This window comes from Fringilla coelebs, assembly GCF_963513975.1.
Source record: "Fringilla coelebs genome assembly, chromosome: 2".
Classification (NCBI taxonomy): Eukaryota; Metazoa; Chordata; class Aves; order Passeriformes; family Fringillidae; genus Fringilla; species Fringilla coelebs.
In genome coordinates this window covers 114,350,250-114,638,607 of record NC_140029.1, presented here as the reverse complement: position 1 = coordinate 114,638,607, position 288,358 = coordinate 114,350,250, and the positions used below count along the sequence as shown (strand labels likewise).

The 288,358-nt window shown below is 39.6% G+C and overlaps 1 protein-coding gene across 1 annotated transcript; it reads left to right on the top strand.

Annotated features, from left to right (window-relative positions):
* Positions 1 to 89,782: 89,782 nt before the first annotated feature.
* On the top strand, positions 89,783 to 262,279 carry EPHA3 (EPH receptor A3; the record flags this gene model as incomplete). The annotated part of the gene is made up of 17 exons (XM_084227195.1): positions 89,783 to 89,991; positions 105,722 to 105,786; positions 142,563 to 143,223; positions 203,323 to 203,478; positions 203,971 to 204,306; positions 216,699 to 216,823; positions 223,718 to 223,880; positions 225,349 to 225,451; positions 225,900 to 225,967; positions 229,489 to 229,614; positions 234,184 to 234,369; positions 238,199 to 238,260; positions 240,483 to 240,692; positions 247,351 to 247,500; positions 249,521 to 249,714; positions 260,635 to 260,790; positions 262,174 to 262,279. Exons 1-17 carry the CDS (start codon positions 89,862 to 89,864, stop codon positions 262,277 to 262,279), a joined length of 2,997 nt encoding a protein of 998 aa, XP_084083321.1. The 5' UTR covers positions 89,783 to 89,861.
* Positions 262,280 to 288,358: the final 26,079 nt, after the last annotated feature.

Genomic DNA, 288,358 nt, shown 5'->3' with positions numbered 1-288,358 from the left:
TTTCCAAGTATGTTCACTCCTAAAATCTTATAATATTCATTTAGAAATAATGCAATTGCCTTTTTGTCAGCAACATTTGTAAGACTTTTGCAGTGAAATATTTACCTAAACTTCATTTGTTACTTTGAAGCTTTAATGATTCAAGTCTTTTCTTTACTCTTAAAATAGCACAAAATGTGAATAACGTTGTCAGTATGAATAAGTTCTGCACGTAGCAAACAGAACTTCCAGAACAGGAAAAGCCACTTGCAGCCTCCCCTGTCATAAATGAGAGGGATATTTTGTCCTTTCCATATATTGCTCAGGTCCAGGTTAAATGATGTAGGACTCATGTGCTCTGAGCACCCTCCAACAGCAAGGATTAAACCGTGTACAGCAAGTCTGTCAGGGCAAAAAAGGATGGAGCACACTCTGACAAATGCATGCCCTGCTTCATTTCCAATAATTCCAGAGGCTGATGAATTCTATTGCCAAGGGATTTTGCTATGTAAATCTCCCTGCCTAAAGCTTTGCTGAATTTTATAAGAACAGAGCGTTGTCTTTGTGTTGCTAAACACAATAGTTAGTGGGTCTTGTGACCTCACTCTCCAGGGACTGGATCTTTAAAAAAAAACAAAACCCACACCACGGTGAAGAAAAGCTCCACAATGCACTAAACGACGCCCTAGAGATCCCTAAACCAACCTAGGAGTTGCCAATAAAAATTTGCAAATGCAAGAGGAATTTTGTCAGGGCCTGAATAGCTGCTGGCTGGCTGTGGGGATAAAAAAGGAGCAGGGTGCTGGAGGTGACAGTTCAGCAGCCACACGCTGTCCTACAGGAGAGTGCCTGGCCCTTAATAGAGTAGTCAGGGGACAGCAAGAGCTGAGGACTTAAAGGAGTTAATGCACCAAAAGGGTGAGGTCACCCAGGCACGCTGTGGGGTGATTTCTAAAGCAAGATGCAGAATGAATCGCCAATTTCTTTGTGCAGCTCTTCCTCTCAGCCTCATAGCTGGAGCTTGGTCATTCCTGAGCGAATGTCGTGGGCTTGGTGTGAGTTAATCTCCCTGTGGCTGCTCAATCACTGGCCATGCCTCAAATTCTGGGTTTCCCTTTCCTGACAGCACCAAGTCCAAGTCTTGGTGCTTGCAGAGACCAAATCTTGGAAGTTGAAGCTGAGCCTTTAAATTTGAAAGCTGAAGGTGGCTGAGTTTTTAAAAACACAGATAAAATGTTAAAAAATATGCAATTACTATAAGATAAAATTCTAGCTATTTCTTGTTTAACATGAAAAAATTCTATTGCTTTGCAGAATAATTAAAACTTGCCTATCTTTTTTTTTTCCCTACATGTCTTTCAAGCTAGAGGAATGTGGGAGATTGGCAGAGGTGATGAACTCTTTGGTAGGAGAAGGGAAAGTCCTAGACAGAGGTAGAAGGAGAATCTATTTGCAGACAATTTCTAACTCACAGTTTGAGAGCTATCTGCTTCTGTTAACTCCTGTCTCATTTCTTAGAAATGCTGATTTTAAAAGGCTGGAAAACAGCACTTTTTTTCCTGCAGCTTAGCACAGAAGAAATAGGGACCTTAACTTCTTTCCAGCCTAAGAATTACTTTCAAGTTAGTATTAGGTTAAATATAAATCAAATTACTCACAAATAGCACACATTTGCATAAAACAAGAGTATATTCTCTGAAAGTGTTGAAAAATCTAATGGATTTGGGTTTTTTTGCTTTTTTTGCTCTTAAAAGTCTGTCATTGTCCCAGTAGAAGAAAGGGATTTTTCAGTCTAGAAGGTTGTATCCCAAATAACTGTATGAAAAGAGATGAAAAATTGCTTTACAATTTTGTTCCTGTAAAGAATGATAAAAGCAGCAGCTCAGATGTTCCAACAAAAAAAAAAAAAAAGGGCCTTATCAAAAAAATCCCTGAATCCCTGAAACAAAACCAACCCCTTGTGTTTGTTTTCATTTCTTTGAAATTTTTTCCCTCATGAAAAAGTAATTACAGAAATATTGTGCAAGGTGGTTTATATGGTAATTTCAAAAGAGCTGAAGAGAGCTTTTTGAATTCATAGGGACATTCAACTCATCCTGGATCTCCTCAGTCCATGTTTTTTTTCTGAAGTTTCAGCCCTTTTTTCTGAAGTCTTCAGCTAAATGCACAGAACTGATTCACCTTTTATTTTTCCCCCCATCTATAGCAATGTTTGCTGAAGAGACATAAGTATTTATCATGACAGGTTCAGTCATCAGAGTAAATATCTGCTGTGTGCCTCATTCTGGTTTGAACTTGATTTATGATGTTGTGGAAACACTAATATTACTCTTTTAAAGATTAAAACAATGCTTAGACAGAATGGACAGTAATCACTTTTGAAAAGGTTGAATACTGTGATTTATAGGATTCCTTGAATATAAAGATTTAATCTTTGAATGTTTTTATCCAGATGCCATGTCTTATGAATGGCCAAAATTAAGTTGACAATATTAGTATATGACTGGCATTACAGAGAAGTTAAATATATTACATATAGAGATACATTAAGCCGTCCTGAACGTGAATATATTATTGGAACAGGTTTATTCTTCACAATACCTCTTTAATTTTATTCATCAAAGGTGTTGTACACCGAGTCCTCCTTTTCCTTTATTGCAGTGTGAATTTAGCATTCATGAGTCTTGCCAGATTAACAAAAAAGTAGCTTCTCACTGCCCATTCTGCAAAAGTCCTGCATAATTTATTGCAGAAGAAACCAATATGGCCATATTTACATTTATCAATGCAATTTTTTCTATAGGTTTTGCGAGCCAATGGGTGTAATTCAGCACTTCTCAATGCTGGAATTAAGGCTATTGTCTATCTGGTTCATTGAAACTTTTTCTTGGGAGGGCTCACACCTAACCCAGGGAGTCCTTCTGAGAATGGACAATAAATTGCTGCCTGAAATTACTGTGATAATTAATTTGTGGTTGGTGTCCCCCATGATGTGCCAAGCCCTGCCAATTGTCATGGTGCCTTTATGGGACAGACAAATTTGGCCAGATCCCTTTGGCTGCTCATAACCTGAACAAATCTAAAAAGGTTCATGGTTCAGTACAGCTCTGCTCCCACAGTTGTGGCTTTCCAGGCTGGTGATTATGAACTGGCATTAAAGCTTTTTTTTTTTTTAGTAGCCCGATAAAACTCTATCAGAAGGTAACAATTTTCAGTCTTGCATTTGTAATGGCCTTAACTTTACTCTTTGATTTGACAACTACTGTTTAAACTGGCATTTTGTGAAGAGTTTCTCTGTGGTGTGAACAGTTTTTCTGTTATCCCTGTCCCATTCCTGTATTAGTTACTTCCCAGTCCTGGAACAGTCATTTCTACTGTTAGTTATCTGTATCACAATGGTATCTAAAGACCCTGGTGAGGACTGAGCCTGTGCTGCACTAAATGCAGTGCAAGGTCTCTACCCTTGCCCTGGAGATAATAGCTGTAATTTATTTTGTATCTGAGATGTTATCACCCCGTTATCTGAACAAATGTTTATCTCTCTGCACCTCTGTGAAGGGTGGGATATAATCCCCAAGTCAGAGATAAGGAACTGAAAGATTATGACTTGTCCAAGGTCAAATGAAAAAAAAAAATTGTGGCAGAGCTAAGAGAACATAAATGTCTGATCCTGGCTCTCGTGTTAAGTACATGGCTTCTCTCTGGTTTCAATAAGAAATAGATTATCTCATATTGGCTTTAAATTAGGAAATCTTTCAATTGCAGAGCAGCCAATAAAGTGACCTGGGCATTTGTCTATTACAATTAGCTACTAATTTCTACTTTTCATGGATGCCTGAATACTTTCCCTTGTCTTGACAGCCACTTTCCTTCCCACCAGATTTTTAGCTGGTTTCAATTAATGTAACTCCACCCATTTCAGGTTTTTCTCTTAGACTTTCACTTTTCTTAGCCCTCAGAAGCCCCCCAAAGCTTACAAAATCCACTCACCTTGAGTTGTGACCCACTCTACCTCCAGTGTCTCCCTTTAATTATATGTAAGTGGGACAGATATTCTTGGAAGAATTCAACATTGTTAATTTGCTTGAGGTTTTTTTTTTTGCTTTTTTTCCCCCTTTACTACAGAATGTCTGTTTTTATTAGACATGGTGCAGAGTCCTTTTTTTTTGGTGTTTGGCTTTTGATTTTAAATTGAACTGCTCGTGTCACTATTTTTTTATCCTGCTGTCTTGACTACCCCAAAAAATTTAAAAAACCCCAAACATGCAGTAGTCCTGGCAATATTTCTCAACTGCATTTTTAAAGTAGTAGCATGAGCACAGAGTGATGGCACACACACTGCAATGTGGGGCACACTGTGTCATGGACAGATTTATATTTTCAAAATAAGAACTTCCATTGAAAGCCACGAGTTTGAGCTGAAGAGAAGCACAAAGGTGCACAGGGACATATCTGAGAGAAAAGGTGTAGAAAGCTCTGCCTTTGAGGCAGTGAAGTGTGGGAGGCAGAGAGAGAGGTGAAAGGCTCAAAAGCAGGATGCTATTCCTGCTGCTGTGCCTGTCCTGGCCTATGACATTAGAAAAGTCACTTCTCTTTGCTCCTCTTCAGCTTTGATGTGTTCTGTGTTCAGCTGCAACTTTTGGGCAACATAACCCACATTTATACCGTGATAAATTTCTTGATCATCCTCTAGGCAATTACACAGGAAGTCCACCAGACTGAAGCACGCACACGCACAAAAATCAGTTTTCAATTTAACAGCAAATAAACCCAATGAATTCTGGCTCACTTTTAGTAGAAACAACGATTGCTACAATTATAGACTGTAGAGAAAGGATCATACTGTGGAGACACTGATTTCTTCTATCATTTCAAGCATATATTTTCAAATTATTTTGGCTTATATTTTTCTCTAGGGACTGGCATGCTTGGAACAGCATCATTCTTACCTTGTCTTTTCTTAACATCTGTCCCCTAAATAGCATTTCCAATATATGGATATATATTTTATGGGATTAACTTTAACCCAGAACTATTGGATTTTCCTGCAGATGATTATGTTCTATCTTTTGGGTTTTTCCTGCAAAATACTACATTCTCTCTGCAAACAATAACATTTATGCTGGGGAAAATTTTAATGTATTTTTCAGCAGAATATTTAATATATTAATCAGAATCCAAGTGGTAGTTTGAGGGAACAGGATAATCTCAAAGTAAGAATTGAACTTGTGTAACTTCAGGTTGTTTGCCTCAGCTGCTAATGTAACCAAGCAACCCATCTCCTCTGGAATTTGTCCTCTTTAACTGTGTTGCATTTAGCAGCAATTTTATTAATTTTTCAACTTTTAAATAAATTTTTCTACTTGTGCCATAAATAAAGCAGTCATCTTTTCCAAGACTCATTTGCTCTTTGCCTCATAGCCATTAGAAAGCTCTTGCAAGCAACAGTCAGGGCAGAGTGTTAGTTTTTGGCGTTGGCTTTATAAAAATGTAAATACTCTTCCCTGATTTTGTTTTTTTCAAATTAAAATTACTGCCTGATGGAACTTTCTACTTAGATTTGGGGGTTTTATCTTTAATCAGAATTTTTTCAAATCAGTAAACCCCAACTTGCATCCTTTTACTTTTGATTTCTACAAAATGAATAACATTGTCTTGTTTTCTCACATCAAACAGCATGAAAAATATGCTGTAGCACACTCCACTTCTCCCAGAAATTCCTCTGGGCTGATTCTGCTGTTCTCATTCGCTCTGTTTTCCTTTGCAAGCTCTTCTAAAGTATTGTTATCATTGTAATTCTTACATCTTAATCAAAATGTTGGCATTGGCTTGGTTTCCAGTGATTCCTGTGACATTTGCTGTTCCCTGTAATATAACTTATTCTTTCAAACTTGGGCCATCAGGGATTTTTTTTTTTTAATCCCAAATTTTTCTGGAAATAATAAAGTTCTCTGTCACATCACAGTGCTGGAGTAGCAATGTCCTTTGTTTAGATAAATCAATATGAATATATCAAAACAAATTTTTTCTCTTTCAGAGTTTGAGTGTTTTGTCTGTTTCAGTAGAGCTTAGTGTTTTCTGTTTCTTTAAATCCTTGTTTTCTTTTTAAGAGTTAACCTCCATAAATCACTTTCATCCTTAGACTGGTTCACAGTGCTTAGGAACATTTTCCACTTTACTTTCTGTTAATAGAAATGAATGTGTTTTCTATTCAATGCCACATGTTAGTCCCTACCAAAGAGAGTGACAGAGCTGCCTTTTATTTGGTGTCTGAGATTTAAAGGGGTTGCTATTCTGCAAAATGAAGTTTATGGCTCATACCAAAGTCTATTTCTCCTCAGTATTATAAAAGTGGCTTCTTCTCATCCTTTCTTTTTCTCTCCATGAGCCTTTTCTCTCAAATGCTGGCTGACGCTACAGTGGAAAAGAAAAAAGAATTAACATCTTCTGCTGTGCTGTAATATAGAATAATAGAAAGAAGCCTAACATCTGTCAGCACCTGCTCTGCCTAGAAATTGTATCCCAATCCACAGGTGCTTGGTTACCAGGCTTTGTAATCCAAATCTGTAATTTTGTGTTTCCCAGAAGAACAAGGACACCCTGTACCTTTCACTTGTACTTTTATTTTGTGTTTGTCAACTTTGAAAATGGATGTGATCTGTTGTTGTTACAGAATCTTTCCTTTTACTTTGTTTTTTTAAGAGCTCTATCCTATTTCTTCTTGATTTCTCTGCTCATTTGACGCTGACCTTGCCAATTTATTTCATGCTGTGTGTCAGTTACCCTTTGTGTACTGAAAAACACACTCCACCTAAATTGCTTATAGGTTAATCCCTTCCTTATAACTTCAGTCACTGACATCTTGCTTTTGAATTAGTTTCTATCATTTTCTTGACCTTATCAATCTCAGTGTCCTTCCTTCTTCTAAACCAGCAACCAGAACTGAACACTCCAGCCTCACTATAATCTCAAATGCACCTCAAAACCTAATGATAATCATTCTGTTTTCTCTCCAGACTCCAAAATAAATGTTTGTGATGCTTTAGGCTTTCTCACTGTGCTGCAGAGCAAGCTGCATATGCCAATTAATTAATTATGGATAGTTGAGAGGTTTTGAGAGGCAGGAGCAAAGGGTTTGTAAGTCAGGTGTGTTTTGGTTATACCATTAAAGTTCCACCCTCCTATTGCAGAGCCACAGAACATAAAAGGGAGCAATTTCCAGGTCTCAGACACCTCTTTACTGGGCTTTGGAGGTCTGTGAATATTATTCAAGCAGTTCACTTAACCATTGGGAGTGGGACTGTCTTCTGGTGCTTTACAGTGCGTGATTTCACGAGCAGAATTTATTTATAGGATCTGAAAAAGCAATTTCCTCTTCAGCCCCTGATAGGGGGTTCAAAAATAAAAAAAAGGAAGACTCTTACAGATCCCTACAGGGTTGTCAGAGATAAGGCACAGACCTTTCCTACTAGAAGTCAAAACAAAGCATGTTTCAGCTCATGGCTATCACTTTTGCATGGGTCTCTTGATATTACCAAACCCCAGCCTGGCTTCCTGTCTTCAGATTTGCCTTGCTGTTTTATTTTTTTTATTTAAAAACTTTATAAGTTGGCATTACAGTTGTAGATAATTAATTCTATTGCTGGAAGACAATTTTATTTTAAAAGTCTCATCATATTTAACTCCCCTCCCTGTCACAAACCACATTTAATTGAAAGTGGCCCATCAGACATTTACATTTATGTGTAGTTAGCAGCTGATAGTACTGCAGGTTATCTTACTGTATTCTCAGCTGGGATCATATCTACCAAAATCAGTGTGACAACTGTGACCCTCCTCCCACAGGAATAGCACTGATCTGAAAATTTGAGCCCAGTGATGGCTGCCTCCCAAATTTTAACGCCTGCAAAGTGATGAAGGTGTGACAGTAACAGTCCCAGTGCTACCTGATGATTATCAGGGGCATTAGAAGGGAGGTGTTGGCAGAATTTCAAAGCAACAGTGAAAGCAGCCCTTTTCACAAGATGTAGTTGCATGTGTTTATAAAACAAGACTGATAAAATCCTAAATTATACAGGAGGCAGAAGAGGACAGGGACTAAAACTGAAATTCTTCCAAACACTCCTAAATTCCAGTGTTACATCCATGCACTCTCAATGACATTTCTATCATCTCATGGCAATGAATGCTATTAACAAAGTTTCAAATATAAGAGTCACTTTTTGCATGCAAATTTTAAGGAATTTTCCCTGGATTATTCTGAGTTGAAATCCATCTAAAATCTGGAAGCATTCAATAATTTTTATAGCAGATTATATACACTATTCAATGAAATTATAATACTGCATTAAATAAATGGTAGAGAGAAAAATAATGCAACAATTCAAACCCTTCTATATTTAAAAACTTCAGCAGTCCTCTGCAAACAGCCCTTTTTCTATCCATGCTGCTCTCTAGACAAAGGGGAGTAATAGCCCCTTTCCCACAAGAGGTATGTTGCAACAATAAAACTTTTTATAATATGTGATGCTGACTGTGATAGGGATTGATGCATATAGGGATAGATAAATAGGTATACATGTGTGGGGAAAAGGTGCACTAGTTAAAATAGTATACATTTCTTCTTTTAATAATTTGTTCATTGCAATGAGAAAGAAGCTGAGGTTGGTACTAGATCAATGTATGGAGATGATGAGGCATTGACAGATGCAAAGAAAAAAAAATACGGAAGGACACTTTAAGTTTCAGACAGCAAAACGTGCTTGCCATTGGCCTAGCCTGACATTAAAATATTTTTTATTTGTGAATAGAGAGGAACAAGATCTTTCCACGAGTTACAGCAAACAACCAGATTCTATCACATTTGCTACAGTGCTTCCCAGAAAAGTCCTGGTACTCCAGACACTTCCTTCTCCAAATCAGATGTCCCTCCTAATAACAAATATGAAAAAATATCTTTTCAGTGCATGATAACAGCCTCCTTCCCAGTATGATGAGATAAAAGGATATTCTCAGATATTAAGATACGTCTGAGGTGACAGATGTTTAATTCTTGGGAATCATCTCTTATGTGAAGAATCTTATGTGAAGAACTCTGGAAAATCTACTGAGATAGGTCAACATGAGAGATTCCTTCGAGGCTGGTAAAGGACAGGAAACCCAGAGTCCATCCAGCAAAAATAATGCTTTGCAAGAGTCTCTGGTTATGTGACCCCATCCCTGGCAAAGCTGTAAAAAATGAGCCTCCTAATATACTTAAGTTATTGTTTTCAGACAGCTTTAAATGAATAATTGCCTCGTGGCACAAACCTACTTCGCAAATTGTGCAGCATCCTGCATATCAGTTCAGTGGGCCCCACTGTGTGCTCAGCTCATCAAGGACTCGCTCACCTTTCACCACAATTGCTTTGGGATAATGAAAGAACATCATCAACACAGCTTCCTGGAGGCAGAGATAAGGATGCTGGAAGAGTGCTAACATGATGGATACAGAGTACACGAGATCCTGCTGGCGATTGTTTTGTTCAGAGGAAAAAATACCACTCAGCAGGCAGACACAGGCTGAACTCTGACCCTAACATCTGACACTGGGGGGCTGGCAAGGCACACAGTGGGGCTGAAAGTGTGAGCATCAATGAGCTCTATCTGCATTGTGGCTGGAATCTTGAGAAGTGGGAGAATGCCACAAAATCTATGCCACAAGGATGAAATGATAGCCACGTGATGTTTCTCTCAGGATGAGAAACAAAAAAGCTCAGGGGATAACATTTATGTTACAGGCTTTGTACTGGAGAGACTGTTTTGAACAAAGTCAGATATAAGCCACTAGGAAGCTTTACAAATTTTGGCACACATGTCATTTGGGAAATTTAGCACCAAAAAAATGCAGGACTTGAGAGCAAACTCCACTGTTGGACAGCAAGGAACAGAAAAGCTGATTTTCTGGGGACTATTTGTTTTGGAAAATGACTTCTATCTCAGTTTATGATACTTGATAAATACCTAAAAGGGAGAAGACTGGAAGGAAGAAAAGGCAGGCATTAACAGGGTCAACAGACTTCCAAATTAAATGCTCCAGAACAAGATGTTCTAATCTAAGTTGAAAGTTTGATAGAATAAGAGGTATAACAGTGGTCCAATATTGAAAATGAACAATATTTTCTACTTAACTGGACAAGGAGTGGCCATGGTTTTGTTCCCAAGTTATAAATGCCAGCCTTGTAGCAGCCAGAGTAGAATGCCAGCCAGCAGAATTGGAAAGGCACAGACCAAGACTCAACTTTAGAAAAAGTCAAGATATCTGTTTTTAGTTGGTGATGCCCTAGGTTATAATGTGAAAAGATAATAAGTGAAAATCTCCATGTTGTAGCCATGTAAACTCCAGAATAACTCAAATAATTCGGGGTTTTTTCACCCATTTGCTGCCCTCTTTACAGGAATAGCTTTGACACATTGTTCCACACACAGTGAAAGAAAACCTTTGGAATCTGATGACCAATGTGCTGTTTGTGTCTGGGATGAGAATTCCACTGGGCTGAGCACACACCAAACTTCTATGGAATGGTAACCCTGCTCCTTAAATTGCTGGGACTTTCTGCTTCATAGTCTGCCCCCACACAATCTGTGTATTTAAACAGATTGAAATTACTCCTTTATCTTCTTAGCCCACAGAGAAAATAAATCTCATGCCTTGAGCATGATACCTTTACATTCTACAGAGCTAAAAACTGTGGGGAGTTACTTTTTTAGTAAGACAGAAGGTTTTAGGAACTACTTTGGAGCTGCTGTCTGGGACCATAATTCTTCCCTTGACATCCTTTTGCCTCAGTAACCTTGTCTCTCCTAATCTCTGCATTTTTTAACTTGATATTTATTCTCTTCTTTATTTGTTTTCCTATTGACTCACTTTGTCTAGCAGAATAATCTCTAGCCCCACATAGTCCAGAGAATTTAAGAGCCCAGGCAAAACTAATTGGAAAGATAATATAAACACTGTGCTCAGAAGGGGAGACATGACACATAAATTACCAGATGCCTGTGAGCTTGTGCCATTCTCAGCCACTGTTTCTTTTCCCTCTCTGTAATTGCTGCTGGGGGGTGGATGCAGAGCTGGCAAGACAGAGGTAGTTTACAAACAACTGTGCATAAACATGGAAATCCTCTGCTAGGAAAGGCCATAGAGTTCATTGTTTAAATCTTTTTCTGACAATAGTGTTCCTGAACTTTTCTGTAAATACTGAAACCTTAAGCAATTAGGGAATAAGCAACAATTCAGCTGAAAAGTTCAGTGTGAAGTGATTTCCTGATGCTTTTCTATTAAAAGAAAAATCTTCATGGTTTGATTTGGCAAAGGGGATTAAGACCATGTAAGATGGGCAGCCAGTATCCAATGTAACAAACTTAGCAAATATAATTGAATGCACCTTTGGCTTAGTCTCTTAGCTAATAAAGGCTTTATAAGGGATTAAGAAATTACTAAAAACTGCTACAGACATGATAAACTTTGAATTGACTCTCACAATGATAACTTTTTTACCCAGTTTGCTGATAAATTATTAATAGAATCTTTAGTATGAAATCAGGATTTATCTATGAACCACAAAGATGGACTACATTTCTTAGCCACAAATATGAAAACCTGAGCAAATTGTGCATATTGGTGTGAATTTTTTTGGGGGCCAGAAGCAGATCTTACCCTAGAGCTGTCAATCAAATGAAAATGAATGAATTTAGTGGGCTCAGAAATCCTATGGCTGTGAACGGAAGGGTTAATTCATAAAGATCAGCAATTGCAAGTTCTTAGTTTGATCATAGAGTGAGAATTAATTGTGGATGAAAAGTCACCTCAGGTGTAGGGGGGAAAATTGCAGCTGGATTGGTTGTTTGGTCTTTATTTCTTGAAGGAAAGGTAAAATAGTAGAGAGGTGCTTTCTTTCTAGGAACCTTGAAAAATTGTTTCATTTTGGTCTCTAAAGTATCACGTTTTTACACCTCTGAAAGAATTCTTGCTTAACAATTATATTATTGGGGATCCCCTTTCCTGTTAAAAGAACAGAACCCTTATTCTGGGTGAATATTTTCATTTATTTGACTGAGACATGGCTTGGTCTGCCTCTGAATTTGTGGAACAAAAGGATAACTTAAGCAAGAGATCCATGGGGAAAATAAATCCTTGCACTCTTGTAGAACTTAGGTAACGGGAAAAGGTTTTATAGCTCCTGGTGTCTCATTGAAAAGTCAAGAAAATGCAAAGGAAGATGCAACAGTTGTGTTTATTTAGCTGTCACGTTACTCAGGTTTTACTAATGATTCCTTAGATACTGCTAAAAATATCCAAGTTCAGCATACATGTTACCTTTTAGTTGACTGCTAGAGGTGCTGTCACCAGTCAGAAACAGTGATTATTTGATTATCTCATGTTAAATTACTGCGTGCTGCATTTGTAACAAAACTATGAAGTCTTACTGTCAACTGCAACTTGATTTATTTAGTGTTAAACAAACCAGGCTGAGCCGTCTGTAAACTGTTGGTTTTGCTAAGGGTTTTTCTGTGGTTTTGGGGTTTTTAAAGATTTATTTATTTCATTGTTTTTCTCCCCTCTCTGTGCCTTTTATTGACACCATGACACCATCAGGGGTTTACAACATATCTGAAGCAGTGATGAAGTGGTGTCATCAGGCCAGGCTTCAGTTCTTTGTTTTGACAAATACTGTGAGATACTTCATTGAAAACAAGAAATAAGCTGACATTTGCAAATGGAAAACTACTTTCATTAAACCTTTCCTCTCTAATTTAAGACCCCCTCACTAATAAACGAAGGTGGCAGGAAATATCTCTGTGTAGTAGAGTACAGTGAAAATCAATTTGAAAGTGACACAGATGAAAAATTGTTCCTGTAATAAACTATTGATTTTGTTCATGATCAGGGCTGAAAGAACAGGATATGTAAGAATAAGTGTCTCTGATTCTGAGCAATAGTAAACACAGGTTTTAGTGCTTCAATAATTATATACATTAGAGAAAACACAGAGGAGGTGACGGGCGAGGTAAGAAAAAATACAGATGGCTTTTAGAAGGAAAAAAAAATGGAAGAATGTCTTCCAGTCCTTGAAATGCATTCACTCCTAGATTAGTAAACAGAGCTGAACATCTGCTACAAGCAAATCACCTCTGGAGCAATGAGGTGTCACTGTGACAAAAGTACATTTTCAAGGCATTAGAGTTAACTTGACTGAAGTAAATGGACCAACTGGTTTTAAATACTAGACAGAACAGTTTGTCATAAAACAAGTGAGATCTTGCTCATACAGCAACATTTTAAAACTCTATGGGCAGCAGTTCTTCAGCAAATAATAGGTTTTAGAAGAGCATTGCTCAGACCCTCCATCAGGCCCTGTTACACTGGAATGCAAATAAATTCTCAATGGATACCTATTTATAAAGTAATTTTATCTGTGTTCCTAGAGGTTCTTAGAGCACCACATTAAGAGGATTATCTCTTTTCCTTTGAATGAGCTTGCTGTCTTAAGGGGGAAAATCAATAATTAGTTTACATGTTGTTCAGAGTCCCCACTCTTAAGCTTCCAATATCTGCTGAAATTCAAAACTGAACTTTTAGAGACTGCCTAGAGAAAAAGGCTTGTAACTTAAAAGTACAAGACAATTATTTAGAGTTTGAGGTTGATTTTTGGTTTTGTGTGTAACTGACCTTTACTGAAAGGTGTACGTTCGACATGTACACTTTAGGTTGTCCTCAATCTGACTTCACCATCTCCACTCTCAGAAACCCCTCTCACAGCACAGATAAATTCAAATCAATTTAAAATGGAGGAAAGTCACACACTCCCTACAGTCAGCTGTTTTCTCCCACTGTTGCCATTTATTTTAAATGAAAAGCTCAATATCAGCAGCCTGTGCCTCTCGGGCTCATTCAGGTGATAAGGTGTGTGTGGAAGCATAAGGTAAAAGATTGGGAAGAAGAGATAAGGGAAAGAAAACTCTGGAGTAAGGGCATTTTGAGCTGGATGTCTACCCTTGGAGGAAGGAGCTGTTCCTGCCCCAAGGGACTGAGCTCAGCTTAGACCTCTAAGGAGGTTTAAGTTTTCCTGCTGGGTCTGGAAGTGCTCTTACCACTGCCTTTTCACTGTGAATAGAATCTGAGAAATGGAGTATTCTGGAGAATGACCCTAAGGTAGAATAAAAAATAGGAACTTATTTCAAATATTGAGGGAACCAAGAATATAAATGGAGATCTGATCACTCCTTTTCCTGAGAGACAACAGGATCCATCAGGAGCTAAAGCTGTGTGGTAACAAACCATTCAAAACCTGAGTTTCTCTGAGGAAGAGGAAGTAAGAGCTGCTTAATAACGAAATAATGAAAATGTGCAGAAGTGTAGAGGCTCACATCTGCTGAACTGTCCATCCCCCAGATTGATCCCACCTATAATTTCTTTATCCTCCTAGGACAAGGAAGGCAGATGCCTGACTCATTACAGAATCTCAGAAGTTTTGTTTATACATGTGTTTTTAGAAGGAAGTGCCTAATGTTTCTAAGTGACAAAAACGTGGTCTGCACTTTGTTTTGCTTCACTTTTTCAGGTTTTCTTTTTAATATACTTTTTTATTGTTTTCCAGTTCTATGGTGTCTTGTGATACTTAAAACCATGCTTCCCACGATTGTGAACAAAAAGAGGCTGAAAGTTTGGAAAAGTGTTCTAATCATCCAAAGAGTGAGTGAAAGCATGGATGTGTTCTCCAGGTGGGCAGTGCTGATGGGAAACAAAAGTTATTTAAGGTAGCAGTAGACAGCCTGTAAGAGTAGATTGTACAATAAACTAGGAGAAGTTTCAGACACAAAGCTTGTCTTTTTCCAAAGTGCTGATACAGTTAAGAGGATCTGTTCCCTAATGCTATAACTATATACTGTTGATCCCCATGATTTCTGGGAAAAAGAGGGTTTGTGTCATCCCTCCCTGCTCCTTGATGCATATTTTATCATTTCATGTGTTTCTGGCTGTCACTTCTCTCTGAATCTCTGGACAATCACCTTAAGAAAAGCTGTTGTAGCATTCAGAGGGAAATTCAGGTCTCCTGGCTTTGGTTTGTATAGCACTGACATCCCAAAGATTACAAACTGATAACCAAGCTTCAAGGGTGAGCAGCTGAAAACCACCAGAAAACACATGGAAAAAACCTAAATGAGCACCTATGAACGAGGATCTCCATGGTATTAGCTCAAAAAACTGTGGTGTTCTAAGGACATTTCCTATTTGCTTTGGAGATGACCCTTCATGTTGAAGAGGAGGAAAAGAGGGCCCTTCACTACTCATGGGGTCCAGAAATCTGGTGGGGAAAAAAAGAAAGCTAGCCTCTGTTTATCTATAGCAAAGTTATATTTTATAATTTATATATATTATGTAAATATATTATGTATATATGCAATAAGTTATATATACTATGTGAATTTATATATTTTATAGTTCAGCACTGGAAGTACAAAAGATTGAGCTGGATTGTCAGAGTAGCTGTTAATACCAGAATTAACCATTTTGCTCAGTTTTTCTTTACTTCACCTTTCTTCCTTCAAACCCCAGAAGCTTCAGGACTCCAGTCACAGAAAGAAAATCTAGGTCAGAATTTGGGAGCCCGCATTTGACAGATGCAGATACACCTACAGGCTTGGCAGGTTCTTCAATAAGCTCTTCTGTCACAAATGAGTCTCAGTTTACCAAACTGCACATTGCCAAAGTGTTCTGGTTTGCTAGGGATTTTGTTCATTTAATGGACTTTCCTGTAATTCCTGTAATTTAAAGTTTTTCCTTTCTTTAAGGAACAGATAACTGCCCTCTCAACAAAATTTGAAAAGAAAGAGTAATTGTGTGCGAGACAACTTTTACTTTGTCTTTAAGGGACACAAAACAGTGCAAGCTTTAGTTCTAAAATATATTTTGGGAATTGAACAAATGTGGATTCAATATTCCTTGGAGAATGTGCTGTGAGTTTGTCAAAGCCTGCAATGCTGGAGATATTGTTAATAGAGAAAATTTTGGAACAGGGAGGAGAAAGAGGAAGAATAGGTCTGGGGTGATAATAGCAGATGTAAAAATGGGCTAAGAAGGGAGGAGTAGCTATTTTATGGGGGGAGGGTCTACATAATCATGATTTGGGAGCTTTAACACAGTATCAGGAATATGTTAGGAAGGAAACATAACTTGAATTAGGCTACCTGGAAGAAGTATGTCTCATATTTAGAAATTAAACTGTCAAAGGTAATTAGGTGACTTAGTTTTCAGTGAGTGGGTTCTGTTAAGAATGTGAAACAAGCTGACTGTCGACTTTCTTGGTGATAGACGTTGTTTAACAACTTACGACTAGACCAGAGAAATATTTATGGCACAATGGAGTAATAAACTCTGATTAGAATACCTATTTACCAAAATAAATAAATATTAAAGTACTCTGAAAATTACTTGAGGCTGTTTCACAAAGAGCACATCCAGGATTAACCTCTTTGACAAGTGTGACAGAGTTTGTAAGCTTCTTTGCCAGGCAGTTCTGCCAGTAAGGTGGGAAATGAACCAAGTTGGCTTCTACAGCTCACAGTTGTAGGGGGTGGGACAGGTGGGTGGACGTTTTTTGTTTTAATTCAATTATGGTTGACTGATGCCTGCTCTCAAAAAAAAAAAAAAAACCAACCACCATGAAGGTTTTGCATTGTTAATGCAAAACAAAATGGAGCATTAATGAATAACAACTGCTTGAACCAGCCCTGGTCTATGTAAAGAATTATCCAGCTTCTCAGTTTATCTCTTTGCCAAAGTTGCATGTAAAACCACTTTAACAGGCTTTGGTAGGAGTTGCTGCTTTCAAGTTTGTATATTTCATATAGTTCCAAAAAAACTGAAAGTAACATGGCAAAGAGAACTGCTTGAACAATTTCAATTTATTTTTCAGTGCAGTTTTCGAATTTTCACTGCCTACTGCATGTAATAACTGGAGTGACTAACAGAGGATCAAGGGAAGGCTGATGACTTATTTAATGGATGCTGAGCCATCTTGCCAGTCTTGCTTGCACTTCAGTAGCCAGCTTTGATATCTACCTGCTGTAAATAAGTCCTCTCAGTAATGTTCTTTCTATTTCAAGAAACAAGGAGCTGTACATGTCTGCAAAGTCTGCAAGAATGACATAAATTAATCAGTAGATGTCTGATCCAAACCCCCAGATTTCATGGTGAAGGATCTCTGGAAAAGTAATAAGGGCAGAAAGAATGTCTAACCTTGTAAGTAACTGCCAAAGGATGCTGGATTTTCTGCTAATGGTTTTCATTGTAAAAATGGTCTAACATAGGGCTGCTACTTGTTAAGGAAAAGACTAAAATATGACTCCTGTTGGTGTCTATCTTGCATGGATTTCTGACCCTCATTCCAGCATTTATTCAAGCATATCCACAAAAACAGCATGTTGTGCCTATCACCTGATTCTTCCAAACCTGATTCCCTACTGTCTACAGCAAGTCCTGTACCCCTGCAATAACATTTCAAATGGATGTCTTTGCTTTCTAGGTAGCTCTTAGCAGTGGTCATTCACATTTCAGAATTCTGCCATTTTGTTTTGCTCAAAGAAATCTCTCATGTGCACACCTGTCTCTGGATCTGTAATGGATCAAGTAATCAATCTGATTTCACAGAATCATAGAATGGGTTGGGTTGGAAGGTACCTTAAAGATCATCTCATTCCAACCCCTCTGCCATGGGCAGGTGACCTTCCACTAGACCAGGTTACCCAGAGCCTCATCTGGCCTGGTCTTGAGCACTTCCAGGAATGCAGAGTCCACAACAGGGCAACCTGTTCTAGTGCCTCACCATGCTTAAAGAGTCTCTTCCTAATATCTAATCTAAATTAGATATTTCATATTACATGTCATCCTTCAGCCTAAGGCATTCCCCCTTGTCCTGCCACTCCGTGCCCTCATGAAAAGCCTCTGTCCAGTTTTTGAAGCCCCCCCTTAGGAACTGGGACTCTGCTATAAGGTTTCTCCAGAGTCTTTTATCTTGGACCAAACAACTCTCAGCTTGTCTTTATAGGGGAGGTGTTTCACCCCTGTGATCAACTTAGTGACTCTCCTCTGGACTCATTTCAACAGATGATTACTCTTTCAGGTGATTGCTCTGTTTAATCTACCTGCTTATTACCAGATGTTGATGGCAGAAATGAACAAAAGTTCTGCTCTTCGGAAATATTAACTTCTAACATGAAGAAAGGCCCGTGATTAGGAAATAGTATAAAAGGTGCTTTAAAATCTCATTGGTTTGGCCTTTGCTATTGATTTTTTCCCCCTCAAACCTATTCACTGTGTTTCAATTTGGGCTACTTTGCATCATAGGAAGGGAAAACTTATATGTCTGATTTTGGAGGGTAAGATTTAGCCCTACCCAGTGTGCATCCCATGTATATCTTTTGTTTTGATTTAATGTCTATATAAATGTTCTTCTGATTTGAAAACTTTGAAATTACTGCTTATTATTTCTACTGTTGCCTCCACCATTTTACAGACTTATTTACTTATCTCTTCCTATTGCATCGTTTTAGTGCCAATTACACAAAATATGATCCATATGTGGATTGTGGTTCACATTTGTAAACTATGTAAACACTGTCAAGACCTATGAGTTTAAACAGCAGAGTTTACTTCTGCTAAGAAGTATTCTTAAGTCCATTATAAACAACACAGATGTAGAATGATAGTGATTTTTGCAGACAAAGTAAAAAAAAATAAATCTTAAAAGATATTATTTCAAAATGCAACTGATAGAAGGTACAGAAATAGGAACACAGGTTTTTGGCTTTGGCATGTGAAGCAAGTTTTGAAAAAGAACAACACTTAAGCCCATAAGGAGGCTTTAAATCTGCAGAAGATGTTGAGTGGAATTAGGCCGATTTGAGTCGTGCAGTTTCACATTGAGCACAGCCATTTCCCCAGAAGTGTGCTGCGCAGCATGTCAGGACCTGGAAATATGTTGCCTGTGTAATGTCAGGACCCGACTCAATCAGCAGTTTATCTTTTGGCCAAGAACAGTAGGATCAAAACATTGGGGTAGGGCAGCCTGGCACCTTTAAGGATGTTTCAAAGCAAGCTGCTATTGACTAAGCTAAATCTCCTGTGCCCTTCTTTCTCCTGGCTACAGAGCCCAGCCTGACACGGCAGCTCCACGGGGTCTGGGTGCATCCACCTCCCCTACCTCTTTAATGCCATGGAAGGACACGGTGGGAGAATCGGCACAACTTGTCCCCATCTTGTATTAAGCTGTCAGTGAATATCTAAATCACTTCCTTTCCTGTCACTTCATCCCTTGACTACATCCTTCGAGACACAACACCATTCAGCAAGAAGCACCAGAAATACCCCCCGAAATGATATGTAAATCCGGCAATTCATCATGCTCTGTGTAGTACAGGTTTAATTCTTCCTGCCAGGCCCCAACCAGCTGAAACATTACTCTGATATACAGTACAAAGGCAGTAACAAAGATGTTCATATCGGCCCATTGTGAGCTGGTGGCAGGGAGAGAAATCAATGAAGCCATGGGGACAATGGCTGGGGTTTAAACAGGCTGCAGAAATTTGCTAAGGCGAGGACAAAAGCCCGGGCGCTGAAAAGCGGGCTGCCCAGGAATTCCTCATGCTCCATTATCCCGCCAAACAATCCTCACTCAGAGAGTGGATTTGCATCTCTAATAGGGTTCAGGGTCTGTTTGTGAAGGGCTTTCGCTGGGGCTGACCCCATCTCTCAGGATCACATTGATACCCGGGCCGGGCGCTGCCCCGGCCGGCCGCAGGCAGGGCAGTATCATGGGAAAATGCTCCCGCTTAAAAGGGAGCCGAGGAAGGCAAAAAAAATTAAAGGCTTGAGGCAGTTTTGGTGGTACTTAGCAGGGAAAATTACTCTGGCAAATAATAGAACCTACTGCTGGTAATTACTGCTAACAAGCTTCCCCCAACCCAAATGTGACACTTGGACTGATGTGAGAAAAGCTGATATAGGCCAAGCTTATTAAGCCTGAAAGAAAGGAGGCTCTTCCCTATGAAAATACAGCACTTGGAACCTGCAAATCCTGTAATCTAGTGTTACCAATTACCCATTAAAATCAAAAATAGGACCAAAAATATTAGAGCTCTTTCTAGTGTATGTAGTGCCAGATGCTCTAATCTGAAGTGATTTTAAATAGAAAAATATTTTGTGTCATTCACGTGCTCCTGTTTAAACCAAGTTTGGCTTTACTTACTCCATCTTCTTCTGGAGATAAGTTACAATCTGTCTTTTATTACTGCTATGGTAATTTTTTTGTTCTAAGTTTTCTGAAAACACAACTGTCTTTACTCTTCAAAAAAACACTTTGAGTCAATTGAAATCCTCTTCCAACATTCCTTGGTGTAGGTTCCATATGTGAATCACCCTGCTCTCTTCAAGGGCATTGCTTTGTTTGCATAAAAATTTCTGTTTCAAAAACTAAAAAAAAAAAAAAATTAGAACCACGCAAATATGCTCTACAATTTATCTAGAGTATTTAAAATAATTTTCCCTAATTCAAGGGAAACATTTCCAAGCTGGCTGTGTATTTAAAGAAGACTATCTAGGAATACAACTTAATTCCTACTTAACCTCAGTATCCCTCATTTCTTAACAACAGTTGGCTGTAAGTATTTTTCCCCTTGCTCCAGGTACAAGCATCTTGTACCTCAGCTCATCTGCATTTTTTTCTATTTTTTCTAGAGATCCTCTTCTACTGTAAAATTACCTGAGTGAGGTTCAGGTAATTTCAGCAACAGTTAAAAAAAAAATACAGTAGAAAAGGAGGTGATGTACGAGGTGCAAGGCAAGTCAACAACAGTTACAGACTGCCACAAGGGAAACTCCAGCTGAAAAAAAAAAATAAAAAGTTCTTCACTAGGAGCAAGGTGAAGCCCTGAAATAAGCTCAAAAATCTCAAACAGATTCATTGTAGAAGTCAATAGCTTGGTTACATTGGACACTGGGCTTCCTGACTTAACTTAGAAGTTGGTTCTGCTTGAGCAGGAGGTGGGGCTAGGAGTCCTCTAGCTAACCTTTCTGTACACCTATAAAGTTTATCTTTGTAATTTGCTCATTATTTCCATCTTCTCGCCTGTTGTGACAATCTCTGATCAAGGAGTGGCACCTTTAAATACCTGTTACATCTTTGGGTGGAACAAAACAGAATCAATAACTAAGAATCCATAATGTAAAAATTCACAACTAAAACTTGCTGAAAACAACCTTGAGCTTGCAGTAACCCACTGAATAAAATATCTTGTTGCCACAAAAAAAAAAAAAAACAACAACGACTGATTTAAAGATGGGGGTGTTTGTTTCCTTGTTTGTATTTAAAGAAGATTGTTAGTAGGTTAGTAGCCTGTCATTTGTAGGCTGAAATTTCAGGAATTTGAGGCATCATAGTGTTGTACATATAGACTCTCCCTGAATCAAAGTGAGCAAGCAGAATCTTCAGGATTTTTTTTTGTTTTGCTGCAAAACCATATGGAAACATTCAGTCCACATAGTCTTTATGAATTTGTGAAGCACCTTGGATGAATTCAAGACTAGAAAAAATTCTCTAGAAGTCTGCTTAGCAGAAGGCTTTCTTGCTTGCTCCTATGAATGCAAAAAAGCCCAAGGCTGCTAAAGCAGAATTACACATCCAGTTCCAGGTTGTTGTCTCAGACACTGGCTGAGAGGTGGAATCCCTTGTGTCCCCACAGCTCATGGCTGCTTTGCTGACACAGAACCAAATTGGGGAATGAGGCAGAAGAAATGTGGGCTTTGGGTGATTTTTAGCAGTGTGCCAGAGGAGAGAATGCCTTTTGAAACTGGAAATACTCAACGAATATCACAGAATTGCCCATTAGGCAAAAAACATCTCAAAAATGGCTTTACCTACTGTATTCCACTTCCTGTCAAAATAATTTTTACACACAACTAACCTAAACCCAAACATGCTTATTCTGATGAAGCTCTTTCCTCACCAGGGTTGCAGTGACTGCAGGCAGCACTCCTGTGTATGCCTGAGCTAATATAACCAGCATCAACTATGCTGTGAAGTCAGAATGTGCAAAGAGACTGCAAGCTCAAGAACGGAGTCAAGCTCAAGAACTGAAGCACAGGAGCTGTTTGAGGTCAGCCATTTCAAGATACTCCAATTTGAAGAGAAAGACCACAGAGTTATTCTTAATTCAGGAGTTTCACAGGGCTCCTTTTCACAGTGGGTCATCAGTCACAACACCCAAAGCCAGAGCACACTTCACTAGTTTGGAGTTGGCACTCTTTCACAGCAACTTAATGAAAGCAAGAGGAAGAGACAGATGTGAGAGATGTCTCCTTCAAGATACTTCCTTTCCTTTTGCTTTAAGTCCTCCAATTATATAACTCACTTAGGGATCCATAATTCATAGGTACCAGTTAGGCACAGTATACATCAGTAACATTATACATTAAATACTAATATACAATAAATACTAAAAATACCCCATTAAAAATTCATTTTTATTTTCTCTCACCAAAACTATAGTGCTGCTGAAGACTAACTTTGCAGGTAACTTCACTAATGTATAATAATACATTATTTACATACATAGGTTATTTGGTGCAAACCAGCTCCATTAAAAAGTTTATGAACACTCCCCCCAAACCCACAGTGCACACCTTTTATGTTACTTTTTTTTCCCCTGACAAGATTAGCAATCATCACAGCCAAGAATGGTTAAAGTAAATCATTATATATTTGATCCCATTTATGAGAGCCATACTTTTAGCTGTACCTCTAGGACCCATCACAAGTTGGTGTTCATACCATGATCATAAAAAAAGCAGACAGGAAAATCCAAACACAGTTAACACACTGAAGAGTAAAAACACTGTAAAGGAGAGGATGAAAACAAGATACTTACATTACCAGAAGTTCAGACTTCTCAGAAAATCCCCCATCTCAGACTTCAGTGTCCACCAGACAAGTTAATCCAAACCCAGATCCTAACACCTTTAATGAAAAATAAGGCCAAACCCATTAGCTACAATAATATCACAGTCAATTTTTTTCTTCAAGGTGCTCATGTGGGGAGAGTTTCAAGGGATAATTCTTTCACCCTTAGCTTCTTCCTAAGCATACAGGAGGCTTCTCTGAATTAATTTAAGGGGTACCTGAATAAAAAGCTTATCTGTGGCAGAAATAGCTCTGTGTTAGAATGAAGGTTAAGCAACTACCTCCACTGCAGAATTAAATACTAATTGCTGTTGCCAGGCAGCTCTGCACTGATTCTGGGCCATACAAACTTATGTTGCCCTGGACAACTCTAAATGCCTCATCAAAAATGAAAACTCACATATTCAGCAAGTGACCAGCTATTTTAAACTTGCACATTGAGGTATATGGGTGGAAAGGAGCTTAATTAACTTTTGCATGGAGAAAACAAAAGAGGGAATGTTGTCCCTCACACAAGACACCAACTGAATTGATAACAGAGTCACAACTCACATAAACATCAGTCCCTTATCTAAAAACTCTCATATCTTTCCCCTAATTGACAGGGGGCTCAAAAAGCTGATGCTGAAGATGGCACCAGCAGTTTATTAAAGCCTTCATACCTTTTATCTGTTGCAATCCCACAGGCAGCACCACACACCACCAACTCCTTCCTCTCACAGCAGGACCCCACAGCTCCAAAAACTCCACCTCTTCCAACTTCCTGACTCTTTAAACCTTTTCTCTGCCATGCATAACACCTGTGTGCCCTTTTACTCTTCTGTGATTGGTCAGTGCACATCAGCACTCTGCACTTCTTCTCCTTCAACGCTGATCACCTGCCTCACACAGCTGCACCCCATCAGGGATGAGGCTCCTAATCTTCCACAATCTCTTCTCCTACAAGGGAATGGCCTTGGATCTTGTCTAGATAGACTCCAGTAAATCTTTTGGCACGTCTCCCACAGCATCCTCCTATGGTTTGGACATGAAAGACAGAGTTTTTGTTAAAAATGTGTGATTTATCCCAGGGTTAGCTCAGAGCATTAAAACAAGCATCAAACTCCACCTCAATATGCTGCACCCCAATGAACACACAGGCATTCCCTGGACTCAAGATATCAGCAAGGATAATTTAATCTACTGCTGTACCAAAAAGAAGCTGCAACCCTATCACTTCTCCCTTCAATTAGCACCAGGGAAAATGTTGCTTTAGTTCAAGAAAACTTGATTTATTTATTTTCCATGTAAAATTCTAGGGAAGACAGCGGGTACAGGGCCACAGGAGAAAATACAGGAACCTTGTTAACTTCTTAAGCACGGACACAAGTAAAATAGCAATATGAATGGAGGGATAGATATTGAGCTGAGTTAGAAGATAAGAGTTTATACCCAAACCCAACCACAGCTTCATTCAAATGACCTTGAGAAGTGAGTTCTTCTCTCTGTGCATCTGGCTCCTCATCTGCATAAGCAAACAACAATGCCAACTCCACTTCACAAGGTACTGGGAGATCAAGGCGTTATTGGAAACCAATTTAATGTCTGTACCCAGGTGACATAACTCAGCTGGAATGAAATTTCCTCACGGAAGCAACTAAATTTACAAACTAAATTTACAGACTTTAAATCTAAATTTAATTAGATGACAAAACTGATTCCTCTTCTCCTAAAGTCTGAGGTGAATAAATTCAGAAATAGCAGCTGGTCAGGATGAGCTTTAGTCACACTTTTAGAAAAAGGAGGTTTTGAGAAATGTTATGGAAAAGTTCAGCAGCTGTATTCACAATCACTTTGAATGTATCACACTAACTAGATCATCAACAATTTCCTTTGGCTTTTTAAACATAAGACAAGCAGAAATAACCTGATTTACATAATTACAATTATACACAGTAATGAGATTCCATCTTGTAGATATAACAGCTTCCCCAAACACAAAGGAAAAGAGCAGATCTGCAAACCTAATCCCTAAAAGAAAACATTCTACAAAATAACAGTTATTGTTGCTATATGTACTGTAAGATTTAGAAACCTATCCAAATGTCATATAAATACAAAGACTCTATTTATTCTGCATGCTAATAATTTGGATACCAGTAATTTTGCTGAAATCCTCAAAAAGAGCGTAATTTGCCTTTTTATTCAAGCAATGACCCTGCAATCTACAATTTTCTTTCCCTAATCAATGTCAGACTTTGCAAAGATACACTAAGGGAGGTAAAGGCTCACTTATTAGTTGCTGACCCTATGTACCTATTGTTAAAACTCAAGCAGAGGCAAGCTATATATTTTTTTTAAGTTGTTTTCTGGCTAGTAACTGCTTAGGAATAGAAGTTTTGATTCAGGGTTTATAACAAAAATGAGCTTGTCCTGACTACCAAAAAGAGTTGTCTTGTTAGATGGAACCAGAATGGATAATGCAGAGGGGAAAAAGAACATTTCCCTTTGTGCTCATCATCTCTAGAGACACTTGGAGGTATCATTATCAGTAAGGGCTGCTGGGATTTGATCAGTTCAAGGAATATATTGTTGGGATGGGTAATATTGAGTAGCTGACAGGTTACTACTCCATGAAATGATCTTAGCCCAGCTCCTGGATTCCTCTTCCTCCAGCTCTTGTCCCTTTGCCCTTTTTAGTTCATCTTGTCAGAAATGAGAAATGGCTGCACTTGGTTTAGTTTGTGGCAAACAAGAAAGGCAGTCTACATCTGAACTTGAATTCTAGGTCATCATAACATTTCTTCACTTTGAGGATTTTCTGTTTTATGAAGTGGACACCTTTGTTGAAGGGAATAAAGAGACAGGGCTTCACACCGAGCAGGGACTGATATCATTGGAGAACAATGCTCTCCACAAACCACGCATTGTACAGGCACGCACAAAATGAGCTTTCATGCAGGCTTCTGTCAGTGCCACTCAGCCCTGCCTGAATGGACAGAGCTCTTGTGATTTATCTTCCATTCAGCAGGCAATACCCAGTAGTTTTTCAGCAGTGATGGATAAGATCTCTTGCTAAATATACTGCTGCTGCCTGCTGAGTATTGTTGAGCCTGAGAACTGAATGGGAAGGAGAAGCTTAATCTATCTCACACACAGAGCTGCAGGTTAGGAGAGTTACAGCAGGTTTCTGAGCAGCTTAGAAAAGCACCTGATTAATTTTGGATTTTTCAGGTAGAGGGAATATGACTATCCTATTATTTTTGTATTACATATATTATGCAGTGTTGTAGCTGGTGTCTGTGCAAGAAGGATGTATCTGGGTTTCAAAGCTGTTCTGATTTCCTAAACCCTTCCAAGGCTGCTGTATTTGTAGAACATTCAACATACACAGTGTAGCCCTCTATCTATATTTTCATATTTTGAGATATTGAGATATTTTAGAACATTTTATGTACTTAATGTGTAAACAGAGACAGACTAGTATAGTATTTTATAGCAGTGCCCATTCCCCCAGCACAGGGGTGCTCAGCAAGCTGCTCAGGCTCCACTCCTTCACATCACCTGGCTTCTGAAATCCAGCATCCTGTGCTTTTAAACTCAAGCCACAAAACAAAGGCCTCCACCTTTTCAGAGCAACCAATTTATCTCACATACCTGTGGCCTCTGGGGTGCAATACAGGGGAAGTGGAAATACCTGTGGGCAGAAACTTTTCCCTCTCCTTTTAAAAGAGGCTCTATACTCATATTTTTGGGGTGAGCTCACATAATCCTACATGACAGTAGGATTATGATCAAACCAAGAATGTTCTGAGCAACACAAACAACTTTTTCGATGTAAGGCTGGGCATGCAAATGGATACATAAGTGTCAGAGGGTTGAGGGAAATGCACAAAAATTACTTTCTGACTCAGCTCTGATGCCTCTTATTAGCACCTTGAGCAATAGTGGCTCTTTAATTCTTTAAATAGAGGGATTCCTCCTTTATATGGAGGAAAATAGCAGTTCAGTTTGGGGGAAAAAAAATTTAATAGGTGTATCCTCTTAAATGGGGACTTGATAGCCTCAGGAACCTGAGAAGGGTGCAAAGGGAAAGCAGCATCCCTAAAGAAACTTCACTTTTACCTGCTTGTCAGTGTCCCTGAAACATCATCTTTCCCAAACAACCTAGGATTTTATTACTTATTTGTGTGCCTAAGCTGATTTTGCTGTTCATAAATAGTGCCAACGTTCAAGCACTGCCCCACCACCAAAAATTGTGGACAGGACCTGATGAAATTTAGAGCTGACTGCTTGTCCCACATCAGTTAATATATTTAAGAGCAAAAGCCCATGCAGAAGAAATCCCCAGTCACTGTGGGTAAAGAGATCAAGCTGTGTTCTGTCTGGGTGAATCGCTCCTTTGGCTTATTTTTTTTTTTTTAATTTCCAGGAAACTTGAATGGCAGTGTCAGCAGTCTGCTAAGAGTTTCAAGGTAGTCAGTACAATGTGCTTTGAACACAATTTTTTAAGATACATAAATGATCTGAGAAACTTAGATTCATGGGCTATAGGTATTTATTGCCAATTTTAAGAGTTCATTTCCAGCATTTTATCACACGACATAGGACACTGAAGTAACTCTAATAACCTCTTGTAAGGAAAAGAAGGGAGAAAGGTTTAAAAAATTTCTGCTGACAGTAATGTCTATTTCAGATACTTAAATATAATGATGCCAGTAGGTGCTGCTTTAATATTGCCAGCTACAGTCATTTTGGAAGATATTCTTTTGTTTCAGGAAGATCATAAGTATGGTGACATGTGATATATTTAGTGAAAATGAGTACTTAAAGAAGCAGCTGTTAAAAGATTAAACAGTCACATAAAAACTTCTTAGGGTTTTATAGAAATTAAAGCTGTCTCCAGGTAATCTAATTTTATATGCACTTCTTGTTCCTTTTTTTTTTTTTTTTTTTAAATTTTTTTTTTACCTTGGAAAATCAGCCAGAAATGTTTAATGGTAAAAAAGAGGCTTCTTGCCAGAATAGTAAGATTTTCTGCTTCAGGTCTTTTCTTGTCACTGACTGAGTGGAAGACAGCCAAAACCCACATTCTGTTTGGTCTTTCTCCTGGGCTTAGGAGAGGTTGTGATCTCTTCATCAGCTCTTTATATGGACAAAAGGGAGGCCTCAGATAAGAGAGAGCCACTGGTGGCACGGTCAGGATTGTCTTTAATGCATGTTTTTGTCTAAATTGTGTTGTAGAGAAATGCCACATGTAATAATCTCCTGCTCCAGCCAATTTAACTTCAGAGAGCCTGTCTGATGAGTAGTTAAATAGCCTGAATTTTCTAAGTCTGAGCATCTTGGGGTGAGCTTCCAGTACCCTCTTCCAGGACAAAAATTCCCTGAGTCTTTCTGAATTCCTACCATTTGTCAGGGCCTCCACAGTGTGGGAATTTCCAGATGGGCAGGAGGGACTTTTCAGAGCTTTCAGGATTTACTGATTATTCATATTCACCATCTTGACAGTAAACTTCATCTGAAAAATTCAGAATTTTGGTTCAGTGTGGAAAATGGATGAGGTTTATTAGTAAGGCATATCACAATTCCCAAATGGAATTTTAGGTTATTGGATATGTTGCAATGTTTTGTTTGGAACTGGCAAGCCACATATTCCTAAAAAACAAAATTTAAAAAAAAATAGAAGATGAATATTTTTAACTGCTTCCTTAAGAGATAACTTTGTAATCTGCAAGGGACACTTTCACTGAAGTTGGGACTATCATCTAGATTCCTTCATCTGCAGGGCACTTCAGTGGACAGCTCACTTTCACTTAATACTTCAATCTAAAATGTGCTTTATGTAGTATAATCTTATGCCTTTCCTTTATGGATGCAGCAAAGGGGTTCTAGCTGTTTTCTGGTTGAGGGTTTGAGGTTTTTTTCACTCTGGATTATCCATCTGCTTAATTGGATGAGGGTTGTGCATGTTGTTTCAGTGAGTTAATTTCTGGAGCATTAATTATTTGATAAGCTCTAATGAGGATTTAGGCTTGAAGACTCCCATAAATTTGAATATTAAAAGTTTAATAAAATAAATCCAAAAAGTTAGCTTTTCTTTTTTTTTTGACAGCTTTGGCAAGAAGGTGGGTAATTAAGAGGAAAGCATTCCATGCCATTTGCATGAGAATAGAATAGACAGAAAGAAGGATGACATATTTGTCCTCTGCCTTCAGAAATTAAAATCTCAGGGAAGGGAGATTGCATGGCTATTGAAGCCACCTCTTGGATCTGATTTCCCAAATTACCCCAGTGTAAATGAGAGGACAAATCTGCTCTTATTTCCTGGGCCTCTTGGGTGCTGCCCACCCCATCTTTTGAATTGCTGCAATCCCTGCCATTTTCCTGTCAGACTTGTGCTGAGGCTGGCCAGAAGCCTGCACAGGGCTAAATAATTGTCCACATCCCAACTAATTTCAGAGTGTTTCAAGATGAATATCTGCACCTTTATTTTTTGTGGCCTTGGTCCTGCTGGAATCCTTGTCAGGATTTCCATGAATGTACTTTAAATTGAGATGACAAAGACTTGGGTAGGAGAATTATTCCCTTTAGTCTCCTGTAGGCAGAGGTTTGCAGACTGTTTGCAATCATTTCCCTTTGAAGTTCTGGGCTCTTTTTGCTGAAATGGGGAGAAACAACAATTGGAGGACTGCAAGTGGCTGAAACGAGCTCTGCCAAATATTCTAGAGAAATGGTGCCAAAATCTGAAAGTTTAAGGAAGGTTCAGTTTTGCAGCAGTGTGAGTCTGTAAATAAAGTTTTATTTCATGGTGTTTTCCTGTTTATATAAATGTTAACAGTTTCAAGGCTCCTTGGAATGAACAGCTGTGTTGGAACCCTTCCACCAATTAAGCTCTTCTGAGTATCTCCTATGCCTTGATATTGAAATGGTTTTATTTGGAATATGGTACAAGACTATGATTAAGTGGCATGGGAGTTCCATGCTTTAATTTGAAGTAAATACCTGCCATTCAGGTGGTACATTTTCAGCTATGATTATTAATGAATTAACAGTGTTCCAGGTTTCCTCATACTCCTTTTATGGTGTTGTGGCTCACCATCTCAATTAAATATAGAGTGGCTCAGAAGAAATAGGTGATAACACTGAATCTTTGCAGATGGATGTATCTGAGGAGACACTCAATTTATTCCTCTTTCCTGGCAATTGATGACAACTTTACAAAACCAGACCACTTCAGTATTAATTACACAGATACTGCCATGTTTTTTTTTTCCAAAAAGAGGTTTTTAGAGCCACAAGTTTCACTGTTCTTGTTAATTCTTCATTTATTTCACTTGGTCTTACACATTTAATGTTTGGTGCAGAAGATGATTTACAAGGTGTACAGGCTTATCCTTAAACATCCAAACTCTCAAAAATGGGTAAAAAAGAGAGAAATGAAGGAATTATTGCTTCTCTGATACATAGGTTGTCTTTGCATTGCTTTTATATTTTTATGTGATGGAAAGTTGATTTTGGCCTCAATGAAAATAGTTGTCCTGTAAGTATTACTGGGTTTGGATATGACCTTACAGATTAAAATTAGCACCCTCTCTTTTAATTATTTTTCATCTATTCTGTTGGTTTTAATTTTTCTCTCTTCTGAGCTTATATTTGATCCAAAGAAGCCCTTAAAATTAGATTGTGAAGTTACAGACCTCTTACATTATAGAAATGGCTGTCATGAAGTGGTCATGCAAATTAGTAATAAGAAAAGAAAAGAAAATTATTCAATGCCTTTTCCAATGCACATCCTCACACATTGAGTGTTCTACCTTAACAACTGAAATTTTATGAGGATTTTTCCTAGTAGAAGAACAATGCAAATTTACTTCTGTCTAAAGATGATTGTGAAAAGTTTCATTACAGGAAAGCCTGAGACATCCTTTCAGGGGATGTGCACTTGCTGACCTGGTTTCTCTTGCTGTTCTGGCTGTAAGGTTTGGAAGAGATGATCACAGACATGTGGAAAATGAACTTGACATGCAAATGTCTCGAATGTTTATTGGGCATATCTGTTTATAATCTTTTCACTTCTAAGCTTTATGTTGCTCAGGGAAAAAAATCACAATTGGGTCAATAGCAATTGTACGTTTGGAGCACTGTACAACTCTGCTTTTAATCATGAAGTAATCGCAAGAAATAAACATTTACAAGTAAACTTGGAGTGTTTTCTCTATCATTGATATGCCTTTTGATGTATCTGACCTCCCTTATGAAGAAAATATCTGAGTCTCCCTTGTTATGTTCATCTATTATGACTAATTTCTGCTGTTTGAGTTCAGCATCCACGCTGCTTATTCAAAAGCTTTGGTGTTTTGGCAGCAAAGTCTGAACTATCTCTGCAAGTTCAAATCTTGGCCACCGACACACCAGCCTAAACTATATGGGATTCTGTGCAATGTTAATTTTTCAATAGGAACAAGACTGCAAAAGGACTCAGTTCCTTCCCCTAACAGCTTTCTGGAGGGTCTGATAACCATTTCTCAAATTTCAGGCTTTAGTTTAAACTTGCCTCCAGCTGCTGTTCTTGTGACTCAGTCCAAGTTTAGGAGAATACTCTGAAATCTTATTTAAAACATAATCTTTCAATACTTGGGTGATTGTACACACCATATCAATTTTTAATCATTCAGGTTTTTACAAATACTAAGGTTTCTAATCAGTTCATGGCTCCAGCTCATTGAAACTGTCTCTTCCTTTATTAAACATCTACTGATGTGACCACATATATTTACTCATTTTGTTAGAGATTATGATGTATGGAAGACAAGATGTCTTTTCAGTGTAAGAAATATGAGGCACTCAAAAGTCTTAACCCCCTCTTTATGTGCAGGGATTCTGAAGGGAGGAAAGTCTTGCTTTGAGGGAACAATATACTCAGTAGTCAAGATTTGGTTTTATCTGCTTGTGTAGCTTCATTACAAAATCAAGGAAGTTCTATTTTCAATGTCGATTTAAAAGGGTAATAAGAGTCTCTCATAAATATCACTTTTATTCCCTTGAAGCTCACCATCAAATATAAATATTTTTGGAACAAAATTTCCATGAAAATAAAGTTTCTACCGCAGAAACATTTTTTAAATTATAAATTTCAATTTCCTCCAATCGGATTTAACTTTAATAGTTATATTTGGATTGAGTACCTGGTGGGAGAACTCTGCAGAGACAGCTACTGGTTCCCTAATCACTACTTCTCTGATTTTCAGGGAGAATTTGATCCAAGTCATTCAGGGGTGTATTGTTTTCTCTGCTGTGCTCCGTTCTGCAAGTACAGTTTCCCTCACTCCATTGATAACAATGAAGCATGTGAAAGGAAAGGCCTGTGGAGTAGAAAAGATTTCATTAATCATGAATCATTACATTTGTCAGTTGGCAAAGAGAGACTTCCTCATTTATCCCTTGAATGAAATTAGGTCTGGCCTAGCTGCAGCTAGAAATCCAAAATTACCTTGGCATCTCTCTGTTGCTGTTTATATGTGCACCATAAAATGGCAGATGGCATTTTATTAATAGCAGATGAGCTGAGCCTTTCAAGCTACCTTTTTTTCTGAGATTTGGTTTCTTTGAATTTGAAATGACACCTACCTACATGATTTTGTGGTGCTTCCGTATAATTTCCTTATTTAAAAAAAATAATAAATGCTTCCTGTGGTTTTAACTGCACCTGCCATTCTCTTCCTACATCTGAGGTGGCTAATAAAAACCATAATAAAGATGAAGCTTGAAGAATTCATAGTTTTTACCTCCTGCATACTTTCTTTCTGTTCTGGAGGTAGTAGCGAACAGGAAGAAAATGACTTGATACATAAATTCTGATTTTTATTGTAGATCTAAGTTTAAAGACTACCTTGGTCAAAGCATTGTAAGATATTAATAATGTTTCCAGGTTGTTCTCTTTGGAAAACCTGAATGTTAACCAAAATAAACACATGGAGGGAATATTATATCCATTGTATTTGTGTTCTTTGGTTTTTTTTTAAATCTCTCTTGCTTAATATGCACACAGCAGACACTTCTAAAGGAACAGGCCATGCATACAAAAATACATACATTAGTTTTGAGTGACAACCACTTAGAATTTACTCACTGGAGGGACTACCACTAGTCATAAATAGTTACACCCACTAGATGAAGTCAAATCCGTCCCTGTGATTGCCACATCAAATTCTGCACAAGACCAATTCCCCCTCCCACAGGCAGGTTATTGACACTAGAAGTTGTAGTGTCCTTTTTTCCACAACATATAGTTGGAATAATGTTAATTGAAAATCTTATTTTTACCTAGGCCTGCTATGGATGTTCTAAATTCTGCCCATATCTGGAAGTGCTCTATATTGCATGACTGAGAAAATGATTTTGGGTTGATTTTTTTTCAAATTTCCACTTTCATACTGCTTTGAAAAGTGAAGAGGAAGCTCTTCAAATATCTTTTTTCCCCCTCCTTGCCATTCCTGTAGCAGCTCAGATAGAACTTGTCTGTTCCAGGACTCAAAAATCAGTAATTATCTCTCTCTGAGATGAAGTGCTCTGTGTTATCCAAAGTCCTGTAAAGAAAAAAAAAAAAAAAAAAGAAACCCAATACTTAGGAGAAGAAATTCTTGAAAAGGGGTAAACTTGAAAAGAGACATAATGACTATTTGGTTCAGCATATTAGACTATAATTAGTGTGTATTTATTAAGGCAGATGGAGTTCAGGGCAAAATACATGTGAAAAATTATTGCATTTCTCTGAGTGAAAATTGACTGTGCAAAGTAACCAGCACACATTGGAAATGCTTCTCTCATATCTGGTAATATTTCCTAAAAATAGAAGACATTTAAAGTCAGTGGAGTCAAAGACACCTAGGCCTTTATTGCACTGGAGGAGAGCAAACCAATTTTATTTATGATTAAATGGGGAAAAGACCCCAAACAGACATCACCTTTCAGAATGTTGCCATGAGATTTGCTTAATAAAACTCTTTTCATTATCAGTACTATTTTTCCAGCTTTTTCTACCACAGAAAGAGGCAGGCCAGCTGCCTTTGACAAGTTTTGGATAATAAAATAATAACTAGTTAGGGTATACTCTAAGATATTTTCTTGTGTAGTGGAAATCTTACAAATGTAAAGGAATGGCTTGACTGTGCTGATCTTCCCTTCTAATATTGTTGGATTAACTAGTGTTATATCATTGTTTTTCTGTTTTTATTATCATCACCATCATCTCATTTTCCTCTTGTGGGTGCAATCTATTCCTATTAAGTGACCCGTTATTCTGAATTAATATTTTATTGTCTACACACTGCTTTCAGGCTGTCTGCCAAACCTATAAGTTACCATCCTATATCCTAAAGTGCTTTAAATCATTGATTTTTTTGGATCATTAACAAACTAATAAGCAGACTATTTAACATTGATGCTAAATGTGAATTGTCAATGACAGCAGCCAGTGGTATCCTGCTGACAAGTGATAATGTCATTTCAACGTGTCCTCAGAGCATGGTAATTACTGCTCTATTCATGAATGTATATGGCTTGATGTTTACCTGATTTGAATATGAAAGGCTTCCTGAAAACTTCATTCCTGGTCTCTGCATGCTGAATGCACTGGATGAAACAGATTAGGCCTAACAATCAGAAAACAATTAATTCAGATCCCTGAGCTGACCTGAGGCTGCCTATTGTGGTCTCCAGACAGCATCAGCATTGGTCTGCATTGTTAAAATGTTGCTCTGGATTCTGTGTCTCCAAGATGAAACTGATATTGAGCAGGAATGGCAAAAGAAATTAGGCAGTACACAGATTGCAAAGTGACGAATAACCTTATATGTTATTTCCTTCACACTCTGTAGAAATATGTCCCACATGTCTGATGGTCAAAAATCTCTTGTTTTAAAACCAATTTCAAAATATGCACGTGAAAGTCAGCATTTCTCATTGTGGTGCTAGATAATTACTAGTTCTGTACCAGCGTTGGCTCTATTGAAAGAGAAGAAAATATTACAAATGGTTTTTAAACAAGGACAGAAAGAACAGAGCTGGCAAATCTGGCATTCAAATTTTAGCAGACAGGGCTTGGGAGGACTCTGAGGTCTCGGGATCTGAAGGAATGAAACATGGATGCAGTGGGATGGTAAGATTTTACTATTTTTTTAACATTCTGGATTTATTTTTGCATCATTCTGGAGTGCTAGAATTTCTTGTAGCCTCTCCATGGCAGCTGTTAGAAATGCTTCAAGCTGTACAAATGTAACTTTTACTATCTATGCTCGATTTCTGATGAAGAGACAATAAAAACATTTCATCCAAAGTGTACGTGACAGATGTTAAGATAAACTCCCAAATACTCAAAGTTTTTCCAATGTTGAAATAATCAGAACTTTCCTAAGCAAAGAAGGAAACAGCAGAAACTAAATCAATTACAGTCCGTATCCTATTTTTGCCTCACCAGGAAAAATAGAAGGCCTGAGGAAGCAGATTAAAATCTAGTAAACATCAATTTATTTTTTAATTGCATTCAGAAAGGATGCCTTAGAAACAGATCTAATTTGCTTCCTTGGAAAGCTGTCCTCAAACCTCATTACCTGGTGCTTATATACCTTCTTTTAATTTCTGTTTTGAATATGCTCGTGACATCCTGTGTTCATGTGTTGGCTTTGTCCTTTTACACCCTGGCTTTATTATGCTCCTTTCTCTGCTCTTATTATGTGTAGAGGAAGAAGTCCCATTCCCTGTCAGTTTTTCACAGAGCTGAACAAACCAGCTCGTTTCACCTCTCCACATAAAAATCAGCACAGCCTTTCCCTGTAGGTTTTGCCCTCCCTGTGCATGGCTGGCTGTGATTTATCTCTCACTGGGCCCTGGGATTGCTTTCAATTCCTCCTCAGACACGTCACGCTCCTGGTTCATAATGCCATGTGATTGAGGAGCATGCACAGCCTTGTCTTCATTGTTTTGTGCTGATGGCCAAATTTGTTGGTCCCCAAAGGCACAGCCCTTCACTTTGTTTTATGCAGTTTCTTTTATTCTCTTCCTTAAGACCATGCAGTGCTTCCTGCAGGCCCCTGGTCGATAGCATTTCCAAATGTGGGGATGCTTGGTTAACATGTAATTAATGATCCCAGCAAAATTTGTCCCCAGATTGCTCCGTGAGGAGCTGCAGTGCTCGGCTCCCTCCAGTCAGTAGCTCTTCCCTTTAACGTTATGGGGGGCACAATCCTCCTCTTGTTCTCTTAAATTCCAGCCTAGGCAGTGACTTTGATGTGCCAATAAGTCAAGATGCTTTGCTAAATCCCAATAGAGGATCTCTTTGTTCTCTGTTCCTTCTAGGAAGCCAGGTATGCTATGAAAGAAAATATACAAGGTCAGTTGGGATCAAACTCTTTCTTTTAAATTTGGCTCTACTCTACCCTTTCTCCTTTAGGGCCTGAGCCAGAGTTTTATGTGTTATTAAAACTTCAGTCATCAAAGCATTTCCTTTCCAAAGTTACTGCATTTGCAGATTTCTAATTACAGGCAACTCCATGCATTGTAATAGATTACTTAAACATCCTTGCTACTGTACATACAACTTCGTGTGCAGCTTGTTCCAATCTTCTAGACTGGATGTTTTCCAGTCCCTCTGGCTCACATCAAACAATGCTGTTACCAGTTTGTATCTCTGTTTTCTCTTCACATTCTCCTTTATGCAGTCTGGCGCTGATGCTGGCTCCTCTTGCTTTGTTGTTACGTGTCTTCATGTCCAAGGCAGCTTTGTCTATCTGTGAAACTCTTTTCTTCCATTTTGTATAGGGTCTCAGTTTGCTCCCAGTTTTCTTCTTGAGATTTGGAATCCTGCCCATCTTTCCTCAGTCCTTCCTCACTTTACAAATTCTTCATCTTCCCCTAAAAAGAACTAAATCCTCCTGGAGATTCACATACCTTGACTATTCCAGCCTGGATTCAGCTGAATTCAGAGCTTGGTTAACTTTCAGTCTTCTCTTTTCAGGACCAGACCAAAAAAAGCCTAATCTGATAATTTTTTCTACTTAGGATGAACTAATTTTCAAGAGCTCCATTCAGGGTTATTCTATAAACCCTTAGAGGAAGTGCTCAGCTACTTATCAAGACAAGATGTCATCTCTTCACACTTCTTTTTGGCAGAATATTTCCCAGCTGAGCTCTGCTTTTGTGGGCATGCATCTGGGGGAGCTGAAAATTTCCTTTTGTGAGGCAGATCTTGGTGCTGTTCCTCTCTGCTACAACCTGTCCATATCCACACCTGGCTTTGGCACAATTTGTTCCAGGTCTACCAAAATGACAGCACCACTATCAAATCTTAATCTAAATAGATTATTTTATTCATTTTACTACAAATGAATAAACTTGTAGGAAACTCAGGCTTAAACAAGAATGAGCTTTAAATTTTTTTTTTATTATTTTTTCTGGACTTCATTTTAACTTTTATAATTCTATTTTACATAACTGTGTTTTTCAGCAGTGTTCTGAATTGCAGGTGATATTTGTCTCTTCTAGATCACTGCATCATTTTCAGGAAAGAAAATTATTTTTATTTGCTTTTTATTTTTTCTGGTTTTAATTCCATACAATATTTGTTGTTGCCAAAACAAGCTATTGTGAAAACAAGAGTTACAATTTCTTTTTCTACCCTTCTCTTCCTTTCTTCCTTCAGCCTTCAAGTCTGGACTCTGAGGAAAGAAAATGCTTCTTTGTGCTCTGTTTTTAGGTGGATGTGTAGCCCATTATAATCTGATCCTGCATGATCAGCCCATCTTCTGAGAGACTCTGTTTATTCCAGATGTCAGCTCATATTTTGTCCTGCCTCTTAACTTAAGTCTCTGTCATTCTTCCTGTTATAACAAGCACAATCACATATTTAAATACCAAATCTGCTGAGAGGAACATCTCCTGCAGTGGGATGTGCTGGCACACTCCAGTTATTTAAACAGAACTGTAAAGGCCTCTTTCCTCTCAAAAATTGTTTAATGGATCCAAATAATTAGGGACTGATCTATTTTTTTTAATAAAGTGATGGAGAAAGGAGCATGTAAAAAGCCTGTAGCTTAAGATTGGATTTCCATGGGAAAAAGAGGAGAGAGAAGGAAGGAATGGAGAAAAAAAAATCAAGAATTTGAAGAACAGTGCACCAAAATTTGTTCATGAGCAATTTTTTAAACAGTGAGAAATGCCTGGATTCCAGGTGTCATTATTACTGGCCCATTTTTCAGATCCTACTCTTAAGAGTTAGAGATTACTTTTGGGGGCAGGAGAGAAAAAAAACCCCACCTCCTAAGGTTCTATCTGGCAAATAGCTTTATAATCCTGTTCCTGGTGAAACACAGATGGCCTTTCAGCAGCAATCCAGATGCTCCTGCAGGAAGCTCAGGCTCTCTGTGGAGCCATTTGGAGGGTATCCGTGGGTGCTGCTGCCTTGGAACAATGCAGCATTTCTTCTCTGAGAGATGAGCTGAAAAAAGCAGGAATCCATTCCTGTATGGATGGGGAATTAACTTCTGACATGGGAAATAAATTCTGTTCACACCTGGAGGGGTGGTTGGGTCCACCTATGCAAGAGCAGGATGATGCACGTGGATTTTGGGATATAACCCTTGGTGTTGCAGGCACTCGGCAGCCAAAGGAATGCATTAAAAATGTGAATTTTAGCCTGGCATTGTATCAGTTTGCACAGAATATGGAGCAGAATGCTGCACAAAAGGCATCAGTTTGTACTAAATATAATAAGTTACAGCCTATTGGAGAAAGCAGGGCTTAAATTTACAACATGGATTGCTAAAGGCATGTCTTGGAAAACACATGTAGGAAACGTGCTCATTTTGCCCTGGATGCTCAAATACAGAAGGGAGTAAAAGAGCAAAGTAGACAGATAATAGAATTCAGGATCATTGCTTCAATGAGACTACTAATAAGCATGAAATTGAACATCTGCTTAAGTGCATGTCTGGGTTATAGCATAAAGATAACTCTCATAATTGTACCCTGATATTTCCACAGCAGAGATCGGAGTGGATGATAACCAGCATAATGCAAATATAAATGTTATACTCTGGAAGAAGCTGTACCATTATTTTACCTGTGATTGATAGGAATGGGGGAAAAAAAATCAAGGGTCCTGTAGTTTACTTTTTTTTGAAGAAAATCCTTTGAATATCTTAAATATTTGGTGGAAATGCTATAGTGAGCCGAACACTAAAAATTATGTCAAAAATGTATTTTCTAGTCCCATAGTGACTTGTGGTGGTGGTTGGTCTCTGAATATTTTTTTTCCATGAAAAACATCTTATGCTGACACTTTAGTGTCCATGCTGTAGAAAATGTCTTCTACAACAATGGAAATAATAATGATAACAGAATCAAATATTGTACAGTGATGACTGTTTTTGCAATCATCAATTAAATAAACTTCCCTAAGAAATCTTTCAGATGAGACAACATGTCAGATAAACTTCTGTTGCTCAAATGGGAAAGACCTGAACTGAAAATCAAAATGTTCTGGCAGAAAGAGACTTTGTGCATGGGAAAATGAAATGTCAGTGATGTAAAGCAACTCTGTAGGTAAATTGAAATCATTTGTTGACTCACTATGCTAGTTTTGTATTAATCTATAGAGATTTTGATGCTTTATAATTTGAATTTCAGGTCCTGAGCTTCACATAAATGAAGTATTCCTTACCTTTTTGAAACAACTTTGCTTGAAATTCCTTAGGCTTGGTGACTACATGAGTAGATAATGCAAGATTGGGTCTTTTATTTGTTTTGTCCCAGTAGAATGCTGCTAAAAAGGGCTGTGTCTGTGTGAGACCTCATTGTCATTCTGCCATGTATTGCTTTGGGGCAGCTGCTCTATTATAAGCCCACATAGTTATGAGTGAGAGACTGCAAATTTATTCTTCTAAGGAAGATGCATTATTTCTGACAGATACAATTAATAACTCTGGCTTTTGAGATGGGATTTTTTTGTCTGTCTGGCATGGGGTTGTTTGTTTGTGTTTTTGTGTTTGTTTGTTTTTTTTGTTTTGTTTTAATTGAAAGGTTGGTTAAGGTCTATGAAAATATTGTGCATTTTTATTGGAGCATATATGATAAAACTCATATATATTTGAGGGCAGTAGCCCTCAAACTTCCCAGAATGCTATGGATAAATGTAGGAATGACACTTCAGTAAGAGAATTTCTCTCAGTTAAAATAAACCAAATTAATCAAAATTAGTGGACTGGCATTGCTCTTAACAATATACTATCTTCAATATACTTTTATCCTCTAATTTTTATTTTTGAATAAAATTATTCTACTGTAGTATTTTATGGCCAAGTCATCACTGGACACAATCAAAAGAAAAAAGCTATAATGTATAAATTAACCTGCTCTGCTTGGGATAGTAATGTCTGCTAAATAACTATCCACAGGACCCAAAAGAAGTGAGTATTTCATTCACTAAATGCAGATAGAATCTTAGTTTGCTTAGAAAAATAACAAAAGCTCTGTTTACCACAGGTCTTGGCTAGTAGTACATTGAAATGAATATTCAAAGTGCTTCCAGGTAGAAAAATATTGTAAAAATCACATGCTTGTATTTTAAGGAAAAATTGCTTTGAAGACTGAGTTGCCTCATTTTTTGAGAGAAATAAACTCAAGAAATACAGGCTTAGGATCACCTGAGCTGAGTTTATCGTAGTGTGGAAATAAACTCTTTTATGTTTTAATGCAGTTGTCATCAGATTAATTTCTTTGGCTCTTCTCTGGGTATTCCTGACCTTCATCCAAAACCCAATTGCTTCTTTATCTCCTTGTGGTGGGACTGCCCTCAGGGCATGGAACAAAATGTGTGAAATTGTATCCAGAGAGCCTCTTTTCATGGTGACCATCCTCTGTAAACTCAGCCTCTGATTTTATGAGAGCAGTTAAAGGAGCACCCCAGATGCTCTCTGACCCTCTTAGGTGGCTTATGGGCTTTTAATAGGACAGCTGAGAATTAACTCCCCAGTAATCATCACAGGGACATTATGGAGTCAGAATCATGCAAGATTAGACCTTAGGTCACCTCACTATTGGTAATATTTTCCCTTAAGTGTCAGAGAAGTGATGGGAGTAACACTTGGGCATGCTTCAGAGAGAGGCTGCAGCTGTTCTCAGAAAGCTCTTTGTCATCGCTGTAATCACCTCCAAAAGCTGAATGTTCCACCGAGCTGAACCCAGTTCTTCCAAGGGCTGTGATTTATTTGAGTTTTATCCAAGTTAAGTCTAATAATTAGCTATTTGTGGTGTGTTGACCAAGTGCCCACCAAAGCCACGCTGCCATTTCCCTCCTCAGATGGACAGGGGAGAAAACATCACAAAAATGCTTGTGACCATGAGAGATCACTCACTGGCTGCCATCATGGGCAAAACAGCCTTCATTTGGGGAAATGAGTTAATTTTTTACCAATCAAAGCAGAGTAAGGTAATGAAAAACAAAATCTTAAAAAACACCTTCACTCCTCCATCCTCCACTGGCTGAGGAGTGAGAAATTCCATGATGAAATCTTGATCTTCCCTGTGCTTACCAAATTTGTCTTTGTAGCTTTATAAATGGAAGAATATTCAAGTTTTCTCTCAGCTGACTGAAATGCTGCTCCCTGATGCAGCTGAGCAGGTTTGCTTGATCTCTGCTTCTGTCCTGAGGTTACTGAGATTAGCAGTGTTTAGCAGAGATGTATGTTACAAATTTATCTCACTACTGTGACAACAGATTTTGGGGTGGCTTTACAAAGCCAGTTAAAGGATTTACAAGTTCTTTTTGCATTAAAACTTTGCTTTGCCTTGGCTTTCAGGTAGCAAAGCAGAAGCAAACCATGAGGTTTTCCCCATAGCTACTTCTAGATTAGACAGCCACGTAATTCAGTCTGTGTGGTCTACCTTGGACTGCTCAAATCTCCTAAAAGGTTCCTAAAAGCAGCAGCTTTTCAAGGGAGATGTCTGAAATCCATACCAGTTCTGTGGTCTGAAGACTTCCTTGCATTGCTGGAAAGGTAGAAGGGGATGAAGAAAACTCAAGGGCCATTCTGAGCCTTAAGTAAAGCTCTGACTCTGCAGCCTGTCCACCTCCAGGGATTTGTGTCATGTGGAATAAATATCTCCTAAATCTCTATATTTGCAAAGATCTCATCATTTTATTTGCAATTAATTGCATTTCTCCTCCTTATTCTTTCCCTCCCCATTCAGAGTATGAGCTGAAGTAAGGTTCATGTTTAAAATAAATAATACAGTTGGGACTACAGACAGCGTCCTGACACTGCCCCGGTAAATCTGGGTGGTCTGGGGATGGACTGGGGACTTTCTGACTTTATTTCAAATATGCAAGAAGGAGAATTCACATTCAGAAAGGCCCTGCTTCCATTTTTGCCCTTTGGAAAAGGTCATTGATCTCATGATGGCCTAAAAGGCACTAAAATTGTCCTATTGAGCAAAAATCCTCTTTAACTGCACTTTAACTCACATTTTCTCCAGTGTATGGAATTGCGAATAGCAAAGACAAAGTATGGCTAACCTTGACTACATTTGGGCAAACTGAGTTTTTATCTTTCACTTTTATCTGCCTTCAACAATGTCACAACAAGTGTAGAGATTAATACACTTTCAAAAAACACACTGGGTTTATAAAGACTTTTAAAATCTCCTTTATCCGCTCTATTATACCAACATCATCCCCACCTTATTGTTTTTTCCCAGCCAAATTTCTGCATGTCTTCTAAGGAAGAGTGCTTATTTAAATTCCCAGGGAAAATCTGCAATCTTGTGCTCATGGATGTGTGGAAAGCATACATTTATCACAATCAAAGGAAAGAGGGGAGGAAGGGAGGATACTGTCACTTTATTTTTTCTTCACCATTAACCTCTTAAGTCTTTAGTAAATTGGCTGTCCTTTAATCATGTCCTTAACAACCCCTGATGAGCTACTAATTGTATGTGCACTTGATCACTTGCAAAATCCCCCTGTACTCTTTAGCTTCCTATCTCTCAGTTATAGCAGTAAGAATTTATCTGGAAATACTTCATTATTTCACTAGTTCTCATTAGGAGTCCAAAGGTCATATCCCTAGACCAATATGAAGTTGATTTTTCCATTTAGTTAAGGTAACTTCACTTAATTTAGCACATGGGCTCCCAAAGATGACATTTTGTTCCATTTCCTATCTATTATTTTGTTCCCCAGAAGTTTTTATTTTTCTTCTGTAAACAAAAATAAATGAATATAATAGAAGGCAAATATTCATGTTTTTGTTCTTCTTCTTTGGATCTTCATATTCTAGTTACGAAAATTTTATTTTATATCTTTTTCTACTAAGAAAGAAAACACCTTATTACTTGTATCTGGTTTGCCTAACTTTATGGAGATGATGGTAATTCCTCAAAGTTTATGTCAATAGAAACCACTGCTTAAAACAGCAGCTTTTTGCCTGCTTAGCTTTGTTCCAAAGGCTCAATTTTTTTTTAATTGGCAATTTAATAATACCCAGAGAAAAATTTCTATCAATTTTCATGGCCAACTGTTACCTCCATATTTAATTGCTTTCTAATATTTAATCAATTTCTGGTTTTCTCCTTTTACTTCCTCAGGACTACAGTGGAACAAATCCAGTTTATTTCCTCTTTGAGCAGCTCCTGCATTTTCAGTGCTGTAGAAAACAATGCTTTTTTATTATTATTTTTTTAATCTTCTGCTTTGCTAAATACATTATTTGACTTTTATCTGCAATGAATTTATCCAGAGCTTTTTCAGTACAGAAATTTGTAGTATGTGTAAAAAGAAGCCTGCCTGTGGTGCTGGTAGTTTGTGTTGTTCTATTTTCTAGATTCCCCTGGAAAAAAACTACAAAAGAAGCAAAAGGAAAACCATGCTGATTTAGTGAGAGACAGCCAGAGATGGTTTGATATGAAAATTTATTTGATCTGCATCAAAACCCTGTCTGGATGAAAAGGATGTACTTTGTACACCACTGAAAGTATGTTCCTTGTAGGATGTATTATTGCCTGCTGTGCCCATCAAATTGAATTAACACTCAGTGATCTGGTGAAAAATGGAGCCTGGATCAATTGTTTTGGGGATGGCTGAAGGAAAAGTGATGTGCATTCCACCCACCTCTCCAAAAATCAATGAGATGTAGCTGACTGTGCGTGAGTGTCGTCATCAAAGCAGCTCCAATTCCGATTTGTGTTTAGTGTGCACAGAGGAGCCAGCACCCACAGGACAATAGCAGCTGTTTTTAGCCAAGATTAGCTGCTTCCATTCCTGCTTCAGCCATGCAAACAAATCACCTGCTGCACAGTGTCCTCCAAAAAAAAAAAAAAATTGAAAAAGAATTTTTAAAGTTTTAGTAATTAGGAGTTTGTGTGAGTGATGTTCCATGAGTTTTAGCAGGAAGCTCATTCTCACAAGTACCATTTGTCATACCCCAAGCTCTAAAAACAATCTTGAAACCTCTCAAGAAATGAGAAAGGGGGAAATGAAGCAACAACACGAGACACCATTTGCAAAGAAATAGCAAATGCTTAAAAATTGAAAGTCAGATCTATCCATAACCTCAATGAAACTCTCTATGACACCATTGTTTAACATTTCAGCCTCAAGTAATAAAGAATTGTTTACAAAACCTGCTGAAAAAACCCCAAACAAACCATCCCATCATTCTATATATGAGAAGTGCTTTCTTCAAAATCTCTGCATAAACAAGATATTTGTCATAATTTAGAGAGACAGAAAAAAAAGTATACCAGAAAAATTGATTCCTATTAAATTAGGCTGGGGATTTCCTAATTTTTTAATCTTCCTTTTAGCTACAGAAATGAATATTCTCTACCTGCATCAGGAAAGTTTTTTTGCATGCTCTTCAGTTTTCTCAGCAAGGTCTTGTACAAAGGCATCATTTTGATAAAGAGTTGTAGAATTAAATTTAAGGGGTAAACATTCAGAAATTTTTATACTGTAGAAATAAATATATAAGAATATAATATATAATATATAATGGTCTGGAGCAGACCTGCCATATTTTTAAAGGTGAAGGAGTTGCTACAGATTGGTTTTGTAGGAGGAATAATCTCTTCTTAGCCAATTAAACAAATGACTGATATTGAGTACACAAGGTACAAGCTCTCCTTTTTCACTGATGAGGGAAATACTTTATCACCCAATTGATTGTGACTGAATGGATGAGGTTGTGCATTGAGCAACTGCAAAAAGGAGGAAAGATGATTACACCACTTGAACCAAGCTCCATTTGCAAAAATCAATTCTACCATGAGAAAAAAAATATTTGTTGCTTTTTATCCTGGTGAAGGATTGATACTTAATATTGCAGAAAGCACCCAGCCCCTGGCTGGCACTCAGAAAATATGTTACATTTGCTTCAGCTGTTGTGCCATTCCAATATTGCATGTAAACAGAAAGAAATTATGCACATTAATTTCTTAGAGGTGAGAAATTATAACACAGGGTGATGATTACTTTACTAATGTGTATTTATTTATTAGACATGTCAGAACGTGCTTATAAGTGATATCAGCAGGTAAAAATATTTTGTGTACCTCAAATCCAAGGCTGCTAAACCAGGCAGTGCATCTCCCTGTTTAGGCTGGTTTTGGAGTCTACTATAAGAAAATTTTCCTCATTTATACAACCTGTGGGCATGAATTGTGGCCTTGGTTAGATTTCACTGATTTCTCTACTCAACAATCAGTATTTTATCCTGCAGTAAATGCAAGGTAACTTAAAAATATTTTTGTTATAGTTAAGGGGTAGGGTGTTAAAATATACTTCTAGCATGATGATTGAAAAATCAGTTAATTAGGGGAGTCTGAACTCCTGTGCTTTAAAACCACTTCTTACTGACTAAAGTGTAATCAAATCAAAATTTTCAAGCCCCTCTATGCTATTAAGTGACCAAACACTGCAGAGAATGCAGGACCCCTCCCCGTGCTTTTGCTCATTCACCCCTCAGATAACCAGAACTATCATCACACCTTTCCAGTCTCTTCAAAACAAGCAAACAAAACCCTCTCAGGCAGCAAACAACACAGAGCATTTCCTCTTTCTGGCTGAGCACTGAGCAGTATCTTCTTCACAGACACCTTGAAAGAGAAGGGGAGTTTCTGGTGTGTGAAAAGGCAGTAGAAGAGGCAGACCCAGCTTAGAACTGGCTCACCTTTTTCCCTTCCAAATAGTTTTGATGCACCTCTAACCTCACCCCTGCACACAGCAGTGTGGATATCTCCAAACTCTCCTCCTCCAGATGTAACAGCCAGCCTGGGTTTTCCTTCCCTGCTTCCCCAAAAATAAAACCCATCCTGGTTTCCTAAGTGGCAGCAGGAATAACTCTCCCTTCTTCCACCTCTGGAGCTTAGGAGAATGAATAGGAGAGACAGAAAACCAAGTGGGAGGAAAAGAAAGGCCAAGAATACCTGAGGTGAGAAGATTTTTTTTATTTCTTAGAGGGAAAAACAGTGGTTTTCTACTGTGGGCAAGTTAAATGTATTTAATTGTGAAGCACTTTAATAGTTATATGTGTTTAGTGTATTTGAACTGGAAAGTGCTATTATGCTTGGCCATAATATAAAAGTAAATTCTAACTTTTTTTAATCCAGTAAAACAGCTTGAGCTATTAATATGGGTCTTTATGGACCCCAGCAGAGGTGTGGAAATCTCATTAGGAATGTAAATGTCAGGTCGGACACTTAAAAACCTCATTATGGAGAAGAACCCAAGTACCGAAAGTGACATAAATTACTGCCCAACCTGAATATTGCAGAAGAGCAATCCTGAATATTGCAGAAGAGCAATCCTGCAGAGCTCTGTTATGTGGTTTGATTGGAAGGACAATTACTACCAGCTTTATCTTGATATAATGAAGATGAAATGTACATTTAACTAGATTTGTGCTTAAACTGACTGACTAAAAAGAAAGTAAGGCAGAGAAAGGTAATAAGTCTCTTTAAATATTGAATAAATCTCTTCGGGCAATAAAATACTTTTGTAGGACTTTTGTGCACTTTAATGGTTTATCTGTTCACAGTAATGCTTCAGATTGACATGTGGTAGAAAATGACATGGATACCTCTATTTCAAATCTGAAATTTAGCATTACTCAGCAATAGGTCCTTTCCTAATATAAAGTTAGCTATTAATTCTGTTGGTCTCCATATTTTTTGGTTGTCCAACACTTCCCTTGACTTTGGGATGGAAGATGGGCTCTGCCTGGCAAGAACATGAGCCGATACCAGGTGAGAGTCACAATGTCTTGTCCCTGTGCAGAGGGTTGGGCTGGGGCCATCACACATCTTTAAGTGATTTCAAAGCAAAATGGGAAGAAATCAAATGTTGGTGTTGGAAGATGAACACTCATGACCTGCTGCTGTAGTGATGAAGCTTGATTGGTTTGGCAGGAGGAAAGATAAATGAGGAATCCACAGGGGGGATGAGTTCAACAAAACTGCTTTTGGCTGCTCTGTACCTTTCAGCTGTGTCCTTACTCCGTCTTTCTCTCTTTTCACACCTTTCCCCATTACCAAGGAATCTTTGGAGTACAGAAGGATTGGCTCTTTGCCTTGATGTAAACAAAATTAAACAGGACTGCTTGCAGGTGATCAGTTTTGATTATTTTGATTTCTCTTTATTTAAAACACCCCCAGAAGTGTGATCATGTCAGAGGCTAATCAGAACACAGGGATTTATTTTGTCTACCACATCAAGATTAGCCACAAAGTGATAAGGCAGAACCTACCCAGGTTCAAGATTTCTGCCTAACATAGGCATAAATATCCAGGAAGCATCCTTGCACCTTCAGCATCTGAGCTGCTCTATACAATCAATGGCATGCATTTATTTTCTTTGTTTTTAACTCAGTGACAGAAAATCTGTTCAAACAAGGCTTAGTAAGTACGTTTGGGGGGGGAGTTTGTGGGGGTTTTTTGAGTTTGTTTCTTTTAGTGTGTTTATGGTGTTGGTTTTGTGGGGTATTTTTAGGAAAGAAAGCAGAACCAACAGGAGATTTAAGTAATGAAGGTACTGGGCTGAGTTTGTTATACCCATAAAGCATAAATTACTCTGGATTTAGCTTTAAATATTCATTGGATTTGCTCATTCACTGCTGTCCATAAAAACCCATCACATTGTTTAGCACAATTAGGCTTGATTGTTTAAAGAGTCTGGACTGAAATAGCATTAATTAGCTATGTCATGCTATTATTCACTGCCCATAAACTTGCTGTTACCATTCAGATCATGCTTGGATTTACTGGCAGAGCAGAACCTGGAAAAACATAGCAGACAGTAGACTTTATAAAGCTGTTATATTTTTTGCTGATTCAGTTTTCTGAGGGAGGACATATTGCAATATTAGGAAAAGATCTTTAAGCCTAAAATGGAGAGAGAGGGAGATGGGACCTAGTTTTATATCTTTTTGTTAACATGTAGCTTTATAATCAGGAAGCCTTTCTATTTTTCCTTTTTTAGTAGTCCATATTAAAATTTCAAGCTTGACTTTTTGGGTGCACAGGGATGGTCTTTGCCTTTTCCAAAGATCCCATAACAGCACTTTACAGGGCACAAGATTATCTTCTCACAGATGTTTTCCTTTGCCTTGCTTTTGCATTCACTTTTCCTTTTTAGCCCTTAAAATGAGCGCATATACCAAGCAACACAAAATATCTTAAATAAAGATTTTACCAGTTCATTTAAAGCCACACAGATTCCAACACAGAGGAACAAGTGTGCCATGCTCTGATTCAAGTCACTTTAGAAAAACCAAAGCTGAACAAAAATGCAAACATTTATGTTTATTTACATGAACAAGTGCCTGTTTGTGTACAGTATGCTGGGGATTTTAAAAAATTTAAATAAGAGGTAATTTTCTAGTTGTAAACCCCAGGCATTATCAGATCCCTACCCTCATCTAATGGCAATATCTCTTTGTGCTTGGATGGAGCACCAGCTCGCTCCTTTGGTGTGAGCAATTACTGTCATAAGCCATAAATCTGCCTCAAGAAGTGACAGTTTAAGCTCAGGATGCTTAATGCTGGCTCTCTTAGAATAATGGTTGCTTAACATAACACTTGGAGCATTACCCATGTGGATCAAAAAGAGGGTTTTGAGTGAAAAAAATTGTTCTGTCTTCCAGATGAGCCTTTGGCATTATGCTGCATATAAACTGCAGTTATTTCACTCACTACTGAAACTTCTAGTGAGCTCATGTCAGGACTTCATTTAAAGACACCAAGAAGACAAGAAAGAATGTATGTTTGTAGTTTAAGGCAGTCCTCTCCTCTCTCAAAATGTTTTTAATATATAAAAAACCAAACAACAATGGAGAGGCATAATGGTAAACAGTAAATTTCTCCTTTAAGAAATGAGCCTTTTGCATTTGCTGGGAAAGCCTTCTTGTGTTGATACATTTAAAGGATACATTAATTTCTGCTGGATTTCTCTTGTATTTCATTGTGGGGGAAAAAAATTCAGAGGAGCCCAGTTAAAAAGCAGGCATCGTTGAGAACATCAGTCCTTATGCAGATGAAACAACAAGGGCAAATGGAGTGTTAACCACTGTTTTTTTTTGTCAGGACTCTGGGACATGCAGATTTTTATATAACTGTCATTATTGAATCCTGTGGAAATTTCCAGCTGACACAGTCCTCAAATTCTAGCCCCAGTTTGTTTTTTGACTTTCTGATAAGCCTGGCAACCTTCACTGTCCTTCCCTAATCACAAAGGAGAAATATTGGCCTCTTGAGCAGCTGATGGAATTAATGCCTGATGATTTCACGATTAATGTAATCTTTATGCAGCAATTTCCACTGTTGTCCAATATCCACGATGAATCTCTTCACAGCAGCCATGAAATATGTTAGAGAAATTGTAACTTAGGGGAGAACATGAGATACACATCTAATCAGAACTTTCTGAATGTAAATCATATTCATGCAAGGCAGGCAGATTTTATTGGTAGGAGAAGTCAATAACACTAACGAGGAAGAATTCATTCTGTCGAACTTGTAGTACTTTTAATGTGCCCAATTTTTGCTGGGTGTCTTAGGCTGCCTTTTTAATTTAGATTTCCAGACACTTCTAAACCACATCCTGGATGCAAACCCTACCACAGCCATATGTAATTTTAAATCAGAAAAATCTCTCACAACCATAGAGGGCTACAAGGAGATCTTTCTTTCATTTCCTCTCAATACTATTGACATCCAAGTAAGTCTCAGCAAATGTGGTTTAGTCAATAACTCCTCCTGGCATTACTGGTATGATTTAGAAGGTAGAGTGAGTCACCTACCCAACATAACAACCGTGTTAGGAAGGATGCTATTTGTCACACTGGGCTTTGCCTGCCTGCGCAGCACGAGATGAGAAGGCAGCTTGCGTGATTTTGGGATTTTTTCCCTTCCTTTCTCTGATTTCTCTAAATCTAGTTCTACTGAAGGCAGTGGAAACACTCTACTCTTCACACAGTCTTCACCTTTCACAATTTTCTATTTTATTTTTGCATCTAAGACTTGTCTTCATTCAGGAATCTCAAAAAATATTATAAAATCCCTAGAATTTGAACTAATTTTTAAAGGAAAGCATCCAGCATCTCAAAAGCCTTCAAAGCCTGTAATTAGTATCTGAATAATATGAAGCAGACATCTCAGAAGGAGATTTTTGAAAACCTGGATCAGGACAAGGCTCAAATATTGTAAGCTTTTGTTAAGGCTGATAGGAAGAATGTGTTATTTTCTCCTCTCCACAGTTGTCCCTGCTAGTTTGGTGTGGATTAGTTTCTGCAGGCTGCCATATAAACCCACAGCTTCACCTCAATGGGAGTTAATGTTTTCCAATATCTCTAGGATAATTTAAAATTAGAATTCTGAACCCTGCGCTAAAAATATTTTCCCCTATTTGTGCTTTAGTATTCCAGATCAACCACAAACTATTGCTTTGGTGAGTTATCCTTTATCACCTTGGTGCTGGAATATAGGATGGGGTCAGATAAGCAATGGATGAGCTGCCACATTTCTACAGCTGAACATCAGTAAGACGGAGGAGGATTTCCTGCCTCAAGGTCTCAGCATTAGCTAAAAAAGAAATTTCCTTTAAAGTCACAGCGGAGTTAGAGCAGTATAAACAGTGAGGCAGCCAATTCGTTGCTCTAGACTTCTGTCAGGAATCTGAGTGAGCTTGGTACTTGATTTTGACATGCATGTTTATTTTACACCACAAGGTTTGCTTTTTCCAATCATACTTCTCCTCAGGGTTTATTTAGTTTTGCCAATACTAACAAAACTATTTGTGTGGTACCTGCTGAAATATTATTGAAGACATCTAGCAAGTCATTCTACACCCTCTTCTTAACATATTTTTAACTCTACTGCATAAACAGTTAACTTATTCCTGAAAGAACTGCCTTCCAAATCCCAAGCCACTTAAGCATTCTCTGATTATGTATTTGCTGGATGTCACTTGCTAAATTCTGTTTTCTCAACATTATTTGAGCAAAATGCTCTGGCTATCAGAGCATAATAGGGGTGTTTCATGTACTGCAGTCATCCTACACTTGTCTGGGCCTTTCATCCTTCTGGCACTGCTTTTCCTTGTCAAAATGTTGGTTGAAGGCAGTCATTTGCTAAACATTTCATTTGGTAATTGCTTTTTTGGGGTGGCTGTTTGAGGGGGTTGGTAATTGGCCACTAACTTTAAAACTGAGGACTTGAGATGGACAAGCAGGATGTTGTTTCTGTTGGACAAAGCAGAAATACCAGTTCAGTGCAGAGTGTCTCTGCATGCTCTTTCTGCCTTAAGGTACTCTAAATTTACCAGATCTGCAAGTTAATCTCATTTTGAGCTTAATATTCTTAAGAGTTTCTACTCCCTGTTCTTTATTTTCTTGTGGCTATCATTGATCAGTGCTGAAAATTCCTGTAGACCCTCGTGTGCTTCATCATTTTTCTGCCACAACTGTTACTATGCATTGTGTTTTCCAAGGACAGATTTCACATGGGATTGGTGAATCAATGTTTTCTGCCAAATTTCATGAGTGTTTGGCAGAGTGACAATATTAATTGAAAAAACCTGCTGGTAGTTCAAGCCTGTTTATGTAAACAGGGGCACTTTTTCTTTCCAGCCATGTATCCCAGTCAGTTTGTGGTGGGATTTTAGTTCTTGGCCACTTGAAAGCTCTCATTCTGATTGTCAGGTAAGTCTTTTTTCAGGAAGACTATTAGCTCCATCCCAGATGAGAACATTAATCTGAAAGAGGCCAGCAGAAGTTATCACCCTTCTCAAAAATACTCCTTTTGATTTTTTTTTTTTTTTTTTTAATTCAGGAGGAATCTTAGAGAAAGGAGTTTTCCCTTGAGGTGAAGTATTCCCAGGAAAAGGAAATAGGTGAGGAAACAGATAATTTTTTGTCACCAGTCTTGTATAGGGATTCCCAAATCTTTGTATTTGCATTCCAGGTTCATCTGCTTAGAGGACAAGTACAGGTCTATAAAATATTTCAGCCTTCAGTGATTTATGAGCTGTATAATACAAATCTGTGAGTGAAATTCACTTGAGTGAGTGAAAATGGAGTCTATCTTCAAGCTGATAAACAGACTTCTGCTGTAAAGCTGTGCTGGTTTTTTTGGTTTTGGTTTGTTTGGTTTTTTTTTTTTTTGGTTTTGTTTGTTTTTTTTTTTTTTTTTGTCTACCAGATACAATATTTAAATTCAAGTTTGAAAGCATCAGAAGACCATTTACTGTGAGGAGCCCTTCCCTTCACACAAGAATATTTAATTGAGAGCCTGTGTAAACACTGCTGTATCTCCTTCTCATCTGTTTGCTGGGACACACGTTCAGCTCCAATGGGGCTTTTCTGTCCTCTGCAGTTCTAGGAAGAAGGAATTACATATGGGATGAGCCCAGAAAATCCTTTTTTACCTGCTTTGGTTCTGATTACCTAAGGCTCTGATGCTTGGACTCTGCCCTCCTGCTGAGTTGACTTCCTTGCAGTGAGCTCCAGCATTTAAATCCAAGCCACCTGGTCAGAATATTTTAATATTTAGCAATAAAAGCTATTTCTAGTTCAGGACAGGCTTCTAATTTAAAGTAGCCCTGCTGGTTTTGATGGGACATGGCAAGCAGTGAAGTCCTGCATCAATCCAGTCAGTCCAGATATCAGCAAGGAGGTTCCAGCTAGAACTCAGGATAATTATCTGTGTATTTATGTGGTGGTGGTATGTTTTATTTCCTTTTCTCTTGCCAATACCTGAGCTCAATATCTTCAGTTTATCCATGTAAGGGCACCTTTGCTGCAGTCATGATGCTGAGTCTGGTGTAGACAGCCTGGGTCTCGTTTTGCATAGGAAAAAGCAGGTTTTCCTGGCATAAATAGGATAAAACCTAATAGCTGCATCTACTTTCCTTCATTATCTTCATAATTTTGCTGCTGCTCTTAGGCAACATGTCAGCATTTAGTCATAAACATCTCTGTAAAAAAAGAGTGTGCTGACAAACATTGCATTATACTGCAACTACACATCAGATTTCTGAGCAGTTTTTTTTGTTTTTTCCATGACTGCAGGATTTTTTCTATGGGTGACATGACTTACTGATCTCTATCCTTACTTTTCTCCAGTTTTGGCCCTTGCTTTAAAAGTAAATCAATCTGCAAAGATTTGTTTTGGGTATAAATAGTGGGGGTGGCTGGTAAAGAAAGCTACTGTTTGTGAACTCACGTGCTCAAAAAGAAAGAAACACAGAGCTGGTGTTTTGGCAGTTTTATTTGATGGAAATAGATGTGAATACAAGTTTTACTAAGAAAAAAAGGAGGACCATAAGACTTGTCTTGTTTGTATGAAACCTTATTTGTGGATAAATTTTCAAAAATTTGATCCTTTTTAATTAAGCTGCAACTTGGCAGTTGAAGGGGAAAGACTGGTTTGGACTAAATTGATTAAAAACATAGAAAGGGCTCTTATGGAATTTTTCCCTGAATTTAAACCTCTTGATGTATTTGAGTCAAGTCATTATGTGCCACACTGACAATTTATACCAGCTGACTTTAAGGGTACTTCATTAGTGCAATGCCAGTGAGAATTTTCCACTTAGTGAAAACCTAATGAATTCAGAAGATTTAACAACCTTTGAATCCCCATTAATCTAAAACATGAAGAATCAAAAATAACAATGAAATTTTCACTTATAACACAATTTATCATGTTAGTGAACACACAGGTTAGAATCATTATATCTTTTTTGATATCTTGGAAAGAGTTAAGGAAATTTATATGTAATGTATTCCTTGCAGTCAGTAACCATTAGTTATTGCACACCTACTGGAATTCATCCTAAAACCAGCAAATTTCTCTAAATAAAATCTAGTTCTTCAATACCTCTGTGCTTCAGATGAGTTTTGCATGAGGTTGAATAAAATTTTGATTTATGGAGGCAGGGTGTCTTTTTAATGCAATGCTTGTAGTAAGTTGTTCCTCTGTAAAATGTGAATGGATTCAGTTTTTGCCTTATTGGTGGCTCTAGTAATGAATTGTTTGTTAATGGGAGCAGTTGGAAGGCTTCTCAAGCTGAAATTCTTGAGCTGGAAATTTCTTTTTAACATTCCTAGATAAATGATCTGATTCTGGTCTCCTTTTTTATCTTGAGTGACTCCCGTGCTCCTGCTTTGGTTTTTATGCCCTCCAAAGTCATGACTTGACTCAGTGGGAAACCGAAGACCTAAAGTTTAAATAATTAGCACTGGTTGATCATTATTTGGGGATCTGTAATATTTTAAATCTTTATATCTAATTAATTACATTATATTAGGAACCACATGACTGCAGGAGTTGTACTAATGCTGTTATCTTATGCGTCTGCATCCAACTTTAAAGCCAAGTTTAAAATCAATTCCTGTCTGCAACTTTTTTAGCAGTCAGACTGAGTTAAGATGGTTGAATAAACCCACAAATGTCAGTAAGTAATGACAGCTTACCATAATTTCTTTTAAAAATCCTAATGTTGCCAATAAGGAAAGTCACATGCTGTGGACACAGAAATCACAGAAATTCGTGTACTCTTCTAAAAGCCTCTAAAGTTTCTGTGCAGCTCTCACACTACAGCTCCATGAATATGTAATGGAGTTTTTCATTAACATAAATCTTTATGTATTATGATGTCAAATGAGTGAAGGTTCCAGCACAAAAATTTTAAGCATTTTGGAAGGAGAGTGATTTAAAAAGAGATGACAGAGACGGGAATCTCAGCCTCCAGTCTATGCTTCATTAATCTTAGGCAGAAAAATAATATAAATATAGTGACAGGGAGAGCCAAATTTGGATTTCAGTACCATGAAGGAATATTGAGAATGTTTTCTGTCATAAGCTAGGCTAAAGTGCAGAAAATCTTGTGTCTTAACTATGTTTGTAGAATATTGTATTGGTTTCCAATTTGTAGCCTTACTGATTTTATATATACATCTGTCTATAAGCACGTATTTCAAAAAACAAGTAGATTTTAGGGACTGATTCAACTGTCAAACCCCACTGATCTGACATTTCTTTAGCAGCATTCAGGTGCTGCTCTGGAAGTGTGGAGCCCTCAGTCAGGTGTGCTGTCCCAACATACATGTTGAACACCTTGGGAGGATCTAAAACAGCATTAAATTTGTATATTTAGGCAGCTGAATACCATTGTTGTAATCATATGCATAACATACTTATCATTTCTATTGCTTCCCTTTGTATCTGGTGGAAAGAATAAATTTTCAAGTTGTAAAATTAATTCTATGAAGAACTTAATGAAGTAGAGCATTTAATTTTTTAATTCAGCTGCTTTCACTTTGCTTGCTATAGAAAATTTCTTAATTTTTAGTAGCTCTTTGTAATGTCTCAGATATTTCCAATGGCAGAAAAGATACCAAGTTAGGTGGTTTAAATTACTGAGAATGTTAATATGAGGAGTAGTTTAAGAAATTCAGACACATTGAGAAAAACTCATGCTTAACTGTTATCAGATATAATTTTTAGTGCTGTAAAAATGATACTCTGCTGTGAGCAAGTAAGACACACAGACATTTAGTTTCAAATAGGCAGGAAAATGAGGATGCTTGTGAAGAAAACTAGCACTGAAAATTAGTAAAATAATTAAAATGCCATAAGTGAAAAAGATCTAGCAGAGCTGGGGTCCTACAAAGAAGGAAGTGCAATAAACCGTGAGGAAACCCAAGGAAGAAGAAAATCAGAACTGGTTGTCCCCAGCAAAGAAGAGAAATACTGACAGAAGAAGGTGTGACAGCACAGCCAAGTCAGCAATTATGAGCCATGAATCAAGGTATTTTTCTTAATATTTTGGGCACTAGTTTCCCCAGTTTTCATAGTTAAAGCATTAAAACTAGAATGGAGAGCAGGTAATTATATGGGTATTTCCTGTATTTTCTCTGTGATATGGAGAACACATTGTGGTAATATTTTTGTTGAGCATTACTGACAGAAGCTGAGGCAGATAAAGCCAATAAATTTAGCATGCAAATGGAGGCTCTCATGAGTCAGCCCAGTGTCCTGTTTGCCAGTGTAGGAGAAATACAGTATGGGAGACACAGGAAATCAGTGTAACTGCAACACCTCAACCACTCTGAGATCCTAAAGGTCAGACCAGTTCTGGTTTTCTGCCTTCATTTCTGCTACAGTCCTCCCAGATGAGATTGTCTTAAAAAAAGAGAAAACTCCTAGAATTTATATGATTTTAATTTTGTAATGCTGTAACTTAACAGCGGTTCAATAAAGAACTTTTCTTCAGAAATAAGTGATGTGATTATTATCTCAGAGAAATTTTAGTATGGGCAGGGGTATTTAGAAAAGAAGATCATGCTGTTCTAGAAGAGAGAGCAGAAGAAATGTGATGATAAATTCCAGTTCACATATGAGACTGGTTCCATCATGGAAAATCCCAGAGACTTTGGCTGGGAGGGACCTGTGGACGTCCAACCATATGCTCAGCGCAGGACTGTCACCAATGGGCAGATTAGCTCAGCTGTGGCTTTGTCTAGCTGAGCCTCAGAAACATCTGAGGTGGTTCCAACATCCTTCTGGACGGAAAAATGAAGAAAAAAGTTTGCCCATAAATCAAGCTGAAGCCAGGTTATGAGCTGCTCCTCATCAGCCATTTCTTTGTGCAGATCTGAGACACCTAAAACTGATAATTTCTTGATTCTGTTTAATTTTCACAGATATGCAGATCCATATTATGTTGCTGAAGAGCTGCATTATTTCAGCACAACTCTACCTCTTCACTGGGTTATTTATCCACAGTGGCAAAAGGCACTGTCAATAAACCACAGGTACAATTTGGATGAGTAGGGGAAATTTTGGTAGAGAGTAATCCTTTATGCACTAAACTGCTATTTTTCAGAAAGGATTATTTTCATACACAGCTGCACAGAGTAGATGTCAATATATAGAAGAGAAATATGCCCATTTCCTTAACAAATGAGATTTTCCTTGTACTTTTCCCCTGGACAGCAGACCTGAAGGAGCTGAGTACAGCAGGGTATGTTCCATATTGCAGCACTGCTGGACCACTTCTCTCTTCTCAGTTATCTGGGTGGGTGAACACGTGCTGAGAGTGCAGCACTAAGGTTTTAGTGATTGATGCTGCTGGGAAAAAGCAAAATGTGTCAGTTTTCTCCACACCTGGTGCAAAATAAATGCAGCATGAATGCCCCTACAGAAATTTCTTGAGGGCTTCAGAAATGGGGTTGTGAGGGGTAGAATAGGAATGTGGATGCTGTAATGTCATAAAGCAGATATTTTTCAATCATATGATTGCTTTTCTCTCTTGGCTTGCACAAGTCAAGCACTTGCCCAAACAAGCACTGCTTGTTTCTCTTTGCTGTTTCTGAATGCTGTGGGATTCTCTTGCAGAACAAGAGAGTTCATTTAAATGGTGGTTAATATTTCTAAATAGTTGACTGCAGGTTTAAAGAGCTACATGGATGCAGGTTTCACCTCATTCCTGTGAGGTGTGTGCAGTAAAAAGGGGAAGCAAAGTGTTTTAGTGAGATTAAAACAGAGTTGTTGAATCAAATTGAAAAAGTTGAGCTTTCCTGCTGTGTGAACTTTGTCTTGCTTTACTTTTGTTAACTTGGAAAAATTCATATCCAGGTGTGGATTCTGGTGTTCACTAGAACAGAAACCACCTAAGTCCTGTAGGATTAGGATGATACACAAAGAAGAAAGAGACCAAATTATCACTAAAATATTCAAATTCCCCCAAATTGGGGCTTCTTGCAAAGAAGAATCAAGTCTTGCAAACACTACTAAGAAAACTACTGTAATATTTAGCAACCAGTCTTGCTAAAATCTGGATAAAATAATCACCATAGAGCTATTTTTAAATTCTCTCATATTTCTAAGTTTGTCAATACTCTCAAGACAATTGTAAGAGGCTAGGAGAATTACTGAGTTATTGTGCTATGAACAGTCACAACCCCCAAAATAAACAACAATTTAAAAAACCTTCCATGTCCTTGGAGGATAGAAAATATTAATTCTGCTTTCTTTAGCATTTCTGTAATGTTTGGGAGTATCACAGGACCTACAAAAATGAGAATTCTCTGCCTTGTGGTAGTCAAGCCATCCTCAGCCCAGAGATGGAAAAAGTACAGAAGCTGCAATTCTGAACTATATTTGGGGTTTTTTTATAGCAAACATTCAAGTAATAAGTGTATTTTGGAATTCCATTTTCAGTATTTCTGGAGTTGCCTGTTTACAGTCCAAGTTATCCCTTGGTGCTTGCAAAGGAAGGGAAATTATGTAAATGTGAGGGAATACTCACATCCCCAACTGCCTACTGACTGAAGAATTTTTTTTTAATGTACTTTATGCCATTAAAGTTGGTGTCATTTTTGCAAAATTGCTACTGTAGACCAGTTTGAAAGTGGTAATCTATCAATGGAGTGATATTCCCAAGTTGCTTCATATTTGTCTTTGTTAATAGGATTTTCTAGAAGTGAATACTTAGAGCCCAGCCCTGTGTTTGCTTCAGGTTGGACTGAAAGTCTCACATGAAAGGAACTGGATCTTCTCATGTTTTTTGGGAAAAAGGAATGCATGTTTTTGCTTCATCTGGTTGCACTTAAGTTCATTAAGCTGAAAATGAAATCTGTCAAAGAGAGTCATGTGTAGCTTTGTTTGTTTATTTGTCTTTTTCCCAAAAATGCCTGTAGCAGGAGTTTTAATTCATCTGCAACCCTCTCCAAACTGGGCTTTCTCTACAAAAGTGTGCAGAAGTTGTGGTTTTTTCTTTCTTAGTTTTAGTTCTTCAGATTTTGCAGCTTTCTCTCTGTTTGAATAGCTGAACAGCAAAGCAGAAAGTCATCCCTTTATAGCATGTAATCAAGCTTTTTATATGCTGAGCATTTTTCATTAGTATAGGGGAAAAATTTTTGCTCCCTTTGTGTGGTGTTTTGACAGTAAATACAGTGAATACATTTCTTTCATTACTCCAGGTAGACTTTTGTGAAACCAACACTTCAAACAGAGATTTGCCTTTCTTTGCCAAGGATATGGATGAAGTATAACAGCAAATTAGAGGCGGTCTCTGATGCAAGGGCCGTAACAAAAATCACATTTTCACTGCACACCCTTGCAGAAGTCTGTGTGTGACAATTTCTGACAATCAGTGCAAATCAAGCACCGTGCACCACGCTGAGCCTGGAATCAGCATTCACCACACAGCCCTCAGGAGAGAAAGAGGTGGTGCTGGTGGGGATGGAAACTGATGTGGATGCAAACTCTGAAAAGTAGAAAAATAGATCCCCTGATGACAAAATCACACCTGGTGTTAAAGCCTAGGCTCTCATTAAGTAATGATTATTGCCTGCTGTGTATAAAAATAGCCAACACAAATAGCAGAGCTTAGCGGTGCTAATTTAATAGTTGACTGTGCTTACGGGTGTTCAGTGGAGCAGAGAGAATAATCTGCTGAGAGTTGTATATTGAGTGATTTCAGTCCCTCTTTTCTGCTTCTGGAATAACCACAAACAGTTCACAATTTCCTGGAGTTCATCTCTTCAAATATCTTTTATTAACAACTTTTGCCAGATGCAATTGACTGGGTTGATTGATCATGAATATTCTCAATTCAGACCACTGTGTGTGCTTGTGGTTAATCAGATAAGTCACATTTTATCATTTTTGTTGACTGGCTGGGTAAATTCACAACAGCTTTCAGGGAGCTGAACCCAGCCATGTGTTAAAGGAAGCAAATGTACAAAAAACCACATATGTCTAAAGTATATTTATCAAAACACATTTTCATTAGTTATATTCAAATTTGATAGAAAAGGGTCATAACAGTGTGCATTAACCAAGAGGAGAATGGGACCTGCAGCTTTGCACTTCATGAAAAGTTACATTTTGCTCTTGCAGATATGTATTCTAGTGGGTAATGTGTATGCTATATTTCCTCCACAATTTAAGGTGAAATAAAACTCATCCACTGCCTTTTCAATGTTGGAAGGAAATACCATGCTGGAAAGGCACAGAAGACTTAAATACTTTATCTTTAAAATGGAAAATGGTAACCAGCTAATGCCACCAAAATATAGCACAGTTTGGGATTTTACAGATCATTCTAATGCCCTCATGTGATTTATGTATGGTCTGTATCACAGACCAGAGCAAGATTTTTTGATAATTATTTTTCAGTGCTTGGGCCAATGGGGAAGCATGGGAGGTGTTATCTTGTTGCAGATCCAATGTACCTCAATTATATTTAACTTACATATAATCACTGCTGAATTTTATCTCTTGTAGATGCTAGAACTAAACTAGACTTCAAAACTCATCAGACTCCATGATTCTATAGGTTATCCTGTGGTCATGCATTTGTTTGTGGCTGCTGGAAGAAAACAAAGATGAAATAAGAAGTGAAAATAATCTTGGAACATGGTATTGATTATCTCATTTAGTGCTTTTCCAGATCTTTCTATACCAAAAAGTTTCTTTTTCCTTACAGAAAACTAGGAGTCAAATTAGTAATAGTTTGGAAACAGTAAATGAAAAGGATTCTTGAAAAAAGAAACTATCAGAATTTAAGTACTAATTTGTAAAACTGGAAATTCCCACTCTGAAATGAAACTAAACACATTTTTTCTGGGAGCAATTTTGTATTGATAGCGTTTACTTTTGCTTTCCTCCATTTTCTTTCCCTTCCTCCTTTTAAAAAGAAAAAAAGAATAGATACAATATTGCAAAAGAGCAGATGCATTTGCTGACTCAGTTTGCTGAGGAGGAAACTGTCAGCCCAGCAGGAAAGAACAAGCAGGAGGGGATTCTTCTGCTGGCTTAAAGTTGTTCACCAGTCTTTCTTCCAAATCCATGAAACCACAGCTCTGCACCTCTGACGTGAGGTAGCATCAGAAAGAGCACCCTCAAATGAGTAATTGGGACAAAAATTGAATTTTTATACCCAGAGGTGCTAAGCATTTTCTTCACTTAGTGATTCACTGACAAATGTCTGCATTCCATGCTGCCTAATCCTAGGCTGCTTTTATTTGCATGTTTAATTTTGAACATAACATTTCTTTGGCTGCAGAACTAAGAATTTACCCCAAATAGATCTTCAGTTCCAATTATGGCAAGTGTGTCTTTAAAACACATCTAATCAGGGCCTTCATTGCTTGGAGATTTAGTACATCAGCTTTATCTTGTTTATTTAGGGAACTGATATGGTTTTCAAAATAGGGATAACAAGGCATGGACGCAGCTGACTTTGCTGTGACAGAAATGAAAGAATTTTCAGATTTTTTCTCTGTGTCAAAGGTAATATTTGATGTAAATAATAATATTCTGAGTTAAATAACAACAATCAGAATTACTGTATGGTCTAAAATATAACCAGAGGTGCAGGAAAGCCTCTGTCTCAGTGAGCTCAGTTATATTCATGCATCATCTTTTCCTTTCAGATGTCCTCCAGTAGTTCCCAGCTGGGTCTTCTTCAGCCAAAGCTGCTGGGAACTTGAGGAGTGAACTGAAAAATGCTCTCTTCACTCCTCTCCACCTTAACTGGAAGTGATTCAAACCTGTTTTATTCAGCACAATGTACTCTCTCCTTTACCCCTAGGAGGAGCATGTTTTCTAAGGATGGGTGTTGGATGACAGGATGACATCACTTATTTCCTGGCTTTGGAGAGACTTTGACTCTGTTTATATAGCTTTCCTATAAAGCAGAAACACATCCAGGGCTATGTGGGTGCCTTTCTAAGTGACTTCTGCAGAGGCAGATATTTGATACAACTGGTCCTGACTGGGATTTTTCGCCCTTGCTCTTCTTTCCTTCTCCTTTATTCACTCCTAAAATGTCCTCTACTTCACAAGTCTAAATAGCTTTAACTTTACTCAGTAAAGTCCCAGCTTGTATCTGTCTCAGCTTTGTCTTGGTTCTTTGGACTCACATTTACCTCTGAATCTGCTGTGTTTAATAAAGACCAGAACAAACCTGCCTGATTTTCTGAACCGCACCTGTTTGCTCTATAAAGATTTGACTTCTATCTTCAAATCTGTCAAAGCAGTGGATTTATCCAGCAGAATTTGTGTCTTATTCATGTAACTCCTTCTTCAGGAAGACAACATCAAGGTTAAAGAGACACCTTTAAGACTTAATTACAGGTATCAGGAGGAAGACACAGTGATCCTGCCTTGCATCTTGCCAAGCCATAGGTAAGCTGTGATATATGACAAATATTGAAGCCAGAGATGACACACAGTTCACCGAGGAAGATTTAAACACTGTAGGGTGATGTAAACACAAATGGCTGTTTTCTAGAGCCACAGGGGTGATTTATGAGGTCTATGATTTCTAAATAAAGAAATGAGAATGTTTCATGGAAAGCTGTTTGCCCTCCTCTAATTGAGTGACAAATGGAACAAACCAGAGAGGTCCCCTGTCACCACAGACATGGGCATGCCTGAACTTTTGCTCTGTGGACATTTAAAAAAATTCCCAAACCCCTTCAATAATCTCTCAGAGTGCACTATGTTACACTAGTTATATCACTGCTATTTAATTTCCTTGAGCTGAGAGCTCATTGGTGAAGTTCTAAACCAGTGCTTCCTTATATTTTCTAATTATCTATGTAGATAGCTGCTGTTATTTGGCTAAAAATGAATTTCAGTATTTGTTGAGGAATAATATTAACAGAAAAAAATGTTGTTTTTTTAAATATAAAATTTTTAGACTGACTGAAGAGAATTAGGAAAAAACATCTGAAAATAGAGCTTTGACTCATTTTACTTGATCTGAAATGATCAGTTCATCCTGCTAGGTAGACTTTTTATAATTTGACCTTGAGTGAAAGAGCTTTCATTCCTGATAGAAACTAATTGTATGTGTAGTGTTCAAACCATAGGGTTGAAATTAAATTAGTACTGCACAGGAGGGGATCATACAAGGAAAACCACACTGTCTTAATGGGCTATAAACCTGAGTGAAGCAGTGTTTTCAAACCAATGAAATAGCTATAAAGTCATCTTTGCTCTTTACGATTCATATATAGCCCTGAAAGTTATAATTTATACCTTAAATACATAAACCATAGAGAGTGAAAAAATGTATGCTTCAGTAACATGACAATAAGCCCTCAGTTGAGTTTTTTACCAAATATTTATGCTGAGAGTTGAAATGAAAAGTTTTCTATATGTTCTTTGAAGGGAAGTCAGGTTTCATTATATTAGGACGAGCCTTTGAGCTGTGCTTCTCTCTTTTAGGAGCACGTGTTTTAAATTAATGCAGTTTCCATCTCCCTCTTTTTGCAGCACGCTTCACTTTCACAGTGCACACAGAGATCTGATCTCAGCTTGTTTGCTCTGAAGATAATGTAAGTTTTGCCAGTGACTTTGACAAAGAAAAGCACTTTGCCCAGTAATTGCTTGTAATATGCAGATATAACTAGCTATAATAACACGTGCTGTATTTCAAAAAAGGAAGGAACAAGAAATGTAAAGCCATAATACTGAAGAATTCTGGGGCTTCACTAGACTTCCTTTTTATGCTGGTGACCTCTGGCAATGTACAGAACTCTTGAATTGGTGTAATTATGAATTTGGGTCATTTCAAGGTTGCTTTCCAAAATGTAAAGATGCCTTTGCATAGCAGGGAAGTGGTGTTTGGGTATTGTCTTCAAACTCTCTTCTTCTGTAGAGAAAATATGATATTGAAGACTCCTCGAGGAGAAGAAACGCAGCACAGAAGAACAGACTCACTCTGTGTGAGTCTGTTCTTGCATCTGGCTGGGATGGTCTGTGCTGGTGAGCAGTGAGCAGCATCAGCAACCCCTTCCCACTGTGTTTGAGCTGGGTATCATCCTGGACAGTGCTCAATGTCAACTGTTCATAAACATGTTCATAAAACACTGGAAAGAGTCTGTAAACTGAAATTCTTGCTCATTAAACCCCATGAATAAATATGAAAGCCTTCCCTAGTCTAGATTTGGGACTAAGAACCTTAACTGATACTCTCTTTGCTTTCCCCTTCCTCTGTTTTGGAAATGTTCTTCAGCAGAAGGTGATGAAACTTCATCACTGGAAGGTGATGAAGCTCGTGGTGCTTCTGGAAACAAATTTATCTGTGCAGGGTGAAGGCAGCTTTCTAGAAATGCTGAAATTCAGTCGTTACTGCTATCCTGCCTTCAAAGACATTTAGAAAGGCAGAAGAATTATACCTGCTGCCACTCCTGGGATACACCTTTAGTGGGAATTCACACCCCACACACCCATTTAAAGCCACATTTCTGAGTCTACTTGTTAAGTGGAAAAGTCTCAGCTTTTATTTAACTAAACTTCTGTCTTCAGAAAAAGACTTGTAAGTGTAAAATCAAAGTGATGGGAAGAAAAACAAACTTCCTGTCTTGGCCTTTTGTGTAGTTTAGTGGAGGAGAGAATCTGCTCACCACTGAATAGTTTGGATGCCCTTTTTTACTTTTATCAGGTAAAATGCATTTGTTTTCTGAGTAAAAAAGCACACAAAGTAAATGAAGGCACTTATGGCATGACTTAAGGATATCCACATTCACTTACAGCCACTTTTTAAAATCAATAAAGCAAATCAGGATCCTCTTCTACTCTTGTAGTGTAATTTTGATGTTGCAAATGTATCTAAGAAAGAGCTTTGCTTATCAAAAAAGTCCTGATCCTGCAAATTCTTGTGAATGAACAACCCCACCTGATCCTCTTCGGGTTTTTATGGCTGAGTAAACTGAGTAAAAAAAGCTGGACCCACCTTAAAAAAACTTTGGTTTTTAACTGTATACATTCCCATTCCTTTGGTTATTATAGCTGAGGGGATTTGTAGAGAGATTTTAATGAAAACTGTAAAATATTTGCTATTAACATCCAGCATCTAACGGAAAAAATGTTACTGAAGTACAAACTGTACTGGTTCACACCTCTGGACTCTAATTTCTAATTTATTCCTTGTCAACAGAACAAAATAGATTTGGCATCTTTGTTTAATGTTCACACCTCTTAAACTGCTGCTGTGGCTGCTTCCAGCAGGCACTGGAGTTATGCTCCAGTGAAATTAAAGGAATTTCATTTGCTTCTATCTTTGGCAGCTAAACAAGGGACTTGATAAGAGAAAGTTTTTGCCAATGGTCTCCCAGCTCAGCAGTGACACAAGGTAATGTCTGTGAGGTGCAGCTGTGAATCAGGAAATGTCTGAATAAATTCAATTTTTCTGCAGTAGAGAAAAAACAAACTACAAACAAATTTTTCAGAAATTTCATAAAATTATACAGGACCCGCTGGATTTGGTTTCAGTTCTGTGTTGTTACTGTCAGTTTACAGGGGAATGCTTTTTAGCAGTGACTAATAACTACACAAGACAAATTCAGCAAACATAATGATATTGGCTTTCTCTGTTATTTCTCTAAAAGCAAAGCCTGTTTCTTTAACTTACAGATGCAAAAGCACCGCTGTCAGCAACCAAATCATTGGCATCAAAAGCCACATTTTGAAACACCAGAAAAATCAAGCATTCTTTGTCTCAAACTGAAGGTTTTCTTAGCTTCCACAGCGCTGTAAACTGTTGTTAACTCCAGTGGGATCTGAAGGTATATTTTTGCTGTTGGTTCCTGTTTCAGAGCGTTTGAAGTGAACTGTGATCAGTGTTCATGTTGAGAGGAAAGTTGGCTGGAAATAAGGATGTGACTGAACCACTGTATTTTCAGACAAAGTTGGGTTTTTTCCATGGTAAGTACTGGAAGTATGTAATATTTAATTACATGTAAGAAATATTTTCACTTGTTCATCAGATAAGGACTACTGTGGAACCATTTAGGGGCTTGAAAATCAATATTGGCAATTTAAAAAAAATATTTTTCAAGAAGCATTTGGCAAAGCCCCAGTCCTATTCCTTAAAAAACAAATAGCTACAAATATTGGGTTTGTTGCAAATTGACAAGTCACTCCAGCAGATCTGAGCATGAATATTGGTGTGGACAAACAGCTTGGCTGGATAAAAATTAAAATGTGCATATTTTCAATTTATAATAAGATCTAGAGAATACAGATACCCTCCAGACTGAAGTGCATGGGATGAAATTTGAAACACACTTATGGAAAAATGCAAATATTTTGCGCATGAATTATAATGTGGCTGCAACCCCGTTGTTTATAGCTGAGAAGGAAGACACATGATATACCCAAAGTGAAAACACTTGTGAGTTAATGGCAAGTTTTTCTTCATTCTGCAAAAATTTTACATAAATCCTGACAGTCCTTGAATTTCCAATCCATGCACAGAGCCATTGGTCCTATTCAGGTTTCACTGATCTGTTTTACCCTGAGCAAGGTGCAAAAAGTCCTTTCCAACAAAGGTTTCCATTGTATGGCTTCAGCCCAAGGGTAATAAATTGCAGCACCAAAATTGGTGATGATTTTAGGATGGTCAAATCAATTGTACTTGAATTTAAAGGTGGGGTTGATGTAGCAGAGAATCCAAGCCCTGTTATTTTTACACAGTTAATTCTGAATTTGTTGAAACCTAAGGGTGGTAGCACTTTGTCAGAGACTCACAAATAGCAATGCTGAAAGAGAGGTTTTCTCCTTTTTGTTCAAACAGTGCTCTTGGCTAGAAATATTAAAAAGAGCAGCTCTACACTTTTAACACTGTGTTTTGATTGGTTTTTTTGCTTTGTTTTGGTTATGATCTGAGGGTAACCTGACATCTAGATTGGCTTCATGCTTTTCTACAGGCAATGTGTGACAAGAGAGGAAACTGAGGAGATGGGAGAATTATCTGAATGATACGAGGAAAAGCAGCAAGACATCCTAATAAACCACATTTATCCACGTCAGAGCAGTAGCAATTATAATTGGCACAATGTTAACTCAGTTTCAGAGTGTAACTCAGCACATATTTTGTCTCTTTTCTTGAAGGAACAGAAAATCCTCACCAGTATTAATTTAGTTATAGCACATTATGAACTTTTAGGCAGGGAAACATGTCCAGAACTTGGTGAGAGTCCTCAAAAGGGAAGTATTCATGACAGTTCCAATTTTTTTTTTATATAATCCTATTATGTGAAAGTGAGATATTGCTGGAAACATTTTCCCTCAAAGAGGAAAAAATTTTAGTCACTTTCCCTTGCAGATGGGAGGTATCAGGGAAGCAGCTTAAACCATGGAAAGGGAATAGTTTTGCTGCAAGGAGTAATATAAATCAGATGCATCTTCAAAATTAATTCCACTACAATTTTTTTTTTGCCACTAGTTTCAGAATCTAGGGAAAATAACACATAAATAAATGAAAATGTGGCTGCTTTCTACCTTAGGGATATAAAATGGATTAATTTAATTTAATTAGATGAATGTGCTGCTTAAGTGGAAAACATTTCCTTGGTGGAGTAAACACACAGGAAGGCTGAACTTCTGAAACTCTGTTGAAGTTCAAGTTAAGCTCCCTAAAATGTTTGCCTTTGATTCCTTTAGAAAGAAGAAAAAAAATCCCAACAAATCACATTATTCATGATCAGAAATGAAGGGATTTTTCCTAATTGTATAGAGCTCTTTCCCTGTCACATCTTTTTGTTTTCAAGTTCAGATTGTATCCAGTTTTAGAATTGATTTTTTTTCCTCCGTCATAGTCACATCAACTGTTTAATGTCCTTCTTTCCAGTAAAAACATGCAAGATGGTGATGAGTGTCAATATTTGCCAAGACTTCAAGTTTTCCAGACAGGAGAAAATTCTATCACAATGTCTATTATGCCCAGATCATAAAATTAGTAGTTTTTCACCAAAGCAGATGGGGAGCAATGTGAATTTACCAACAAAGACATTGCTTTCAGTACGTATGGAACCTTCCTCTTTGAAAACCTAGTTATTTCTTATTTCTGAAGTTCAGGCATCATCCAGACTAAAAGTCCCAGATTGGCTGTAATTGTGGGTAATTGTGATTTAAAATTTCATGTTCTTTTAGTACTAATGAAAAACAAATGACAAAAAAAGTTTTGTTCTCTCACACACAAACAAAAAGATTTTATCTCTGCAAGAAGAATAAGGATGATTTTCATTCTCCTACCTACTTTATATGTTTGGTTTGTTTATGTAGCTGATTTTTGGCCGCTCAAACCAACTCTAAAAGAAACTTACTGTGTTCTGCCTTCCCTGTTAAATCTGGCACAGGGGATGGAATCAGTGCTGGGAAAGATTATTTCTTGCAGGAATAATGAAGCAATAGGAACATTGCTGCCCTTTTATTTCCCTCCCCTCTTAGAGTGGATTTGGATATACCAAGTGGTTTGAAAAAATCATACTCTGTAATATCCCATGAGGAATTACATGCCTATTCTTGGATTTATTTGTTAATGCAAGCTCAAGTTCTTAAATTCAGTCTGTGGATAAGAAATCTCATCAAAGAGTAATTCCACTCAGGGCACCCGGAACTGTCCACACCTGACTCACTGCAGGCAACAGTAGTTACAAAAGAGAAAAGACAGGAAGAGATTCAAACTTAAAATTTAGGGGTCTGGATGGTACTGCCTGCTCAGGAATAAGTTTTGAAACCTTTCTCTGAGAATCATTTCAGGTGTAGTATTCCTTGATAGATTATTCACTGTATTAGTCACACTCTCACTCACTGTTCCTGTGCCCATTATTTAATTTCTCTTTCCTCTTCTTTTCCTTCTCTGGTTCTCTGGGCAAGAATCTCTTGGACTTCACTGTTCTAGTGAGAGTCCATTTATGTTCACAATAATTATATTGTTACACCAGTTTATTTTAAATCACACCTGCCAAATCCCTACCTGTTGTTATAGAGCACGACACAGCACAAAGTACCACAACTCCATCAGAAGGGTGCAAGACAGAGATATATTACAGCAACATGTTGCTTTTATACTTTTTCAAGATATTTACATTCATCCAACATACACATTCACTGCCCATTGGTTATAAGAGAGAAACAAAGTTCCCAGTAGGTGATCAGGGAGCCACGGTCACTCTGTGAGCCAGCCAGAGACCACATCCCTTAACTTTCTCTCCTTCATCACATCACCATGGTGACAGCCTTGGTGTCTTCCTCAGGAGAGATATGGGACTTCTCCTTATATTCAGGAGGCCTTTGCTATCTCTCAAGAGCAGCACAGGATGTCTTTCCTACACCTACCACCTGTGGCAGGGCTTACAGTTACCTGGATCTGCCTGAGGCTTTGCAGGCCTTCACCCAAGACCTCATTGTGTAATTAAAAGTTACTTTTACATTGATTATCACAGAATAGAAAGCATTGTCAGTGTGGGAATGTGCAGCTCATCTGTTCTTCTGACCAAAGTGTCATGTGGGCAAAAATTGTAAATCTGAAATCAGTTATTGACCAGCTCTGAGTGACTTAAACTTGCTGCCCTGTGAACCCTTCACCAGTGGTGTTAGATCACAATTGTTCTAAGCTATATGACCTGTGTGTGATAGGGTTTCTGTGGTATCAGAAATAGTAATTAAATAATATTTTGTTAACCTTTGCAAACGGGCTCATTTGGATTCACAGAGCAAATAGCACCACTGCAGACAGTGTTTGCATCTCATATGGCTGGTGCTTTTCTTACTGAACCATACAGATTATCAAAATTCACTGTTTATCATACTTTCCTCAAGAATTCCAAGGTTTTTTGGGGTTTTTTTTATTTATTTATTTAAGTTAAAATTCTTGAAGTAAATTTATATTTAAAAAAATTACTGCTGGGAAAAAGTCTGGAAATTCACTTTTGTATTTCCAGATGTGAAAAAAACCCAGAGAGAGTTGTAGCATGCTTCCACTTTCATTTATGAAAATTTGAAAATTAGCTAAGGAGACTGTAGGACTTTTGGAAGGTGTCAGTGGGATTCGGTGAGGAACAAACCTTGCAGTTGCACAAAGAGACAAGAAATTTTGCAGATTTGTTAAAAAAGAAGTGGATTTGTACCACATAAAAAGTGTTTGATTTCTGTCTCAGAACAAAGTGACATTTTGATCCTTCACAATGGTTCTTGTTGGTATTATTTGGGTTAAGATCATTTTAGGACAAGAAAGTTCCTTAGCTACTCTCTTCCTGCACTGCATGGGGTGAAGAAGTCAGAGCTAATAACAAATGTGGTGGCTCTCTGGCAGACTCTAGGTGTAACATGTAAAATGTGTGACATAATTATCTATATATATCTCCTAAGCATATGTGCTTTCTAATTTCTCTCTTGGCAGTTACCAGTGTAATTTTTGAGCCATGGTGGAAGGAGAATAATCACCTTGGGGTCAGGGAAAATGTGCATTTGATTGACTAAATGCCCCAGTTGGATCAGGACATTATTTGTCTGCCCTGTCTGATTTATCCCGAGGTGAAGAAAGGCAAACGAGGGTCACTGTCACTCAGGGCTCTTCAGTCCTGGTGGCAGGTGCTTGGCAAGGGACAAGGCACAAGCCTTGGGGGCATTTTGGTCTTTTGCCTTCTGGGGGCTTTTGGTGCTTATGCTTTTTGTCTGGCTTAATTTCATTCCTGACCCATCTATTTTTAAAAAGTCCTCGTGGTTCCCCCCAGTGGAACGTGACGTTCTGTCGTGTGGCTGATGAGCAGTGACAAAACAAACCTCACCTCCCTTAGGGACTCTTGGAGCATCTGAGATTTCACCCCCTTGAAAAGGCTTAGGAGGACAAGCCACATGGATCTTCTTCTATACCTGGCTGTGTCTGAGACACAATGTCTGTATCCCTGTATAAAATTGTGATAATTCGAACTGCAGCTGATGGGAATTGCCTCAGATGCACTAAAGACACTTGTGGGTCCGATTCCAAGAGTGAATCCTGACTTCATTGAACACAAAGAACACATCCCTGGTTATCATTGCATCTGCATCCAGATAGGAGATGCCCAACTTTATGGCCACATTTCAGAACATGAGAATTCCTTTTTTCCCTTGCAGGAGATGTAGAGGAAAGAGGAGACCCCAAATCAATGCTGCCTTGGCACAGGCCTGGCACAGCACCCCAGGGTCATATTTAGGAGTGTGAATCAGCCTCCATCACCTGGACACTCACTGTCACATCCTTTAAAGCTGGGGCAGCCTCTGCAAAGCTCGGCAAGCAGCTCCTGCTTTTCTTGGAGCTCAAGAGAAACTAGGAGCCCTGATGGTCTTGTGCAGCTGGTCTGGGCTTCCTGAGAAAGTCTGGGATCTGTGCAAGGTGAGCTGTGCAGCTTTGCCACCTCACTGTGCTGGTTCTTTCTCCATGTACGCACATTTTCACCTCACACCCTGCTAAGGAGGTGGGCATTGCAGTAACAGTGAACTGGGACTGCCAAGCTCTGTCATGCTTAAGGCAACTCCTTCACCTAACAAAGATTTTTATTGCAATCAGATGGGACAGGGAATTCAATCGCCAAGCAGTTTGTCAGCAAGTCAGGATAAATGTGACAACTCTGCCTGATTACATGGAGGCTAGAACTGCTCAGAATTGTGGTTGTGCTGAGCAGCAGATCAGGAGAATAAGTGCAGCTGGGGGTTTGATACCTGCCTGTGCTGTCTGGGAAATGTCTCAGCTGCAAAGAAGCACGGGAGGGACACTGCAGGAGCATGAAGGAGAGGCAGAAGAAACAGAGGACCTGATAACTGGAAACCAAAGAGCCTGGCAACTGCAGATAAGCAGATGCTTATTACTTAATCTGTGAAGAAGTATCATGAGACAAGTAGTGGGGCTGACATGGTACAGAATTTATTTAATGCGCCCTTTTTTGTTTTGCTTCTCATTCCTCTTTGGAGCTTAGAGTTGTGCTTTTCCTGTTGGTACAGGAATGCACTGATTTAAGTGCACTGGTCCTACAAAGCTTCCAGACTTGGCAGTTAGTGGGCTCTGTAATATCTGCAAATCAAACTGAAGGCACAAATGTTGGTTTTTGGATGCTGAGCCACTACTCATGGTCCTTGTTAAACAGATCTCAAGGATGACATTCCCCTCATTTCCACAAACCTGACTTTTTTCAGGACAGCTGCAATGCGAGCTGAAATAGGAATATTTGTGCCATAGAGCTGGAATTTAATGTTTAAAAAAAGTCTCTTACAAAGTCTGCTGCTCTTTAATAAATATAGTGATAACAGTAAAAAACTTGATGTAATTCTACTTGATTCAGGTCAAAACTTCTTTCTGTTGACAGAAACATGAAGGACTTGGTAGCTGTAGGAATGCAGAGGTTTAGAGGAGAAAGATTCAAAGACTGCAGGGAGAGAGAAATAAGTGAATAGAAAGGAGAACACATTACAGATTTTAACCACAGAAGGCACACTGGAGTATTCAGCCCCAGGAAATTCAAAGAAGGGGGTATTTACTGCAAATTTAAGAACAATGTGGTTACACTGTAGTTTATATCTTGTGGCATTCAAGAAAAGTGGTTAGAAATTGTGTATTCTGTGCTTAATGAGAAAAAAAGGTTTTGCTTTGTGCTTTGTAATGTTGAAAGCATTAGGATCCATAAACAACAGCATAGTTTAATCAAGTTTTACCATTAATTCTTAGAATTATTCCAGAAGTTCCCAGCATTCTGGCAAAGTTTCCCCTCTGTCATTTGCACCCAGAATCTTCAGTTCTCATCTGATGCTCACAAGGAGTCACCACAGAGATTGCCATTTCCCTGATGACAGTTCTGCACACTGAAACTGCTTTTTAGTACCAACCAGTCTCAGCTAGAGCCTTTTGATGCCATCAACATTGCCCTAAAGTAGATCTGTGATGGTGTCTTTTAAACTTCTTGTAATTTTGAAATCATCCCTATTTCTGCCTTTTATGTTTTAATTGTAAGGCAAATTTGTGTTTCATATAGAACATTAAACATTTTATTCCAGTACAGCTGATTCTCAAAATATCCACATCCTGAGGTTTGTAGTTCATTTTAGTCATGCTTTCATTTGCTCAGCTGTCTTCATCCTGCAGCATCTCTAGGGAGTACCTCTTCTGGAGCCTTCTCAGGTCATTTGGAAACATTGCATCATCATCAAAAGTACTGATGCTAAGGAAATGCCATTTCACCGGTGATGTGCTGACAACTGCCCAAGATGTTGATGACAGTCTGTATTTTACTGATTTTTTCGGGGGGGGAGAGAAATTTCCATTTATAAGTAAGGAATAAGAATGCTGGGGAGCTCACTGTCAGACTCTGACTTGCAGCATTTCCTGGAACACCAAAGTATCAAGATTTGAAAAAAGTCAGTTCTAAATTCTTTATCAAAGTTCTGACAGTCCATGTAAAATGCTTTTCATCTCTTTTTTGGCCACATGATTTGGTGTTTTACATTTATGCATAAAACACATTTTTCTAGTGTTAAAATTTCCTAAAGAATCTGTCTACCAAAACAAACATTGTGGGGAAAAAAAAAAAAAGAAAAAGTTGTGTATTTCCAGTAGAAAGGGGACTTTTTTTCCCTTCAGTGTTTGCTCTGTATCATCTCTGGTTTAGAGCAGGTGTTGTGAGAGGATTAAATTCTTTGCTGAATGAGGATAGTAGTTATTATTTGCCCAACCATAGTTTTAATTTTTCTGTGAGCACTGCAGATAAATGCTTCTTAAAGGTTTTCATTTAGAGAGCAATTTAAATATTGTTGTTAACAATTAGTGATTTCTTTATGTTCTAAAAAGCATTATTCTTTGTATTCCTTTTTTTTTTGAAGCAGTGAATATGAGATGATTTTGGACCTGACCAAGAACTTGTATTTTTTACACAGGGTCAGAATAAATTTGCTTTTGTGTTAATTCTGAGATAGTTTCTTGGCTGAAGAGTTAAAAACAAATATGATATTAAGATATAGGAACAAAGGATTCTAAATCAGATTACTTTAGCATATGTGTTCTTTTAACATAAAATGGAAAATATCTGAAAATGTCATCATCCAAAATACACAGAGAAAGTTTGGATGCCTTCATTGCATCAAGTCCTTATATCTATGTCAGTGCATCCAGGAACTCCTTTCTGCCCAAATAAGCTTTCAGGCATCAGAACAAAGCCGCAAAAGCCTTCCTCTCATCTTTCTTCTTGCCCCCACTGTTTTTAATAATGTCTGTCTGACATGCCAACAATCAGGCACATGCTCTGCTGCTGCTGTCTCCCCTCAGCTGCCTGAGAGGGATGAGGAGTGGAATTGCACATCAAGGATCTCTTTTGTTGGTGGAGCAACCAGGAGAGCGTTTCCAATTTGCAGTTTGGCACCAGTGCTTCAGAAGCACCATGGATGTTTGATACCCTCTTGGTTGCCTGCCACCAAACTTGGGGATCAATCACTGTGTTGTGACAGGATGCAGAAGGAAAGAAAAAATCCCCAAAGCACACATGCACATAAAAAAACCAAAAAAAAGGAAAAGAAAAATAACCAGAAGCCTGATTTTTGTTTTGAAAATAGTAGGACATCTTACAGACCGAGAATTTTCTTGCAAAATGTGAAGGAGGAGCAAGTGTGTCTATGAGTGTGAACATACATGTCTGTATTGCTCTTTCATAGCATCTCACAGACAAAATATTTCATAATTTGATTCCACTGACATTTTTTGAGTTAAACCAAGGATTGCACCGAGCCATTCTTAGCGAACCACTTCCAAGTTAGTCCAGGAATTCTCGTGGCAGATCTGCATTCTTCTTAATCACTTGCAGTCAATCAGATTTTAATTTGTCTTTGTCTTCAGCCCTGCAAAGTTTGGGCCTGAAATTTTTTCTGCTTCAAGGATCAAAGAGTGTTTTCCCTGTGTGTGTCAGGCACACTTATGGAATGCTCTCGTATGTTTATTTAGCTCCATAATTATTCCATATTAACAAAAGCAGATTGTTTCAGGAATGTTTTTCAGAAGTGCCTGTTTGAAATCAGGCTTTGTTGGAGTTATGGCACCTCCAATACTGCAATTTTCCTTTTGAAATACATTGTAGGAATTCACTAGAAATTCTATAACAACCCCATTCAGGGATGAATGGCTTATTTTGCTTCTTATCTTGTTAATCAATATTGTTAACTAGCTGTGATGGACATAATTAATGGAATGACCCTAGCCCCTCCTAATTAGAGATAATTGCCTTGTTCAGTCACATTCACTCTCCAAAATATATGTGTGAGCATAAATAAATGTCATAATTTATTTCAGATTCTGCCATGATCATTATGTATTCTGTTTTCTTTCTTCTCATTTTAATTCTTGCTCACCCAAAAAAGTTGAAAGACATGAAAGGGCCCTCTTACCACTCTCAACTGGATGGCCAAATAACACATTATTATATTGCACACTTACAGTCAGGAGGGTAAAATGAGGAGGGTAAAACCAGAATTCCACTGCTTGGCTCTTGCTTCCATCCACTGCCCAACAGCTTCTCAAGACAAGAGATGTCTTAGCTTGAAGCTAAATGGTGTTTTCATCAGAAAAAACCCTGGATTTTGGTATGCATTTCATGTATCCTTTTATCAGCTTTATTATTTGTAATGCTTTTGCTGAGCTTCCTTGAAGAAGAACAAAAGGGTACACTTATTATGCAGCTATTTCATGAGAGCTATTTAAAATAACATTTGAGGAGGAAAAAACAAATCAAAATGAATAAAAGCCTGGCAAACACATGATGAAACAGAATGAATATCAGAGCTATTAAATTAATAAGCTTGCAAAGCATTATTTATGGTATCTCAATGGAAGTTTAGAAATTGATAGTGACTTCTCCAAATTAATGGAGTACCTTTGTTGTATTTCAGGAATACAGATTGAAACTCACTGCGCCCGTTCCTTGTGGGGAAGATCGTTCCACCTGCCAAAAAACCTCAGGAGTTCAATCTGATTTTCATCTTTTCAAGGTAAACAGTGAAGGTATTGACTCAGAATGGCATTCATTCAGCAAAGCTGTGCAGCCTCAGATTGTCTGCACACTGTTGTCCTTGTTGCAACAAGCTGCCCATTAAAAGAGTGTTTGAAGCAGCAGCCTGAAGCAGATTTGACCTCTCCATGGCCAGATCTGCACAAGTGCAGATGCAGGATTTGGTTTTAAGGGCTGACATGCTCAGGATGGGCTCAAAGCTCCTTGCAGCTCAAAGGCCAGAGGAGTTACTCCAGTGAGGAGCATCTGACGTGCTTGGGACTGGGGGACATCCCTCAGCTGTGTCCCCAGAGCCCTACAGAGAAGCACAGGATCAGGCACATCTGCACACCAGTTGGTAGGAGTGGAGGAGCAGAGGATGGAATGAAGTACAGATTTTTTTGGATATTACCTTTGTCTGTGTTGATCAATATTCACTGGTGCAAATCAGATGGAGGTAAAGGTATCCACTTCTCCAAAAAAGGGTGTCAGCAAACCAGAGCTGCCTGCTCAGAGTCAGCTGGCTGCTTCCAGATGCCTTTGAATTGTGGTGAGTAGCTGAAATTCCCATCCTTTTTGCTGTGGATGGGAAACCTCCCTGAGTGCCCGCATTTCACCATTAAAAGTACATCTGCTAATTCTTCCAAGATTAACTATTTCTGTACAACACTACTTTTCTTCAGATTTAATAAATTTGGTTATTTCTGTGATAGCTTCTCATGGAGAAATGACAGCTGGAGAGACCCACTGGGAAGTGAACAAGGAAGATGGAGGAGCAATGACAGGAACAATCCCACCCCTGACATTGTTTCACTTTGCTATTCCATCTCTCTTCCCTCATTTTTGCTTCCCCTTTTCTCTGATCAAATTTTCCACGGAATTTAATTTTTTTCAGTGACAGCTCTTTTATTCTTCTTTTTCAGAATAATACTCCTGTGTTAAAAAATTTGTCTAAGCAATGTTTTCCAAGTCCCTAACAGCTCAAATTTTACAGTCAAATAAAAATCCCATGTATAACGTGGTGAAGGTTTTAACTTTGTATTGTTTGGCTTATTATAAGGGTCCTCAGCTGAGGAACAAGCAGTTCTGTATTAGACCTTTCTCGCAAATCTACTTCTTGCAGGTAGATTTTCAATTCTGCCAATTGCTGCAGATGTTGTTTGCCAGCACCAAACATCAGTTCGTGGTAAGCAGTAAAAGTTTTCAAGCTGTTTTTTCCCCCCTCATTGTGCCACTTAGAACATGAAGAAATAGTAAAATTTCCAACCAGAATTTCAAAGCTCTGCTTCTCTGGCTGGCAGTGACCACCTGGCAGGTGTTTCACACCACACAGTGAGCAAGGCCATCCCCCCATGTCCTCCCTGCTCAACTGCAGAACCTTGTGGGACCCTGCTATAGATAACTACCAAAGCTTTGGGCCTCATTCCTTTCTTCTGAGGTATTTTCAAAGCACTGTTTTCCCTTTTCATATTGCCTATGTTGGCGTTTTTGTCTCCACTGAAATGTTCCTACCTTGAGCTTCTGAGATGAGCAAGTGTTTCATCTGCTTAGGGCTGTTCTCAGTAAGGGTGAAAGACCCAGTAATTTTTTGGACTGAAAGAGGAAGAGAAGGGATTTTTCCTGATCCAATTTCTATCTGTACATTAGTTTTTGTTTCTCTTGAATTCCTTGCCTATCTTATTTGTTTAATACCAAGGACTTTATGGCTCAGGACTGTATTCTCATACAGCTTTAAAGGACATTGTTCTTGGATAGTATTTCCAGACACTGCTATAATGCAAAAGTAAAAACCAAAAAGAAAAGGAAAAAAGTATAAGAATTTATGTGCTATTTATATTCATGTTTGTACCTGTAGGGATGTGTTGATGGGGAGGTGTGGTGAAATGCTAAAAAGGTTATGAAAGGCAGTTATTCCTTCCTGTGAAATCAGGAACTCCTAAAGGCACCAATTTAATTCTGAGAGTGAAGTGAAAAGGACCAGGACGATGCAAAGGTAACACAAAAAAAAAGGAATTGAAAAATTATAATGGAAAAATCTATATTTCAAGCACTGGCAGGAATATGTTTATGCATGGAGAGCATTCTGTGATTGATCTGCAATAAAACTGAGTGAGACACAGAAACAACACAGAGATGTTTGTGTCACTCTGCAACCTCCACTGGAGATAAATATGAAATATACTCATATTTCTTGGGAGATCTATTTTAAGCCTTCCTCCTTCCAATGTGCTCTTAACTTCAGTAGTGGATTTGTAACAAATTCCTTGTTTCTGATGGAGTCATGTTCATCTTCTTGACCCGTGAAATGGCCTGAGAATTCTGTCCTCAATATTTAAATGGTTACCTTAAACCAGAAAGCCTACAGTTCCCAAAACACATGATGAGAGACAAGAGTCCTGATTTCTTTCAGTCAAATCTCTTTATCCCCTATTTTCTGTTACACAAAGAAAACCATCTGTCACGTTGTCATTAAACTTATTTTTCTATTAACCACAAAGTAGAAAAATGCCTGGTAAATTGAAGTTGCCTCAGTCTTTCACTGGGTTTATTATTTTTTTAAATAATTGGACTTGGTGATGGTAAAGGTACTTTCCAACCTTAATGATTCTGTGAGTGCTGGAGGAGAGGGGGTGGAGAGGATTTTTACTTTCTCATTATTGATGTACTTTGATTTGAATGTACAAAGAATTGACTGGAAATAAGTACTGGAAAATATATTAAGCAAAACCACAAGGTTTCTGAAATGCAGAAACCAACAGCCAAAACTACCATTGTGCCTCCTGAGTTTGAAACACCGAAGTCACAATCCTGGCATCAAATTTTACATCACCTACCTTGAGTTTGACATCCTATGTTACTTTGGGGAACTCTTTAAATATTATATTTCTCGATACAGACTTGAACTCTATATTAGTTACAGTTGTTCTGGTAAAAAAAAAAAAATCGTTTGAAGATATGATATTGCTAAATTGGATTGTCTGTTCAGGCTAAGGTGGATAGGTCCAGAAATGAGACACAGGTCAAAGATAACTTTGCATCTCTTAATTTTCAGGGCCTTACAGTATTCTTTAGTGGAAAAAAATTAGGATAATTTTCAGCACGTGGAATGGAGAGGAGATTAAAAATCAGAAACAAAATCTTTTCCTCCCATCTTTTGTGGCTATCTGATATACCCATAGTTCAGTAATAGCAGTATTTTCTTTTGTATTTCAGAGCCTTTAAAAAATTAATTTAAAAAAACCAAAACAGAAGTGGCCAGGGGAGTTCAAGCGAGACTTGATATTTACACTCAAGATTGAAAGTCCAAAATGAAGAGCTGTGTAAGGTAGTAAATGGTATCCATGATTCATTGCCCAAAATAACACCTTGCAAAGGAGACGATGTCTGAGATCCCCCAGAGATAAAAGGAAAATCTTCTGTGATATGATTGGCCTCTGTCTCTAGAAAACAGCAGGATTTATAAAGTATTTTTTGCATTAAGGCAAGCGATGCAGGAATCAGGTGAAACAGTGGTGAGGCTTTATGATAGAAATCTTATTTTCTGTCCTGGCTTTTAAGATTAAGCCTCAAATTTTGTAACACTTGTGTCACAGCACCCCATTAAAACTTTCAGAGGAAACCGAGTATTTGGCAATGCAGAAGGCAAACTGAATTCCCTTCTGAGAATATGCAGAAGTCATTGGGGTGTCTGCAGGCTGATAGACACAGTGAGGAGAGTCTCCAGAATGAAGAATTAGTTTAAAACCTTACATTTATTGCATCATATTCTCTAAGATTCACGGATTTGTTCGGCATTTGGAGGGAAAAAATCACAAATGAGATAATTGTCCTGCAATTATTGACAGAATGGGATGCTCAGCAGTAGGAAAACTAATCTGGAATTCAAGTCAGGGTAAGGCAAAGTCATTAGCTATGCTGTGTAAAGCAGACATATACAATCAATGTGTGAATGTCACGTTTGTCAGGCCAAAGTGATGGGAAAAGACTTCTACTAAAAGAGAGAAAATTGAACACATCTATAACAGTGCAGGATAGTTCATATCCTGTTGTAATTGCAGCGCACTTCAAGCAGAATGAGAATAGCAAGGGGAGGGGGGGAAACCTCTCCTGAGCTTTACAGCAGCACAGGAATGTGTGACAAAGGTAAGGGCTTGGAAGGTGATGTTGGGAAGAGAGCTGAGGCCAGCCAAAGAAGATCAGGAAGATGGTGTGGGGGGAAAAAAGCAAGAAAAAAAGCAAAACACCAAAGCTGAATTGAGCTTTAGGCAGCCAGGGAGAAAGTATCTGTAAAAGAACCCCAGATGGTGCCAGAAAGAACTGATGGTTCTGTTCCTTCTGTCTGTTAAAATGTGTCAAGTGTGCAAGATCAAAGTGCACATGGTGATTTGATGGCAAACAGAGACATGTTAAAAAATGAAACTGCTGTGGGAGTTTGGATATGCATTATTGATAGGTGTTTATTGGGTAAGATATTTAAATATTGTATATTCAGAATTGCTGCTCGGTCTGGTGGTGTGAGGTGACTGATGTGCCGCTAAGGGCAATCCTTCATGGAGGAAAAAGCTGAAAAAACCCCCAAACTGAAAATGGAAATAATATTACCTCATTACCAAGCCAGGAATCCCAGATTTTTTTCAGGCTGTGTCAGGTAAAAAGTCTGAAAGCTTCTGAGGGTGCACAGAAGAAAGAGAGTTTGTAGGTGTGAAATAGTTCTTGCTTGAATTCCTGAGGTATTCTAGACGCTGCAGTCATTGTCAAAGACCCCATTATACAGTAATAATAATGATGATAAACAAAAATTTTGAACTAAAACTCCAAAGCACCAGATCACTGCATATAAAGCAAAGGGAATAACAAGTACAGGCCTGCCAGCTCTGTGCAGGACTTTGTGTGGGTACAGACGTGTGGACAGTTTGCTCCAGTGCCACATTTCAGACTGCTGTCCCCTCCATCTCTGGTGCTGCTGTGGGTTAATCTAAGTGCTAAAGGAGCTGAGAAGTGGTGCCAGAGAGAAGAGAATTCTGTATTCTTGCAGTCAGATTGGGAAAACCTCTCCCTTCCATCTCACAGGGTACTCCAGAAACACAAGCAGCAGCAGCTTCTGTGTGTTAAAGGGATTGAAACAGTGAATTTTACAGCACAATTCATCAGTGGCGTCAGTCAGATTTAAGAGAGAGAGCAGGTTTTAGCAAGGCTGCACAGATTGCTGTAGCTGAGGTCAACAGCAAGCTCATGGTGCTTTTAAAAATTGATTTTACTGAAATCTTACTCAATTTTCTTAGTAATAAAGGCCTCCAAGGATTTAAACTGCTGTAAGCAAGAGCAATGTTTGGCCCTGTTCTCTAAGTAGGCGTGGCTTAGCTCAATTACAACTCCAACTCAAATAATAACATCCTTTAAAAATGGAGTTCCCTTCCTAACATTTTAGTGAGCAATTTTTTGTTTTCCCTTGTAAAAGCTGGGAGGTCATAAGCTTAAACTCCTAAAGTCTCCAAGAAACCTATTTACCTTATTTGCAAAAAGGCTAACATGAAATTAGACAACATATGTGGAAGGAATATAAATATATTTGCTTATTTGATAAACCCAGTGCAGATTGCTTAATTAAAAAAAAAACCAAAAAAACCAAAAAACAAAAACAAAAACAATCACCTTGGCAAAATCAGCATGGCTTGGCTATTTAATTCTAGACAAAACATTTGAGACTGTATAAAATAATAGAAAATGCTGTCTTCATTATTCTAGTGTCCACAAGAATCTTTTGCAGTCTTCTTAAGGAAAACTAAAGGGGAGGTGGCCCAGCATGTAGAGGTCTGAAACTGATATAAAAGTAAATTATTTAGAAGTAGATGATAACTTGGATTTTAATTTAAAAACCAACCAAACAAACAGACAATTAAAAAACCTCACCCAAACAGCAAACAAACAACACTCCTAACCAACCCAACAGTCAGGACCCACAATGTAAAAGATCTGACCCTTTTTTCTGCCTTCTCTGGGCCACAGAGCTCAGGCTTTTGTGCTTTGCTGGAGGTGTTTGCAAGGTTCTCCATCCTGAAGCAGGGATGGAGGTTCTGGGTTCTGTTCTTCCTTCCACTTCCTCTGATTTATCTCAGGGGTTCTTACTTCTGTAAATGCTGCAGTTTTTGCTCTCTCCTGGGCAATGGCAATAATTCACTCAGCTGCCATATTAAAGCAAAATATTATTTAAAACAAAGTCCCATTAAAGGGAGCACATCCATAAACCCAGCAGAGTACACTGGGTTTGCACAGCTCGGGTTTCAGCAAAACCTTCCCCTCCACACATCTGACAAGTCCCTGAATTTCTTTCACAGATCCACTGAAAGGCATCTCCTTTTTTCATTTTATATAAAGGTCTAATTTTATGCCACTTTTGATGAGTGTTCTCTTTTCTCAAGAAATGCACTTCGATTTTAGTGGGTTTTGGATTTTAAGTTTTGCAGCTTGGCATTGCCAGTAGTGTAAGTTCATTTTAGGAACTGAATGGGGACTATTTTCTGCTAATTGTCTCCAGCTTTTTCAATAGTTTGGGGGCTTTTTTGGTTTTATTTTATTATGGTTCTTTTTCTCTATGCATTTTCTACGGCTGCCTTTTGAGTTAGAACCTTGCATTCATTTAGGAAAATCCTTAAACTCTACGTTATACATTTCTCCCACCATACTGTACAAATTATTTGTTGCTTCTTTCTTTTAGTCCTGCTGCTACTTCTCAGTTCCAAAGCTGATGCATCCAAAGGAATTGATTGAGTACTCACTGGCTAATTTCTCTCATTAAAATCTCTAGAGAGATGACTCATTTCAATGGTGGTAAACCTTTTCCAGAAACTTTAGCTTGGTAACACAAATGACTGAGATTTTCTTCATTTCTGGTATAAAAAAAGTAACTGACACATTCTTCCAGGTTTTGGTGACAGCTCAAAGAAATGAGGGAATTTCTTTAAGGAAATGTTAAAGCCAACATTTAAGTCATGAACTGTCTGTGTCATGAAAAATAACCCTGATGAATAAAGGGGTTTTAAAGATTGAAAATTTAGTTCAGATAAACCAAATTTGATATTGTGGTGGGAAGAGCTTTTTTTTCATGTTCAAGAGGACAAGAAATATTTGTAATTCATTCTACTGACATAGACAGCGCATCTCCAGCTCAGAAAAACAAATGTTTGCATTTCCAACCCTCTTTGGTGAGTTAGAAAGTTAAGGAGCTCCATCCTTAACTACAGAGCTGCAGCTGGCTGCAGGACTGGGGAGGAAAGCCTAAAATATCATAAAATATCCCATTTAATGGATAAGGGCTGATTGACCCAAGGTTGACAGATTGTCCTGCTATGGGTCAGTTGGACTGGGAGAATACTAATGAGCCATAATTATTTATTGCATGCGTTGTCTAATAATTATAAAGAATAATATTTAGATAATGTTAGCTTAGCCTTCTGTAGAAACTGCAATTCTTCATTGCCCAAGTGGCCGAGGAGATTAATAAAAAAGCCACCTCGTGCTTTCTGGCAAAGTAATTAACTCATTACAATCAAGAAGAAAACACTGGAAGACTTGAGAACTTCTCAGCACGCACAGGGCGAGCTGGGGTGATGGGTCAGGAGGATGGGGACGTTTCACAGAAGCTGAGCTCATCCAGCAGCACAGGTGTGACTGCTGAGAATGTGTTCTGCACCCAGCTGGCTGCAGCTGGGGGGAAGGATGCTTTGGGGGGCTGTAATTAGGGGCTACTTTGGCTTTTCTGGTGTATTTTTGCTGTATTGTGGTTGGATGCTGAGAAATGTTGGTACAAGCTGGGCACATGAGGAACTTGTCCGTGGAGGAACTTCTGAAGCACCTGTGTACCCTGAGAAATTCTGAGCCTATATAGCTGATAGCTAATTATTATATAGCTAATAGCTAATTATATAGCTATTATATAGCTAATTATAGCTAATTATTGCATATGATGCTGTCCTCAGTTCCCAAGCTCTCCCCAAAGTCCTGAAGGAAGCAGCTTTTGAAGCAAACAGGAACTCTCTGTCTCCCTGCAGGCATTAGAATTGGGAACAAGACTTTGGAACATAGTTGTTCCTTTTTGAAATCTGATTTCCTCTTGGGTGGTAGCACTTAGTTGGGAATTAGTAACCATATGTACAACATGCAATCAAATACCCACCATTATGAGCAATGATTATGAATGTAATATGAATGTAATTATGTATATGATTAGTATGAAATTATTTCATGCTTTGATGCTGGATCTGAAGTTGAGAGTTCTAAGATAATTCCACGTTATGGTCTTTTTCCCATCTTATTCTATCCCCTGATGCTTCCTTGGATGTGGACAGAAGTTGTGGTACCAGTTCCATGGGGTAGAAGAGGAGAAAACTTTGACTTTGAGAGGTGGTGAGGTGATTTGAGAAAAAAACAGCAAATGACCAGAAAATACAGAAGTACCTCAGTCATTTGCTGAATCTCAGGTATTCTTTACGGAGGAAAAACAAAACAAAAAATAAATAAATATATATAATCAACAGTTAAATACAAAAAGTTCTCTCTGGAAATGAAACTCTTAAGGAGTTCTCACATGTTGTGAACACAGACTCTTCAGAGTGTTTGCATTCTGCTGTTTAAAATTGCAGTTGGCCATGAGTGTTTCTCTCTGTTTTTTAGCTGGCAAAAATAGACGACCTATTTTGCTGTCAGTGTGCAAGCCTGGCTCTGCAAAGACAAGGGAATTCTTCCAATCCAGCTCAGCCAGATTACAGAATTTTGCCCATGTTCTCTCCAAGTGCATTCCCCAGATTGGATGTTGATCTCTGGTATTACAAGTACTGTCATATTTATTTTGAAATGTGTCTGCCTATTTTTTGTCCAACCCTGCCTTGCACTTTCTTCTGAAGAAAAAAAAAGTCAGTGAGTTGAAATACATGAGAATAAATAATTTCATTTCTTGGTTGTCTTTTTTTTTTTTTTTTTGGCCTTACAAAAGAAATTTCTGAACATTCTTTGTGACCTCCAGGAAGAAAAACAAACGGATCAAACTTATCATTATGCACCTTATTGGAGGTCTGCCAGTATCTCCATAATACAGTCTGGTTTTACAGGATTCATGGATTTCTACTGTAAGTGCTCCATCCTAGAGCTAAAATTTGGCAAGCTCTTTCATGGTAGCAATACTCTCTCCTGCACATAAATGTTGCTTTTCTCTGAAAACTGGCAGTAACGCTGGTGAAGCTTTTCTTTTATGGCTTCTATAGATTTTTGTTTACAGATAGGTAAATTCAGTCTAAGTGCTTGGACTGTCACCTTTTTATTGCATATTTAACAAACGATTCAGACTTTATGGAGAAAACTTGCAGCTCAAATGCATTTGCATTTTGCTTTTCTACCCTTTTCCATCTCCACACTTTTTTTCATTATGGGATTGGTGTGCAGTTGTTTCATAATTACAAATTCAGCTTTGTTGCTGCTCAAAGCTGAGTTTTTTATGCTGTCTAGTTAATCCATTTGTCTGGATTTTCACATAATTATTATGTAAGTATTGATTGGAAAGGGCTATAGCTTAGCTTTACATGACTTATTTAAAGTAACTTTTCACACTTCATTATCATTTGTTTTTATTGCATCCTGCCTTTTACTCTTCCACATCCTGCATTTCCTCATCTGCTTGCATTTTCAGGGCAACACTGTGCATTAGGAGACCTTTGAGTTATGCTGTAAAACCTCTCCCAAAGAATATTTAAACCAAGGAAATCTACTTGGTGGTTCGTGGGAGTGTTTTTCCTCCTTGGCCACCATCTCCAAGAGCGGTCCATGTCAGACTCAGGATGAACTCAACCCTAAATAGGCAATATTAAAACAGATGCATATGTATGTGTGTGTGTGTATATATATATAAAATATATACTGAGGTGGTTATTTGGAAGCCTAACTGATTACTGAATGATTTGAAAAAGCTGCTCCTGTTATGATTTATGTGGAAAAGTTCTCTCACTGCAGGTCTGTGTAAAGGGAGGTGCATCCACATCACAAACAAGAACCTGCATAAATAAATCCCAGAAATTGAGGGGGAAATGTTCTCACGCCTCCCAAGAATCCCATGGAGGCACAGGCGAGGCATCACTTGGGGACCATTGTTCTGCCTCCTCGCTGAATAAATGGGGGATTGTCCAGCCACCTTTCTTTATGAGTAGTGAGCCTGTCATTAATTCTTTTTGTTTGTTTTTAAGGAAAATACTTTAAATCTCTAAGACTAGAAGTTTCATGTCGTTCAATTAATTAAATGATGCCACTCAAGAGCCATAAACATTAAAAAGCTTCTTGGAAGCAGGCTGTGGCCCAGTCCATTGGATAAATTGATTGATTACTTCTGTGGCTATTCCTAATAATCTGTAGCATTTTTTCATTAGGCAGAAAGTTGTTTTCCTATTTAGTATGCAAACGTGGGATCCGGAGCATTCTGCCCATGTGTTATGATTTCTTTTTTCCATTATACAATCACAGAATGTGTCACCTCCCTGTTTACAAAAAGAAAAATGTAAGAGATAAAATTTGTGTTTAGTAAGGATTTTGATCTCCAATATATTAAAGAAATTAAAGCCCAGGCTTGGCAGAAAATCATAAATCATAGTTATGTGTTTCTCCAGAAGGATTTTATGGATGCTAGGGCAAAGATATTACCATGTGCACTCTGGTTATGTAGAAATGCCACTAGAGGCTATTTTCTTTCTTCAAAGGTGCCCTTTAAGCTCACAGAAAATTACTCTTAATAGAGTAAACATGCAATTTGCACAAAACTAACACAACGTGCGTCACAGAGAAAAAAGCCTAGTGAGAAATTTGTAATGAATTTAATCTTTCTTTCCTGCTGAGAATTTTCCCAGGTTTGTGGGGGTTTTTTAGTGAGGTTGTTTAAAAATGCATTCTTTGTTTCAAATTTTTCCAAGTATTTCTGCTATTCATTTTTTCACTTGGGAGGTTTTCTTTCTGGAAAGTTTGATACTAAAATTTGCATTATATGGATTGTGCTGATAATTATACTTTTCTTCCTATATGAGTTCACTGATGCTGAGATATTTACAAATTTGGAAAGTGATTGCTATGAGTAACCTCAAAAACTTCCTTCTTTGGAAATATTTTTTTCCAATAACTGAAACCAGAAGTTTATTGGGTTTTGGGTTGATTGTCATATTTGTTCTTCCCCACTCCCCATCCCCCAGATTTGTTTTTTCTTTACCCTTTTTCTTTTACCTTTTTCTCCCACCTTAAAAAAAAAAAAAGAAAGATGCAGCTTCAGAACTAGTAGTCCTGAGAACTTAGTAGGGTTTTAAGGATCTATCTCTGTAGCATGACAGAATTCAATGAAAAAAAAGTTGTGTATTATAAAAAAGCTGAGGAAAATGTTGGGAAAAGCTCCCTTCAAACTAAAGCAAAATAGTTTTTAATATTAGGGAAAGTCGTATTTTGAGAAATGTGAATTTCTGGTCCTCTTGCTATGGAAAAGCATCTTTGTCCAATAAATGGAAAGGTGTGGTCAAATGAAATTTGAGAAGGATAAAAGAGGACAGGAGATTTTTTTCCTCTGGGCCATACATGGTTAGCTGCATGACCAGACCACCCTGCTCCTCCCTCTGCCCTTGCAGGTTTCCTGCTCAAGAGCTCTGGGCATTTTTTCCCTCTTTTGGAAGTTTGACCACAGAGGAAACAGGGTAGATGGTAAATATGAGTGAAAGGAAGGGTTGGAGACATGACACAAACAGTATTAAATTTGATGATTCTTTAATTTGGTTGATTGAATAATCAAGCCTGGAAACAGGAAAGGAGATTAATATCATGTTAATTTTCAGTGCTCATGTCCTCCCCTGTGCTCTCCTGAACCTGTCTGAGATGACTTCTCACAACCTTGTCTCTGCTTTGCTTTGGTTTCCATACATTTCTAACCCCTTCAGTGCAGCACAGAGTCAAACCAGATGTTTGGGGGGTGCCAATACTGTGCAGGAGAGACCTTGGCACAGGTCCTGGCTTGCAACCAGTCCAGCACCTCCTCTTCTGCTACAGGGAAGCTGCATCACTGCTGAAGCAAGCTGGTGATTCTGTGTTGTTTGATAAATCCAGAGCTCAGGTGCTGCAGGCAGCAGTTCCCAGCTGTCCTGCTGGCACTGGTGACCCTGAGGATGCAAGGACACAAGGACTCACAGGACAGTGAAGAAGGAGGCTGTTCAGATGTTTACCACACTGCTTTGAGAAACACTGGGGATCGCTGTGTCTGCTATCAAAGGTTTTTGATGTTGATTCTGAGACGTAGTTCCACATCTGTAGCCAGAGGCTCCTCTCCTCCCACCCTGTTGCTTGCTGCGTGTGCAGACAGCACATGCATTCAGAGCTAGCCTCTGTACTATGAGGATGCATAGCTTTGGTTTGGAGTGAAACATTTATTTGACCTCAGTATTATTCAAATGTTTTCCCATTTTCCGCAGAACCACGCTGGGTGGCTCTGGAGACCTGAGACGAGTCACTTGGGAAGGAAGTTGTCCATATTCTGAAAAAAACGATCTGCAGAAGGGGAAGCTTAGGAAGCACTGCTCTGCAGTGATTCCCCCTGAGAGCAGAATAGCAGCTCTGTTTCTCTGCTCTGTGTTCTGACAGGTACTCTGGGGCCTCTGACGGGCTGCTAGGGCTGAAGGAAAGGTGCCAGCATGAAGAAAAAACTCATTTTACACGGCAACTTCTAGAGTAGAGCTACACACTCCTACAGAGAGCAGCTCTCGGGTGGAGGCCCCTGCTCCAGTTTGCTTTAGTGATGGCAAAGCCAGCCTGCTCTTGGGGCCGGACTTGTGGCCCCGCGTGGTGCAGGCTGTCACCGCGGGCAGCCAAGGGACGAACGATAGAATTGGCGTTCGCTTCTGCCCGGCTGCAGCCTGAAACTCCCGAGCTTTCACCGCTGCTTTCCCGCTGCATTCCTCCCGGGAGAGCCCGGTAATTGGACACGACCGGCTCGTAGCTGGCAGCAACACCCACCCGGGACTCCCGAGTTACGTGACTCGTGTCACCCAGCCCTACTGCCGAGCCCCGCTCCGTCTGACGGGGCACCTCCCGGGGCTCGCCGGGCTGGGGGCAGGCTCGGGGTTATCTCCCGGGGCTTGTGGCGGACTCCGGGGCATCTCCGCGGGCTGGGGGCGGGCTCGGGGTTATCTCCCGGGGCTGGGGGCAGACTCGGGGTTATCGCCCGAGGCTAGCGGGGCATCTCCGCGGGCTGTGGGCAGGCTCGGGGTTATCGCCCGGGGCTAGCGGGGCATCTCCGCGGGCTGTGGGCAGGCTCCGCCGTGGGCAGGCGGGGCGGGGCGGTGGGCGGGGCGCGGAGCGGGGCGGGGGCTGCGCGGCGGCGGCGGCGGCGGCGGCGGGGCCGGGCGGGGGCGGCCCCTCCCGGGCGCAGCGCGGAGGCGGGCGCGGGGCATGGTCCCGGCGCCGGGGCCGGTGGCGGCGGCGCGGAGCGGGCGCGGAGCGGTGGCATGCGGCGCGGAGACATGCGGCTGTGCCTGCGCTCTGCCCCGCCGACATGGACCGCCGCCGCCGCCTGCCGCCACCGCCGCCGCCGCTGCTGCTGCTCCTCCCGCTGCTGCTGCTGCTGCTGCTCCGCGCCGCGCTCGGCGCTGCCGGCCGTCTGAGCGCCCGCCCCGGCAACGAAGGTGAGCCGCGGCACGGCCGGGTGACCCGTTTCTTCCTCGTTCTTCCTTTCCGCTATTCCCCCATTTCTCTATTTATTTTTCCTCCTTTTTTAATGTTGGTTTTTTTTTTTCCCCCCGTTATTCCTCCCCCGCCCCGCTGCTTCCCGTTAAGGTGGTCCCGTGCGGCAGCGGCTCCTCGCCCCGGGAGCGCGGGGCTCGCCCTGGCACAGCGCGGCCGTGCGGGGGAGGGCGGGAGGGATGGATGGACGGATGGATGGATGGACGCACGGACAGATGGATGGATGGATGGATGGACGGATGGACGGATGGATGCGCGGGCAGCCGCCCTACCCTCCCCCGAGCAAAGTTGGCGCGGGCAGCGCAGCCTGTGCCCCCCCGGCCCCCGGCAGTGCTGGGCAGCCGCAGCCCCGGGGCGAGGCGGCACCGGCGGGGCGGGGATGGAGCAGCGGCCCGGGACCCGCAGCCCCGGCAGGTGCCCGGGGCGAGCCGCCTCTGCCCCAGCCCCTGGTGCCACCATCGCTCTCAGCCCGGAGATAACTCCGAGCCCTTTCTCATCTGCAGGGCTGGTGGTTGCGCTTGTCGTCCTGCCTTTCAAAACTTTTAATTAATCCGCAAAAGGAGCTTGTTCCCCTGTAAAACCTCCTCCTGGCTCCCTAGCGGGTTTATGTCAGATCGTGTTGTTTGTATCGGATTGGTGTCAATGCGTTAAAGTTGTGTTTGTGTGTGTATGTGACTGTTTGTAATTTTTCAGAAAAAAAAAAGAGTGAGTGGTTTATTTTCTTTTGCTGCGTTAATTCCTAAGATGACATTTGCTGAAAACCCATGCTAGGTTTCAGGGAAAAAAATAAATAGTGACAACCAGACACTGTGAAAGTGATGGGAATACTTGAAAAAAAAAAAACTAAAAGACTCCCGTCCTTTCCCTATTAAGGGATAAAAAAAAAAAAAAAAAGAAATAGAGCTTTTGCTTGCTTGCAGTGAAGGCACTCAGCATGACCAGGGTGTCCGGTGTAATTATCTTGCATGATAAATTCTAGAGGACAAAGGTTGTGAAGAACTTTTAGCACCCAACAACCATGTAAAACTTACACCTGCTTGAGTTGGAGGGTTGTGTAGAGAAGCTCTGAAACCTGTCAGAGCAATTATTTATTTCTCCCTTTACAAATAATGCTGATGTACTTACTGATATTCTGCATGCCTGTGCAATAAGGCAGTGAGATAACAACTTTACATGGTTTCTGGAAGGAAAAAGAAATATAGTAAAAAATAACTAAGGAAAGATGCAAACTTCACAAGTCCTGAGTAATCTTTAATCACTTGGTTTCATTGCTAGGAAATAATTACAGTACCATTATACAAGAGGAGCAGGATGTCATCTATTTGTATGTTTTATGCAAATTTGTTTTGTATGCAGGGCTTTATAGATTTTTTTTTTTAATGCACGTGCTTTCAACAGTCACTTTTAAATCTCCAGATAGAAGCTATTTTGTAAATATTGTCATCTCTCAAAAATCATTTTCAGGAATGAAAGCAAGAGTGTGAGTAGGGGTTACTCTTGTCTTATAACCATTCCTCTTAGGGAATGGTTGTGGTTCTGTCAGTCAGTGGAGCAGCTCTGCCTCCATGGCAGTGGAGACACATTCTGCAAACTGAGAGTGACTATGCCAGAAAGATATTGGAGCGTTCCAGTTTGCAAAAAAACCCCACTTTTTTGTGTCTTTGTTTCGAGGCACTGGCGCTGAGAATTGAGAGAGGAGGGAAAATATGGGTATCATACGGAATGCATGCTAAGTACTCTTGTCCAAGTCAGCTTTCAGCAAATGCTGCCTCCCTTCTCTCTTCTCAGCTTCAAGAGCTTGTACAATATGAGCAATGTTTGCAAAATTGGTAGTGAAAACAACAGTAAAAATGCAGTTACAGGAGAGTAACCTGCTTTTGAGTGGCTTTTTTTTTTTTTAAGTATATGTTTTACTATGCTTTTAAAAAACAGGAATGCTGCCCATTTTCTTTTAAAAAAAAGAGATTTTTTTAACTTTTAAGGGCTTTTTAGTTTTGTTTTTTTTTAAACCCCTATTTAGGAAAGCTCGGTAATCCTTTTATTTATTTACACTATATGCATTGATCCTGTGAGTTTAGAAATCTTAATTCTTATAATTTGCTGACCCACTAATTTGATGAACAAGTGTTAGCGTGCAGCTTTAAATCATGTCAGAAGATGATGTTTTTCTCTATTAAATAATCTTTTTCTAACCACTTCATTTACATTTCTGGTGTTGTTCCCATAAATTTCCTCCCAAAACTAGAGATAGATGTTTCTATATTTCTCTGGAGTATTTAGAAAAGTTTCTTTTTTTCACCACTGAGAATAAAAAAGGATATATTTTGGACAGCATTTGTTAATGTAGGCACGTAGATGAAAATGTCTGCCTTTTTCCTTACATTTTATATTAAAGTTTCTGTTGAAATTCTCCCCATAAATTTTTTAATAGTGGATGGAACTAATTTTTTGTGTGTTTGTGCAGTTTAGTCTAACTTCTAGGGGATGTAAATGTTGCAGTGGGCACGTAACAAGAGTGTGGGCAGAGAAATAGCTCCTGAATTTATTTCAGTTGAAATAATATATATTTTTTTAAGTCCATCTTCACTTAACATTTGTAATTAATATTAAAACTTATGATTGTTGGTGGTAATACTACAGGGGAAGTGAATGGGATGAAGGGAGAAAAGGATGAAAGAGGGGCTGAAGACAACCTGCTGTCTTACTGCACTTTGTGGTACTCAATGCTTCCTTTTTTTGTCTTTTTCTTGGAGAGCTTGAGATTTTCTTAATTTGCTTCATCCCAGAGAAATTTTATTGAGGCTTTTTTCTGGATAAAAAGTAAAACTTTCCCCCGAGTTTGTTTTCAAACTCTCTGCTGTGCTCGTGAGAAATTTTCCCTACACAATCTCAGGAGCCCAAGGAGGTTGTCTGAAGCTCAGATTTATCTGTGTTTGCTGCTAAAAGGTGTGTGCTCTTTTCTGCGGGGCAGGACGATGTCAGGAAGATTCAACATCCAACCTTTCCAGTTTGGAGTTTGCAAACTGAGCTCCGTAGGTGCGCAGAAACCACAGGTTCTCCTGTTCCACTCTGCTGGGTATTGTCTGCTTCCTGAGGATTGTGTTTCTTTTTTCTTAGAAGGATGCAATTCTCATTCTGAATAATTCCTGGGGTATCAAGAAATCGAGTGAGTTCTGTCCTTCTTTAATGTAATAATTTCTCCTCGGTCTCTTCTGTAACTATATTGCCTGCCTGAGGGTACCAGCCACCTTAATTTCACTGTTTTATAACCCACAACAGTTAACACTTGACCTAGGTCATTAACAGGATTATCAGCAAATTTGTTTAAGCTTTTACTGACAACCTGAATTGCTTCAATAATATTTTGACTGTGCAGACAGGAAACTTCTTGTAACCTCTCAATCTAGCATAAAATTAATTTCTTGTGAGCACAGCTACCAAAAGATCAATACGGGAAATCTGCTTACAGTACTTGGCTTCAAACAGTGCCTGTTTTGGGTTTACTGTAAGAAGGTTCCAATCAGCCTCTCTTTTCAGTCTGGATTTGGAGCTGCAGTTTCATCTTTTGAACATTGATTACCATCTCAGAACTTTGCAGAACCGCACAATTAAATGCATCATTTTTATCTGAGCGGGTCTCTGTTAACACTTAAAATTGCTGAAGACAATTTACTGTGCCTTTGTAGTAGTGACAGCTCTTGGTGTGGTTTTGAAAAATGTGCTGCTTGCCCAAGGAACAAAATCCTTGCCCAAGTCTTGCATGTGATTTTGGGAAAGGCTGACATACTGGGAACTTCTCAATAGAATCAGAAGGGGGAAATGCTTTTCCCAAATCTTACTTTGCTCTATGTCATGTATCATTAGGTCAGGGTAAGTCTTCATTCCTTGTGGCACTATTCCTGCTGCTGGCCCTGGCTGGGAGTTGAGTGTTTATCTGCAGAAGAAGTTAAAAGCAGGTTTAGAAGTCTGAACGTGGTGCCTTTTAAAATTTAGTTTCAGAAAGCTCAGAGTTGTGGGGGGTAGAGGACTGTTTTTCATACTGCTGTGTCTTGTTCAAAGCTTCTGTGCTTAATCCTAAACTGAATCATTAAACAAATAATAAACATGTTTTAAAATTCTCACCATGGTGTGATGGTTTTAAAGCTAGGAGAAGCTGGGTAAGTGCATAATTTTCTGACAACATTTTTGATAATAGACTGTAACGTGTGGAAGAACTTATTTTCTTTAATGTTTGTCACTGGGCTTTTTTCTTGACTTACTGCTATTTCAGCATAATGTATTAAAATGAAAAAATCTCTCCATTTGCTACAGCAAACTTAAAGCAGGTGTTTGAAACACAGAGATGTGCAAATTGGACACAGCAATTAATTCTTACTGCAGTTAATTTGGACACAACTTACTTGCTGCCCAGCAAAACACTCAGGGCACAGAAATGGGTCAGAACTCTTCTGTACCCTCAGCTTCAGCAAAAAGGCACCGCCAGATGGGCAAGCATGGAACAGATAATAGGCACACCAAGTTTAACAGTTGTTTACACAAAAGCTTTGCAAATCAGGAGTGTGTTCTAACTGAACTTAAATTTTTCATTCCCAGCTGGGAGGATGTACAAATTAGTTTTAATTTTTTTTTTTTTATTATTCTCTGCTGGAGTTAGGTAAATTGCTACTAATATACTTACTTTTTGATTCTGTTGGAGAACTTGGGAGTTTTCCTCCAGGAAAATGTCTATAATTGCTCTTGTTCTTGTAATCCCCACTTGATGAAAGTTTAGAAATACAGATGCAGGTGTTCATTTTCTCGTTTTCAGAGCTCTGGATTTTATCACCAGTGAGGGTCACTACAGAGCTGTTACCAAATACCACAGTCCTGTTTGTGGAGTTTTATACAGAGCCTGAGTTAGTGCCATAAGATACCTGTAACTCGTGTAGCTTTGTAGCTGCTCTTTGATTTTTCTGGGAAAGAAAATAAAAATAAATAAGTAACTGCTGCAATAATCATGCCTTTACTTATGGTGAAGTTCAAAGCTCTGCTCAGTGGAACTGGTATTGAAACCCAGAAGGTAATTTTGATACCCTAAGGTGCTAGACTGGATGTTTCCAGAGTTGTTAGATAAATCTGCAGAGGTGGGGCAGAGGGTTTTCCCTAACCCCCTGCCTTTCTAAAGCGTAATTCCAGCATCCAAAGAGTGCTTTTGCTGGAATGAAACATTTCCTTTCTTTTGCATTGTTAGATTTGATGAAGCATTGCTGAAAATACATTTTCAAGCGAGGAGGAGAAGACTTGCCGTAAGAAATGATAGAGTGAAATAGAAGACTTTTTAGTTTACAAAAGCATCTGGCTACTGTAAAATGATTGTTTTTCCTAAAAATTCACCACAGTGGAGTAACCATTATTTCTGTAAACACTTTAGAGCAGTAGCTTTTTTTAAAAAAAAAAAATATTTAAGCTTGTTCTAAACAAGAACAAAAACTTTTAAACAAAAATGGGTTAATTCAGAAGATTAGATATGAGCTCCCAGGAGTGTAATTTTGGAAATAGAGTGTGGTAGCAATTTGTGGGCTCAGGATTGTATTCCCCAGCAGAAATCTTGTGTCTTTTAGTTTCCTAGGCGCTTGCTAAAGCCAAGTGCAAGTTCTCATCTTGCAGCGTGAAACAGATGCAAGATTAAAATTCTGTCCCTTAAACTGCAAGTTCCTTTCAAATTTCTGCAGTGAATGAATGAACGAAATAAAGTTGTAGAAATAAAGATAATCCTGCCTGAAAGAAATCTTGGGATGGTGACAGAAAAGTTCCAGTCTGCAAGAGTGGTGGGGAACCAGCACGTACAGCCTTAAATTTGCAGAGATGTTATTAAATCAGACACATTGTAAGCAGAAATGTTTGTACCACTCTCCTTTTTCTTTCTTTTTTTTGTTCATTTAACTACCGTGTCCTGCTGTTTCAGGCAAAATATGGAGGAAAATCCCATTAATCTACTGGAAAAATATTGATGAAAGAAGAATAGCAGAGCAAACGAACAGTGGTTGAAACTTGCTAGCAATTAAGGGAACAATAGGTTGAATGTTAAGGTTCAGTCAGGGCAGTTTAGTGTAATATGGTGTGGGAATGGGGCTTTTTTTTTATTTCCAGCTGGTTTCTCATAATGTTTTTATATCTATATTTGGATAGAAAGATTTGTATGGCTTTTTTTATTAAACAATAATTAAACCTGCTAAAGCGTAGATGCCTCACATAAGAGGACAGCAATTAAAATCTGAAACTTGTAAATTGGTGCCTAGGAATGGAGGGATTTGTAGAAAATCTAGAGTGACAAGTTACTCTTTAAATAAATTACAATAAATCACAAAAATATATTTTGGTCCGTGGTGGGCTTTCCTGTAAACTTTGTGCAGTAGCAAATAATAACAAGTGACATGGGATTGCTTAATTTAGTTGCTGAGAAGTTAGAAGGCAGCTAGAGGGGGTTTGGTCTTGATTTTTTTTTTTTTTTTGAGAGGCAATGCTTTTTGAGAGATCCATTTTAGGGGGGGAGAAAGGGATTAAAGGAAGAGAAAAAGTAGGCAGAGATGAAGAAAATCTGATCTGAATATGAAAAAAAATCCAAACTTCCTCTGATTACTGACAAAGTTAGGTACCCAGAATTCAGCCCTGACAGGGATCCAAAGAGTGAGCAAAGCACAAATTAAGAAATTCCTTGCCTCCCTGAAAGTCTGAGCTCTGTTTACATTAGTAAGCTTCGTGACTCTGATTTACCAGTGGTGAATTTCAACAGAGGCTGCAGTTAAAAAAGGGTAGAGGCATTTTCACCATTCTATTTCATCTTGCTCTGACAGTGCTTTCTTGAAAAAAGAAAAAAAAAAGAAAGAAAGAAAAGCAAGGCAAGTTATGTTTGCCCAGCCTTAATGTTCATGGAAAAAAGTGACTTGAGGCTTTTATCCTGAGACAGGTTCTGAGATGGTGAGGGCCTTACCCTACAAAAAACTTTTCTCCCATGATTTACCCCAGAGAACAAATGTCCTGGCAATGCCTGAGTGCTCAGTGTTCCTGGAGTACGTGGTTCCAGCTGTTGGGAATGTTCTGTGCTCACCCAAACTCTCCAAAGAAAACCCAGCTGTAGGGAAAACTCATCAGGTTCTTTATTCTCATCCCACCTGCTCACCCTTCTTCTCATGCCTGTGGCCTTTTTTTTGTCCCTTCCCTTCCAGAAATCAACATTCAGCCAGAAAGAGTAGAAGGCAAAGATAATTTCTTTTTTCTGATTTTGAGGGTTATGTGCCTAGTCCTCGTTTTACTAAAAGCTGTTTACCAGAGGGGGGATGCTTTGACCCTTCTTTTGCCCAGAAGAAAAGGCAAAAGAGAAGAATTAAATGTTTAATGGCATTGCTTTTCCTGAAAGATGGGCTAGAGCTAGACATAGGGAGTTCAAGAAATTAAAAAGAAGTTTTTCATGCAAACCAAGGACAGAAACACTGGAGAAGAAGCATGAGGAACATGCTTAGTTTATGGAATAGGATGGAAACTTGAGCCCTTTGTGGCAAGGTGGTGGAAGCAAAAGAATAAGCAGAAGACAGGGGTCTGAAAGTGTCTTGTGGGTAGATGGGAATAGAGCAGTCATTTACCTTTGTTTTAAATATTTGTGTTTCTCACATATGGAAATAGTGAAAAAATATGTTAGTGGGGTTTTGGTTGCAAAGGCAGCAAATGAAGTCGGGGCAATTCCATTTTTCATATGGATAGCTCAGCACACATGTTCTGCATTAATTACCTCCATAAATTCTGTTAACCTGGCAAACAATGAAAATATCATGTTGGTGACATCACTGTATTAGAAAATAAAAATGGGTTCAGCATCTTGATTTTCTCAGCATGACATTTGAGGAGATTTCTTATGCTATTGGCATTTTACTCCTGCAATTTGCACCGTGGTGTTGAGTCATTTGCTCTGTGGGTTTATTTTATCTGTGGGGCAGCCGTGTAAGGGCCCAAGCATTCCATGCCAGCTGGGGATCTTTATTCGTGGAGGTAGAGAAGAAAAGTTTGACAAAATTATCAGGGCACACTTGAGTATGTGGCTTTCCAAATGTAGTGATTCAGGATTCTCAGAATTGTTTTACAGTTCTTGACTTCTGTGCTTTAAACTTAGAAAAACAAAACTCAACGAAGCCCAACCCATCTTTATTTATTTTTGTTTTTCTGTGCCCCATCCGAGGAGTTCCTTAAAAGCCAAGTTTTTTTCTGAGTTGTGGCATACTGCCAGTTGATTCACTAGGGGGATATCACAGCCTTTTTAACAAATGAATAGCCATTTCCTGGATTTATGCTCTGGTCCCTGTCTCAAAAATTTTGGTTCTCTAAAGGGGTATTGATAATTTGCTGTGGATTTTATTGATTTCAGGACCTTGAACATGTTTGAGCTGCAGTAAAATTTATGGGAACCTTGGAACTTTTAGTTGTGGGTGTTGTGTGTGCCCAAGAGTGTTTTCTGTGACACTTTCTGGTGTCTAGAATTCTAGAAACTGAGCGTGTCATAGTGGGTTTGGACTTCTCAGCTTACCTTAAGTGAACTTGGACACTGACTCAACATTTATTTTCCCCTTTAAGCTGCTAAAAGTCTTCCCAAGGGGCATCTTTGTCATGCTCCAAATCTACCAGACCTTTGGAGAGCTCAATTCTGTAAAACCAGTGAATACTGGAAATTACTTTTTGTTTCCAAGGGAATGTAGAAGTAAAAAGAGTTAGATGTGTGGTGTGGTTAAAGCTTTCTGAGAAGTGCTTTAAAACTTACTGAGATGATTTGAGTAATGTTTGCTCTTGAGTTTTGGCTAGACATAACATGTGGTGCCATTTTATGTGCCTCAGGGTTTGGGCACCCAGTGGGACTGACAAATATGACACATCCTACAAGAGAGCCACTTCTATTCTGGGCTGATAAAAGGCAGGGATTGGCAGGGTTTAGGTAACTCAATCTCATCCATAGTTTCTGGATTTTTTTTTTTCCCTCTGAGAGGGGGATAATAACTTGGGTTTTAAAGGGAATTTAAGCTCCCTTTCAACACAGTAGCCCCCATTTTGCATTTGCATATTTAACATGGTGCCTCAGTGGTATCAGATTTAATGCCAGAGTGGTGGAATGGAATGAGATCTGTAGGATTTGTATCTGAATGGGAGTTCAGCTAAACTCTAATTCAGGTATCCTGAAGCTTTCTGCCTCATGCTTTTTGTAGGAGGCGCTGGAACAGGACCAATTGGAGCTGTTTAAAAAAAAATGCAGAGAAGCCAAAGTGACAGTAATTTGGAACCCATTAGGTTAATCCATTTTTAATTTTTATATCCTTGTCTTAATGAAAAGAACTGGCACATATCAACTTACAGGAAATAGCCTAATAAAACTGAAACCTTATTAGGCCCCTTTGATAAACAGTGCATTCCAGCCCACCACCAGTCATATGTTTTTGCATACTTGGAAATTGAGCTTTGTGCCACTTTAACAATATCAAGAGAACGCTCATGTTTCAAAGTAATAAAAAAGAAATAAAAATCTGTTTTGCCTGTGTTCATCACTGGGAATGGGTGGATGGCTGTCCCTTTTCCACAGGCAGGCTCCATACTTAGCAAATGAGAAAGACTACTGGAGAGCTTCCACTTAGCATGGAGACAGGTGATGTTTTTTATTTGTAGGCATTCCTGCATTGCTGATTGTTGTTCTACATTCCCTCCTTCATGGCAGCCTTTTGAGAGAAACCTGCAGAGAGGGGTTGCTGCTTTGGCTGCTGCTTCTTCTTTTTCGGCTGTAGGAAAAGCTGAGGTATCTAAATCTGGCCTCAGACGCTCTTAGGGAATGTGTTTGATAAGAAAAGTAAAATCTGGGAGGAGGAAAATTAAATTCTTCCTATTCAAAAACTGCGGGAAGCTGCCATGAAATTAGAATTTGCCAAATCGTCCGAATTGATGGTGGAAGCTTTTATCTTCTGCAGAAGCAATAATATCCAGGGTCATTTGACATAATTTGCTAGTTTTTTGTCTTTTCATCTGGTATTTGTGACAAAATCTCGTAATTTTGGAAAGTTTTTACTGAACACTTAAGTGAAAATAGTGGAAGCTTGGTCTTTCCAGTATTTTCTGAATATTCCTATGTTCAGTATTGCAGCAACTGTTTTTTAATTCATTTTGGTTTTTGTTTGCTTGTTCATCCCTTGCCCCCACCCTGTTGGAGTCCTTCAGTCAGCAGTTTGACCACAGATTGAACATGACAGTTGCCAAATTTGGAATGTTCTGCACAAAATCACATTTGTGTTGTGCAGTGTCACAGCTCAGGCAAGGAGGGTTGGAAGTGCAGACCTCACAGGGCTGTGCCTCTCTCAGGACTGCAGCCTGGCTTTGGGCTCAGCAGAAATCTCAGCTTTAGGAAAGAGTTTTTTAGTAAATGGGCCAAACTGTTGGCATGTGGGTTGGGTAAGTGCTGCAGAGTTCTACTTGCTGTTTTTATTTTATTTTCTTCTGAGCAGTGCTAACATCTTCACTAAAATATTTGAGGGGAAATGCAGGACCATAAAATCACAGGAGGCTTGGCTTTTATTATTAAGCAAGCAGCAAATCAGACTACTTAAAACCAGGCTTCACTGCTGGACACCCTTTTTTATTTGTTGTCCCTTCCCAAAGGTTTCTTGCTGCCTTAGCTGGTTTCAGCATGGTTTTGGCAACATCAGCATGATAGCTGATCCTAGCTGGAAATTAAAATTGTATCAAGGTGCAACTTTGGCCTGAGTTCTTTCTGCCTGCCTGTCTATAAATGTTGATTGGTGGCCCCAGAATAATCCAAGACACAGAGGTGATGTGCTGCCACTGCTGGGGCAGTGGAGAGTTGGGAAGGGTCAGATCTGTGTTCATGGGTGGATGAAAATACAAGTGCAAGCCCTCTTTGCTGGGAAGTGCTCACCATTCCAAAAATGTTCATCAGGCTTTGTGCTGACTCCGCTCTGTCCCACCCCAAAACCAAGTTCTGGCTGACTTTCTGCCACAGAGTATTTTCTTTGCTGCTTGGGATTGTATGGCACATTTCAATTTGACATTCACCATTTTTAGGGTGGTTTTCTTTTTGGTTGCATAGCAAATTAATTTTTCCTATTTGTTGTCATTTTTTATATAACTAGCCAGGGTATTTATAAACTCAAAATTTGTTGCCAAACAAGAGAAGACAACATAGTGGTGTGAGGTTTTTTAATGCATTTTTTAAATATTAATGGAAAATGGTAATTAGCTGAAGAAAAAATATTTAAGTATCTCTTGACATTGGCAAAGTATCTCTTGATATTGGTTATTGACATTGGGTATTCTTCTATGCAAAGAAGAAAATTTGGAAATGCTTTCCACTGGTGAAGTTTGTAGGTGGTTCTCTAAATATTGCAAGTTGCAAGATAGTGTCCCCTAGAAGGCTTTCCTCATTTCTTCAGCAGTGGGGGGAATCTGAGTGATTCTACCTGGCATGAGATTTGTTTGTTTATTTTCATTCTTGTGGGAGGTATTTCTACTGTATTCAGTTCATTGTGGCAGTTATTACCCCATGTGTTTCTGGAAATGCTGCAGCTTTCAAACTGTGTTCAGGAATCAGTTTAGTTTTAGGGTTCTTTTCTTTCCCTGACATCCCTCCTGATGAAACATGCTGTTAGTGAGCCCTGGACCATCACTCCCAAATCTGGAAGCAGTTTCTGGTAGCATGAGTGTCATATTCCACCCAAGCCTCCATTCATCTGCTGCTGATGCTGTGAGAGGGAGAGTGAGGGAGCTTTGTGTTTCACATCCACATCCCTACTCAGTTCTGGAGAGAGATTCAATTTTCCCACTGGAAATCCACATGGAAGGAGCTGATAATGCTTTCTCCTGTGGCTGTGCATGGGGAAGGCCAAGAGAATCAGGCAGGAAATAGTCTCTCAAAAGAGAAATGTTTTTGATTGGCATTTTAGGGGTGGGCTGCACTGGCAGAAATACTGCATTGTAGTGTGGAAAGCAGGGCTGTTGCACAGGAGGACCAAATCCCTGATTTTCAGAGTCAGAAGTCATGGCTGCTCTTCATAATACCAGTAAATTCTCCCTTAGAATTACTACTAGCTTTAAATCAAGGTAATTATATGATGGGAACCAATGCAGGACACTGAGCCAGTTAGACAGCACTTTATTTATTTACCTAAAGTTGCTTTATGAGAGCTCCTCTATGTCTCCTCAGCACAACCAGGAATCTTTTCCAAGGCATTCTGTTGGAAAGAATTGTCACTAGCAAAGAAACTGTTCAGCTTTTTTTTAAGAGTTACCCCTGGTAACTGGCTGGTCAACCTCAGGGATTTTTGTAGGAACCAGCTGAGTGATGGTCACACAGTTTTGCAGAAGGAGTTGGTACAAGGAGAGCAAATGAATTGTGAGAGAAACTCATAAACTTCTTTCATCTAGTAAATACGTGGCTGTAGGCATTTGTAGGATATTTAAGTATTGGTTTTCATTTAACTTTAATGCTATGTGGGAAAACAAATGAGGTTCACACTGAAAAATGCCTGACAGTGAGGATCTGACTGAATACATCTTCATGAAAAACTTCATTAATTGGTTCACAAAATGGACCTGACCAAGTGTTGTATGTTGTTACACTAAAGGATCTATCAGGATTAAAAGAAGTTGTAATGAGTTAATGTAGGAATCAAGTGCTTGCATGAAGTTTTTCCATTTTTACTTTTTACCTAGCCATCCAAGTCCATGAAGAAAAATAAATTAGACAATGAATTTCTAACCCATTCTTGATGTATTTCTTATATCTTAGTGTAGGGAAATGCCATTTTCTTCTCCCGTTTCCAGATTAATATGGAGTTTTAGGACATAGAATGACAAAATGTACCATTGCTTCTTCCAGTCATTTTTGTCTAGAGACCAGGACTGCATCTTCTAAATTCTGCATTATTGTTTCCTCTCTATCGAGATGTGCAACTCTCTTGAAGTCACAGGGAAAATGAGTGTCCTAGAAGTCTTTATCAGGAAGAAGGTGGTTTTTTTCCAAGTTACTACTTGAAAGGAAGCATGTTTTTTGCATTTTAGATGCTACTAAAGACCAGCGCAACACACATCTGAACCAGAAGCCTCCTGTAGCCAGTGTGAAAACCTCCCTTGAAAGGACTTCTGAAATGTAGTGAAACAGGTTTGAGCATGGAAAAGTAGAGGTTCCAGCCTGAAGGAGATGAGGAAAGTGGAATGAGGGAGAGAACTGAACAATTATTCTTACCTTCATAGCTTTGATCTGGATGATGTCAAGTTGTCCCATGGCTGAGGCACCTGCCTATTGTGGGGGACACTGAACATTTAATTGCCACCCATGGCCTGTTGAGATGCCTGTGAGGGCAAGCTGGACCTGCAGGGCAGATCTAGAGAGGGGGAACTTCCACCAAGCTGGGGGTCCATTGCCTGGTTGTGTTTTGCAGATGGAACTGAGTTTGGACTGAATTAATCAACTTCAGAGTGGCTGCAATCATGTTTCCAAGGAGCTTGTCCTGAAAGAATAAATAATATGTAATTAATATAATAATATATTAATATATATTATTTATTATATATAAAATATATCACTTAAGTTTGCTCCTGGGTGATTTGCCTCAGCCACTTCTTGCCAAGTGATTTTCCTCAGGAGTCACACTTCCTTCAGCATTGTGCACTGCAGATGCATAGCAAACAGATCTGTCTCATCCCGGGAGATCCAGAATCTGTGGGAATTTCTGCTAACAAAAAATGAGAAGTGCACTTTTCCTTTTGAATTTTTATTGCTGTTTCCTTTTTATGGATGCAAACCTTGCTGCAGAGTAGCCTGCCTAGGGCCCTGTGCACTCAATAAAGGACTGACTGATTTTTCTTTGTCTACGTGATCGAGGACTTGGATCAGAGTTAAGAAATATGTGGCATTGGATTATGTTTTTCCCGTAAGATTAGTAAAGATATTTTGTTTATTGATGTAGATAAAACAGTGCAATTGTTTTCTTTTAAAGGGGAGTATAACTGCAAGGGAAAACATTTTTCTCACATAGATGGCATAGCAGCTCAGTCCTGGCAGTATAGCAGTGCACATATATCCATACAAAACACAAATATGTGTGCAAAAAATGTAGAAAATATGTTTATTTATGGTTCTTTATAGCACAGTCTTATTTCTAATACTGTGCACCTGCATCTCCTTCTGCACATCCTAATTAACAGTAAAAATAATGCCTTCAGAGCTCTTTTTTTTTAAAGTGGTGTCCAAAATTAAACAGCAGTTAAAAGGAGAATGATGAAATAATACAAATAGCTTAACTCAGCTGATTCATAGGCATTGTTCCTCATTTTTAGTTTCCTGTTCTTCTGTTTACTTGGAACACCTATGCTCAGGCCATCTGGTTCTGGCAACAGCAACAACCCTTCAGGTTAACAAATAGAAGATGAAGTTGCTACAGTGGCTACCTCTAATAAATCTGTCATTGTCAGGTGTTAAAATGTCCTAGCATATGCTGAGATTTATTGCATTTCTCATTATCAATATATACTGAAGGGGGAAAAAATATAAAGGGGGTGTAGGGGGTGGTGAACACACCCAACAAAAGTAAGCTCAGATTGCAGATAATAAATATTACGGTGTTGCTATGAAGTATTAATACTTCATTAGTTGGTATTTATATAGTGGCTATTTTCTTTTATACAGTATTTTGTATAAATTCACCTGTTCTGCTTTATGTTGATAAAGAAGTGGCTTAGGAAAACGTGTGATCAAGCACTTGGAGGTCGTTTGGCCAAGATGAGGAAAACAATTTGTTTTTGTGCTTGTAGGAAACAAATGCCAAAAGAAGAATATCCGTTAATTTTGATGTACTTATTTTTTTTAAATACTTGCAGTGTTTAAAATAAGGTATAAATGCACGGAGATTTGATTGACTGGAAAATGCTTGTCAAACTGTTTACAAATAAAATCTTCCTTTTCACACTGAAAATTATTGCATGACTCAAAAAAAAAAAAAAGCCAACCAGCGAGATAAGCAATCAATTGATGGCCCTCTTTAAAAGCAGGTTTGTGTGAACTCGTAACATTGTAAATAATTACTTTTGTATCTAATGTGTTACACATGACATTTAGGAAACACTACTGCAAGACAATTTGAGAACAAATTAGATCAGAAGCAAGAAGGAACTGCAGGAAGGACTTTAATCAGCTTTCATTATTTATTCCTGTATTCTGAGAAGATTATAGATGCCAAATGGATGCCTTTAATCAAATAATGATTTAAATATTCAGATCTCACCATTTCAGTTAGATGCAGTGACCCAAATTTCAAGCATCCGAGGGGAAAACGCTGTGGTTTGTGCAGCTGATAGAAGAGTTCTGTTCCCACCCCCTGCTGCAATTAATTTAGCCATGATCCCTTGTTTGTTTTTTGTCACTTTTCTGGTTTTCAGAAGTTGTCCTGTCTGCTGCTCATAGTGTTTTAAGCTAAAGGAGATGATCCTTTTCATTTATCTGTCTTTTTCTTCTATGCAGCTTCACCGCCAGGCCACCTGAACAAATCATCTGCTCACAGGGTCCTCAAATAAACACAGCTCCAGGTGTGGGTAACTGAGGTTAGCTGGGCAGAGGCAAAGGAAACTCACTCCTCTTCCTTGTGACTTCTTTTGTAGTTAATCTGCTGGATTCAAAGACAATTCAAGGGGAGCTGGGCTGGATCTCCTACCCGTCACATGGGGTGAGTTCACTGGAGTGTGAAATGGGAAAGTGCTGCTGCAGACCAATGTGCCATTTAACCATTGTTTCCTCTTCAGAGGACACCATGCAGTAAGTCTGGGTCTTTGGAGATGCAGAAATAATCTGCTCTGAATTTGCAAAATATGGATTACACAGGTGTGGGGCCTGCTCTTCAGAGCACCCATCCCACTGCAGGTAAACCCCTGGAATGACTTGTTCCTTGGGGAGAAACATAAAACCAAGAGGTGCGCTGAACAACAGCAGCAAAAAGTTCTCTTTGGGTACTGCTCCTTCTCTGTCATAAAGTGTATTTCTAAACGAGATCATGGCTGTGCTTCATGGTGTTACTTGCTAATTTGCTCAGATGGAAGTGGTGGGAGGTGAAAGCTGTGTGGACATAAGTGGCTGATGTAAGTACTTATTGTAACTTTTGTGTTGAATTGTTGCTAAACTGTTGAAGTTATGAGTTGAAGTATTACTACAGAAATGTCTACATAATGTTCTGGAGGTGGTTGGTGGTTGTTTTGTTTACCTTGTATCCAGATCTTATGAAACTAGGTATTCTATTAGAAGATTTAGAACTGCGCTCTTAAAGCGCCTGTGCTTTCCAATTTGCTAACTCCATCATTTCTACATAGTTTTTGCCAGCAAGACTCTTTTAAGAAATTTCTTGAATAGCATCATCTTGATGACTAAATGGTGCATATCTGTCTGGTAATGCTGGTGTGTGTTCAGTTCCCACCTCCATGTCTCTGTGGAATGTGTGTTTGTGTGTAGGAACATCCCACCTCTCTCTTTCTGTGTTACATTGTGCAGATATGCAGGATCACTCTAGCATTTCTGCATTCTGTTTCCCCCAAACACAAAAAAAATCCTGCTTGGCAGTTGAACCCCCATGTCCAGAACCCCCATACCCTTGCTCTCAGAGAAGGCTGAGCCATCAAGTTTTTGCTGAAAGGAAGCACCTGTGAGACTTTCTTTTGCTGTTCTTTCTTTTTTTTTTTTTTTTTTTTTTTTTTCTTTTAAGCTTTGGGCAAGCTGTTAATTCACCTTTATCACTTTTACAGAATCAGTGTTAACAGTGCCTTTGCATCTCTGCCTCATGGGATTCCTTTGGTAACATTTAAGTTGTGCCTTCTTGATATTAGGAATTATGCAGGTGTTTAGCAGTATTTAATGATGAAGGTTTGGTTCATTTTTTGAGTTTATGCATGGATCTCTCTCTGGATAAAATTGTTCCATTCTCATGGGAAAGAAGTGGGAAGAGGGTTCAGGTTTCCTCCTAGTGGCTTTTTCTGCTGACTTTTCCCAACAAGAAACATCTCTAAACAGGATGTCCAAGAGGGAACTCTCCAGCAATTTCTTGTTCATCAGTGTGGTTTATTTTTTTTTCCACTTGCATTTTTTTTTTTATGAAGCCTTTCTCTCCCAGCTCCCACTGCTCCTCTGCTTTGCTCTCCTGCTCTGCTCAGCTCCTTGCAGCTGTGCAGATCTGCTGCTCTGCTCCCTGCAGCTGTGTCTCTCCTGCCTTGGATGCCTGAAACAGTTGGTAGGGAATGATGCAGGGTATCATGGGGGCTATAAGGAAAACAGATGTGCTGCATTACCCCACCAAAAAGGGCCCCTGGATCTGTCAAGGTCAATTTTATTGGCTTTTGCAAGTTTTTGTCAGGTAAATCCAGCCCAAGTTGTTGTTTGCATGTGTTTGTACATGCTGTTCCTATTTACTGCCATATCCTCGGATATTGAAGCCAAAGTAAATAATGGAATTTCACTGATGTTCTTGCAAGTTAATGAAATTCCTCGTTAAAAATCGCGTGGCAGTAAATTAATGTAGATCATATGCTGTGACTGTTTTTGGAAGAGAAATGAGCCTCTAGACTGCAGTCTTCAAAATACCTTGAAATTTTAAGCTTACATATTGAAATAGAAATGTAAAGTGTAGAAATAACAATGTTTATCCTATCCCAATTGGTGTTTTGCTGTAAAATGGTGACAACTTGAGCATCGTGTGAGAGGCGCCTTCCTCTTACAGCCCTTTATTTATAGTCAATTAATTAAACCTGGTAAATATGGCTGTGTCTGTCTCTGAGCTAAAATATGAACTTAAACTTCAGTGGAAAAACATTATAATAAAGATGTCACATCATATTGAAAGATTGCTAATAGCAGAGCAGTGATTTAGAAGGTAAAGCTGATAGAGCTGCACTGGAGGCTGTGACTCACAAATGAGAATATTGGTGTTGTGCCAGTTCCTCTCGAGCATGCAGCAGTGTTCACATAAATGTCAGGACACCAAAGCTGGTGACTTACAGAGTTTTTAAAAATAATTTAACTGAAGTGCTTAACAAACCTCTTACTAGGTTAATAATTTTATCCTGTTGATACATGATATTGATTGATTTCTGGCAAAATGACTCAAATTGATTGGTTCTTCTTTATTTCTACAAATTCTCTCGACTTGGGCATATGTAATAATAGCTTCCCATAAATTCCTGAATATTCATGTTAAGGTTTGTAGCTCATTGGCATTCAGGGGTTTGTGTGTCCCACACGAGCACACTGGAATGGCAGTAGTTTAGACTCTGGGGAGTAATATCACCCTGGAAGAATGTGATCTCTTCTTGAACCATCCCACACAGCCACAGCCTTGGCTCCAGGAACACTGATCTGGTCAAGCTCATTAAAACCCTGTCGGCACAAAGCGCTGGCCCCTCCAGATAGTGAGGCACAAGAACTAAAAAATATAATAGCAGGTTTTGCTGATGCTTGAGCATGATTGGCAGCAGCCACAAGGCCCCTGTCCTGTGCCACCATCACCAGCACCTGCCCAGGCAACCTTTTTGTGATGCCAATCAGTCAAACCCCAGCTCCATTTCTATAGGTTTCATTAAAAGGGAAAGAAAGAAGAGCTACTTACTCTGTGCAGAGTATATTATTGATATGCTGATTAAGCATAATGCAAATGATCATTAACCGTAATTCACATAAATTACAGCAGCACAGATGTGGGGGTTGGGAGGATAAAGCAAGTCACTTTAATAATATACAATAGAAATGTGATGGATAATTCATACAGAACAAAAGGAGTACAGTCTAAACCCTGCTCTGCATATTCATGGGAGGAATTTTATTGGTTTCAGCATCATTTTTTAGGGAGAAAGATGTATCTGACTCCTGCTCCATAGTGTTATTTTTTTTCAAACTTCACAAAAAAAATTCATTCGTGACATAATCTCAATCCATCGTTCTGCAGTCACGCAGCTTGTGACTCAATCTTTACGTGTTTATTAGTCAAATTTATGGACTTGAATTTTTTGGTCATGTTTTTTTCATGTAGTCAGAGAAAAGTAACAGAGGAATCACTCTTATCTTGTTTTGTTTGTAGCTAGAGAAAGGAATGCTGTGGCATTTTCTTTTACTGTCATGTAAAAGATAACTGTTCAAAAAAGAAACCAAACAACACCAGGAAAAACAAACCATAACAGAAACAACTCTAACAAAAAAAAAAAAAAAAAAAACAAACCAAAAACCGAACCTCAATGAGTTCTGTACGTGGCTAAAGTTAGTAAATTGCAGACAAAATTTAAAAGGCTGATTGGAAAAATAATGATTCTGTTTCTGACCTTGACAGCTTTCTAAATCCCTGAGTTTCTTCAGAAACATAAGATTTCTTTGAGAGCTGGCCATACTCAGTACCTTAAACGTTTGGGTATGTAGTTGGAAATCTGGTGTGAATAACTTGGCTTTTTCTTAGTGGTCACTCTGATGGTCATTTGAACAAATCGAGCTGATCGTGTCAGTAATGGAAACTGGTTCATCAGTATTTGAGGAGGGAAGGGTGACATTCCCTGCTCCCCTAATAGCTGGTGTTGTGTCAGGCAGGCTAGAGCCTGCGTGACTGAGATTAATGAGAGTTTTTTCATCAAACAAAAATTGGGTTGGAATCAAAATAATCCAAGCAAAAGTGAGGAAAATGCCTCCTTTCTTATATTTCAAAAGCCTGAAAGTAGTTTGTCACGTTAGGCTGCATTGCTGCCTACCCAGGCTGCTGGCAGCCTCCTTGGTTTCATTTGTTCTGCTTTCAATAGCTGGCCAATGTGTGGCACTATAAAAACTTTTGGGTCTTTTCTTTTTGGGGGGATATCGTGGACAGAGTGACTGCAGAAGAGCCTGACTCATATAAGCATTTGGATGTCCCTTGTGACTAGGTGAAGGTAGAGGAGAATTTGTGCAGGGTGCATCCTGGCTCTGATGAAGGTGCTCTCAAATAAATGTCATTCAAGAATCAGTTTCTCAGCCCACTGTGACTGGAAAGTTTCTCTGTTAACGCAGAAGACATTTTGAAGATTAATAAGTATTTCCACGAGGTTTGCTTTCGTGCAGCTTTGTGACTTGCTGTTAATTGCATCCTGTTCTGCAGAAGGTTTGGGTTTGTTTTTTATTTTTCAGTAGGTCCTTAATGCCAGTGGGTTTTCTGGTGCCTTTCCTTCAGCCTTCCCCTCAGCTGGGCACAAAAAAACATGCAAAGTTTTTCTTCCTTGCACAAGTCTCACATTTTCACACCACTGCAGAATCTCAGGGCAGCTGAGCTGCCAAAAAACCTCAAAACTGGCCAACAAAAATACAAAAATTTATCAAACGCCTCATTTTAGGTTTTTTCTGATGCTGATTGACATCTTAGCCTGTGTTCATTTTTTTGTCTGACACCAAACTTGACAACTTCTAAGCAGTACTGTATACAAAGTGGGCAGTGTTGCTGAAATCACTAAGTGGTTGTGAAAATTAGTTTCAAAGTGAACCCAAACAATTGGTATGAGACAAAAGACTGAAATGTAAAGATATCTTTGTAAAATAAAAAAATTAGGTCCTTCTTTTAAAAATGAAAACAATCATGTTATGCTGTATACTTTCTTTTTCCTATCTATTAGCAGTGGAATTTCCTTAGTACTTCTTAAAACAATGTGTTGTGGTAAAATCAAGATTTATCTGTTTTGCCTGAGCTCTGGTCTCCTTACAACCTCACACTGTTACCCTGCCTTCCACAATTTGTGTATCATGTCTGAAATGCAGGCAGACTGTTGTGACAGTTGCAAGTGAACCACTTGGGATTCTGGTTTTGTGATTCATAGACTTTGTTTCTTCTTACAGTCAGTGGCTGATTGGAAAAAAATTTTTTTTTTGGTAATGTGCTCATTTTGTTCACTTATTATGTGCTTTGGGGTGCACTGAAAGTGTATTTGTTTCACTCAATTCTCCTTTTTCAAAATAGTGAGAACTTTAAAAAGTAAGAGCTTTCATAAAAGTTTTTTTTTTAACCTCAGTTTTCTGTAATCAAGCATGTGCTGCTTCTCAGTTTTAGACTTGTTTGCTTCCTGCTGGAATAAAACTCTCTGAATGTTCTGCTGTAAAATGAATGATTTTTCTTTGGAGAGGGACAAATAAAAATCTGCCTGATTTCTGAATTTTTCAAGTCTCTTCATTCACACTCAGCCTAGAATCAGAATGCAATTGTGGTTTCTTCAGTTTGTGGATGCTGCTTTTACAAAAAATCTGAATTAGTAAAAAGAAAATTGTATTATACTTTCTTCCCCTTTCTGATAGATCTTCTTGGAGCAATGTAAAGCTGTGAGATAGGCCAGATAGATATGTTAATTCTGTGCATATTGTTATAGTCTTGACTGATTTTGAATAAATGTGAGTTTTGTTGATATTTTCAGAGGCAGTGTGTAGGTAGTCAATGACAGTATATTTTAACTGGTTTTGACTTTTGTTTCTTCTGTGCACTATCTTCTGCTGCTTGCACTAAATGTGCATTTTTAAGAGAAGTTTAAATTGAAAAACTTAAGTGGAGTTGACTAAAGAAATAAGATAAATGCTTTGGGGAAAAAGAAAGATATTAAACATATTACTTCAGATTTTTATGCACCCCTGGTCTTGTTAGGAATTGTTACCTATTGTTACAAAAGTCTTCCTTCTTAAAATGTGGAGCACTGGAATATTCTGAAGATTTTTTTTTTTTTTAATAATTGTAGTCTGCATTGCATTTGTTTGAAAAATTCAATGTGATCATAATGGTGCATTTTTGGTACATTTTTAAAATGTTTTGGTACAGTTTTAAAACAGCTTTTAAATTGATCTAAAGTTGAAACTGTGCTAGTTTCAGTGATTATTATTAAGGGAGGAAGGCTTTTCTTTTTTCCTACTTTTTTCCTATGTTACTTCAAATTATGAGATTTTTGTTAAACAATAATTATAACAAGAAGAAGAAAAAGTACAATAAGGGCAATGTCCTTATAACATATTTTATAATGAAAAATATGAACACCCTCCCCATATTTCATTAGCCTCATCATTCTTTTTATTTACTGGTAATAAGGTTGTTGAAAGTTGGAGATCAGTTTTCTGTGGTTTCAAACAAAAAATAAAAAAAAGAAAGAGCAAGTTTTGGCTTTTGGTCCAGGAGTTAAATAAAGATCTTATTTAAAATTGGAAATGGAAATGCTCCAGTTTCCAATTTTTCCTTTTAACTTTCAAAGTTCAAAAGCAGCATCATTCTCCTCACGGGCAGAATTTTATTTCTGTCAGCATAAGTCCAGGCCATTTGTGAGAAGTTCTCTCAAATGGTCTCATTGCCATGAGATATTTTTCATTTTGTGAAGAAACGCTTACTTCATAATTTTATTCTTTTGTGCTGAATTTATTTGCATAAACCAGAACAGAACAAAGTAAATACAGGAACTGTCATGAAATGCAATATTATTATCACAGGGGCACACTGCAGTCGGTTTTAAGACTGTTCTTATAACATCAAGTCCACAAGACAAGCAACTCCCGTCTCCAGTGAAAAACCCCGTAAAAGTTTTCTCCTGATAGCTTTGCTGTGGCTGTATTTATGGTGTCAATACTTTGGCTGGGAAATTTATTCTGCATTTTCTTTCTTTTTCCCCCAAATATCTGTAAGCATTCAGTGTGAGATGACTGTAGTTCTACAAGTGCTTTTAGAAGGTATAAAGTGCTTTTAGAAGGTATAAAGTGCTATTAAAAGGAGTTGGGAAGTGGGCACAAAGGGCGCTGATGGCCGTAGGGTGAAGTAGAGAGACTCGCAGGATGTTTCAAGGCAGGAGACACGCGTTGCTAGATTTCCCTCTTTCCCCTGTATTTTTGGAGTTATTTGTGAAAACAGCCCGAGGGTTGTGGTAATTAATTTCCTAATTTCGCCCGCTTTGTCTAGCCCGGAGCGGCTCGCAAGCCTGACTGCGGGCGGGGCAGGAGGAGCGGGAGCGGCGCTCAGCGCCGGCCGGGCGGGCGGTGCCGGGAGCGCTTCCCGGCCCCAAAAGCATCGCCTGCCCTTCCCTTCCCTTCCCTGCTCCGGCCCCAAAAACATCGCCTGCCCTTCCCTTCCCTGCTCCGGCCCCAAAAACATCGCCTGCCCTTCCTTTCCCTGCTCCGGACACCCTCACTCCCGCCTGCCCTGGGGACACTGCGGCACACACCGGGACGGGCTGCGGCTCCGGCAGAGCAGTGCGCGATGATGATGATGATGATGATGATGATGATGATGATGATGATGATGATGATTATGATGATGGGGGAGGAGGAGTGCGGTAGGAGCATGCACCGCCTCGCTGTTCCCTTCCCGCTGGAGGAGGGTGACGGGCTTGGTGGGGAGCTGGGACAGCGTCCCCATACCGCCGTGCCCAGCGGGGATGTCGGTGTTGGTGTCGGGGAGCGGCGGGGGCTCGGCCCGCACAGCACAGCCCGGCTCGCTCCGAGCGCCGCATCTCCGCTCCCCAAGTCCCCTTCTCTTTTCCCAAGCCCTATTCCGCCTCCCGTCCCCGCTGTCTCCCGAGCCCCCATCCCGGCTCCCCAAGCCCCCATTCCGCCTCCAGTCCCGCTCTGTGTCCCGGCAGGTGGCGATGTCCCTCGGCGGGCACCGGGATGCTGTCCGCGCCTCCCGCCCGGACGGGCTCGCCAGGATTTAGGCAGCTGCTTTGTGTCCCTTGATAAAGCATCCAGCGGCAGACCTCAGCAGCAGCCGCTGTTTTGGTTCTCGGTGCTCTTGTTTTGGTGTTTGGAGCAGAAGGTGTTACGGTGGAACTCATGTTTTGTGCCGATATTCTGCTTTTAATCAGCGGCAAAGGCTGTGCGCTGCTGAGGGCTCTCTGAAGCGGGTGGAGATACCATCTTACACATAATAAGGTGATGAAATCTCAGAGTTTCACTCCCTGACATCTGGCCATTTCATCTGCGGGTTGGTTTCTCCTGCCTAAGTGCGATTACTCAAACTTTATTTCCAGCTGTTGGGTTTCCAGAGGCCCCAAAGGGCAGCTGAGACACACGGGGTGATTTGATTGCTGGTTGTTAGCACGAGGATGGGGGGATGAGAGCTGGGCTGCGATGTGGTTTGTGCGCTCTTGCAGTAGGCAAGGAGGGGCAGTCAACACCATCCTTCCTCGAGAGCCTGACAATTGATTTTAGTTGGACTCTGGGGGGGAAAAAAACATTGAATTGCTCTGCGTTCGTGTTTTTAAACAAAATAAAAGCCAAACCCCAAAGTGAATCTCTTAAATCTAGAAGAAAGTTTCTGTTTGCAGTAGCTGAAACTTGGTTTCTAAATTGGATGTTTGAGTTTATATGCTGCACTTGCTGAGTAGAAAGGTAGGAATTAGTATCCTATATCAGTTGTTTATCTTGGAATGTTAAAGGTAGATTTTGACCACTAATCCTTTAATTAGTGCCTGTTCAGACATCATTGATATCAACAAAAGCATTATAGTCAATTAAGTTGGTTTAAGTCAATTCACCCAAAAGTTATGACTGATGGGAGAAGGTGATAGTGTTGGTTATGAGTCAGGCTGCAGAATGGCATAAATCAGAATCTACTTTTCACTTGGAATCTCCATTAAAATGTTGTACTGAAATGTGTCTAATTTTCAGAGATGTAGATTGCCAGAGACAAATTAAAATGTTGTTTAGGAGAGTTGCCAGGAGGCCACCCAGTTTCCTGCTCGGTGCAGGATAATTGCTAAGGTTCTATCGGGTCAGCAGCTCTGGTTTTGGATATGGGAGTCTGAGGTTGGAGATATAACAGCCCCTCCAGGCAGCCTGTTTCAGTGCTTTTAGTGGGTAGAATTCTGCCAGATACCTAACCTGGATTTCTCAAGACACATTTTGTGGCTGTTTTCTCTTCTTACACCATCTGCTGTTACTGAGGCGAGTTTGTGTTAACTCCCTTTCAAGTTGTTGCAGTCTGTAATGAGATCATTCCTTAGCTTTTTTTTCCTTTACAAGACTGAACAATCCCTGTGTCTTTGCAACGTATTTGTCCTCCAACTTGGTATTGAACACTCCTATTAGGTGTGATGCCATACTCACTGCTATCCTGGCTTCCTTAATGGGGAGGTTAATGTGGAAAACCTCTAGGAGGATGGTGGAAAAATAGCCAAGAATGGGATGAAGTAAGGATGTAGGTGCTTTATGTGTGTAACTGATGGAGTGTTTCAGTCTAGAAACACCTCTCAGCAATGCTGCAGTTCAGTTTACATTCCTTTTCCAACCCGGGGATTTAACAAGTGTAAGCTAAATGGGTTCTGGAGGGATTTCTTGAAAAGAAAGATAACAGCATAGTGTGGCTTATTTCTTCACAGCTCCTAAAAATAAGAAGTGTGGCCTTAAACTAGCTTGTGATCCAAAAGCTCTTATAATAGGAGGCATGTTTGTCCAAAATCTGAATGTTTTCAAGACCTTTTCCAATCTTAATAGTCCTCTCCATGATAGAAAATCCTAAGATTGTATTTTCTGCTCATAGGGGAGATTTTTACTGTTTAAGATTCAGTAACAGAAGTGCTTTTTGGAAATTGAGTGTTTTGGGATTTGTTTGTTTTGCTTGGGGTGGGTTTGTTTGTTTGGATTTTTGTTTATGGGGGTTTTGTATGTTTAAAAAACCCAAACATTTTCTGTGGGTAAACAGGATACAAAAAAAAAAAAAAAGAGCTGAGGAAATAATGGCAGCTGAACTGAAGGTACTGAAGGTAAGAGCTTTGGGAATAGTGACATTAAACATTCAGCTCTGTGTGGAGAGATGTCAGGTGTGAGGGTGAGTGAAGAATCCAAGAGTGGAGTGAGATCTTCAGAAAGCAACCTGGATTTCAATTGCTTATGGAGCTGTTTCTGGTGCCTTTGATCTGGAAGGTTTGGAGCTTCTTTCCCATGTGACAGCAGGGAATAAAGATGGCACAACAACCTTCATGTTCCAGAGAAAAGACAGGACCCTGTGGCTTCTTTGAGAGGGAGAGAGCTTGGGTTAACTCTGGGTTTCCCTGAGACTCTGACTTCATGTTTCAGAGATGGATTCAGTGACATTTGTGCCTGTCACCTGTTCAAAACTCTGCATTTGTGCACCTCTGTAAACACTCAAGAGTCCAAACAAACAGGATTCTCACTTCTCCACTTTTCACAAGAATTAAAATCCCATCCAGAGCTTCAGAAGTTAATTTTCTTCCTGCCTGTGTAGTTTGATACATCATGTTGAGTGCATTCCATCAGACTTATGGGATGTGTAACCTGGGAAAGCAAACACTGCTACTGGAACTTGAGCGTTTATGTTTTCTGATATCCTTGTGTTACCTGTTTAACTTTCACTAATCTTTCTGTGACACTTTATTAATAAACATAATGTATCCATGATGGTAATTTAATTTTACTTTGAAACCTGGTAATAAATGTTTGAACTGAAGAGCATTTCTGTAGAAGTGTTTTAGCCTGAAGAAATGTTTAGAGGAGAGGCTGAGCTGCACTTCTGCTGATGGCACCGTAATTCAGCGCTGTGTATTCAGAAGTAAATGGTTTTCAGATTAGAACATCCTCTTACAATGAAAACATCCAGAGGGTGAATGTTAATCAGATCTTGTAGAAAAGTGCTGTGTGGATGAAGGACAGGCAGAGGTGGTGAGGTAATGCACAAAAAAAATGTGCAGGTGGAAACTTTCCCTTTACTGTGGGGCTGATTTGCCAGAACCACAGCAGTCCTGAATTGTTATTCCTGTAGACTGGAACTAACTGGAGTATCTAAAAATACTAAAGGCAGGTGTTGGTTTTAAATCACAGAGGGTGTGGTGGGAAGGGCGGATCTGGGAACAAACCTCTTACTGAACATCAGCGCTGTCACACTTTTAATTTAAGCAGTTTTAAGAGAAAGTTGTGCGTTGTCTGTCTTGTGCTGCAACAAGCAGAGAGTGCATTGTGGGCTGCCCCACTGACTTCCTGAAGAGTTTGGGATTTCTGTATTGAAGTCTTGATAGAGAAAATGGAAGCAAAAGCTGAGAGAATGGAAAATATTTTGAAAATAGTAAATGTTGAATGTTGGTGTTCTTAAGATTTATAGGAAAACTGGCATATACTGCATGCTACATTTTGAAAATTCAGTTGTTGCATGGGACTGCACTATTGCAATGTCTTGATTTAGAAGGTGGAGGGCAGCATTAAACCCACAGAGCTAATTTACTGGGGCAAACCACTATTAATAGACACACAAAGTGAAAGGTCTGTAATCTGTGTTAAAAACACTGAAATGTGGTGACTCTGAAGACAGACCAAAGAAAATACAAAAAGTTTTACTTGACTCAGTTGTGTTTTAATCTGAAGAATGGCGGTTTCCTATATAGAAGGTGAAAAAGAGGAATATAATCTGTTAGTAGGTATATAATTTCCATTAAATGTGTAATTGTTTGTGTTTATGTCCTTTGAAAAATAAAGAGGATTTAACAGTAGAGCAAGGAAGTGTCTGAACTGAAGGTTCATAGATTCTTGTAATGCTGATGTACAAATATTTTGCAGGGTTCTATCTGCCACCTTATTTTATCTTTAACATAAAATGTATATTTAATTGCATCTGAAATGTTTGGAAGCGAACTTTTTAAAACCATATGCCTTTTAAGTGGAGCATGGTAGAGGTGTTTACAAACACTGGCCAAATGTGGTGTAGGTTTGTTTAACCTGCTTCCCTAGTTGAGTTCAAGGCAGTGCTGTGACCAAAAGTAAACAGGTTTTGTCATGGCCACTTGCAGTGTCTTGTATTTAGGAATCAAGTTCATTTAGTAACTTTTGGCAGGGTTTTATTTCTCTTTGTCTATGCCTTGTTCATATTCAAATTGGAATTGTGCTGAATTTCCATTGTAGGTAAGAGTAAAATATGACTTTGTGTAGGTAATGCTCCTGCACTGAACACAACAAAGAGATGAGTTAATGTAAAGGTTTTGTGGTTTGGGTTTTTTTTTCTAAATGTGAGTAATGTTTTGTAAATGCATAAACCAAAATGAATGTAAATTACATTTTGGCATCACATTCTGTGCCAGACTTTGTGGAGCAAAGTCAGGCTGGAAAGGACAGAGGTGGAGTGAGTGTCTGAAGAGGAATCATTGGTTCAATGTAAATGCCTTTGTTGTGAAGAGAGAATGAATGCAGTATTGTAATAAGTAACCACTGAATGGTGGTGTGAGCAATGGATATGGTATTCTGGGCAACTGGAAAGGTTATGGAATGGCTAATGGCATTATTAAAATGATAATAAAGGAAGAATGCCAAAAGGTCAAAATAAATACTGAAGATGTATTGTATTATCTGAGAGAGAATGGGCAAATAAAAACAAGAAAAAGTGAAGAATCTTAGAAGTAACCCAGAATAATTTGATTAATTTGGAGTTTGCATAAAACCAAAATTAGGTTAAGAACATTGTTTCAGTGTCCAGAAATCTCTAAAAATGTGTAAACAAAAAATAATGCAAGAAAGATGGTATTGGGATAACTGACAGAGAATACTTTAGAATTAGGTTTTTTGATGCCACTTGACATTTTGTGCACTGAGATGAACACAGATATAGGGGAAAACAGGAGACCACAATATAATAGATTTTTAAAAGGAGCAGAAGAAGATGAAACTGAGGGGACCAAGAGGAAATTCAGGAAGAAGGAGAAAAAAAGAAAAATGGAGTGCAATCTTTAAAATACATAATCATGTATGAACAAGCTGCAAACTGAGGAAGAGACATGCATGGATTATAGGTTATTTTTTCCCTCTTGTTTATGAAACTAGGAAGAGAATCCATGTTTGCTTCCTGTTCTGGGGTCTGTAGGGAAGCATGGCCCTTTTTCTCTAGAGGGCTGTGGGTTCCTGAAGCAGTGACTCCTTCCATAGCAGCATTTCTCCCTTTTTTCTTTTTTTTTTTTTTTATTTTAAGTCTCTTTTTTCCATGATTAAGCAGATACCTTAACAGGTAAAATAAATACAGAGTCCTGGTGAAAGATATTACAGTGTAGGGCAAAATTCTAATAGTTCTTTGCTTACAATTTTAGGGACAGAGTGTCGAAGTTCTCTGTGGTCTTTTTTTTCTATGAATGCAAATATCTTTATAGCCATGCACACACTCACTCTTCTCTGATAAAGGAGTTGAAAATCAAAAAGCTCTACAAATTTATATACATTTAATACTGTATGCAGTGCAGTGCATATTTCATAGCCTGTGAGTTGCATTAAGTGCTGACTGTTCAACATTTTTTATCAGTCCTGCTGTACAAATCTTGTATTTTCTCTATGCAAACAAGATGGTATTTTTTACTGTTTGCATGATAATTTTAAAAGACTCATCCAAAATAAACTTATATTTATTAAACTAGAACTTCTGCTGCTGGTGAATCAGAGCAGCCAAATGCAATATATGTAAACACTTGTGGAAGTCAGATTTTTATTTTACTGCAAGTTAAAGAAATCCTAACCCCTCACAAATCAAAGAAGCTTTGCTATTCCCAAAGAAAGCAGCCAGTATTAAAAGAATTCAGTTTAATTCAAATGAAGGCTATAGACCAGATCATTGTATTGATATCAAGTTCCTTGTGATTGATGGTACAAGAGTGAATAAGAAATTAATTTGATAGACATTGATTTTGTACTGCAGTGTATTGACAACGTGCAGTGTGATATCTGCCTTTCAGAACTCGACTATTTTCTTATTGCTCTTAAAGGTTATTCTTTATTTCTCTATTTCCTACCATTTTATTACTATGAAGAAATGAACATTCCAACCTTTCTGTTTTGGGCAACTCATTTGGTTTCACTGGCACGGGGTGATTTGGCCTGGACCACTCTCGTCCTTTTGAGAAATTAAGTCTTCATTAAATCCCTTGCTTTCATAGTTTTCATAACAAAATAAGATTTAATGGATGGCTACATGTACAAAAGTTTTTACTGGGTATACAGAGTTAAAGTCTAGGTGATAATTTCCTTTACCTTCTACCATTTTTTTTTCTTGTCTTCTTTAAACTGTGTTGCCTTTACTGCACAGCTCTGAATATTTTCAGTTTATTGCATCAACTTTGGAACTTGGAAAGCATTTGGACATTAATAATGAGGGCAGTCTCAGGTTTTGATATTACCTCTGGCTTTTTGTGCTTGTAGGCATAGGAATTTTGGAGTTGAATGTACAGTTGCAGAAGAGTTTTGTGTAAGATATGTCATTAGACCTCTCCAAAGGTCTGTCAAAAAGGTAACTTACAGCAAAAAATCCACATTTTTAAGTTTTTGTAACGTACTGGGATCATTAGCCTGCTTTGAATAAGAGTGTGCCATAGAATTTGCACAGAGTGGAATACTGGGACAGGTGGAAGCTGGGGACATGAAAAATAAGTTACAATTTTCAAAAGGCATCACGTTACTTTAGCAGCTGGAAATGTAGCTGGAATTGACCCATACCAGATTTTCAGTTTAGCAAATACAACTGTTTGAGTTTGGTGGAATTATCAGAGGAAAGAGCTGGAAAAAGCAGCAAAAATTAAACATTTCAGTCACTGAGCTGGATCATTTTAGAAAGAACTGCATTTTAACATGGAGGATTACTGTGCTTTTAAAATGTTATTATGTAATACCTCAAGAAAACCTAATTTAACTTTCATTCTTACTTGTGGCATAGGATCTATAGGCCATCCACATGATGTGTTTATGGCTGATATATTTTCCAGCAGTAACAACGTCACATCACATTTTGGAGTTTTAGCATTTTAATTACCCATATTTGACTTGAATTGCTTATGCACCTCCTTTAATGATCAAGTCAATGTATATCATAAATCAGAAGAAATCAGACTTTTGATGGTGTGTCTTTTATGACTTAGAGTTTGAGACTAAAGTAATTTTATTCTGTTTTTAAATTTGCATTACCCAGATGTTACTTCTGTGTCAAGAACAAGCGTGAGCCTCCCTACAATATTTTTTGTCAGAACAAAATAGTTACTGTTGTATTTTAATCATTTCCATAGCTGGTGACGTTCATATAATCTGAAAAATTTATGGACAATATATTACAGGGGAGGACTGCAGCGTGATAAGAGAGCACAGGATATTAAAAGAGATTATACATCCCAAAAAAAAAGGGAGAGATTTACTGTACTCAGGAACTGCAGCACGGATGGGGAAAAATGAGAATGGAAAATTAGCTCGCAGATAAAAAACCCCAAACAGTTGAAGGTCAAACACTGACAAATTTTTCATTTGATTGGGGCTTTGTCCCTTTGCCCACTGTTCTCCTGGCTCTGTGTTTCCTGCACAGGATAAACTCCTCCAGGCCCTCCTGCACACTCTGGAGCTACCTTGGGCCGTGGTTCATGGAGGCAGCAGAGCCCTGCAGAATGAGAATGCAATCCTAGAAAAGAGAATCTCAGTCTGCTATGCTGCTGTGAAATAGAACAGCCGGGCGGGGGTGAGGGGGCAGTCTGCTTATTTGTTTCTTTTCACCCTGAATTATGTGTGTTTCGCTGTGTGTAATTGACACCATGGCTCACAGCATCTCTGAATTTGTTCCACTTTGTCATAAATACCTGATACTTCATTGTCCTGTGGTTTTAAGCTTCCTTCCAGTGAATAGGATTTTATTTTTTTTTCTAGATGTGTTTTGCTCAAAGCAGATGTTTTATGACAAGTAATTTGAGGGTGTAACATGGAAGAGATATGAAATAAAGCTGCTTGAGTGCAGCATTGTCTGGAAAAACAAAGTAGAGGCATGTGGAAGAAAAATAATGCAACAGCATCACTGTGATTGTAGTTGGAAAAGTGTGTTTATTTTGATGAAACTTACTGAGAGATATTTATTTAAGATTCCTGTGATGTTATAGTGCAGTGTGTAGTATAATCCATTATATTAATTTGTTTTGTGGTAAGATTTCATTAGTTTCTAAGCAATATCTGTATGTTTTTTACCTATTAATTTTAGTTGTTGTGAAAACTGCTCATAACAAAGCTTTTGAGTTGTTCATAGTAAAAATACTTCTGCTTTGAGGAGCATTTAGCAGTCTATACCTCACATAGAAGGGGTTTGTGATGGGTAGAAAAGAGCTGAAAGATGAGTTTATGCCTTTTTCTCCTTGTGGAAAATACAAGTTGAAGAGGTCACTTGAATTCCAAAACTTAGTCCTCTATGGTAGAATTAATTCAGTCTTGAAGGACCTGGAGATATCTATTCTGAAAATTACTATTCTACAAATTTCAAAGCACTTCCCTACTCCTTAGAACAAACCCAAAAAGATTGGTAAATAACAAACTTCAGTGGTGGAAGGTCCATAACAGTGACTCCAAGGAAGCTGGACACAGAATTGGGACATTGCTGTTATTTTTTCTTCTCCTGTTTAGGAAACTTAGTAAACACCAATTTAGGACATGTTGGCTTCCTTTTTCTTCTGTAAGAAGTCTGGTACTGGTGCAGAATTGTGTGTGTCAGCTTTAGAGCTGATCACACTGTGTGTAATTCGTTAATATTTTAAGACCATCTGATTTTAATAGCAGAGCTATTTTGAGACAAATGTTTTAAGAAGCTCTCCAGAAGACAGCTTGACTTCATCCTTTCCTCTGTGTGTTTTCTTTTTAAAAGCATCTTACATTTTAACTTAACTTTTTTTTTTTTTTAAATCTCTGCTCTGATATTTTTTATTGTCTTGCTTAAAGAAAGTCGCAAAAGTTCACATAAACATATCCTTTGCTCCAAAGGGTTCAGAGCTTGGCTGGTCTGGTTCCTTCATGTCTTGCACTGTTTGCTGAACAGTGGAGTATTTTTGTCCCTGAGAGGTCTTATGATTTGGTGCCTGAATGGAGGAATTTGTAGATGGGTTTTCATGATTTTTAATTGTAAATAATGTAATTATCAGTTTTAAAAAGTTATAATTTTTTATTAATATCTCTGGCTACTCTTATCTATTTTCTGTTGTCTCAAAATGCAGCATGTGCTGTGTTCCCAAACTGGAGAGTACTTGGGAATTATCAGTGGTACATACACTTTCTTTTTAAGAGATACATGTTCCTTCCATGGAAAATATTAGGGTGGGTTTTTCTTTTAGTTCAGCTGTTGCTATTTTAAACCTGCAATTTGAATAGTTAAAAAAGCACAAGAGCATGGGAGGTACATTAATTACAATGAATGGAACAAGGCTCTGGTTCTGCAAAAGCATCTACATTTTGGATCCCACTGGAATTAATGAGTTTCCTATCTGTAAAATTAAACAGACACTTCTGAATTTGGGGGAGCAAGTGTTTTATCAATTTCTTCTGGTTGTTGTTAGAAGAGTCAGTATTGTCAAAGTTCTCTTCTTGCCTTAAGAAGAGTCAGAAATGTAATAAGGAAAGTTTTAGGGACTGAAAAAGCTTTAGTTGTGGAGCATCAGGATTTACTTTGAGGTTGAAGAATTGTGCTTTTCTAAGAACCTTTTCCTGCAGTCTCTTAAAGTGAGGTTGCTGACCTTGTCTCTGAAGTTTTTCCTATTAACAAACTTGTTGTCAGGCTGTGAAATACAAAGGCATTGTTAAAAAAGAAGGAACCTTGTTGACATTTTATTGGAAGTTTTTAAAGCATCAGAAAACTTTTAATAGGTAGGTTAAATGTGGGCATTGTATTAGGAAAAAAAAAGTAATCTTGAACTAATTTAAGGTCCACAATTAGTCGGGATCACAGGTGGCAAGAAAAAGTTTTAATGATAGCCTGGCCCAGGCCTTGAGGTAAATGATGCATAATTATTCATAACTGCTATTTTTGGCTTGCTTGCATTTGTCCTAGACCTCTGCCTGAGGAAACAATTTGAAATAATTAGTGTGCTAGTGCAGTGACAATGATGAATGAATCAAATGCATCTGGTGCCAAACATGGATCTTGATAAGAAGCAGATAACTTTGGCAACTGTGGATTTTTTGTTTTTAGATTTCTGAGACTGGGAACAGTTTGTTCTTGTTGGTTTTGGTTTCTTTTTTTTTTTCAGACTGACATGTTCAACATAGAAAATTACCACTCACTGTGCCATGATCAAAGTGCAGGAGGAATTCCAGCACTGCGAACACGAAACAGGTCTGCATGCTGTGTGTGCAGCTATTCAGGGCTGGGAAAATGAAGGGGGTATTAAGGTGGAACATTTTGAAAACTCAGGTCAGCAGAGCCAAGAGTTAATGTTAAACCAGCAAGATGCATTGCTTATCTCACACAGGTTGCAGGACATTTGATGCCAATTTTCAGCAGCGCAAATACAGCTGTGCATCATTATCAGAGCAAAGCTAAAGCAGAAACAGAAAGAGTGGGTTCAGATTCCTGCATTGTAGCTAAGTTTATGCTTCTGAGGTCCTCAGAGGTGTTTTCTTTCTCTGGCTTGGATGCTCATTTCTATCTATGTAATTTACTTTATATGGCTTTAGGTGCAAGTGGATGTGAGGCTCTTTTGAAATTAGATGTGTTTAATGAAGAGGGGAAAAGTTAATTTTAATTAATATGCCCTTTTGGACTTCTACACGTTTTTATCTTGTTGGACTACTGAACAAATGTTTAGTAGTTTTGAATTTGTTCCTAATGAATGGATTAAAACGGTACAAGGTAGTGCTCAGGTCAGTGACTCCATACCTGAACTGTGAGCAGCAATCTCTCAATCCAGAGATTATTTGTCTTCTACTCACAATCTTGAAATTACAGCATTGTGAATAATATTCTCTGCGACAAATGTGGCTCTAAAGAAAGGTTTTTCAGACTGAGATGCAAGGTATAAATTTAGGGGAGAGCTGACAGCCTGAGAGTTGATCTGTTTTTTCACTTCTGCGTGTGCTTCAAGTATAATTGTAAAAATGAGGATTTAAATTTTTGAGCTTGTCAACTGCTGCTGCACGTGTTGTGTTTTAAAGGAGTTTCTTGGTGACAGGCATTTTATGCATTTGATTGGACCTTAAACTCTATGTAAACTTCAATAGAATGCATATAATAAGTTTTCCAACTTCTAGCTGGTCTTTAACCTTCTGCTTCTACATGTAATTAATGTTTTGCTAGTGATTTTTCTAATGCCAATCCTAATATTGCACCAGAAACTTACACCTCTTTGCGCAGGGAACTCTTAATATGTTGAGGATGCCTTGGCAGAATATGGGTCTAGAGGAGTTTTTAGCCTATCCAAGCAAAATCTGTGTTCCTAAGAGAAGTTCTGCTGTGATAACAAGTTTGCATGATCAGATACTTTTTCTTGTAAACATCTCTGAGAGCTGTGTCCAAATCACCTAAAATCACTGAAGGTTTTTGTTTGTTTGGTCTTTCATCTCAGTGGTCTCTGGATTTGCTGCTTGGTATAGATGTGGGATGAGGCTGGGGAAAGAAAACATGGGAATCACTGTATGTTCAGAGCATTTAGTCCAGAAACTTAAGTAAAAGTAAATTCAAGTATTAAATGCTGACTCATTGCCTATGCACCTTGTTCACTCAGCAAAATATTTAACTAGCATGGGTTATTTTTATCTTAAATGCCAAAGATGCCAGAAGTAAAAGATGAACTGAATGAAAGCCTGAGCAATTCAGAGTCTCTTGAATTGCTGCTCAGACCCTCTCTTGTTGTCTTCTTCCTTCTGGATTCTGCCTTTTCCCACAACTGCTGAGCTCCTGCAGCCAGCTCCTGCAGCTGACCCAGGTGTTCCCCCTGCAAAACAGCTGTCCTAAGAGAGAGCTAAGGGGATGCTGCATTCCACTCTACAAAAATCAAGGGGAGCCTTGACTTGTGGCCAGGATCTGGATTACAATGTTCAAACTCTCTCTCTCCAGAAGTATCAGGATCCAGAGCAGATCTTGCCATTCATCAGGATTTCCCACTCTTCTAGAAATCAAGGATCCTGTGGGAAAGAAGTATAGTCACTGAATTAGGTGGTATCACTGTGTCTGTGCACCCTGGAGCACAGGTGGATTTCCACACCTCGATGTAATGAAATGAGAAGTTTACCAGATTTAATTAGGTAAATAATTCAGTCTGGAAAGACTCTTCAGTGGTCCTAAAACTAACTAGGTTTTTAGGTGGTCATATTTTAGGTGGTCATAGGAACAAGAGTAATTTGCTCTTTACTGATAAAATTACTCTTCACAAATCACTTCAATATATTTAATGTGGGGTTTTTTTGTTTTTTTTTTTTTTTTTCTTTTTTTTTTTTTTTGTATTTTCTTTTTTCTTTTTTTTTTTTTTTTTGGTGTGATATAAACTAATCAGGGTGAATGATGTCTTCTGAGGGAAAAAAGTGCTCTTATGCTGGGTAAGAAGAGGAAGAATGTTTGGGGTTTTTTTTGTATGTTCTTTGAACAGTATTTCATGCGGGTTTTTCTTTGTGATGGGAAAATCTTTGTGGTAGATTTTCATGTAATTTGGAGTTATTGGTTTTTGTTATTATTATTATTTTGCAGTGTACGCCATTCCCATAAAAAACAAACTGAAAATGATAATTTCTCTGAGGCAATAGGATTGAACAATGTACTGGTTTTTCCCAGATGGAAGTGGAGTGCAATAAGCTTTTTTGAGGAGAAGAACACATTCTTTGAAGCAAATAAACTTATTTATTATTAGTATCTGAATCTCTCACAGTCAGTCTATGGACTGAGCACGAGAATAGCTGCCTCAAAGGTTATCTTCTTGTGCATTCCAACATTTGCACAGTGTGGAGTCTGTGGGGAGGGTTAGGTGATAGATTTTGGTTTGGTTCGGCTTTTTTTGTTTTCTGGGTTGGATTTCTGTTTTTTTTTGTTTGGTTTTCTTTGAGGTTTTTGTTGGTTTGGTTTGGGGGTTTTTGTTTGTGCTTTTTTTTTTTGGGGAGGCTTTTGGGCTGAGTTTTTGGTGTTTTTAAATGGTTTTTTTATATGACCTTAAACCGAAAAAACAGGTTGTTCATTGTGTCTCCCTCCTGTTCAGTTCTGTGCCAGGAGCTCCTTCTGGAGTTACCCATCTTCAGATGTTTTGAGTTTGCTGCTGGGCAAGAGCAGGAAATACCACCGGCAGAGGTATTCAGGTGCTGTTGACACCAAGGGAAATAAAATGGAATTGTTTAATCTAACTCAGAGCTGGTCCTCAAGCCTGGACAACAAAAATCACTCTCGTGTCCTTCCTAAAGTCTCATTAACAGAGCAGAGTGCTACTTTGACACATTAATTGGTTGCCATGCTTTCTTTTTCTCCAAGTCAACCTTTCCTTTGGTCACTTGATTGAAATTACTGATAATTGTAGGGCTGTTAGGAGTCTGTTTATGCAGAATGGACTTAAAGGGGTTTTGCTGTCCAAGGAAGCAGGCAAATGGTTCCTATCACTTGGGAGCTGCTGGGTTCTGCTTGTCCCACACTCCTCCCCTTAAAGAAAAAGGGCAACCAAGCAGAAAAAAAGCAAAGACAAACCCAACAGAATACCACAAGAAATTACTTTTAAGGAAACCAGTTCTTCCTCATTGGAATATAAATGGGAGAGTGAGAGTGGGCTGACACAAAATTAGCATAGGGAATATGCCTATTTCCTGCATTATGTAACAATTTGTTGTGTTCAGTAGTTACCAACTTTCAGGAAGATCAGTGCATTTAAAAAAAAAATAATTAAATGACTGCTGTATAATGTATTGTACTCCTGCAGAAAAAGAGTAAGGTTTTGGATTGTTTGAAACTTTCTGGTTAAGTGAAACAAAAAAATTGCAGGGTAATTTAAACTGGTATAGCTTCCTGGATCTCAGGGGTTTTTGTATAGATGTTTAACATTGTGTCATATTTAATATTTTCCTTTCCAGGTGTAAGACAAAGAACCAAATTTATTTTTTTCCTAACAGACTTCTTTGGTTTTTTGTTTCTTAGCCAATGTAAGCCAACAATGCTTTCCACTAAATGTTCTTATGACACTTTATTTCAACTTTTCTCCACTACTTCAGTCAAAGGCTGGAATTTCTGTACAGTTTTGTTTTGTATAGCCCTTTTCTTAGCTAAGGCCTCTATTTTCAGAAAATAATGTCATTAAAGGATGACTCACTCACTTTGTGTGCTCAGACATTTGTATTCTAGTGTTAGAGAAAAGTCCACTTGAATTTTCTGGTTTGTAGTTATTTTAAACCAGGACATTACAGATACTGTTTAGTCTGATGAAACATGAACTTCTGTTTTGAGAAATGTTCTCTTCTTTCTGCTGTGATAATTCACTGTGGAGAGGCATGGGGCCCTCTCTCTCAAATCTGTGCTATAAAATAGCATCTACCATTCAAACAGAACTTCTTGCCGGCAGAAATGAGTCATACTTACGTGTTCCTATTATGCCTTTCACAATGGAATTGGTCCTTCTCAGTACTACCACTTTTCAAGTAATAATGGTAACAGTAAAAATACTTTCCTGAACTTGTCTGCTTCAAAAAAGTGCCATTACCTCACTTTCAGGAACATTAAGCTTTTTTTTTTTCTTCAGGTGACCTACTTGGTAGGGTAGGTAATTCTGAGACCTCTTCCTTTTACCACAGCTAACCTGCCTTTATTGTGCAAATCTCAGTTTATTTGTCATTTAGTGCATCCTAAATAATTTTAATTCTATCTAAATTTTCAATTTTAAGTTAGTGCTGTATTTTGTGATCATAAGCCAGAAACACTTGCATGGATTTTAGGTTGTTTCTGTGACATAGGTTTGTTTGATTCCCTCCTTGGATTACACATGTGCAGTCACCCCAGGACTGCTGTTCATGCCTCAGCTTTTAGCTTTTATATTTTTCAGATTCTGTGCTGCTTTACTGTGTACTTTTGAGCTTCGTGTTAGGGGATGGTAAGTTCCCTTCACAGAGCAGGGAGACAAAACAATTCCTGCTCCAGCTGGACACCAAGGACAAATGAGCCAAATCTCAGCCAGGAGCACAAACCCCGTGGGCTGGAAAGAGAAAAACAAGCAGGGTGGGACTGCAGGGGCTGAAGCTGGGATGGGACAATGAACTGCAAGGTGCAAATGGAGCAGAACTGATCCCAGGGAGAGACCCCGTGCCCGGCCGGGCATTTTGGGGCCGTTTTGGGTCATCTTGGGTGCAGCCCTGGCTGGGCTCTGGTGCTGCCCCAGGTGGATCCATGGAGGAGATCCTTTGGATCCTCTGTCTAACCTGTGTTCTAGGGCAGCCTTCACAAGGCATCTCTGTCATGATTGAATTAACATTATTTAAATTAGTGGCTGCTCAGTATAGCCTGGAAATAGTTGACAGAGATGGCGTTCCTGCTGTGGAGTGAGGATCCCTTCCCTGCTGTTGGAGGAGACAGGGCCCTTAGGGGACAGGCTCCAGGAACAGAAAATGTGCATTGGGTCTGAGGAATCACAGAAGGTGTCTGGGAAAGTGCTTTTTTGCAGGAACAAAAGGCCTTGCACAGGTATTCAGGGCACACTCTGTTTTTCTCATGCTCGGCTGGAATGGGAGTCCTCTCATCATCATTTAAAGAGGCGACTCTGTGACCCGTGTGCATGCACAGCTGCTGAGTTACTGATTTAACCTTAAGTCACCTGCAGGGCTGGACTGTTTCACTGCTGTTTGTGCTGTGCTTTGCTGCTGCTGAGATGGACAATTTCACCTGCACGCTCAGATGGTTGGTGCCACACTCAGGGGCTCTCCGGAGAATCTCCGTGAGGTGGCTGTGAATTATGCAGGAAAGCAGCAGTGCTGGATCCTTGCTGCAGTCTATTGAGTGATACCATCCTGGGAGGGTGTCCTGGTTTGGGGCAAATTTGGGAGAAAACCTCTAAAGGGGCTCCTCTAGAAAACAGATTCAAGCGGCCCCTCCGCCAACTGGTACAGGAAAATATTTCCTTGGAGAAAGGTGGAAAAAACTGTTTAACAGGCAAAGCATTCACAAGCACAAAAAAAGGATAATATTAAACAGTAAAACCTCTCACTGTTCTGAAGAGATGGCAACCTTTGTGGGCTGTGGTTTGGCTCAGTCTCCTCTCAGTCCCTCTGGTGCTGGAGGTGCTGCGGCCCCAGCCCGGTCTGGGGGACACAGGGGGAGCTCCCAGTGTTTCTGGGCTTTCAGTCCACAGCAGGGCTGGTCACTTCCAAGGAAAAGAAAAGCCACAGTCCAGGGAACTTCTCTGCCTCAGCGAGCTAAAAGTAACTAGAAGCAAAGCAGAGCTCTGTCCTGCTGTCTGTCCATGCTGCAGAGAGCACGGGCACATGGAGGAGCGAGTGCAGTTTCTGAAAACAAACTCCGCGCTTTTTCTCTCCAGCTTCGTTCTCAGAACCAATCTTAAAGGTGGGAAACTTATTTCTGGGCTGAGCAGATGAGTAGGGATACAAGTCAGCATCATAAAGTCCCCCCAGGACAGAGGGGATTCAGTCTAGAAAGCAATTATGTGGCTCTAGATGTCCCTTTACCAAAGTGATCATTTTTTGTTGGGGTCATGGTTAGCTAATGATGTGGCACAGGAATCCAGTTTTCCAAGGAAAAGTTCTGGGTATGTTGTTCCCAAGTGCTTCAGGACTTGGCACTTCCCTTGCAGAACCTCTTGCAGTTCCTCTGAGCCCATCTCTCCAGCCTGTCCACGTCCCCCTGAGTAGCAGCACAACCCTCTGGCATTTTGGCCGCTCCTCCCACTTTTGTGTCACCCCCAAACTGCTGAGGGTGCTCCAGCCCCATCACCCAGACCACTGATGAAGATGTTGAGCAGGGTTGGACTCTTGGGGCGCCTCCAGGCAGGCTTTGTGATCCCAGCCTCCTGAACTTGGCTATTCAGTTTCACTTCACCTCCCTGTCTGCTCCGCTGTGTTTTCTCAGATCCTCTGTCAGCTTGTCATGGGAGAAAGTGGTGAAACTGTGCTGATTCCTCCTGATGGATTCCTTGTCCTTTGTGTGCTTGGAAGTGATTCCCAGGATTGCTTTTTCAATTGTCTTCACAGGGATGGAAGCTGACCAGATTGTGGTTTCTCAGGATTTCTCTACTCCCCATCCCTCTCTTCCTGTCCCAGCCTAGGAACTGGCATTAACACTTCGTGATTTTTGATCATAGCAGCCACTTCTGTGTCTTTGTTTAAGGCTGTTTATTTGGTTGGTTTGTTTCTCTGTGCTCTGTTTTTGGTGTGTTTTTGCTAAGTTGACATGCAGATGGATTTTTCCTTTTATCAGCTCCCAGAATGGGCACTTTAGGAGTAGGACAGAGCAGAATCAGCAGTTAAGCTGTGTAGGGCCATGACTTCCCTTACTGTGCAAGTTCAGTTTTCCATGTGGTGCTTAGAGGTCAGATGCACATTTTTGTACTCCTCACAAGAAAAAGACATAGAGGGAAAGAGCATTTTAGCCAGGTATTTTGTTTTTACTATTTTACTTTGCCTTACCCAGACAGTGGTTATTTCTTAAGGGCAGTGAATTTTAATTTATGCTTTAGAACATCATATTAGACCATCTTGAGAAATATAAATTTGTATCCAAAATGTCGCAGACAGAGCAATAAACAATTTATAATTTTTTATAGAGGTCAAAAATGCTTTAATTAAAGACAGAAATTACAATACAAAATAAGTATATGTGATATATAGAGTATGGCCTTTATAATAAGAAGTTATGCCTTATTATTTTTTTAAAAAAGAGTTCTTATATTTTTAACTTCTTGGACTCTCTGCCCACATAATTATGTTTAGCAGAAATTCTAAGTCTAAGCAATTTCTTCTAAAACTGTGGTATCAGTAAGCATATAAATAGTATTTTATTATTGTCTTTCCAAAATCTCTGTATGTAGTGAATGAAATGTGAAATGTGTTTAAATTATATTTAGGCATATGAAAAATGATTTTTCCACTTTTTCACTGACTATTTGTACTCAATTTAAGTAAATAACTGTCTTATCAATAATGGCAAGAAAATGATTTTTTTATTGGAAGTGTTCTTATTTATGGAGTGAAATAAGTGCAGTGTTATTACAGTAAACACAATTTCTCATTTAGTAGAAAATAATATTGCATCTAAAATTAGCAGATTGGAATATTCCAGAATGCTTAATGCATAAGTTATAAAACTCCTTGGTATAAAGTGTGTGTTTAACATCACCTGCATAAAACACTCCTATGGATTCAAAGGTATGTTGTGGGTTTTTTCATTTAGTTTTTCTTGTTTTTCCTGACAATTGAAATGGATAGACAAATTTCCATTTTTGGTATCTTTAGGGCACAAATTGCTGTTTTCATGACAAAAATTTTAGTCTTTACACTTGAAATTTTGGGGTATGGAATACGAGGCTTGGTATAGTCAAAGGTAATGTGTATTTGATGGTTTGTTTGCCTGACTCCTTTGCTTTTGGACGCGGCACCACTGAGGTCCATCAGCAATAATTTAATTCAGTATCACTTCAAAAACAGAACTTCTCTTGTTATGGTTATCAGCTTCCCATGTCCTCCATCTCTTTTTCTGCCGCTGTAAGTGGCGTGTGGGTTCAGTTCAAGCTGGAGTTCTCATTTCCCAAAACATTCCCAGTTGGGATGTTGGCTCTGGGACATGTGAATATGAAACAACTCTGAAATGCACTTCTGGACTTCATTGTCTTTCAGTAAATCTATGTTCCTGCCTGTACTTCATGGGTTATAAATCAGCAGTGATACTCGATTTTTCCTGTTTCCTGTGGCTTGAAGCACATTCCAAGTGTTTTCATGCCCTGGGTTTCTCACTAGGTCCCATCCATCTTCTAGGGGAGAATTCTGATGCCAGCAATGGAAGGGATTCCTGACAGCTCAGGTTCTTTGTGGGCTTTGATTTTCACTCTCACGTGTTCAGTGGGACCCTGGGAAGCAAGGGACTGAAGCTGAAGATCTGAAAGAGTGTTACATACACGTGGTAGCTTGTCTAACCAAGTATATTAAAATGTAATTTTTATCTCTGGTTTATGGGACTTCAAAGTCTTAACTTACCCAGAACGGCTGTGATGGTCTTATCTCAGAGCCTTGAAATTGAGTCTTTATCAGAAACATAAATCATTTGACACAGTCCCTGACCTTGGGGCAGGAAAAGACCAGAGACGGGTAAGGTTGGTTTGTCTGTCCTCCTTCGGGTTGTGATTCACCCATTCCTCTGGAGGTCATTGTCAGGACATCCTGGAAGGCCATGTGGTTACTTCTGCAAGGCTACCTGGATGGCAAATACAGGGTTCTGATTCTGAGTATACTTTCACCTCTGGAGCACAATCCAGCAAAATAAATAAAACACTGAAATCCTTGTGATTTTTTTTTCCCTCTCTGCACTCCCAAATGCAGAGAACCGAGTCAAACACACATTTATTGATGCACATTCCCAGCAGGCTTTCATTTATATTTAGTGTGTTTTGTGTTAAAAAATAACAAACCTCTCTCCTGTGCAGTTGTTTTCATTTTGAGCTTTTCACGTGTGTGTAATCAGTGTCTTACTGAGAGCAGTGCAAACTTAACTTTGTTTTCTAACCACAGGACCTAGAAGTGAGGCAATTTTGAATGTTTGAATACCAAACTTGCAGTGCAGTACTATTGAGTATGTTCATATCCAACGTTATGACAAAGAAATGAAGCTTGAGGGAATAAAAGTAATGTATGGAACAATTTTTGGCATTACAGCTAATGAACACTCTTCATCTTTAGGGTAATTCTCTGAACCATGTTCAATCTCTGCAGTAAGGTATTGGTGCCACTGATAATTACTGTAGTGCATTTCTGGAAGCATTTTGTGCTCTACTGTACCATAGTAAGCTAGAAAATGAAATTTAAGCCTCATATTTTCATGCAAGGCCTAATGGAGGAATTTGGTGAATGGGATTATAGCTCAGGAGTTTCTGTTCCTGTCGATACCTCTCAACCTCCCTCAGAGCAAGTACACAAATATCCCTATTTAATGACCTTTGAATTTCAGGTTCTTTTGAGCCTTCTCTAAAATATGACATTACCTTTTAGTATTGGATGTGTCCTTTTCCAGGAGACATTTGGCTCTTCCTTGGGCTTTCGATGACCAGATTTTTTTTTTTCCCAAGTGTTTGTGTATTTGTCAGCTGTTTTATCTAATGAGCTTCTGCTTACCCAAGATTGGAATTGAACACACCTGAAAACTGTAAAAGTATGATTAACTTTTGGGGGTTTTTTATGGTTGGTTGAGTTCGGGTTTTTTTGTTTTGTTTTGTTTCTGCAGGTAAAACTACATATTTTTGTGGCATGGTTTTTGTAGTTCCCAGTGTGGAAAATTTATCAAGTAACAAACAGAATTTTTAGAAAACAATGTATCTCCAATTTACTGCTGCACTATAGAACTGTAAACATCGGCTAATGCTATTGCTCCTTAAGAATCTTTGATTAAAATCCTGGTTGAGTTACTTCTGTTTATTTATCTCATATTAAATTAGGCATGAGTTCTTCTTTCATCCCTAGCCTGACACAGGAAAAGTAATTGTTTAATAATGTTTTAGAACCTTGAGAAATCAAGAGTGTCTCAGCCAGAGGTTGAGAAGATATCTGGACTATCTCCAGAATTCCCAGTCTAATTACTTTCTTCTTGTTCAACTGAAACAAATTTATCTTTAGAAAATATGAAATGTCAGTGAAATATGAGTTCCTGTATTAAACATATTTTTCAATTAGAATAACTGGAAATATGTGCACAGAACTAACTTTTCCTAATTGTATGGTGAGGAAATTAATTTCCATAGAGTTAAAGTAAAAATATAATAATTACCACCTCTCTTTTGACTCAGCAGTTGACAAAAGAATAATTACCTTTTTGGAGGTATTTTTAACTTAGCCTTTTAAGCATAATGACTCTTGTCTGATTTTAGCATGTGTTTAATTTTCAAGACCCTATATGATAGCTATATTTAAAAAGTAGTATGTGTGCTATTTTTATTTATTGCCTTTTTTGCAGTACTTCCCAAGCAAGGGATTGGAGGAAACAATATGAATATTATGCTTTTCAGGTGTATTCATAACTATTTTAGGCTTGTCCTCATTAAAGGGGAGGTATGATGGCTGAGACAGGATTTCAGATGCTGTTTTCTTTTAGATGTGTTGCCTTCTACAGGAATAAAGAGGCAACTTCTGAAGGAAAAATGTATTTTATTGACAACTTAGAAGAATATCATAGTATAATTGAAATGCCTCTACTGAAGAATGCAGTTTTCAATGAAAGGATGAACTCATGAATGAAAAGGAAGCCTTTTCAAGTTGTTATTAAGAAATGATTGTAAAGATGGAAACATGGAGATATGTTAGTGTGCAACTGCCCAGCTAAAAAGATATAAATAGAGATAAAGAGAACATATATAAAGGATAGGGATAATATATCCTTTATAAAGGATATAAAAAGAACATTGCCATATGAACAAATTTAAAACCAAAATAACCCAAATACCTTTAAATTATGGTAATTACTCTGAGCAGCGTTTTATAGGATTGATTGTGGGCTCCAGCTGTCATGGAAGTTGTTTGAGTTTTCCGATTAAATTGTTGCCTCACACGGAGCTATGAAGCATTAGCTATGTGTCACTCACCCAAATTAAAGGTTTCCATTTCTAGATTAGCTCCCCATCTGGGTTGAGGATTTCTGTGGAGTCTGTCTTTCAGAGGGGGCAGAGTCACAGCTCTTGCCTTTATTTGCAGGATTTCATCCAGTGTTGAGATCTTAAAGGTTATATTGTGTTGGAGGCCAGAGATCCTGGAGCTTTTCCTCAGTTTTTCCATGAAGATGGCTGTGCAAAAGCCCAGCTCCTTGGAATTGGAGATCCTCTGGAGCTGGAGGGAGACTGTTCCACTCATTAGGAACCTTTGCAGTGTCACTTTGGGGTGACACCATGCTGGGGTGGTTTTGCCATCATCAAATCTGCTGCAAAGCTGGAAAAAGGAACACAAACTTTACAGCATACAACTCTTCCATTTCCATTCTCAGCTGCTTTGTGCTCACCTCCTGCTCAGTATGGGGTTAATCTGCTCCTCAAGAGGGGTAAAATTGTCCTGCACAAAATTGGGAATAAGTTGCAGCTCTGGACTGGCTGGTGTGGTGTGACTGTGTTCTGGATCCAGCATTGCTGTTTCTTCTCTTTCTACATTGCCAATTTATTCGTTCAGGACCTGTGCAAGGCACTGGTTGAAGGACACATTGCTCCAGAAGCAGCTGGAGTAAGGATGCCTGGTTTGCTTTTTTTGTTTTTTTCCTTCATTCAGTTTTGTACTTAGAAAACAAGCAAATATTGTTTGGATTAAAGGGGGGAAAAAGTCTGCTATGTAAAATTTGCTCAGAACTCTGTATCCCTTTTTGGTTTAATCATCTAAGAGCAAATGAGATTTTCTGTTGGGAAGTAGTTTTATATGGATTTGTGTTCCTTGCCCTTGTGCAGTAGTACTGCCAATTATATTTATTAGCCCTAAATATTAAACAGCTGGAAGGATTCCATTGTATATAAATAAGACATTTGAGACCTGGAAGGTTGCCATTTCTAATACAGCCAGCTGGTGCTTTTTACAGTTACATTCAGCACAACACTACTGAATTTCACTTCCATTGAGTGTTGTGTTAATGACAATAGGAGAACGTGGGGTGGTTTGGGATTTCTCTAGGAAATGCCATTGTGTAAAAATACATTGTTCTGAAGGACTGGCTAGCAGGGAAATGCTATATTATGCACCTGTTCTGTGCATTTTGATGTAAATATTTTTTTTGTTTATGTGTTTTGCTGGCAAATCCAAAACAAGAAACTGCAGGGGCTTTTCAAATGTGAATTTTTAAGTGTTCTTGTGCCACAGATGTTTTTCACTTTCTCGGTTGTGGTGTTGTTTTCCCATTTGAGTAATGGTTTCATTTTTTAAAAATCCTGCGTGCTGATGCTTCTGAAAGCATTTTCTCATTCTTTGATTTTTTTTTTTTTAAATGCAGGCATCATTGCTATGGTACAAGAAATAGCTAAAATAGTAACAAAAATATTGCCCCACTATTAATTTGTTCCTAATCTCTTTGTAAGAAAACTGAGGCATAAATATGGGTGAGGGATATTTTCCTGTTTTGGTAGCCAGCAGACATTTTGGAGAAGTGGAGTCTTCCCACTTTTGATTGACTGTGTCCTCATTATTTCTTTGTAATCACTGCCTGTGTGGGGGGCTACATCCAGGTTTTGGTGCTGGGTAGTGCTTTAGGTGAAGCAGAGGATGGTGCTGGACAACCTGACACTTTTTATTTGTTTTAGTAATGAAAATTTACAAGAGCTGATTGTTATGAGCTAAATGTCATGTTTAACATTGTGTGAAATAATTCCTTGAAGACACATTTTTTTCACCAGACTGCCACATCCACAGCTTTGTGTGAGATCTATCTTGGGTAAATATCCATCTCTGAAACAGCCACACTTAGAGGCTGAATCTTACCTAGTTTATTCAATGCTTGTGGAGAAAAGTTCTTTCATAAAAAATATTGTTTAGTACGGATTTCAGCCATGGGGACTGTTGTGTTGAGAACTTCCAAGAAAATCTCCTTAACCTGTGAGATAAATAATATTGAAACCTGCTTCTCCAGGAGATATATAGCTAAGGAAAAAAAAAAAGAAGCAGTAAATGCTTTTCTTGTCCAAGCTCTGGGGGGGTGTTTGAATGGTGGATTCAGATGTCTGTTAGGAAGTCGATGTTTTCCTCCTTGTGGTGACCTTTTTACCTCACTGTGATTAAGAGGCCTTTGCTTGCTGATGGGTGAGAATCAGCTGTCCTTACAAATTTGATGAAGTACTCATCTGTCTGCCAATGTGGATGTGGAAGAAAAGATGGTTTTCTTCATGTTTCTGCAATTTGGTTTGATTATTAGTTGAGTATTCCAAGACAGTTATTTATTATAACATGTATTTCATTTTATTTCACAGTTCTTTAAAAGTTCAGAAGCATAGCTGCATGGAACACAGATCTGACTGGCTTGGATAATTTGGGATAAATTTGGGGCTAGTTGTATGGTAAGATGCTAAACCTCAGTTCTTGTAGGGCAAGTTTAGTATCTGGATACTCTAAATGAGTTTCTCATCTCACCTGAGCACGCAACAGACCAGATAGCAATATTTCCTCTTGGTTGTAATTCTGGAACACTTTTGCTCAGCTATGAATAAACTCAAGTTTTAGGTTGAAGCTGTGAGTGTACCAGAGTCTGTGTCTTATGAAGGTTTATGTGATAGAAATGGTAATTTTGCTGTGTGTATAATTTAATCAGAACACTCTTGCAATGCAATTTTCTTCTTCCATTTACAACCTAGAAAAAACGAAAAACCTCTGGCTAGAGCCAGTGGCCTGAGGTAATTTCATTGATTTTTGAATGTCAAATGTAGAAAATAAAAAATCCATGGAACTTTCAAAGTTTCTTAAAATCCCAAATCAAATCATTCTCTTTCCTCTGATCTCAGCTGGTTGGTATTTATGGGCCTTTAATCAGCATCTTTGGTGATGTTATGAGGAAAGTTTCCATACTGATGAGCTGCCCTGGAATGCATTCTTCTATAATATGGTCATCACAGGGTTCTTGTTAAGAGCAACCTTTAAGAGCTCTTACATCCTGCTACTATTTTGCTAAGCTTTTAAACAGCATGTGGAGAGGTTCTTTTTTGTATTATTTAGACTTGAATTATTTGAATGCTCATCTCAATTTAGAGTTTTATACGTTGTAGTTTAAGAGTTTTATAACAATGTGATGCTGGCTAAAAACACGGGGGGGTTTTTTGCAATCACACAGTTGCATATATATTGTATTGTAAATCACAAAATCCCTCTAAAATATCCCTCTGTTTCTTATTGTAATCCAGATTTTTTTTTTTAAATTATGATGGATAAAAAGACACAAAAAGTGATGTCACAGACAGGATGAAAGAGCTAAGATCACTCATGTCCTAGATTCCCATATTGAAAGGGAGCTTTTCATTGAGACTGCTCATGACATCCTAGAAACGTCCTACATTCACTTCTGTACATTTCCTTTTTAAAGAAATTGCAAGAAATAAACCAAAGGCTTAAGTCCAGCACAGTGCCAAATCTTGGAGAAGAAAATCTTTTTTTGGCCCAACTTTGTCACTCAGAGACATGAGTTAGACCCTCTCACTGAGAATCTGGAGGTTTTTCTCCACCACTGAAAACAGTCTCTTGTTTCCTGTCATTAACTGTATCCAAAGATTTTAAAAAGTGAAAAGCAAACAAAAGAACATTTTCCAAAAGCCAGATTACATGCTGGGAAGGGAGTGGTCCTATGGCACTTCTGGAAATGCTTCAAAAAGTATTGAAAGTGCCTGAAGGCATCAGGGGAATATGACATAAATACTGTGTAATAATCTGCATTCAGAAACTGTGGCCCACATCATTTTCTCATAGAGTCCCTGACACTTTTTTATAAACATCTTCCTAAAAAATTGTGAATTTATCATTCCTATTGGACTTGGAGGAGGATAGTCCTGTCATTTCATCATTCCAGAATTTAGGACTTGCCTATTAATTTCCTCTCTAGCAATGGCCAAGACTGATAAATATCCATTAGTTTTGTACAGTATTGAAAGAAAGAAATTCCAGCTGGGACAACTCCACAGTGTAATGCTTCATGGACTAGAGCTGCACAAGATTTAGTTTTTATTTGTCACTTTATTGTCATTTGGTTGATAATAAATTAGGCCAATGTCCCCAGGTTGGGTCTGTTTCATCCATGGCAGTAACAGGTGAGGGCTCTCCCTCTCCTGATCCCAACCAACAAGTCTTTTGTTGTATTTTCTCTCCTCTGTCCATCTGTTTTATTATTTTCCCTGCTTAATTCCATTCCTGGAATAATAATTTCTTTCTATTTATTATTTTAAAAATTTTTAAAAGAAATTTTGTAACTCTTACAACTTTGCAGAGTAAGTTGAACATGTGAATTGCAAGTGCCAAAATAAAATTAAAACAATTATGAATAGAGGTGTTTGAGAAACCTTACTTAGTAGAAAAAACTCAATGTTTTACCATTAGGATCCCTTTGTAGTGGCAATAGAGAGGTTTACTGGGAAGAGTTGCAATGTATGAGCAATGCAAATGTACTGCTTGCTTTTTACTTTGGTCGTGATAATTGTTGAATTCCCAAATGTACTTGGATCTGGTACATGTGATTTGAAGGATCTGCCTGTAGTTTTGGTGACTTATTTCATCTTTTTCTAAAGAAATAACTGCAGTCTCTACAGTTTTATGACTGTTAAAGTATTTTAGTCAAATTAGCCCTGAGACAGTGGCATTTCCCTTCAGCAATGCTTCAGCATTAAATGATAGATCTAAAATTTTGTTGTTCATGTGAGTGGATTGACACAGACTTCCAGGCAAATTGATCTTCATTGAAAATTACTGAAATCATAATTGCATGAAGTTATTAGTTGAACCTTCTGGGCGAAGAACATAGTGGTGCTGCCTTTGTTATGTGAGTGCTATATCTACATTCAAAAGTCTGTTGGATAAGAAACTTCTGGCAAAAAAAAAAATATCATGAGACTTGTTCAGAAAACTAACATCTTCCTGTGGAGATGTTTTAAACTGTGCCAGTTCCTGGTTTGGTTTCTATCTCCCACTGGACATTTAAAATAGAACTGATTAGAAATTATATGGAAATGATAACCACTGAATGACTTCTGAATCAGTGTGAGCTGCTTAAAATGTCTGTGAAATTTGGGTTCATTATCTAATCCTATCTAGTTTCATCCAGGTGTTGTTACTCAGTATTATTTGTCCAGGTAAGAGCTGCAGATAAATCACTGCGTCCAGCTTCACTGGAGGCAATTATGGCTCTTTGAGGCAGGGTTGGATCATTGGCTCAGGGCCTGTGCTTGTGCAAGGACATCTGTCAGAGGAGGGTCCTTCACTCAGTTTTGGGAAGCTGGCAGAGGCTGGGAGCCAGGGTCCAGCTGCCTCCTCTGCAGGCAGCAGGTCTTCCTTGTGTGGCTGGCACCAAGCACTCAAGTGGCCTTGGGCTCCAGTGGGGTAATTTTGATTTAAAAAGTCCCTGCACTGCTGGCTCTTTTTGGAAATAGATTCTGTTATGGCATGCTGCAGCACATCAGCTGCTGTAGACACATCCAAGATTGTGTTTTAAGCTCTGTTGAGCTAGTCAGGAAGAGATAAAACTTGTGTATAGTCAGGTCTGTAAAATGGATTGCAGTAAACTTGGTTTCAATTAAAGGAAAGAGTATTTACACTGCTTTTATCTGCTGGTTTAATGACATGGTTTAAAATCACATCTTCATCGCTGTGTGGACAATTTCATTGTGCAGACCAGCTCTTAGTCAGATCAAAACTTTCTTAAATTAGTGGGTTGAGACTGAGTATTCTCAGATGCTACTCTGATATGTCCATGGGTTTTTTTTCCCTCTCTTTGTATATGTGTGTGATATACATGCATTGTAAAGCCAGGAAACTGTAAGCACTTCTGCACCCTGATTTTTGTCTTTATAGCGAAAATAGTTCTTTTTTCTCCTACTGTCTGAACTACACTAAAGTCCTGTAACAAAATGTGCTTATGTAAAACAAGTAATTATTTGGCTGAGGTCTTAAATAGAAAATTGATATGACTTGATTTTTGAGGGAAGATGTTTTTCTGGTGGAAATTCTTCTTTGTCTCCCTTCGTCAGGAGTGGCAGTGACTTCTGACATTCATTCTCCAGTTTTTGTTGTGGTTTTTTTTTTTATTTTTTCCTGTGATTGGTAAATATTCCTCTTTGCTAACTGTGACTTTGGAAGCCAGGTAGGACTGGTATGTGAGTAATTCTCAAGTAGGAAGCCCCTTCCTTCATGTTTTGGGTCAAGAGAGTTTGTCAGCTGAGGACTGCTGTAAAAACAAATCGTGACCCTGTGTTCTTCCAAAACCATTCCAGTGTCACAGGCTATGTAGTCCATTGAAGAACCAACTAATCAAGATATGGTAAATTGCTAGTATATCTTAGTCCAGCTCAACCCAGTTTCCAGAGTTATTGTTTGTCCAGAATACATTTATGCTGAGGAAAATCAATTGTCATGCTTTGAATTAATATAAAAATGTAACATTTTATTGCAACTGTATGGAATTTCAGTTGGAGCCTGGGCTTTTGTTTAATCTTGGAAATGAAGCTGGTTCTAACAGTGCAAATGTGTGTTGTCCTTGAGGATATCTTCCATTTTAGGTGAGTTGTTGTAAAGGCACGGAATTGTGGGTGAAAGGACAGCACTGCTTATTGTTTAGGAAATCACAGGTTTTTAGTAATGCAAAACAGCTGTAGCATCTCTTTCGTCCACCTTTAAGAAAGTTGGTAAAAATTGACTTATTAATGACTATAAATTGACTTATTAAATGTGATCATTTAAGATGTTTTTAGTTTTCATTTGGAAAAAAGTAAGAGGAGGTTCAACCAGACCTTACTGTTTATTTTATAGCGATGCCCAAGCAGAGTTATTTTTGCTTTTTCACAGCTTTTGGTCTAAATGTTATTTTCGTTGGTAGAATAACTAATCTTAAAACATTTTCTTTTCTTCTTTATTTTGTTAATCCAGTGGGAAGAGATCAGCGGTGTCGACGAGCATTACACTCCGATCAGAACTTACCAGGTGTGCAATGTCATGGACCACAGCCAGAACAACTGGCTGCGGACGAACTGGATCCCGCGCAACTCGGCTCAGAAGATCTACGTGGAGCTCAAGTTCACCCTGAGGGACTGCAACAGCATCCCCCTGGTGCTGGGCACCTGCAAAGAGACCTTCAACCTCTACTACATGGAGTCTGACGACGACCACTCGGTCAAGTTCAAGGAGCACCAGTTTACAAAGATCGACACCATCGCGGCCGACGAGAGCTTCACCCAGATGGACCTCGGCGACCGAATCCTCAAGCTGAACACGGAGATCCGTGAGGTGGGGCCCATCAGCAGGAAGGGCTTCTACCTGGCTTTCCAGGACGTGGGCGCCTGCGTCGCCTTAGTGTCGGTGCGGGTGTACTTCAAGAAGTGCCCTTTCACCGTCAAGAACCTGGCCATGTTCCCAGACACGGTGCCCATGGACTCCCAGTCGCTGGTGGAGGTGAGGGGCTCCTGTGTCAACCACTCCAAGGAGGAGGAGCCCCCCAAGATGTACTGCAGCACGGAGGGAGAGTGGCTGGTGCCCATCGGGAAGTGCTTGTGCAACGCTGGCTACGAGGAGAGAGGCTTTGCGTGCCAAGGTAACCGTGCCCTGCGTGCCCGTAGCTCCGCTCTGAGCTGGGGCTGCCCCTGCTCCCTGTGTTGGGTTGTGCTCCTTTTCTCCAGGTTCTGGATCTCTGCAGAAATATCAATCAGTTAGGTGGGAAAATTGCTGTGCTTATTGGTCAAGCTGTGTTAATAACGTAATTCGCTATTTGCTAAAAATATTTGGTAAGACTCAACAGCTGATTTTTAGTAGCACGTTGTGCAGCAAATCTAGCCTCTCCTACCACTCTTGGACCTTCTTCCAGTTTACAGTGGTTTTCTTAAATGTTTGTGTCAAAAAAGTGATTTTTTACACGTGTCTTCTTGTCTTTTATACTTTGTGTCTCGATATATGACTTTTGCCATTGAACTGTGTTGATGATTTGGAATTGGCTGATAAAAAACATGTGGGATTGTTCCTGTAGCAAAATTACTAAATGCAGATACATTTGGAAGATTACTCATAAATACTCATGTACTTTAACTCAATTTTCTCCAAACTTTTGATTTCTGCTAACTGTGGTTATGTGAATGCTCCCAAGAACAAGAGTACACTGGGGATTTGGATTTTTACAGAAATGGTCCTTAGAAATCTTAGAGAAATGCATGTTGTATTTACTAATTTTAGTATCAAGCAAGATGATAGCAGCTAACATTTTTATGGTTTTTATAAAATTACATTTTGAAGTTTTGTGCTGATTCAGTCTTTTCACAGCGTGCCTTGTAGGGTGCTGGCTGTGGCAAAGAGTCTTCTGTTAAATATATAAGTAAAAATTCAACAGTAATGTCTGGAAATCCCATGGTTGGAAGCAGAATAGCTGAGATGTTTACTGTGGGGTGTATGTATGTGTAGAATAGAAATTTAAAATATTCTGAACCTGGTTGGGACAGTGCCTAATCCTTTTTAATCAGTCCTACAGCAATACTTATGTCAAACAATAAGTCTTAGGATACTGAGAACCCAACAAACCATAGCCAGACTTTTTCTCAGAAAATGACAGGTGGACATCTGGGGGAAGGGGTTAGAGTGTTCTTCCTTTGATTTTTCATTAAGTAGATTTTAAATAATCTTTTGCCCTTGAATAAATTGAGTAGCCAAGTCTGAGGATGCTTTTCTGGGGTTAGATACTGTTATTTATGAAAAACCAAGTAAGCTCTTCTGTTAAGACCTGAATTCAGGGGTGGATATTTTATCGTTCAGAAATTCTTTCTCCAGGGTCTCCTACAGCTGCACTTAGAAATGCTAAAACATGAGTGAATCTTTTATCCACTGTGTATATTCTTGCTTGCTGCAGAGCCTGTGTTCCTGTAAATGGTTGGAAGCTGTTGGTTTAGAGTTTCAGTCACACATGAGCACAGACTACAACTGAGCAAAAGTAAAGCTAAGTAAATTAAACTAAACTTTTTAATAAAACAAGTTCTCAAATGCTTGAGGCAGGCAAGGCAGTTCCTACTGAGTTCTGCAGAGCAAATCAGACCACAGAATGAATATATTTTTCTGGTTTGGTTTTTTATCTTTCTCACTGTTGATCAAGGGGGTTTTATATGATGAAGCCATTAACAATAGCAACAGGTCCTTCTGGTTTACTCTGATTTAACATAGAATGTTCTACTAATTTTTATTGGAAGTCATATTGATCAGATCCTTTCAGTGTGCTGTGATTGAAGTGGCTCTTTAGAAGCAGGAACTCAAAACCTCACATTTGTTGGCATCAGTGGCGCTGCAGGAGTTGGAAAACTCAGAAAACCTGTTCAGCTCTGACCTCAGGATCAAGGCTGCTCCCGCATCTTTCCTTTTCTTTTTCCTATCTCCTTCTCTTGCTCCATATTTTAGGGTGTTTAAGGATTTTTGTGTTTGTTTGAGGTTTTTTTGGTATTTTTGGTTTTGTTTTTGGGTTTTTTTTTGTCATTGAAAGGGCAGTAGAATCAGGATTGTGGCAATGTAACCCCAAAATGGTGTTACAAGCATGGGCTGGAATGAAGACATAACTTAGGAAAAATAAGTTTCAGTTGAAGTCTGAAGGAGTAATTAGTAGCAGAGGTTATTGTCTTCCCAGTGGCTGAAAACATTTAAGAGCTTCTCAAACTCAAGATCTTAAGAGATCACTACTTGATCCTGTGTTCAGACTGTTTCTGATTTTGTTTGTTTCCATAATGCTGGTTTCATAAACAATGTCATTTTGCATTAGCAGGAGATTATCACTGAGGACTAAAATGAAGGACCTTAATGGTATAAGATCAGCCTATTTAAATTCCATTCAGAAGAGCTTTTCTTCGTACTTGGAAAATTAGGCACAGTCATGGCCTCCCAAATAACACAAATGTCACCAATTTCCTTGACTGCTTTCTTTTCTCTGCATAACCAGGAAAAGTCAACATAAACTCAGACCATTTTTTATTATTGGTGCATGTTTTTATAACACGTGTGGGTAAGCTGTGAAAAGCCAGCTCAGCTGATGGGTTCTTTCCTGGGTGGAATATTGTTCAGCTCTGGATCCTGTTGACTGATTTTTTCCTGTACAGCAGCAACATCCCTACCTGTCAGTCAGCAAAAGAATTTCACTGTGACCATCCTTGTCCTCTTTATTGTGTGTTTGTGGAGCAAAGATTTCCCAAAAATTATACACTTGAGGTTAACAGTTTAAGATTTAATTCCTCCTCTAGCAAAGGCTTGTGCACCTGCTCAGTGTTTTGGAGGGATTAGACTTTGTCTGTTTGGAGGGATTAGAGTTTGTCTATTTTGTGGTGGGGAGCAAGTTGGTAAAACCACCCTTTCATACCCATTTTTCACCTTAATTAATACATCTATTAGTTAATTAAAATGGTATATATCATAGACTGTAGGCTGTTTGGTATTACAGCTTTTTTAGCATCACAGTGATCCTGTCTATTTAATCTTATTTTAATATTTCATGGTTGAATGGGCCTTCTTCCTCACAACATCTTTTATAAATTATATTTTCCTGTCATTTTGACCAAACTACATTTTCCTGGCATCTTCTCTCTTAGAATTAGTGTGTTTTAATTAGGGGGAAAAACCCCCAACTAGCTGGAACTACACACTAAGTTTAATGCTTTCGAATAATTTCCATCCTGCTCCTCAGTCAACAAGGAAAAAATCATCTTTTCAATTTGTTCCCCATCAAACAGGCAGAATAGATCAGGTTAGATCTGTCTTAATATTCTTTCTCTGACAGTGACTAATGGCATCCTCCTAAGGAAACTAAGGGAAAGTATAAGAAACTAAATAAAAGTGCTGCTTTCCTGGGTAAAGCTTCTGCCACTTTGCTACTTTTTTTTTTTTTTTGAAGATTTAAGACACGTTTTGCAAGAAAAACTATGTACAATAGGAGTCAGTGACCAGTCTCTTGGTTATTTGTCTATATTTCGACTCATTTATAGTTTTAATAACTTAATTTTTGTGGCAACGAATGCCGTATCTTGCCTTGTGTGAAAACCATAACTTCTTGCTGTGTTTAACCCTTCTCTTTTAGAGTCACTGGGATAAGGTTTCCCATGGGATAAGGTTTCCCATGTCCATGTATAGTGAGGAAATAACTGCTCCGTTTTCAGCTTCCATTTGAACAAATTTCAGGACCTCTTTCATGTCTAATATCTCTGATGCCTCTTGTCTGGGCTTTTCCTCTCTACTAGTGCCTTCTTTTTTACAGGACAGACTGGTTGCTCTATACCTCGTCCTTTTTGACTGCCTCTGTACGTATTCAAAGTAAACAATGTTGTTTTTATGAAGAAGGCAATGAGTCTTGTGTGCACTATTTAAATTTCAAGTGCAGGAGGAGATTAGACAGTGGCTTAGAGTTTGGAACAGCCTAGAGATCGAGCTAAAAAAGGAGCATTCACATCACCTGCCCAGTGAGGGATCTGTACATGGAAAAGCTTGACTCAGTTTTATTTTGAACACTGTAGAAGAACTAGAACTCAGTCTCTGAAGGTTGGTTAGTTGGGGTATTGATACCGAAATAAATGGGAAAATGTAAGATAAATGGCAGAAAAACTATCTGTAGTTCTGTAATGATCTGGAAGGTTCCTCAGGGAAATAATGGAAGCCTCATTTCGGGAGCTGCTTTTTAAAAAATTGCAGTAACCAGATGATAAAAGAAGTCCTGCACTGGCAAATTTGGACTAATAAATCTTTTCCATCCTGAATGTGTCTTGTCTGTTGGTCCTTTCATGCACTTCAGGAAGACCAGTTGGACATGAAAAATGTTATTTTTCATTACAGTACACTTAATTCACAAGCCTGCAGTGGGCAATTTATCCATGTGGGACCATGAGTGAGTTTGAATCCTCTTTTGAAGGCTTCCAACAGGTGACCCTCTAGACCAAAATCAAATTTCCTGGTTCCAGTTATCAAATGAAAAATTTAAATTGGTGGGCCTGAACAGAATGGCCCAAAAAACACAGAATGACATTTTCTGCATGGTGTTGTTTCAAGGTATAGTTCTGAATTTTAGTTACTGGAATTGAGTAAGTCTGAACTGTAAATTTCCTATGTAATGCTGTGTAATAAAGTTGTAAGTTTTAATCATGAGTGACTGATACATTTTCTATAACAAAGCCAGAAGGAAAAAGAATGTAACCCAACAGTTCTTCCTTATGTATTTAACTTTTAGCTATCAATCAGGCGGATTGAATGGGAGAAAAGGGAGTGAGGGGTAAAGGAGGGAGAGGATAAGTTCACCCACTGTGCCTGGTTATTGCAAAAATGACTTCACTAAATTTCTCCTAACACTAAATTTTTCAGTGCTTCAAGTTGTGCAGTGAGCATCTCCTAAATCATATTTCTCTCTCTGAGTTTCTGGAGATATGAAAGGAATGCCATCTGTGGCTGCTAAATCTGAACCATCACATCCATTGCTTAATTCTTTCAGTGGAATGACTGCTGCACTTGAGATAAAAATATGTAAAAACATCATTAATACCAAAGAAGCAAAGAATTTCTCCAGACTTCTTTTTTCCTCTATGCTTTAAATAACCATTTTGTCTCTGCATAAGTAAATCTAATTTTTACTTTTCTAGATCAGTAAGGAAAAAATATGACTTTGCATGTAAAGAGAAAAAGATACTCTGAGAAACTACTCAATTTTGTGTAAGTGAAAACAGAAAGAAGGCACAAATGCTTTTTGCAACTGCAAGGTTTGCCTTGGAATTAATTGAGTGGCTTGGATGTGTTACACTGCAAAAATGTGTGGCCTTAACTCTCAGACTCTGGACAGGAGTAATTATATTTAATAAAATATAGGCATTGATCATATGGAGATTATACAATATAATAATGGAGCTATCAAACAGTTTCCTTTTACATGAAATCTGAAAAAACTGGGGATTCAAATTTTTTAAGCAGAGGTCTGAAGTGTGTTTTTATTCCTTTGGTTTGTATTATTTTGATTTTAAAAAGCAGGAGAGATGCTTTTTAAAAGGACTCTTAGTCTTTCAAGCTGGTAAACTAAAATGACAGCAGCTATAAATTATGAATCACTTTATTTGTAAAATATTCATTGTTTTGATCCACTTTATATTCCGTAAGTACATAAACAGAGCACAACAGTGAAGGATTTACCTTCCTGCTTAGAATTTATTTAATTCTTACAAAAGTTATGTCGAAGATTTCCAGATGATTTTTATGGGAGAAGAATTATGTTGCATTCAATACTTTCTAAAGATCCCAGCCAACTTTTTATGTAACATTTTCTGACTGTTAAAAATTTGAAAAATATTCTCCAATTTTTCCTAATAGATATAAAAATGCAAGTTTTTAAGGCAAAATTTATTGAGTGCAATGTTGTGATTTTTTAACCCCATTTGTCACAGATACTAAAGAAAAAAATTCTGAAATTATTGGAAAAGAGGGGTTTTTTTTGATACAATACTATGCACATTCTTTCCTATATGTAAGAAAAGTGTTCTTTCAGCCCTTTTTAGTTTCTTGAAGAAGACTTTACTAAATTTCTTGGAGTTTGTAATAGAAGTATTTAAAAACATTATTATAAATATTGCTATAAAGTTTTTAACACTCAGTGATCAAGAGCTTGAATGCAACATTACTGTTGAGTTTTCTTAGAGAACTTAGCAATACATTTCTCCAAGAGTTTCAGCACTGCAGTGTCAATATATGTCAGGACTAGATAATTTAAAATTGAGTTTTTGTATTTGAAACAAGGTGGGAAATAGGTTTACTCAGAAATAATGGAAATATTTGCAAAAGTGTTAATGAGTTACAAAATGCAACCTAATACAGTTGTATGTTTGTTTAATTCAGATATGTTACCGCTTTATAAGTGTTTGTTCTGCCACTGTGTGGGTGTGTTGGAAGTTTTTTCCTCGTCTCCCTTGCCTGCTTTTCAAGCAACACAATGATCACCTCACTCCAAATTCTGACAAGAAAACTCCTCAAACACCCCCCTGGAACCCAGGCTTTCTCCAGTTTAACAAGTTTGTGAAACATTTGCTTTCTCTTCTCGGCACAGAAATATTTGCCTTAATTCTCTGACACTCACCTGTTGAAGAGCACTACCACTAAATTTGTGTGAAGGATTTTCCTCCAGGAATCTCCTGGATGTCTGTCACTGAGAATCCTAAGGGATCTCACTGGCATTTCCTTAACCTTTTCACTGGAATGGGTTCCCTTCTTTGGAGGTTTTCAAAAGATTAAAGACTAAATAATGAGTATCATCCTCAGCACGCTTTGTTCACTGTGACTCGGGTGATTTTTCAGTCTTGGAGTTGCAGGAAGGTTCCATTGTCAGTGGGAATTGAAGGAACTTTTTCCATTGAAAACTTTTTCCATTGGTTTCCCTGCCACTGGCAGAGTTTATAGAGCCATTTGACAATCCCTTATTAGTTCCAGAGTGGGACTTATAAAGGCTAACAGGGGTTTGCATTACCCCTGGCAGCTGGCATTGGGCTTTAAATAGAGAGCAATTGCAGCAAGAGCTGTGAGTTTTGATAACACTCAGCTCTGAAAACGCTCTCAGAGTAAGGACCATCTTGAAAGATGAGTACAAGATGAGGAGAATCTTCTCTGAGTCTGCTGCTCCTCAGCGTGAAGCTCAAGATGTTGTCAAAACACGCTGTTGGCAGACATCTAAATAACCAGCAATTGATAGCAGACTTTATTGAAACACCCAGACTGTGGGAGAAGTAGCAGCATTTGCTGTTTCTTGGATGACAAACTCAATAACATTCAGTTCATTTGTAGTGTCTCATCGTCCTTGTGTTTGAAATTCTGTTATTCTGTCTGAAATTCAGTGTTATTCTTTATGGCGTGCCAGGAAAATAATAACTTGGACTTCACACAGCTTGTTCAGGGAGAGAAAATACAAAGTTCACTGCCTAGAATTTGTTTGTGGCTTCAGCTTTAAGTATCAGATACCCTGGCAATTAGTGTAGGTGTTGTTCTGGGGCAGGGATAGCCCTGAAAGATGACAAATCCTTCCCAGGTCAAGCGGGTGAACTATTTCACCCACATGGCTCTGTGGGTTCAGTGCCTGTCTACTGTAAGGTTAAAATTTGATGTGATAATTTAGAACAGCTGCTCTTTGACAGGAAGATTCACTTTCAGCAGGGGAAGGAAAAGCCATATGGTAAAAGCTGATGCTGTGCCAGGCCTGAATAGCTGCAGAAGTGATACAGGACAGTTCTCTTCAACAATATGCTTGAAATAAGGCATTTTACTCACCATTGGTGTTTCCAATCCCTGTGCTTTTTTGAATTGTAGCTTAACGTTTTCAACTTTTTGCAAGTACTTTTTTCTAGCTATTTTTACATAATACTTTTTATTAACAATCATGGTTTATTGACAGGAAAGGGTGAGGGGCTTTAAAAATACACCATTTATTCATAGCCATATCCAGACCACTCTTTGTACTCTAGAAACATATAAAAGTTTTATGGAATGATTGCTTGATTGCTTCAAAATTTTCAAGTAAATTACCATGTATTTTTAGAGGCTGTGTCCACACTTGACTTCAGGTGCTTTAAGCAGAATAATTCACTTAAGTGACACTGCTTTTGTTCACATACTTAAATTTCAGTAAATCAAGCCTGTGAAATAGCCTGAAACCTCATGAAATTAGTAATTCTCTGTGCTCATCCTAAACAGTAGTGGTCAGTAGGAATAAGGTGGTCATCAGGAGTTCAAAATCTTGTGGAGAATTCATCTGTCCTCCTATTTGGAAGAGCGGAATAATTTGTCACAATAATTAGTTCTACATAAAAAACCACACTGATTCTTTTTGATGTGGCAGAGATTTTTAAGGTTAGGAGAATAACAGAATAAATTACTTAGAGTACCCAGCTCTTACCTTGATAAAATGCCACTAAACAAGTGACCAAAAATCTTTCACCAGCAGTGCATTCCCATCTAGAAATAAAACTTTTTTTGGTGTATCCCATTCCCCTGTCTCCCCCCATAATGAGGATGGGACAAAAACCTGTTGTTTAAAGAAGAAAAAATTGTCTTTCCTTCTCCTAGGAAAAAAAAAAAAAGAAAGAAAAGATAAAATTTCTGAGGTGATTCTTGTAAAGCAGTAAAATATGTTGAAATGATCATCTGTTACCCAGCTGAGCTAAGAAAATACCTAAAGTGTGGCAAACATATTAAAGTCAAATATGAAACATGTTCTTTGATGTTTTGCAACCCTATACAGAGGTCACTTAGGCAGAATTTGACCTAACTTGACCAGCCCCTTTATCTCTGTAAGAGGAAATTCTGAGATTTAGGTATGCACATATAGAATTGTTTATAAATGTCTTCTGTAGCAATTTTTTAATGCTACATTAATATTACGATGGTGTAGAATCCAGTAAGTAAAATTTCCTCTTTTGTTTTCCTAATGAAGAGCATAATGTAGTCCTTATTATTCTAATTTAAAAATACAAGAAAATTATTCATTAATGTATAATTTAGATTTAATAGGAGCATCTCCAGCTGCTGTAATGTGCCTCTTTAGATGCCAGAAAAACTTCAACTCTCTGAAGGTCTAAGAGGATTTTTTTTCCTGATTTTGGTAATGTGATCCTAAGACTGAGATGACAGCTCTGGGCAGTTTATTTTAAGAAGCTACTCTTCAAATCTGTTCTAGGAATTTTCAGGTTTTGCTCCCAAAAGAATAAAATGGAAAACTGAAACAGGGCTGAGGGACTGTGACTTGAAGTGGAGTCAAGGTGTATTAACCACAAGCATGAGATCACTGCTGCAGCTGCAAAAGTGGAGTTGTCCTGGGCTGGAGGAGGAGGAGGCTGGGTGGGAAGCAGGACATTCTAGCTGAAGGAGTAGCTGCTTAGAAATCTCAGGTAAGCACAGCTAATGGACCCTCATCATCATTAGTTAATCAACCATTTCTTCAGCTGCCACTTTTGTGCAGTGCATGGTATCTCTGGCTTTTTTGACTTGGAGTATCCAGAGCCTTCACCTTGAGCTCATAAGAGTATTTGTAAATGCAGAGGATGGAATTAGGAAAATATGAAATTTTTATGTGTGCATGGCATCTAACAAGCAATGCCAGTCTTGTTTCTCACCCTGTGTGAGGGGATGAACTGGCAGTGAAATTAGCTGTAAAAGGGGAATCAGCTTCTGTGTCTTTTCTCTGCCCACACCAACACAGCAGATGGTGAAAGAAAGCTAAAAGCATTTTTATAAGAGGGTCAGAATAAGAAAGAGACCAGAGAGAAAAAAAATCACCATAATAAATAAAATATACTTATTTCACTAAAACCTAAATGCTGAAATTAGTCTTCTCAAAAAAAAAAAAAAAGTTACTAAGTAAGAGGCTCTCCTGAGAAAAGAAGGAATAGTGATTTTAGTTCAGACAGGAGTACGAGTCAATGGTGTCTTTAAAGGAGGATGTAAATCTCTATGCAAGTTTAGTCTGTGCCCAATTGCTAAAGATATTCATGTTTCTGAGGAAAAAAGTGTGCTTCAAGTCCATGTTTGGGTGGGTCTCTGTCACAGTTTCACATGGAATTGGTCTGCAAATAATAATATTAGAATTGTCATAATCCTAATGTTACATTGAGAGATTTAAAGCTGATGTGAGGTGCAGTAAACAGCGACACATCTGTGTTTCAGGGAGCCCTGTCTAAATGAAGCTGAACTAGAAGAGGTTTGCTGTTTTCTCGAGAGCCTTCTCAGAGGAAGGCATGAATTGTCTCTATGAGTTTTGTCTGGCCAGCATTTTAATAATGTTTCTCTGATTTTTCTTTGTGTCACTGAATTTCCAAGGGCTCTGGGTGGGTACCTAGCAGTTTCTCAGAAATTATGGGAATGACTTGGGGGATGAACTGGAAGATCTCCAGAGGTTGCTTCCAAGCCTGAGAATTCTGTGATTCTGTGAACTTGAGAGCCAAAAGACTGTGCCTTGTTCTGAACTCAGAGGACTGGGGGGTTTTTGAGCTTGAAAAGCCTCTGTCCAGTGGATTTATCACTGCTCTTCAGTGTCCTTAGAGTAGAGAGACATGAAATAAAGCATTTGTCAGGGATGTGCCATAGAAACCGTGGTCACATCCATGGTTTCCTTTGTAGGGATGACTCAGAGGTGCAGTTTATCATCCTCATCCTTTGGGAACAGCTGCTTCATGCCATATTCATGGGTAAGCAGCTGCTGTGGCCAGGGAGGAGCTGTGTGTGCAGCAGAGCTCAGTCCCCCTCTCCTGCTTTCCTTGGTCACTTTTGGAAGGTGAGAGGAGGGTTATCAGGTGATGGATCCCTCAGGGTTGGAGGAAGAGGGTAGCAGAGCTTTTTGGGCTGGGTGAAGTTAATCCTTGTTTGCCCTCACACTGCAGCCATGCTCCTGATCCGTTCTAATCCACGGCAAATCTGAAATGTGGTGGCAATAACACAGCTCACAGGAGTTTTCACTCAATTGGATTTCGAGTTTTGCCTCTGATCCACAGCTGCAGTGTGATAACAACCTAACCTTTTAATTTTTAATCTCTTCCCTGAACAAGTAGGTCCTGCTTCCCCCCAAAAGTTAAATACTAGTCTTTAATTGAAAAATACACAAAGCACTGCCAAATCCTGTGGTAAAAGCAGGTGTTCAGGCACAAGCCTGTTTAGTAAAGAGCTTATTTAAACATGGATTAGAGGCTTTTTGGAATTGAATGTGTTGGGTTTTTTTCTGTGCAATAATTACTTTCCAGAGCCTGTGTATTTAAATGACTGCCTTAAAACCTAGCATGCCCTCTATCCCAAATTCTCTCATAATGAGGGATTATTTTATAGCTTGTCAGTTATCCATCTGCTGGGAAGCTTCCTTGTCTGTCATCCACAGATTGCATTCATTCAACCTACAGGTGTTTTCTTGGTTTTGTACGGTCTGGAGGAAAGAAGGCTCAGGGGAGACCTCTACTCTGCCTGAAAGGAGGCTGTGGCAAGGTGTGGCCTCTTCTCCAGGGAACTGCAGGACAAGAGGGGACAGCCCCAGGAAGGTTCAGGTTGGCCAGCAGGAAGAGTTTTTCCCTGAAAGGGTGAGCAGGCATTGGGCTGGGCTGCCCAGGAAGGTGGTGGAGTCCCTATCCATGGCAGGGTTCCAGAAACACCTGGACATTTCAGTGCCATGGTTTGGTTGGGCTGGATGGTGTTTGGTCAAAGGCTGGACTGGATGATGCTGGAGGTCTTCTCCAACCTTAGTGATTCCATGATTCTGTGCTCCCCTGAGTTATTTTTCTCAGGCACATTGGATTCTGTGTTGTGCTCCTGCCTCCTGCATTCATCCTCTTGCTGGATAGGAGGTTTGAAGGTGGCAGGAAGGGGATTTCATCCTGGATCAGTTTGGTCAAGTCTATCAGATTCCCAACCTCCCTGCCCAAACACATGTGAACACAAGGTTATGCATTCATAACCTTGCTGTGGGATTCAACTGATTTTGTGGGAGCACGTGGGAGACTGTGCAAAAAGTTTCTGGGATTTAGGACTTAGGAAATTCTCTTGACATCTTAGAGGTGATATGTTTTGATACAGTTAAGACTTTTGGTCTTTCCTTGCAGATTGTAAATCTGCTTGGGGGCATTTCACTTTGTTTTGTGGTGTTTGATGACGTGTTTGTTGACTTCCTATGGACTGTTTTCATTGCTTGAAAATCTGTCTGTGTCCAAAGTTTGACTTAAAAACAACTGGAGGAATAAACAGTCTTATATATTCTCTCTGCAAACAATTTAGAAACACTTACTGGTTTTGGATAGCAGTCACGTCCTGCAGTAATTTGAGAAGGTTTCTAGCTGAGGGAAAAAAGAAAATGTATAATTTTTCCTTCCACCAGGAATTGTGAAGGTTTTTGGAGTGAGATGTACTTGACTGGAGACTCTTGGATGTGAGCAGAATCATTCACACCAGGTCCCATTAGGAGTCCCCTTTATGTCAAGTTGAACAGATGAAGAGATGTGACAACTGTGATTTTGTGTAAAGACTGAACAAAAAAAAGGTATTTATGAAGAGAACTGTTGGTAGATGTATTAAGCATTCCCACTGCAGAGTCATCAAAAGCGTGCCTGCGGGGCTTTCACTGTGAGGCAGGGAAATGTTTCCTGACAAATAAAGGCTTGTTCATTCTGGGGGAACTGAAATTAAGAGAAAGGAGTAAAAATGACCAGTGGCACTGGGGGTGCTTTTCCTGAGGAGCAGGAGCACCTCATTGGAAGAGAAATGAGTAGAAATGACCGGTGTCTCTGGGAGCCCTTTTCCCTGAGGAGCAGGAGCAGGTTCTCTGCATCAGAACCCATCCATGGGCTCCGAGCATTCATTCCTCCCTTCATGGCTGTTAACACAACTTTCTACTTCACCTTCTCACGCTGTGATGGACCCAAAGAGCTCTGCCCAGGCTGCTTTTCCCTCCTGTGTGCTGAGTTCCTGTTTAGGTAAGAGGCAGTGGGTAGTGGGGAAGGCAGCTCTCCCGCCTCAGAGCTGGCAAGCCCGTGGGCTCAGGATTGATGCTCGTGGCTGGCTCGCAGTGGGAGCCACTGGAAGCAGTGACAGAGACAGATGATGGCACAGCAGAGCTGCCAGCTGAACATGGCAGGGGCCCCAACGAGCAGGAATGCTTTCCTCATCAGCAGAGCTTGATTTTTGCCTCCTGTGAAGGTGGGACATTGGGGAGCGGCTGCCTGGTGGAGGATGTATTTTCTTTTGTCTTTACATTTTAGATGTGAGGTCTCTAACCACGTGTCAGGGTTGCTGCTTGTGCTGTCACTGAAATCAGTTGTGAAGTTCCCATTGGTTTAATGGGAAGAAGTCAAGAATTTCAAACAATTAGCTCTTGCATGGATGAGAACGTGTGGCTTTTTGATAAAATGCTGTTCCTCTTAAATAACATATCTCCCTACAGTCAGGAATGGAGTGCAAGACATTAGTGAATAAATTTTTGTATGTGTGAAATACAAAATCAAATAAAAATCAGATAATGGAATTTGCAAAATTATGAATTAATCATTTAGCTAATATACCAAGAGAGGACATTTAGCTTTGTCAGTGACTCAAAATCACTTCTTTGTATTGTGATTTAAAACACAAGACAGTTGGTGTTCTAATAATATTAATCAAGTGGGATTCTTTTAGATTCCAGCCTCTATAAGTAACATCAACGTGAACTTTGAAATATTTCAATGAAATATATACCATTTGTGTGCTATTGATTCTAGTGAATGTTACACAATTAGAAAACAAAAGCATTTGGCTGTGTGACTTCACTAATAGATGGAGCCCAACTTTCAAATGATCAATTTAATAAACAAATATGTAATTAAAGAGATTCTTTAGCACATATTTAATCTAAAAATAGTATCTCCCAAAACTATAAAAAGGCAGCAGCTGAGCTTCACCAGCAAGTATTTGCAATAATTTTCTGTGTTCAAATGTAATTTTGACCAGCTGAAACTTAGGTTAGACTGTAGAAAGCTATGTACACCCTGGTGTTTTTACAGCTCTCATTATTCAGGATACAGGCCTGCCATTGAAAAACTTAATGCAATGTTTGTACATCAAGGTTTTATTAAAAAAAAAATAAATAAATGTTTTTTATCAGTTACAAAAAATATTCACCAGTGGCCCACACATGTTTTGTTACAGAAGAATTATGATAACCTGAAGGCTTTGTTTTTATTGCTTTTGGGTTTGTATTTTACAGAGTCTTCGTGGTCCCAGTTTCATTACAGCTAAATGCATGAAAAATGCTCCAATTAGCAATATATGGAAATGGTTTGCAAATGGTTTGCTCCTTCCCTGTAATTTAGGAGTTTGCATAAATTACTGCATTCACAGGACTGAACTTCCAGCATGCCTGAGGGCTTTGGGTCTGGGCTTCTGGTTCAAATCAGTCCACTCAATACCTTAAGAGAAAAACCTGTCTTTTTTTTGCCTGTTTTTTGGTCTTGATGTACATTTTCTTTCTGTCATACCGATATCTCTGTACAGATACATATATATATATATATATATATATATATGGAGAGAGAGAGAACTGGAGGTCTGTTCCCTTTGCATGCCTTGAGAGAGCAATTTGCAAAACACAGGACAGGGAGATTTATTTGAAAACATATGGAAACCATGGGGGTGAAGCCTGAAGAGGCCACTTGGCCCAGCATGGGATGCTCCACCTCAACCTGAACAGAAGCTGCTGCCTCAGCCTGGGTGACCCCATGCTAGGGCTGGCAGCCTGCAGGAGCTCAGCTCAGTGACCAGGGGAATCTGGCTCTCAGTCCACTCTCCATAATGCCAAAACTTGCCAAAACATAGAAGAATTTTGCCTAATGCAAGTTATGTAATCAATAAACAATGAAACAGAAAGCAATGAATAACAGTTACACATTTAATCAAAAATACCATAGTGTTAAAGGGAAAAAAAAAAGGCACATAAGTAAATTTAATTGAATTGATGAATTGATTTGTTGGCGTAAATAATAATTGGTGTTTTTAAATGTAGGAGGTCTGTTTTAAAACTTTGTTTTAAAGAATAAGCTACCAAGGCATGTGCAGTGAAGAGAAAGCTTAGTGCAGAAATAAAACATTAGAATTATGTAAAACCCTTAGAAGCTCTTGTGTCTGTAGCCAAAATAATATTTGTTTGCTGGGCTCAAGCTGAACTGTGATTAGAATATTTAAATTTTAGCTTTTCTTAGGCTGGTTTTCCATGAATAAAGCTCATAATTCATTTAGAGCTTCAAAGTAATTATTCGAATAATGCAGTAAATTATTATGATCTGAATGGGTGGGTTTTTAAAAATACTTTATAATTTGTGTCATCTCAGCTTAGTTCGTAAGTGTTATGTATTTTTTATGAGAGCTGAAATGTTCTCTTTTTAAGTGGTAGCTCTTGCTCATTCTCTTTATTTCTGAATTATGAATTATTTTAATCAGATGCCAATTCTTGGCAGATTTGTTGAGCTGAGATGCTCAGTGTTGTCCTCTGCAGTTGTGTTTGTAGCTGTCTCCCTCCAGTCCCCATCTCTTTCTTCTTTTTTCAGTGTCCAGTGGTTGCACAGCTCACCCATACTCCTATTTTTTCTTCCCCCTTGATGCAATATTTTCTTATCACCTGGATTCAGCTGGGTGCAGCTCATGCTCCTCACTCAGGACAATCACCACTTCTAGAATTTCTGATCAATACCCCTCAGGGTATTGAGCCACCTGTGGGCTCAAAGGATTTGGGGTACCTGGCTACTCAAGGGGTGGGCACAGTGCACCCCAAATGGGTTAAAGGGGTTAAATTCCTGCAAGGGCTCAAGTTATTTCTATGTCTTCTCTTTTGTTTCTCTATTTTGTGAAATTTGTCTGCCATATAAGGTCCCCAGAATCTGGTGGTGGTTGTAGAAGATGTGTTTTTAGTGAAGATGGACCAAGGCACAGCTTTGTGTTATGGAAATACTTTAGCTTTGTTCAGTGAGAGATTTCCTGCTTCCCCAGCATCTCAGTGGAGAGCGTCTCATTCATATTTCATCGTGCTGATGATTATGTTTGCAAAGAAGTCTCTTTGTTTAATGATCAATCAGGGAATTTAATTCATTAATCTGAAAGCACTCTGAAGCACAATAAAACATCATCTACATTTTACAAATAGAGTACTAAAATAGGAAAAGATGCAGTTGCTTGGTCACATAAATCTGTGAGCAGCAGAACTCAGATTTCTTGAGTCTCATCTCTCTGCTTGCTTCATGAACCGTGGCCACCTCATCACTGTTTGGGAATGATAAATGCCTCCCATTTATAGGCACATATGCATGTTCTGGTCATGCAGTAAACAAAGGGGCCTTTCAGTATTAATGAAAGTATTCACAAGAGGCCAAGCCTGTGGTCCTCGTGCAGACAAAACTCTTGTGGGCTTGTGTCAGAATTCTGCTTTGAGTGATTGCTAGACCAAGCTCATAATGTGTGTTTAAACCTTCTCAGGGGAGGAAAAGAGCTAGCATGAAACAAAGCAGAAGTGAGGGTTTGGTTTTTTCTTTCAGAACGAAAAAGAATAAATGTAGCATCACTATGGATGAGATCATATGAGAAAGCCCCTTGCAAGGGAAGTGAGGTGGCTTTTGCTGTTTCTAAAATGGTTTTCCTTTAGGTCACTGAATAAGTTTTAACTTTCATAACTCATCTGCCCAGTGGCTTACAGAAGACACATTGCTTTTATTTGCTCAAATATTGATGTAATAATACAATTGGTGCTATTTCCTATTATTATCCTTAAGATAAAGTTTAGTGAAGGCTCTCACGTTCTGTGTTTCTGCAGACACATTCATTGTGCTTTGCTTTTGAAATTTAAGTTTCAAATCAAATTTTTCAAAGATCTTGTCCCAAGTAAAATGAGCTATTCAAGAGGAAATGGAATAAAATAAAATGCATTTGAAAATAAAAAATTAGGCCATGTATCATAAATTACTTTTAAAGAGAATATAGGGAAAGTTCATTCCTTATCTCTAGATTTTGGGTTTAGTTTGATTTGTTGGTTGATTGCTTGCTTGCTTGCTTGAGGTTTTTTGGTAATTTAAATACACTCCAAAAAATTAGCATTTTTGGAAATACCAGGTGGTAAGCTTCCAAAAACCTGATTTTTTTTTTTTTAGGATGACATTTTTGGATGTGTATACTCCAGCTTAGGTGGTTCATTGACTTTCTCAGTCACCCAAGTATTTATGCACAAGCACACATCCTGTCACTTTTGAGGAGGGATTAAGGTCTTGATGGACCAGTATTTTTGAACAGAAAATTGTTTGGTGAAGGATTTTCCAATCAGCTCTAACCTTGCATGTCTGAGAAGCCTTGAAGTCACTCAGGTTTTGGAAAAGAAATACCTTTCCTGTTTAAATATTGAACGCTCCTGCTGAAACCATCTCTATCCAAAAAGGAATAGGAGCCAAATTCAACCAGGGATGATTTCCCTGTTCCTAAAGGGATCATAGTTTTAAATTGGCATCACTGGTCCTGTTAGTAAAGGTGTCAACTTTTAAATTACCTACTAGTGCCAACAAACTTTGAGTTTATCTCCTGGGAAAGAAAATTGCCACCTTCCCATTCCCATTTCTGTTTCTGTCCTAAGGATACCAGGATTAAGGATGCACTCCTTCAACTTCCTACACTACCAACTAATGTAAATTATCCACAGTATCTTAGGGTGTGAGAGAATGGTTTTATCCTCACACTTGTAGAGGACAATTGTAGTTATTTGCTTACTTAAGCCTGTTTAATTGTTGTCTAATTGCACTTTAAGGTGTAGTAATGGTAGCCTTGAGACACTGGGGATGCTGAAAATGCTGTCAAAGGTTATTAAATACAAAGGCACCTTCTCTGGCTCAGGAAGTCCCTTTACCACAAATACCTGGAGTGTAGGGAAATATTCTGAGGAAGCATCAAAACCCATTTGTCTTCTTCCTGTACTATTTTCAGGCAGAGGCAGTTACAAAAATAGTCTCAAGTAACAATAGAACCTCTGTGGATGTCTGCTCTCATTTTATGAAATACTTCTTGTAGTAGTTCTTACACTTGTAAAGGTATTGGCTATGAAATATTATCCATAAAGAAGAAAAATAGCTTTGCTTCAAAGTGGCATTGAGAGTAAGCAGATGTAAATGCAAAATGGGTGTTGAGTAGAGAAAGAAAAGTAGCACCAGAGGTGTCAAGTCCCAGTTTGTCTCTAAAATTAACTGGTATTTTATGTGTTCATGGTTCTTATGCCAGCCACTGGTGGTGCCCAGTATAGGAATATTAATAGGGTAATACTGAACCAGCTCAGGTTTATGATGTTAGTTACTCTTCCATTTACACCAGTGGGGTCTAACCCAGGTGTGAATTCATACTTCCAACATGATAAATCTGAACTTCAAATGCTGGAGACCAAAGGGTCTCCTCCCATCCTCATCTTTTTTGATGACAGAAGCTTGTGGATCTCACATGAGCCTTGATTGTAGTGGAACTGAAACCTGCTCCTGCTGTATAAATGTGTTTGATAAATGACTCTCATGCTAATCAAGCACCAGGAGGCAGGAAGGAGATTATCAAGTGAGTCTTTATCAAACCTGCCAATACCTCACAATGAGATTATTTGCTTTTCCCTGGAGCTATAGCAGAGAAGTCTGAGCACAGTGAGAGAAACATCTATGAGGAGCCTAGATTTTGCTTTCATAGATACAGATAAAGTAATGTTATATATTATTTTTCATTGTTTTTATTGTGTAGAATTATGTTTACTCCTTCGTTTGTAAGCAAACAAATAAAAAACCCAAGATGGTTACATTAAATAAGAAATGTTTTTTTTCCAGATTACTAAACCATTCAACTAACTGGAATACCAGATTCAGACTTACAGAGCTCAGTACTGGTATAACATCTTTCTCTTTTTATGCCCTTTCTGAAACAGCATAATTAATCAAGGCACTGTTTTCTAATAATTTCTGTGCAAAGTAATTTGCTTTGCTCTTGTCTCTCAAGTGACAGATTGCTGAAGTTGAACCTCTGCTCAGACACCTCTTCCACAGACAGTTTCATATTTCAGTGAACATTTCCCTGGCCTGGTTGACTTGATTTATAATAGCTGAGGTTAGTGGGAAATTAAAAATTAATTAATTTCAATGAATGTGTAATCAAGCAGAGTGGCCTGAGCTGTGGAGGTGCTAAGAGGTCTCTCCTGGGTGTCCCTCTCCAAGCAGCTGAGCCTTTAGGATGTGGAACAGCCCAACATAGGCAGAGGGTCAGGGTTTTGGGGCTGGGTCCCCTCCTGGTGCTGCAGGTTAAAGAAGGAAGTTTAGCAGGGTTTTAAACACGTTAGTGGGACAGGGACCTCTCAGTGAGTTATTTGAGTTAATTTTTGGTGCTTGATTTTGGTCTCTGGGATGCTGTGGAGTGCTCACTTCTATCCCATGCAAGTTACAACCTCTTGCATGGGAAAAAAGTTTAAAGCAGCTTTTGCAACACTTCAAAGGACCCCTAAGTGCTCAGGGATCTGAAGTATTTGCAGAGGAATTCATCATAAATTTGAATCCGTTATCTAAAAAAACAAAAAAAGTCCCCTTCATATCAATTTTTATATGGTAGGGAGATAATTTTCTGTTAACTGCTCCTTTCAAAAGGGAACATGTGAGAAATTAAACATCTTCTCTCTGCTTTTCCTGTGAGAGAAGGAATTGATAGAAACAATAACTTCAGTGCATTACTGCTATGAGACTAATTTTAACCCTTTTTCAACCTTAATAATGCAATGACTCAGTGCTTCTAGCAGCACAGAGTTCCACTGTGCACAGAGTTCCATTTACACTGATCCAAATTGAAGTGGGAAGAGTAGCTCTCACTCAGAGTGATGCTGGGCTTTCATTATTGGAGCTGTGGCTGGTGGGAATCCAACCACAGCCCCACCTGATCAGCTTTGAAGGTCACTGAGCCTTTGAAGGCTCAGAACAAATGGATGCATTATTAAATATCTCTCCTGTCCTCACACTACACTGCATTTGGTTATTTATTTAAGAATCTGGCCAGAGTGAGAAAAGCAGGGGAATTGTCTCATGTAGCATCCCTTCAGAATTCTCTTTAGTTGCCAAAATATGATTTTTGTGTGCATGTGTGTGTGACTGCACATATGTAAATATTTATATGTATGCACACATTAATTTCTCTAAAACAGTTGAGGGATTTCCTTTCTGTTGGAGGAAGGTAGGCTAGTTGGAGCAAAGCTGTGAACAAAGATGTTTTACCTTTGCCAGAGCTGTTGCATAAAAACCATAAATAGCATTTATGTGTGTGAAGAATTTTCTAGCATGTTGTACCCTAAACACTGATTCAACTATAATAACACATGGCAAATATAAATCTGTGCATTTGAAATTTTACTGGAACTAAAGACTCAATATATAAATTTCACAGAGTATCTTAGAAGTAGTCCAAGAGCTATAGTTTGAAAACAAAATGCATAAAATATATAATACATTTTTTATTTTGGACGCTTCTTTCCAAAGGTTGATGACTGACACTTAGATTGCGACACCCTTCGATTTTTACTGGATGTTTGTCATATATTCCTGAAAACATAAATGTATTATTTCTTAAATAAAATGTGCTAAGGAGTGAGAGGAATTTAAATAACCAGGATTTTTGCAATGATTTGGTCACTAGTGAAATATTCAGACCATATTAATTACAGTACCGTGGTGATTAACTGCAGGGCAGGGACAATTTTATCTCTTCTTCCGTTTCAGGAATGCTCTGAACATAAAATGAGTATATTTAACCATAATGGTTTGGATAAACCTCTCAAATTCATCTGTTTTGAGGAAATGTGGGAGTCTTTAGGGTGTTTTTTCATCTCCAGTGCTGTTCCCAGGTGTCATTCAGTTATTCCCAGCGATAATGAAAGATTTATGCATCGACAAGTGTGGAGGTGAAATTGTGGTTAAAGCAGTGCTGCAAGTGATACCCCTGATCCCAGCAGGAGCTGCTGCCATGCTTGCATTTTTTTGGAAGGTTTTGCAAAGTTTCCCCTTGTGAATAACCATAAATTATTGCAGTGAGGCTTTTCTTGTGGAAGCTAATGTCACCTCTTCTGGCCTGGAGATTTCTGAGCTGCATAATAGAAGTTAATCCAGTACATTTTTTGTTCAGAGGATCTGAAAGGCTTTTATTATATGGAAAAAAAGAGGATTTGCAGGCTTATGAAATAAGAACAATTACCATCAATTAATAGTTTGAGTGCTTCTTACTCTTTTCTCCCACAACTTTTTTAACAAAGAAAGGAATGAAAAAACCCTACCCAAACAAAGAAAGAGAGGCAAAAACCCCTCCCCAAACTTTTCAGGAGTCAAAGTAAGCCTTAGTAGTGTGATTGTGCTGTAACAGCAGTTAATCTCTTGAGAGCTGTAACATGGATTGAATTCATCAAAAAGAGAATGTGTGTCAGAAATGACCCTGTGTATAATGGGCAGAGATCAGGTCCTGGTTTCATGGTGCATTAAAAACTAAAGACCCACAGTTTCAGGTCCCACATATAAAGAAAAGAGGGGAGATTACTGAGTCAAGCAGGGATGTTATAAATAAGCACTTGCCTTGATTAGCCCAGCGCAGGCTGCACTTCCAAATATTTGGGGCTTCAAAAGCCTTTGCTGGTAGATTGTTGGAAGAAAAAAACACAAAATGCAGCTCAGAAAAAGACAGCTCAGGTCTGTCTTTGCAGGGATTGAGGATATAGTGGTAGCTGTAAGAAATAGTTGAATTTCAGGTGTTTTTTTCAGTAGCACTTAAAGAGCAGTGGCTGCCATCCTATACTGATCTCAGTTATTTCCAAGGCAGGACTTTCCTCAGAGTGCCTGCACACAGTGCATATATCTTTGGTTTTACCAGGTGGGGAAATGGAATTTATGATCATCTGCACTGCATGGAGACTTTCCTCCACAGATTATATTGAAAAAAACAAGCAAACAAACAAACCCCCAAATCCAAACAGCCCCCCAAAACCGCCCAAAACCAACCAAACAAAAAATCCCAAACAAAAAACACTTAAAAAAGAAGGAAATTTTTTGATTGTATGCAAGGGTAGTTAAGATGCATTCAGGATATCTCTGAGGTATCAAAGTAGTTTGTAAATGTGATTGTAAATAAGAATTTTATTATTCTTTAACCTGTCACTGGCCTGTATACAAAACTATATTCACAGCACTTTTTCTATTACAAACTAGAAATAAGCCCAAGAGATAGGTCAGTCAATATTTGTTCTTCTATCAGTTTTTTTGGTGGAAATTTTGAGTCCAACCCTAACTTAGTGTTGGTTGTTTCTCCTTTGGAGATGTGAAGGGCACAGTAGAGGACACATTTGTAAAAAACAGACAAAACAACAGAAGCATGGAGATGCTTCTTTTGGGAATTATCCTAAGATGAATGTTGAGGAGAGGCCTTTTCCCAACATTACAGGAGCTGCTCCCTGAATCTACAGTCAGCCATCCTACTGTTGCCTTCCCCCTGTTGTATTAAGATTTGTTTTACACTAATTTTATCTCATGAGGATTAAAGAGTTCATAGATGAAAGAAATTGAGCAGAGAATGAAAGATGCCTTCTCCAGAGCCTTCTGGCTGTTGTGGAGTCCCTCAGGGTGCTGGACCATGAGGAGCTTCCCCAGGTCATCCTCATTTCCTCAGAGGATGAACTGCAGGATGAATGAAAGGTGAAATGGGAGAGAGGATGAGGTGGGTGTTAAATCTTCAAACTCTTTCATATCCTTCACTTCAGCTGTTTGCTTTCCTGCTGCCTGAGAGTTAGGTTTACTGGTGTGGAGGGAAAGGCTGTCAGAGGAAATTGTGGGAGAGAAACAAGGAGTGGAAGGATAATTGTGGGTTCCCTCTTAACTGCAGTCATTAACTGCTCAAGGTCAGCACTAATGAATGTTTCCCCAAGACTGGAATGAAAATTGCCCAAACCACTAAAAAGCTTCTCTGTGGCCACAAGCAGGGCCTGGGCACAGTGGTTGGACGTGGAAGAAGGAGTTGGATGAAGTTTGAGCCTTCTGGGGTCACCAGGTGATGCCTTCACTGAGCGCAGCCTGCTGGAATCACAGGGCACAGGTTGGGTTTGCTGGTTTGCTTCATTTTGCAGCTGTCCTGTAGGACCTTGGAGAGGAAAAGCTGCCTCTTTCAACAAAGCTGTGGGTACCTTTGGCAGACAGAAATATACTGGGGCTTTGGTGTTCGAGATGTGTGGATGTGGGGGACTGCATGTGGAGCAGCAAGGCAAACATGAGAAAACTTGTGTGCTCTTTGTGATGTGGAGTGCAAATAGCAAGTGCAGGAAAAAAGGAGGGGAAGTGTGATAATTACTGACCTTGTAATTTGTCAAACTCCCCCATCCATAACATTTTTGCACTGCTTTACTGCCTTGTGGAGATTATATTTTGTTCAGACACTGAGATCCTCCTGCTCAACCTTTAAAGTCCTTCAAGAGTAGTTGACCTTTAAAAAAATATTTAAAACAAAATGCCAGATGAGAGTTTTGTTAGTGAAACTCTTGCCTAGATCCTTTTCCTCAGATATTATTCATTGGTTATACATAGTTTATGCTCTCTTGCTTCTGCAACACAGACAGGTTTGTTGGTAGAAACTGAGGAGAAGAAGGGAAAAAAAATACGATCCAGGCCCAAGACTGCTCTTTTTCTGTGGTAACTAAATTGCAAATGGAACTGAGTAAAACTTGTAGCAGAAAATTAGTAGAAATCAAACTGGATCAGTGGGAAAATGTAACCTTATCCTCAGAATGCCAAATTCTGAGTTACAGAAAATGTTTCAAGGCCTCCAGAAGTAATTTAAGGAGCTGGTGAGCAGCATTATTGTTTGCTCTGTAAATGAATTCAGTCGGGTGTTAGCTGGTGTGGGAGCTGGAGTTCTGGGTAGGCAGTGTGCTGTGCATTGGCTGGAAACGTGTCATTAATTATCTGTGCTGATTTCATGCCGCGGATAAATCAGAAGGGAAGAAATAGATTGGAGGAAACAATCCCAAACTGGACAAATGGGGAAGGAAGGAGGGAGGGGAAGCAAAGTCCTGCATGACCTAGGGCTTTTCCATCTCCAGTTTCTATGAATTAGGAAATAGGCTTACTGGGCCCTTGGGGCATTAAAAAAGAAAAAGAGGAGTCAGCAAATCCTCCGTGAGAAGCCACACTGCAATTCCCAATGGAAGTCATGGAGGAAGAATGATAGGGGAGGAAATAAATGTCAGGAACTGCTGGGCTCAGGCCTTGGTGTGCCAGTCACAGGGAGGGGATCAGCAGGACACTGTCCAAGGCTTCTGTGACAAATAATGGGAAAATACACTGCCCTAGTGATGTGGTGCCACAGCCTGAAGATCTGCTTTGGGACTGGTGTCTGTGTCCAGCAAGAATATCCTGGTCTGTTTGGCTTTGCCTGTTTTTATGGGCTCTGGTTCATCTTATAGCAGCTCTGGTGAAACTTTCCTTGTTGTTACCTCAGGCCTTACATGGGGCTTTTTTTAGTGCCTGTTTTAGCTTCTTAGATCTGACCTGTGAGGTGGGTTTTGTACCCATTTCTGAGCAGGGAATGCTCTAAAACAGAGGAAAGCAAAGCAGGCACCACGCTGTGCTGGGGTGTTTGTTGTTCTTTCCGTCCCTTTTGCTTCAGCCTTGGCTGCCTTTGGTCTCCCTCCCTTTTCTGGGGCACAGAGCCATCCCTAACCCTTTCTCTATCCCTCTGGAGCCTCCAGGCTGCAGGGAGAAGGAGGCATCCTGCCCATCCAGAGGCAGCCTCCAGGTTACCTGTTGGACTGTGGCGCCTGTGGATAAGGAAGGAGGGACTTAAGTGCAGAACCCAGGGGTTTTCTGGCTGCCAGCTGGTTTCTTTTTACAGATAAACTGGATTGCCCAGAGCCTCATCAGTCAGGAATGTGAAAAATCAAAGTGTTCGGGTTTCACTGCTTGTACACATCGATTCTGCGCCTCTTCTTAGTCTTCAGTGGTTTGCAGGAGCGTTGGTGTGAGCGTAGGGCATAATTCTGGTATGAAGTCATTGATTGCACCAGTTTCAGGATATTTTATAAGGCTGATCCAAATCCTTGAATAAAACCAGAAATGAGGTTGGAGAAAATCTCTGATGGCTTGAGAGTTATGTGGTCTGCATTTTGACAGAAGAATTTCACCTCCTCTTGTTTCTCACAGCTACTCAGGGCTGAATCCACACCCTCCAGATATCAGCCCCTCTTTGTTAAAATAGGTGAGAAATGTTCTTCAAACAGATTTATTTATTTTACTTTGCAAAGGATTTTTTTAAAGAACCATCCTCAATATTTTATTTCGGTTGTATCATCTGTAGACACTGTTTAAATATTTTACTGGTTTCCTACATAGAATGAAGCTATGAAGTTCATTGAAAAGCAGACCAGCATGCTTATGGCACTAAGTATTTCACTTTCAATTGCCTTACAGTCATTCTAATAATTAAAAAAAAAAAAAAAAAAAGGAGGAAAATCATAGCAAAAATTTCTAATGACGAATTTAAGAGTGTCTAAGGTAGAGATGAAGCAAGACCTGTTTGTTGTCTTTTTCAGTGTTTATTGCTCCTACTTCAAGTGAGTTCCTGTGTAATTCATACACCTGAGGCTGGAATGGGGCAGCTTTAAGGCAGGAAGTTGTTTTCCTGCCTTTCTCTGCTTCTAGAGCTTGGCAAAAATGCCAACATTTCTGCCAGCAGAATCACTGGAAGGAAAACACTTGAATCCCTTCCCACTGCTGGTATTAACTAGGCTGAGTCAGAAAAAGCCCTGCCAAGCCCTGCTCTCTTTCACTCCCAGAATGGCACAGAATTACGCATTTTTATCTTGTGCTGAAATGCTAATGGCCAAGCTGCTGTTGTTTCAGAAGAAAAGTGCTTTATTGTCAAGGGCTTGAGCAACTCTACCAAATCCCCTTCCCATATTCTACAGATGGTTTTGGTGACTTTTTTTTGGCCCTCAGTATTCCATCCCCACAAAGGAGCTAATGTTCCCCATTGTGGTGAGAGCACTGCAGTTGCAATTTAGTTTCTCATTGTGATGCCCAAAAACACGATGGGCTCACATGGGGGTAGAAAGAGGAAGGAGCTCTATCAGGCCTCTCAGTGAAGATGCTGTGCCTTGCATCATAACTTTTGCTGGTCCCTTTTGCAGCTGTTTTCTCCCTGGTTCATAGAATATCTGCTGCTCCTTTTCCCTGTACAAATATTTAGGTTTTAAGCATATCTGTAAGTTAATAATGACTGAGATAACAGAGGAAAGCTGTGTAATGTTTCTGGGCCTTGAATTCAAGAGAGGAAACCTATTTTTAATATTTTTGCCGGTGTAACTGTAAAAAGTGAACCTTTCAGTGGAAGAAGAATTACTTTGCTAAAATGATGTTTTTCAGAAAGATCCACTAAGTTCATGAGTAGGCTTTGGCTGTGGCTGTCTGTGTTTTCTTTGTTCACACAGCACATTTTCTATTCCTAAAAACACTGTAATCTGTCTTGAGGGGGTGTGTGAGGGGAGGAGAAGTGTGGAATAAATAATCAGGTTCCTTGTATGGGAACGTGATGTTCTAAATAAAATTTGTGCAGTCATTGATGCTGAACAATGAAAGCTTTGGCTCTGTCCAAGGTTTTCAGGAAACTTTTTTGGAGTGAGAAGGAAAAAAAAAATAAATAAGCAAATGAATTGCATTTTCTTTGCTGTTTTTCTCCACAGCTTTCATAGAGCAATCCTTGATATTATTAAGTGAAATGGAAATATGAAAATCGTGGAATATGACAATTCTTCTAGATAGCTTTAGCCTTTGCACAGTGATGCTTGCATGTAACTTCAAAATCTGCTATTTGAAGTCCCAACAGGGCTTCCCAAGGGCCAATAGGATACTTTCATTATTGCAAATGGAATATAGTCTCACATGGAAATTCCCTTGAGAACCATTGGACATGGGATGAAATGTCTCTTTTTCTTTCTTTTCACCCCCCTCTCTTTGTTCTGGGTATTGTTCATAATGAATTCTAGATTACCTTTTTATTGAGGGGATTTGAGAAGCACAGCAAGACTACAAACTCTGCTTTGTGCCTAATTTAGGGAGGATTAAAAGTAGCGCTGGAAATTTGTTCTTGTGCATCTCTTGTAGCACTGAGCTGTGTTCAGGAGGCTGCCACTGGCTCAGGGGCTCTGTCATTGTTTTGAGCAAAATCAGTTTGAACCCTCTGAAAGGAAAAGAGTTCTCTCTGCCGTGCTCACACGTTTTCTCCCCTCGCACTGCAGTGTGCTTTTGAATTGCTGAGCAGCACTCTCAGCTGGCTGCCATAAATTTCTTCCCTAATCCAGCCTCACTCCTGCAAGTTCAAAGTCGAGATCAGGCCACTTGTTCAAACTACAAGGAAGGAACAATGGGGTTTTGTGATGGAAATGCTGACCCCACCCGACCTACAGCCATGAGCATCCTGTGCTGCTGGAAGTGCTCTTGGACCAGGTTCAGCTGAGCCACGTGCCACCCACCCCTCCTGCCTTATTGATCAATTATTGATCATCCTACCTGCCCCAAGCTGGTGCTTACAGGGAGGGCAAAAGGGGAATAAATCGAAAAGTTTGGTTTTTTAATGGTCGCCTGCCAGTGCTGCTTTATGTCTTTTATACCATGTGATCAAAGCCTGAATAGCAACACACGCAAAGGTAACTTGTGCTCTTCTATTTTTGACACAGTGGTTTCACATGTAAATTTAAAAACAAAAAAGGAAGAGCTGAAAGCAGCAGTGAAGGGTAGAGACCCAACTGAACTGCTTGGATGTTGTTTTAAAAAAAGCCTTATTTTATAAGTTTGATTAAGTAAGAGTGAATTTTCCTGAGCTTTCTGCGTTTGGTAGGAAGATTTATGAGAATGAGCTAAATGGTGCTCTCAGGAAGCCAAAGTTCCCACAGAATTCAGGAAATCATGTATTTTTTTTTTCTGCAACACTAAAAAGAGCATTCTGCATTAAAAGGCATATCTGTAAGGCACTGATGTTCTGAGGGAGTGCAGCTGTGGTACTCATCCAGACCACTGTAATTTTACTCTCTGTTAGAAAAATAAAATAACCAAAGATTGACTTACGTATATCTGGCAAATAATTTGCAATAATTTTATTTCTTCTAAACTGAAGAGTCAATCAAGACAATTAATTTTAATCTGTAATCTTTAAATACTCCTCTTGTTGCTTCCCCACATATCATTTCCCAAATAAGTGTTACAGTTCACATCCACTATGAATATTTCAAAAGCCTTGTTCTTCTTCTCTCCTGTCATCTGACAGGTCTTTGTTTCTTCCTTTCTTTTTTTTTTTTTTTCAGTCTGAAGTAAAGTATTTGGTCTGAAATTTATTTCTTTCCTCAAGCAATTACAGCTGAGTTTTTACTGGGTGCACTTGTGATGTTGATGCAGTTAATGGCCACGCTCTGTCCCTGACATTTAACAAAGTGCAAGCACTTAAGTGAAATGGAAACTCTGATTTAAGATACGTTATTTCAAGCTTGTTTTCATAGTTACTGTTTAATTTGCAAAACGTGAACATGGATTGCTACAGGGATTCCAGGAGATCATGTTTTGGTTAAAGCTGTAACAGCAGCTTTTTTTTTTTTCCATTATGTGCTTTCTCTGCTTATATTAGTGAGTATTGCATTGAAGGATTAAAGTTGCAGCTTTTAAGGCGGTAACATTTTTTAACCGATTGTCCTATGAACTGACCTTTTTTCCTTTGGAATTTCATAGGCTAGAATTTGTGGTACAGCAGGATATCAGCAGGCTTGGCAGCTGAGGGTCATCCCTTCCTGGGAAAAGCAGCCCCTTGCATTAAAGGGAAGGTCCCACTGTGAATTTTCTAGCTGAGGTATTTTTGTCATTGAATGGGAGGCTAAAAATTAAAATAATCTCTTAAGAAAGTGGATAGAAAATCAGGGGTGAGTTCAAGAATCACAAACCTGGACTGTGTTTTTATTCCAGCTATGCAAGTAATGTTTGTACACAAAAAAACCCCAAACTTTTCAAAGTTTTGGGCTGCTTATTTTTGAGCAAACAAGCAAAATTTACTTAAGGTAGACAGAGAAATTAATGTCTTTAAAATATGCAGACTGATCATTTGTAGATGAGTATCCTTTGCTTCAGCAGGAAGGACAGGAGGAGCTGTTTAAAGTGGCTTTAAAGTGGAACTCTGATGCGAGTTCCTCTGTGTGAACTCACATTAGAGGACCAAAGCGCTTTTCTGGGGTTTGTATTTTCCTTAGCAGTGAAGTAATGATTAGATGATGAAATAAGAATATGAGCCAACAATTTCTCAAAGCAAGTGTTTGCATTAATGTGCTTGTCAGGGCTCCAAGACTGTGGTTACATCTCAGAAAGTGATAATATTGCTGGCAAATAGTCGCATTTAAAATGATCACCTTCTCCCGACTCTTTTTAAATTATGGAAGCATTTCCACATACCTTGTAGCTTTTCACACTGAGCTTTTTACTGTTTTGCAGTAATGAGCTGTCAGCTTTTTACAATTTCTTACCACTCCATGTTTCAAATATGGATCTTTATTTCTCCAGATTCTAAGGAGCTAAGATCAAAAGGGGCTTCCTTTTTAATTTTATTCTTTGAACAGCAACTGTTCATTCCTGCTTGCCTTTTTCTTCCAACTGTGTGAGACCAGGAATTAAATACCTGTTTAGTTCATCTACATTTAATACTAATTTGCAGTAGTAACATGATAAAAGACAGAAGTTTTTAAGCAGCAGGGGGTTTAGAATTGTCTTGATCCCATCTGAATAAACCCTAAATTAGGGGGATTAACACAATTGGATCTGTGTTTTACCTGGTAAAGACCCTCCAGGGGATAAAAATGGCAGAGAGGAGGGAAAAAGGCATTCATCTAGAATAGCACTTAAATATATGCCTTGCCCCTTAGGATATAGGTACGTGCTTAAATTAAAGTGTATTTTAAACACGTCCTGAATCAGAGCTGTAGAGAGCAAGAGCTCCTGGAGTACATAAATAAAGGTTGAAAAACAAGGAGACAATGAAGTCAGGCAAGAAAGAGAGGTGAATTTAGAATTTTTTAGAGCTATGAATAGTATCTGTTATAGAAAGAACAACCAGTCACCCCAGTTCATTTTCAGAGCTTTGATCTCATTTCAGGGCATGGCACTTCTGTCTGTCCTTTTCTAATGGGGAAGAAAGTGACTTGTCAGTGAAAAATGGTTTGGCATTGAGGAGAAGGTTACAAACCTGAACTTTTGGTAAATATAAAAAAATTGGAGAAAGAAATGCACAGCATCATTATTTTATTTTATTTTATATCCAGATACAACTGATATTCAAATGTTGATATTCTGGAAGTTTCAGCTCAGTTCACAAAGTTTTTAATCTTTATATGAAACATAGCACCACCTTACTTTTCTAGGTAGCTGTTTATGCTTCACTGTACAAACACCAACAAAAAAATATTCACAAGAGGTACTTTTTTTGCTTTTAGAAGCTCCATGTTTGGCTTATGCTTTTTATAGTGTGTCTTTGTAACAGCACCCTTTAATTCCCCTGAAATCTTTTGAACTGGACACTGTCAGCTTTGCTGCTGAATGAAGATCACCCTGAAGACAGATTTGCAGTAACTTTTCTTGGCCACCTTTCCCTTTTTCAGGGTGTGTTTCTAATCCCAAGCACACTGGAGCATGATTCAAGACATATTGCCTGATTTTATTCCAGTGCTCTGCTGGTTCCCCAGCAGTATCCAGGCATGCCATATCTCTGGAAAAAAGGCAGCAGTGAGCATGTGGTGGGCTCTGTAGGTGGTTTCAGGTTGAAGAAGCTGCCTTCTTTCAGGTGGGAAGTCAACCTGTCAGGCTGAGTTATGGGAACATGATTAGTGTTCCAAGTTCATTAAATGAAAACTTTTGCAGCTCTGTGTTCCCATTGCTCCCTGTTTGTTCCAGTGAAACAATCCAGTTTTTCATTCACTGAGTGGATTACCATGTGTAGCCCCAGCAGGAGGACATTCCAGATTCCCCATTGATTTCCTCTGCCAGAAAGTTGTTTTGTGATTCTGGTTGGTGTCACGTGTAGAATCTGGTTTATCTGCTGCCTTTTGCCATGGTGGAAATGAGCAAACTTGTGTCTGGATAAAATGTCATGACATGTGAATAACAGCATGTCATGACATGGATATCTCATGTAATGGCATGAATATCTCAAACAAACTATTACAGTTGCCCTTAAAATATTTTGCTCAGTATAATTAAATATGGCATATTTGTAACCCAAAAGGTTAATCCCCTTCAAGTAATCTTTTAACACAGAATATGATTAAGATTTGATAAAGAAGGGATGCCCTAACTCCAGGTGTTGCTTTCATTTGCTAGTTTGAGCAGCTAAGGAGCTTCCCAGATGATACACAGAGGTAAATTTCACTTTCTGTCAGCTAGGAGCTGAAACGTGGTACCTGTTCACTTTACCATTGCTGTTTTCTGCCCTCATTCCTAAAAAAATCTTTCTTTCCTCAGTGGTTGCAGTCACTTAGGGATAGAAAGGGCTGCAGGATCTGGAATCCTCCTTGGTGGTGCAGAGAACATGATCTGAGAGGTCATTCCTCCCACAGGTGCTGTCTTGTGTAGTTTTCAGATTTCTTTTTTTTTTTAATAAGCAGTTTTATTAAAACTAAAGCCAAACTAAGTGAAACTATTTATGCAGGCTTTCAAGGGCACTTTGAAGATGTTTATCTGGCATCAATATTCATTAGGAGTGAGTTGCCTTCAGTCCATTTTGTGCCTCTTAAAAGTCAAAGCCTAAAAGGTTTTTGACGAGGGGCAAGATGCTTTCTGTTGTTATTTATTTATATGTTTGTAACTGGGAAGAGTAACCTTCTTCCTAATGAAATGTATCCTTTTCTGTTAAGATAAAAGTGGCCATTTCTGACTAAAAAGCAAACTGTTATCAGTCAGGTATAGATTCTTCTCCAAGCAGAGAGCAATATCCTTAAAAGGTTGTGCAGACCTGTCTGCTACAACAGCTACACTCTGCTTGTCTTTCAGGGACAAGATGGAAAAGGTCAATGAGGTACAATTGCTATACTATAATATTTACTGATAAAGTACCAGATATGCCTAATTTAGAAAAGAAACGTTTCAAGCTTTGCATCATTAATTCATTTTATACTCTCCTTTTAAGCAGATCTCCACAGATGATTGGTGGGGGGCTTAGAGATTAGTTTAATAAATGCCTAAGCTAAATGGAGCTGAAAATTCAGAGGAATGGCTCAATTTGCTCAGTGTTCAGTGAAATAAGCTGGTGTGTCAGCCAGTTGTACACATTGGGTTTTTGCTAATTGATCTCAAGTCACATCCCACTGTTTCTTAAATGAGGGCATTCATCTTCAGGAGTGTCCTGCAGAAGTGCAGAGTTTTATGTGCAAAAGGAACCTCCTCTACAGCACACCTGAGGGGTATATTGTGCCTTTTAGCTGCTACTGGCTGTTCTCATTCATTTTTAGCTTGAGCTACAGTTGCAGCCTTTTAAAACCACATAAGATGCCTGCACACGAGTACTGAGTACAAACTAAGAGAAATCTAAAAGGTCCCCCTGATCTGTAAATGCATGAAGTGGCGTTAAATGCATAATGAATAGCATTAGTTATGCTGTTTATTATTCAGTCTCTGAAAATGCTTTTGAAATTCTTTCAGTACCACATTATATTTTACAAAAATTATATCTAGAAAGTTGAGACCTTAGTGGCGGGGTGAGTGTTGCATTAGACAGCAGGTCTGCATCCTCACAACAGCAGTGCAGGGAGAGCTGCTCAGATTTCATTCCAGATCAATAAGAAGGCTGCCAGGGTCTGCTGAAGCAGACCAGGGACACATTGTCATCTTGTCTCAGCTGCCTGTTGTACAGCTCGCACAAATCAAAGCACTTCAGCAGAGACAAGCGATGTTTCTGTGCCCATCGATCTCGGCTCAGGGAGCTGTCCTGGGGGCAGTGATGTTTTCCAGTGTCAGGTGTCTTTGATTTGGTTTCTGATGGATTCTGAGTCCCATCAGAGCAGCTGTTAGGAATGGCTGGAGTTCACCTCCCTACCTTGCGGGAGAGAAAGTGGCAGTAAGCACACAGTGTGGTTTTGATCCTTTTGATCAACAATCTGAAAGAGGAACCAAGTAAAATTATGTGGGAATATTTGGAAACCACAGATATATTTGCACTGTTGTTGAACCTGACCCCTTGGTTCTTCTTCTCCAGCAGAACCAAATTTTAGAGTTTGGCCTCAAAAGGAGCTCATGCAAGTTGAGGACAAAAATGAAAGGGGGGAAACAGTGAAAGCTGTGTTGATTTTGAAAAAAGTATCACACTCTGCTTTTTTAGGACGTGTTCTCTGACTTATCATGGTCTTCCACACCAGTTAAAAGACTCTTTCAGATCTTAAATAAGTGAGTACACCTCCTCCAGAACTTCTCCCAGAAGGAAGATGAACTGCAGGAGATCAGCCTCCAGGGATAAGCTGTTTTGGGAATTTAGGCATAACTTTTTTTTTTTTTTTGCCAACTATCAAATAGCAAACCTAACCAAACATCACTTCAGATGATTTTGCTCTCAATAAAAATTGAATTAAAGCAGCTTGAGTAAAGTGGAGGTTAAACCAATACTGAATCAAAAACTTATTGAACTAGTTATCTCTTCTCAGCACTGAAAAGCAGTTGAATTTTATTGGGATTCAGATTTTAGTGCTGGAAATCATCAGCACACAATAAAGGCAGCTAGGCCTTCACCTTGAGTTTCATCTGTGAGTTTCTTACTCACAGAATAAAAGAAGTCTATAATTGAACATTTACCTGCTGTCTTAATATTTTTTGTGTTCCAATTACTACCTGCTATGTTGGTGTTCAGTTTCTGGTGTTTTCACTAAGAAAAGTATTGAGTGTTGTAATGGGCTGGTAAGGGAAAAGGGGGAAAAATATTATGAACCTATAGAGATCCAGGTGGGACTGTGATATTCACATGCTATGCATTTTATATCATTATAAACCCCAGGAAGGAGAGAGAGAGAGAAGGGTGTGACACTGGTAATATTTTATAAGCTGCTTTGCATTCATTTTGCACTGTTTCCAATAGCTACGTGTCAAAGAGCACAAGAAATCCAGCTGAGACCCCAGGAGCACGAGGCAGGAATCCTGCAGCATGGAGTTTGGGAACTGATCTCTAGGAAACTGATATTCATATGCTGTGCAAGTTTTACAATAGCTGGAACAGAGGGTTTGATTGACACTGTTTCTTCTTCACTCCTTATCATTGGAATTGCATGTAGGAACTGTTGGATTTTGAAGTGTGTGAGGACATCTGTCATGGTAAATTTATTTTTGAACAAAGCCTCTCTGCCAAAACTATACAAAAATCTGTCAAAGTACGCTTCTCTTAAGTTATGTGGTCTCTGCCATTAATAATGACTATTTTGATGGGCAAATGTTCCCTTCAGGACACAGACAACAATGCTGTCATTGTTTTTTGGTGTGGTGTTTTTGGGGGGGTTTTTTGGGTTTTTTTTTTGGTTTTTGTTATTTGCTTGTTTGGGGCTTTTTTGTGCTGCCTTCCAAGGTTACAATTCCAGCCAGAATGAAGAGCCATTCCTTTTTTGATGTACTCATTTGCTGATTTTCTGCGAGCACTTAAATTCTTCTGGAGTCTGGCGTTAAATATTCCTTGGGTATTTCCTATTTGCAGCCAGCTGATTTTTGTGAGCTGTTCAAACATCTGAAGCTAAGCTGCTGGCAGTGGTTAGTGCAGCCAGCTTTGAGTGCCTCCAGAAACCCAGTTTTAGCTCTACCATGTAGAAGTGCTAAAAAGGAGGAGGTGGTGAAAAGAGAAGTTGCAGCTGGTAAGTGGAAATAGAGACTTCTTGGATCCTTTGCTCCATCTTTGACTGAGTGCATAACCCTAACAGCATTTTTCATCCATGAGGTGTCTCAGCTACCACAGATACACAACAAAGCGATGCCCTCCTGCACAAATGTCCCTGAAAGAGCGACAGAAAATGCAAAGTGGCTTTGTTGCAGGTTTTAAAGCCTCATCCCAGCCCCAGAGTTCTCAGCACCCAAGCAGTCTTGCTGCTGCCTTGGTGAGCAGATCGTCTTCGGTGCTGAAGTGTTTATCAAGGGCTCACTCTTCTCAACTCAACAAAAAATGTCCCTTCTCCACTGATGGTCTGCAATGACAACTCCAGAAATTCCATCTCAGCCCTCCATGTACATTTATTTCCCTTCAGATGTCTGTGGAGGCAGTGGAATTATTGTTTTTCCAAATGCTGAAGATAAAAATGACTCTGTTGACGCAGATTTGAGAGGGACAGGTGGTTGGCATTTTCAGCATGTCCTGCATGGCACAAACCCAGAGGGCTTCAGAGGGAGCAGTGGGGGTTCAGGGGAGCTGGAGATGCCCAGGGCTGCTCCTGGGAGTGTTCAAACCTTCTCTCCTGGGTGTTGCCACAGTTCCGAGGGTCTGAACATCACTCTCTTGCAGGTATTCGTAACCACGTGTCGCAGATGTGACAAGGTGACATTTAGGCAGTGAAATGCACTGTTTAATCTTTCTTAAATAAAGAGAAGAGCATGAAAAACTTCTTGAAAGTGACACTGGAACAGATTGCCCAGAGAGGCTGTGTATCCCTCACTGGGGATATTCCAGAACCTTCTAGATGGAATCCTGTGCCCTCTGCTCTGGGATGGCCCTGCCTGAGCAGGAAGGCTGGACCCCATGACCCACTGGGATCCCCTCCAACCTGACCCACTCTGGGCTTAAGGAACTAACCCCACTCTGGAGTTTAGCAACTCCATTTCTTATTAAGTAATAAATGGAGTTCCTAAAATTATTACACTTTAAAAAAAAATTAACAGAAAATATCTGCTCCAATATTAGACCTGAAATTCAGTACTCAGTATAAGTTATTTATTTTAAGCTCTTTCCAAATGTATTTCTTGGTTATGCAATAAGATGCATTAGGATTTCAATATCCTAATGAATTTTCACTTATGTCTTGTGAAGAACAAATTAGACTGACAAGTAATTGATGCGTCATTTTAAAATTAGAAACTTCCAAAGCTTAATTTGAGGATGATTTCCAATTTTGTATCCAATATACCATTTTGAGAGAGATGTTTCTAGATGGAGTGTCAGTCTGACTTTGGTTTTGGGGTTTTTTTTGCCTCTTATAAAGAGCAGGGTTGCATTGGCTTGTGTTGTCTTGCATCAGAGTTGTTCTGCCTTAGAGGAAGTTTTGATGACTGTGAAAACTCAGGGGAAAGAGAGAGAGGGAACAGAGTTGTTGCTTTTTATGGCTGGCTCATAACTCAGTGTGCCAAGTTTAGTATTACTTTTGTGTTCTATTTTCCAGATTACAAATAAAAGAGAAGTTTCTTGTTCCTAAATCTCTAGTTAGGCTCGATTTTACCAATTATGTTCTTTAGATAAAAGCTGTGAGATGACTCACAAGGACGTGAGAAGAATTGTTATGGACATGAGATAATCCACAGTCTACAGAAATCATCAGGAATTTCTGATTATAGATATTCCTTCCAGGACCTTATCCAGGGATTTTCAGCAGGCTGTGAAGGTTCAAAATTGGAAAATTAATTGACATAAATGCTATTAAAATGGTTTTTAAAGTTACAACTGTATTTTTAAACAGGAACATCTAAAACTAGTTGGGAAATTTTAAACTCTAGTTCTTGAGAAACTTTCCTGTTATCAGTGAGTCATAACACTGATAAAATACTGCAGAAGAGTGAAGAATGGTGTTTATTTTTCTGAGTCCTGGGTTTAGTTTTGTAGTGGCTAAACCACTGCAATTGCAAAGAACTTGAGTTGAACAATAACAATTTTTAATTGTATGGAAAGCCTCAATATAGTTTATTTTCAACATGCATCCCAGAGTCTTCTCAATTTAGTTTCCAGGTTACCCTGCAGGAGAGCAAAACAAAGTTTTTTGCTGTTGGCTAATTGTAAACTTTGCAATGAATTTCTTGATACATGGGAAAGTTTTTTACCATCTCCCTAGGCATTTTTATGATAATTTAAAATATTTAGTTCTAGCATCCTGCTTGATGAACATCCTTTGTAATTTAATATGGTTGAGATGAGTATCTTCCACTCATCAAAGAGTAAAATCTTTTGTGTTTAGTTTCTCTGAGGTGGGGAGTGTAAGATTCTAATGTGAAATGTGTCATAAGTGATGTTTTCGGGGAAAAATTTTTATTATGTATGTCTAGGTTATCTGTTTAATAATGACTCTATGGTCTTTTTCCTTTTTTCCCTTCATTTTATTCTTCCTTTAAAAGGTGAGAAGCAATAGTCTCATGGATAAATCCTTTGTGTGGTTGATTCTGGCTCCCTGGGATCCTCTGGAGAGCTGAATCCCTCTGGCTCTTTCCCAGTTCCCTGGCTGTGGTACCAAGCTCTTATGTGGCTGGATAGCAGTGACTTGGACATTAATAGTGGTGTGAGTGGATGCCATTTCATGTGATCTGTACTGATGAGTTCCTTCTTTTCCCTATTCCTGGTTTTGTTTTTTTATTTTTTTGGTGTGGGAGCATATTCTTAGCACAAGTAATTTGTATGAGATGCAAATGTGCCAGTTGTCCTGGCACTGGTTACCTTACATAACTCCACCAAATGGCCATGATTCAAGAAAAAGCTCTGTTTGTGCAGGTGCTAAGTGCATTTTCAGAAGCCAAAATGTGAAAGTGTTTGTTGTACTGTCAAGAAATCATTCTTTTCACTTGCTACTGAGATGAATTATAGATTTCCAAACTATGCTTGTGCTATTTGTGATGCACCATCTGCATTCTTCACAGCAAATTTGGCATGACCCTGGTACTGGTTAATAGAGGTTAAAAGGCTCTACCTGTGGTAGCTGGGCTTCAAACAGAGATGATTTTTGTGTGCCTTACAAAAGATTTCAGGATCTTGAATTGACAGCTTCCATGCTTTGGCTCTGACAGGAGCAGCTAAGCAGGTTTTTGTTTTTTTTCCTAGACCTGATAATTATAAATAGAAGATGTCAGATTACAGGTGAGGGAGTGACTGCTCAGATGAAATAGTTTGGTGTGGACCTAGTTTTAACAGGATGGTTCCTGTGGGAAGCAGGGTTTATGGCTGGCTGGGGATGGGGTGCTGGACAGATCCAGCTGGAAGCATGCACAGTTCATGATCTGGGACACCAGGAGAGCTCATCTTTGTCAAATCTTGACCAGAAACCAGAGTGGGGCATGCCAGGGTCCTTCCCTTTGCTCCCTGAGCTAAGAAACAGCAGAGAATCTCTGGGCTTCAAGGGGCAAAACCCCCAAACTGGTGTGGTTTTGTACATCCCCATCCTTAGGAAGGGGACAATACTCAAGAACTGGCCAAAGATCCCAGACTTTTCCTGTGTAATTTACAGACATCAAACAGTTTTCTAAGACACTTCTAATCATAAATATGATGATAAGCACTGCAGCATGCCCATACGCTTCCATGAATGCAAAGAGCCTTAACAAAGCCAGTATTTAGCAGCAAAGTGTGGGACATTATTTCAGACTTGTGACACTGGAGCTTTGTTCCAGTCTTTGCCACTGCAACTTTTTGTTTGCAAGGTTTTGTTTGTGTCCCAGTTCCTTGCAGAATAAATATTGCTGGTGCAGGCATTCAAGGATATAATCCTGAAAAAATGGTGTTCATCGTACAAAGATCGCTGTGTTTGCCTGCTCTGTACATTGCATTTCATGTTTTCTCTACAGCTTTTGAAGGTGGCCCATGGAAAGGGCTGTAAATGCCAACAGGGCACAGCACCACAGTGCCTCACTGCTGTCACAGAAGGCATTTTATCAGTTAAATACTGAACATACCCAGAATTGTGTTTGGCATCCATTTAGGCAGACGTTTAGAATGAAAAGCATGTTATGATTGAGATGCCTCTCACTCCATGACTGCCTATGAAAAATGTGTTAGTCATTAATGGAGGAAAAATGCTATTTTTTTATAAATCTGACAAAGCTAGGATGATGTTTTGGGATTAGGGTATGTACATGTCAGTGTGTGTGTGTTTGTGTGTGCATGGTATAATTTTAGGACGTGTGGCAGTGCAGTGGTAATAGATACCTGAGGGGAAAAAAGAAAAACAAAAGAGAAATTTTTAGGTTTTTTTTTTAATATAAATTTTGGAATTCCTTTCAGCCTTTTTTCTTTACTCTCAGTGTCAGAGGCTGAAACCTCACTCCACTGTTTGATTTATTGGATTGGCAGCCTTGCTGCTGTCACAGGTACAGGAGTAGCAGTGCAGGGCATTTTATCTCCTCACTACATCAATATGGAATAGATGTCTCCAGGTTTTCAGTTCAGTATGATTCCCTCTGAGTGGTCTAACAGGGTGAAAACTCTATTTTAATAGCTGAGAATTACTTGGAAACATTGATGTGTTTTCCATGAGGTTGTCACCATGTACCTTTTCCTGGGAATATGGTTTTTATGAAGAAAATGAATTTCCAAAAAGCAGTATGCCATGCAATAGGGGATTTTTAAAGCAATGTTTCTGCAGCAGAGTTGTTGTTCTGGTTTTTCTGTGGATGCTCAGAACACCCCACAACCACACACAGGAGGGATGTCACAGCCCAAGAAAAAAACTGTGAATATTTCTTCACTAAGAAATGAAAGTGTGATGTTCCAGAAGCCTTTGAATGTGTGTTTTACGTGGCCTTGCTCCAGCTGACCCTTCAGAGAGCCACGGGGTCTTTCTGGTGTAAATACTTGGTGGAAAATTAAGACCTCAGCTTAAACATCAGAAAACTTGTCATTATGTCAGATGTAAAATATGTGGTGTCAAGAGGTCTGCAGGAGTTTCTACCATGGGCTATGAACTGGGGAAAAGCTTTTAACCTCCTCTTTTATTTTAAGCCATTTACAAAAATATGGTGACAACTCACAGCTGTCATCTTAGGAAGGTCCTTAGAAAGAATTTTAAGGGTTTTGATCAGTTCTTTTTATAAAGACATGAAAAAATAAAAAGTTGTGCCTGTGCTGAACTGTGAGTCTTGTAGAGTTTGCAGGTAAAGGTTTGTATTGTAATGCAGGAAAACTCTGCCTTATCCCCAAGCAAAGCTGAGTTCAGGAGTTGAATGAACTGGTCCTGTCATTTTTGAAGTTGTTTCTTGGGGGAATGGGTGGTAGGTTTCCTTTCTTGTACTTGAGTATAATTTACAACATTTTATCCGTAATTTAAAAAAAAAAAATTCAGCATATTTTTGGAATATGTGTATTGAGTGGGTTTCAATAGAATTATTTTTATAAAAGGATAGATGACTTCTCTCAAAATTCAACTTCTGGCCAAATGAAGTTTATCATGCTTTTGGTGCAGGGATCAAACAAACCCCTAAGGTGCTGTGCTGTGAGGAGATACCTTTAGCAGTTTGTCTCTAATGTTCAACTGTTGGCACTTGTCACCTCTGGCAGCTCTCATCCTCACCTTTCCCCTAGGAGAGAGCATTTGCAAACTTTCCAGTTCCACGACAAACTCTTTCCTTCAGCATCCCTCAGGCACTCAAGGGATGCCTGGCTTGGAGAAAAATCATGATTTTCTAAACCCACAGAGCTAATTATGCAGAACATTTATGGTGCATATTCAGAGATGGTAATAAAGGCACTTTTAGCCCTGAACAAAAGCCCAGGCCTGGAGGAAAGGGGAGGAAACAATAGAATTTTTCACAGAATATTTGAATAATGAGATCAGTACAAGACTGCACGTTGAAGGCACCGTTTAGGCAATTTAGGTACTTAGGCTGAAGAGCTATTATTAAACCACAGAGGGCCTAGAAGTGCAATGTTGCATGAGATGATGTGCAAGGATCATCTCCTGCTCTCCATAACTCTGTCACCCACTGGCAGCAAAGAGAAAGGAACTTTCTTGTGCATGGCTCAAAGTTTTGGGCTGATTTATGTGACATGGGTGCCCAGCTGGTGTGATAGATGAAAACATCTCTTCTCCTGATGAACTTCTTGTTGTTTCACAAGGGCTTTGATGTATTTTGAGCAGGTTTACACCTGCTCTGTCACGGTTTCAGTGGCCAGTCAGTGGAGACAAATTGGTGATGGCTGGCAGTGGAATCTTACAAAATGTGCTGACGTCCCAGCTGAACCACAGACATAGGATTTGATTGATTTTGGTTTGGGTGAGGTTGTTTTTGTTTTTTGGGTTTTTTTTTTTTTTGTTGGGTTTTCTTTTTATTCCTTGGTGGATGTAGAGAGTTGCTGTCCCTTGAGGTCCCTCTGCTCCTTTTAGCCTCAGGAGATGGGGGTTTTTAATTGATGTGTGCAGAAATAAATCAGAGTCCCCTTTTCACTCAGCACTAATGCTTCTGTTACAAAGTTTGCTGGTTTTCTCTTGCTGGGCAGCTCTTTTGGTGTGGTGTGATCTCAGATGCTGGAATATGCAGTCAGCACTTTCTCATTTGTCTCTCTCTGGTGTTAATTACAAAGCCTTTGCAGCCTGCACCATTGCTTCTTTTCAACTGTGTTTAGTCAGGCTTATTTCTGAAACTAAATAAAGGAGAAGGAACTGAAGAATTAATACTGGCACCTGCCAGTGCTTGAGTTAATGAGCTATATGAAGGAAAGCCTTGAGAAATTTCTCCTTTTTTTTTTTTTTTTTTCTGTTTTAATTACTCTGGTAGTCCTATAGCAGCAGTCAGCACTCCAAGTAGAGTTAATTTCTTTGCCACAAGAAATCCCATAAAAAGAGCTACTTCTCTGTGTAGTTTTAACCCTTATATTTATCATAACCTCTGAGGCAAAGAAGAAGAGAGCCTAAGCATTTGTTCTTCTTGGAAATGCAGGGTTTCACCGTGAGATGTTTCTCCACTGCAGGCTGAGCATTTAGGCACCAACTCACCTTCACTTTTTAACTAAATTTTGCAATTCAAACAGCTTTTTTTTTTGTTTTGGTCATTATATTTGAAATATAACAATGGTTAAATGACACACAGCAAGTTGAGCTGCATTCCTGTCTTGCTGATCACTCGCACTGAGTTTTTGTGCAGGCTGGACAGTAATAGGCAGCAACTCATTACTCTGCATATAAGTGAGGGTCTCCCTTCAAAACCTCTCTTGCCTGGGACATGTAAGCAGCTTTTTGAAAGCCAGAGGCCAGCACTGTGCCTGTGAAGCCTTTGATCTTAGATTAAAATAATGCTCAGCATGGGAGGATGGAACTCAGAATGGTGCTCGGAGTTTGGGAAGGGTGACATGGGAAACAAGAAATATCAAAAGAGTATTTGGGCCAGATACTCATCAAATAGGGGCTTCATCAACCCAAAAGCCATCAGGAGAGTGAAATAACAGTCACAAGAGGATGCTACTTAGGAGAAAAAATACCTAATTAATGGAAGATATCAGTATATCGGAGTGCCAAAATGGCTGTTTATCTGAATTGCCAGCAGGTCCCTGCTAACTCTTGATAAATGTAAAAAACTCCCTTCCCATTGCAGAATATTTGCCCAATATTCCCATTATAGAGGCAGAAAGTACGACTTCCAGACTCCCTGTTCCTAAAGGTTTAGTATAACTATGGTAAGTAAGATGTTCCTTTTCCCATGCCTTAAAAGTAAAATGCCTCAAATTTTTGAAATATTTTTTTAGTGTCACAAAAAACCCACACTGCATAATTTCATAGGAAAAAGGGGGTTTTTAATCCTTTATTTTTAAAATGAGAATTACATCTTCTGCTTTCTAATAATTGTTTTTTATTTAATCGATGAAGATTGCCCTTCTCTACTTCGGGAATAGTTGAGGTTTTATCTTTTTTTTTTGCTCTGACGCTGTTTCTTCTCCTGTTTATAAGAATTAGACACAACATTCTTATACATTAATGGTTTAAAAGTAAATCTAATTTAGTAGTGTCATCATAGCAGCCTCTTTCTGAAGTACAGTGGCCATGTAATAAGGAATTACTGCATCAAAAAAGAAATTAATTTTCTCTGTCTTTGCTGAGAGTGGTTAATTAAAAGGAAGGTATTTACCTGGTAAAGATTGGATTGTTTGTGATAGAGCTCTAAATAAAGGGTTTGGGGTTGCCTGTGCTGCTACCTTGACAGCTTTCTTTAGGGTAACCAAACACACATAAAATAAATAATCAGAGGAAGGGAGAGAATTTCTCCTAACTGCCCACAGCCAGACAAAATGCTTCTGCTATAATTCATCTGACTCTTTCACAGCATTTACTTATTTTGTTCTTGTTACTTTTTTTTTCTCTTGTCTTTCTCCAATTTGATAGTGGTAGTTAAGACTGAAGCATCTCACTGTCCTCTCTGAAAATAAGAATAGAGGATTGTAGATAAAGCATTGGTCAATCTGAAATCTACATTTAACATTTTTTTTTCTACACGTTAATTTTTTTTTTTACAAGAATCCAAAGTATATTATTTATGACAATATTAGGATTAAAAGACATAATTAAAGGACATTAACTGTCAGTGGAGTTTCATCACTGGGGCAAAAGGAGGGCCCCTTATCTCTGTGTGGATGCATGAATAGCACCAGTTCAGCATCTGCCACGTCTATTTAAAATAATAATGAATTTAGTCCTTAGGAAAGCAGAAGATTAACAACAACAACAGCAGCTCTTGCCAGGATTAGAGTAGGGAAGTGCTGCAGCAGCATTTCTCAGCCACTCTGCCAAGACACTTGAGTTGTAGCTGGTGAGAACAAAGCTGCTTGAGCCATTTAAATCCTGCTTTGCCAGAGGAGCTCCCAGGTCCCAGAACACGTGTGCTCAAGATGTGGGTCCTCACCATGGCTCACTGCTTGCTGCTCACACCCATGGCTGACAGGCAGCAAAGCCTTTGTGCTGCTCTGTTTGTAATAAATTCACATCATGGCAAGGGTTGAAAGTAAGATTCAGAGATATTAAAGGCTTAAAAAAGAGCTTCTGGAGTAATTTGGCACTTGGGTTTGTGCTGTTGCATGACAGTGCTGCTGGTTTGCCACAGTGGCTCTTTGTCACGTCCAGCCCTGAGCCCTCTGCTTGAAATGATCTCAGAATCTCCTTTGCCAAATCATTACACTATTTGTTTTTAGTAGTTTCCTTTTCATCTTTTAAGATGTTAGCTTTAATTTCTTGACTACAGGCATTTTTCTCTTGCACTTGCCTCACTTTTTTTATGAACACTTCTTAGGCTCTTACAAATAATGCTAAATTTCAGCAGTGTTTTTCCCCTGGGTAGCTGTTGAGACCACTTTTTAATATTAAGACTCTACACAGGTACAGCATTTTGTTTAGTGGCATTTTGTGGAGGCTGTTCTGGACAGAGTTGGTGGCATTTTTAATATAAACACTGTGCACATGGACTTCACCACCAGGTAGGGGACCAAATTTTCCCACTGGATGAAAGATTGGACATGTGTGACAACAATTTCTGTGATTTCCTAAAGGCTTATTAACCCTATATATATACACACACACGTATATGTGTGTGTATATATATATGTATATATGTGTGTATATATATGGAGAAATGTATAAAAACTAATAAATAAAATAATAAAACTAATCTTCAACTCAAAACCAGAAATGTCACCATCTTCTCCCTAAGTCAATGCTATTTTTTTAAGTTTGGAATGTAAGATCTGGTTCTGGTTGTAGATTCACTATTTCTGTTTCATGAATCAATTTATAATTTTGTTATAACTGATCATCTTTCTCTCTCTTGTCCCTCTCTTTTTAAAATTATTTTTTAAAAATTCTCTCATCCATTATGAATATCAAAGTTCAACAGCAAAATAAACCAGAGAATGTTGTTACTGTCTTTCTTCTGTGCTTAATACTGGAGGCAGAAAATTAGTGTTAAAGATAATGAAGGGATTTCATTGCTTCTTTAGCTTAATTAAACAGCAGATAGCTAAAGGAAATAAACAGACTAATTCTGGAAAAGATTGTGTTAACTTTCTCATCATTTTAGGATTATAAAACAGTAAATAATGGAATATTTGCATTTTTCTCCCAAATAAATTCCCACAACTAATAAGAATTTATGCATTAATTTATTTATTTTTATACATTTTGATTATTAAATTATTACACATTTAAATTATACAATTTTTTATTAGTGCATTAATTTGTTATTTTTTATGCATTTCTCCATATATATACACATATATACACACACACATATATATGTGTGTGTGTGTGTATATATATATAAAATATATATGTATATGGCTAATAAGTCTTTAGAAAATCACAGAAATCATAGAAACTCCTGGAACTCTCTTGTGGGAAGACAATGAGAATGGAAAAATAGGATGAGACTCAACAGTGCTGTCCTAAAATTTAGAAGTTAAATAATCAAACTACTTCTGTAAAGTTTGTATGGTTTTGGTGTCTTTCCAGGACGTGTTGGGATTTCCCCACAGAAATGTTAGAAATGCCAGAATCAGTCATTTTGCAATACAGATTTTTATCTGTGTTTATCAGGAAATCCTGTTGGCTCATGTCAGTTTTTTCTCTTAGATCTGCTGCTGTCCCTATTAGTGAGAACAGCTTTATTAGTTAATTGCAAACACATATGGGGGTATTATTCTGATTTAAGAAACTCTTGCTTGGATTCAGTGCTTATATTCTTGTTCAGCACATCAGCAAGCTGTCTGGCTTCAGATGAGGTTGTTGTTTGATATTGATTTATTTAAGTTTCTGCTAGTCTTGTATAGATCCTGGCTTCATTTCAGGCTAATTTGGTTTTAACTGAAATTGATGAAGCAGCTATTTAACATAAGCTGATAGAAATGACTGCTAAGCTAGAGATGTGCCTCCAAACCTCCAAAAAACAAACAAAGAAAAATCTCAAAAAGCTTCTTCTTATGTGTGCATTTGGAGTAATCTCTTGAGCTGCTGCAAAGGGGAGGGGTGATTTTTTTTATTGCCAACTATAAAAATACAGAGCTTCAGATTAAACTGTGAAGGTACGGCGAAGAAAAATATCAGTGCACAGAGATTTTTTTGCTGAAAGATAAAAACAGACCTTGTCTAGTTACATTGGTGTAGTTCTGTGAAATGTAGGGACTCCTACAGATGGGGGATCCTGCCAGGGGTAGGATGGGGACAAGTGGTTTTCTAGTCCTGTGTTCTCTTTCTGACAGTGAAGAATCCCAGGTGCTTGTTGTCCGTGGTCTGCTTTTTTAATTTGTGACTATTTAATAATTCAAAAGACTTTTTAATGGGTTTTAAAGGCCCATCCAAGAAGCTCCTGGCCCCTGAGGTGGCCCTTAAGGAAGGACCTTACTGCAGAGCTACTGGAGTGGGCAGGGGGGATCTGGAGGGGACTCCCTCTTGCTCCCCAGAGGCAAGATCAACTTTAACTATTTTTCTCATGCTGCCTGGTTATTTTTTTCTCATTTATAATCTGATCATGCTCCCTTTGACCCCTGGAAACAACCCTTTAAATGCTCCAGAGTAGATTTTATTTCCCCCACTTATTCTTTTATATTTTCTGTTCCTTTTACCCCTGAACTTATTCACTGCTTCAGTAGCTGAGGATCTCTTGGAGTCATATTTGAATCCTGTTTTCAATATGTGGGCAAGAAAAATGGCCTGTACAGCAACTTTTTAATAACTTTTTCCATTATTCTGTATACTAATTGTACCAGTCTCAAATATATAATTAGATAGATAAAGTCTACAGATAAAGCCAAGCCCCTACTAATCTCTTTTCACCACTGAAAATTCCTGCAGTCAAAAGCAGGCTACGTAGAAGCAAATGCAATTCCAATTTATTTTAATGGGAATTCAGGATTTTCAGATCGTGGCTGATTAGAACTGCTCCTGATACCAATTTGTTGTAAATTATTCTTGTTTTGCATAACCCCAAACATATTAATTTGCTACTTAAAATTGCTGCTGCCTGCTGCTAACAATTAGATACCCAGGCTGTCAGTCCAAGTTTTTCCCTACTGAACCTGGCAGGGTTTAAGTGGCCCTTTTCTGCCTCACCTCTAGGAGTCCATCCCCAAAGAGCCAATATTAAATTTAGCAAAAATGAGGGCTGAATAATCACATGGATTCTGAACTGCTCATCCAGGCCAACTCTGCTCCTGCCTGAGTTGGAACTGTTTCAGGAGCACTTACAAAACTGAGTTATTTTAGTAGGCTGGAATATTTGGCTGTGAAAATAACATAGTCATTTTTTCCTCTATATTGGGAGGGACATCACTTAGGTATCACACACAGCTTCTACTTTTTGCTTGGACTGTGGTATCTTGGTGCAAATGAATGTTGAGGTAGTAGACTTATTTGAAAAGAAAAGAAATTAGATGACAAAATGCTAATTAAAATTTTTTGGACTCTCCTCCTATTGTTTTGTGATTGTTTTCTAGTTTCCTTTATATCCTTAAATATCTCCTTCCCTCTAGTGATGGTCCTGTAGTTAATTCAACTTGGTATTTGTTTACAGGCTTCATTTACAAATTGTTTTGATTGTACGAAACTTTTCTGGGGCAGAAATTACCTAATCAAAAGTAGCCCTTGGAAGGGCCATGAGTTTCATTTTTAGACCTTTGTCCAGAGAAATTTCTCTGTAAAAACACCTGAAGAAGTCACAGGGTAGAAAAAAGAAATGGAGAGGGAACGCCAGTGTATTCTTTTCCACATTTCAGCTGCTGGGGGAAAATGGGTTGGGTTTATTTGGTGATTGCTGCCATTACAGCTTCCTTAAAATGGTTGGATATTAGCTATACACAAGGAATCCACCATGGATAAGCATTCCTAATTTCTGAGAGATTTTTTTTCCTTCCTCTGCTACTTTGGAGGTTTTGTGATGCAGGTGCAGAGGCTTGGGATTGTGTTGCCTTAACCTTGTGAGGTGATCCCTTTGCAAACCAGGAGTTTCAGAAGAAAAGAGGTTTTTTTAATAGAAAGAAGTCTGGGGTTTTTTAATAGAACACTGATTTTTATTACTAGATGAGCTCTAACTCCTATTCTGATTTTGTTGTGCCACAGATGTAAAAGATGCTGAAATTACTGTAATAAGAATGAGGTAAAAAAATATCCATATCTTACTGTAGGCTTTGGAGAGTGCATGGAGCAGGGGGCAGGAAGGGATTTTCAGTTATATGCCAATCTAGGATTTTATAATGTGGTATAAAAACCTGATATTTTCAGGAGGGTTGAAAGAAATGCTGACAGCAGTTTCAGTTCTTTAAAAAATCATGTCTGTAAAACCAACTTTCTTTTCAGAGCTGGCAATACTGCAGGTATACAAAGACTGACAGGTATAAATCATCCTAAAAGCCACAAGTCTGGAATTTCTGCTCCTGGCTGCCAAGCAGCTTAATGTGAAAGGTGAATTTATATAATTATTTTCCCCCCTGCAGATTCAGAGATTCAGAGTGAGAGAATTGGAGGGTGCAGAAGAAGTGCTCCACATGTCCCTCTGTACCTCTGGGAATTACTCCTCCTTCATGCCTGTAATCATCCACTGAGTTTAGAATTTACTGTATCTGCCTGCTGTTGTTCATCAATGACTAAATATTTGAGGATTCTTGCCTCAGGTATGGGATTTTGAGACAGAGCTAGAATAGCGTTGAGTGATGAGCCATCCATAATTTTTTACTCTTGGTGAAATCATTAATGTTTATTATCTGCACTGCTATCTCTAAAAAGATCACTCATTTTCCAATGTCAATGTGATACTAGAACAAATATTTGGAAATTAGATAAACTTCATGTTAGTGAAATGCCATAAAGTCAAATGAGATTTGAAGAACAAAACATTTGAGTTCATGTCAGGGATTGACTGAAACAATAAAGTTCTGGGATTTTCATATTAAGTTCTTTCAATCTCCCTGAAAATCTTCCTTCTTCCTCCTCTGCACTGCAAGATACTAAATTTAGAGTTTAGTTTAGACACTAAAACTAGAGTTTTGAACAACTGCTGAACTTCTCATTTTATCTTAGCAAAATCCTCTTAGAACTGGAGAAAGGCCAAATTGTTTGTTTGAAAGGCCAGTTATTTGATAACACTATTGGTTTGTGTTATCAGAATGTAGTAGGGGAAATGATCTATGAAATGTTCACTTTGTAAAGGCTTCACTAGATTTTTGGATGTAACCTATGTTACATGGAAAGAGTTCTGATGGAAGATTTACAGAGTTATATACAGTGTGGGAAGAAAGATGACTCTGCTTTTTGTCATTAAAAAGTGCCCAACAGATAAAGCACGAGGAGGGTGCCACCAAACAGGCAGGGCAGAAATATTTCCCACTTGCAGGGTAACAGGGAGGACTAATCTGATTCAAGCCAAATTTACAAGCATTGCCTCACTCTTTTCTAAACTGGGGCTGTTGGCAGCTGTTAAATCAATTGTGAGCATTACAGCTCTTAAGTTACATTATTCATCAAAAATAACAAGCCTGCTTGCTGCACACACGCTTAACCCAGTCTTCACTGCAGCCAAGAGAAGAAGTGGGAAAAGTGCAAAATGTTCCTTAAGAGTGAATCCTAATGCAGAAGGAAAGTTTTCCTTGGTAGGGAACAGTTAGAAAGTGCAAAAAAATGTCCCAGTTCACAGCTGGGCCTGAACACGGCAGCTCAGAATTCCTGTCCCAAGGGGCAGAGAGCAGCAGAGAAAATGAGGATGGGGATGGTGATGGTGATGGTGATGATGATGGTGATGATGCTGGAGGAAGCTCCCTGGCCCTTGCAGTGCTGGCCATGCCTTGCCCAGACAGGGGTATTCAGGATTTATTGAGCAGTGCTGAAGGAGGGTCACTGCACAGTTAATTTTTAGGGAGGGAGCAGGATAAAGCCAAGGGCTGCCAAAGTGTGCCGTGTCCTTGGCACCAGGTGGGGATGTGAGGGCTTGATGTGAGCTGCTGGATCTGCAGGGCCAGGTTTGTAACTGTGGGAAGCTGTCACAGCCTCACTTTGTGGTGTCAGGGCAGCAGAACACAGCACTGATGGCATTTGTGTTAGTGGGAGATCGTTTCAGATTGCTTGGGCTATAATAGGACATTTTGCTAATGCATTTTGACAGCACCTTCAAAATACAGTTACACTTGCCTATCATAATCACTTGTTGTATGTTTCTAATCTGACACACAGGACAGGCAGCAAGGAGAGGAGGAAGGAAAAAAAAAAGAAATGCTTTAGTGACTTACATGGACATTATTACTATTACACTTTAACTGGATTCCTGTCTGAAGCACAGAGCCTTTTATAGAAGAAAAACTTTCCATGGGATGCTCAGAGCTGACATACACCCTTATTCTGTGGGTTTGGTGGGGAAATGAGGGCTCATGAGCTGCTGAACCATGGCTTTGCAGAAAAACACAGTTTAAGAACTTCTTCTAGGGTTATCTTCTAGTCCAGGGTTATCCCAAGCTGAATCCTTGTCTGCCTATGGTACACATTTTGTCCCAGCACAAGGCTGGGAGCTCCATTTCTGGTTGGAAAGCTTATGTGGGATCTCACCAGTCTGCAAAGCTTTTGTGTCAGGTGCAGAGATTGATCCATCAGCCCTGAGCTCTCAGAAATGCACCTGGATAGTAGTGAGTGTGAGATGTGTAACTGCTTAGTCAAGGACAAACCTTTTTCCAATTCTGCTCTCTGTACTGGCTTTTAAAATTTAGTATTTAGTGATAAAAAGGTCTCAATGACATGTATGCTGGAAACCAGTTGTTCCAGTCAAAGCTATATCAATAAGAAGGTAATTATTTCTGTTACAACTTCAGTTTTCAAGATTTTCTTGACTTGATTGCTTAAAATTGTTTATGTACTACTTTGTACCATTTGTACCAGTTTAATGTGTACAGCATTCATTTTTCTGGATTCTTTCTTGTTCTTGAAACTTAGCCTACAAAAAAGAAAACCTTTTTTATTGTCTTGAGATTTGTTCAGAAAAAGTAAAATAGATATTTTGGAAACAGACCTGTGATCAGAGCTTTGCTAAGCAAACTAAGCAGATGGAATTTGACTTCCCTATTACCTCTTAGTAAGCTCCAAAGAATTTTAATGGGAGTAGTTGGGAATATTCCTAGTAGGGAAAAAACCCCACCCTATTCTGCATCAGTTGGTCCTGATAGATACAGAATGTCAAATGTCATGGTGGATTCCCTAAATGCTTCCATCTTTTGAGGGTTTTGGATGTCCTTTCAGCCTCCTTGGTTTCTGCTTTTGACTGTTAAAGAAAGAAGTGGGAAAAAATTTATATAAAACCAATGTTGTAGTTAAATCCATGGTGCTTGCAATATTGTTCCTTCACTCAGAAAATGGCATGTCTATATAGTAAAACCTTTTTTATAAAACAATGCAGAGTCATGAAAGGCATTGTAATGCTGTTTTTTTATTCTTTTCCCCATAAAGTCCAGTGGAATTGCAAAGTGTTAATTGAACATGTGGCATTGGATATCAGCACACATTTGTTAGAAAAAGTACTGAGCAGAACAATGCAAACTTGGTTTCCTGTCCCTGTCTGCTGAATTCCCTGCATTGAGAAGTGAATGCTGTTGGAGAATATTGAGTTCTTGTTTCTGTTGCTGATTGTAAGGAAGGATTTCATTCTGTGGCAAATACCCTGTAAAATGGAATACATCAGATTCTTTGTTTTCTGAACAGCTGAGGTTCTGCCCACCTTGGATTCACACAGGTAGCAGGCAAGTGAAGAAAAATGCTGAACTGTGGGAATTTAAAAAAAATTTACATTTAATTGGTTTTTTGTTCAGCGGATAATTGCTTACCCTGCAAACCCAGACATTTTTAACACATGCACGCAAAATGAATGTTAGGTAATTAAGAAATTTCCTTTTAAAAGGAAAAATACCAAGGAAGAAGAGGCAAAAGCTAAAGCACACGATGCAGAAATGCACTTGGGTGTTCAGATAGTTTTGCAAAAGCCTTTCTTTTCAGCTGTAAGAAGATTGTCAGCTCGCAGATGTCCCCAGGGGCTGCAACTGTTTAATTTTCAGGGTTTCTGCTGGAAAGATGAAAATACAGTCGATGAAAAAGAAACACAAAGAGAAGAGGATGTTCTGACAGTGATGAGGCTGTAATATTTTGGGTCTTCTGTTTAAAGCTTTTCTTTAGAAATCACTGAAACCTCTCTGCGCATGACAATATCTATTTATCTGTTTAATGGCTTTAGATAAAATCATCCTCCTGTTGCCAGATTCTGACAGCACAGAGATATTTGAAGGCTGGTGCTCATGGCTTAAGTCTACATTAGCAAGAGGTGTGGCCAAAAAGGAGCATTCAGCAGTTGGAATTAAGGATTCTGTGCCCATACCATGACAGTTTTTAAGCATTTAAGTTCCACTTCAGAAAATCTCTATCAGGTCCTACAGACTTCCTGTAGCAGGGAGAACCCCTTCCAGTGTACCTGGAATAGATGCATTTGTGTGGTCTGGACGCACTTTATGTTGTGAATCATGTGACAAGAAGGGGAGAAATGGGATTTTGCTTTAAAAGTGTGGCTAAAATACTTAAATGGATGCAGCCATTAAGTGGCATTAACAGCATCACTAGCAAAGCAATGACTGTTTCCTGTACACTGCTACAAATTACAGCCATTTTTTGATACCCTAAATTATATTCCAGATTTAATGACAGTGGCTTAAACCTTAGGGATTTTTTCCTACAGCTTTAAGTGCCTGCCATTGCAGCAGCATTTCTCTTCTTAAGAGCTTCCCTTTCCCAGCACCAGCTCTCAGTGAATTCAAGAAATAATAAGTCAGTGGTTGGCAGTGAAAGTAGCACTGAGTAAGGCATAGGCACACAATTTCAGCTTCAATTTCAGCTTTTCAGCTCCAGTTCACACCACTGCTGAAAAATGTGAACTTTGGTTTTGGTTTGGGTTTATTTTTTTGGTTGGTTGGTTGGTTGTGTTTTGGAAGGGAGGGCAGTAAAGTATCTCCAGTGTTTGCTTCCTAAACTTTATGTGCCTCTGGCCTTGTCTTGCCTCCAGTGGTTGAATTCAAAAATGTGGTAAAATTGGGAAAAAGAACTGACTTTGAGGTATGAGAATCTGTGGGAAATGAAAGTACAGACATTCTAGTCACTGGCCATTAACTGAGCCATTCTATTTTTATTTTATCAGCATCTGGTATATTTAATGTTGTGAAAGTGTCATATTTAAGCCCAGCTGACAGCTAAGATGCTCACTTCTCTCCCCTCATGGGATGTGGGAGGGAATCAAAGGAGCAAAGTGAGGAAACTTGTGAGTTGAGAGAAAGATAGTGTAGTAGGGAAAACAAAAGCCATGCCCAAGTAAAAGAAAGCAAGGAATTGATTCCCCACTCTCCATCAGCAGGCAGGTGTTCAGCCATCCCCAGGAAGGGTGGGATGGAACATCCCTTTGGCCAAACGTGGCCAGCTGTCCCAGATGTGTCCCCTCCCCAATCCTTGTGCACCCCCAGCCTGCTCAGAAAAGACCTTGACACTGTATGTGCACTGTTCAGCAGTAAAAAATAAAAACTTGGTTGAATTATCAACACTATTTTCAGCACAAATGCAAAACACAGCCCCATAGCAGCTGCTGTGAAAAAAACTTAATCCTACCCCAGCCAAAAGCAGCATTAGAAATAGATTGTCTTTTTTATGTCAGTGGGCTGCTTGTGACAGGTAATGAATTAACAGCTCAAGAAACCAAAGTCCTCTCTTTTTTACCAACAAAATAAGTTCAGCAAGGGTGTGAAGAACACAAGCTTCCCACACACTGCTCGAGCAATGTGCCTGTAACCCTGACCTGAGAGCAAATCTCTGAGGGAAAAGGCGTTTGTTAAATTTCTTTTCCAATTAATTTGACAGCTCTGCTGAGACTCCTAACAAAAGTACTAATTCATGCAAATTGCAGTAGTGGACCTGTGTCATCAGGGAGCTGGGCTGGGCTCTCTGAAACAGCACACAGGCCACCAGGCAGAATTTTGATTAGAAGGTGACACTGGGTCTGGAGCCTATTCTGCATTAATTTTCTCCCAGGGACAGCAAAAGATTCCTGTATGTGCTAACAGAGGTGGGAAGTTGCAAAAGAATATTCAGCCTCAGTAAATGCATCATCGTCTTCCCTCCATCCCTGAGAGAAAATGTATCTTTTATATGTCTGAATTAACTGTTCTGACTTGGGATCTGTGCATTGACTGGGAGAGATATTCCATGGATTGCTCAAAATAAAAAACAAAACCCAAACCAAAGCCAAGGCCCAAATGTGTTAGATAGCAAGATAGAATCTGTGGTCCAATCTATAAATCAATTCATTTCATCAGACATGTCATGGGAAAAATAAGAACATTTTCCACTGTATAAATGACAGTGTAGAAGCAGATGGGTATGATCAAAGGATCAGAAGACATTGCTGTAAAGGCTGATTGAAAAGTTGGTGTTTGTTCATCACAGAGAAGATAAGCTCATGATAGATCTTTGTCAGAGGAGGAATGCCTTTGAGAGGACAGATCAAGAGCAGCTGGTCTTCCTGTCATGTAATAAAAACCAAGGGTATATTGATTTGGTGAAAAAAGTAACAAATTTGAAGGTAAATTGAAGGAAAGATGAATTTTTTGTACTTCACATCAACTACCTACACTGGAGCAGAATGCATTGTGACCAATAACTTCCAAAAAAACCCCAAATATTGGATAGTCTACATGAAGGTCAGTACAATGATGAATAACATAATTATCTTTGTTAAAAAATAAATTAACAGATATCTCTAACACTATATTTCCAGGTTTTTGAAATAGTATTTGAGTTGTAGGTATGAGGGTAAAATAATTTATATAGCGATTTACGAACATGGGTTTATTCAATTCCTGCTTAAGGAATACCTGTTTAAGTGATACCTGTTTTAAAGGTTGAAATACCTGTTTAAGTGATCCACTAAGATTTTTTTTCCCCCAAAACTGACTGCAGAGCAGCCTCAATGCCTCACACATTGTGAAATCAGGTGCTGGCTTGCCCACAAGAGAGAACCTCTTTGCTGTAAAGAGGTTTTAGGTCTGTTTTAGGTCTGCAATCTTTGACATTGCACTTAAACAAAGGTGCTGGCAGCAATCCTGGCTGAAATGCACTGCACAAAAAGAGACCCAGAAGCCCTGCAAGGCACAACGTGCAGCTATTACAGACTTTGGGTTTTTTGTGGTTGAAAGGTGCAGGGTTGTTCCCCCAGGACAGCGCTATCTCTTATGTACATATAATTAATATGTCTGCCAGTAACAGTTATTAAACAAAGGAACAGGAATTGTTTCTGCTCAATGGCTTGACCTGGGAGTAAAGCCAATTTAAGAAGCATCTGATTAAATATGTTAAGGTCACAGATCACTATAAAATATGAAGCGGGGAGGAAAAAGGCAAAAATTTACTCATGAAGAAGATTAAATACTACTGGGGTTTTTTTGGGGTTTTTTTTTGTGCTAGCAGCAGCTTTCAGGTGCAAAAATAAAAAGTGCTCATTCTGAGGAGTGTTTTTCTAGAGACATTTCAGTGTCACATTGTACTGAATCCTTGCCCCATGCATATCTCATGGACGGTGCAAGAATACAAATACTAAGGACATTTGTGATTCTTATTTCTTCAACAGAGAGAGTGGAATCCTACAGGCAAGGAGAGAAAGTCAATATCCTTACCTCTTTCTGGGGATATCCTTACAGTAGTGGTAATGGGGTCCAATCACAAGAAGAGCTTTTATCCCTCATTAGAGCCTTTTTCAATCTTATTTTTCTCTTCCCTCAGCTGCCAGCAGCACAGCCCATCACAGAGAAAGCCTGCTCTGCATGTACAGCAATAGCCTTTAGTTTTGAGAGCTGCTCACTTAAGTGGTGTCTTTTTATTCAAGTCTGATGACAAAGAGTGTGCCTGAAGTTCAGTGGAAATAGGAATCAAAAATACAGTCTAATTTTTAGAAGCCTTTTTGGGCTGAGTTGGTGTCCAAGAAGTTACAGAGAGGCTCAGGAGAGAGAGAGGATGCTACACACATATAGAATGCTGTGGAATTTATGGCTTTTGAAATACTGGTAAACAACCAGAGCTGCTGAAGGTCGCTTCATTGCTCTGAGGGGTTTTGAAGGAAACCAACATTATAAAATTTGCTGGTGAATGGGGTTCCATAGTGAAAAAAAGGGGGGGAAAGCTGTATAAACGCTTTCAAAAGGACCTGTAGAGCAGTTCAAAGATGCAAGGCTGTGTGTGAGCATTGAGGTGAGTCATTTAAGGAAAGACTGAAGGCAGCCCAGTGCCATGGTCCCTTTTACATGGTGGTGGGAGTGATAAGCTGGACTTGGTGGTCTCAGAAGTCTTTTCCAACCTAATTGATTCTGTGATTCCCTTCCCAACACACTGCCCAGCCAAAGGTCATCCTGTGACCTCAGGTCCAGCTTCAGGACTTTGTATCTATCAAAACACAAGCAAATCTATGTCCCTGCGGGGACTGGAGGATTTTCTCAAAATCCTGGAAGTGAAGAATGGGTCCTGATATGAGAAATAAAATATTGATTAGTTCAATTAATTCACCTGCTGCTGCTCAGGTGACAGTGGGAATAGTTTGCAAAGCCCCTCTAAGAGTGGCCACTTCCATGGGGAATGCTTCCCTGTCCTGGCGCAGGAGGTTTGTCCTGAGTTGCTCTCGTCTGTCTCGTTAGTGCACACTCTGAGGATGTGTTATCTGTGAGCTGCACAGGTTTGGGACTGAATTCCTTTCTTGGTAAATGCTGTGCCTTAATGCCTGGGTGACATTTCACCCCTGGGCTGTTTTAATGAGGAGCAGAGGAACAAAGAGAGGAAGCAATCAATGGGTGGGTGCTGGTCAGCCATGCCATGCATGTGTAATCCACTTCCAGCCTGTTGTGATGCTCCAGCCTCGCCAAAAAGCACGAAAAGCAGAGCTCCTGCAGGGCTGGGCAGTGCCAGGCGGTTTCTAAATGAAGTTTCCCTGACCTTGTGCAGGAGATGGGCCCTGTCAAGCCTGGAGTGCTGGGGCTGGGACATCTCCAGTACAGGCTCCACTTGTTCCTTGGTGTTTACAGCTGGGAATTGCTGAAATTGCTCTGTGTGCAAGGGGCTGCAGGACCTGAATGCTAAAATGCTCCTATTTGCTAACAGATTTATGTTTTAATTTAAAATTAATTCCAGTTTAAATTAATAATTTAACCCTTAATTAGGAGCATGTTTTCATCCCAAGCAGATGAGTTAGGCTGAGGCAAAATTCACTTTGCTGCAGAAAAGACAATTGCATTTCTTGAATCAGTGCCTAGCATAAACTGTTGTATGCATTTGTTTTCCTCTCACTGAATTAACTTTCCCTGCTCTCTGTCTCTGAGACAGACTCTTCAGTTTAGAGCTCAAGGAAGTTCATTTTCACACAGTAACAAGGACAACCAGAGTCCTGAAATTCTGACTAACAGGTGACTCAATAAAGTCATCCTGGCATCACACCCAAACAAAAGAGACTGAAATCAGAATAAATGCAGTTTTAGAATGCTGCAGTTGGGAGTTACCACAGGAGTCACCAGAGCCAACAGGCTTGAGGAGATCTTCCTAAAAAAGCAAAACCAGCCACCCTTGCTGTACTGTTTACATCACATATTTAGAAACTCCCAAAGTTTCCTTGACTCACTTTTAGTGTGCTAACAGTCTTTTCTTCCTGGCCCATTGCATCTACTTCCTCCTGCATTGTTCTCCATTGTGAGGGAAAGAAAAAATTCTTAGGTTTTGCAAGAAATGGAGTAAGTTGAGTAAAAGCAACTGCTGTTCACAGCTGGTTTCCTTGCTAAAATTAGAGATTCTGTGAAGACTTCCTATGCTAATTCCTATGATTTTTTTCAACCTAATTGAAACCAAAGCCATGGCAGTTGCCTCAAAAAGCTGAAGTTTCTTCTATCAGTACATGTAATCCAATTTGTCTGGCAGAGAAATTAATGCCTTTTGAAGTAACAGCTTTATTTTTTCTCTCATATATATCAGAATTAAAAAAAATGATTAGGAAAGGAATAATTATAGGAAGTACATCGACAATATTTTTCATTGGCACCTCCAGTTCTGAGCTTCAGTTTCAAGTGTAAATGCAGGGGGTTTTTTTTCCTCCTTTGGGCTGCAGTTGTGAATAATCTGAAATTGGTCTGACAGACAAAGACAGAAGTGCACGACAGCCTGAGGGGAAGGCATGAGATTGGGATGCCCTTGCTAGGGTACATTGGGACAGCAGGAATCTGACTGGCTCACCCCCCCCACTGACCATCACCACCTTTTCTTAAATGAGGTCCATGAGTTTTTCCCTGAGGGGTGAAAGAGACATTGATTAATAGAGCAGTTTCTTTACCCCTCTGAATCTGTCTTCTTCTAATACAAGCTTGCTTACTTGTGTTAAATTAATTGCTTTTATTAAAATGTTGGTGGCAGGGTCTTTCTTTCTGGTCATTGCATAAATCTAGCATATATATTTATTAAAATATTCTGCTGTATAAATACATCATTGCCTTGTGGGAGACTACCCATAAATGTAAAAGTGTCCCTTCAAGCTGGTTAAGCAAAACCATTGGAGTTTAAATATCTGGTAGCAAGTTTCCACAAGAAGTTCTAATGGAAGTTCTCTGTATTAATGAGGCAGATGAAGTGTGATGTTTATTCTTTATTGTGTTTACTTAGTTATTACTGCTGGTAAGAAGGGCATTGACATCTTTTGTGCCTGGCTTGCTGTCTCAGGGCTGGGAACAGAGGCAGTAAAGTCACTGGAGGTTCCTCTGTCAGCCAGAGGGGCTTGTTCCAGGTGCCTCACGGGCAGCACAGGGAAGGGGATGGCACTTGAGTTGTAAAAGGCTGCAAAAATAACAGCTACACAAAAAAAAAAAGAAAACAAAAACAAACCCAGTTGTTTCCTGCTGCATTTCCTCCTGGTGGAGCGGTGTAAGAAGGACTTGGGTTTCCTTTATTTCCTGCAGTTAAATGGGAATCCCCAAACACCCTGGCAGCCCTTGAGGAGAGGGGAGCACCAGCAGTGCCAGCTGGATGGGCTGTGCCGGGTCGGACAGGTCCGTGCTGCTCACACAAGGTCACTTTTAGCAGTTCTGCTGTTCTTTAGCAATTCTTACAATTCTGCTGTAACAGATTGTCTGCTGGGGCTGTGACTCAGAGGCTCAGACTCTGGGTTGTTTCCTCAGGGCTTGCAGGAGAGAACTTGGAGCAGGAGCTGTCTTTGCCAGCTGCTTTGCTGCAGCCTGGAAGTTGGAGGGAGCAGCTGCAGCCAAGCACTGCTGTTTGCCAGGGCTGAGAAGTGCTGAAGGGTGGCTGAGATTGGCACTTCTCTGTGAAACCCTTGTGCTCCTCCTGCTGTCCCTTGTTAGAGCAGGCTGTCCCTATTTAGGATATTTCAGAGAAGAGCAGAGTAGTTGTTCTCTCACCATTCACCAGACCATTTCACTCAGGTGTTCGGCATCAGGAGCTAACCAACAAATCTCCCTTGCCCAGGTGTTTATTTAGGTGTTGGGGATAGACAATAACAGTCCCTCCCTCCTCCATCACTTGAAAAGCTGCTGAGATAGCTGTTCAGAGCTTTTTCCCACCACAGGCTGCCTGTCTTAGACTTTGCTAACCCAAAAAAAAAAATCTTTCTTCTACAGGTCATGCAAGTTCCTGATAGTATCAGAAGCAGCTCATTGACAAAATTATTCAAAAATGGAAAAGATCTTTCTCTGTTCAGGTTATTTTCTGGGTTTTGGCTTACTTGCTCCTGACTGGATGAACTGAAGAGACATAGTTTGCAATCAGTGTGCCCTTGTAAGAAAATGTTAGCAGCAGAGAGAAGATGAAGTTAGTTTCTTATGCAGGGTAGGGCCAAAGTTTTGGTAAATTAAGCAGAAGAGAAGGAAAAGGAGTGAAGTTCTCAAAATGAAGCGTAGAAAATGTTTCTTAGTGGCGCAATGCACTGTTTTGTTTTCCAGGGAAAATTAAATGCAAATCCAAGCTGATGCATGAACTCCATTCTACCAAGACGTTTTATTTCTGTCAGCTCTGATTATGAGAAAAATCTGTAATTTTAGATCGTAAATGTCTGCAAACTGATCCCCGGATGGGTTGGTTCCAGAGCAGTAGTCACATGTTAGAATCAAGATGTCCATGGAATTTAAAACTCTATCCCCTGTTACTTTGCAGCCTGTCGAGCTGGGTTCTACAAAGCCTCTGCTGGCAATGTGAAGTGTGCCAAATGCCCCCCTCACAGCTCCACCTACGAAGATGCATCTCTGAACTGCAGGTGTGAAAAGAATTACTTTCGCTCTGAGAAAGACCCTCCATCCATGGCTTGCACCAGTGAGTAGCTCATTCTGCTCGGGGCTGTCATTCTTGCTGCTCCATCTGTCCCTCCACAACAGCTCGCCTGCTTGCTTCCTCTCATGTCCCACTGCAGTCAGCCATCCACTCCCTCTCGTGTCTTCTTGAGTGTTGGACAGGCTGCTGGAATTTGGTGGGCTGGGTTTGTGTCTTTTCTGATTTCATTTTCTCCTTCTTGTACCCTGTCAGACTCGAGAAGGAGAAGCAGGATTTTTTTATTGCTACCAGTACTCAGCCCTCAATCCTGAACTGCGCCCTGAGGGAACTCTCTATTTATAAGAAAACATGGTTCCTGTTAGCCTAGGTCTGTAATCTAGTGAAATATTGCAGGAGTCTCCACAGGAAATAATCAGAAGAGTTTGGTTATGAATTTTTATTTTTTTTTTACTTTTATATTTCTGCGCCCTCGTTGCTCCCATTTTGGGAGCACCCTTTGGGAGAAAATCTCACTCCCTGCTTTCCCTTCCCCAGGACCGCCATCCGCCCCGAGAAACGTCATCTCCAACATCAACGAGACCTCCGTCATCCTGGACTGGAGCTGGCCCCTGGACACGGGGGGCAGGAAGGACGTCACCTTCAACATCGTCTGCAAGAAGTGCTCGGGGGGCGGCCGGCTGTGCGAGCCCTGCAGCGACAACGTGCGCTTCCTGCCGCGCCAGAGCGGCCTCACCAACACCACCGTGACCGTGGTGGACCTGCTGGCACACACCAACTACACCTTCGAGATCGACGCGCTCAACGGCGTCTCCGACCTCAGCACCCTCTCCAGGCAGTTTGCCACTGTCAGCATCACCACCAACCAGGCTGGTGAGTCTCTCTCTGCCCACCTTTCCTTTGGAGCTGCTGGGGTTTGTGCACCTGTTGTGTTTGGGGGGTTCCCAGACGGAGGAAGGAAGGATGAATCTGACTCCATGCGGTATTTTTGGGGTCCCCTTTCATGGGGAGGAAAGATCAATCTGACTCCATGTTCTTAGAAGGCTAATTTATTATTCTATTCTATTCTATTCTATTCTATTCTATTCTATTCTATTCTATTCTATTCTATTCTATTCTATTCTATTCTATTCTGCAACACTACAACTACACTAAAGAATAGAGACAGGATACTTACAGAAGGCTTAACAAGGCACTAATGAAAAACTCGTGACTCCTTCCAGAGTCTGACACAGCTGGCTGTGGTTGGTCATTAAGTTAAAACAATTCACCTGAAACCGACCAACCAACCAACCACCTGTGGGTAAAGAAACTCTAAACCACATTCCAAAGCAGCAAAACACAGGAGAAGCAAATGAGATAATATTGTTTTTCCTTTTTCTCTGAGGCCTCTCAGCTTCCCAGGAGAAGAAATCCTGATGAAGGGATTTTACAGAAAATATGACAGTGACAACTCCATGTTCTCAGGAGGCTAATTTATTATTTTATAATACTATATAATATTAGAGAATGCTATACTAAACTATACTAAAGAATACAGAAAGGATACTTACAGAATGCCAAAAAGATAATAATGAAAACTCGTGACTCTTTCCAGAGTCCCAACAGAGCTTGGCCCTGATTGGCCATTGAGTGAAATCAGACACCAGAATCCAATGAAACAACCACCTGTGGGTAAACAATCTCCAAACTCATTCCACATGAGCAAAACACAGGAGAAGCAAATCAGATAATTATTGTTTTCCCTTTTTTCTGAGACTTCTCAGCCTCCCAGGGGAAAAATCCTGGGCAAAGGGATTTTTCTGAGAATGTGAATACCACATGCACCTTTGTTTCCTCTCCTGATTTGCAGAATCTGCTCTGTGCCAGGGTGACTAATTGTCTGGGATATTCCTGTAAAAGTAAAAGTAGAAACAAACCCAGTGTGTGTTTCTGTCAAAGAACCTGGCAGCATGACTGTTATGATTAACTCCCAGTTCCCAGTTAATAGTCTCTAATAGCAGGCTTACATGATTCCTCAGCCAGAATGTGTTTTATTAATAAAACCAGATTTTAATAAAACACTCATTTCAGTAATCTCCAACGTAAATTACTGTAGTAATCTTAGTGATTAATTTTGATTAAATAGAAGTGAAAAAAGGCTTTGATGTTAGATGCATAGAAAGCTAACATTAAATTAGAGAGGTTGAAAACACAGCTTTTTTTTTTTGTTTTTAACTCCTTTACAAGTTGTCTCACCAACTCTGAATTATTTCCAACATGATGGGGGTGTGGAGCTGAATACTGAATTAGATCCTGGTGTCACAGTTGATGGGGTACAAAAGGGCTGCTCTCCTTCTGTGGAGACTTATTAAAGCCTTTGAGGCCCTGCATGAGCACGGCAGTGTGCCCTGGCTGTTGGATCAGAGCCTTTGTCATCACTGCACTGTTCTGCCATTTGCTTCTCATTTGACATGGCTCCATTTATCTGAAAGTTGTGAAGAATCTAGACTCTTTCCTGGCATTTGGTTGGGTGTGAAATTTTTAGGAGCAATGTGTGCCAGTGAAGAGAGAGACTAGATGCTGCAATTTCTGTGCTTGTGCTCCATGCAGCTTCATCAGGAGGCTTTGTGCAGAAAACATGCATGTGTTCAGTAAGCCTCCTCCCACGTCCTCCCATCCCACACCATGTCCCCAAAATACTTCCAGTTCTGTCTTCCTGAAAGCACAGACAAGTTCACATTGTTCTAAGTAGGCATCCTCCTGGTGGGCTGTGTTATTGCAATGTTTTTCACTGTAGAGGGTGTATGTTTTCTCCTTAAATCACAGATCAGCTATAGTGGGAGGCATAAAAATGTAAGAACAGGCTATTTCCTGACCCCAGTCACTACATTTCCCAATGCTTTGGTGGGCTGTCTAACTGTGCAGTAGGCAGACAGAGGTGAATCCACCCAAATCAGCCCTGGAACCTGCATTTTATGTCCATTCAATTTGTTGCTGTTACTGTTCATTGTTTTAGATTTTCAGATCAGTGACTTGGAGCATCCTTGTTAAGTTGCCCACAGTTTTCTCCTGTTTCTCTGATCAAAGGTGTTGCCTTTCAGCTTGTTCATCACCACAGCAGTTAGAAATCACCCGAGGACAGTCCACAAAAAATAAACTGTCCAGGATCAGGGAAGTTCTTTCTCTGCAGAGGCCTCCTGCTTTGCAGTGTGCTTCCCTAGAAGCAGAGCTGTTGCCTTTGCACTGCAAGGTGGATTTTGATTTTGGTGTGGAACACACAGTACCTGGAATGTGGCAAAGTCAAAAGCATTTCTGGCAGTAGCAGCTCTGTTCACTGTAACCCACAGGCCGCTTAAGCAGTTTATTTTCTGCTTTTATGCATGGCCCATTTTTTCTTTAAGTACATTTAGGTGATGTGGGTTAGTACAGGCTTAATTGTGCTATCTCTTGATCATGCCAATTGGTTTACTGTATTAGAATTCCCCTAGAAACTCTGCAAGTTGTTAAAATTAGACCTTAAGTATGTATATAAGCAGTCTCCTAAAGTATAATTACAAAAGCATAATGGCATTCCCTCACTGGTCAGATCACAAAAGGGATATATCAGAAGCACATTTTTAGCTCTGTAAGGTCTAGAATGCTGTCCCTAGAGAGTTTTTTACAGCTTTATCCTTAATTTCCGTGTACCATATCCAAATGGGTTGGGTCTGGGTTGCCATGAAGGGTCACAAATTCAGGGTAGACCAGAGGGGCCATGGGGCAGAGCAAGCAGAAGGAGCAAAATTAAAACCCTGTAGAGGGTAGATGGGAACAAGAGGGTCAAGTCTATGACCCTCTTTTTGCAACAGCATTTTCCTGGCAGCTGCTCCACATCAATCTGAATATTCTGTCTCAAAACACCATGCTTTGCATGTGCATCTTCCTGAACTCTTACCCCTTCCATTATTTAGTGATGATTCAGTGTTCATGCTTCAAGCAAAATTATTATTAACATCAAAGTTTTGTGAAAATAATTAAATTTTCTGTATTTTCCCAATCTACTCATGCCAATTCCCAAATATTTTCCTTTTTTCCCCCCTAATATCTCAGTTCTTTGTTTCATTGATGATAAAATAGATTGTTTTCTTTTGATCACCAAAAGCACACTGTAACAGCTTTAAATGGAGCTTAGCTCTTAAGGACTTAAGGCCCTTTAACCAAAGGTCTCAGCAGTGCAGCAGCAGCAAAAGGTGGTAGCAACTGAATTCTACAATAAGGCAATGTCAGCACTAAACCAATTCCAAAGAGTTTCGTGCTGTCACATCTCCTGGCATCAGCAGAAGAGCAAATGGGACATGTTGTAACAAGAGACTTCTTCAAATTCTGTCCTCAGCTCTTCCACACAATTCAGGCAGGATGCAGATAGGTGCCAAAAGTAAATAAATTGGAGAATAAAGAGGAATCCCTGCAGATGAAACATAGAAGGCTTTTTGTGGACTCAATTTCAGCTAGAAATGTCAGTTTTTTCCTAACTGCAGAAAGTGATTATGCTGCTCAGTTGAGAGAATAAAAGTGCCTAATCCTGAGTTTTGGCCTCTCCACAGATCAGTTGTGCACTTGCAAAATTTTGATTCCTTTCTCTGTCAGAGACTTTTCCTAGAGGAAGCTTAGAGAGCAGCCACCCCTGCATCCAAACTGAGGCATCCTATGCAAAGCTGCATTATAAATAAAAACAAGATATACATAATAGCCCCAGATCTACTTTCTATCACCTCAAGCTTCTCTTGACAAGCAGTAGTTTGGTTATCTAGAGTCTCTTTCTTTATCTTTTATACTTCTAAAAGCCAGGAGGCAGAACAAGCCATGTAACTTGTTTAATCATCTTGCCTAATCATTGAACCCAGGCATGAAAAGCCGTAGGGAATCGGTTTGTTTAAGGAGAAAGTAACCAGTAAGGCACTACAGGTTATTACAAGATGCCAGGATGAAAATTATTGAAAATATAACCTTTTGAACAAAAGTAAGGTAGAGATAGAGAAATTAGGATCATTAGGAGTGTTGAAGGGTTTGCAGTATCTTGATTTCCCTGTGCCATTTAAAATTCCAAGCCATATGTTAATTTCAGCTTGGAGGAATAAACATTTACAATGGAGAAAGAACCAGTCAAATTTTCAGTCCTCTTTTAAGTAGAGACTTCTGTGGCTCCTTGGAAGGCTTGTTAAAACCTCCTCAGAACCAGAATTTTATTTGCCTGAAATCTCTGGCTTCAAGGGAATAAGTTCAGCCCCAAGCTTTGTTTCAATGTATGTATTTGATTATTTGCAGGTACTTTGATGCTATTTATGTGCTCAGCCTGCACTGCACTGTCTTCAGCAGCTCACAAATGATGTGTGATGCTCCCTGTTTAAATAAAATCCATATTTAGAGAGGTTGTGTGCACTTTACAACCTATATCCCAAGGCAAGTCCCTTAAGTAGATCTGTCTTCTAAGAGAGACAATTTGAGAGAGGCACAGATGTTTGGGGGATGATATATTTCTTTCTTTCCCTATGGCCCTTATAAAAAGGACAAGAAGATAGACTTATTAAAAGTGAGCTAATGACATGATGTAGGGAGTCTCTGGTTCACTGACTGTTATTACAGCTGTGCCCCATTACGTCCTGAATACCTAGGACATGCTTGTTTTCCTGAATGACATTTATCTTTTGAGTTTCAAACATTCCTGGCATAAATAAAGATTTTACGCTCTTCAAATGTGTTTTACAGTTCAGCCCAGAGGCTATTCAAGGATCATTTTAACTCAATAAAACTCCTTTAGGGATATAAAAGAGAAGTGTTTTTAACAATGTCACTCCATGCATAGCCTGTTATTAGCTGGAGATGTTCTGCCTGCAAAGTCTTTGATCCCTTTTCCCCCTGAACGTCAAGGAAGCTCTGCCAAGGCTTCAAAGTCTGTGACACACACACTGGGCTCTTCAGTCCTCATGTGAACGCTCCTGACCTGACAGAAAGTTCACAGGTGAAGTTTGTGGCTCAGAGAGTTTTTCCTCTTTTAGAACTTTTAGCTGGTTTTTCCACAGATCAAGGTGAGATTTAATTCAGCACTCGGTGGATAATGGTTTTCTTTGCTTGCTTCTGTTAGTCTTCCTCATTTAATATCTTAGTTTGGCACAAGAGTAAAAATGAAGGAATGCAGGTAAGCAGGGTGCTTAGTCCTCTGTTAAATAATAAACCTTAGACTTCTGTCTCTCTCTGTTATCTGTGCTGGCATTCTCAGTAACCACTGAGGGAAATTGTGTTCCTCTTGATTGTAAACACAGCTATCAATTTGCTTTCTGAAGCAATTCCCTCTAGGCAATTTGCAAGCTGGGAAGAGATGGGAAAAATTGTTCCTTTGGGTTTGGGGACTGTTCCTGCAATGGGAATTATGAGCGTAATACCTGTCAGCTTCTAGAGCAAAAAGAGTCTTTTTTTTAGCATTCCTTTTAGTAAACTATATCTCCGTGTATATTTAAAAAATGTTTTAAATGAAACAAAAATATTAAATCATCTCCAAATCCAAAAGTGTGAAAGATGTCAGCACCTTTCAAGTTTTTCTGTTTGAGGCTCTTCTTTCCTGATGAACCTCCACAAATGCAGCTGCACCAAATGACAGGGCAAGAAGTTTGAGAAATTTTGTCTCTTTTCTTGTACTGAGCAGGTAGAAAATACTTACTGACAAACCAGTTCAGGAGCTCTTGGTGATGACTTAAAAGGAGAGAAAGTATTTTGTATCATAAATTGTCTTCTCCAGTTTTGGATAATGGCTTTTTTAGAGATAGTTCTTAAGTATATTCTTACATTGTGCATGGGGTTTCTCTGGTTGAGGAAATAATCAGATTATCACAGAAAGGGAAAGCCTGCTCAGCACCTGTATGTTGGTGTGAGCATGGTGAATAAATTCTTCTTTCTGAACACTTCACTCCAGGAAATGTGAGGCTCTAAAATCCTCTAAGGTAATGTAACAAAGGGGTAGGGAAAGCAAAGAAAAACAGTTTATTTAAACTGATAGGGTCTTAACACATTCAGTGAAAAATATGAACTATTGCAAAGCTCCCACCATCACCACCTCAACAGAGAGCAGAAAGAATAACATTTGTGTTGTGAGTACCTTTGGGATGAATCCTTATGAAAGCACATCCAGCATTTGTATCCTCTCTGAAATAACAGCTGGGAATGCCACAGCACCATAATTTCCAGTTTCTGAAGCGAGTGCCTTGTGCAGTCTGATCCTCCCCAAATGGACATGGCATTTCCATGACTTATTATACATGTGTTTAACACATGAGCAAATCAAACCTTTTGTTTGCTCAGGGGAAGGCGTTTGCTATCTCTTTTAATAAAAAGAGGGAGAAGCAAGAACATGTTTGCGCTACGCTTAATGACGTTTTCTTTTAATTTAGGATTTATTTGTAAAAGTGAGAAATGAGCTCTGATAATCACTTGTCCAGTGACAGCTGCTGCCCAGAAGGTTGCCTTTCTGTGCACTTGAGAGGGAAATCAAGCAGCTGCCTTTTGGTGTAATTCCTGCTGAAGCTGCTTGTTTCCCCCTTTCCAGTTCCCTGCAGTCTTTCTTCCTCAGCACCTGTGAAATGCCTGCAGCCACTCTGGAGTCTGTAACCACAGACTGGAGCCTTTCACAGATGCATTTGGGCACTTCTGCCATAATGCAGGCAGTCATCCATCAGAACAGCCACGAACAAACCAGTTTTTATTTTTTTTTTCTGTTTCTGGGAGAAATGTGCCCAGCTTTGTTTCATCCAATGGCAGCCTGCTTGAGCTTGCCTTTGAAGTTTTGTCCTTCCACGTTTTCATGTGTGGAAATGTGATCTTGATAGGCCTTCTCCCAGAAACTGTGAGCCTTTTCACCCCCTTTCTTATGATAGAACCCTACCAGGATCCAGCCTGGGGCTGGTGTGAGGGGCTTTTTGCTGATGTGGGGTGAGTGAACTCCCTGATGCCTTGTGGAAGGCATGACAGTCACCCAGTGATGTTACAGAATCAGGTGACATTTTACAGCCCAGGTCATAAAAACAGATTGAGCCTGCTGCAGCTCAAGGAAAAGGTGCAGGGGGACAAACACAGGCACTGTGCTGGTTTAACTGTGTGCTCTGGAGATTAAAGGGCAAAGGGCTGTGCCTGCACGTGCCTTGAAGTGGTGGGGAGCTCTATCTGGAGGAGCAGCGTGGAGGGTTCAGCAGGTTTCCAAATAGTTGTTAAAGTGGGACTGTTTCCTCCTCCTCCTGCCTCCTGAGAGGCACCTGGGGACCTTCTTGGAATGTGCCCCTGGGATGGGGCTTGCTTGCTTCAGCACAATCTTGTAGCAGTGCTTAACAGAGAAAGTGAATAGGAGTGCAGGCAGAGGAGGTTGAAAACAGGGCAGGTCCTGCTTTCTGTGAGCAGGCTTCTCTCATAAACCCCTTCTACTCTAATCCATCCACAGAATAGATGCTGGAGGTGTTGAAGATTCCAAGTAAAAGCACAGCTGTTCACAGACTTCATGTTAGTGTGATCATGTCGTGGAGATGTGGCATCATTACACAGATTTGCTTGGGACTCTTAAAAATTAAGTAGTGGAATTGAAGGATAAACCCAAAGGTAAAAGGTTGGTTCTCAAAAAAAACCAGGTGCTGGGTGGTTTTGTATGAATTAAAATGTGTGTGTAGAGCATTGTGAGCAGTGCCAGACCAGCACCATGGTGAGTTCTCTCCTGTCCTGACTGTGGATGGGGCTCCAGTGCTCCAGAGAAACTGAGTCCAGGTGAGAGATCAGTTTGTTTATTCAAACACTGGTGTTTCTACTTTAAATTGCATGATAGTTTTGTGGTTTGGATGCTGGTCCTCTAAGACTGGCAGATTTAAGTTTGAGTCCCAGTGGATCCTACTTTGGATAGGAGAATGCAGATTTAATTTTCAGGTTATGATCTTTATTTACAGCTCTTGTTCCACATTACCTCCTGGGGGTATCATAGACAGTAAAGAAAATTTATAGGTTATATCAGATTACAGTATTGTGATTAGATAATAAAAGCATCACTTTTCTAAAGAAAGAAAAAGGAACAAGCCTTCCCTTTTTTCAGCAGGGCAGGAGTTGAAAATTGAGTAGAACAGTCAATTCTGCTTGGTCACCATTTTTCAGCATCGTTTGGAATATCCTAGGCAAAGCATATTTTACTCTTGTTTGCAAACAAAAGCTGGAAGTGAGCTGTGAGTCATTTTAGAATTAAATCCTTTCCTAAAATTTAATTTGTGACCTAGAAACCTAAGCCAGAAACAATAGGACTCTAAATGTTTCAGCAGTTGTACACATGTGCCTTCGCAGAGTTAATACTGAGTTCTCCCTGTCACAGGACAGGGGATTTTCTTTCAGTGCATTTATACATCTGTATAAAGCCAGTCACATATGAAAACAATAACCAAGGAATAAGGAAAAAGTCAATAAGGAAATTTATATATAGCTGCTATTAAACTGGAGGAAAACAAATCATCTGTTGGGGTCAGTTTCAGTGGGAAATCAATTTGAGCAGAGTTTTATTGTCGTCTCTGCAGATCCTTCATGTTATTTGCTTGCACCTTTAATAGTCATGACTGAGGAGGTTTTTACACTTGAGCCTGAGCTCCCTGAATCATTGTGTTTGTTACCTTTTCAACATGCACATTCCCAGTTGTCACAAATGCTACCTAACAACAGCGAGTGCTCAAAGTACATTTCCCCTCTCAGCTCCAGGGAGTTTTCAAGGTTCCTGTTAAGTGCTCGGAGCAGTTAGGCTGCAGTGCCAGACAAATTCGAACCATGTGAAGTGTAAAAATGCCTCTCTGTGCAATGCATGGGACTGCTGAGACTAAAACTCTTCATATATGTCCACACAAGCCTAAAGTTAGTCATAAAAATCCAGTTACTGTTCAAGTGAAGGAGTTGAGTGCTAATACATGAATCAAAATATCGATAAAAATGTAAATACCTGGTGGCATATGAGACATGGGATTAATTTAAAAATCACTGAAACATCTTCTTAGTCTAAAAAAGTGCTCTCCTAAAGTTTTACCTTCAGGTGCAAGTTTTCTAAACGGTGAACTAATTTAACATTTGCATTCCTGTTGATGCTTTCATATAGTTTTAAAAAATTTCAAATAATCCTAAAAAGCTTAATAATGTCTCATTATTTGCTAACCCAGTTGTTTAGTCAGTGAGAGCTGCAGATTTAAGATAGAAATTTCATTTTTAAATTTCAATTTAGGTTATAAAAATAATGGAAATTCAATGAAAAATGGCTGTTCTAAATATCATGTATTTCTCTTCCTTTTTGTAGCCTGATTTTGAATTCCATCTTGTCCTGTTGTGGTTATTTATTTCTCTTTAGGAAACTCTTGATTCTCTTTCCCTCATATGGAAGACTAAAGTGTAAGCATTGTTGCACATGGTGATGCCTTCACTGTTTACAGGTTTATAATGTTAACTGCCTTTACTTTGATTTTTCTTTTTGCTGCATTTTCAGATGCTTCCAATTAAATAGTAAAATACAGTAACTAAGCTGCTCTGATGTTACAAAATGGAAATTAAGGCTGACTTCTGTTTAGACAGTATTTAGAACAGAGCTTATAAAGTTTTGCATTGTATTCGGGGCATGTGTACAACAAGAGATTAATTAAATGGCCCAAATGTCAGGTTATTTCCCCAAATTACACCCCAACCCTGGGTTGGGACCATATTCAGGTTATCCTAACTCTTACTGTATCTTAAATTCATGGATTGTAGTAGATTTAAGCATAAACTTAGAAGTTATCTGAACAAGGTATTTTCTTTAATTGGGTTCAAGCCTTCTAGCACTTTTCAAACCCACCTATCTAACATGTATAGCAAAAAAAAAAAAAAAAGGCCAAAAGAGTGCATTAAAATTTAAAACTGTGACAGTCCAGCTTGTCACTGACCAGCAAAGAAAGGTTTTGTGCTGGGATTTTTTTCCATTTTGTCTCACCTTGGTGTGGGATCAAAGGTGGCTGAAACATGAAGTTCCCTTGATTATTTATCTCCCCTCCCTGAGCCCATGCAGTGGGATTCTGGTTCTTCCAGACACTCTGGATGTCTCATTTCTGAGCAGCTTTGGGAACCCTGGGGATTAGGGAAGGTATATGAATGTTTTATAATGTTATTGATAACTGCAGAGCAGATGTTTTCTAATAAACTGCTGTGAGATAAGTTACTGGTAGCATCCGCAGAGATGTGTGCAAATGAGCTCAAAATAATTAATACTGTGTTAGGAGAAAGCTTGTTTTTAAAAGTTTGTCTGTATTGGAGCATGCAAGATTGTTTCAGCCTGCCTTGAGAATCTTTTAGAGCAAAATTACCATAATTTATTAGGGGGAAAGCCATTTCTGTTAATCATATATTAATTATTCATAAAATCAGTATTAATTTTACCTTAATGGGAAGTTTTACCAGCTGGGTACTGGGCTTGATAATCTATTCATGTACCAAAAAAAAAAAAAAAAAGAAAGAAAAAAAGAGGGATAAATAGCTTGACTTAAAAAGAAGACATAAAAATGACTTAGGAGAGCATAAAAGCAGCAAGTATGGATATATGGGTTCCCATGGAGCTGGCTACAGCAGGGAAGTTCAGCCTGCTAAGCACTTTGTGTTTTGGCTCTGGCACTGGTTTGTGGGATTCAAGTGGAATTGCTGAAGGACGTTTGTTGCACACAAATCCTGTCTGCTTCTCCCAAATTGATTTTAGGAATTTAAATTCAGGATAAATTCCTCCTGCTGGAAAACAGAAAAAAAAAATTGCTACTTTTTAATCTTTAGTGAACCGTGTGAAATGTGGAAATGCAGCTCAGAGGATGTGTTCAGCCTGGAATGAACATGAAAAAGTAGATCCTCCGCTCTGCTAAAGGAGGATTTCAATACTTAGATTATGACTCAGGACTAGAAAGTATATTTTGCTAGAAGTTTAGCAAAATCAAAAGCAGAATTAGTTTTCAGAAATTCATTTTAATTAAAACCTTCATTTTTCTTTAATTTTCTTCTCTTTTTAAAATATTTTTTTTCTCCTGACTACTGGAAGTTCTTTTGCAAAAATGAAAACCCAGATAGAAAGGGCATTGGCTGAAGCAGGCAAATTGTAATGCCTATAAAGTGCAGCTAGTTTTATATGAACAATAAAACCTTCAGAGGATTCAGCCGATACTAAATTGTTGAGATCAGCTCTAGAGCCTTTTTATTAGGATAGCAAATGTCGAACTTATAAACAGATTTTATTTACATGTTAAGATAAAAGGCTGTTTATTCGTAAAAGATTTTTTTTGAAATGACAGTTACAACCTCCAGTGTGTGATCTGTAAAATACAATCTGATGAATTTTAGCCAGAGCCATGGAAGAGAAGCATTTGGAGTGGGAAGTCAACCCAAAAGAAACAAAACAAAATAAATTTTAAAAATTGCATGGCTTTCAGTAAGTCCAGGAAACCCAGACCGGGTCTTGGAACAACTTATGGATCTGGGTGGTCTAAAATTGAACCAATGTTCAAGAATCTTAAGTAATTATTATTTTTCTATGTGTGTGTTTAACATTGATACTATTTCCACGTTGTGGGTGGTGTGTGAACCTATGGTATGCAATCAGTTGTCATGCCTAACCCTGATCAATGCACATAAAAAAAATTATGCTATTTTACAGTTTAGTTTTTCCTTTTTTATTCATTTTCATTTTCAAAGAAATGTGGTGAAAAGTGAAGTGTGTATGGGAGCAATTTTCATCCGGAGAACTTACCAAATGATGATGCCAAAGAGGCTGAATTGTGCTGATGGTTATTCCCAGCCATGAGTATCAGCAGCTCCTTGTACTTCAAGGCATCCCAGCACCCTTTTAGACTTTCTTATCAAAATGTTAGGAAAGTCTAAAATCAGAGTTCTGCAGAGTCTGGTAATGATAATACCTCAGCACTATAACAAACAGGTACTGCTGCTATTTTGCTCTGTATTTCCCACTGAATATATTTCATTGCTTACACTGTAGTAGCAGATCAAAACCATCTGCTGCCTTGCCACCAATCCTCCTCCAGTGGAGGAGAAAATCTCAGCTGGTTTTCCATGAGGCCAGGGTGCTCCAAGGCAGGAGTACCACGGCTGCAATCCAGCTGCTGCTGTCGGTGCGGGGCCAGACCTTTGCTGGAATAAATGGAAACCTCACTCTTTGCCAAGAGCTGGAAGAGAGATAAACTCTGTTTGTTTGCTTCTCTCCCTCCCCTCTCCCCCTGCCCCCTCTGCAGCTCCATCCCCCATCACGGTCATAAGGAAGGACAGGACGTCCAGGAACAGCGTGTCCCTCTCCTGGCAGGAGCCTGAGCATCCCAACGGGATCATCTTGGACTACGAGGTCAAATACTACGAAAAGGTGGGAAGGTCAAAGGGGAGGGGTTTGCTCAGCACTGCTGGGATGAAATCATTGCATCTTGCCTGTGTTAAGGATTCAGAAACACTCAGGTTTGGACAGTCTGCCTCAACAGCACTGAGTGTTGGAACTGCTCGATTTTTGGCGATGAGAACATCAGGAAATGCAAAGTGAAATCATTGTGTTGTCTACAAAGTTCCCAGAATTCACAGAATGACTAGGTAAAAAGAGACCTCCGAGATCTCTTGATCCTTGACTCTTGATCTCTTCAAGACCATTGAGTCCATCCCAGCCCCAACACCTCAACTAAACCCTGGCACCCAGGGCCACATCCAGGCTTCATATAAATACATCCAGGGATGGTGACTCCATCACCTCCCTGGGCAGGCATTCCAGAACTTTATCCAGGACCTTCTGTAAAAAACCTTTGACTAATATCCAGCCTATATTTCCCTTGGTGCAGCTTGAGACTGTGACCTCTGGTTCTGTCAGTGCTGCCTGGAGAAAGAGCCCAACCCCACCTGAGCACAGCGACCTTTCAGGAGCTGTAGGGTGATAAGGTCATCCCTGAGTCTCCTTTTCTCCAGGCTAAACACCCCCAGCTCCCTCAGTTGTTCCTCATAAGGAATCCCCAAGCACATCAAACAGACACAAAGTAATGCAATCAATATGTAATTCCTTTCTTTTCTTATTTTCTCTACTAAAATGTTATTATTATGCTGTCAGTGTCCATCCATTTACCCACGTGCTGGTGGCACTTCCCTGTAGCATGAGCATCTTTTACATAAAAATTATTTGGAAAATGTTGGCTGGCCTACTGGGCTGGTTTGCACTGTGCAAGTTGTTTCTATGAATAACTGAATTATTCATAAGTTGTAAGCAAATGACTACAAATGAAAGAAAATCTACCTTCTGCTTTTTATTGACATTTTCTTTTATTTATGACTGTTTATTTAGACATCTTATAGATATCTGTATTTAGAAAACAAAAATTAGGTCTTTGTAATAGAATGTTTTTAGGAGGTCTTACTGGTAGCATTGAAAAGACCATAAATTGCTGTGGAGATTGAGGAGTGTGGTATTAGCCATTTTTTGATAGATCTATTGATAGCTCTATTTGATATATTGTTCCTGGAATTAACAAACTTTGAAAAAAATGCCAGAACTCTGATTTAATTGAGCATTAGCTAGCAGTCTTCATATCTAATATTCAGGCTTATATTTCATACATACCAGAGAAGATGAGAAATACTGTTAAAAATACTCTATCAGTATTCAGTTAATCTTGAAAAATTATTTTTTTCATGGAGCTTTGGAGGAGGACAATGTGGTGTTGGTAGCTCATGCCTGATCTTCAGATGAAGAAAGAGGATCACAAGGCTGGATGCTGAAAAGATTTCTCCCAAATTTATGTAATTTGATTTTGGGAAGAGTTTTTTTGGTGAGCACTTGAACCTTCAAATACCCTGGTAAAAATCTAAACACACCTCACGGTGGTGATAATGGTAGAAAAAGAAATCATCCAAAACATTTCAGCTCAGTCTCACTTAATGAAGCAGCATCCATGGACATCCGCATTGCTTTTTTCTAAATTTCGATTTGGGCAGGATCAATTTCAGTCATCCCCAGGAAAGCTGGGCTCCATCACAAGTAACAGGGACTTGGGAAGATGAATGCCAACACCCCAAATATCCCCCTCTTCCTTCTTCTATCCCAGCCTTACAAGGTGAGCATGGTGCCATGTGGGATGAGATATCCCTGTGCTCAGTTGGGATCTGCTGTCCTGGCTCTGTCTCCTCCCAAATCCTGGCTCAGCCCCAGCCTCCTCTTTGGAAAGGTGTAAGAGGCCTTGACACTGCAACCACTGCTCAGCAGCAACAAAAATATCTCTGTATCATCAAACCTGTCTGTTTTCAGTGCAATTCCCAAAGCTACAGCTGGATATGGTGAAGAAAATTAATTCCACCCCAGCCAAAAACAGCACAGGTGATCTCTTGGGTTTTACTTGCCCCAAAGGGAGAGATTTTTTTTCCCCTGCTGTACACATTCAGTTAATTTTAATTAAATCACCAACAAGTTTTATTTGTGTTAGTTTGGGATGTTTTGATCATTTTTCTACACCGAAATTGGGGTTTTCTGTTCGAGAAAATTGCCATGCAGTGCTGCTTTATGCGCAGACAGAGCACTCAGCTCCTCTCCCCGCCGGGTGTATCCACTCTCAGGGAGCGCTTGCTTGTCAGAAGACAGCTTTATAAGACAACCCACCAGTCTTAGGAGGCTGATCTTGCACATGTGTTTCTCCCCTTTGAAGTCTGTGATCAAGAGTTCATATGCACCAGACAGTTTTCTTAAACCAGGGAGCCGAGTGCTTGACAATGGGAGCCAGACCATTTAGAGCAAAAGGCTTTTAAAAAGCCAACCTTTCTGGCACCAGCATTTTTAATGTGTGTTCTGCAGGCCCTTGGGGAGTCAAAAGCCTATTCCTCAGGGTTTATGAGGGGAAAAAAAAATTAAAAAGCAAATCTGTTGTCAGGAGACTTGAATCTATGTATTTTTAAGCTTTGACAGTAGGTTCAAAACTAATTCTCTGATAAACGTACCTGGGGCAGAGCAGCTCATGCAGAATTGTTAGTCTTCATTCCTCCACCAAAGACCTTTGGAAGATGCTGCTTTTCAGTCTGGGATCTCTGAGCATGCTTCCTTCCCTCCTCTTTTATAAGGAGAGGTTTCTTTTCAAACTGGTCCAGTCCATTTGATTTTCTGCTTCAGAAATCATCTTGGTTGTACTCATGAGAAAATCCACTGCTGTTAAGTGGAAATAAACCCTTCAGAGTTAGCAAATCTAGGTGTTTCTCCTGACAAGTCATACCTGATTGCTGGTAGATAGTTTATGTTCAGCTATCCTTTTTCATCCTGTTTTTTTTTCACTTTATATATCTTTTGTCATCTCTTAGAAATTAAAAAGAGCATTCATCGTAAAGAAATTAAAAATCAGAGCATTAATAGAGCAATGCAGGTCAGCCCAATTCTGTCATGCATCTTGTTCGTGGCATTATTTTGCTAAGCTAGTCTTAAGGTATTTAGGATATTACAAGAGATTTGGAATAAAAAATACAATGTCACATATATATAAATTGTAATATCTTGTAGTTTTTTCTCATGGATTATTGTCATAAAATATGTGCAATATATTCAGTTTCTCAAGGGCAGTTAATTAACCTGCTCATTTGAGTTTTTTTCACCAGTTATTCCCTTTGTGTAGCTGAAAGAACAGAGCTTTATATGTGTCTAAAGAAATCAGTAGCTACAGCTTTAGGAAACTATTTCAACTCCTTGGAATTATTCAGAATGGCCTGGGTTGAAAGATACCTTTAAGTTCATCCAGTTACAACCCCCTGCTATAGGCAGGGATAATTTCCATTATCCCAGGTTGTCCAAAGTCCCATCCAGGGCTTTGAACACTTACACTTCATAGCATGATGAACTGAGTGGCAGTTTCTCAAAAGCAGTGTTTGGAATAGAACTGTATTTTTTGCAAAAAAATTTAGAGCTTTATTATGAAGCCCCAATTAATACTTATTCAAAACATTTAAAAGACACAAAATCTTCTTTCAGAGGGAGAGCATATGGAAATTTTAGGCACTTATTTTATGGTAAGGCATAACATTTTATGCTAAGTTAATAGTACTAAATGACGCCTCAGTTTAGTTCATCCATATAATGCTGTGCTGAATTTTAAGTGTCTCATCCATCAAAGTGCATAAATAACAAAGCCATGTTTTTCCCTTGCACAGGCCCTATTCTTGTTTCCTTCTTGTCCTTGTTCACATAATCATGTTCTCTTGAAGGAGTATCTTGTCATGTGAAGGTACAGAAAAAAGACAGCTCTTAAATACCGCTCAGAAACTATTAATTGTTTCAACTAAATATGTGGCTTACAATTAAATCACATACTCTTTTTTAAGATGGAGTCTTCTGCAAACAGTGAATGAAATTCAGCCACAGGCTCAGATTGCTAAATAGATTTGCTTTTGCCATCATAGGAATTGTGTGATCAGTGGTTACAGCCAACACAGAACTCTGCACTTTGAGGCTGAAAAAGTGCATTATATTCCAACGCACTTTGTTGCTCTAATTATTCTGGTTTTAAGTGCTGATAGACCATGAATACTCCACAAGACTTGTAGGAAATGTCATATCCATGCAGAGCTCACTTCTGGCAATAAGGGAAGCGGTATCAGTACTGTGGCCTCCTCCCAGAAATGTGTACTCAGGTTTTGGCCTCTCGAGTGAACATGAAGCTGATGGAAAAAATATTTTTCCTTCTATAATGTAAGCATTTTCTGTGCTTATCTGGAAAAGGGCAAACCATTCACCCTTCCTGGTATCAATTTAAAATGTCTCCAAAATGTGTTTTTTGTAAAACACAGTGTAAAATTATAAAATGTCATTTGCAAATGAGACACTAACAGCAGTAAGATTTGCTTCCCAGCAAAGGTTGTGTCTGGTAAACTATGCAGAAATATTCAAGAAGAAATTGCTTTGTGCATCCAAGTTCAAATTTATCCTCAGAGTGTTTGGTTGAAGTTCTGCTTGGCAAGGACTGACTCTCCTTTTTGTGTATTCCTTCTTCTTATGGCAGCACTAGTGCTGTATCTGAAGTTTTGCTTTATCCCCAGGAAAGATAAACTTGGTCTTTTATGTGGTGTTGCACTGATTTGATTACTAGTAATGTAAAAAATGACTTACAAAATATGTGTGTAAAAAGCTTCCCATAAACTGAGATACCATGACATCCTCCATACCATTGTTTTAAAGGTTTATTTTCCAAGTTCCAATGTGGATTATTAACAGACAGGGCCATGACTGTGTTTTCCCTTGCACGTATGTATCTGCACCAGAAGGAAATGTTTGCATTTCATAAAAGCAGCCTGAAGTGAGATCAAAATGAATGTCCAGTCATAGCATACACAAAAGATGTTGTGTTTTAAAGACAAGATTATTATGTCTTTGAAATTAAAATAGTTGACTACATCCAACTGAATGACGAGATAAGGAAAGCCTGCAAATTACAATACTAGGCCTTTGTTAGTTCAAAAATAAATAATTTTACACAAGCCTGTTAGCTCTTTACAGTGTCTTCCTGTAAATTTGCTCCCCTGAATTTAGAACAGAGAACTTTTTAAAGAAGTATTGGGAAACTCTGAGGAGGTCCAATGCTGATTTCCTTTTTACTTTTAATGTGCAAAGAAAATGGGCCACAGTCAACATTTTTATAGTCATTCTTTGAAGACTGGGTCCAGCTCACCCAATCTGAGGTTTAGATTCTGGATGGTAACTTTTAGGCACAGGCTTAGCTGCTTTTTCTGTTTTCTTAAATTTTTTTTCTTCCTTTTTTCCTTTCATTGTGATTTCTCGTGAGCATAATGTTGAATACTACATGGAGATTCTGGCAATTTTCCTAACCATGGTGTAAATGTTTCTGTTTCTGTATATCAAAGTAACTGCCAAGAACAGGGCACTTAGGCTTCTTTAGCACCAAAGTGAGCAGTTTCTGATGTTCACCTACTAACCTAGACTATCCTGACTCTATTCCTGCAGACAGCAGAGCAAACACACTAAAACAACTCCAGCCGCTCGAACTTTACACGTGGAGGTGAAATGGCAATGAGTGTGTTGGGTGTTTTCCAGCCCCTGAGCTCGTGCATTGGCACTGCAGAGTTGTCAGAGTGAAAATGTCAGCCCCTCAGCAGCTAATGCAATGCCATGAGACATGATGAGGATTAGGTGAGATGCTCTGCATCCGACGTGCCTGCGCTGGGCTGCCGCTTTCAGCCCGGCGGGATTCAATGGCTGCAGTGTTCTGCACGGTGCTCAAAGCAAAAGGACATCACATGAAATCCCCACCACCTCCAGAATTAAAAAAAAGTTCATGCTGGGGAACCTAAACAATTGAGATTCTCACAGTTTCCCACATGTGTGGCTGCTGGCCAAGAGGGGTTTTTTTTCCTGAGACAGTTCCAGCTGCCATATTTAGGAAGCCAAAAATGCTCTTTTGGTGCAAGATGGCTTTAGTAAAATAAGCAGTACCTCAGGCCCCAAATGCATGCTTAGATGTTAAGATTATGTGCTTACAGTGGGACAGAGACATACTTTTATCAGGATTAGCTTTTTACACAGTGTGAAGTGTATCCAAACTTACAAAATTAAAAACCAGTCCTTCTCTTATTTTATATAGAAAACATTATGTCAGACATAGGTGACTCTTAAGCAGAGAGGGTTTATGAACATAGTCCAGGATTTACTTCAGTGTGGTTTTGTTCAAATGAGGATGGACACAACTATCTCATAGTTTTTATAGCATAATAGAAAACCAGCTAAATCTGCCCTTTTGCTGAGCTGAAAAGCCTGAGTGGGGTTTCTCTTCTGACTGCTATAGAGGTAAGCACTGTCTTGTAAAATGTGAGGCAGTAAAAACTGCATCCTGCAACAGCTCTGCAGGACCCTAAAATGTCTAAGTTGGCCTGTTACAACTTCCAGTTCAGTGCAGTAGGCAAATCTGATTTATGTTTTTTTAAATAATCTTTTAATAATTTTCTTATTGTATTACAGACCACAGACAAAATGATACAAAACAATTTAATAAAATGTCATAAACTCATCATGTCTAGTATTCCATTTATAGCACAATGCCATAGCAAATCTGATTATTTAAGGTATCTTGTTAAAAGATGATTGAAAATGAATGTTTGCACAAGAGTTTTTTAGGCTAGAAATATTCAAAAATGCACCAGTGGTCTCCAGGACGTTTGTAGTAATTTAGTACCAACAACCTACAACCTCTTTTTTTTTTTTTTTAGGGTGTGGTTTTAATCTGATAATGTTTTTTTTCAAAAGCAGGAACAAGAGACAAGCTATACAATTCTGAGAGCCAAGGGAACCAACGTGACCATCAGTGGCCTCAAGCCTGACACCACCTATGTCTTCCAAATCCGAGCCAGGACTGCAGCTGGATACGGGACCAGCAGCCGCAAGTTTGAGTTTGAGACCAGCCCAGACTGTATGTATTTGTTCAAAAGGTTTTTGCTGACATCCTGCCCAGTTCCTGACTGATCTCAATGGCTGCTTTCACTCCTTCTCTAGCTGAGGAAATGTGTCTCATAACTATTTATGATGTGTCTTTCTTGGTAGCACTGCTGGATAACTTTATGTTTTATCATTAAACTTGAAACAGGCTGTAAAGGAAGTTCTATCCCAGAACTTTCACAGGTGGTGTTTTCTTCCAATTCCTGCCCTACTTCCACCTCAGGCCAGAATTGATGCCTGGCTAGACCATGGCTCTTGCTGAGGGAGGAGGTGTGATAGAAAAACAAAGAGTAGTGTCTTTCTACTTTCAAATCTTTCACCCTGATTCTGTGTATATTTGAGATAGGTTATGTATTTCATCCCCACTTCTTCCTTCTCCACCCCAGCTCTTATTCTGAAAGGCAAACAAGCTTCATGTTTAGAAAGAAGAGTTACAAATGGCTGTTATGGTGACTTGCATCTTTGGTGTTCTAGTTGAAACTAGAACTCAAGTTAGGACAATTACAGCAAGCAGGAAACAATCACTTGCAGAGATAAAAAAAATGTAACAATTTAGAGATTAATGAGTTTTCTCTGCAAAATAATGCTACCAAAAGAAGGGGAAATTGAAAAAGTAGAAATGTGGAAGGAGACAGGGGTGCACATCTCAGTAATGAGCATAAAAATTACCAGGATGACCAAGGAATGGCATAAGTTTGTTGCTGTGTTACCCCGTTAGCTGGGTGCAGCTGTGGGTGCGTAACTGGCACAGATGGGAATGGTGTGACCCTAAACAGAGGCTCTCTAACCTGCCTGGGCCAGAAATGGTAGCTGGATGCTGGTCCTCACACTAAAGGTCTAAAGCCATCCTGTCATTTTGTAACAGTTCATTTTGTAAAGTTCTGTGCTCAGGGACTACAGGGAGATACCCAAAATAAACCAGAAAATAGCCCATTTTTTCCCTGTAGACATCTGTGCCTGCACACCCTGGCTTTCCTCAACCTTCATGTGGATATTGTCAGCTTAACTGGGAAACTTAGCTCCTGAAAGCACTTCCCATCATAGAGAAGGGGAAGTGAAGGTGATGATTATGGGATTTCATGCCAAGGAAGTTCTTTACTGAGTGTGACATAAAGAATGTATGGCATACATGACATGTATGTTTGTATTTATGTATGTGTTTATGTATTAGCATCAGTTTGCCAGCAGTTGCTACAATTAGCAAGAGTAAAAATTGAGAGTAGCAGAAACAGCTTTGGTAAATTGGCAAAGACTGCTGGAGTCCTAAGTTTTCTTCTTGTATTTATTTGTTTGATGAAAAATTATGTCCTGGATTAAATATCTGCCAGGAGACCAAACGCTATATAGTGATGCCTCTTGCCTATGTGCATGTAAATTCTGATGTCACCAATGAGATGTGTGTGTGTGTGAGGTTATTTACATGTTTTTTGTTGCCTTTGCAGCCTTCTCCATCTCCAGTGAGAACAGCCAGGTGGTGCTGATTGCCATTTCAGCAGCAGTGGCCATCATCCTCCTCACAGTGGTGGTGTATGTCTTGATTGGGAGGTGAGTCTGGTGTCTGATTTGCAGATTTTCTCCTGTTGCCACATCCCAGGGGGGCCCTGTGACAGTGGCACATGGGGTGTCATGGTGTGGCTGCTTTTTAATCCTTTGTCTGCAGCCCAGGAGCTCCAAGCACTGCTCACAGTCAGTAATGAGCCCGCTCACCTTAGCAGCCCAAATCATGCAGCAGTTGTTAAAAAATGCTATAAACACATTCTCAGGCAATTGTAAAATTAAACTGTAGGGGTCAAAAATCAACAAATCCTCTCATTAGCCAATTTCCTCAAATTCCCTGAGAACATCACATGCCTCTATAGGGCACATAGAATGTAAATATCATTAAACTTTCAAACAGGCTTTTAATTGTGCAGGGAAAACATTCTATTCTGTTTCCACCTGCAGTTAATACATAAAATTCTCTGTATTAATTTTTTTTTCTCTTTACTTGTAGATTCTGTGGATACAAAAAGTCTAAACATGGCACTGATGAGAAAAGGCTGCATTTTGGGAATGGCCATTGTAAGTTACTGAAGCCTTTTAATGCTTCCAGATCTGTTGAATTCCTCCCCTAGGTAACTGATATTTTTCAATTAAAAAAAAAAAGAGCCATACCTCACTTAAACCAAGGTGAAATTAGGAAGAGAATTATCCCTTCTCTTGTGGGTAAGGGGATTTTCCCCAAACAATTATTCTTTGTTTCAACTTCTTTCATCTGTCTCCAGGTTAGTAATGAGCAAAACATCTCTGTCTATGTTCAAACAATGCATGTGGTTGGAATTGTGATATTGATCCTGCTGTGCAGCACTGAAATCCAGAGTACAACTGCAGCTTCCTCGTTATATAAAGTCTAAGAAATATATTTTCCTTTCCCAAAGCAAAATATGAATAAATAAAACCTGTCTTGGTGAACACTAAAGCTGCTATGAAAATTGCTTCCTTGACAAAGTTCACCTAAAAATAATAGTAATATTCTGATTCTGGATCCTCTCTGCGATGTACTTAATTTTGTTACCCTTTTCCATAGCAGAGCTGTGAATCCTGAAGGTTGGCTCACAGGCAAAGCTCCATCCATACACACTTTAAAACAGGAAAAAAATTAATTTTGGAGCAAGAGAAGCTGAGGGGGAAAGAATGTGATAGTCTTATTCCTGATCAGGAATGGGAGGATTACTTGGTTGGTTTTTCACTTAATCACTCTACTTTGGATTTTTATATCCTTGCAGGCAAAGATAATGCCCCTCATAGACATCAAGACAAGAAAATCCTTTATTTCACCCACATAATTCTTGATGTCTAATGAAACTTTGTTTAATAAGAAGCAGTAGTTCATCTTTGAAACTGTTTCAGCTTCAGATGAGTGTCCTGCTGTACAATGTAAACCATGGTTCAACCTTGTATTTCTGTTGTTTAGCATGTTGTAACATTAATATCTGTGGGGTTTTTGCACACAACAGTAGCACTCTATTGTTTACAAGAAAAGAGCTGCTGGTACCATAACCAGGTGGCCCCTCCCCAAATATAAGTGAATTAACATTTTAATGAGGGATTTACCTGCAGTGGCTGGAAATTAGAGCTGCTTCCCAATCCTCGTGACAATGGAATAACTGTTCTCTGACTGTTCAAATTATTATTCTTTAAACTTTCCTGCCTCTCCTTATCTCCAGAGAGCCAAGAGCAGGAATATCCACAATTTCTGTCTCCTTCCCCAGCACTGTCAGGGGATACACAAGCTGCCGCCCAACAACTGCTAACCAACTATTCTCAAAAAAAATCTCTAAGGTTACATGTGGCCCATAGAATTAATGCTTCATCATCCAAATTTAATGAGGTTATAAAATAAAAGCAGCCAGTAAAATAAGTGTCACAGACAAATAACAGGTCAGAATTTGCTCTCCTTACTCCCACACAATGGAAAGTTGCAATCACTATTCTTAAACATGGCAGTGCTGTTAAATTCCTGTGGATTAAATTGCTTTTAATTTGGCTTTAGATATTTATGTACTGTTTTCTGAGTAGTGCCATGCTGATTCACTATGCAGTAAGAGCCAATCACGGGCCTGGTATATCTGTTAGAAGTTCTTGAAAATTATTTATTATGGATTTTGCAGATATTTATCTGTTAGAATTTCTAAGTATGTACCTGTGTGGCTGTTGAAATTTTCAATCTACCAAATTACAGTAATTCCCAAAGAGTAAGAAAATTACTCCTATGAACTAAAAAAGGACAAAGTAACTTCCATGGCTGTCGTAAACTTTCAGCATCTTATACACAGCAGCTGGTTTATTTCAGTCAGTTTATTCTGAATTACTTTTAAAAAGGCTCCAGCCATGAGCTATTCCCTGCAGCCTTATTACAAATCCTATAATATTACTTCAAAGGAACAAAAATGTTTCACCTCCTCAGATCCTCTCCCTTTGCCTCCTCTGGCTGGGCCTTTTTATTTTTTTGCTACCTTTAGGGCAATTTGTGCCGTTAAAATAAAAATGTAAATTATTATGTTTGCACAGAATGAGCTGTAAAGTAGTGCAGCTTAACACATGTGCACGTGTTTATTATCTGTATTTCATGACAGAACCCAGTTACTGCACAGGCTGCCCTTAATTATTGGTGTGAAGGGATTATTCTCCTTGCAGCCACCATCACCTGATCTTGGGAACCTCTGGGGTCAGCATTAAAAGTCCCAAGCCAAAAACCCCACAGTGCAGAAGCTTTTAATTGTTATTTTTACTGGGGATGTGAGGGGGCCTGTAATGTACATTCAGCATGGACGGGAAGGAGCATTTACAAGACTTTTAACCAACAGCAATATACAGCCAATTACTTTTTGTTTTACTTGCAGGTAATTCTGTAATCATCAGGCTCTTGAAGGAAACACAGTTGCCTTTTAATGCTGTGCACACGCAGCCCTTGTGTTGGGAGCATGGCTCTTACTTGGCTTTGTTTTCAAGGCAATTAGCTTGGGAACTCAGTTTTATCCTTTTTTTTGGTCAATTCTGAGGCCAATGAACCCCCATCAAAATGATTTTTTCCTTTTTTTACATACACTTTTGCATTGTTTATAAAAACATATTTGTTCTCTCATGGTCCAAAGGTTTTTTTTCCCAATCTTTGCAACCCCAGCAAAAAAAGGTTTAACTATTTTAGCAGTGAAATAAATGCTGCAATATAATAATGCTAGGCTGGAAAGGATATTACTGAGTGGGTCAGAGCAGTGTTTGTTGAAGGAGTTAATATCTTTTACAAGACCTACTGGTACAGTTAGGGAAAGCTGGAATACATGTCTGGGAATGTAGGGTTTGTGTCAGAAGCAGAAAACTTCAAGCTGGGTATTTCACTTTTTGTTAATAAAACATATTCCTGTTGTAAAATGAGTACAGAAGAGGCAGGCACAGAAGGGACTGGGTGCAAAAACAAGCAAGGCTTTGAGCTGGGCAGGGGGAATGAGGCTGTGCTTTGCTTTCAGCATTTTTGTTGGAGACAAAGGTTGGGAATGATCTCTTCCAGCAATCCCTAGCCAAGAAACTCTAGAGGCGCCCAAAATAATAATATGGATTTATGGGGGAGCAAAGCTCTAGAACCAGCCTTTATTCAGAACAATTATCTGCCATCCTTGAATGTTCTGGCAGAGAGATTGAGGCAGGGGTACATTTTTTTAATGTATAAGTTTCTTATTATGCATCTTGATGGATTTCAGAAAAGAAAAAGCTGGAGTTAATCTGATTTCTTAATATTCCTAAGAACTTGCCAGGTTGACTGTAGCGACACATTTTGTTCCTTGCCCCTTTTTTGTAACTTTGGAAGGGTCAGTTTAAGGCACCATCTAAATGTTGCCTTCAATTGCAGATATTTGAAGTGGGTTGTCACACTTCTCTGCAGGACAGTAGTGTCTGTTTTCACGCTGGACAAAGATTCTGAGGACCCACACAAACCAGTTGGGTTTTTTCCTTCCTCTTCCTTCTTTTGATTTGGTTTCTGTTGTCTCATGAGCTTTATTTCAAGTCTAAGTAATGTTTTTCTCTCTGAATTTGTTTTTACACAGTAAAGCTCCCAGGTCTGAGAACTTATGTAGATCCACACACATATGAGGATCCCAACCAAGCTGTGCATGAATTTGCCAAGGAGCTGGATGCTTCCAATATATCCATTGATAAAGTAGTTGGAGCAGGTAATGACCACTGGATATACTGAACTAAAGATAGAGTTTTGCTGTGTATATATGGTTTTATGTCTTTAGGTTCAGAGTTGTGACTGGAAAAAAAATGTTCTAGAAAGTCTTCGAATTAGCAGGTCACATTTACAGCTGATTTCAGTGCAAAGTTAAGGGCACACAATTTTCTATTTCTTTTTTTTTCCTGAAAGAAAGGAGACAACAAGACAGCTTCTCAAAGGACACCAAGCCCATACTTGAGTGCACCAATGTTCAAAGGGAAGAGATCGTTCTGCCTCACTTCTATGTTTCTCTTTAAAATCTGTCAGCACAGAAAATGTTATCAGCTGTGAAGATGTTTTCTTTTTTTTTTCCTCTTTCCCCATGAAAAGACCCTTGACTGTTATGCCTTGAGTGAAACCACAAACTCATTTCATACCAGTCACCACACATCCATCAGGCTGCAGCGACCTTTGGCTGTTGGATTAATTTTGGTAACTGCTTTGGATTTGAATTATTGATTTAGGAGGAAAGGGTTGTCTGTCCAATAACTGGTTGTCTGAGCCATAAAGATGCCACAGGTTGTTGGATTTACAGGAAACAAGCTGGTGAAATGATCAGATTTTGTAACAGAGGAGCCAGATTACAGAAATTCTCATTACACTGGGTGTTGCAATGGAGCATGTAGCTCCTGATGGAATGTGTGCTTGCTCCTTGAAGAGAGGTGGCAGATTGTCTCATTGAGCCAGAAGATCATGGAGTGTTGCCTTTCCTCCTATATTAAAGCATTTATAAGGAGTATTATTGATTTTTAATCCATTGAAAAATACTTGTTCCTTTACTATTGGTTTTTTTTTTGGCTTCTCTCTAAGTATATGGTTTGAATTAAAACCATGAGATGTGAGAGACTGAGTGCACAGCCAAAGATTTTCAGCTGGAAAAAGTGCAGAACCCAAGGTGCTGCACTCAGTGCATCTTCTGAATCACCCAACAAAAAAAAAGGATCAGTCTTCATCCTCTCCTACTGAAGCTCAACTGTTGTTAGTTTGAAGTTATTTTATGGAAAGGTGGAATCCATGTTCCTTGCTGGTTTTAATTTTGCCCCACAAGAGTGCACTGTTCTCCATCACCTTCAGTCAAGGCAGCAAAGCTCTGCTTACTGCACATAGCAGGGAATTTGTGTGGAGATGGAGAAGGAGGAATACTCTAAATTTAAGTCCAGGAGCAGTATGTTTCCTTATAAGACTTTCAGGAGCCTCACAAATGCAAACTTTCCAAATTTGGGCTGCGTGCAATATATGAATCTAGAAAAGGAGTTCCTAGGATCATGCCATGTTTTACAGCTTGGTTGTTCTGACCTATTTTTAGTCAAGATGCATAGCAGAATAAGAAGTAAACCAAAATTTGTCAAACATGGCCTCTGGAAGCAGAGGGAAAATTTTTGAGAGGCTCCAAAAAAGGACTTTGTCCTAAAGGAGTCAGTGTTTTTAAAGATTCCCTGCTCCACTGCAGTGAGAATCAGAGATTTTCCTGGCTTGGAAGGGGCCCCCAAGGATTGTAGAGTCCCCTAAAGTGAATGGCCCCCACAGGGATTAAACCTGGACCTCTGCATCACCAGCACCCTGCTCAAACCAACTGAGCCAAGTGGCAGAGGATTCCTGCAAGCTTTTTACATCAAAACTTGCACTCAAGCTGTAATAACATAATAACACCTTTTTTTGGGCACCATAACTCAATTCATGTAATCTGGAGCACATAAGGCAGTATAGTTAACATTTCCTCTAGCAGTTGCTTGAGATGCCATCAGGAAGAGCCAGGAAGGGCAGAACAGATGAAAATCAGGCCACAGAGGGCTGTGAGCTCCCAAAATGAGTTTGTGGCATCACTTTACCCTGCTACCACCCTCAGCACATGGTAGCTTTCACATTCAGAGTGCTCTGAGGCAACTTCTTCAGGAACACTTCTCCCCAAAACCAGAAAGGCATTTCCTGCCTCTTACTGAGTCAATGACTTGTTTGAGTGAATGACTTGGTCTCTTCCTGCCCTTGTCCTTTGCAAGGCAAGTGTGGATGAAATTATTAAAAAAAAAGACAGGGATTTGAGAAGAAGGGATTCATTTAACTGCCCTGGAGTGTGACGTAAGTAATGAGACCTTCAAGTCAGGCAAACAGTCTCGACATACTGAAGTGCTCCAAGCAGTTTTTCACAGCTTTAGCCAGAAGTCTCTGAGAAGAGAGGGCTTTCAGAGCTTACATAGCTTTGAAAACATACACAAATGCAATGAGGAAATATTCTTATCCAAAAGAACCTCAAGAAAAACACCAGGGATTTTAGTGGGAGGCTAAGCATAAGAAAATTGAGGTCAGAAGCCACTTTTTCAGGCTTTTCTTTACAGTAATTTTTTCTTTTAAAATAACTCACTTATTTTTATGGATTCAGTTCAACAAACCACTTCAGAAGTTTAAATCCAACTGGGCAGTAGGAGAATACTGAAGAAAGTACTTTATTGATTTGGGGTGGATTTAACTATGTGCTTTGCTGAACAAGAAAGCAAGCATTTGCTTTTCTTCCAAAGAAGAAATATACTTGTAGCACAACGTCCTGTTAATCAAATTATTCAAAAAATTCAGGGCAGTCTGTGAACTTGTCAGGGCTACCTGAAACTGTGAAGGTTTGCAGTGTCCCAGTGAACATGGCTGATGTTCCCAAGGTTTATGAAATGTTAAAGTTTGGTGCCACTCCAAATCTGAAGGAGTTCCCTGCACAGATTTAAAATGCAGCAAAGTGAAGGGAGTAGCTGATTTCACAGAATCTTCATGTACTGTTCCCCTCAGTCTAAATGCACAGCAAACACCATCCCCTGATGTACTAAATAACCTATTTTAAAAGAAATTAGGATATCCTGAAGAGAGATCTTTGTGCCATGAACAGCCCTCCTAAGTAATGCCTATCAGCTTCCCACCTGTAAATAGACACACCAGTCAGCAGGGCAGGTTATTCCATCTTTATGTGTGTACTGTAATTAAAAATAAACGCCTCAGGAAGGCTTTGTATGAAAAGCCATCATCCTCACATCTTACAGTCAGTGCCAGGTTTTCCACTCAAACACAAGCCCTTGTTCCTCCTAAACAGTGTTTGGTGAGAGCCAGTCCGTTTCTTACTGGGATCATGTAATAATAATTTGCAGGAAAAATTGTGGTGTAACTGCATGGGTCACTATGGGTGTTGACCAGATATATGTATTTAGCATCCACGCTGCCCTGGAGATAAAAAATCATAGGTTAATGTAGTTGGGCTGCCTGGGGAGCTCTTTCCAAGGAATCCTTTTCCAGGAAAGTGAACCTGCTTTATATCCATAGACAACAGCAAACTTCATTGCTAGACAGAGCCCATCTTTTATTCTCTTGTAGCATCTGCTGGCCTTGAGGTTCTTTTGGAATCTGATTAATCACTCAAGCCCTGGGTCGTTCAGCCATGGCTGAATGGGACTGTGTTGATGGACATTACCCATAACCTTTTCCTTCCCCAAAGTTAAACAAATATCAGATACACGATTCCAGCTTTAAAATGAAGGATTGATTGCTGGGCTGCTGGCTGAAATCATAGCTAAAGTCTCCATTGACAGTAACTGTAAAATAGTTCTAAGAGCTTAGCCTGTTATAGCTTTTTGGACCATTAAAACATCAAGAAAATGGAGTTGGAAGCTGGGTGCTACAAGATTTATTTCAAGCATTTTTCCCCCCTTCCCTCTGTTTTCAAGATGTGCTTTGGTCTTCCTATTTAGTGGTGCTCTGACAGTATTGAGCTGGGGTTAGTGTTTGAACTCCTGGTAAAGTATAATGGTCATTTGGGCTTGCAGAAGTTGAATGCTTTTAATTAGGTCTGAAAAGAACTCAACTCCCTTTAGTTACTAGGACAGCTTTTAAAATTTGTTTTCTGAGCTGCTGCCTGTCTTGGCAGCCTGAAATACAAACAGTGTTAGAATCAAAGGATGTAATGTCAGTGCTTTCTAGCAATATGCATGCACATAAAAATATATTCTCCTTTGAGTGGTTATTACCTTGATAGTAGAGTTCTATGCCTAGAGGATAAAGCAGCTGGTGGTCAGATATGGTGACATTAATTTCTATGTTGTTGACTAAGTCTAGCCTGGGTTAGCAACAGAGAAAGGTCATTGCCCTACCACACATTTATTTAGGCCTTTTTTGATTAACTTGGCTGTCTAAAATATAAAAATATTGAGAAAAGAAAAGCTGAAAATGGGCATTGAAATCAGTTGCTGCTCAAATAATAATATATTGAAACTTTCTTATGTGATTTGTGTAAAAATTATTCAACTGAACAAAATTTTTAGCTGAGGTGTCTTCTTCCAACAGTTTTCTATATATTAAATACTTCCTCTTTTGAATGCTAAGATGATTTTCCTTGTGCTCTGCTCTTGCATGTTGCAAAAGGATAAACCAGTGTACACCAGGATAAACCAGCCCCCACATTCCAGGGGCCTTTTTGAGTGCTGATTCTTCTTCCTTGAATCTCTTCAGAATAACCACACTTCAGCTTTTGTCACTTTTCCGCTCTCTTTTTTAGGAGAATTTGGAGAAGTGTGCAGTGGACGCCTGAAGCTGCCTTCTAAAAAGGAAATTTCAGTGGCCATCAAAACCCTGAAAGTTGGCTACACAGAGAAGCAGAGGAGGGACTTCCTGGGAGAAGCCAGCATCATGGGCCAGTTCGACCACCCCAACATCATCCGGCTGGAGGGAGTCGTCACTAAAAGTGAGAAATTCCAGCCTGAATAATTCTCTGATTTGCTGATCAGTCAAAGGAGAGCAGAAGTGAATTATGAATGAAGTCATCCAGGTTTTTGCTCTGCAAAAAGCTCAATAATAAATTGGCAGGTTTAATAAACTCCAGAGTTAGGAATTGCTCCAAATGGGCCAGGAGGCACTGGGTGATGATCGGGTAAGGTGTCGTGGAGACTGATGAGCTGAGGCTTCTTAATTGCACTGAACTTCACTGTGTTCTGCTTTCAGCTAAGTCATTAGATCTGTCATTAGCTCTAATTAATGAACAGTCTACCTGGTACAACAACTGGTTCTAGTGAATCATTAAATAAGGCCAAACTTTTTTCCTAGATGGTTTTCATGCAGGGGAAGTACTGAATGGGATATTCAATATGTTCCAGCATAAGGCATGTTAAAACTCCAGAATTCCAGAATTCAAACATCTTGGTAAAAATCTCAAAGAAAAAGTCTTGAGGATTTAATCTGTCTGTAGTAAAATTAATTTTATCTCTATGTTTATTATATATTTACTAAATAGCCTTTTCTAAATCTGCTTTTTTGGTGCTTATGTGTTTGCTTGGGGTTTTTTTTGGTTTTTTTTGGGTTTTTTTGTTTTTTTTTTTGTTGTTTTTTTTTTGTTAAAGCATATTTTTCATCTTTGTTTATGACAACAAATCACCCTCTCTTTTTGAGACCAAAAAGATTTAACTGAAACCTCCATGTACATGTGGTACCTTCTTGGAAAAGTAATATATTTCAGCAACCCTCTTCAGCCACATTTTCTATATTTCCACTGCAGAATGAAGGGATACATTTAGCAATCAAATTTATCTACCTACATTAGTTATTAAGTGGGAGATCAATAAGGTTTTATATGAGGCAGTCATAAAAAAAAAAAAAAGGAATGCTCCAAGGTTTTTCAGGGGAGCAGAAAACATTGGTGGGATATTTTCTTGTTCATCCCAGAGGACCCTGCTGGCAAAGCAGCTCTTTGCCATTTCAGTGATCAGCTTGGAATTTGCTGAGGATGTTTCAGTTCAGCTGGATGGAAACATGCCAAACACTTTGGATTTAGGTAGTTGGTTTTATTAGTTTGAAGAAAATTTTGGTTTTTAATTGTGTGATTCAAAGTTTCACAAGGGTAGGCGTGAAAAAATTTCATAGCATACTGCTGAAAAGTGTAAGAAATGAAAACCCCACCAGAATATGTCTAAAAGTCACTAGTGAAAGGTATGTAAAACACTACATGTTATGAAGAGTCACAATTATAATAATAATAATGCCTTCTCTATGTGTGATTCATGAAATTCTATTTTGCTGATTTCAATAACAAAGAAATTATTGTTTATCTTAGGTCTCACAGTCCTAATAGGAAAGGTCTGCCTGCATAAATTAAGTTTTATCTCCTGTTTTATAGTGACACACATTTTGTACAGTCAGAATAAGATTTGCAGTCACAAAATCACTTGAAACACCAGCATCAGCCTGCACACAGCTGAGCTAAAATCTTTTTTGTTACATTTTGTATTCGTGGAGCACTTGAGGCAGTAATTTAATTGCTGTACAGGCAGGAATTTGTGCACTGCTCTTGAATGTGCATTACTAATTCTCTCTGTACTCTGTGTGAGTGACTTTTAGTGAGTTTGCCACTCAGGTGCATTCACAGCACTGCTGTCTGCTTTGGGTGGCTGGGGGAGGAGGTCAGGAGTGCCAGCTGCCCATCACATCCATGTGGGAGAGAGCAAACTCTGGATATTCCCAGCTGGAGCCAGTAAAACCTCCGGGGTACAACACCCTCTGCAGATAGCTCCAGAACAGGAGCTGAGAAATCTGCTCTGGAGATATTTGTCTCTATTATACTGGGCAAAAGTATGTGCCACAAACTCAATATTTGTTTTATTGGACATTCTTGTGATAGAAGGACAAGAAGCTTGGGAGTTTGGAGGTTTCTTTGTTTGCTTTTTTTAACAAATCAGTCACCACATCAGGCTTCCAGCCTCGCCTCCAATACAGAATTGTTCCTCTGCTGCTCCTTGTGGATTTCTGCATTTCCCAGCTGCTGCCCTGCACTCCTGGGTGCACTGTAGGCAGCAGTCTTAATAACCAGCACACATGTTCTGCTTAGTTTACTAATAATTTACAGCAATTTGCAGCCTGCTATTCTAATAAACCTGGGCAATGCTGTTGACACAACTTGTTATCATTTATAAATGGCTGAGCTTTGATAAATGGATGCAGAGGGTTCTTTTAAAACTTCAGAGCATGTGATTCTTATTATGGGCACATTTCCAACTGAATGAGGGTGAAACCCTGCACTTAAGGCTTTTGGAGTGTGGGTGAGCAAGGCAGGAAGATGCTCCTGTAATAATTTGGAAGATATATTTCTTACTCTAATTTAAGTTCTTCTGATAAAGTCTCATAAAATTGCCTGAGTTTGTACAGAAACCAGGCACCTGTCTCCTGGCTTCAAAGTGCAGGGCAAAGTAAATCAATTTATCATAGAAAGTTTTGGATAGCCCTGTACTTGAAAGGTCCAGCAGCATATTCTGGGTGTTACCAGAAATCCCTTTGAATTCATGTTACACACAGAGTGCAAGTACTTTTTCTTTAACTATGTATTTCTGGCTAGCAAGAATAAGTATAAATAGATTTTTTGTTTGAGCTTTTACATTGTTAGATCTCTTATCTGTATCATCTCATATCATTCAAGATTAATGTTTTGCATACAGTATTTCCTCTTGGTGAATGGATGAGAGTCAATTAATTAGTCATTAGTGTGACTCCCACAGTATAACACATCATTTGTACCACAGAAAGAAGATATTTGAACCCATTAATTCATAATGTTCTTGCTAAATTCATTCTTCTTAAATTCATTCTTTGAAATGACTATTTCTCTTCTAAGATTTCTATTCGGTAGGAGCTGTATTTTTTGAAAAGCAAACAGAAAAAAAGTTGTTGTTACCATTCACTTGGCTTTCTTGATGGCTTTCTTGTTCCAAATTAAGCTGGGTACCTTTTTCAAGCCTCATGCTGTTCAATTTTAAAAGCTAAAATTTCACCACGACCACTATATCATATGCAGGCCTTAGTCCTACTTTTATGGTCAGATGCCTTCCTGTATTTTATGTGCAATAATAATTCATCTCCTTAAATAACTCCATGGTCTTACCCAGTTTTCTCTCTACCACAAAGAGAAAATAAGCAAAGCATTAGTAAATATTATGAAATAATAAAATCCATATGATGGTAAAATTAGCAGGGCAATGACCTTGGTCTGAAAACTTCCCTGTCATCACATGAATTTTTGCATTACTTTCTCTCCAGCTTGTCAGAGCTGCATAGAAATCTTGGTTGTGTCACAAAATGCCCTAGGGTGGAGGGAATGGTTTCAAAAACTGGTCTGAATATATCTGGATGAGTTTGGGGGCAAAAATAAGGCTTTTCAAGGGCTGTTTTCTTAGAGTTTGCCAGTGCCCCGTGGGCGCAGCATGTTCAGGTCCCAGCTGTGTCCAAGTTTGTGCTGTCAGGAATCCCAGTGCAGAGAAAAGGAGTGCCTGGAAGGAGGGAATGCCCACCCTACAGCTCTGCTTCCCTTTCCTGTGCCCTGGGATTTACTGTGCTCTTTCCTTGCCATCTGTATCTGCGCCCAGCCTCCGTTTGCCCACGCGCCTTTCACTTCCTATGGCAGTGTAAAGGAATAATGTAAAAATTATCCTTGGGGTTAGGAAGATTTGGACACATTCCTGAAATGCTTGGGTTTGCTGATTGTGTTCTAATGTGTTCCTTTGAAAAGCCTGACCCCTGTGCTCTATTTTCAGGTAAACCAGTTATGATTGTTACTGAATATATGGAAAATGGTTCCTTGGACAGCTTCCTACGAGTAAGTGCAGCAGGAAACTAAATGGGGCAGAAGTGACTCTTGTTCTGGACTTGTTAGGGGTCTACTGCTACTCTGATTCATCAGCAGCTCTCGTTGCTTGATATTTCTTTATTTTCATTTGGGTTTGCGAGTATCATGATGCACTCAGAAAGCCACTTAGGGATCTGCTGGTCCATTTGCAGTAAGCATTATTCCAAAATGAAGGCAGTTTTGGTTGCATTAGTGTGTCACATCTATTAAAAATGAACAAAACAAAGCAACAGTCTTGCACACAAAAAGAACTGTTTTTCTGGAGGCTGAATTATGACTGTAATGCAGTTGTGCTTATTGGTTGGCATCCTCTATTTCTAAGCAGGAGATTTTCAAAATGAATGGATTTATGGAAATTTTATCAGTAATGAAAAGTTGAGAGAATAGCCCCATACCTGAGGATGTTAGAAATGTTTAGCTAGCAACGTTTACTGGGCTGTTTTCTTTTTCCAACCTTAGGCACACTAATGCTGTGCCTGATTTATCTTTGTTTTCTGTCAAAGTTGGTAGTGAGCCTAAAAAAATTCAAACGCTCCCTGCGTCACCAAGATTTACTTGTGGCAAAACAAGGAGTGTAGGAGAAGTGAAATCCCATCTGAAGGGAAACACTGGTTTAATTTTAATTTGTTAGGGCAAACTCAGCTTTGGCTGGGAGACTGCTTTGGTTCTGCCACGGTTGAATGACATTATCCCCCAAATTCATAACATTGAACTAGACATTTAACCCCAAAAGGGGATAGATTGTCAACCTTAGTTTCTCTATGTGCTATATATGTTATGGTGTCCACTGGAGCATGTAAAATACATATAAATAATGTGTCAGTATAGCTGAATGAAATATCTCTGTACTGAACTATATATATTTTGTTTAGACTTTAAATCCTTGAAGAGAGCCCTGAGGAAGGGAGAATAATTTCTGACTGCACAGAACAGTTGTTCAGCTTGTTCTTTCATTTTAGTGTGATTTTTTTTTTTTTTTTACTACTGTTATGTGGAAACATAGATAAGAACCTTGTGACTCATTAATATCACAAGCAACTCAGGCCCTATAACCTTTTTATAAATGCCTTTTGGAACTACTTAGTTTGCTTTCCCCATTGCCATTGAGAGGCTCTCTGAGCATCTGATTCTGTTCATGGTTAGAAACCTTCTGGTTTTTAGCTAAATCTTTTCCAGGGTCTGTATAAAATTCTCTTGTGTTGGCTCTGATAGAAACGGGATGGACAACTGCTAAGAATCTTTTAAAATATTAATTTCTTCATGAAGGGAAATTCTGAGAGACTCTTTAAGCATCCACTGTGGCGTATATTTGTCTAACGTTTCCGGCGCTAATATCACCCCCAAGTATACTAACCAAAAATGAAAAATGGATGCAATCAGTCTGGCAGACTGATTCATGTCAGAGTGTCAGATCACCTCATGTGACAGAGCCAGCTTCCTTGTATTTAATAAAATTCCAGAAGCAGCAGCACGAGGAGCTGGAGAGCTGCCCGTGAGGTTACATTTACAGCACTGGGGAATTCATCTGAGAGCTGCACTACAGCAAATGCTGTCCTATTGTCTATATATCCATATATCAATATCAAAAGTAGAAGTTAGCAAACAGGATTAGGAAGAGTTGGGAGGTTTAAATTATGCCCAGAAGTAGATGATTGGAAATATATCCAACTAATGTTTTCTAGGCTAAGTCATAACGTGTTTCAGTAATTTTTGAATTTTTGAAATGAGTTTAAAACTAACAGAATTTGAAAGCCGCTGACTCAGACCAGCATTTGCTTTTGTTACATGAATTTCTTGTGTAATAGAAAACTTTCATTAGGCCATTGGGGAAGGCTTGGATTTTCACTAGAAAATCCTGTGGCCTTGCAGGGAAGTTGGAAATCTGTTTCTGTACTGTTCTGACACTCCAGTCTCAGGAGCACACACGACTTGGATTTATGTGCTGCTTTCACATGTGCCCCATCTAGGAAATTAGAACTTTGATGACAGCAAGAAGGGTAAAAATGAATTTTTATCTGAATTGCAAATCTGTCCCCTTCCCGCAGCTGACTGGGTCACCAACATGTGGCATTTAAATCACAACGCCTGACTCACGAGCTCTTCATCTGAGGAGCTTCCAGGCTATTTATGAAAAAATCTGTGCAAGAAGGAACATGAGCAATCCCTGAGGTGACATTTCCAATGTTTTCCAGAAGCATGATGCCCAGTTCACAGTCATCCAGCTGGTGGGCATGCTTCGAGGGATCGCATCTGGCATGAAGTACCTGTCGGATATGGGTTATGTCCATCGGGATTTAGCTGCTCGTAACATCCTCATCAACAGCAACCTGGTCTGCAAAGTCTCAGATTTTGGTCTCTCTCGTGTACTGGAGGATGACCCAGAAGCTGCTTACACCACGAGGGTGAGTTCCTGTGTTCCTTTACCTCTTTTAAGTTCTTGTTGGGTGTGGCAAAGACTGAAATCTGATGGAAATCTGAAATCTGAGGCTCTGTTGCAGAGGGCAGTCAGTCCTGTCTGCCCAGAGATGTTCAATAAACCAGGAGCTCATCACAGTTATTTTTAAATTCATGTCCTGGAGAAAATAGAAAATGTACATGCAAAAAATATGGTTTGTGTTGGTAGATTACTTTCCTTAGACTATGCAAAATTCTTGGCTCCGTTTCTTTCTCCTGGCTGTGTAGGAGTGAATATTACAATTAAAGCCTGAGTTCTTTTGGCACACAATAATTTAAGCCTTCATGTGTGCTTTGAGAAGTTTAAGTTACACTGCGGATTTAGCTCCCGCACAGTAAAAAAAAAATCCTACCCATCGAATTTTTGGGTGTTTTCTAGCATGGAAGGACATATGTCTGACTGGGGCATACTGCAATCACTGTTCTTCAAGGGTGTGTCACTATTCCTGTTCTTATACCTCTAACTGAGTAAAGCAAAAAAATGCACATCTGATTAGGACCCTGAATAACACTTCCCTTTTTTTGTGGAAGCCTTTAGCTTTATGTATATATGTGTATTACACTTGGATATCTGCTTGCTTATTTTAATGCTATTTAAAGTGGATTGTGTTAGCTTTACAAAAAGTGACATTAACATCCAGTATCTTAGTCAAGTGTAATTTTCATTGCTTACAGTAATCACCTCATCTTCACTGTACAAACCAGATTACAATGCATCAGCATGACCTTAATGTGGGTTTTCTAAGGTTTCTTTCATTCCTGAACACCGACAGGAGCAATCAATAATTTTAGTAGTTTACACGCTGCCTTCTTCATGATTGAAATAAAAAAACATGTGAGAAATGAGCAAAGAAATGACAGATTTCTTACACATTATACACACATACATTAATAGATACATTTATCATAACTTAGCAGGCATAAAGACTCTATTCTTTACTTGACCTTTCAGCGCTTTCTTTGCCCTCTGATAAACTTTGCCATGGAGTTGGAAATATGCAACATATACCACTTTAGAAAACTGACTGCTGAGGTCTGGCATGGTTAATATGAAGAGACATTAGCAGGAGAAAGCAAAAGCAGTGTTCATTCTCAGCAGTGTTACAGCACAATACACCTATTCTTTTATTATTGTTCTTGTTGTTGTTGTTGTTGTTATTGTTGTTATTATTATTATTATTATTATTATTATTATTATTATTATTATTAATAATAATAATAATAATAATAATAATAATAATAATAATAATAATAAATGATAGGTGTATTGCTGTGTCAGATACTTGTTTTCTCTCTTAAAACCAAGCTGAAAATGAAGCATTGGATGAAGCTGTCACATCAGTGACGTGTCTGTGGGTGGCTTGGACAAATCAGGGTGCACAGGGTGTCAGTGTTTTCAGCCAGGGTTTGGTGTGAATTTCCTCTTCCTCTCCCCCTGCCACCTATTTTCTGAGTTTACCTGCCTATTTGCAATTAGATAATGAAATCAGATGGAAAGAAACTATCTTGTGAAGTGTAATCATCTGTGTTCAGTAAACTCCATCTGGCATTTATGGTGTGTGTGCAAACTGCTGCAGGAAGATGCTCAGACAATTAAAACCTTCAAATACAACTTAGGACAAATCTAATTTTTTTTCAAGAGTTGTTGCTGGGATTATACCTGTGCCACATGTTGGCTCTAGAGAAGAATAAGGCTATTTGATATTCATCTTTTTTGCTCACATTTCCCTTTGAAGTGAGTCTTATGTTGATGTCAGGGGAGTGTTTCCAGGTGGGATGTTTGATCCCCAGCTGAAAAAAAAATGGGGATCACAGATGTGAAACAAAGCTTCACTCCACTGGCAGAGAGATGAACAGTTTGTGTTCCTGCTGCTTGGATATTTCACAAAACATAAGACCATTTCCTAGGCTTAGCACATTTTGCAACCACTAATTATAGAACAAAAATAGTACCACTTTTAAAAAATAATGGCATCATCTCAAACTATTTCATGCCTAATAATGGCATTGTAAAAAACTGTTTAATGTCTTTAAAACTAAAGGATGGCAACAAGATATTTTAAAAAGCAACAAAAAAAAAATCTAAATTATAACTCAAATTTCAAACATTACAGAGTGTGTATTATATTGATGTCCTCCTGTCCCCCAGCTCTTCTTTCTCCCAGTTCTCCATTTAGTATCAGTGGCACTAGGAAATTTATAGAGTTAGCTGCAAAGATGGATGCTTTATCTATTTAGGCTCCTTATCTACCCCTATTTTCCACCTGTAAATGTCAAAGCCTGAGAATGATTCCACTGCTTTAATTCATAATTGCAAGTCAAGATTGATCTACCCCCAAGAAGCCCAGACAGGCTTTCAGTATTCACCACTGCCTGGGTGAAATTTTATGTTGTGCTGTTCTCAGAAGCCATGTCTGAAGGTTTGCATGAAGGCTTTTATACATCAATAATTTATGTATGCCTTTATATATCAATTCATAATCTGTGATATTCGTGCTATTGTACTAGAAGCCTGAAGGACAATGCAAAGACCACCAGTGCACGTGTGAATTACGGGGAATCAGGAGTTGTGAGGAACTCTCCTACCTGACAGGGTCATTTTTTTACCTCCTGAATTATTGTCACTGCCTTGATACCACAAAAAGCCTTTGGCAGCCTGTGGTCTGCCTGCTTACAGAAGCAGAAGCCAGCATGTGAATCAGGCTGACTGTTTGGATTTTTTAATTTTTTCAAAGTCTTTGTGCCGGAGGGGATGTGCTGTAATTATCCACATTCTCCATATCTATTCACTTTTAACTGAAACACTGAGATTGTATTAAAATTGTCATTTTCAAATGGATCTGGTTTATCCTTATTATTTTTCAGATGTCTGTATGACAAGTGGGTGGACTAATGACACACTATGAAGTGGAAGTGAATTTAAGCAATCACAGTTGTAGAGGGACTGTAATTATGTCTCTCAAAGACAATATTTGGGTAATCTGTAGATGAACTTTGACTATTTAAGCACATAGATACATCCCCAGTATTCATGGCATTTTAATGGAAATGCAGCCCGTGCTGGACAGAAATCAGTTGTATTTCCTTATATATGCAAAATCACACTCATATGGTCTGAATGTATTGAAGGGTGTGGTAAAAAAAGGAAACAAAACCCATAAATTTTCTTGCCCAAAGCACAGAGGAGAGGAACAGTGCTCTGTCATCACTGACTACTCAAGGAGGAGATGATTTCAATACAAAACATGCATTAGTAAGGGACTGACAAGCAGCATCAGATAATGTCAGGTGTGTAAAAAGGTAAAACTGGCTCATCTCACTCACATGAATCTCTCTTGTTCTGTGCCATTAAGACATCTCCTGGCCTCTCCTAAGTCCTGGTATAATGAATGAATATCAGGCTTTTACTTTCAGCTTTTTCTGCAAACTCCTTCTAGTAACTCAGCTAGAATCCATTTTTCTTGATTCACTCCTCCCCAGGCCTGTGGCTTAGGTGCCTGTGGCTGTCACCCTGTAACAGATTATAAATCAGAATATTGGAATGGGTTCTGAAGCCCTGGAAACAGCTGCCTTGTGTTGGAGTGCCAGACGTGCTCGAAATAAATTGAGGACTTCATTGACTTCAGATGAATTATGTTGGAGAGACAGATACTGCAGGAATAGCAGCTCCATCTACAGAAGATAAAACTTTTGGTTACTGCTGGCTCACTGATTTCCAGCCCTGAGAGAGGTTCTCTGACCCAGAGTGCCTGGGATTTTGAGCTGCAATAACAAACTCCTACAATTTCCAGCACCAAAGCTGTCTTTCTACTCAAGTTTGGGGAGCTGGGCTTTATGGTGAGCATGCCCTTAAAGGGTGACCATGACAAAATATATAAAAACTGTACTTATCTTCAGAAAATAATCAGTAAATATATTGCTGTTCTTGTTCTTAAACTATTACAAGAAAAGAGTCAGCAAAATCCTTTTTAAAAAATAATTATGACATTTTTATGACAAATTGGGGAGCAGAAGAGCAAAATTACACTTTTAGACTCTGTTCCCTGGCAGTTGATTTCTTTTTTTAACTACATTTTAATTAATATTTTTAAGTTATTTATGGTAATGCTATGTGGATCTGCAGGTTTGTGTAGGATTACAGCCAAGATTTAGCAAAGAGAATTTGAAAGCCAATGACTCACACTCATTGCAATAAGGATCTGGGTTAGATGCACCTTCCTTTTTCAGTAAAGCAAAGCCAGAAATTGTTTCATTGAGTTTCTAATCTTTCTGCAATAAACCAGTCATAAAATCTGAGGAGAGTAATAATTGTCTTTTTTTTTCTTTTTTTTTTTTCTTTGTGAATGTGTTTCTCCAATTGCACAAATGGCTTTTTACATAAGATTATAAAGACCTTCTATCCAATATGAAATTCCTGCCCTTTTCTAGTGGGAGATGTCCGATTCTCTTCGTGGTAGTGGGGTCTTTTTGGATGTAAATTTAGGATGTGGCTTTTTCCCAGGACTGACATTCTTTATTGAAAACCAGGGCTCACTTGAAGCATAGAAAACAGAGAGATTGATTTCTTTATCAGCCTCACATCTAAAACTGTAAGTGGATTTCTTGTGAAAACACGAGGCTACAGGAGAGCTTTCCTTGTTTCTTAGCTGGGCCTTGGACTCTTGGAGGGCCCCAGGACACTTGTAAAGGGAGCTTATTAATTGAGTATGAGAAAAACAAAGTCATTTTTATGTTCTTGGTACTGTTCTGGAGCAGCACTGGGAATTGTGAACAAAGTTATAAAGCCTGGAAAATACAATGTACTTCTTGTCACTAAAGACCATCATCCAAGAGATTAAATTTCCAAGAGAGAAAGAGATCAGGCTCTTCAGTGATAAAACAGTGGTTTCAAACACTCCAGTTTCTCTTCTGTGTCTTCTTTTTCCCATGGAAATTGGGTGTTCACCTGATTTTAGGGGTTGTGTGTGAAATTAAGGTTTGTCTTTTGGTAGGGAGTTCTGCTAGACGGAATGGGATCCATGAAAACCATATGCCAAACCAATCCCCTCCCTGAGCTTTGCCAAGCCTCTAAGGCCTATCCAGTGACATTTTGGAGGCCTAAATTGTTGTCTGAGTCAGGACTGCCTGTGTTGTTTATACTTAATTTAATTTATGCAATATTAGCCATGAAAATGAAGATGCTTCAACGTAGTTAGGCTGTATTTAGGTTTCTAATTAACACTAATGCCTGCATTTCTATTGTTAATCAAGCTAGTGAGTCTAAAGCTGGTGATTGTACAGCTACCCTCAGTGCAGGCACAGTTTATGGGACTGTAGGCAAAGCAGTAAAATATTTAAATATTTTTCATTTTTTTTTCTTGCTGGTTACTCAGCGGAAGTCAGAGCACTCTCTCCCCACAGAGGTGGTTGTGAAGAGAGGTGTGTGACTGGAGTATAATGGAGGTGTCAGAAGCACTGCAAAGAGCTGGTCTGGTGTGAAATCTCCAGAATATATTCTGTACACGTTGGGCATAACTGGAAATAACTTTACACTCTCAGTTTTCTCTACTAAAACATATTCACTCCAGAATTGCCTTCAGGAACAAGTTCTGCACTGCTATCATTTAGAACTTCAATTTCTCATGTGTGGCTCTCAAAAAACTCAGTCAAAGCTGGCATCACCAGGAATTGTCTCTTTCCTCTGATTCTCACATTTTAGAAACTCAGCCTGAGGTTCCTTGTGTGCATTTTATTAACTTGACCTACAGCACCAAGTGGTGGCCATGACCAGAGAGAGATGTTCCCCTCCCTACTATGTTAATTTTACTGGTAGCTTCAATTCTCTTCAAGTTTGGCATTTAATGATGGCTTGCTTCTCTTATGACTGTAAAAAATGTCCAAAGCCACTCCCCCAGCTGACATTTTTTCACTATTCCCTCTGCACAAGTGACCCCATCTGAATCTGACTTTCTGTGTTGGCTGGAGGCTTGGCTTTAGTGAAGTGAAGCAACATCATGGCCCCTTATTTTCCTTGAATGTCCTAGAAAACCTGGTGAAGCCATGCAGGGAATTCACTTCAATGCCTTAAAATCAGCCAAATCCAGCCCTCCTGTGCTGTGCAAAGGGACCTGGGTTATAAGCAATGACCTTGGAGTGGTTTTTTCACCTGTATGACTCTTGTGGCAGTTTCCAAACATTTCATAACTGAAAATCAGCCAGACTTGATTTATCTTTACTCTTACCTCTGCTACACACACACACACACACACACACACACACACATATATATATATATATAAATAAAATATATGTGTGTGTGTGTCTATGAAGTATGTATGCTGTAATGTACTATAAATCTATATTGTAGATAGATAAATCTATGGTAAATCTACTAGATATTAGTAGATTTTGCACTTAAATTTATTCTCTCTTTTGAGAGAGAATAATCTCTATTTTATTCTCTCTTTTGCTCTTATGACAAAAGGCAGCAGCGGTTTTTCTTACACTGGTTTTTCTTACACCAATATCACGATAACTGAGACCCTCAGAGATAAAATAATCAACCACACGAAATCATATTTGTTGCAGGACAGTCAAAAGGACTCTCTGGTTTTGTTTTGCTCCCAGGGGGGCAAGATTCCCATCCGATGGACATCTCCAGAAGCTATTGCCTATCGGAAGTTCACGTCAGCCAGCGACGCCTGGAGCTATGGAATTGTCCTCTGGGAGGTGATGTCTTATGGGGAGAGACCCTACTGGGAGATGTCTAACCAGGATGTGAGTAAATTGTTGTCTGAGTTTTGTGTTTTCAGATAAGGTATCAAGCTGTGAGGGAGGCCAGGAGCAGGGGGCTCTGAGTTTTTGATGGCGACGTTGAATAAGGTGTGGAGATGAAAACCGCTGGTTCTCCCCACTCAAGTAGAAGTTCATTAGAATTTAAAAAACCCACCATCGTTATAGCAGAGTGTTTTGGAACTCTGAAATAGCACAGTAGAGTATTTTATCCCATTGGTGGTTTTCTGTAGGATGATGCAAATAATTCCACTGCAATGAGGTCATTGCCTTTTACATTCCTTAGCTCGTTGTTAGAAAACCCTCCTAGATTTCTGTTGATCCCCTTTTGGTTCCACTTGTATAATATCCTATAGAAGTTTTCTGTAAATGTCAAATGCACAGAATAAATTGCTCTTGGCACTTGTGAGAAAGAGAAGCAAAGCATTTCTGCTAAAAGTTTAATGAAACCAAAATGCTTCTGGAAGTAATCAATGGATAAAATGGAGAAGGAGAGTGATCTGATTAGACTTCCAATACAGGTTTCTTTGTAACATTAGTAAACTGTCCAAGCCTGCGATCCAAATGATTAATGGAGCTCTCCCAGTATTTTTTAAAGAAGCATAACATTTCCCCAAAAAAGATTTTTTATTATGTCTATTTTGAGTTCTTTTTCTGTTGTTTTATTAATTTTAGATTTATTCCACAGGATCTTCTTATGGACCAAATTTTATGGAGTGCAGTCACTCACACAAACAGATTTTCCTAGGAGATGATCTATAATGTTACTAGTTCTAAGTTAAAATAAATTAGTCAGTTACATAGTTGTAGTCAAACATTTTTCTGTACTCCTTTATGTTAAACAAGGAAAAAGAGAAGAAAACTTCCTTTTAAATGGGTACCTCTGCAACCCAAATCTCTGCAGAAAATGATGCATTTCTTTTAATTGGTAATGAATGTTTTTGTGGAGATTAATGTGTTCTGTTGTGCAGACTGATATACTAGTGGAATGTCTTTAATAATATCCCAATAAAATCTAAAATGGAAGGATTAACCTATTTATGTGCCTCTCCTTCATGGCTGCTTAAAGCATTAACTGTTCTCTTGTCCTTCTTCTGATTTAGAATAGCTTCTTCTGCTTTTCAATTAATTGATCCAGATGAAAAGGAAAGATTAACAGAATATGGCTTCATCATTTTCTGCATTGAATTTTCTACATTGGGTTTTTTTAATTTATGGGGCAACAGATGCTGTAGGCCTGATCAAGAGGTGTTGGATTCTAGTGAAAAGGCTGGAATAAGTAGCTTCTGGACAGCATAAATTCTAAAGTAATCTTGGTTTTGCATGTGTCCATCTCGAAAAATTACAGAAAATCTAGACAAATTTTATCAGCCTAGGAAAATTATAAGGAATTGGACTTGCACTGCCTAGTAGAAAATGCATAGCTATCCATGAGGTAAGTTTTAAAAACATTTTGTGGCCCTGTGACATTATCCACAAGACCTTTTGTCTGTTGTTTCAGGATGGCAGTGAGGGGCAGGTTGATTTTTCAGCGGGGTAGGCTATTTTCCCTGTTGGTGTTTTGAGTTTTGCATCCACTGGAGGATGTGGAAAGGTTGTTTTTTCTGCTGTTGTTTTGGAGTTCAGTGTCCACTGAAGGATGTGGAAAGCTTGTGTTTCTAAGTGTAATCAGAGGAGAGATATCCAAGACCTTTTGAAGTTTGGCATGCTTAAGCAAGCGCTTGCTAACTGTGGCTTTTGTTTATGGATTTATTCCAACTGAGTGTGAGTTTTTGAGATCCTTTCCGCACACTCACCTTCTTCAAAGTCACACACTGTATCCTAACTCCCCTTTCTGCATGCCTAATCTACTGCCTGGTTTACTTTGCAGATAAAGGAGAGACAATTAGTGAATAAACACGTTTGTTTAAACACACAATGTCCACGTTAGCGTTCTCACAGCTGATAAAAACCCAAGTTGCTGTAAAGTGCCTTTAAGTTTGCACAAACTTTTCTCCTTGTGCAGGTGATTAAGGCTGTGGATGAAGGGTACCGCTTGCCACCTCCCATGGACTGCCCAGCTGCCTTGTATCAGCTGATGCTGGACTGCTGGCAGAAGGACAGAAACAACAGACCCAAGTTTGAGCAGATTGTCAGCATCCTGGATAAGCTGATCCGGAATCCCAGCAGTCTGAAAATAATCACCAACGCGGCGGCAAGGTGACACAGTACATCTTACATCGCTCGTGAACCTCTTTGATTCCTTCATCTCTTGGAATTAGAGTTTGTTTGCACTCTTTACCACCTTCTCTCTTGAGAGAAGGATTTAATATTATTATTTTTATCATTGCTGGGGTTATTTTATTAGTTATTTACTATTTTTTATCCAGTTTTTTGCAGATTTTTATGCTAAGGGTATGTAACCCACCGTAAGACTCAGCAGAGTTTTTTTGAGAAAAACAAAGCTGGCAGATTTGGCCATCGTGGGATTTTCCTTTTCTTTCTGCCCTTTGGTGGTGTTTTAAGTGCTTAGTGTTTCACAGGTTACAGCCAGCCATGTTCCTAAGTATCTTTCTGAATTGGGTCCAAATACACTTAGGCTCTTCTCTGACAAGTCATGTTAACTTTAATAATCTGAGTAATCTCTTTTTTTTCTTTCAGTAGTGCTCACAGACCTAAAAATGCACTTACACTCCTTCTTAGATCAATGTGTGAACTAGGAATTAATTTTCAACCTGTGCAATGTTACTAATTGAATTTAAAACATCCATTTTTAATCCTGGGTTTTCAACACACTCTGGAACATCATCACTATGATGAGATAAGAATTATCTCATTGAGAGAGAGCAGCTGAAGAGTGTATTGACACCTAAGGGCATAATGAAGACGTGGTGAAAGAAGAGCTTTAGTTAAGTAGTGTTAAAGAGACTCCATTTGTACAATGCACAAAATGTCATACTCTAACTGAAGGAGTGTAAAGGTATTTTTAGCACGAGTGGTAGTGCCAAATCCTCTGTCAGCAAAGCAGGCAGAGTCAGGGAGAAAAGCACTCTGTTCCTCTGCTGCTTCAGACCCGGGCCCTGGAGGGTGTTCTGTGTGTCACTGGGCAAGAGCCTGACACGAGGCAGGTTTCAAAAGGGAGCACAGAAAACCTTCCTGTCAGACCTCTCCTTGTGATGCAGCACACTTCCCACCACGGCAATTGGATGGGAAGGCTGAGGGAAATGGAGCAAAGGCAGCGGGAAGAGCTGCCTTGATCCTGCAGCCTGCTGTGCGACTGCCATGGACCTTGCCTCCTCCTTCCTGGCCCTGGCTTTGTGCTGCATCCTCAGCCAGACACTGGCCACTCTAATTGCCTCCTGCTGCCAGGACAGAGGGCAGAAAAAGAAAATGAAAAAATGGGAAGAGAAAGGCAGGCATACTAATGGGCTCTGCTTTTAAATTGATATACTGAGAGAAGATGGCTCCCACAGAATTATGTTTGGATAATTTTGCTTGGTGAGTGTTTAACACATAGGAAACCAAGAAGCAATTATTTCTGGGAGGTGACAGAAAAAAAACCAACAAACAAACAAAAAAACCACACAACACATTTTTGGGAAAAACTCCAAACTGTTTAAACAGCGTTTTCTCAGTCAAGTACAATTCTTCCAAAGACCTTGCACCACTATGTGGCAAACCATTGGTGCAAAGAATGATTTTCTAGGGATGTGCTGCAGCAGTCTGATGACTAGGGGAGTTGGAAATCATAACTATCTTGTTTGGGTTTGGGGACCTGATTGCAGAAACCAGGGCTGCACGTTTTTCATTCCAAACAGAAGCAAAATGTTTGTGGTCTTGTTTGTGGTCTTTCCAGTCGCAGATTTGAGCTGCAACAGAGATAAAGACAGCGTGGAGCCAGAATTTCCAGTTACCTGCTCATAGCCAGCAGAAGCTGATATCCTCCAGTGGGGCCCAAATTCAGGCTGAGCACCGTTTCCACCTGCTGGGTTCTGTGCAGAGCTCCACAGGGGGGATGTTTATAGTTCCCTTTTGTCCCTCCTGTTCTGTGCTTTGTGGCACAGAGGGTGGCACATCCCTTGCACAGTGCCATGCTCTCAGCTTGTGGGGAGGCAAGGAGGGAAGGAGGGAGGCTGCCTGCATGGTAGGGAACCTCTCACAGCTGCTTTGGGTGAGCTCTCAGTGAAATGCTCCTCCTGCTGCTGCTTGGCTTTGGTACCGAGCGCATTTCTGAGGAGGGCAGCGTCAAAGGTGATTTTATTCCTTTCTTCCTTCCCAGTTACCCCTCCATTGCCACATTCCCAGGCAGTGCAGCGTCTCTCCCTCACTGCCTGGTGACACACAGGCCACTGTGGGGTCCCAGCATGGGAGTTCCCTCTGTGGAAGAGCTTCCTGCAGCTCAGGAATGCCTGATCAGTGTCTGCAGGGCAGCCCAGGCTATCCTGAGACACAGCCACAAATAAACACCAGTGGGGTGTTGGGCAGCCCCGTGCCATGAAATCATTGCCAAAGCAGACTGACCTCAACCCCTGGACAAATCTCAAACCTTAGGCATGGCTGGAAATCTGCAGCCAGCTCCACACTCCTGTCCTGCAGAGAGGCACTGGTGGCAGGCGACAGCCCCTGGTGCTGGTGGCCAGGGACTGAGCCTGGAGGTTCAGCAGTGTTTTTTGACACGCTGACAGAGAAAAATGAGGCAGAAAAATGAGAAGTGAGGCTTAAAATGGGGTGGGGCCTTGCCATAGCCTTCTGTGCAGGAATGTGTAAGTGATACTGAAGGGCTGTGGGTCAGGGCAGCTCCTGGAGAAGGGGACACAGTGGGATCCCAGAGAGGGACAGACATCAGAGCAGGGGAAGCGCTCAGGGACTCAGCCCCGCGGGCTCTGGGGAGTGCATTGGCTCGAGTGGCTGCTCTCAGTTGTTATTTGAGGCTGCAGCACTCCCACACTGCCTCTCCTCCTGCCCTTAATAAGCAATTAATCTAAGTTATCGAGGTCCCAGCTCTCTCCTCGCTGTGTCTGTGGTGCTACTGCAGGAATGCTGAGGCTTCATGCCCACCATATGCTTGTAGGTGTTCAGAATACACTCGGTCAGGGGAAAACATGTTTAACCTGACCACGTCTGGTGCAGATGCAAAACCTGTCTCTTCTTGCAGATTTTAGGGCTGATGTTTGTTTAAAACAGTCACAGCACCGTTGTATCCTATTTAAAAAACACATTTCTGGAGGTGCATAGGATATCCCTGTCCTCTGGGTGCTGGTTGCTGTTCGCTGACCTCCGCTGGAGGATGTGCTTGGCTGAACATCTGATTCCAGGCCACAGCCCAGGCACGTTCTGCACTAATACCTCACAGAAGAGGAGTCAAAGCCTTCAATTCCCTCTTTCCTTTAAAGTTTTCCATCCCTTCAGGCCGCTCCATGGTATCTAATAATTTCTTGATACCCGAGGGGATGTTTTTATCCTTATTGATCATGGTTTTGCAGGCTGTTCTACGTGCCTTTGAACCTTAGACTGACAAAAGGTTTTTGTAGCCACAGCGCAGCAAACGTTTCATAATACCTTTCCTGGTGTTGTGTTTCATCTCAGATTCATGTACAAATTCCATTTCTATTCCTTGTAAAGTACAGAGTATGGCTGATTTCTTTCTTACCTGTCTAAATTCACTTTTTAATCAGGTGGCCACCCCGAGCTCCTGCTGATAAGACCTGCACTGGTTGTGGACACATGGGCTTTTTGTGTCCCTTAGGCTGCCTGGGGTTAACCAGCTCTGTAAGGGGCTGTAGGAACAGAACTCAGTGCGAGCCATGTGGTTTTCTAAAGCCCATTCTCATGATATTTTTATTTGATTTATGTCTTGCTGTTCTTTCCTGTTTTCTGAACACAATGTTCATTTTTCTAACAGAGTACTTTGGTTGTTTGGATATCTTTAGGGTGGGAGTGAGTTCATCATTCTTCCAGTTCTGATCAATTTCATTATTTTTCCTCTTGAGCTTATTGTTTTTTCAGCCCACTGTGTATTACTTCACATTTGTGAGCATTTCATACAGATACAAAGCAGATGGAAACTTTTCTCAGCTTGGGCTCGGGAGTCAGAATCACTTCACCCACCTGCAAGCAAGTTGGTGAGGCTGAAATGGCTCTTTAGCTGTTGTTTCATTTGTGTGGGGAAAAAATTGTAACTTGAGTCATGCAACTGGAAGTACTTTGTGTACACTACAAATCTGAAATGGACTTGAATTTTTTTTTTTTTTATCCATTGAACTTTTTTCACTGATTTATATTTGTCATTTTTCTTAGATGCGTGGGTTTTTTTATTCTCACTTAAATTTATTATTCTGCATTTATATGTATACATATATACATGTATATATGTATATATTTACAATGTATATTACCATTTAATGTATATGAATATTACTCTTACGTGGCCATTTGAAAAAAATATATTTAAAACATAGTGTGTAATTTAATATATTTAAAGCCTTTATGTGTCCCAAAGCTGTCGCAGTACAGTGTGATCTTGAGGTGTAAGAGTTGTGACACAGGATTCAAGCAGTTCAAACATTGTGGCAGCTTTCCCATATCTGCTGTGATGTAGGGGGGACTGAAGTCATTTAGTCTTCATGAATCTGTGGAACAGGAATAGCTGAGTTAATGCACAGCCCTCATTTGAAAGAAAAATGAAATTTGATTTTAATTCCTTTAGAAATTCTGGATTTCTGCCAGGCCTGCAATTGATTGCAAAACTGACACGGAATCTGCACCAAAAAATTCCCAACCTGCTTCTGTGCTTGCTTTTAGTAGCATGAAAATCAGTGTCAGGTATTGCTCTTGGTGTTTTTCTTTACTGCAAGCACATATTTAGGAGAAGAGGAAATAATTGTATTGCAAGGAAGGGGAGAAAATTCAGAATATTTCAGAAAAATCATACCTGAAATTATTTTCATATAGCCCAGAAAATTTAGGGGGTCAGGGTCAGTTCTTCCTGATGAAAAAACATCTATGAATAATTAATTCCTCATACATTCTTTTACGTGTTAGGAAGTTGTTTGCAACTCTGCCTTGATTTGCTTAAATTTGATGTGTTGTTTGAAACACTGGCTTGTGTAATTTCCTTGAGCAGTCCTTGGAAGGGCTGTTATTTGTGAGCAATTGTTTGCAAGGGTTCACTGCTGAACACCTTCAGCTTTGCTGTCTCTCACTGTGCTGCTCTCACTGCTGTCATTCTCAGATATCCAGGGGCACACGTGCAATTTAAAATTTGAATTTAAAACTTTGCCCCTCACAAAGTTTATTTCCATTTAAAATCTGACAATTTGGTGGAAACACTCTGCTTTCTAGCTTGGTAGGATTTTTATGAAAATCAAACTCAAAAAGAGCAGTAAACGGGGCAAACAAAAAATGCAGACTTGCTCCTTTTTGCAGCATAATTCAAGCCCTGTTTTTAGAAAAATATTTTAGATGAAATTATTGTTTAGATTGGCTGAACACTTTGTTGAGAAGTCCCTTTTTTTTGCCATTCAGGTCAGAAGGCTTCAGATGCTTGACATATAGTGCTGACCTGCTGTAATCTTGTTTGTTTGCTTCCCCCTGTTAGAACTTACAGGATAGAAGAGAGGAGGAGATTTCAGTTTTCTTTGGACGTTGTCAGGGTCTTAACAACAGGGTTTGAGTTTGGCCAAAAGCTGTGTAGGGCAAGATTCTGTGTGCCCTTTAAACTTCTTTTAAAGTCTAGCAACAACCTAATCTGTGTCCTAAACCCAGGCTGTTCACTCTAAAAGAATTCAAGTAATGTAAACTTAAAACTCCAGCTCTCTCTCTGAAGCCTGCTAAACATAAAATTGTGAATTTATGGAAGGAGGGGGAAAAAAGAAACTGAACTACAAATCACAAAATGGAACGCAGTAAATCCTACTCCTCGGTGTCTAAGCACAGTTTGGATGGAGGGGTTAGACTGAGGAGGTTTTTAGGGACTTTATTCAGCTTTTCAGACAGAAAAGCCCTGTTTCCACCTGATTTTCCTAGTGGTCATTATTACCCATTCAGCCATTGTCCCTTCAAAGTGAGTGGTTGGCAGTGAGCAGGGCTGGTGTTAACAGGGACAGTAAAACATCTATTTGCACTTTCACACCTCCAATTCGGTGAAACTCGGGCAGGAATTTACTGCGGGCTGGGGTTGGGTGCTCTGTAATTTAAATAGAAATGCAGCTGGACCAGCGGGTGGCCTGATGGGGAGGGGAGGTTTTGCTGTTTATTGAGATTTCCGAGGAGTTTTTGGAGCCCTCGTTAGTGGTGGTGGCAATTCCACACTGGGAATGCTGGAAAGAGGTGACAGAAGTAGAAATTCACAGTGGTGCCTAAGCTTTTTATATATTTCTCATATATTTGTATCTTGGTCGATTGCTAAGGCATGGTTGTAGTACCTTTCCTGCCCTTTCCCCTTAGATTTTGGAACACATCCCTGAAATATTGTTTAGATTAATAAATAATCTTTATTCCAAATAGGGGACCTACAATAAGAAGTGGGCAGAGAACCCCTTGGACCAACTCCAAGGGGTCGACCCAGGGATGGGTGACTGGGGCAGCTGAATCTCCTATTGGATGTAGCTGTTAAATATTTAACCTTAAATTAATTAACCTTATAAAATCACAGAAATTGGATTCTTGGTGTGCCCATCACCACTGGGACACCTGGAAGCTTCCAGATCAAGATCTGCTTTTTACTTTACTATTCCAACACTGATGCAAAGGGTTTTTCTCTTTTGATTATGGGCAACAGCAGTGCAGCCAAAAGTGAAATATAAAGGGAAGCTCTCCACAGCAAATGGTAGATTTTAAGCATTTTGAGAGCTTTATAAAGCTATTTTCTCTGCCTGTTCTGAGGAGCTTATAGACTGTCCTAACAATAATGAGTGGTTAGCATTGAGGGTCTGTCAGCCAGCTACACGTCCCAGGAAATGGCCATGTGCCTGTATTTCCTTAAAATCCCAGCTTAGCCTGGGTTATTAGGGGGACAAAAACAAAATTCAGCAACGTGCCTGGGTTTTTTTTTTTGCCTTTAGTGGTTTGGTGTTGGGAAAAAGTAAATGAGGGAGCATTGATACACCCAGTAATGTGATTTATTATTCCACCCAGATGCTGAAAAACAAGAGCACATTGAAAATCGTGTTCTGAGGGGCAGCTAAAGGAGTAGGGAACACTGAAAGATTGATCTTTGGGGCAGTTAAATTTTTATTTGCTTATTATCCTAGTGGAAGCTGTGGTAAGTTAGGTTGGCATTGGGGTTTCATTGGTTATTTTTTTGGTTTGGTTTGGGTTTTTTTGCCAACAATGGAGCTAGAAAACAAAAAATATTGACATTTAGAGAGGTGTACCATTTTTGCAGCCTCAACTGCATTTTTTTCCCCCTTTGGTTATTTGTGTTGCCCCTCTTGATTTCTCCAGCTCTCCTTTCACTCCAAGGAGCAGCCCACAATCTGATTATTTGGAGAGTATGGAAACAACCCAGGAAGGCCCTTGGGAAAAGCCCATGTGCCCCCTTTAAGAGGTGAATTGTACTTTAGGGACTAAATTACCAATTCTGCTCAGAGCATGTTAAAAATGGGCACGAAGAGATGGAACTCCAAAGATTTTTATCTTTAAGGTCCAGGGATAATCAAGTAAACAGAATAACTCTACTTCTCCTTGGCATGTCATTTATTTACTGGTTTCCTGTTGATACACATGCATGCATATGACTCTGATTGCTACAGCAGATAAAACTGAAATTTGCTTTCTGTGCCACCTGTTGGTTTAGGGGTTATTTTTCTTTTGAAATAAAATTCTTGTTAGACCCCAACTCTGTGTTTCAGCTCACCATAGTCATAAAGCCCATAGGATTCAAGTTCCAACCAGTCTTCTAGGGAGCAATTTCACTTTACAAAATCAGCTTTTAATTACCTAAAATTTGCCACAGGAAATTACTTTATGTTTTGGGGGATTTTTCTTTTTTTAGTGCTTTCCTCTTTAAAAGAAATTGACTGTGGAAAGGAAAGTCCAGATTTAAAAAACTGAAGGTTGGTTGTGCTGTTTGGAGGAAAGGATGGAAAGAGAGAGGCTCCTACAGTACAAAGTCTGGCATTGTGTGTGCACAGATCCTCTGTGTATTTGCAGAAGAAGTGGCAGGACATTTTAATTTTCTTTGTCTCTATGCCTGGATTTTACAAGTTAGTTTGTCTCTTTTTCTCCCCAGACAGCAGCCAACCAGAGGTGAGATTTTCATGCTGTATTGGGAAGGGTTCTAATGATGTTTTCTGTGTTTTTTCCTGCTAGTGCAGCAGAATTTTCCCTGTGTTATGACAAAAAGCTGTGCTAATGACAATACACCATAGTTCTCCTCACTGCAGATGGCTCAAAGGTTAATTCCAACTGTTAAAGTAATGGACACATCCAGAGAAAGCTTCCAGCCACAGGATGTTTTGTAACTGGCGTCTCACTGTTCAATTTGTCTCTCCAAACTGAGTCTTGCTGTTTGTTGTTTTTTTTTTAGGGCACCACATGTCAGTAAATGCAACTTTGTAGGTGTAGTAAATGCAACAACAGTCAGGGTGAACAGGATAGAAAATCTTGCCATGACTGTCAAAAGATGATATGAGAGGGTGTGTCATAGTTAGTCAAAGCAACAAGGTAAAAAGAGTTAAAGAAAGGAAAAAGAAAATAAAAAAGAGGGGAGAGAATAGAAGAAAAGATGGAGAGAAATGTTCTATTTCACTTCCCCTGAGCAAACATGTAATTTCCATGATTTCTTTTTAATGACTCTCTCCTGAAGCTGGTAGGTACTGATTTATGAAAAGCTGTAAAGGATCAGGTGGAGCCCTGCAGGACGTCGTTTACAGCTGCACGGACTGCAGCCCGTCTAATTTGTCTGCTAAAGTGTGAGCTCATGGCACACATCACCCAGACCATAAATTCCCTGGTCAGCCCTTCTGTCTAGGGGCTGGGGCAGGGGGAAAAAGCCTGCCAGGGTGTGCAGATGCTCTGCAAGTCCAGCTTTCCCCTGGCGCACAGAAGGAGACAGCGCAGACTCTTCACAGTGAGGTGAATTCCTGCTCGTTGATAAACAGTCCAGATGTCCTCTCTGAGGAGGAAAGTAACTAATTTTTGGTTGGAATCCTGCAAGAAGAAAAATGATACTTTACAGTGCTGGTTACTCTGAGGTCACTCACATTAAAATTAGGTCATATTTTTTGTCATGATGATACTTTGATCCAAGTAATAAACATAAAGGCTCTTTTGGGCCACTCTAATTCCTAATCCTAGAGACCTGGTCTATTTCAACTTGTTTATACTTTTTTTTTTTCATTAGTGATTCTTGAGTCAGACCTTGTTTTATTAGACTTAAGTTTAAAAGGTGTATTAGGCTGCGGAAAAAAAAATCTGTACTTTATCACTAAGAGCACTTCATAAATACTCTTAATTAATATCTTGGGATTCCAGACACCGTACCCAGAAAACTATAAATAAAAAACCATTGGCTCTTCACAGGGCAAACAGTAGTCAGTGAAATTCAGGCCTTACAGCTACTGATTAAAAACTATCTTGGGCCTGATTAGCAAACTGAGCCTTTAAAGCTGGGTGTCGTGTAGGTGTGTAAGATTTGGTTTGACCCTGACAACAGCACATGAAGTGAGCTGCAGTTCTGGGGACAGAGCAGGGTTCTGGTGTCTTCTGTTGCTTTTCTTTCCATGGGTGGCTGTTCCCAGCATGTGAAGTCCAGAGTTGGTGTCAGTGGTCCCAGTTCTGGCTGGGCTCTGGAGGGAAGGTAGCCAGGCAAAGGCTGTCCCCATCAGGGACATCTCACCTCTGGGACCTGGTGAAAACTGATTGTGTGTGTTTGGAGTTAAGATTTTTCAAGTATCCAAGTAGCTCTTTAATTATGCCCTGCATTCCCAGAAGGGAAAAAATACTATATTAACTTTCTGAGCCTGAGAGGAATCAGCTGATTGCTAACAATCAGGAAAACATCAGAGTAAAAGGAGCTGTTTTAAGATGTGGCCAATACTAAAAATCATTGTTCTTTTCTTCAAAAGTGATAGGCAAAAGTCTTGATGTAACTAATGTTACTTATGTAACTGATGTGGTATCCCCTGACTCCAGGGCAATTCAGGGGTACTCCAAGGATGTGCTGTAGTGCTGCTGATTTTGGTGAAATTTAAGACATACTGGAATTGAGAAGGATTTGGAATTTCTAGGCTTCTTATGAGGTTAAAAATTACTGTATTTAAATATGTGGTTCTCTTGGTGCCTTTAAAATCTCCTCCTATTTATGTTTGTTCCAGTGATGAACAGAGATGACTTGGGCTTGGAGTGAAGAGAGTGTTTTATAGCCCAGATCAGTTCTCCAGTTCCAGTAGCTGTCACCTACCTGTTACACTGTGTAATCACTGCCTTTAAATTATCCTGTCAGTCCAGCCACCTCTCATTTTCACTGCTTTCAGGGACAAAAGTCACTTCAAATGGGTTCAGCAGCAGTAGTCAGACTCCTGTGCAGGTTGCTAGAGGGAAAAAGAATTCTGGGGCAGAAAATAGACTGTGAAGTGGCAGAGATAACTGCTTTGAACATTCTCTAGTTCTGTCTAAGGCACAGCACAGCTAAGCACACGCTTGGCTTTAAGCCTGCAATAAAACAGTAAAAAAAGGTACTTTGCTTAGTTTTGAAGTTTCTAACTTAGTAACAACACTCAAGATTTGTCAGTATATTCAGATATTCTGAACATTTGATCTGACCAAATTCTACCAACACCCTCAGCTTGGAGCCTGGAGTGTGCATTGTCTGTGTGATGTTTGGGACTAGATGAACCACATAAATATAACCTAATTTAGTCTTTGTTAACATTAAACTGGGAGGTACCAATGCACTTTGTGAAAGCTGCAGTGATTTAAACACAGGCATGGGAAGCTGGTGCTCTTCAGCAGGATGATTGCACAGCCTCTGTCAGAGCTGCCAGCACCAGTCCCGTGGTGGCCTCAGCAGCTGAGAACTCCCACAGACAAACAGCAAAGCCACATCCAGCCTGGATGCTCCTGCCACTGCTGAGTTTAGACACAGAATAAAGCTGTGTTTCTCCCTGTTCCCTGAATTCCATTATTCTTTCCTTTCAGGCCATCAAATCTCCTCCTGGACCAAAGCAACGTTGACGTTTCAGCCTTCCGCACCGCGGGCGATTGGCTCAACGGATTTCGGACAGGGCAGTGCAAGGACATCTTCACAGGGGTGGAGTACAGCTCCTGTGACACCATAGCCAAGATTTCCACAGAGTAAGTTGCAGTCTGATGAGGGTTTTCATCACGGCTACAAGTTCAAACATAAACACAAAGGTAGCGCTTTTATACGGCGTTCCCAATTCTTAGCTAAAATTTTCTTACGTTTAAAGAGACAAATGGGGATTAGTTGTTGTGGTTGAAATAGCCATGAAGGAAATCTGTGTGGTGACTGTGTGAAGGCCATGGTCCCACAGCTTTTTCTCACTATACAAGGAAATTCCCAATTTCTTCCAATAGAGTAGCACCATGCATCATCTGGTACACTAGCATTGCTTCCTTTTGCTGAAGTTTCTCTGTTGATTCTTTAACTTCTGTATTTCACGTGGGAGTTTTTCTATAGCTGGCACATTGCCAATCTTTCCTTTTATTGTCCATCCCATATTCCCCCAAACCAGGTGAAGGAGCAAATTCTTTGTAGCTGTTTTCCTCCTCCATGCTAATAATTACTCAGGGGTTGAACTCCCTCCTGCTGTGCATGGAAGTGAGCAAATGGCAAGTTTATTACATTCTAAGTGCAATCCATCTTTGTTCTAGTGACAAGTAAGAGTAGGGTAATGTTCTTTCTGCACCTGAAAAGGCATCAAGTACAGTTAAAAATTTAATTCCAAAGGAAATCTTAATTCCCAGTTGGGCTGGCTGGATACACGGCAAGTTATGGAGAAGTGTGCAGCAGCTGTGCTACCAACAATCAAACACATCAATGCCATTAATTAGTGTATTACTGGATCTATTAAAAGGGTGCTAATGGCTTTTTGTAACAATCACCCTTTGGGGACAGTGTAGAAATCCTCTAGGAATGCCCAATTTCCTGTGAGCCCCTGGTTAATTAGCCCTTCACAGGTGTTAAAGCACCTCTGTGTTGCACAAGGAACAATGAGGCTGGAGATCCTGGACAAACAGGAGGGGAGAACCAGGGGAGGCACTGGAAGCCTGGCCATGGACTCCTTCACCTCAGTGCTGCTAGCACAGCTCAGAGGACCATTCAGAGGCCAGGGATGTGTCAGCACTGCCCAGGAAAAGACATCAGATTGGTAGGGGGATGGAGGTGTTAGTGACGCTCAGCTGATCCAGCAGTGACCCCCTTGCCCCAAAACCCCGCTGCTTGCATCACTGGAGAATGATTTCATTGCCTTTTCTTCCATGTTTTCCTCCACAACAAGGCAAAATGAGCTTTCACTCTATTTTTTTGCAGCCCCCTTGTGTTTTCAGGCAGTTGCTGTCAGGGTTTTTTTGCAGCAGGGATTGTGCTTCAGCAGTATCCCTGTACCTGGAGGCTCCTGCATGCAGCAGTGTCAGATGGGCAGGTTTGTTGCTGTTTGCTGGGATCAGTGCTGTGAAATTCAGCATCTTCACTCACACACCTCCTCTTTTTTCCAGTGACATGAAGAAAGTTGGTGTTACAGTGGTGGGCCCTCAAAAGAAGATTGTCAGCAGTATCAAAGCTCTAGAAACTCATACAAAGAACAGCCCTGTTCCTGTGTGAGGTACCAAAATGATGTTGCTCAGGAGAGGAAAACAAAAAAGGAGCAAAGTTGCATCGCAGGTGAAAAGTGATGGCTGACAAACGGCAGAATTTAAAGGAGATCTTTGCAACAGCTTTGGAAACACAATGGTTGAGATTTCAAACCCACAAGACACTCAAATACTGAGTATAAATGCCTTAAAAATAGGAGCAAACTTGTTTTCTATCTGTTAATCCTAAAGGGTGGGTGCTCTTGACTGACTGTTAATGCAGATAGTAAATATCAAAAGAAAAAAAAAAACATGTGAAAAATCCTTCCAAGTAAAAACCAGTGTTACTAAAACCTAGAGCCATTTGAATATTAAGTGACTGAATAACAGAAAAAAACCATGGACATAAAAGCTGTGTATTTGATCTATACAGCAAACAAGAAGAAAGAAAGACTTGCAGTATTTTTATACAGAAGAGATCTGTAACAGGTATTTTATTTCTTTAAAAGCAAGAAAATAGAGGACTATACCTCACAACCTGTCTGGCCATATTTACTATAATGTCATTGTAACATGCTATTTCAGCTTCAGGAAGGAACACAGAAATAAAGTTTGTAGTGACTTTAAGTTAGTTGACAAAAGATTTTCACCATTATGTTAGCTTCCCTAACTGTGTTCATTTAAATAGAAACAAGTCTTAATTTTTAAAAGGCTTATTTATTTTCTTGGTTTGTTTTTTTTTTTCCCATTATTGTTTATATTTATGCTTAAATACCTTAACCTGGCTGTATTATTGCCAAGTGCCAAATGTTATCCAAACTTCATTGGTTCAACCCGAGAAATTGTCTGAGGGTTAGTTACTAGATTTTATAATCATAGCATCATGAATTGAATACAGAAGGAAAGAAAGGTGGTCTTTTTTCCAGCATTGACACTATGAAAAGCATCTGGACTTTTTTTTTTTGGCAATGAGTTTTCTTCCATTTGCTGTGAGTGGTATTTTCAACCAGGCTGGGGTTTTGGCAGTGGTGTGTGCATTGATCTTTAGATCAGGATCTGCCCCAAAGAGCACATCCCATTTCCTACCCCAGGGCTGCTTTCCTGTCACAATAATTTTCCTGTTCCTGGGTGGTGTTCAGGTGAGAGATATGCCAAGGAAATATAAAAGAGGGCCAGGATTTGTTGCATCCTGCTTTAACTGATGGTGCTTTTTGAGTTCCCTGGGAAGTGACCTTTGTTTAAAAGGATGACTTAAGCTGTGAAGGGAGGCTTTGGTGTGGAAGTTTACACATGCCTGAGCTAGAAACCCCCCTATAGATGCACTGCCATCCTGCAGGGGACCTGAATTTTTGGCACAGCTTCAGTGGGTACCCGTTGCTTGAGAGGAAGCAGAAGGGAGCCCAAGTCTAGGAGAACACTCACATCTCCCACTGGGAAAATGAGACTGGAAGGTGGATTTTGGGGGCCCTCCACTGTTTTCAGCATCATCCAAAGAGCTTCCCAACTCCTCTAAGTTTTTTTTCTGGAGCACACCAGTCCCAGTTCTGAGCAGACACCACTCTTTACTCCAAAAATGAGTGGTTTAAAACACAGTGTGAGCCATTTCTTGTGCTTCTTAATGCTCTAGACGTGATGCCAGGCACACAGAGAGAAGGCCTTGGTCACCAGGGGAAACCATTCTGGTTCCCAACTTCATATTCTGGAATCTAGACCTGATTCTGATGATGAATCCCTAAAAGTCCAAGACTGTGTGATAGCAGATGAAAAAATGGCACATTGTGTTTTCTCTGTGCATTCAAAAGCAGGTGCTTCCTTCTGCTGGCCTGAGTTTTGAAGCTCCTTGGTATATAAGTGAGGAAAGAATCAGTTTCTAGGATTTGTGAGGCTAAAACTGTTCTGCATGAATCCAGGACATAAAAAATGTGCAGGCACAACATTGCTAAAGAGAAGTGTTAGAGGCTTTTTCATGAGTGCTGGTAGTGGGCATGCTCTAGAGGGCTGGGTTTGAAACACTCACAGCATAATAATTAGTCATTCTCTCTGAAAGAGAAGTCAATGGGTTTTAAAATTGAAATTTAAAAATAAAAATGGAAGAAAGGTAAAATAAAGCACTTAAGCAGTGAAGAATACTTTCCCTTGTCTTACCCAATCTATCATGAAATGCAGCAAGCTGGACAGAAAAGCTGTTTTGTGTTGCTTAGTTCATTCAGAATCAATCTTCACTTTGGGTTGAGATTGCTCTAAAGCAGCCACTGTTAGTGAATTTAAGCCACCAAAACCCAGTGGCAAACACTGTCTGTGTGGGGACAGCTTTTTGTGACATTTCTCCTCAGCTTCCCCCTGCTGCTGGGGTGCGGGGACAAGGGGCTGGGGTGGGGGGCTGACCTCTGGGAGATGCTTCTGGAGACACAGACCCAGTTCTTAGGGGTTTAGACACTTGGAAACTTTGCACCAACCACCCTCAATTTCCTCCTGTCATGTTCCTTGCCCGCTGTTCAGGCATGCTCAGCATAAAAGATCCAATCTCACCGAGGGGAAACAAAATGAAGCAGCTGGGTTTTGCTTTTCTTTGCTGTTTGGAGTTGAGAGTTTTCAAAACCCGTTTGGTTTTCTCTCCCTGTCAGAAGTTGATTTGTACTGTAAGTGGCCTCTGTTGCAAGCATCCTGTACTCCCTGTCCCCCTGTACATATGTAAACATAGCAGTGTACAATTCTTCAGTGTGGAGTAGAGAAATAGAGGTCGTGTGGCCATCTGCCTGTACAGGTTATGGACATCAAGCAAAATGCAAACTGCTCATGAAATGACACGCCATATGATTGGGTTTGTACCTTTCAATATAGTTTCCATTTTATTTATTTCTGTTAACATAATCTAGTTTTTGTGCTGTAACTTAGCATCCAATAAGCAATGTATAGATGTGATTTGATTGGCAATATGTATTTACTTTAACTTGTATTTCAAAAGCATTACTTACTCATTTAGATTATATATTGTGCAATTGTAGATGGCCTCTTACTAATGTAAAATGATTTGTAGTGGAAACATTTATATTTTTATAATAAACATAATGAAAGTATTTTTTACATACTGAAATACTGAGGTGATTGCTTGGAGGACAAAGTAAATTTATTTGATTAGTGTGATAAAATTGTAATTAAATATGGATAAATTCTGAGTGTTAAAGCATGGGTCTGGAGTGAAAGCTAGATATTACCTATATTACCTATTGAAAGAAACAAGCAGTGCAGGTTTTAACTAAACAGACCAGCATTTGTGCAAAACTGACTTACATCAGTCAAAGACTTTACTTTCTCCACGGATACTGGAAAACATCTTCTACAGCCTGCCTATGGGATGTTGAAAAAAGCTGTCATTTATTTTATTTTTGTGTCAAGTATTTCCAAACTTTTGCTTTCTTTCCTCCCTCGCCAGTGGACCTGTTTTCATCTTATTAATATGTTGAATCCAGTCAAAGATGTACTTTTCAACAAAATAAAATAGCCCACCACGTACTGTAATTTCACCCCACGATCATTTCTTGCCTCTGAGTATCTGTACCAGACAATATTTTGCCCCTGTTTTGTTGTGTCCCTGCCATGTTGTTTCTGTGTGCTTCACCCAAGTACAGGGTCTTTGAAAATGCCAACATACACAACTCAGGAATCCTCTTCCTAGGAAAATAGGAATGGTTTTGATGCTTGCCAGTTTCTTGAATTTTACAGGTTCTTTCTGTACCATAACTGATTTTGCATGCTTTTGTATACTACTCTGCTTACTGGTGCAAAACAATGAATGATATACCTGTCCTGGAGTCTGTAAGTTGATAAAATTTATGAATGTGGACGTAGCATACTTCTTTTTTGGGGTGGGGGTGGAATTTTGTCTTGGTGTGTTCAACAGAAAGGGGAATCACAGAAACAGTCACCCAGAGCTGGACTTGTCCTTCAATGACCACAGCTGGACTGGAAGCCCCTTGTCCCTCCTGCCAGCAGAATGACTCATGCTGTGCTGGATAAATGGTGTCATTTTAGCTTCCAAACAGGGGGTTTGATGCTGTGCTTGAGCACCAGGGCTCTGATGGGATCCAATCCGTGCAGATAATGCTGCAAACCCTTTTCTCTGTGAATAGATTTCACCTCAGCAGTTGTGTTATCCCAGCCTGTGTCTCTCCCTGTGGCATTGCTGGTACATTATATTCACTCTAGATCCTAGAGGGCACGGTGGCTCTTGGTGTTTTTATTGCTTTTACTGTAAAATGGCATTCATTTGATTAATTAACGTAGCCAGCTCTGGAAGGGCAGCAGGATGCACTCACTTAACAACAGCAGGACAAGGAACTGCCTGGCAGCCCCCACCACCACAGAATCCCAGAATGTGCTGATTTGGAAAGGACCCATCAGGATCATCGAGTCTGGAGAGGTAAATTGCTGATAATCACTTCCATAAATTCAATATGCCTGCCAGGGTTTTTTAGTGCTGCCCAAGCGGTGTTTTTCCACTCTGCATTTCTTCTCAAGGATGATGCCCACACCCAGATAACTGCACCATTTAAGGCCCAAGCAGTGCCAAGTGAAATTAGAGCATTATTTCTACTGTCTCACACGTGCCACCCCTATTAATTCATATGGATATCTATGCTATTGACTTCTTTTCATTTTCTGAGCTGCTCTAGTTCCCTTTCAAACCATCACTGCCTGGTCAGTAATTCCCTGTTTAATGGGTGTGCACTCAGCTCCTATTTCAGTCCTTGTTCCAATCCTTTGGGATTCCTTAACGAAATTTTACTTTCCCAATTAAAAAAAAAAAAAAAATTCCTTTAAAGATATTTCCCTCAGCTTTGATTCACTCCCATGTACAAACAGGCATGTGGTGTTCATGAAGGTTACTCATGCAAAGGTACAAACAGCACAAAACACCAAGAGCAGCTTTCCCTTGGCTTCCTCGTGATCCTTTTCAGATGGCCAGAGAACCTCTGGTAAATGGAGAGTACTCAATACATGGGATTTTTCAGCTCACTCTGCTTGCACATTAAAATGATTTCATAATAGCCCATATTTCCCCAGTTAGCTCATGAGAATGTCAAGGGGGGCAGCACCAGAAGTCTTAATAAAGACAAGATAAATCACATCCACTACTTTTTAGATTATCCTGCCACAGAAATAAATTAGATGAGTTTGACAGGATTTGTTTGTTCTTGACAAATCTGAGTTGGTTTCTTAAGACCTTGTAATCCTTCAGCTGTTATATATATATCTGTATATATATACACACATCTATATATATGTAAATTCTTTCTGGGTATTTGAGGTTAGCATACCTGCTCTGGAATTGCCTGGCTCTGCTTTTCTCCTCTCTTTAAAGCTCAGGATGATCTTTGCTCCTCTCCAATTGCCTGGGCTCCAGGACTTCTCCAAGAGAATAGCCAGTACTTGGACCAGTCCCTTGTTGCTACAATCTATGCTAAGAATAAATAATAAATATTAAAAATATAAAATATAAATATACAATAAATGCTATCAATCCCACAGACTCTGAAATCCTGGATGCATCAAACACTTTTGACTTTTAAGATTTCTAATTATGAAACAGAAATAAAATGCACCCAGACAAATATTTTAGTGCATGACCAGGTTCTGCTTTGAGTTTTTGCCATCAAGCAACGACTTAGAGTCATCATTAAGGAAAGATTTGGTTAGCAAATTTCATTATTTATTTTTAATTAGAGTCAGCACCTAAGGTTCATCACTGATATATTACTTTGAAGGTAGTTGAGGTTTATTAGAAATCTTTCAATTCATTCTATTGCTCTCCATGTAAGGGGAGAAATATCCTTTATCTCCACTCCTCTTTTATCCAGTAGTATTAGAAAGCTCAGTTTTTACATTTCTTCAGTAAAGTGAGTGTCTACTCACCATGGATTTGTCATTAATACTGAGTTTAGCTTCCAGCCCTTTAAAGAAGTGTGTGTTTGCAAGAGAGTGTGAAATAACCAGAGCTTTTTATTCTTAATTTTTGGGGATTTAGGGAACCAGGCTTTTGGCTTCTTCTCCTTCAAGGCCTGTAAGGACAAAAAAATGAGTGTTTAGTCTCAATGTGTTCATGGGAGCATGGAGTAAAACATTTTATTTTAAGGCACTGAGATGAAATGAAGCCAGTAAAAAACATAGAAATGCTAAACCCCATTTGTTTAGATGGAAAAAAAAAAATTAAAAAAAAAATAAAATAAAGAAGGAGGTCTGGTAGTTTTGCACCATAGTCTGACCAGGGATTCAAATAAACATCTCTGATGCCAATTTTCCTGTCCCTCCCCCTCCCCACCCAGCAGGAAATTGTCCTTAGGTATAGTTTACATTTTATTTGAAATTTATTTTCATTTTATTTGCAGGATTTTATTTTCACGGGGTGGTTGGCTCTTTTCACTTTCATTCCTCTCAGGGCTCGTGCAGGCCAAAAGGCTAAAACTGGGCTCAAACCACAGAAGTTTTGTGTGGCAGAGTCCCCTCCTCCTGCGGGCTTTCCCTGGTACCTGCTGTCCCCTGCTGTCCCCGCCAAGCATCGTCCTGAGCCCTCCTCCCTCTGCTGCCAACTCCCCACCTGCTCTGTCTTACAGCCCAACCTCCCAGAAATCCAAAATAAAGGGTGGGAGATGACTTGAGGGGATGTTTTAGAGTCAAAGCAGTGTTTCAGTCGTTGCACTGTGAATTGCTTGCCTTGCTGCACTTTCCCTTTCTGTGCCATCCAAGTTTAACTCGGTGAATCCCATTTTGATTTGCCTGGGATTCTTTCCCCCATAAATCACCTCCAGTGTAGACATTTTGTCCCCATCTTTTCTGCATTATCTGGGTGGTTTTTTGCAGATCCAAGCTGGATATTTGCTGCCAGGTTTTTGACCTGCAGCTTTCCCTCAGGCTGGTTGTCAGCTAATTACCAATAATTATTCCCATTTTCAGTGTGCCCCTTTAAAGTTGCATCACCTTTTATTATTTTGTTATTTTTAATCTCTTTCACTCTCATAAAGCTTTTTTGGGGGGCTTTAGTTGCGGACTAAGTCACAATTCCCACTTGGATATACTTTATAAAAAAATTGTGCCTCGTTTAACTGAGTTAATAGTTGTCTAATTGTACTAGCAAAGCAATGAAATCCAATCCCTACAACAATGTGATGCTGTAACTTCCTTTCCTCTCATTGATGGAGCAATGGGCTACCTGCCAAGGAAGTCAAATGAAAGTAGGAAACAATATGAACAAATAAAATCTATTTCTGAGATTTGGTTATAGATATTTTCTTGGGTTTTTCCTTGGTTTTAGTGTTTGTTTTTTTTTTTAATTTCATATTCAGTTATTACTTGGTTCCATTTTTTACTTTCTGTTGCCAACTTCTCTCATTGTGCATGTGGGTTTTTGGAGACAGAGGACCTGGCCTACAGAGAAATTTATTTTCTGCCTCTTTACCTCTTCCTCATGTATAAACTAGAACCTTCATATAAGCTTCTAGAGGGTTTTTGTGAAAAAAACCAATTGTATCAGATACCACTAAAAATCTGTAAGGGAACACCTCCCCAGCATGGACTATATAAATAACTGTAATTAAGCCATTCTATTCCTTCAAACAAATATAAAATAAAGACTAAATTGAAGTAAACCTCTATCCCTGGCACCTTACAGCCTTGAAAGAGCTGTAACACATCTTTATCAATTTCCTGCTGCAAGGTCAGAGATCCCATCAGAAGGAGGACAGAAGGCAGACACTGAATCACAGAGCTGAAGAAATCAGAAACCTCTGCTACTCTTAACACCCAAAACTGAGTGCATTCTCTCTCCCTTCTGTTGTAATTTGTATTCAATATATCCTCTGCTGATAGCTACAGTGCATAGCTAAACTGTGCATTTAGACTGTAAATAAAAGATATTTGATAGCACCCACACACCAAGCAGCTCCTCCATGATTAAGGTAATGTTGGGTGATTGTGATCCAGCTCTCTACAGTGTATAGACCAGCTCCATCATCTCAACATGTGTTTTGAGGCATAATCTATGTAGATTTTTGTTATTATAAACATTATAGACACAAGCAGCTCTTTGGACTATTCTCTCTGGTTGCCACAACACCTCCTGCTGGTTTGGGTTTCAAGCACTCTGTCTGAGCTGTATTTTTGTTTATCTAGTCTGTTTTTAACCATGACAGGCACAGCACCAGAAAAACCCTTTCCCCTGACTCTGCCTACTTTCATGTTTTCACTGTTGGGTGGCTTTTCAGAGGAACCCCTTCCCCAGGATTTCTTCCCAAGCCTTTACCTCTAGTACAGGTGATCACTGGCTGTTCTCTGGCCTCCCAAGGAGTCCTTGCAATGATTTTGGCTATGGCCTTTTGTTGCTAAGTGCCTGTAGAAGGGTGCTAAAATTGCAGATTAAAGAATTTGCAGATTAAAGAATTGCAGATTAAAGAATGCTGCTCTCAGCAGGAAGAGCCTGTGGATCACAGTAGATAGAGCTCCTTGAGAAGACAGAGCAAAAGTTTTCCATCTTGTGGGAAACCAGTGGAACAACCAGCTTGGATATCTTGCTCCTAATCCTTTGGAATTTACAATCTGAAATTTAGATCACGCCCTTTTTTCTTCTGTGTCCTCAGTGTCTGCAGTATCTGACTGAAAAGGCACAGAGCCGAGTGAGCCAATGGTCAAAAATGTCTCAGTGGCTTCCCAAAAGGGAAACTTTCAAACTTATCAGCTACTCTTCTATCATTTTGTCAACAGGACTTCTTTCTCCAAGTCACCCTTCATGTCACACTGTAAAACATTGATTTTGCTATGACAGGTCTGGCTGTGTGTAGTTACTGTGATGCTGAAGCTGTAAAACTTTTGAAATATTCTCGAAATATTTTAAAAATATTTAACGATTAAAAGTTTTATGGGCTTGGATGGCCAGGTATATGAAATCTGCTTGATGTTTTAGGCTAAATGTTAGTCCTGTATCTTGAGGGAGTGGTTGCCATTTCTGTGCAGACAAAAACTATGTCTTCCAGTACAAAGGAATCTGAAAAGGCTCAGAAGGCTTGTCAGAAATTTCACCTACAGTTTGTGAAAAGCTGATTAATTTTCCAGTGGGAGAGTGAGAGGGAAGAAAAAAAAAAAATCTGGTTTAGTCCCTGAAATACCAAGCTCAGTAATATCAGAGGCAGGAGCAGAGGACTCAGGGGAAGCATTCCTGTTTCCTTCATTTAGCCTTAGCAGGGTTTGGACACAGGACTAAAGTTACCCCTCTCTCCAGAGATGCTGTGCAGGGGCTTGGATGTGGAATGGGAGCAGTGCATTATAAATCTCTTTGCAGAACATAAGAGTGTAAGGTTCTTGGAAGAAAAATACCTCGGCTCTTGTGTCATTTGAGGGTTGTAGCACTTCCAACCTCTCAGTAATTGCCTAGCTCTTTGCATTTGTGAGAAAGCAGAATGAGATGCCTTAAAAGGGGGTTCTGCATATTGTAAAAGTCCAACTGCAACTCAGAGAAGCACCCCTGAGACTTATTGCTACCATTAGAAGCTTAGAGTAATGTGCACATATTTTTCTTTTTAGGCCATGCACACTTTATCCAACCCTCAGAGGTAAAAGAAAAAAAAAAAGAAAGAAAAATGAAAAAATCTTCTGTTAAGTGTGGGGTGGTTTTTTTCCTTTGCTTTGATCTTGCCACCACATCCCTGGCATCACACCCTGTGGTGCCACAGTCCCTGGAGATCTCTTGAAGGCCACAATTTCCCTGTGGTACTGTGATTTCTAGCACTGCTTCTCAGCTGCAGAAGGGTGTGAAGCAGCAGCTATGGGTGAGGCAGGAAGGCTGGACACCCCAAAACTCAGCTCCAGGCTTCCCTGTGGGATATCAGCACCTGGCACAGCCACTGCCCAGCCCTTGCTGGGGCACTGCCAGATTTGGCAAGGCTAAATGTTGGTAGAATACCTCATTAAGGAAAATGCTCATCACTGGAAACCCCTTGCATTTCCTTCTCTGTGTGTATCTGTGGTGCCTCAGCAACAGGGGAGAGCCAAGGTAGAAGCCTGACTTTGCTGAGTGCCTCGTTGGCTTCGGTTCTTGTTGGGTTTGTCATTGCATTTTAGAAAACCTCAGCTCTACTTTGTAACCTTAAAACTGGAAATTTTCTCCTTTCTGCTGAAACTTCTTCATGCGCCTTATACAAAACAGTGGGAATTATTAAATCACAGCAAAGAGGAAAACAAACACAATGAGGGGTGTAGCTGTGAAATAATTCAGAAGTTTTCACTTGGACACTAGCTATGCTCCAAAATCAGCAGCAAAAGCAGGTTTGAAAGCTTTGTCAGCAAAGGCTTTCAAGAAAATAATCTGGTCTGGTGTCTCACAGAAATTATTTGAAATGGCCTGAGGCAGAGAAACCTCTCAGTCTTTTCAGCTTCAGAGTTCATGATTCACGTGGACTCACACAGCTCTTCCCAGCTCTGTGATACCTCAGGTTTTAGTTTTTATAATTTTCAGATTCTGTGCTGCTTTACTGTGCAGTTCTGAGCTTCATATGAAGGGATGGTGAGCTCTCTGCACAGAGTGGGGAAAGAAAACAATTCCTTCTCCAGCTGGGGACCAGGACAAATGACCCAAATTTCAGGGCCAAGAGAAAAACAACACGAACTGAAGTGAGAGAACAAGCAGGGTGGGACTGCAGGGGCTAAAGCTGGGATGGGACAATGAACTGCAAGATGCAAATGGAGCAGAACTTATAAAAGTGAGAGACCCCGTGCCCGGCCGTGCATTTTGGGACTATTTTGGTTCATCTTGGGTGCAGCCCTGGCTGGGCTCTGGTGCTGCCCAAGGTGGATCCATGGAGGCCTTTTGATAAATCCCTCCTTTATTCTTTAACCCTCTCCAGCCTGTGTTCTAGGGCAGCCTTCACAAGGCACCACCTACACCTGAAAAATCTTTGTCCTAAAAGACAAATCCCACTTTTCCCCTCTCCCTGGTGTGCTGGGCACAGAGAGATGACAGCACTGTTCATATTGCTGCTGCCTGCATCGGGGCTGGTCCCCACCCAGCGTGGTCCCTCTGCCCTGCCTGCTCATTGTCACAAAGCCCTGGCACACTGGGAGAGCCACAAAAGGGGGAACAACCCCGAGCTGCTCCCCTGCTGCTCATCCCCCCTGGCTTTTCCCTAATTCTGCACCTCAGCACTGGGGAGCAAGGGAACAACCTGTGCAATCTGCTCCCTGGGAGAACAGCTCGCACAAGGACAATTTCCTCCCCTCTGCTGGGGGATGTGACCTCCCCTGGGTAGGTGGGGATTTTGGCAACCTGCACAAAGGCTAGCAGAGACTGCAGCAGGAGCTGGAATGGAGCTGTTATGGCTTGACAGCCCTGTTTTGTAATGCTCTGGGGGGGGTTGTTACAAGTCAATTGTAGCTTCAAGAAATTTAAGAGTATGGCATCAGCTTGTATGATTTTTTTTTTAATGTTTAATACATGAAATTGCAGTAGATTTTAATGTAGAGGCTATGGCTGTAGCCGGCCCAGATGACTTAATAAAAACTAAAATCAATCAAACAACTTGATTTTGTTGGCCAGTTTTTGCTCTGCAAGTGGAAATAAATGTTTTTGCAACCCTGATAATTACACTCTCATTTTTTTCAGGCAGTGCCAAAACACTGGGTCTATATTGTTTGCTGAGTGGATTTTTTTTTCTGAATTTGTGTTTAAAGAGCACTCTGTGAAGTACATTTAATGTAACCTTTGTCACTACAGTGTCTATCATTGGTGACCAAAAGCATGAAGGAGTCCTGTGGCTTGAGAAAAGACTTTTCACTTCCCCACTCTCTGTAACCTTTATTTTTCTTGAATTAACTAACTAAGGGACATGATGAAGGCAATTAAAGCTTCAGATCACTGACTCCATGTGGTCACAGTAGAGCTTATTTTTATTGTAAGTTAATGATTTACAGAGAGGGAGGGAGAAGGGGTAAGATTTTGAACAAAAAGATGCAAGGAAGGGATTTTAATTTGATTTTAGTGGGAGCATGGTGAATAAAATTACAGAAATTATACAAAGCTACATGGTGTTTACTCCTTTGACCAATGGGAGGTAACCAATGACCTATAATTGGAAGAATATTCAGTTTGCATCTACTCTCAGCCCTTCCCTGGGCTGAAAGACCCCATCCTTCAAAACCAGGGAGCTACAACACCCATTATAATCTCATTTTAGTGCTGCATGTTGAGCTCTGTACCTCGCTGTGCTCCCACAGAATTTATCTTGGTCCCCAAGCCTGGCTTAGTACCTATGTCCTCATAGAACTGCTCAAATTAGCGTTCAAGAAAGAATCAAACAAACAAACTGTTTCATTTTAATGATCCTGTTCTGGAAAAAATGCCTATGTGTGCATTTGGGCACTCAGAGTAGATTTTAATATAATTCAGAGATCAAAACAGCGAAAAAAAAAAGTTAAAAATAAACCATGGGGGTTTTTTTCTGGTGTGCTTTTTTCTTGCCACAGTTAGAAACAAGACCTCTTGAGTAGATACAATCTTATAAAATATTTTATAGTCTTGCTGGCAGTAGTCATATTTCTCTTAGGATATGATTAAGCTCAATTTTAGAGAACCTGTTGAAGTACCTATCCAAAGCATGTGAAAATTAGAGGGGGTGGCTTCTCCAGAACCCAAAAGTTGCCATCCAGATAAATTAAACTGGAAGAAGGCCATGTGTCCTGTTGCTGGAGGTGGAAAGAAGATGCCAAGGAGGAGCCTTGCACGGCTGGAAGGCACAACCACCCCACCAAGGGTGCTGCAGAAGCCAAAGGGAGGTGAAATCCCAGCCTCTTCTCTTTTTTCCATTCTTCAGTGAATGGTTACATCTAGCTGTGGATTCCACAGCACTACCCCTGGAGGATTTTTTTGGACAATCCTGATTCTCAAGGCTTTGGGGGTTTTCTGGTCCATGGAGCATAAAATCCTGAGGAGGCCAGAAAAATCCAGGATTTACAATCCTGCTGAAGATTTGGAAAGACCTTCTGGGATGGCTGCCCCTACAATCCCAGAAGCCCAAAAGAGGAGAGTCTGGATATCCATGCCCACCTGCCAAGAAATGGGAAATTTCTAGGCTCAAGCCAGATGTGTAGCTGGAGTTTATATGACTTCCTGTGCTCTCTCAAATCCGTGGCTTTCTGCTCTGAGACAGTCCTCACAGCAGAAAAACTGAGTGCAGCACATCTGTAGACTTATTAGCTGCTTATTGGGTTGCTTTGGGGAAAAATATTTTTAGATTTTTCAAAGAATAACTGGAATTTCCAAAAATGAGCATTTTTCTACCTAGAAAGTGTTCTCTCATGCCAGCAGTCCTGAGCAGTGCAGGTGCAGCCAGTGGAGAAGGGATATTTTTAAAGAACTTTTTAATGAGTCAGGTTACAAACCCAACAAAACCAATCCATTTTCCTAGGTGGGCATCTTAGGGAGGATTTTTTAACAAGACCAAAAGATTGGTATTATTAAAGCCTCTTGCTGGACAGAAGGGCATGAAGCACCTGTGCAAGCTTTGATGTGGTGCCCTGACCCTTTTTGTCCAAACAAGGAATTTCACGAGCTACAAAAATTATAAAACCTATCCAGAGGCAAAACATTTCTCCTATAGCCTTGAACTCCTTTCCTCCTCATGAGTTTTCTGACAAAGAGGCCATGAAACCTCTACAGCACAGCAGCCCTTGGGTGCAGGGTGGCCTCAGAGGCTGAAGCAGAATCAGCATCAGTGGTGTGCTCACACTGCAGGTGCTTCTCTGAAGGTCATGTGAAATCCCAATTCTCATCTCTGTGGTCTGGATTGCACCCCAGCTCTACCTCACTGCAGTTTCCCAGGGAGAATCAGGACCCTGTTTGTTACCTGTGGGGGGATGGTGAGAGCAGGGCTCCTGTTTATTGACTGAGTGATACCACATGTGGAGTCACTGGATGTTTACAGAACTGCCTGGGTGGGTTGATCAAAAAAGCAGGGCTTTTCCCTTGGTTTAATTCCTGTTAACTGATGAGAGTGAAAAAAACCCAACAAATCAGATCAAAACTAACTGGACTGCATCCAAACAAAAACCAAAAAGCAAAACAAACAAACAAACAAAAAAACCACACACACCAAAAAAAAAAAAAAAAAAAAAGAAAGATGATCAAATTGTATTGTGCTTTTATCTTGTTTTTTTGAGACTTGAATAGGGAGATGCTTGTGCTCTTTCTTGCTATTCCAAGCCTGGAAGGAGCAGTGCCTTGCAGCCTGGCACAACTGGAGCCCTGTGTCCCCTGGAGACCCCTAATGACTTGGGGATTTATCCCAAGGCAGTTAAGGGATTTACCTCCTTCCAGAAACTGCTGAGGAAATGGCCATATGATACTGGAGAAGTGGTTTAATGTAATGACATGCAAGAGAGAAATATGTCAGGGCCTCAGGGGCTCAAAATGCATCTCCCAGCCATCCAGATGGGTATTCCCTGGTGTGGGATGTGCTCTTGTCCTGGACACTGTGCTCATCAGGGAGCAACACTGGAGACCCAGAAACTTGTCCTACTGTCACAGAAACCTCTCTTTTTGTTGTAGGAGCTTAACATTTGGCCTGTGCAGCTTCAGCTTTTTCCTTTTAGCCTGCACAGATCTTTAGGGGAAACTGTGTGCCTGAGTTTCTAAATGGGATCAGTAGCAACTACCTGCACCTGCATCCATCTGCAGTGAGTTAATAAAGACAGCTTGCATTTAGATATAAAAGTGTGTATTTTCCCATGCTGTAACTTGATTGTCTTCCATAGAGTTACACAAGGGACAGATTTGGATAAAAGTAAATCCAGTCCAACCTTTTACTCAGGGCAAAACTTATATTGGGATTAATAGGCTATTCTGGTGTTCTGTCCTGCAGAATCAATTAAAAACATTTATAAAGGAAAAAACAGACCACCCCTGGGGTTAGTGCACCTATTTTTTTTATGGCCTTTTATCATGTATAGTCCTCAGCACCTGTTTAAAATGCTGTGTAATCTGAAGAGAGCTTCATTGCTGGGGTGTAAATGGAGGTTCCCCTGTCACAGCTGTGCATACTTAAAGCAGTGCTTAAAGCAACCCAGGGCAAGTGTGTCTGGCTCTTGCTGATGACCAAGCACGCCAGGACTTCCTGAGGGCTGCAGTCTGCTGGCTGGCAAAAGGTAAAATAACCCCTGATATCGTTGTTTTTTCTGCTCTCAAATCTGAGGTAAACCTAGAGCTGTCTTGGGTTGGTTTGTAAATTATCACAGGTTAAAATCTGGCTTGGAAGTGTTTTCTGTGGCAGCTGAGAGAGGGGGTTCCTGGTGTGGCTGCTCTGCTCCAGGTGACCTGTAAGGCCCTGAGAGAGGGAAGGATTTTTTTTCCATGGAAAGCCCCTTGGTGTGGGTGCCTGGCCTTGTGACCTTGGGATGCTGCGTGGGCTGAGAGCTCTGCTGTGCCTTGGCCTTGCCTTGGGGTGATGCAAAGATTTGTTTTGTGGCTTGAGAAGGGAAAGCTGGTGGACTGAAACCAGGAATGGTGGTTTGTGCCTCTGCTCTTGTGTGTCCTGTCCTGGGCAGATATGCCCTAAGATAAATGCTTGGCTCTTCTCTAGTATTAGCTAGACCCAAGAGCTCCTGCTTTTATGAAATGCACTATAAACTGTAAGATTTTCAGGTGTGATGGCATGAGTGCTTTTAAAAGAGTGGTGAAACCCCCTGTAACATTTCGTTTCTGCCTGGTGGAAATAGAGCTGCCTTCTTTCCTTCACTTCCAGACTTCCTCTTCCCACCCTATCTTGGGCAGATGGATACTGGGCTAATTTACTATGAAGATGCTTCCTAAATTAAAGGTTTATGTAATGGGAGGGAGGGAAATAATTTCATGCTTAGGGACAGGTTAGGTTTTGGAGGCATCTAAGAGACTAAACTGAGTTTGGAGAGCGACAGTCTCAGCCTATTTTGCATTCTTTGAGCTGCAAATCTTTTGCAGAATTAGAAGTTTTTGATGTAGATTGATTTACTTTTATTTTATTTTGTTTTTTTTTTTTTTTCTTGGGGCTGGGAAAAGGAGGTGGATTGTGGTGGAAAAGAAGTGATGCCCATTGCTCTGCTGAAGCAGCACTTTACCCAAACCACCAGTGCGAGCAGGGAGCATCATCTGCTGTGTGTGCCAGAGCTGTGGCTGCCAGACCCAGGGATCAGGGAAGGGCTCACCCAGTGAATGATGCTGGCAGACAGAAGGAGCAGCTCCATGGTGCTCAGCCACAGGAGGCATTCCCTGGGGAGGGTGTGCGGGACAGCGGCGCTGAGGATCGCTTTCCCCAGGGCACCGACGCTGCCTCTTGGCAGGAGCCTGAAATGGGAACTCCATTCCAGGCCTGAAACTCAACCTCCCACCTTGACAAATTGGCTGTGAGCTGAGCATGATGTGAGGCACTCCAGGGCAGCTTGGCTGGGTGTCACCCCTTGGTGCCCCGCTAATGGGAGGTGTGAGCGTCAGACAGCTCGGCTCAAGGGAAAATGCTGCAGAGCACATGGCCACCTTGTCTCCTTGGTGGTGAATAGATGGTGAATAATTGAATAATGCTGTAATAGGGGAGGAAGATCTGCCTAACATAAGGCAAAAATTATGCTTCTCTTTCTCTCTGCCCCAGCTCAAATGTTTCAGAATCCTTTTTCGTTGCCATAATTGGACATAATCAGTAACACAGTCAGTGACTAAAGGCTGTCTGGTATCAATTCCCGTATCCAGCAACCACAACATCTAGCTTTTGAGAGAGTTAATGCTCTCTATTAGTTGATTAGTTCAGTTAATCTGTTGTGTCCCATGGTGATTGTAAAGTAAATACAAAAGGGAACTCTGTTTCAAATGTCTTCCTGCCGCTCTGTGTGTGCTATGTATGTGTGATATATGCATCTGTGTATATCTGCAAGTTGTATCAGCTTGAAGGTGTGGAGAAACAGCAGTTCTCCCTGGCTTCAGAGGAAGCTTCTGGCTTAGCATCTCCTAAACAAAAGTTGTCCAAGAATATTTATTATGGTCCAAAGGGAAAGACTTGTTCCATGGAGCAACTCAGAAAGAGAAATGTGTGTGACTTAGAGGAATTTATCTCAATTTTTCTTCTAGATATAGTCTGTGTGTCTTGCCTTGTTTTCTAATGGAAATTCTTTGGGCAGGACTCTTCTTCAGGAATGTGACCTTGTGATTAATTAATAAGCTTAATACAAATCATTCTTCCCAGACAAAGCTCATTTCTGCTACTGCAAATGCAAATGTGACTTCTTTGAAGTATTAACCATGGGTAGACAGTTACTTGTATATTTTCCTATGATCTAGCAGATTAGTTATGGATTTCTGAAGTAGTTCTTTGTCCATCCAGGAAAGACACTGCATCTCACTGCACAAATGCTTCTGTTACCTTTGACAAACTTGTGATGCTGGAAAGAAAGCAGGGAGTTTTTGCAGTGCCAAACTCTATGGATGTGGCAGGTAGAAAGGTATCCTGTTGACAAACAGCTTCCTGGGGTAACATTTTATTTTTCTGAGGATTCAGAGTGAACTTGAGAGAGAACTTTGTACTGCTTTGGCTTTGTACCATGGAGATCCTCATGCCAGCAGTTCTGCATCTTCAGACCAAGCTGAAACCCTCATGTATGGGGTGTTGTTTGGATCCCTGTGCTCCAGGACCATTTGCTTCCTCCTCTGTCCTGCTAGGCACCAGCAACTTCCCTTGGCTTCTATATTAAACTTTGTTCTGGACAACAGGCAGAGATGGCATTTCCCACTCTGTGGCAGCTGTGATGAGGCTCATGATGATGGGCCCAAGTGCAGGAGAAGCTTTCAGCTCGGCGGGGAACAGCAGCTTGTAACAGTGCCATGATTAAAGTGTCAGGTTACTGCTCTTTTGTATATTAGATGCAGACTGCAAAAGATTAATGCAGGGTGATTTATCTTCTGTTGGATTTGCTTGACAGTGAATGAGACTGTAACCAATTTGCCTGGAGCGGGGGAGCTCAGAGTAAACCCTGAAGGTTTAGGGGGGTGGACTGGACAGCCCTCTGTGCCTTCCTTGTCTCGGGGAAGTCACTTATGGAAACCTGCAGCATTAGGTGGTCACTTGAACTCTTGAACCTGAGTGTTCTGAAGCCTCAAATCACCTTTTCCACAAAGCAGAATCTCCCCTAAACCGGCAGGTCCCAGACCAGACTTCAGTTTGCACACACTCCTGCAACTCCCCTGTTTCCTGGATTTTTTTATCACTGAAAGATTAATGAATGAAAAAAAAAAATCTGTTTTGTTTTCTGTTTGTTGTTTTTTTTTTTTTTTGGTCCTTGGTCTAAAATTTGCCCTTAATTCTATGAGGTGTGGAGTGTCATGGGAATTTTGCTCCTTCTGGGCACTTGCAGTCTCTACCACTGCTGGGGGAAACATCCTAAACCTGGCTGGTGAGCAGGCTGTGAGCGCTGCTGCCCGCCTGCTGTGCGTATTTTGTCCTCCTGGTAGTTAAATTGGGATGTATAAATGGAGCTGCTGAGTGGGGAAGCGCTGCTGATTGGCAACCAGCATTAGCCCAAAGGTCAGTGCTAATTACTCTGCCTCGTTTGCATGAGGAGCTTTGAAAGGTGGAGAAGAAAGTGTCTGTGGCATTTTCTGCCAAGGAATTACAAGGCTGACAGGAGGATGTCAGTGCTCATCAGTGCTGATAGACTAAGAGGGGGTACTTGTGCAATTAAGCAGGGTAGAAATATTGCCTCAGAGAGTTAACTTTTTGGGAGTAATTACTGTAGGTGTCAACACATGCCCGTGAAAAGGAAGAGGATGTATTTACTAAATACATGGATCCAGATTGAGTGATCAGTCAGTTGTTGGAGATGATCACCTCTGTCTCCAGCCTGTCCTTTCTTCCTCTTGTTTCTGCATGTTTTTACTGCCAGTTACACCAGGGAAGGATGGAGGGCCACATCTACACTGATGAGCTCTGCTGATCAGAGTTTTGACTGTTTCTCATCTAATTGAACCTTGTGAGCTTTAGTGTGAAAGATTAAGGAGTTTTTTAAGCCTTGCTGTACAGACATAGCCTGCAGTTCTGGTAAAGAACTGAGCAGAGCTGAGGTTGAAGCAACTGAAAGAGTAACACAAGGGAGGTCTGGAGGAGCCAAAGGAAAATCTGACTTTTGGAAGAAACCTGAAGGCAGGAGGCCCTTAATTAACAAGATCAGTGGCTTTGAATGACTTGGGTTCTGCATGTCAAATTTCCATTACCAGAATTTCGGTGGGGGCAAGGAAACTGGGCTGTGGAAACAAAATCCCTTAGGAGTGTCTGTTGATTACCTGAAGGTGAAGTAGATCAGGAACAATTTTGGGATGTAAAAACATTACTTCAAATGAAAGCTTTTATTCAATAGCATTGGTAGCATGATGGGGCTTGGCTCCAGCAATTAAAATATTGCCAGAGATACGTCCTAGAACATGCCAGGTCTGGTCTATGTCTGTGTCACCTCTGTGTATCTGTGACTCTGGGAAACACTGCTGAGCCTTTGCTGTTGAAGAGCCAGCATTTCCTTTGGTGTGAATTGGGCAAATTCAGTTATTTAAATCTAAATGCTCTTTTTATTTTCCCTAAATAAATCAAAGTGGAAAATAGCAGTAGCTCCTTGAATTTGTCAGTTGAGCTGACATATTTTTTCCAACTCTGTCCCTTGCTTTTCTCTGTTATTGTTACACACTTAAACTGGCTTCAAACAGCCTGCCTACCTAGTTATTGAGTTACAGAGACTTCAAGTTCTGCAGAAGCCAAGTGCCCAAGCCCTGCTGTCTGAGTGACAGATGAGTGTGAGTCCTCTGTGCTCCTTTGAACCTCACCACCTTTGTGCTCGTGTACAGGACACCAACACCAAGTCTAAAACAGAGAACAAAACCCCTCTCACAGAGTGGAGCAGTGGCTGTAGCCTCACATAAATCAGGGCTCTGACTTTGCATAACAGAAAAGTGCCCAGAGACAAAGGGCTGCGTGTCGTCCTGGGAGACAGAGCAATTTGTCACGCCTTAGGATCCTGTGTGTGGCCAAAGGCAACGCTCCACAGAGCAGGGTGATAAAAACCCAAAAACCCCTCCTGGGGCACCTCTGTGCCCATGGCTGGGATTGCTCTGTGGGTTTTTACCTTCTCCTTCTGGGTGTGATGGGGCAGGTGTGGCATCTCCTCTAGAGAAGTTCTGGGGGTGCATCAGGTGAGAAGGGTTTGCTGCACCTCAGACCCTGCACCTTTGTTCTGGCTCTGCAGCAGCAGCACTGTCCCACGCCACCAAACCAAACAGAAGCCAAGGTACACCACTTGCTTCCTTGCAGGATGTTTCACAGCTGATTTAAATCCTATTTAATCCTATTTCAAAGCTGCCTTCTGAGAGGAGCAAGGCTAAAGTTGCTGTCCCCTACAAACCATCCTTTGCTTGGCTGCACAAATTTTACTGAATGTTTTGTTTCATAGTTGTGGTTATCAGACACTACTTGTGTTTAGAAATTGAATTCATACAAGGTTTGAATTGTAGGGTGATGGGGTGCTCTGAATGGTTAATTCAAAGTAAAAAAAAATCCTCAGATGGTGGAGGGTAAATAATGGGAGACTTGAGATTAAAGCCTGGAGCTGGGTCAGAAGTAGGAGGGCACAGTCATTGTCCCCAGACTGGGATGATAAACTGTGAGTAAATAAAATGGCAGAAAGAGGAGGCTGATGACAAGTCTTTAAATAAGCACTAGGGTTAGAGAGGCATACCTTGATAGGAGGTTTACACAGCATTTTGGACTTTCACTATGCTAAGGCTTGCTAAAGATTTCCAAAAATCCCCTGTTTAGGCTTTTATGTTTGGTTTTCTGATAAATATAAAGGTGAAAGAGAGAAGTTTACAGCAAGAGATAATTTCCAGATGGAAAACCTTCCTAGCTCAACCGCCAGAGAGGTCTGTGAGGTTTCAGTTCAAGTCCCTCCATAAACTAAAAGGTGCTGCTTACAGTATGCTTATTTTCATATTTGATTAGTAAGCACACTAAAAATGTAGCAAAGAGCAGGACTCTGCAGGGAGGCCATTTCTCCCCGCTCCATGCTATCATTTGTCACTCAGTGCTGTTAAATTAAAAGCAGCGTGGCTGCAGCTCAGCTATTACCTACAGCCACTTAAAGGCCAGCAGTTTCAATTTTAAAATGTTTTACATTTCTGTGAGTCTCAGTAACACATCTTCATCCATGACTGCTCAGGTTTTTTTTGACTCTGAATGAAAGAGAAACGTGAAACCATTTTTGCTGTGTGCCTTGAAGTGCTCCCAGGAAAAGGGAATAGCAGGTGTGTCAGGTTTAGGTCTGTTTTTTTTGGGATAGGGGTGGATTTAAGTTTTTTCTTCCTTTTTCTTTGGAGTAGAAGTGGGGATGTAGTAGTGCCTTGAGTACACAGGAAATTGGAAGATGCCTGAAGTGTCTGCTACAACTGCTTGTGTTACCATGAAACCACTTTGATTTCTTTGCCTCTGTAAATGTAGTGATACCTTTGATTACCTGAACCAATAAAATTAGTGTGCTGGTAGGGACATAAAAAGCTATAGAAGGTTGATATTGCTCTTTATCTTACCTTTTCTATTTTTCAGGTTATGTAATAATTCTTAGTTAATTCTAAACAGTAACAGCTGATGGGGTCTGTGGGTGGGAGGTTGTCTGCTCAAAACCTTGGGTCCCTATATTCAATGCGGGCTAGAGAGAGGAAAAAAGATGAAAATCCTGCTGGGTTACCTTTCCCCAGTCTTCCACATGTCTTTAGTCTCTCCTGGCTCCCACTGAACAACCACAAACCAACAGAATAATTATTTATTGAGCCGAAACAATTGCATTTGAAATGTTTCATGGCATGGCCTATTTTAATGTGCCACATTGAACCTTATGAAGAGCCCATTACACTGGCAGCTGAAAGGATACAACGAGGAAATATTTGATATTTGCATATTTGAGGACAAAAAGCAGTTTGCAGGCACATGACTGGAAAGATCTGATTCTCCTGGACAAGGAGATCTCCCTCAGTTTTACACTTGCCCTGACTGGGAGACCTCACAAGGTAAACAATTCTCATAAGCTATCAAGTCTCACTGTATTGTAATACTGACAGACAGAAAACTCAGCTGAGGGAAGAATAATCCATCTGGCCTTCAGATGATTGTGCAGTGATGCATAACTTTTCTGTTGAGAGCAAATAAGCCTTCAAAGTAGGGGTACTGGCAACGCTTGTTGGCAGAATTGGGGAAAGTAGAAATGCAGGGTTTGATAGAAACAGTTGTGCAGCCCAAAGTCCTGATATGAGGCTTTAATTTTTCTTTTTTCCTGAGGTGTATTCTATGAGAACAAGAAAGATGATCTAAACCTCCCCCCCAAAACTCCTATTAAAGCAATCACCTGGGGATGGATGTGAATTACTTTGTTTATCTAACCAGTAAAGGAGTGCCTGAGAGCTGCTACTACATTCAAGTTCAAGACCTTGCAGGTTTGCTCTGTAAAGAAAAATTCTTTGCTGTTTCTTGCGTGCTTTGCTCAGTTTGAAAGATGATCCAGCTGATCTTTGAATCTGACCATTGTCTGGTTGCAAAGAGAACTGATCTTGGGGAAGGAGAAATAACTGAGGACAGTCGAGGTCTTTAGGAATTTAGACAAAGTCTCAACATTAATGTTTACAACTTCTCCTGCCAGGAATGTGTCTCTGAAGGAGGCTGTTGCCATCCTGTACCACTGATTTTATCCTTACTAAACATTAGGAGAACAGCATCCACCCTGATAGGGAAAGGGGAGCTTGAGGGTAACTACATAACTCAGCAAATGCCATCAGAGACAAAAATTAATGTTATGTATTAAATTATTAATTAAGCATGCTTTGGAGAAAAGATGCTGGAGCTGTGATCACTGACAGCAGACACCTGGCAGCTGAACTGCTGGAAGACACATTTCCAAACTCCTTTGATTCATTTGTGCTGTGTTGGTGTCCAGGGCTCCCAGCCTGCTGAGAGGGTTTCTGCAGGGTTGTGACACCTTCTGGAGTTAATATTGCCTTCCTGGTGCTGGTGCCTGCCCAGCCTGGAGCTACTCCTTCAGACTGAAAGCTAGAAATAGGAATTGTAAAAGTGGCAATTTGTATTTGAATGTGGAATAAAGCTTAATATAATTGTGAGACTGGTTCAGCACAACCTTAGACATTTTATAGCTGCACTGCTCTCAGTTAAGAAGAGCTTCTTCTGCATTGTAAAAGAGTAAAAATTAAAATCAGTCAAAGGCTACTTTGGTTTTATTTGCTTTTGGTTTTTGTTTAGCTGATTGGTTGTGTTGGTTTTTTAAAATTTGTGGTCAATTTTCTGTTTGTTTGGGGGTTTTTTTAAACTGCAATGTCAGTGATGTGGAAACAAGTTAGGGACCATAAAAGGGCCTCTTGGCCCTCCTTGCCATGAAAGGGATCTCTCCACCACAGCACCAGGGTCCTGCCCTGAGAGCAGAGTCTCTCAAAGGTGACACAAGGCACAGAATTTCCTTTAAAATAGGCATTCCATGGTCCCAAGTGTTTGTTTGTCTGCTTCGAGACAAAATTCATGTTGTTTTCATAAACCACTGGGCTGACAAATCTGAAGTGGTTGCAGAAATTCCTGAATTGCCTTTAAATTGGAATGTCACTATGTTCAAACCAAACAGCTCTTTTTTTTTTTTTCTTTTGTTTTCCCCAGCCTCAGAGTTTGGGTTCCTGAATGTTTTCTGTATCAGTTTGAGCTCTTGTGCTTTTGGCTTCACTGCCTCTGAGGCTGCAGAAATCTCTCTCGCTGTGGGGAACACAAAGCCCTGAGTACTGTGGTGGGTTAGATCTGACTCTGCTGCCTCAGACTTTGTGATAAAACAGGAAAAGCCATGAAAAAACAACACTAAACCCACACAAAAAAAATCTTAATGCAGAATTCTCTTCTTTTGTGAGTGGTGGTAATCATTGACTTTCTTTAAATCAATATATAAGTAGTGCAGAAGCCAAAATTAGTTGAGGGTTGATGATGATTGAGAAAGGAGCCTCTGTAAGCCACATTCTGCTTCCTTACATCACCTTCCCCCAAGGAAACCACCTGAAAAAATCTTTCTCAGTGCTTCTTCCTTCTGTGAGATTTACTCTTGCTGACCTTGGTTCTACTGGATCATTCTGGCTAAAGCTCCACCACTCACTAATGTTTGAAAGCATATTCAAACCTCTAATTAGCTGGGGGAAAAAAAGAAGATATTTAGCTCATTATCCTGTTTCAAAATTCTAATGGAATAGCACTGCTGCTACTGTGATACATTCCATATTCAGAGAAAAAGTGAATTTCTGAGACATGAGAAATGTAACATCCTGGCACCCTTTGCAGGGCAAGAATCTGATGTTAACACATCCTTGCTGGAGAAATTGAAGGGGGGAAAAAATTCTTTTGGCTGCTCTGCAATGATGCAAGTACTTTTACTTCTTTCAGCCTGATACTGCTAAACCCTACAATATTCTGGAAAAAAAAGGCAAACTCCAAAGCCAATAAAACCCCCCCAAAAAACCTAGAAAACCCAGACCTAAACATCATCAGTAAAAATAATTATTAGTGAACTTCCACATATAAATGTACATATATATATATATATATATATATATACACACACGCACACACTCTGAGAACATGGGCAGGGTACTTTAATTTCCTAGTAGAAGCCTGTGTCCTTGTAATTACTTCAAAGACCTGTACTCCATTTATTAAAACTTCTTGCAAGGCCTGTTAGGGCAATGCCTTTAAAACAGGCACATTGCAACCTAAAACTGCTTTTTTATATACTGGGGAGTGGCAAAAGAGACAGAGAGAGTGATAATCCTGCTGTTACAAAAGAAGGTTGGGTGGGAATACATGTTTAATCTTAGAGGAGTGCAGATATTCTGTGGTGCTTTGGTTTTGGAAAAACTGAGCTAGAATCCAAATGGCAACATTTTGAGTTATGTGATGAAAATAACAAAGCAGAGATTAAGCATAGTGAATATTTACAACACTGATACCCTCAGAATAGCTCCAGGCAGTTATTAAATAGCAGATCTTCTTTCTCAAAGTTAAAAAAAAGGATTGCTTTCATCTGTGTGATAATACTGTAAGCAATGGATTTTAGCCTACAGGACTTCAGTGTTTAATGCAACATTTTCATTGAGTTTAATAAAATGTGTTTGTCTCCTGTGTGTGACTGACAGCATTTAGTGAGATAAACAAAGAAATCTCTCATTGTCACATGCCCACATCACATTCAGGTGGGGATGGTGGAGGAGCCTGAATAATTAAATCCAATGTCCAGAGGCCCCAATGTACCTTGAAAGGATATTGGAGCAACCTATGGATTTTGTGTCCTGCAATCACACTTTGGCTCTTTGAGAACAGAGGGGGAAGTGTTTCAATTCTCTGCAAAGCCAAAACTAACAGAAAAGATCATGAAATCATATGATTCATCTACAGTGACTTCCTCCAGACATCATTTTAGTGCCACTCACCTGGAAAAGGTTATGCCAGCATTCAGTCTTTCCCAAGGACAAGGTCTTGATCCCAATGCTGGAAATCAAGAGTTCCATTGACTGAAGCAGGAGTCTGTGACCAAACCAGTCAGCCATCAGCAATCTCTTCCTGATGAGTTCACAACCACCTTAACTGTGCATTTTTAGACACATGTGTTTGATAAATAGAACTTTAGAAAATAAATGAGCTTTTTGATCAGGTTACACATCAGCATAATGCAAATACAAGCCCTGAAAGAGCAGCATTTAAACATTTCAGTTTTGAAGGATGAGAGTATGTAAGTACCCTCCCTGAAGATTTTTTCCCTTTTTTTGCCCCATGATTAATTCTCTTTCATTTTCTTTAATCTGTTGCCATGTGCAGCAAAAAGACAAATTGTGTTTACATTACCTTGGTCCTTCCCCTCATTTCCAAAACAACTGCTTTTATGCACTTCATGCAGCTCAAATCAGGCCTAATTACCAAGCCCTACATCTGCTTTCAATCTGTGGGCTAGCACACAAAGTTGCTCTTGTTTTGAGGCTTGCACGGTGGTTCCA